The 202,000-nt window shown below is 38.3% G+C and overlaps 4 protein-coding genes and 1 long non-coding RNA gene across 7 annotated transcripts; 2 read left to right on the forward strand and 3 right to left on the reverse strand.

Moving 5' to 3' along the window:
• Positions 1–1,893: 1,893 nt before the first annotated feature.
• ccnk (cyclin K) lies at positions 1,894–22,039 on the forward strand. The gene is made up of 11 exons (XM_057823660.1): positions 1,894–2,038; positions 5,096–5,334; positions 5,407–5,488; positions 8,731–8,862; positions 8,937–9,042; positions 9,118–9,175; positions 11,317–11,486; positions 11,559–11,764; positions 11,833–11,863; positions 11,937–12,008; positions 18,834–22,039. Exons 1-11 carry the CDS (start codon positions 2,030–2,032, stop codon positions 19,337–19,339), a joined length of 1,611 nt encoding a protein of 536 aa, XP_057679643.1. The 5' UTR covers positions 1,894–2,029; the 3' UTR covers positions 19,340–22,039.
• A 1,901-nt stretch (positions 22,040–23,940) lies between these two features.
• ccdc85cb (coiled-coil domain containing 85C, b) lies at positions 23,941–104,131 on the reverse strand. 2 transcript variants are annotated; one of them, XM_057822174.1, is made up of 7 exons: positions 102,890–104,131; positions 52,386–52,465; positions 49,725–49,766; positions 42,788–42,892; positions 30,407–30,499; positions 30,242–30,340; positions 23,941–27,956 (listed from the first exon to the last, which is right to left on the reverse strand). In XM_057822174.1, the coding sequence occupies exons 1-7, from the start codon at positions 103,623–103,625 to the stop codon at positions 27,867–27,869; spliced, it is 1,245 nt and encodes a 414-aa protein (XP_057678157.1). In that variant the 5' UTR covers positions 103,626–104,131; the 3' UTR covers positions 23,941–27,866. The 2 variants fall into 2 exon arrangements, with proteins under 2 accessions (XP_057678157.1, XP_057678158.1); XM_057822175.1 differs by lacking the exon at positions 49,725–49,766 and having other exon boundaries at positions 23,943–27,956; positions 102,890–104,130.
• LOC130907286 (uncharacterized) lies at positions 71,974–112,068 on the forward strand. Its single transcript, XR_009061438.1, has 3 exons — positions 71,974–72,064; positions 110,552–110,626; positions 111,867–112,068. It is a non-coding gene; the product is annotated as an uncharacterized LOC130907286 (long non-coding RNA).
• On the reverse strand, positions 106,062–118,131 carry unc93a (unc-93 homolog A). 2 transcript variants are annotated; one of them, XM_057822172.1, is made up of 8 exons: positions 118,063–118,131; positions 112,112–112,293; positions 111,813–112,042; positions 109,929–110,054; positions 109,651–109,862; positions 107,269–107,404; positions 107,018–107,149; positions 106,062–106,935 (listed from the first exon to the last, which is right to left on the reverse strand). In XM_057822172.1, exons 1-8 carry the CDS (start codon positions 118,102–118,104, stop codon positions 106,655–106,657), a joined length of 1,341 nt encoding a protein of 446 aa, XP_057678155.1. In that variant the 5' UTR covers positions 118,105–118,131; the 3' UTR covers positions 106,062–106,654. The 2 variants fall into 2 exon arrangements, with proteins under 2 accessions (XP_057678155.1, XP_057678154.1); XM_057822171.1 differs by lacking the exon at positions 118,063–118,131 and adding an exon at positions 113,286–113,398.
• A 7,284-nt stretch (positions 118,132–125,415) lies between these two features.
• Positions 125,416–130,759, reverse strand: ccn2a (cellular communication network factor 2a). Its single transcript, XM_057822023.1, has 5 exons — positions 130,594–130,759; positions 130,304–130,520; positions 128,351–128,605; positions 128,060–128,271; positions 125,416–126,544 (listed from the first exon to the last, which is right to left on the reverse strand). Exons 1-5 carry the CDS (start codon positions 130,639–130,641, stop codon positions 126,248–126,250), a joined length of 1,029 nt encoding a protein of 342 aa, XP_057678006.1. The 5' UTR covers positions 130,642–130,759; the 3' UTR covers positions 125,416–126,247.
• Between the last annotated feature and the right edge of the window lie 71,241 nt (positions 130,760–202,000).

A 202,000-nucleotide genomic window follows, 5' to 3' on the forward strand; every position in this document is an offset into this window, starting at 1 on the left:
TATGATTCTAACTCACATAATAATGCTATTTAAGACTTTTTTTTAATCCTGTCATATGCACTTTAAAGATGGGGGAAAATAGTGAAAAAACAATATTGTTAAAAAAATAAAGTGTCATATAAATAGACAAATACATTAGGACAATATATTTAATTTTTTTCAAAAATACATTTTTTTTTTTAATTAAGAAAAAGATGATAGTAAAATATCGATAGTATTATATCAATAAGGATTATTTTAAAAAATAATAATAAAAAAATCTGTGAATCAACCCCAAAAAATTTACAACAACAAAATGAAGTGACCAAAAATAGGGCAACACAATTGAGTACAAACACTAAACAATACAGTTTTTATGAGTCAAAAGCGGGTTACAAAAAAAAAAAAACCAAACGGAATGTGGCACCCTTGGGGTCAAAGGCCGCGCCCATTTGGGACTGTCAAAGCTCAGCGTGACATAAACAATGAGAGGTCCACTTCATGAAAATATGAATTTTGCACTCATCTGAAGGCGCTTTATCGCGGCGCTTCATTATGCAATGTTTAATATTAATAAAGAAAGTAGATAGATATATTATTCATAAGCTGATTTACTGTGGAATCCGTGTGCATGTGTGTGTGTGTCTGTGTGTTGACGTGAGTGACACATTGAGACTCTCCCTTGCTACGGGCGATACAAGCAGACGACGCTCTTACTTCTTTTCCATCGTGACAATTCCTGCCACTAGTTAAGAGGATTTGTCCGAGCACGGAATTTATAATTCATGCAGATCCCCATTTTTAATAGGGGGCCTAAATGATTCACCGCGGGTGCGTCTCAAAGGTGCGCCCGCCAAATGAAGATGAAGGAAGGCGGGTCAACCGATGTCATTGAGGAACTTGGCAGTGTCACTTCATGACATCATGTCACTTGGAATTGTATAAGGAAATATTAACAGCTACATTAGAATGTCACTATGTCACTACATTTTTTTTTTTTTTTTGTAGTTGTTGCCATTTGGCCTACACGTTCCCATAAGAATTTGGTGCACAAGTGTGGATTCATTTAGTGCATGTTCATTTCTTCTTCCCATCATCCATTTTTAATGAAACGTTTTCACGTCACTCTCAAATTTTTCCAATTATGGGAGAGTGACTGCTATTTAATATTCCAAGGTGGGCAATAAACACTTTTTAAATGGTATAGGAATCATAAAATAAATCATATAGGTGATCTGATGTAATTAAAGTGTTAGTAAAGCCCATTAAAACTGGATTATGTAGCTTCTCTGGAGAAAAAAAATACAGCACAAATAAAGCTAAAAATTTTGTATTGCCACTAATAATTATAAAAATAATAATATCAAGAGTCACATTTAATCAGAAAAGACACTACTTGTCCTCATCTACTTGATCACAAATACCACTTTTTTAACAAACGTTGTCGCATGTCAGATTCGATTAAATGTTACATATCTCGTCCACGGTTTGTTTATACTGACAACTAGTCATTTGGCTCCCTCTAGCGTTCATAATTGTAACTAATATACAGAACTTGAACGATTATGGAAAACAGTAATGATATTCGCCCCCAAAAAAAACAAAAAAATAGGAACGGCTTTTACGAAAGATTTCTTGTCTAGTCACGTGGCTGTAATTCAGGCTGGATGTTTGGGGAAAATATTATAAAAAATATGTAATTTAGTTACGCGTCCCTGTCGTTTATGAAAAGGTAAGTCGTTTGAAAATTGAAAAATGTATCGCTATTTCAAAGTACACGCTGTACACGAACGACTAAATCATAAAATGGCCGACAAGTGACGACGCATGTCGACGTAGACTGACAGCGCGCATCAAACATCTAGTTTACACATTTTATCTCGGCAAGTCATAGTCCAGTGTATGCGTAACGACGTCACCATGACGTAACATCCGACGTAACAAAAATGGCGGCGCTCTTGCCAAGCACAATGGATGCCGCTTGTTAAAGTGAGCCGCGTACTTCGAGTCAACCAGGATTGTCACAGCGGTTTTTTACGCCGGCGACTTCATGTTAAAGGTAAAATTAATCGGGCTTCAAATAACAAATGCATATTCCAACAAATACTGACATTTGGTGCCTTTTCGTGTCGAATTAGATGATCGTGCTAAATGGCTAGCTCGTCAGCAGCGCGGAAATTGCTCATACATTTCCTTTTTAAAAAAAAAAAAAAAACAATCGCCATCTCGGGTATTTAATTCTTATTTGCTCGTGCTTAATGGTCAAATGAAACTTTCTAGTTATTTAGAACCAGTGTTGCTAGTTTGAATGAAAACTGGACTTTCACATTTTACTTTTTACTGTTTAGTGACGTTATCGTTGTTTTCGAACAACAAATTTAGTAAGGACATAAGTAAATTAACATTTATTAAAAATTGTGTCAACATTTTCAAGTAAGTTTTTGAATTAAAATAAATCCTTCAAATCTTTGTATTTAAAAAACTGTTCTGTGGAATAAAACATCTTAAAGACGACGTATAAGTCATTAAATGATGCATATGTCATCATGTATGTCTAATTTTATCATGGTGACATCTTGCAGTTCACAGCTGAAGCTCTTTTCTAAAAATGTGCACTCTATAGGGCTGTAGCTATCGAATATTTTAGTAATCTAGTATTGTACTGAAGATTCCATCGATTAATCACGTAATTGGAAAAAACGTTTTTTTAGATAAAGAGAAATTATTAATATACATGAGAAAACAAAACATTTCACCTAATATTGAACCGTTTTCAGACATTTTATTTTTTATGTACATTGTTGAAAACTGCCAACAATTGCATCTCAGAAAAAGAAAAACAAATTCAAGTAGTGCTGCAGCTATTGATTATTTTAGTAGTCGACTAATCGATGAACTACTTAGTTCGAATAATCGAGTAATCGAGTAAGGAACATAAAAAAATTACCTGAGCTGAGCCTCAAATTATTTTAAAAAAAAATAAATAAATGAGGATATAAGTTACAACAAAAGAACAATTGGCTAACCTACATGGTAAAAGTCTGCTAGCTTAAATGCTATAAAATGTTTTTTTTTGTGTGTGTTTTTTAAACCATGAGCTTAACAAACGGTTCAAACACATGTGCCCACCAAAAAAAAAAAGGCTAAATATACCTATAAACTGAATTACAAATGCATTTAAAAAAAAAAAAAAAAAAAAAAACATTATCTTAAACAAAAACTTAGCTTATGTTGTTCTTAACAGGGAGCAGCTGGATTCAGCCATGTGAAATGAGGCAGACTAGAGGGCAGTTTATCCACCCAAATCAATACAACTAAATGCAAACACTTTTAAAACAAACCATTACAGCGCCACTTTAATTAAACGAATACTCGAAGCAGAAAAATGTAATTCGAATATTTTTTCTTATCGACTACTCGAGTTAATTGATTAATCATTGCAGCACTAAATCCAAGGCTTTCACTCAAAAAACCTCTAGATCTTATTTAAAAAATAAAGAAATAAAAATCGCATTACCTAACCTAAAATGTCATTAGGCCTGATAACACACGTCACTTAAAAGTTAGGTGTTTTACCCACATGTCTAAATTGAATTTCCATTTGTGTCAAGCTAATTTTAAGTTTTAAGCTAGTCCATACAGTAAGTCTTGATAAGAGTTTTGAGTTTTTGCAGTGTTCAATATGGATGATGCCTGCTGTATTGGAGCACATTAGGCAACCAGCAGTGCTACTTGGTGTTTTATCCATCAATGACTAGTGAGTTAAAATTGACAGTTAGCTCTATTATGTTTTTCTTTTACACTCTAATCGCTCTACAGCCCTGTGTTATTAAGAGATTTAAATAAAACCTGTAGAAAGACGCATTAGCCACGCATTGACAGTAGTCATAATTAATAGAAACCTAGCCCTCCGCAGGGCTAACGTTAGGTTAGCAAGGTACAGTCACGTTAATTTTATTGATTGACGCTACGTTAACTTAATTTGACCTTGTCCAGAGCAGGAGTGGGAACCTCTTGTTACCTCACTATACGATAAGATTTGCGATTCAAAGCTCACGATAACGATGATCTGACTATATGGCGATACAATGATTATCATTGGTCAGGAAATCATTCTAGGATATTCTACAAACAATTATGAAACAGAAAACGAGCTTCTGCTGCGAATTGGAATGAGTTTATCATTTGTAGATGTCCAATCCATTTCCAAACAGATTGAACGTCTATGGCTGTCATCGGCAGCCAATGCCAGGCAATGATGTCATTTTTGGCCATTTAAGGTCATTTACCTGTTGATTTTCAGTTACTTCCCCGAAAATCGGACAGAATGACCCCGAATGCTCTGGTTTAAAATTAGTGCTGCAACAATTAATCGATTAACTCGAGTATCCGATTAGAAAAAAAGATTAAAATTTTTGCTGCTTCGAGTATTCGTTTAATTAAAGTGGCGCTGTAATGGTTTGTTTTGAAAGTGTTTGCATTTATTTTTATGGATTCGGGTGGATACACGGCCATCTATTCTACCTCATTTCACATGGCTGAATCCATCTGCTTCCTGTTCAAACCAACATAAGCTAAGTTTTTGTTTGAGCTAATGATTTTTTCGAATGCATTCGTAATTTAGTTTAAAGGTATATTTAGCCATTTTTTGTGGGAATATGTGTCTGAAACATTTGTTAAGTAAATTTGTAAAATTTGTTAATTTTGTCACACCAGAGTATTGCTCCTCCGCTGTCTGAGTAAACGGGGTGCCTTCAGTGGAGCTGCAGTATTGAAGTGTGTATAATGGTATGGTCTTACAGTGAATACATGAAACGGTGTTCGCCTTGGTGTCCCAGCTTGAAATCCTCCCACACTTTTGACATTTTCTGCTTTTGCTTGGTGCCTTTATCTAAGCTTTCGTCGGCTTTGTCGTTACCGCTATAATTCATGCATGGTTGAAATCAAAATGTCGTTCTTAAAGCTGGCGAAATTAAACGATTCCTCGAGGCGGAGAAAATTCCTCGATCAATTCGTAAAATAAAGTTACTCGAATTATTTAAGCAATGGTTTCAGCTCTAGTACTGTACATTTATTCTGACTTAAGAGAACAGTGAATCATGTTTTGGGCTTCCAGGCGGCCAGTGCAGGCCCCTCTTCAGCGGTGGCGTCCCCTCAGCCCATGAAGGACCCCAAAGAAAATGCGGCCATCGGTCCGCAGGCCATGTTGGACCACATCAAGCCGTGCTGGTATTGGGACAAGAAGGATTTGGCGCACACGCCGTCTCAGTCCGAAGGCCTGGACCCGGGCACCGAAGCCCGCTATCGCAGGGAAGGCGCCCGCTTCATATTCGACGTGGGGACCCGACTCGGATTGTATCCTTTTTGTGACAAAGTGAAAAGTTTGTTGTGCTTTTGTGCTCGTGCGATCTCCTTGACGATTTGCAGACATTACGACACGCTGGCGACGGGCATCATTTACTTCCACCGCTTCTACATGTTTCACTCTTTCAAGCAGTTTCCCAGATATGTAAGTTCACTTAATGTGTTTCAAGAGGAAAATGGGTTTTTTTTGTTTATACAAGAAAGCCGATGCAATTCAAGTAAAAGGTGGTAGATTTTTTTTTTCTTCACCCCTTTTAGGTGAACAAGTCACACTTTTATTGTTTTTCTTCAGGTCAAAAACACTTTCAGCTGTTTGACAAAGTTTTTTCTATTGGACAATGTAAATATTTTTTTCATTTAAAAAAATACTGGTATGGAACAAGGATAAGCCATTTTTTTCACTGTAATAATTGTTTTTATACAGTATAATAATAACAGTTAAAAAACGAGTACAATTATTTTTTTTTTTGTATCGTATAATAACAATTAGGGCTGCAGCTATCGATTATTTTAGTAGTCGAATAATCGAGTAATCGGATAAGGAACATAAAAAATTAAAATACCTGAGCTGAACCTCAAACGGTATAAAAAAAATAAATGCCGTAAATGAGGATCTATGTACAACAAAAGAACAATTGGCTAACTTGCATAGCAAAAGTCCGCTAGGTTAAATGCTGTAAAATGCTAACTTTTTTTACAGTGCTCTTAACAAATGGTTCACACACACATATTCCCACAAAAAAATGGCTAAATATACCTATAAACTAAATTACGAATGCATAAAACTTTGGCTCAAATATAAACTTAGCCTTTGTTGGTCTTACCAGGGAGCAGCTGGATTAAGCCATGTGAAATGAGGCAGACTAGAGGGCAGTGTATCCACCCAAATCAATAAATCTAAATGCAAACACTTTCAAAACAAACCATTACAACGCCACTTTAATTAAACGAATACTCGAAGCAGCAAAATTTAATTTGAATCTTTTTTTTCCAAATCGAATACTCGAGTTAATCGATTACTCGTTGCCGCACTAATAATAATAATAGTTTACAAAACTGACTAAAGTTGAATTTTATTCCCTCCAGAAAGTCTTCATTAAAAAGTATATCACATTTTTTACTGCCTATATTTAGCTTTTTGTGGAAAAAGATTTTCTTGCGGGAAAAACATTTTTCAAGAAAAATGCAGTTTTTATGTTTTGAAAAAAAAACATTTTTTTTAAATTCACAGAAAAAATATTTTCAATTAATTTTAATGTGTCACCCCCACCCCCCCCCGAAAGTCTTTTTGTGAAGAATACAGTGGTACCTCTATATACGAATTTCATTCCAAGACCTGGTTTGTAAAATGAAGTTGTCATGTGTCGAGTGGGATTTTCCTATAAGAATACATTATAATTCCATTAATCCGTTGAAGTCCCAAAACCTACGCTAAAACCTTCATAAATACTGCTTGTAAATAAATTACCGTAATTTTCGCATTATAAGGCGCACCTGACTATAAGCCGCAACCCACCAGCCGTGACACGAAAACAACATTTGTTCATAGATAAGCCACACTGGACTATAAACCGCAGCGGTCCTCACTTTATTATGGAATATTTGCACCAAAAGATATTAACCGGTAACACTTTTGACAGCGGCATCATACAACTGTTGTTGTCCAACATGCCTCCTAGCATACATTGCAGCGCTCTAGATATAAATATCAATCAAAATTCATGTTTTGTGCTAATTTTTTATACAGTTACTGTTCCAGTTGTTTCATTAATTGCTAGTTATGGTATTTGGTAACACTTAATATGGCACTTTATGTTAAATTTGAATAGATGTAAAAGATCTGAGCTGGACATTAATGGAGTTAGTAACATAATTTGCTGGATGGCTCCAAATGACGTCTGTCATAAGCATTTAGTAATGGCCATGATAGTGTCACATCATAATTATGACATTCTGTCAAATAAAGTGTTACCAAATACCATAAGTAGCAATTAATGAAACAACTGGATAGTCTGCAACGATTAATCGATTAACTCGAGTATTCGATTAGAAAAAAAGATTCAAATTAAATTTTGCTGCTTCAAGTATTCGTTTAAAGTGCCGATTTAGTGGTTTGTTATGAAAGTGTTGGCATTTAGTTTTATTGATTTGGCTGAATCCAGCTGCTCCCTGTTAAGACCAACATAAGCTAAGTTTTTGTTTGGGCTAATGTTTTCTTAATGCAATTTTGAAGTAGTTTCTAGGTATATTAAGCCGTCTTTTGTGGGAATATGTGTCTGAACCATTTGTTAGGGAAGTTTTGTGTAAAAAAAAAACAAAAACATTAGCGTTTTACAGCATTTAAGCTAGCAGACTTTTGCTATGCAAGTTATCCAGTTGTTCTTTTGCTGTACATGCATCCTCATTTTTAAAAATTTTTATACCGTTTCAGGCTCAGCTCAGGTATTTTAATTTTTTTATGTTCCTTATCCGATTACTTGACTACACAAACTAACTAGTTCATTGATTAATCAACTACTAAATTAATCGATAGCTGCAGCCCTGCAACTGGAACAGTAACTGAATAAACACAAAACATGACGTTTGATTAGTTTGTTATTTATATCCGTAGCACTGCAAAGCATGCTATGAGGCATGTGTTACCTATTAACCCAAATAAATAAACAAATAAACCGCACTGGACTATAAGCCGCAGGATTCAAAATGAAGGAATAAAGTAGCGGCTTATAGTCCGACGATTACGGTATTAATCTGTTGTGTTTTGCATGCTGTTATTGAACGCACCATGTGACGAGAGAGGGAGGTGCGGTAGAGTTTTTACTATTTTACATGTTGTTGTTGGCGTTGGCTACGGTTGACAGTAGCAGTGTTGTGTTGCACAAGTTCTGAAATAAATTATTAAAACCCTGACAGAGCTGGCGACTTCCTTGCCGATGTTATAATAATAATAAATAATCGGAAATATTTTTTATTGTATGTATATTTTGTTGTCACCTTAAAGTTTAGAGACTGGGAAATGGAGAAGACCGGCCATATTGTCGAGCCAGTTTACTCACGTGCATACCACGTTCAGATTTTTCGATCATTTCCCTCTTAATTTTAATGGTAAGCATTAACTTGTTTCCTTTTTTTTTTCCCACCGTCTTGGGACCCATGTTGATTTCTCTCACAAGAAAATCTGCTGTGCGTCCATCTTGCGGGAAAACAATGAAATTGTGACACTGTCATAAATCGTATTTCGAGCCTGAGTCAAATTTTACGTCGGATGTCGAAAGGATCCTATGTCGATGCACCACTGCGTTGCGTTTTCCTACCAAGAAAATTGTACCAACATTTTGAGAAAAGTTTGCAGTGAGCTAAAACGTCACAATGGGATTTGTGTTTGAGGTGACGGGCGCTTGCTGTCTCTTCCTTGCTGGCAAAGTTGAGGAAACGCCTAAAAAGTGTAAAGACATCATCAAGACGGCTCGCAGTTTGCTGAACGACGTTCAGTTTGCTCAGTTCGGAGACGACCCCAAGGTCTGCTTAAAAATCAGTTTACCTTCATTTGTGGAAAAATGTCCATCAAAATGTACTGTTCTTACGTGTTTCAGGAGGAGGTGATGGTATTGGAACGAATTCTGCTGCAGACCATCAAGTTCGACCTGCAGGTGGAGCACCCGTACATGTTCCTGCTGCGATACGTCAAGCAGCTCAAAGGTTCGATCACAACACAATAATTACGCTGCTTGTTCGATGTGAACTATTGACGTCGGCTTTCTTTTGTTATGAAAGGGGAGAAGAATAAAGTGTGCAAGGTTCTCCAGATGGCTTGGACCTTCGTCAACGACAGGTGAGCCTCTTGACACGTGATCGCATTTCGAATTCTGAGCTAGAATGGCAGGAGTCTTTAAACGAGTAACATTTTTTGTCTTGAAAAAAGTCCAAATATTTAGACCATAGTGTGATTAATTCAAGAGAACTGGTGTTTTTTATGAAACACCTATCGTAATGTCTGCCAAAATAAAAGTGCTAGTGTTATGAAAAAGTTTTATTGTTGGTGGGAAAAATCATATTAGCAAAAGTGCTGATTAGTTTCTGTATTTTTTAGGATTAAAAAAAAACAAACAAAAAAACATATTCAAAGATTCATAAAAAAAAAGTAAAAATTGTATTTTCCAAGAATGAAACTGCAAAAAAAATCTGGCAAAATCGATGATTATAAGTGGAAAAAATATTTTCTTTCCAAAGATATGTTTCCTACAGTGGTATGAAAAAGCATCGGAACCTTTTGAACCATCAAATGTGATCTGATCTTTGTCAAAATCACACAGATGTAAAAACAGTGTCTGCTTTAACTAAAACCACCCAAACATTTATAGGTTTTCATATTTTAATGAGGATAGCATGCAAACAATCACAGAAGCGGAAAAATAAGTAAGAACTCTCTGCCGAAAGAGACTTAAAGAGTAATTGAAAGGAATTTTTACCAAATTGTTATTGTCTTGACGAGAGAAATTGTCTGATGTGCATCATGGCTCTGTCAGAAGAGCTGTCTGAAGACATGTGATGAAGGATTGTTGATTTATAAAGTTGGCAAAAAATGCAATACCATCTCTAAAAGTCTGGATGTTCATCAGTCGGTCAGATAAGTTGTCTACAAATGGAGAGAGTTTGGCATTGTTGCTTCTCTCCCAAAGAGTGGCCGTCCACCAAAGATGACGCCAAGAGATCAGTGCAGAATACTCAGAGAGGTAAAAAAAGAACCACAACGTGTCCGCTAAAGAATCACTGGCACAGTCCTATATCTCTGCGCACACATCAACTATATGTAGAACTATAGCCAAGAATGGTGTTCATGGGAGGACTCCACGTAGGAAACCACTGCTGTCTTAAAAAAAACATTGTTGCTCGTTTAATGTTCGCAAAAACACTCTACAGAAATTTTGGCAAAATATTTTGTGGACTGATGGAACCGAAGTTGAATTGTTTGGAAGTAACACACAACGTCATGTGTAAAGGAAAAATGGAACAGCTCATCAACACCTCAGCACCACCGTAAAGCATGGTGGAGGAAGCATCATAGTTTGGGGCTTTTTTGCTGCCTCAGGGTCTGGACAACTTGCATTCATTAATGGAAGAATGAATTCAAAAGTTTATCAGGATGTTTTGCTGGAAAACCTGAGGCTGTCTGTCAGACAGTTGAAGCTAAAAAGACGACGGTTGTCTGCAACAAGACAATGATCCAAAACCCAAAAGTAAGTCAACTTCAGAATGGTTTCAGAAGAACAAAATACACGTTCTGGAGTGGCCAAGTCAAAATCCAGACTTGAACCCCATTGAGATACCGTGGCATGACCTAAAGACAGAGATGCATGCCAGACATTGCAGGAATCTGAACTACAGCAGTTTTGTAGAGAATAATGGGCCAAGATTAGTCCTGATTGATGTGCCAGACTGATCTGCAGCTACAGCAAACGTCTTGTTGAAGTTATTGCAGGCAAAGGGGGGGGGGGGCACATAAAATATTAAATGTGATGGTTCACTTACTTATTTTTTCCCTCTTCTGTCATTGTTTGCATGCTATCCTCATTAAAATGTGAAAATCGATAAATGTTTGGGTGGTTTTAGTTAAAGCAGACAGTCTTTTTCATCAGTGTGATTTTGACAACGAGCAGATCACATTGGTGATTTTACGCAGAAATGTGAGAAATTCCAAAAGGTTCAGATACTTTTTCATACCACTGTACTTTTATTTCCAGATTTTTTTTAAAGAATGGGTCAATCCAATTGTTTTTTTAAAAATTTTTTAATTTTTCTTTCAAATACATAGTTTTCTTCAAGAAATCTTTTCTTTTTGTATAGTAAAATCAATTTTTTATGAGTGGAAAGAAGTCAAACGTCTTCCTTTCATCAGTAACAATTATAAACCCTATTCAGAACATGATCCAGTTGACCTATAATAACCTGATTGTGGCTCCTCCCACTCTGCAGCCTGTGCACCATGCTTTCACTGCAGTGGGAGCCTGAAATCATTGCGGTGGCCGTCATGTACCTCGCGGGCCGCCTGTGCAAATTCGACATCCAGGAGTGGACTGCCAAGCAGTCGTCGCGCCGCTGGTGGGAGCAGTTTGTACAGGACGTTCCCGTGGAACTTTTAGAAGGTACCGCCCACTAGATTTTTCCTAATAGGCCAGAAGATACTGTCCAACACAACTGGATGTGTTGCCTTTTAGACATCTGCCATCAAATTCTGGACCTATACTCGCACGGCAACAAGCCCATCCCACAGCAAATGCAGGAAAAGGAGCGGGCGTCCACAGCACCCCCTTTGACCCCAGCGCCTCCAGCACCGCAGTCTGTGGCCGTCCCGCCCCCACCGCCGGCTAAAAAGACGTCCCCTCAGGGCACCAGTCCTGCGCGACAGCTTAAGCGATCACACGTGAGCACTTCATTTGCGCTCTTTTATCATAATTGCGCTAGATGCTAAAATGGATGTTTTGCTTGCAGCCCTCCCCCAAGGAAGAACCAAAGCCTCCAGGTAAGACCATTTCTAAAAAGTAGCACATGATAACACCTGCATTAGATAAAATTGAACAATCTTTCATCCTCAGAACAAGTGGGAGCAAAGATTCCTCGACTGGAGAGTCCCATGCCACCACTACCGACGTCACAACCGCCACCCGGTATGCAAAATAACACAACACAAACACAAAGTGAACATACAGTGAGGAGCAGAAGTATTTGCACTAGGGCTGTCAAACGATTAAAATTTTTAATCGAGTTAATTACAGCTTAAAAATTAATTAATCGTAATTAATCGCAATTAATCGCAATTCAAACCATCTATAAAATATGCCATATTTTTCTGTAAATTATATATATATTCTTTAAAATAATTTGTTGAAATGGAAAGATAAGACACAAGATGGATATATACATTCAACATACGGTACATAAGGACTGTAGTGGGCATTTCACTCTGCTGTCATTTAAATCTGTCTATGCTGTCCTCACTCCGAAGCGTCTACTTTTTCCAAAGCTGGACAGCTAGTGAACGACACCTTAATAATCAGACTTCTTCCTTTTTCATCTGATTTATTAATAAAATGGCCTCAAACCACTGTCCTCTTTAGACCGTAGTGAAACTACAAAAAAAAGTACACAAGCATTGCATTAGCAACAACGTTAGCTTAGCACGCTATACAGGTTCACTAAACAAAAACAAAAAGCATCTCATACAAAAAATATAACATTTCGCTTACTAACATAATATGTACATTCTTTACAACAACCATACTGATGGACAAATCTTGTCCAAGGATCATATAAGCACAACATTATAATGTAGGCGTCAGCCCGAGACATCGTGCAGCCATATTGAACTGGCAAGAAAGCAATAAACCATGTCGCAAAGCGACCACAAGAGTTCGCTGTTAGACAGCACAAAAAAACTTGCCAAAAGGCAGAAAATACTGTCTGAGCGGGACATGTGCGTTAATTGCGTCAAATATTTTAACGTGATTAATTTAAAAAATTAATTACCGCGCGTTAACGCGATAATTTTGACAGCCCTAATTTGCACCCTTTTGTTATTTTGCAAGTTCCCCCACTTAGAAAATAGGTAGAGGTGTGAAATTTCAATCATAGATGCATTTGCACTTATAGAGACTAGAGCTGAAACGAATACTCGAGCAACTCGAGTTTAAAAACTGATCCGAGTAATTTTATTCACCTCGAGTAATCGTTTATTTTGACAGCTCTAAGCATCACGTTTTGCTCGGACTACTTTTAATGCGGGACAACGCGCTGATGTCACGTGCGTGGAGGAAGAAGCAAAAAAAAAAAAAAAAACTGCAGCCAACAGCCGCTACACACGACGCCGACGTTGCTAAATACTAGCCCGCACGATGCTACGTTGGTAGCAGGTAGTGTCTGATGAATCTCATAGACAGGCATGAAAATCTCTCACCTTTCGGCGAAATTCGCCGTTTTGAAGTCAAAAAGGGCGACCTACGTGAATTGCGTAGATCCGAGGAGAAATTCTTTTTGGGCGGAAGGGGGGGGGTTGGGAGGTTTTATTTAATTATTATTATTATAATCATGTGATTAACTTATTACGTAAACTGAGCACTTAAGAACACAGTCAGCAAATCCTTCTAGATGCTTCGCTGACGAGAACCAATCATCAGCCCAAGCTGCGTTCCATTATTCCAAACGCGCGTGTACATGGAGTGCTCGGAGAGCCTTCGGTTGCATTGCAAAGCTAAAAAGCAGGCCTTATCCACATCGGGGCAGACCAGAGCGCAGCATACACACTTGCCTGTATTTGCCAGCAGATTGAATTTGGTGAGTAATGGTTTCAATCGTTTTCACGTTTTGCGATATAAAAAAGTTACTGCCATTCGTTGCAGCTTGCGTTGAACACTGCCAGAGCTAGCCAAATCTCCCATGAAAAAAAATAGCTCCCGTTAAATTGGCGTCAAGCTTGTGTATTTAACGGTAATATAAACGAAGAAACACACTGTTGAGTCAAATTAAGCGGCATTCTCTCGGATGGAGGGGGCGCCTCACATCGCTCCCGTCGTCCGCCGGAGACGCGTTATTTTCGGCTTGGATTTGAGCTGACGGCCGGTGTCGGCACAACAGCGGCCCGACGAGTGGTGGGAATGAGTCCTGCTTCTTAAAGCTTTTCAGAAATACAGGGATCCCTCGTTTTTCGCGGTTAATGGGGACCAGAACCCGCCGCAATAAGTGAAAACCGCGAAGTAGCGGCCCCCCCCCACCCCATTTTTTTGTGCGTGTTCAATGCATTTATTCAGATTTTACATTGGAAAAAAGATACATATATATAAGACATGTTTTTTCACTTTTTTCACCAAAGTATCATTTATAAATGGTTTTCAAGCACTTCAAAATGTAAGAATTATGATAAGTTTTAAACATGTTACTGCCCCACCGAATTATTTTTAAACAAGAATAAAGTAGTTAGAAAATGCTTGGCTTTATTAAAAGCTTCATAGTGAGTCTACTCAAACCCTCTCAGGCTTTGGTAAACGGTGATTGGCACATGTGCAAAGTTTTTCTTTTTATATATATTTTTTTGTTTGAAGCAACTTATTTGATTGAATAATAAAGACACAAATGTCCTAGCCAAAATGTGGCCCAAACGCAAAACATTACTTAAATGGAAACATTTGTTTCAATCAAGAAAAATAGTTTTCAAATGCTTTTTTTGTCTCAAATTTATTATTGCAATCAAAAACTTTTTTTTTTTTTTAATTGAAGCTACTTTTTGGGATTAAAAGTATGTACTGTATTTTGATTGAAGCAACTTTGTTTTTGATAGAAGTAACTTTGTTTTTTGATTGAATAATAAAAACACAAATCTAACTCCATCGTTATTGAGTGAGAAAGAAATTAAGAAAGCTTTAAAACTAAAAGCCACCGGGGAGTCTGTTTGTTTTTTTAAATATTTATATTTCATTACATAGACATGCATCGTAGGGAAGGGAGATTGAGGGATAAAAAAAAGGAGTTAGATGAGGCTGCTAAAGGCAGTGGATACCTCATCAGCTGGGTGAATAGCAGACCTGGTAAGAACAAGTTTGCAAGGATAGTCGGGTATTAAATCCAATTATGAACACAATTACAATGTTATTTTTCTATAAGATTTTTATGTCATTGCTTTATTAATCATTAGGTGCTAGAGTTGTTAAGTATGGATAATAATGAAATAATAGTTTTAAGAAAACTGCTGTTGGTGGCTCAGTGACCATCTGATGTGGTTTGTTCTCAGATGAACAAGTTGAGGAAGAAGTTTTGATGCAGAGGTTGAAGGAAGAAAAGAGGCAGACTGACTGAGTCACAGCCAGAAAGTGTTGATGACAGTTTTGATTTCTATTCACTGTTGCCCCCTCCCAATTAAAGTATGTCACAGTCGCAGCCAATTATTATCTAAAGCTGGTTAAAATTGAAGTTCTGTTGTTTTAAGGTGTATTAAATACTTGTTCATGTGCCCCTTTTGATCTACGAGCACCCACCCCTCCACCGGTCTCTGCATGGCCCTGCTGAAACACAGTGTGGGTCGACAGAGCTCAATATTTTGTTGGGGTATACAATACAGTGTACTGGAATATATTTCCTCCACACCCTTCTTACCTTTTTAACCCCTGACCCATTTTCATGCCTGCATAGAGATCACATGTATGTTGAACTAGATGCGAAATGACAGACTCTGCCGCGTCTGGGCAGTGTTAGTAAACAGCCGCCATTTTAAAGCAGCTGAGCGCTAAGTGCTAATAAAGAGCGCTAAGCGCTAATAAATAAGATTAACGTTACTGTCACTAGGTCAAGTAACATTAGCCTGCGGAGGGCTAGGTTTCTATTAATTATGACCATTTTCGATGCGTGGCTAACGTGTCTTACATACAGGCTTTAACATAACATTGCGTTGTGGAGTGATGAGGTTGTAAAATAAAAACTCAATAATGCTAACTATCAATTTTAGCTCAGTAGTTATTTCTGGATAAAACACCAAGTAGCACTGGTCCCTAATGTGTTCCAATACAGCCTGTATCATACATTTATTTTGAACAATGCAAAAACTCAAAATCCTATCAGGACTTACAGTTTAGACTAACTTAAAACTTAACTAGAACTTAAAAATGGCTTGACACAAATAGAAATTCAATTGAAACACGTGGGAAAAAATCCTAACTTTGAAGTGATGTGTGTTATCAAGCGTAACGGCATTTTTAGGTAAGAAATATATATATATATTTTTTTATTTATTATTTTTTTTAAATACGATCTAAAGGTTTTTTGAGTGAAAGCAGTGAATTAGTCTTTTTTATTCTAGTTACATCTGAGATGCAATTGTTGGCTGTTTTCAACAATATACATCGAAAATAAAGACATTGACTGAAAATGGTTCAAGATTAGATGAAATGTCTTGTTTTCTCATATATATTTATAATTGCTCTTCACCTAAAAATATATTTGTTTTATCCGATTAATCGATAAAATTTTCAGTCGATTACTCGATTACTAAAATATTCGATAGCTGCAGCCCTAATAGAGACATAATCTTTTTTAAAAAATGTACATTTATGATTTTTTTTACTTATTTATCTGTAATTTACTGGGGTTCGTAAGTAAGTAAAAAAAAAAAAAAAAAAGTCCACCTTTAGCCTATTAGTAACCAACCACACACTACGCGTTTGAGCTCATTATTGTCACCTATGCACCCCACAGTCAGTCATAACCAGTTTTGGGCACGTTACTTTAAAAAAGTAATTAGTTACATTACTCACTACTTCTTCCAAAAAGTAACTGAATTAGTAACTAATCGTAAAAGTGACTATTTCCGTTACTTTAAAAAGAACTTGTTGCATGTCAAAGAATTTCGAATTTTCTGAGCAGTATTCGAGTCAGTGGAATAGAGAAGAACTGACGGGTAGTTAACTTGTTAGGTGCTTCAGCAGATTTGAATTGCTTACCACAGATGTCGACAAAAGCTTTGCCCCGGGACATAAATTACACATTACATGCAGGTTCTTTCCTTTAATTTCGGCAAACTTGAAATAGTGTCTATATCTCCACCTCTTACAATTTTTCTTCTGAATGCGCTGCCATCCCGACCCTGTGCATCTGTTTTGCGTGTGTGTGTTTGCTGCACGCGCTGTTCCGGTTTGCTTGTAAAATCACCGGCTCTGATTGGCTTACCACGACACATGACTCTAACCCTCAGCCAATCACAATCACTTCCATCGCATCTCTCGAGGGGCTGCATTTAGGTAGGCTCGTTTCCCGACAATTCACGTCACCTTCAAAGAGTCTGCCGTCCTCAAGATGGAAGCAGAATTATTGCTGGCTGACAGTGGGAGATGGGAACGAGGCTAGCATCAGGTGTAGCAAACACAGAAACGTTACCAAACTTTGGAAAGCATTGTCTAATTGAATGAGCAGGGACAAACAGCTTGGAGTTAGAAGTACATGCGCTATTCTGGAACCTGAACGCACCCCAAGTCTTGGATGACAAATCAACAGAGCAGAGAGTCGACTCGACACGGCTGATAGTTTCTTCAATTTATTCAGGGTAAGTAACGCACCGCTTTTGACCGTCAGTAACGGTAACGGCGGAAAAAGTAATTAGTTAGATTACCCCGTTACTGAAAAAATAACGCCGCCAGCACTGGTCATAACCCAACTGCTACCATGGGCAAGGCCAGAGAACTTTTGAAAGACACCAGATAAAAAAATGTTGAGCTCCACAAAGCTGGAAAAGACTGAGACAACTGGAAAGCATCTTGGTGAGAAAAAAATCGACAGTTGCAGTAACTGTTAGAAAATGGAAAAGGCTAAACGTGATTGATAATTTACCTCGGACTGGTTCTCCATGTAAAATCTTCCCTCGTGGGGCATCACTCATGATGAGAAAAGTGTGGGCTCAGCCTAGAACAAGGCAGGAGCTGGTCAATGACCTGAAGTGAGCTGGATGCACAGTTTCAAAGCCACTGTCAGTAGAACACTGCGGTGCAATGGTTTAAAATCATGCATTGCTCAGAAGGTTCCCCTTTTGAAGCCAGTACATTCGAAAGCCCGGCTGAAGTTCGCCAGGGACGATCTGAATGATGCAAAGGGGTCATGTGGTCAGATGAGACCAAAGTAGAACTTTATGGTGCTAACTTTACTCGTTGTGTGTGGAAGAAAAAGGACATGTACAATCCCAAGAACACCATCCCCACTGTGAAATATGCTCATGCATTGGGGCTGCTTTTTGGCAAAGGGGACAGGACGACTACTGTACGAAGCAGAGGATGAATGGTGAAATGTATCGTCAGATTTTGAGCCACAACCTTCTTCCCTTAGTCAGAGGTTTGAAGATGAGTCAGAGCTGGATCTTCCAACATGTCAGTGATCCGAAGCACACAGCCAAGCTGACCAAGGAGTGGCTGCGTAAAAAGCATATCAAGGTTCTGGAGTGGCCTAGCCAGTCTCCAGACCTCAATCCAATAGAAAATCTTTAGATGGCGCTGAAACTTTGTGTTTCTCAACGACAGCCCAGAAACCTGTCAGATCTAGAGAAGATTTGTGTGTAGGAATCGGCCAAAATCCCTACTTCCATATGTGATTGTAATTTCAAAAACAAAGGCTTCTGCACTAAATATTAGCACTGATTTTCTCAGGAATACAAATACTTATGAACCCCAGTAAAATGCAAATTGTTGAAAAATCATACAATGTGAGTTCCGATTTTTTTTTTTTTTTTTACATTATTGCATTTTCACTTATAGAGACGTAATGTAATGAATCTCTGATTGAAATTTCAGGCCTCTACCTATTTTCTAAGCGGGTGAACTTGCAAAATCGCAAGGGGTGCAAATACTTCTGCTCCTCGCTGTACATCGAAAGATTCCTGCCAACCCTCCCAGTCAAAATCTTCTATGTTTAAATTCAAAGAAACACATTTTTTTACCTGATTTTTTTGGTTTGTTTTTCTCTCCCAGACCGCAAACCCGCCGCCCCCGCTCCACCCGCCGAAGCGGAACCCCCTAGCGAAGCGGCCCCACCACCCCCCCACGCGCCGCCGCCCAACCAGCCCCCTCCCCTTCCCCACCGGCCTCCGCCTCCACCGCCCTCCAACTACGTCATGTCCACCAGCAGCTCGTACATGTCGGGCGAGGGCTTCCAGAGTCTCCAATCCATGATGAAGACAGAAGCGCCCGCCTACGTGCCCCCCATGCCACCCGCCTATGCGCCCCCTATGCCACCTTACCACGTCTACCCGCCACCTACCGCTCCGCCCCCTGCGCATCCTCCCCCTGCCGGTTACCCGCCACCCACCATGCCCCCTAGCTACCCTCCTCCAGGCTACACCGGCTTCCCCCCACCGCCGCACATTCCCCCGCCCGTCATCGGTTACCCACCTCCGCCCGTTCCCCAAGGCCAACCGCAGGTACCTCTCCCTCCTCCGCCCGGCATGCCCATGAATCGGACCGGCTGGATGAGATGATCCTCAGCCAAAACATCCTAAAAATGGCGCCATTTTAGTTTATTCTTACTTAATTCTTAATTTCTGTCACTCCTTGGAAGAAAAATCACATCTATGTATATAGCATTGTTCAAAGTGCATATTTTGGATTCCTTCATTTCATGAAAGAAAGCCTTTTCCACTAAAATAAAAATTTAAGCATCTTATCAGCATGATTGAGGTGGAATGTCTGGAAGTGAAGCCTTAATTCAGAAGTCGGCAACCCTTTGGCTATTGATCATGTCACCCAGTGAAAGATGATGAGGATTGAGACTGTTGTGGACCAATTTTACCATTAGAGGGCAATACGTATTGGTAAATAAACAAGAAATCAAAGCTGTAAAACAATTTCCATGTTATGAAATTGGAAAACAAAATTGTGCGTAAACTGTTTTCGAGTTTGCCTAGCCCAAATTTAAACCATTCCTGGACAAGATGCGAAGACACTAGGAAGCCTGCTGCATTAGCCCACGAGTACGTACGAGGCGGCCATGTTGGAGATGTCGCATGTTCCCGTCGAAGGTTTGCACGGAATTGAAAAGTAAGTCGTAACTTGTCTATTTCAATTTTAGTTTTGTGGCTTGTAAAAGTATAGTTTCTTAACGATTTTTATGAAGAAAATACATTAGTTTGTGTTAATGCTAAACTAGCTAGACTTTAGCTAAAAGGCAAAAAAAAAAAAATCATACAGTTTTATTTGTATTATGTTTTTTTGTCACATTGTTTTCTTTCTGTTGGAAATTATTCAGTGAAAATAGGTTGCAACTTGCAACCCATTCTGTAATTGAGCTTTTAGTAACAATTAACATAGCCAGTCTATTCATGTCTACCACCCACTGTTGGTTTTTTCAGCCATTTTAATTTTCGTCTTTTGGACGAAAATACTTATTATCAGGACTGTCAAAAGATTAAAATTTTTAACCGAGTTAATCACAGCTTAAAAATTAATTAATCGCAATTCAAACCATCTGTAAAATAGGCCATATTTTTCTGTAAATTATTGTTGGAATGAAATGATTAGACACAAGACTGATATTTACATTCAACATACTGTACATACGTACTGTATTTGTTTATTATAACCAGGGGCGCACATAATTTTTTTTGCCCAGGTTCTCGGAGGAGGACCTGGAGATGTGACTTGGTCCTCATTGAGCTTGAGAACCGACGCGCCTGATGCGATAAATTTATGACAAGCTTTACTTAGAGCCAATTAACTTTAATTAATTATATTAACAATTAATGCTTGATTAACATCAACTGGCACAACAAAATTGCCATGACTTTGAAGTGAAATGTAAAGAAATAAAAAGCACCAATTCAAAATAAAGGGCATTATGCGGCTCCCACATTAACTCCAAACCTTTTTAAAAGTGGGATGTCCTCTTCATAAGACCTCATTGAACGTGCATGTTTAGCTTTGTAAAATGCGAGCAAAAACACGTTTGTCAGTGCATGTCGCTGTTCATTACCTTTATTCCGCCACTTGTCCATAGGGCGAGTGGGGTCCTGTTTGACATCGATAGTTTGCTTAATTGCCACATGCTCTCTTTTTTTCGTGCTTTTCAGTTTGGATGGCTGAAATTCTTTGACCCAACATAAAATGCGCTGCTCTTATCGGCGACATTGGGATTCTCACGGCACATTTTATACCGCATTTCCGTGCGAGCATCATTTGCTTCTAGCCATGGTACCTCCTGTAGCCACTTTTCAGCAAAAGTCCTTTTTTTCGGTAGCTCCGATGACGTCTGTCGTGTGTCTGTCTTTTGACGGGAGTGGGGGAACACGGAAGTAATTACTCAATGTGGCCTGCCTCTTCGACATTTTGAGAAGTTATTTTCTCGTGTCCGCCGCAAATACAGTGGTCAGCCATCGGTACGCAAAAGCGTATGGAAGACGTTGAGGGCCAGCGCGTTTGTCTACGTCCAGTACGCATGTGGCCATGCGGACCACTTATGTGCACCCCTGATTATAACAATAAATCAACAAGATGGCATTAACATTATTAATTCTGTTAAAGCGATCCATGGATAGAAAGACTTGTAGTTCTTAAAAGATAAATGTTAGTACAAGTTATAGAAGTTTTATATTAAAACCTCTCTTAATGTTTGTTTTAATAAAATTTGTAACAATTTCAATCAAAAAATAAATTAGTAACTCGCCATTGTTGATGTCAATAATAATTATGGTGCTAAAACCCATAAAATCAGTCGCACCCAAGCGCCAGCAGAGGGCGACAAAACACCAAAAAACAAGTAACAAGTGGAAATGACACTTTGCTGTCATTTTAATCTGTTTGAGCAGGGCGTGTGTTAAATGTGTCAAATATTTTAACGTGATTAATTTAAAAAATTAATTACCGCCCGTTAACGCCATAATTTCAACAGCCCTACTTAGTCATATTTTAGTCCTTTCAAAATGTGTTCGTCTTTGTCTAGTTTTAGTTAATGAAAACTCAAATTTCGGCTAGTTTTCGTCGACAGTTCTCAAAATGTTTTCGTCTTCAACTTCAAAAGTTTTAGTCCATAAAGGAATAAAAGGTTTCCAACTATTTTGACTGAACGTGACAGACGAGCACATAACTGTAGAGTCTACAAGATTATCAACATTTTCATGACGACAATACACACTCGGGGAAGACGGCACATTATTTGCAACTAATTAAAACTCACCTGGATGCCACGAACTGAACAGTGGGGCAAATAAGTATTTAGTCAACCACTAATTGTGCAAGTTCTCCCACTTGAAAATATTAGAGAGGCCTGTAATTGTCAACATGGGTAAACATCAACCATGAGAGACAGAATGTGGGGGGGGGGGGGAACAGAAAATCACATTGTTTGATTTTTAAAGAAATTATCTGCAAATCATGGTGGAAAATAAGTATTTGGTCAATACCAAAAGTTCATCTCTATACTTTGTTATGTACCCTTTGTTGGCAATAACAGAGGCCAAACGTTTTCTGTAACTCTTCACAAGCTTTTCACACACTGTTGCTGGTATTTTGGCCCATTCCTCCATGCAGATCTCCTCTATAGCAGTGATGTTTTGGGGCTGTCGTTGGGCAACACGGACTTTCAACTCCCTCCACAGATTTTCTATGGGGTTGAGATCTGGAGACTGGCTAGGCCACTCCAGGACCTTGAAATGCTTCGTACGAAGCCACTCCTTTGTTGCCCTGGCTGTGTGTTCGGGATCATTGTCATGCTGAAAGACCCAGCCACGTCTCATCTTCAATGCCCTTGCTGATGGAAGGAGATTTTCACTCAAAATCTCTCGATACATGGCCCCATTCATTCTTTCCTTTACACAGACCAGTCGTCCTGGTCCCTTTGCAGAAAAACAGCCCCAAAGCATGATGCTTCACAGTGGGTATGGTGTTCTTCGGATGCAATTCAGTATTCTTTCTCCTCCAAACACGAGAAGCTGTGTTTCTACCAAACAGTTCTATTTTGGTTTCATCTGACCATATTACATTCTCCCAGTCCTCATCTGGATCATCCAAATGCTCTCTAGCGAACCGCAGACAGGCCTGGACGTGTACTGGCGTTTCAGCAGGGGGACACGTCTGGCAGTGCAGGATCTGAGTCCCTGGTGGTGCATTGTGTTACTGGTATTGTGGCCCCAGCTCTCTGTAGGTTATTCACTAGGTCCCCCCGTGTGGTTCTGGAATTTTTGCTCACCGTTCTTGTTATCATTTTGACGCCACGGGGTGAGATTTTGCATGGAGCCCCAGATCGAGGGAGATTATCAGTGGTCTTGTATGTCTGCCATTTTCTAATAATTGCTCCCTTAGTTGATTTCTTTACACCAAGCGTTTTACCTTTTGAAGATTCAGTCTTCCCACCCTGGTGCAGGTCTACAATTTTGTCTCTGGTGTCCTTCGACAGCTCTTTGTTCTTGGCCATAGTGGAGTTTGGAGTGTGACTGACTGAGATTTTGGACAGGTGTGGTGTCTTTTGTACCAATAATGAGTTAAAACAGGTGCCATTAATAAAGGTAACGAGTGGCGCCTCGTTAGAAGAAGTTAGACCTCTTTGAAATCAGAAATCTTGTTTGTTTGTAAGTGACCAAATACTTATATTCCACTCTAATTTGGAAATAAATTCTTTAAAAATCAATGTGATTTTCTCTTTTTTGTCCACATTCTGTCTCTCGTGTTTGAGGTTCACCCATGTTGACAATTATAGGCCCCTCTAATCTTTTCAAGTAGGAGAACTCGCACAATTGGTGGTTGACTAAATACTTATTTGCCCCACTGTACAGCACGTGTTATAACGCTTGTATGAGGCTCTTAATATTTTGCGGCTCCAGACATATTTGTTTTTTGGGTCCAATATGGCTCTTTCAACATTTTGCAGCAGAACCAAAAAGGATTTTGCCATGTGGCATTTTTCTTTATGCCATGTGGCAAAATTGATTTTGCTATGTGCCATTTTTTTTGGTATGTAGGAAAATGGATTTTGGTTTGTCGCATTTTTGTTGGGGGGGGGGGCATTTTTGAGGGGTATATGGCAGTTTTGAAAGCCATGCACGTCCATGCCATTGACAGCTATGCACTTCCAAATTTTCCATTCATTTTAAATGGCAGAAAAACGCGTGGCTGTGATTTTTTTTTTTTACCATAAACTTAGCATTACAGCGCATTGACATTCAACTGGCAACCAAGTCAGGCTATGCCAGTGTCGGATATGCTCGTCCAAATTTTCCAGAATCCATTTAGCCACATACCCCCCAAAAAAATGCCACATGGCAAAATCAATTTTGCCACATGGCAAATACCACTTTTGGTTCTCGCGGTCGCTCACATTTTAGGTTATTGACGTTCACTATTTACCGGCGCCACAAGGGGGCAATGTCGGTGCAAAAATGAAGCAGACCAGTTGAAGCAACTCTTGTTTATTGGAACTTCTTTTGATTCTAAACGTGGCCTATTCGGCCAACTCTCATCCGCTCGAGGTGGACGGGAAGAACAAAGTTAGTCATGCGCCGTCGCTTGAACAACAAGTGGTCCAAATCCAAAAACGGAACAAGTCCGAGTGTTTCTGTACAGTTTTCTACAAGAGAATCATGGCTTCCGATCGCTTCCTAGAAAAAAAGGACACTTTTTACAGGGAATTAGGGGGGCGTAAATTAATAATAGGGCCACACTGGGGTACGGGGGTGGGAATATGGGGGGCTTTATTTTTCCGAGGGAAAAAAAAACGTGGTAAAATAATGCTACCCAAAATACAGCGGTTGAACCTTTATTTAAATTTTTAAAAAATACCTAAAAACTATTTTTTTGGGTAGGTGAACTTTGAAATATATATATTTTTTAAAACACCTGAAAGACCTAATTTAGTGGGACATTTTTCCCCTTAAAAACGCAATTTTGCACAAAATATAATTATTTGAGGGAAATTAGCAATTAATAAAATCTGATATTTTTAAATTAAATGCGGAGACGTAAAAATAGATTAACTATTATTGATTTGTTCCTGCTGTATTTCTTTACCTGTTCTAAGTAAAAATTTTCTCCTGGATAAAAATGATCATGACCACTAAAACACTACCCAAAACAAACAAAAAAAGAGCTTTTAAGGGGCGTGGAATAAATTATTAGTGGAAAAAAACGTTTCCACTCACAATATCTTGAAAATCAACTGTTCAAAAAAATTTTTTTTCCTGTGACAACACAAAACCCCCAAAAAAGATTTCTAAGAACTTATTTTTCACGGAAAAGCCCTTCCCCCCCCCCAAAAAAAAAAGCTCTTTTCATAAAAAAATGACTTGACTACACAAGACTGCAATACACATTTTCACCAAAAAAAGTTTTGATTTTGAGTGTGGCCCTAATACTCATCGTTCGTGAACAGAGGTGCACAGTGGACGTTTTATTTTGAAAGCGTAAAGACGGCAGTGCCACTTCCATCTCTAATAGTGCATACTTCTGACATCAGGATTAGTTTTCTTTTTGTTAAAGTTTCAACAGGGTATACAGTTAACAAGACGCACATTTTCAAAACCCTAAAAAATTGGGGAGAACATGCAGCGCGTCAACAGGCTCAATCCGCTGACCCAAAAAAGAAGTTTAAAAAAAAAAGCAGGAAGTCCAGTCGTGTAGCAAACAGACGCGTTCCACATCGAGCCAACCTGAGAACGTGATTGTCGAGCATGCGCACAGCATCCAAACGGCTTCGTTTCGTCGGCGGGGGGGGAGGGGGAATGCCTCGCTAGAGGAAAACTTGTAGTAGCCACAGAGTAACAAATATTATTCACAACAAAAGCAAACGTGTCGTTTGCGCTCTAAATGGTTGATCGCATGGCCACGCTAGAATATCCACAAGCGACATTGCCGTATTAGAGCCATGCTCAAATGAAAATAAAGTTTAGAGGGGGAAAATGATTTTAGAAAAATGAAGTTTACATCTGACACGATGTTTTTATATTGTGTGGGGCAGAGCAACTTGCTTATTTAAATTTGGCGCCCTGAAGCAATGGTTGCTCTGAGGATGTTCGGGATGGACTTATTTGAGAGGGTGGGGCTTAAAGTTTGGTTCTTAACGTGCGTTATTTTTTTTTGTTTTTATTTTTCAGGAACCCCAGTAAGTACCATAGAGTGGATGAAGTTGGAACGTGATTTCGCTGTTGAGATTCTTCTCAAGCGGTCGCTCAGTCGTCGCAACGCAATGTGCATTCTGTAGATTTCAATATTGCCCCCCGTGGTCGTGTTTCTGGCTGGCAGTCGAGTGTTTCATGGTTGGACAACTTCGGGTGATGTAAAGAAAAAGAAACCTGGCCCCCCCAAAAACGCCGTACATGCATATTCACGAGCAATAAAATGATGTGGATTAAGTTCCTGCATCCTTTCTATGGATGAAATTTCAATTTTTCATGGTGGATTCGTTGCACAGAATGAGCAGACAACCCAAGACCAGATGCGTGTTGGCAGGCAGACTGTCGGGGAGTTCTCAAAACAATATATAATGTTAAAATATCAATGTAATTCACGTTGCGTTGCGACGATTGAGCGACCGCTTGAAAGAAATGCCTCGACAGCGAATGTGCGTTCCAACTTCGTCCACTCCGTGGTGCTCACTGTGGTCCTGAAAAATAAACAAAATAAATAATGCAAGTTCAGAACCAAACTTTAAGCCCCGCCCTCTCAAATAAGTCCATCCCTACCATCATCAGAGCAACCATCGCTTCAGGGCGACAAATTTAAATTAGCAAGTTGCTCTGCCCCACCCTGTATTATGTGCACTTTTGTTCTTAACTTTAATCTTTTGATTTGACATGGTGAAAAAAATCCATTTTTAATGAGAATAACATGTTTGATTATATTTTCTAATGATGTAAAAAAATAAAAATTGGCAACATATTTGTTGTTTGGGGGAAAAATAAAAAGTAAATATGACCATTTCCAAGTTAAGAAATAAAAATCATGGAACATATTTAATCGTTTTAACAATCTAACAAGAAATGTTTGAAAAATCGTTCCATTTGGGAAGATGAAAAAATGTTAAAAAGGAATTTCTTAGACAAAAAAAATAATTACAGAAAATATTTAGGTTTGTTTGGAAAACAACACTGTAAGATTTTTTTTTTTTTTTAATTGTTCAATTTAAGAGGGGAAAAATGTGAAAAAGTGATTTCTATTTCCAACACAAAAAAAAGTAACCATGGAAAATATTTAGGTTTGTTTGTTGAAACAATAACAACATAAGAATGAAATGTTAAAAAAAAAAAAAAAAAAAAAGTTCCGTTTGGGAGGGGTAAAAAAGTTAATTATTTCAATTTCCAAGACAATTATCCACACAGTAATTTTTTAAAAACATGTTTTTCTAAATTGTTACCTTTTCAAGAGGAAAAATTGGAACGTAAGAAAAAAATTAACTGAAATATTCATTTCCATGGAATAGTTCTTTAAACACATTTTTCCCTTGGAAAATAAACTGTTATGAAAGTACTTTACATTACATAAAACAATATTCTCATGTGAGCATGGCCGTAATCGTCATTGCTGGTGAAATGGGGGAAAAAAACAAAAACAAATGTAAATACTTAACACTGGAGTGTTCCTATTCTTATTTTTTTACAAAATATACATCAAGTTCTGTATGTTCCGGCACTTTAACCAGAAACGAGTCCAAAATGTGCCAAGTCGCAGTGCTTCCTTAAAACTAGAACCATTTCTACTTCTTATAAAGACGAGCGATAAAACATGACGGGGCACCGAATTATTCATAAACAAGAATCATTTTTAACATGAGGTTAAACTTAAATCTTATGGTATGACCTAATATAGCGATGCATTAGCGCTTAACTAATGGTACTGAAATGCCGCATTGTACTCTAGGAGGAAAATTGGAACGCGGAACCCCTGACGGGAGCTTGTGGGGGAAGTCTTATCAAAAAAAAGGAGTGGGTAGATTTCCACTCGATAGGAGAAAACGTGCGCTCGGAAGCGCATTTTGCGTCTTTGAGACATTAAGTCCGATTGCGTTGTCCGTCTTCTGGGGAGGCGCTACAGCGGACCCTTGAACTGGTTGCCGGACAGGTGCTGGCGGATGGACAGTTTGGAGCCGGCCGCGTCGCCGAGTTTCCTCCACACCACCTGAAATGCAAACGGAATTTGTAAAAATTATAGTGCTGCAACGATTAATCGATTAACTCGATTAGAAAAAAAAGCTTTGAATCAAAAGTTGCTGCTTCGAGGATTCGTTCGATTGTAATGGTTTGTTTTGAAAGTGTTTGCATGTAGTTTTATTGATTTGGGTGGTTACACTGCCACTAAGAACAGTGACTCAACTCATTTAACGTGGCTGAATCCAGCTGCTCCCCAAGACCAACACAAGGTAAGTTTTTGGTTGAGCAACTGTTTTTTTTAATGCATCAAAACATATAACAAATATGACCATGTATAGTAATGTTCTTTTTTTTCGTAAAGAAAATGACCATGAATAATAAAGCTTTTTTCTGTAAAGGAAAAAAAAAAAAAGTAAAGCTTTTTCCTGCGGAAAAAAAACGCGTATTGTAAAGCTTTTTCCCTGTAAAAAAAAAAAAAAAAAACGACCATGTATAGCAAGGTTTTTTTTTTCGTAAAGAATATGACCAAGAATAGTAAAGCATTTTTTCTGTAAAAAAACAACGTATTGTAAACTTTTTTGCTATAAAAAATGACCACGTATCAAGATTTAATCTGTAAAAAAAAAAAAAAAAAACGACCACGTATCATAAAGCTTTTTTCTGTTTTAAAAAAAAAACGTAACGTGAAGCTTTTTTTCTGTAAAAAAAAAAAAAAAACGACCATGTATAGCAAGGTTTTTTTTTCGTAAAGAAAACAACCATGAATAGTACAGGTTTTTTCTGTTAAAAAAAAAAAAAAGTCCATTTATCGTAAAGCTTTTTGTCCGTTAAAAAAAAAAAAAAAAAACATGTATGGTAAGGTTTTTTTTCCGTAAAGAATACGACCAACAATAGTAAAGCTTTTTTTCCTGCAAATAAACAACCATGTATTGTTTAGCTTTTTTCTGTAAAAAAAAAAAAAAAAAAAAAAAAAAAAAGCTTTTTCTCTGTAAAAAACGACCATGTACAACAAGTTTTTTTTTTTTTTGTAAAGAAAACGACCATGAAAAGTAAGGCTTTCTTTCCCCCGTAAAAACGACCATGTATAGTAAGGGTTTTTTTTCCTGTTAAAAAAAAAAGACCATGAATAGTAAACCTTTTTTTCTATTAAAAAATGACCACGTATCGGGATTTAATCTGTAAAAAAAAAAAAAAAAAAAAAGACCATGTATTGTTCAGCTTTTCTCTGTAAAAAAAACGACCACGTATCATAAAGCTTTATTCTGTCCCAAAAAAAAAAACGTATCGTGAATCTTTTTTTATGTAAAAAAAAACGACCATGTATAGCAAGGTTTTTTTTTCGTAAAGAAAACAACCATGACTAGTACAGTTTTTTTCTGTTAAAAAACAAAAAAGTCCCATTTTTCTTAAAGCTTTTTTTCCTGTAAAAAAAACGACCATGTATTGTTTAGCTTTTTTCTGTAAAAAAAAAAAAAAAAAAAAAAAACACTTTTTTTTCTGTAAAAAACGACCATGTATTGTTCAGCTTTTTTCTGTAAAAAAAAACAAACAAAAAACAAAGCTTTTTTTCCTGTAAAAAAACGACCATGTATAGCAAGTTTTTTTAAAGAAAACGACCATGAAAAGTAAGGCTTTTTTTCCCCCGTTAAAAAAAAAAAAACCTTAATAGTAAAGCTTTTTTCTGTTTAAAAAAAAAAAAAAACGTAGTTTTTTTCTGTAAAAAAACTACGACCGTGAATAGAATAGAATAAGTTTGTTTTTTTTATTATTATACTTTGGGGAAAAAACATTTCATATATGCATCTCTTTCCAATGCAAAATCTGAATACATACATTGAACACACCCCAGAAAAATTTTGGTGGGGGGGCTACTTAGCGCTTTTTCACCTATCGCGGCGGGTTCTGGTCTCCATTAACTGCGAAAAACGAGGGATCACTACTTTCCGAACCAATTCTTTCGTAAGTAGAGGTACCACTGTAATTGCCATGAATGCGGCCCGTGAACCAAAATGAGTTTGACACCCCTGCTCTATTGTGCGTGCGTTGATTTCCTTTTCATGCCGCTAAATGATGGAGAGATGATGCAGAGAGCGAACCGAGCGCTCCTTTCCTTCACTTGCTTCCTTTATAATTGCGCAAATCGGTGGCGTAAAGATGGAGAGAGCGAAAATGAGAGCAAGAAAGACAAAATGGACACCACCACCATCATAATAATCAGCTCATTAGTGGAACGAGCTGATTAAGTGACCATAACAAAAAGTGTCTTGTTTGTTTGCATCCAGAAATAGAACACACGATGAGAAGCATATTTACGTTGCACATTTCCCTGACGACGGCTTTCTCTTTCTCGCTGAGGTCGTCCTCGTAATCTTCGGGAAGTTGCTTGTCCAGGTTGTCGTGGACCTCCAGAACCTGAGGGGTGAAAGGTCACACGAGAGGCGTTCCAACAGCGGCAGGAGATGCTGAAGCCACGCCTACCTTCATGGCGTGCACCACCGCTTCCGGCTTTTGGACGCACGACAGATATCCCGTGGCCGGAGACGATTCGCTGTTGGGAAGACGGCCCGTGCCCTGAAATAAAACGACATCAACTGATTGGCTGCCATTGACGGTGATAGAAGTCCAATTTATTTGAGGTAATTGCAAACAAAATGCTACCATTTGATTTACAAAATTTTTGAGATTTAACTTCCAATCGCCCTACCCAAGATGGCCATCAGCTACGAACGCCGCCCTTTCTAAGATGACACGTCCAATTGTGTGGCATTCAATCATCCTTCTGCTGTGATTTTAAATGTGTTTATCACATATAGACGTCCAATCCATTTGAATCTTCAAATGGATTGGACGTCGGGCATCATAAATGGCGGCATATGAGTAAATAGATGCTTTGACGTTGATCAAACAATCTTTTAAAATCAGATGCGATATAAGCTTGTCTATGGGAATGTTGCCTCTACCAACATGGCCGCCTTATTCTAGCTGATCTGTTGTCACTTTCAAGCCCAGAAGACAAATTGTGATGAAAAATCCACTATAAAATAGACCAAACTAATGACAGGATGTGACTTTTCTTTTTAAGTGTTTACTTGTCCCTTCAACTCTTCCCGTTTTATTCTTTGTGTAAACCAAATGGAACATACCAGTCAGTTGTTTTTTTTTTTTGTTTTTTGTTTTAAACTTCATCCATGGAACTTTACTGTGGTCCGACTTACAGTATGTCTCACATATACTGTATGTGTGTGAAAGGTGCCATGGGATCGTTGTCTGCGGCAATGAACACCTTTAGAGGTCATTTTCTCTCCCCCCTTCCGAATAGTTGACAAAACAGTTGCTGCTTGTCGGACAGTGGACCGCTCAGGCAGGCAATCGGGCGGACAACCTTTTTACATCTTCCAAAAGATGCAGTTTGCCTGTATGTAATGTAAAACTACCATGTATAGTAAGTTTTTTTTTTTTGTAAAGAAAACGACCATGAATAGTAAGGGTTTTTTTTTTTTCATAAAAAACGACAATGTGTCGTAAACCTTTTTTTCTGTAAAAAAACAATGAATAGTAAAGCTTTGTAAAGTATGTGTGTGAAAAGTGCCATTGCATGGTTGTCTGCGGCAATGAACACCTCTAGAGGTCATTTTCTCTCCCCCCTTCCGAATAGTTGAATAAACAGTTGTTGCTTGTCGGACAGTGGACCGCTCAGGCAGGCAATCGGGCGGACAACCTTTCTACATCTTCCAAAAGCTGCAGTTTGCCTATATGTAATGTATACCGAAGCTTGCTCCTGGTGATGCGTCACCAGTAGGTGGATGCCGAGATAGTGTAAAGCGCTTTGAGCGCCTTGAAAGGTGGAAAAGCGCTATTTAAGTATAATACCGAAGCTTGTGTTTGCTGTGACAAAACAACTGTTTGAGCTGTTGTGGAAAGTTCTTTGATCATTGTGTGCTCCGACATAATAAACTGTGAACCTTGACAACTGAATGTTGGACTAGTCAAGACAAAGTCAAAGTGCTTGATGGGATTTGTCCCAGATGTTGTAACACTCAATTTTCTAAAATGTAGACAGTCTGGTTTAGCTAGGGTTCTGGATGCTAGTCATGCTTTCATGCATCATTTTTACACTAACCCAGGAGTTAACAAGTCTGGATTTGCAAATATTCAAGATGCTAATTGCAGCTATCCAGAGTGAACGTCCTTCCCTCTTTCACACCTAGAATGCTTGCTAGCTAGTTTGAGTGGTTTTATGTTTGGCAGAGTCAAGTAGTCAGTCTGGTATTGGGGTCATTTGACACCGTTATGGTATTTTTTTATAGCCCAAAAAAAACCGGTAGTTCCAGTGTTAAAGGCATTTTTGTAGGGGTGGTGAAAAAGGCCTTTTCATGGTTTTTCTATGAATCGGAAATGAGTTTATTGCTGGTTGACGTTTATCGCCGTCAATGGCATTGAAACAACAGAACTTCTGAAGTCTTTTAGGCCTAATTTTCCCAACGCGATGCGTTAGAAGGTCACGGCTTCAAAAAAAGACCCTCAACTTCACGGAGTACGTCGACGCTTTGAAGTCGCCGACAAGAGAAAATATGTAAATGAGTTTTATCCCGAGCATGTAAACATTGGTGCTTTGTTGTCCCGGCAAGGAAACCAATTTGGACATTTCCCGGCAATCCTTATGAGATTTGTGGTAAGTTACATCGCGATGAAGACCGCTTTTCTACGAATGAGGACGGGGATGGAGAGTGCCGTCACGAGCAGTCTCGAGTCTGCTCGGTGTTATTCAGACCATGAATGAAACTTTCTGAAGGTGTTTTTGACGGAACTGAGAGGACGACGGGGCAAGTATTGTATTCCACAAAAGCAACTATGCATCATAATTTTTTTTTTCTTTCCACACAAAAAAAAAACAACCGTCTGGTAAACATTTTTTTTTTCACAAAAAATGAAAGTATAAGGCTTTTTTTCCGCAAAAAAACGACTATGTTTAGAAAGGCATTTTTTTCTGTAAATAAAAAAACAAAAAAACGACCATGTATCGCAAAGCTTTTTTCCTGTAAAAAAACGACCATGCGTAGTAAGGTTTTATTTTTGTAAAAAAAAAATGACAATGGACAGTAAGGCTTTTTTTTCTACAAAAAACAACCATATATTGGAAAGCTTTTTTTCTGTAAAAACAACAACCATTTATCGTGAAGCTTTTTTCTGTAAAAAAAAAAAAAAAACGAGCATGTCTCGTAAAGCTTTCTTTTCTGTAAAAAACGACCATGAATAGCTTTTTTTCTACAAAAATAATGACCATGAATAGTAAAGCTTTCTTTTCTGTAAAAAACGACCATGAATAGCTTTTTTTCTACAAAAATAATGACCATGAATAGTAAAGCTTCTTTCTGTAAAAAAAAAAAAAAACGTGGATAGTAAGGCATTTTTACATAAAAAACAACCATGAATAGTAAAGTTTTTTTTTTGTAAAAAACAGCCATGTATGGTAAAACTTTTTGCTGTAAAAAAAAAAACATGTATAATAAGTTTTATTTTGTAAAGAAAACAACCATAAATAGTAAGGCTTTTCCCCGTAAAGAACGACCATGAATAAAAAAGATTTCTGTAAAAAAAAAAAAAAAACGACCATGTATAGTGAAGCTTTTTTTACGTAAAAACGACGATGTATTGTAAAGCTTTTTTTCTGTAAAAAACGACCATGTATATATAGTATTTGTTTTCGTAAAGAAAACGACCACGGATAGTAAGGCTTTTTTCTATAAAAAAAACTATGATTTGTAAGCTTTTTTTCTGTAAAAAAAACGACCATGTTTTGCATGGGGTTTTTTTCGTAAAATAAACGACCATGAATAGTAAAGCTTTTTTCTGTTAAAAAAAAAAAAAGGACCATATATCGTGAACCTTTTTTCTACAAAAACGACCATGTATTGAAAAGCTTTTTTTCTGTAAAAAAACGACCATGTATAGAAAGGCTTTTTTAATGTAAAAAACGACGATGTATCGTAAAGCTTTTTTTCTGTTAAAAAAAACGACCATGTATAGTGAGGCTTTTTTTACGTAAAAATGACAATGTATCGTAATGCTTTTTTCTGTGAAAAAATGACCATGTAAAGTGTTTTTTTTTTTTTTTTTTTTTGCAAAGAAAACGACCATGAATAGCTTTTTTTCTGGGAAAATAATGACCACGTATTGTAAAGCTTTTTTTCTGCAAAAAATGACCATGTATAGTAAGGTTTTTTTCTTCGTAAAGAAAACGGCCAATAGTAAAGCTTTTTTCTGTAAAAAAACAAACAAAAAAAACGTATCGTAAGAGTTTTTTTTGTAAAGAAAACAACCATAAATTGTATAGTGAGGCTTTTTTTACGTAAAAACGACGATGTATCGTAAAGCTTTTTTTCTGTTAAAAAAAAAAACGACCATGAATAGTAAAGGTTTTATCTGTGAAAAGCGTCCATGAATCGTGAAGCTTTTTTTCTGTAAAAAAATGACCGTGTAAAGAGTTTTGTTTGTTTTTTTTTTTGCAAAGAAAACCGACCATGAATAGCTTTTTTTCTGGGAAAATAATGACCACGTATCGTAAAGCTTTTTTTTCTGTAAAAAATGACCATGTATAGTAAGGTTTTTTTCTTCGTAAAGAAAACGGCCAATAGTAAAGCTTTTTTCTGTAAAAAAACAAACAAAAAAAACGTATCGTAAGAGTTTTTTTTGTAAAGAAAACAACCATAAATTGTATAGTGAGGCTTTTTTTACGTAAAAACGACGATGTATCGTAAAGCTTTTTTTCTGTTAAAAAAAAACCCGACCATGAATAGTAAAGGTTTTATCTGTGAAAAGCGTCCATGAATCGTGAAGCTTTTTTTCTGTAAAAAAATGACCGTGTAAAGTGTTTTTTTTTTTTTTTTTTTTTTGCAAAGAAAACCGACCATGAATAGCTTTTTTTCTGGGAAAATAATGACCACGTATCGTAAAGCTTTTTTTTCTGTAAAAAATGACCATGTATAGTAAGGTTTTTTTCTTCGTAAAGAAAACGGCCAATAGTAAAGCTTTTTTCTGTAAAAAAAACAAACAAAAAAACATGTACAGTAAGGGTTTTTTTTTCGTAAAGAAAACAACCATAAATAGTAAGGCTTTTCCCTGTAAAGAACGACCATGAATAGTAAAGATTTTTTCTGTAAAAAAAACGACCATATAGTGAGGCTTTTTTTACGTAAAAACGACAATGTATCGTAAAGCTTTTTTTCTGTTAAAAAAAAAAAACGACCATGAATAGCAAAGCTTTTTTCTGTGAAAAGCGTCCATGAATCGTGAAGCTTTTTTTCTGTAAAAAAAGTACCATGTAAAGTGTTTTTTTTTTTTTTTGCAAAGAAAACGACCATGAATAGCTTTTTTTCTGGGAAAATAATGACCACTTATCGTAAAGCTTTTTTTTTTCTATAAAAAATGACCATGTATTGTATAGCTTATTTTCTGTAAAAAACGACCATGTATAGTGAGGCTTGTTTTACGTAAAAACGACGATGTATTGTAAAGCTTTTTTTCTGTAAAAAAACAACCATGTATATAGTATTTATTTTTCGTAAAGAAAACGACCATGGATACTAAGGCTTTTTTCCGTAAAAAACAACCACAATTTGTAAGCTTTTTTCTGTAAAGAAAAAAAAACAAAAACAAAATCACTACAATTTATTGTAAAGCTTTTTTTCTGTTAAAAAAAAAAACGACCATGAATAGTAAAGGTTTTATCTGTGAAAAGCGTCCATGAATCGTGAAGCTTTTTTTCTGTAAAAAAATGACCGTGTAAAGTGTTTTGTTTGGGTTTTTTTTGCAAAGAAAACCGACCATGAATAGCTTTTTTTCTGGGAAAATAATGACCACGTATCGTAAAGCTTTTTTTTCTGTAAAAAATGACCATGTATAGTAAGGTTTTTTTCTTCGTAAAGAAAACGGCCAATAGTAAAGCTTTTTTCTGTAAAAAAACAAACAAAAAAAAACGTATAGTAAGAGTTTTTTTTGTAAAGAAAACAACCATAAATTGTATAGTGAGGCTTTTTTTACGTAAAAACGACGATGTATCGTAAAGCTTTTTTTCTGTTAAAAAAAAACCCGACCATGAATAGTAAAGGTTTTATCTGTGAAAAGCGTCCATGAATCGTGAAGCTTTTTTTCTGTAAAAAAATGACCGTGTAAAGTGTTTTTTTTTTTTTTTTTTTTTTTTTTGCAAAGAAAACCGACCATGAATAGCTTTTTTTCTGGGAAAATAATGACCACGTATCGTAAAGCTTTTTTTTCTGTAAAAAATGACCACGTATAGTAAGGTTTTTTTCTTCGTAAAGAAAACGGCCAATAGTAAAGCTTTTTTCTGTAAAAAAAACAAACAAAAAAACATGTACAGTAAGGGTTTTTTTTTCGTAAAGAAAACAACCATAAATAGTAAGGCTTTTCCCTGTAAAGAACGACCATGAATAGTAAAGATTTTTTCTGTAAAAAAAACGACCATATAGTGAGGCTTTTTTTACGTAAAAACGACAATGCGACAATGTAAAGCTTTTTTTCTGTTAAAAAAAAAAACGACCATGAATAGCAAAGCTTTTTTCTGTGAAAAGCGTCCATGAATCGTGAAGCTTTTTTTCTGTAAAAAAAGTACCATGTAAAGTGTTTTTTTTTTTTTTTTTGCAAAGAAAACGACCATGAATAGCTTTTTTTCTGGGAAAATAATGACCACTTATCGTAAAGCTTTTTTTTTTCTATAAAAAATGACCATGTATTGTATAGCTTATTTTCTGTAAAAAACGACCATGTATAGTGAGGCTTGTTTTACGTAAAAACGACGATGTATTGTAAAGCTTTTTTTCTGTAAAAAAACAACCATGTATATATAGTATTTATTTTTCGTAAAGAAAACGACCATGGATACTAAGGCTTTTTTCCGTAAAAAACAACCACGATTTGTAAGCTTTTTTCTGTAAAGAAAAAAAAACAAAAACAAAATCACTACAATTTATTGTAAAGCTTTTTTTCTGTTAAAAAAAAAAACGACCATGAATAGTAAAGGTTTTATCTGTGAAAAGCGTCCATGAATCGTGAAGCTTTTTTTCTGTAAAAAAATGACCGTGTAAAGTGTTTTGTTTGGGTTTTTTTTGCAAAGAAAACCGACCATGAATAGCTTTTTTTCTGGGAAAATAATGACCACGTATCGTAAAGCTTTTTTTTCTGTAAAAAATGACCATGTATAGTAAGGTTTTTTTCTTCGTAAAGAAAACGGCCAATAGTAAAGCTTTTTTCTGTAAAAAAACAAACCAAAAAAACGTATAGTAAGAGTTTTTTTTGTAAAGAAAACAACCATAAATTGTATAGTGAGGCTTTTTTTACGTAAAAACGACGATGTATCGTAAAGCTTTTTTTCTGTTAAAAAAAAACCCGACCATGAATAGTAAAGGTTTTATCTGTGAAAAGCGTCCATGAATCGTGAAGCTTTTTTTCTGTAAAAAAATGACCGTGTAAAGTGTTTTGTTTTTTTTTTGTTTTTTTGCAAAGAAAACCGACCATGAATAGCTTTTTTTCTGGGAAAATAATGACCACGTATCGTAAAGCTTTTTTTTCTGTAAAAAATGACCATGTATAGTAAGGTTTTTTTCTTCGTAAAGAAAACGGCCAATAGTAAAGCTTTTTTCTGTAAAAAAAACAAACAAAAAAACATGTACAGTAAGGGTTTTTTTTTTCGTAAAGAAAACAACCATAAATAGTAAGGCTTTTCCCTGTAAAGAACGACCATGAATAGTAAAGATTTTTTCTGTAAAAAAAACGACCATATAGTGAGGCTTTTTTTACGTAAAAACGACAATGCGACAATGTAAAGCTTTTTTTCTGTTAAAAAAAAAAAAACGACCATGAATAGCAAAGCTTTTTTCTGTGAAAAGCGTCCATGAATGTAATGAAGTATGAAGTATGAATGAAGTACCATGTAAAGTGTTTTTTTTTTTTTTTGCAAAGAAAACGACCATGAATAGCTTTTTTTCTGGGAAAATAATGACCACTTATCGTAAAGCTTTTTTTTTTCTATAAAAAATGACCATGTATTGTATAGCTTATTTTCTGTAAAAAACGACCATGTATAGTGAGGCTTGTTTTACGTAAAAACGACGATGTATTGTAAAGCTTTTTTTCTGTAAAAAAACAACCATGTATATATAGTATTTATTTTTCGTAAAGAAAACGACCATGGATACTAAGGCTTTTTTCCGTAAAAAACAACCACGATTTGTAAGCTTTTTTCTGTAAAGAAAAAAAAACAAAAACAAAATCACTACAATTTATTGTAAAGCTTTTTTTCTGTAAAAAAAAAAAAAAAAAAAAAAAAAAAAAAAAGACCATGATTGGTAAAGCTTATTTCTGTAATAAAAAAAGACCTTGTTTAGTAAAAAAAACAACTATACAGTGTAGGATTTTTTTCGTAAAAAAAAAAAAAAACAGACCAAAAAAACACCATGTAAGGTAAGCATTTTTTTCGCAAAAAAACAACTATGTATAGTAAGGCATTTCGCCGTAAAAAACGACCATGTAGAGTGAGGCATTTTTTTCGCAAAAAAAAAGAAAAAATGACTATGCATAGTAAGGTTTTTTTCTGTTAAAAAAAACGACCATGTACAGTAAGGCATTTTTCCAGAAAAAACAATGTATAGTAAGGCTTTTTCCCGTAAAAAAACCCACCATGAATCGTAAAGCTTTTTTTCTGTTAAAAAACGTTTTTTTTTTCTGTAAAAAACAACTATACAGTGTAAGATTTTTCTCGTTAAAAAAAAAAAAAAAACATATATAGTTAGCGTTTTTCTCGCAAAAAAAACCAACTATGTATAGTAAGGCATTTTTCTCGTAATAAAAGAAAAAATGATATGTATAGTAAGGTTTTTTTCTGTTAAAAAAAAAAAAAACGACCATGTACAGTAAGGCATTTTTCGGGAAAAAGCAACAATGTATAGTAAGGCTTTTTTCCGTAAAAAAACCCGACCATGTATCGTAAAGCTTTTTTTCTGTTACAAAAAATAATGACCATGTAACGACAAAATAAGGCTTTTTTCATAAATAAAATAAACGACCGTGTATAGTAAGGCTTTTTTCCGTAAAAAAAACAAAAAAACACCATGAATAGTAAAGCTTCTTTCTGTAAAAAACGATCATGCATTGTAAAGCTTTTTTTTCTGTAAAAAAACAACCATGTATAGTAAGGCTTTTTTTTTCATAAAAAACAACGATGTATCGTAAACTTTTTTTCTGTAAAAAACAACAATGAATAGTAAAGATTTTTTTCTGTAAAAAACCTCCATGTACATAGTAAAGAGTTTTTTTTTTCGTAAACAAAACGACCATGAACAGTAAGGCTTTTTTCAGTAAAAAACGTGTACAGTCAAGCTTTTTTCTACAAAAAATGACCATCAATATTAAAGCTCTTTTTCGTTAAAGAAAAAACGACCATAAGGCTTTTTTTCCGTAATATAAGACCGTGCACAGTAAACCTTCCTTCTGTAAACAATGAACATATATAGTAAAGCTCTTTTCAGTTTAAAAAATGACCATGTATAGTAAGGCTTTTTTTCAGTTAAAAAAAATCAACCATGTATCGTAAGGCTATTCTCCGTAAAAAAAATTACCATGTATAGTAAGGCTTTTTGCCCCAAAAAAACGACCAAGTCTCGTAAAGTTGTTTTTTTTTTTTTTTTTTGTAAAAAAAAAAAAAAAAAAGCTCATGTTTTGTAAGGCTGTTTAAAAAAGAAAAACAAAAAATACGACCATGTATAGTAAGGCTTCTTTTCTGTAAAAAACGACCATGTGTAGATAGGGTTTTTTACGTAAAAAAACGATAACAATAATAAAACGACCATGAATAGTGACACTATTTTCTGTAAAAAAAAAACGACCATGTATCGTAGTTTTTTCTTGACCATGTATATTAAAGCTTTATTTTCTTCTTGTCTAGTTTCTTTTCAACCCTTAAAAATGACCATGTAAGACATTTTTGCTCCCTCGAAAAAATGACCAACCATAGTAAGGTTTTGTTTTTTTGTTTTCATCAAAAACAACCATGCAAATTAGAGAGTATTTCCCCCAAAAAAGTGTTTTATTTTAGTTGTGTTTAAACGACCAAGTCGAGTCTGTTTTTTTTTTTTCTTACTCATTTCTAACCTTAACTCAGGCTGATTAAGAAAACCCACATTTTTAATCCTAAACCTTTATTTGCCATTGCAGTTAAGAAATGACAGCATTTTCTGGCATTTGATCTCAAGGGTGGACTCACGAAACATATTTAATGTCATGTTAAAGGCGCACTAACATTAATGCACTTTGCTGATGTTGGACCTGACATTAATTGAGCCGCAAAGCAAACCTCTTGATCAATACGCTGACCTGATGCCATGAAATTAAACACACAGACACACCGCGTCGATGCACTTTAACGCTGACGAGGTGCCAGACCACACCGTCATTAAAATGCTCCATTGATTTTTTTTTTTTTTCTTCTCTCTTCAGCGGACTGAAAAACAATTAACAGCCAAGCATCCCTTGACAGTGCAGAGGCAGGATTGTGAATTGTGATGATTACTGATTCACTTTAAACAAGTTGACTTCAACTCTGATTTACAGTACATGACGGATTTACGCTGAAAGCGGGTGGATCTAATACCTCGCGAGTAACGGGCCCCGCTGCGTTTCCTTCTTGTCCTCCAGGTATAAATGCGTACAAGCAGTGAGGAAATTGAATTAGAGCAGACTTGATTTGATTACCCCGCGGAGCTGGTGTCCATTAACCCTTTAAGACCTGTGCCTATTTTGTCTGAATTTGCATGCCTTTGATGTTGCTTTTGTATTTCAAAGAAAGAGATGTTCACTTTTGGGATATAAAGTATCACGACATATCACCATTACGATATTTTGTCACACCCTTAGACCAAACTGTAACCCCTGTACCGAGATATGGACTGAACCGTGACTTGTATGTACCTTTACGCCACTAGTTACTAGGGGTGTAACGGTACACAAAAATCTCGGTTCTGTACGTACCTCGGTTTTGAGGTCACGGTTCGGTTCATTTTCGGTGCAGTAAGAAAGCAAAATGCAAAATATAAATGTGCTAGTTGTTTATCACACACCTTTGTGCTTTCGACAATAGGAACATTAGCCTATACAAAGCTAGAATTCTGCTCAAAAAGTGGCGGGTATTTAAAGATAATCCAACAACAATTTGCCTTTCAGACCCCGCGTATTGGTCAGCTTTCTTTCTGAAAGAAAGAAGAAAAAAGAAGTCCTGTGCTAAAGAGAAAGGCAATCCCAATGACAGATTTTAACATGTATTTTTTACAAATGAAATTCCTCAATGAATCTTTTTTTTTTTCTTAAGAATGGTTTTCAAAAGCTTTATTGGTGGATTTTCTCAAGTTAAAGCGCCACACAGAAATTAATAAATTTAATTGTGTAAGCAGGATCTGTATTATTCTTATTATTTAATTACAGGCGTTTTAGTTCATTTCAATTTGTTTTATTTAAATGGGCTATTATTTATTTTATTATGTGTTTATATTTTACAAATGTGATGTAGTATTCATTTATATTGTGTATTCTATGTTGTATAACTTAAGTTCCTATGTGAATATTAGTTCCTACTTGTTTTGTTGTGGTAGGAGGGTTTTGTATTGAACACGGGGCCGTATTGGTTATTATAGCAGAGAAGACAGCAGTAAATCAACAAAAACAAGTCAACTGTGCCCCGATCTACCACTCAAGAGATCTGATGGACTCAAAAAGTGGGTTACGATTGCATATTAGTTTGAAAATCGACCAGATCCACCGTATTTTGACACGAGTGACTTCCGGTCTGCAAAATTTGCTGCTTCTAGGATTCGTTTAATTATGGTGGCGTTGTAATGGTTTGTTTTGAACGTGTTTGCATTTACTTTTATTGATTCCCGGATGGATACACTGCCCTCTAGTGGCAACAGTGGATATGACATAACTCATTTTACATGGCTGAATCCAGATTCTCCCTGTTAAGACCAACATAAGCTAAGTTTTTGTTTGACTTAATGTTTTTTTAATGCATACGTAATTTAGTTTATTGGTATATAATATTTAGCTGTTTTTTGTGGGAATATGCGTTTGAACCATTTGTTAAGAACGTTGTTTAAAAAAAAAAGTTACCATTTTATTGCATTCAAGCTAACGGATTAGCAAATTGTTCTTTTGTTGTACTTAGATCCTCTTTTTTTTTTAAATACCGTTTGAGGCTCAGCTCAGGTATTTTAGTTTTTTATATTCCTTAGCTGATTAGTTCATCGATTAATCGACGACTAAAATGATCGATAGCTGCAGCCTTAAATTTTTAATTATACTTTGGGGAAAAAAGTTTTTTTTAAAAAAAAACATGTCTTATGTGTATGTACTTTCAATGCTAAATCTGAATAAATATGTTGAACAGACACACAGCGCCCCCACCCAAAAAAAAAATTTTTTTTTGGGTGGGGGCACTAGTTCGCCTTTTTTCACTTATCGCAGCAGGTTCTGGTCCCCATTAACCGCGAAAAACGAGGGGATCGATGTGGTGTGAAGCGTTTTGAGGGACGGCGCAATAAAAGTTTAACTCCAGTTACCATTACCATTTAACCAATCAGAGCATGGGGTGAATACTAGTGGAGACAGCAAGCAAGAGAGAGAGGTGCGGCTGCATTTGAGGCGAAATAAACTAATTTTAAATGTATTTTTTTCCTTTAGGCTGTTCGGATTTAAAAAAAAAAAAAAAAAAAAAACTTACCGATATACGTCAAATTTCCAAATGCCGGCCAATAATCGGTCTATCTGTAGTGTGAATGTGTGTGTTTGCACACTAACCATGTTGTGCATGGCGTCCTGGCGTTGGGGAAGCGAGGACAGCTGCGACTCAGAGTGGTACAGGGTCATCCCTTTCCGCAGGGCCCGCAGGTCACCTGGATTACACTGAACACACACGATTATGAATATATGAATAGGAATAATAACAAACACACACACAGTTTGAACCCGCATCCCAGGATTAGAAGCAAGTAGCCAGACCGGAACAGCCACCAAATTGCAGTTTTGTTTTTTTTTTTAAATATGTTTTTAGATGTTGTTGAATTTAACCAATAAAAAATAATCACCCAAAAAATGCATTATTTTAAGGCTTTTTTTGTACGAAACTGAAGACCTCCCAGGCGCTATGTTCTCATTGTCCTTGTACACACGCGACGCGACGGCTGGAAGCGCCAGCGCTATAAATAGCGTCGCATTTACGCGCGCCGTGTTTGTTGTCCGCCTCCGTTATCTCACGAGTGCACACTTAGCGTCCCGCTAACCTTTTCCCGTCCTCGCCGTTCCGGCTGATCTCTAGGTTGCTTTTCAAAACGCGCCCTGACATCTCGTCGCGTTTGGTCTCCGAGGCTCAATTGCCGGGAAAATGTCACGTCCGCTGGAGTGAAACAAACCGATCGATGATCTCATCGGAATAATAAGAGCGATGTAGCCCGGTGGCTAGCTTCTATCTTTAGCGCTGCAAATGACAACAGCTGGTGTGTTGCGTTTTTAAAAAATGTTGTAATCAAACATTTTGGCGATAGGCAAACTAGTATGTGTTGTGTTAGTTAATAATCTCTTAATGTTAGTGCCAAATCAAATCCAGTCAAAATAGTTTGGACATCTATCACCATCAATAGCAGCTAATGAGTTAACACCCAAAGTGTTCTCAAGAAGGTCAACATTCCTGTGATAAGAGACTTTTGTTCCCTCCAGGAAGTTTACCAAGCAAACCACTAATCCCCCCCATAAGAGGCCCACCCGTATAAACTCAAGACACTTCTTATTCAATCATTCTAAAGAAGAGTTGTTCAAAAGAAAGCGCCCAATGCATTATGGATGTGCGGTTCTACCTGCGTCGCTCTTGTAGACTGAAATATTAATGCTGCTGTCGGCGAGCCGAGACAAGAGAGACTTATTTAACTCAAGACAGAGTAAATGTAGCCACTGCGCACCAAGATTTGCGGACAACGAGGGCACAAACGTCTATTTTAATAGTCATTAATACTCTGACTCGTACAGATTTCATGTTCTTTAGCGTTAATATATTACCGTGCTTTCCAATTATCCGTTTGCCAGAGGTGGGCAGAGTAGCCAAAGATTTTACTCAAGTAAGAATACTGTTACTTCAAAATAATATTTCTCAAGTAAAAGTAGTAATCCAAAAAATGTACTCAAATACAAGTAAAAAAGTATTTGATGAAAAGAATACTCAAGTAATGAGTAGCATTGTGAGTAACTCCTTGCATTTTTGATTTTTTTGTTTTTTTAACATTTTTTTTAAGCAGCTGCAGTGGGGAGAACAGGTATTTGATACACTGCCGATTTTGCTGGTTTTCCCGCTTGCTCTTCAGTTCTCTTCAACTGTGAGGAACGGAATCTAATACAAAAATCCAGAAAATCACATTGTATAATTTTTAAATAATAAATTTGCATTTAATTGCATGAAAGAAGTATTTGATAAATCACAAAAATCGAACTTAATATTTGGTACAGAAACCTTTGTTTGCTATTACAGATACCAAACGTTTCCTGTAGTCCTTGACAAGGTTTGCACACACTGCAGCAGGGATTTTGGCCAAATCCTCCATGCAGATCTTCTCCAGAGCCTTCAGGTTTCGGGGCTGCTGCCGGGCAACACGGACTTTCAGCTCCCTCCATAGATTTTCTATCGGGTTCAGATCTGGTGACTGGCTACGCCACTCCAGGACCTTAAGATGCTTCCTACGGAGCCACTCTTTAGTTGCCTTGGCTGTGTGCTTTGGGTCGTTGTCATGCTGGAGAATCCAGCCACAACCCATCTTCAGGGCTCTCACTGAAGGAAGGACATTGTCAGCCAAGATCTGGCGATACATAGCCCCATCCATCCTCCCATCAATACGGTGCAGTCGTCCTGTACCCTTGGCAGAGAAGCAGCCCCAAAAAATGACGTTTCCTCCTCCATGTTTCACGGTGGGGATGGTGTTCTTGGGGTTGTACTCATCCTTCTTTTTCCTCCAAACAAGACGAGCCGAGTTTAGATCAAAAAGTTCAATTTTGGTCTCATCCGACCACATGACCTTCTCCCATTGCTCCTCTGGATCATCCAGATAGTCAGTGGCAAACTTCAGACGTGTCTGGACATGCACTGGTTTCAGCAGCGGGACCTTGCGTGCGCTGTTGGATCTTAATCCATGACGGCGTAATGTGTTTCCGATGGTTTTCTTCGAGACTGTGGTTCCAGCTCTCTTCAGGTCATTGACCAGGTCCTGCCGTGTAGTTCTGGGCTGATCCCTCACCTTCCTCATGATCAGTGATGCCCCACGAGGTGAGATCTTTTATGGAGCCCCAGAACGAGGCAGATTGACCCTCAGCTTGAACTTCTTCCATTTTCTAATAATCGCTCCAACAGTTGTTACCTTCTCACCAAGCTGCTTGCTTATTTTCCTGTAGCCCATTCCAGCCTTGTGCAGGTCTATTATTTTATCCCTAATGTCCTTACACAGCTCTTTGGTCTTGGCCATTGTGGAGAGGTTGGAGTTTGTTTGTTTGAGCATGTGAACAGGTGTCTTTTATACAGGTAACAAGTTCAAACAGGTGCAGTTACTTCCGGTAATGAGTGGAGAACAGGAGGGGTTCTTAAAAAAGAACTAAGAGCCGAAATATTTACTAGTTGTTAATGTATCAAATATTTATTTCATGCAGTTTAATACAAATTTATTATTTAAAAATTATACAATGTGATTTTCGGGATTTTTTAAATTAGATTCCGTCCCTCACAGTTGAAGAAAACTTATGATACAAATTACAGACCTCTACATGGCTTGCAAGTGGGAAAACCAGCAAAATCGGCAGTGTATCAAATACTTGTTCTCCGCACTGTATCTATATGAACTGTTGTTATAACGATACGGTACAATAACCCATTACATAACCACACACAGTCAAAAAAATAAAAATAAATCACTGAATTCTGGCGAGAGAGAAAAAAATGACAGAAATTCAGCATTGTTCGTCCAAGTAGCATGAGTGCCCTCTCGTGGAGAAAATAGTTCCTACTTTGAATCATGAATAGTTCCTTCATAGTTCCTATTATGAAATCAAAAGGATAATATCTTTAGGTTTCCGTGGTCAATTGATGCCAAATAAAAACTGGGAGAGAGGTTAAAATCTGCACTTTCAAGTAGAGGAGTTCCAAAAAATCGTTTATTACATGCATCGCGATTCGACACGTGACGATTCAATTACGAATTATAAAGGTTCAAAAACGATGATTTTCCCATAACTTTATGACAGCCGCTCGTAGCGGAAGAAATTCAAGACACGTCTGCCGACTGGACACCTTTAACGGATGCACACACGCACAACATTATAATGGATGCTGCCTGTAACTGAGTGAGAGATTTACTCCTTTTCAAAAGATTGGAAAATAAATTTGTGAATGAGACAGGCTGGAACAGAGGCACGACCGCAGTTTCTGTCTTTTCAAGTCATGTCAATTGAAAAATGCCGAGTGTGTTGCTAATACCCGTATGAGTCTATAAGAGGTGAGTACACGAACTCGCTTGTACTGTTTAGCCTTTACTGTTGTTGTTTTTGAGAAGTTAATAGTTAACGGCGAGCGCTAAGCTAATTAGCTAATTCGCTGACGTGTATTTCATATGCAGAACATGTAAAACCATGATTAAGTAGAGCGGTAACACTACAAACATGTGAAATAGTACAGAAATCTGTGAAAACAAAGTATTTTGGTTAAAAGAAGTCTTATGTCTAAAGACACTTTGTTTCCAGAAAATGTGGAATTCATTCCACCTGTGTAAATTTTATTGTATTGTTGAGAGAAATAAGTACGCCCTTTAAAATGGTTAATGTTTTTGCACTTTCTTATAAAAATAAATAAATAAAAAAGCAGCTTAAGGGCAGCTTTTTGTTGTATGGGCATGTTTCCATCGTTCCTGTTGAATCATTAGGATATTTTAAATAAATAATGGACAAAATTAGTTTGCCTACTTTATTACTTACTACTTTATTAATTAGTAATATATGATGCATCGATAATCCTGATAACCGTGATCATCGTTCAAGAAACGACTCGTAGCCCCTTGAATCGTAATCGAATCGAATCGTGGGGTGCCTAAGATGGCACAGCCCTACTTTCAAGTCATGTTGAGGGCGGCACTTTATCAAATACTTCATTTTTTACGGTGTTTTAAAGACGCCACGTGAATGAACAGGCTGGTGTGATCATAGAACGGCAAGGTAGCGCCTGATTGGTAGAATGGAGTCATGTGATTTTTGTTGACATGTCTCATTGGTGAAACAGGTTAAACCACTGCCGGCGTCTCGGGCAAAAAAAAAAAAATCTAATATGTAAAATAAGGAGGAAAAATTTAACAAATAGTGTAGCTTAAAGTAGCGGAGTAACAGAAGCGTTTTTTCTTCACAAATCTACTCAAGTAAAAGTAAGAAGTATGCTTCAGTAAAACTACTCTTAGAAATACATTTTTCTCAAAAACCTACTCAAGTAAATGTAACGGAGTACATATAACGCATTACTACCCACTACTGCCGTTTGCTACGACAAAGCTGTTATGCTTGCACGGTACTAGCCAAGTTCATAAGGCACTAACTGTATTGCTTGGTGCCGTTGAAGAACAACAAGTTAATGCTAACCATGAGTGGTTTGACAGATTTAAAAATAATGGACGTCCACATTGTACTACGAGGAAGCTGTTTTGCTAGCAGAATCAAGTTCGTTAGGCACAATCCGTAATACTTGGTACTATTAAAGAACAAAAAGTTAACGCTAGCAATGAGAGGTTTGACAGATTTAAAACGAATGGACGTACACATTGTGCTACGAGGAAGCTGTTATGCTAGCATACTGCTAGTCAATTTCATTAGGCATAATCTGTGACGCTTGGTACCATTAAAGAGCAGCTGAAGAGCTTATCGAATTTTGGTGTAATTATACAAATATAATCTATGGACGAGTTCGTCAAAAAAAACATTTTCAACACGTAACTGTGAGGATGATTTGCGTTTTTTTGGGGTGTGTGAACTCCGTTAAAAGTCCAGAAGTGTAACATAAATTCCTGAATGCAACAGAAGACAATCCACAGCAAGCATAGCAGCAGCAATGATATCAGTGATATTTCCACCAAAGGTAACCATTCAGGATGGCGCTTTCGTGACGTTAACGATGGCAAAGGCTCCCAGGAAAGATTATCTACCATTATTCCCTACATATTTGAACCTCAGGCGTCAGATGACGACGATTTACAGGTAGAGGAGACGTTGGTGATGACGCCGGTTGGGAGCTCGACACTTCACAACATGACGCATCTCGCGAGTAAAACCCAGAAAATTTTTGCAATACATGGCGAGGATAGCATTGTGCTATATTTTCCTATTGGAGTGCTGGAGAGGTCTTCAGGAATTGACGTCATCAGGTAGCGGCCGGCAGCGAGGCATGTCCCCCGTTGCTAAGGTGTTGCGGCTGTTGCTATGGCAGTAACTCAAACACTACGCCGTCAATTCAAAAGAAATTTGGGTAATTGAGTTTTGAGACAGCGAATGATGCATTCAGGCCAATTTAACCGAGGAAAACGCTCATCTGAAGAGCTCTTCAGCTGCCCTTTAAAGATGAAGCTAACGCTAGCCATGAGAGGTTTGACAGATTTAAAAAGAATGGACATCCACATTGTGCTACAAGGACGGTGTTATGCTAGCACAATGTTTTGTTTTGTTTTGTTTTGTTTTGTTTTTTTTTGTGGCCAAGGAGGACTGTACAACAGAAGAACAAGTTAAGGCTAACGGTCTGACTGATTCCAAAAGAATTTGCGAGGACAAAGCTGCTATGCAGGGTTTTTTTTTTAGTTTCTTAGTGCCATTACAGAAAAACAAGTTAAGCTAGCAATGAGTAGTTTGATGGATTTAAAAAGATTAGACATCCACATTGTTCTATGATGAAGCTGCTATGCTAGGGCTAGCGCTGACAGGTGTTAGCCCTGAGTTCATCAAGCACTATGGGAATTTAAAGTCTGCTGTAAGCTAATAAGTCAAGGCTAAGTGGATTTTATTTTTTTTCTCCTTTGTAGTTGTAGCGGCCTATTACTAAAATGATGTGCATTTGTGTAGCTGTAAACACAACTTGTGACACTGTTGCAGATACAGACGCATGAGGCGGATGCAACTCAGTGTGTTGATGATGTTAATTTGGTTGATGAAGAGAATGAATCTTTCTGTGTAACACGTAAATAAAACACAGGCACTGGACATGTTATTGTTGTTGTTTGTTTGGATTTTATTAAATTTGGGTGGTTAATCGTTATGGTTTTGTGTGCTTAAAAGTAAGTTTACTATGCGAAATTTACGGTCATCTGGGTTTTACATCACATCCCAGCTGTAAATGTGCATTCTATCCAAAACCTATGTGATGAAAGTTGCACTATGAATACTAACTGTATTACATATATATCGCTGTATAGTTTTCCAAAGCAAAATGAGAAGCTGAATCACAAAGATAAGCAGTCTGCTTTCATCGAATATTTACTGTGAAGGGATTCAAATATGAAAATTTGGATAATTTTTTATGTGAATAAATTAATCGATTGGTGAAGCAGTCAATCGATTTGATAATTGATTAGTCGTCGATTAGTTGTTTGATCACGGAGGCCTTGGCGTCCATTCCCAAATAGGTGATTCTTAAAAATTCCACCACCAGAAAGAAATTCAAGGGCAAAGGAAAGCAAGTTACCTTCTTCATTTGTATCTGTGATAAACTATAACGGGTATGAGCCTGGAGAAGGAAAAACAGTATGAAACAGCAAGTCAAATCATTTTTAAAAACAACTAAGCAGTGTCAAAAATTGCCGGTGAACGCCTCAACTCACGATGAAAGTGAACAAAAAAAGAGGTGACATATCGAGTCGGATCGTCAGACATTTCCGTGAGCCCATCTAATGAGCGAACCTTCCGTTTCCCCGTCGACTGATGTGACCTCACGGTGAACCCCGTTCGCTTCCCCCGATTCCCCCACCTCCGCGCTGGCATCTTCCAAACGTGGGCGAAGTCACGGGGAGGTTAACGCCGCTGAATTCTGTCATTTAGCGTCTCTTCGCTTTTTTGCCACGGGGGCTAACCGATGCTCGCCATTGATGCCTCCGCCATGAATTAAACATGGATCAACAGCAACGAGCAGACAGGCGCTGACAACACTTATCATCTCGTCTTTTGCCGCCGCTCGAAAAAATATGTGGATGTCAACCAAAAAAAAAAAAAAAATCTTCGGGAAGAGTTCAAACGTCGGCCGGCGGCGGATAAAAGACGGCCAGTGCATTTTGAAGTGGGTAGGATGGCAGCGGATCAGTGTTGTTTTCATGAACGATGACGATAACGAAAATATTTCGTCAACAAACACTTTTTCATGACAATGATGACACAAAAACGGCTAAAAATGTGTTTTGGGGGACTAAAAATTAACAAGCCTAATGCCAGATTTCATTTGATGAGACGGAAATGCGCAATAGTTTTCATCACTTGTTCACAATATGTGACATTTTATGTGTAGTTAGCCTGCATTGGAGCAGTGTCAGGTTGTGTCACTCATGTGACGTGCTGCGCTCATTCTCTCACTCTCGCTCCTGCCACTTGTCTTGGTCAGGCAGTGCACTGCAGTTGCTTATTAAAGTTAACGATGATTGACAGACAGTTAAGGTTTGATCTTGCCAGAGATGCTTGTAAGTCGAAACTTGTTAAACAGTTGCTGTGGCAACTCATTGTAAGAGAGCAGCTTGACCGGATTTGAGTGGACTCACTAATTGAAGTATTTAATAAAGACAGGCATATTTCTACTTTTTTAATGGATTGGGCGTCTACTTTTGTTGTTGTTTAAAAATAATTCGGTGGGACAGTAATATGTTTAAAACTTATCATAATTATTCCATTTGAAGTGCTTAAACGATTAATCGATTAACTCGAGTAATTCGATTAGAAAAAAGCTTCAAATCAAAATTTTCTGCTTCTAGTATTCATTTAATTAGAATGGCGTTGTAATGGTTTGGTTTGAAAGTGTTTACATTTACTTTTATTGAATTGGGTGGATACACTGCCCCCTAGTGGTGACAGTGAATATGACATAACTCATTTTACATGGCTGAATCCAGCTGCTCCCTGTTAAGACCAACAGAAGTTTTTGTTTGAGCTAATGTTTTTTCAACGCATTCGTAATTTATTTTATTGGTACATTTAGCCGTTTTTTGTGGACGAGTTCAAACGTCGGCCGGTGGCAGATAAAAGACGGCCAGTGCATTTTGAAGTGGGTAGGGTGGCAGCGGATTAGTGTTGTTTTCATGAACGATGACGATAACAAAAATATTTCGTCAACGAACACTTTTTTCATGACAATGACGACACGATAACGTCTAAAAACGTGTTTTGCGGGACCAAAACATAACGAGCCTAATGCCAGATTTTGTCCGATGAGACGGAAATGTGCAATAGTTTTCATCACTTGTTCACAATATGTGACATTTTATGTGTAGTTAACCTGCATCGGAGCAGTGTCAGGTTGTGTCACTCATGTGATGTGCTGCGCTCCCCCCACCACTAACCAGTGCATTTTCCTCTCGACTCCTAAGGCTTGCATACACACATACACGGTAAGATTTGTTTTTGTAACTTGGCTAGAGAGAATATGCAATGTTGCTTTGGCCTTTAAAGGTCTGTTCTGAGTGATCATCACACACTAAAAGTAACTCGTAGCATTAGCATAGCATTCGCGTTTGCATTAAGCTAATGCTAACGGTAAGCCTGTCGCGATATGCAGTCAAATTATCGCACGGTAAATAAAAATGAGGGCACACTGTTGTGTGCAAGCATTAAGAGTGGAGAGGACACTGCACTGGTAAGTGGTGGTGGGGGGGAACAGCATGTCACATGAGTGGCACAACCAGACACTGCTACGATCTAAGATGCAGGCTAACTACACACAAAATGTCACATATTGTGAACATGTGATGGTAACTATGGTGCATTTTGTCTCGTTCTTGTCTCATCAGACGAAAACTGGTTTTGTTTTGCTCTCCCAAAACACGTTTGTAGCTCGTCATCGTCTCGTCATCGTCACGGGAAAAAAAGTGTTTTTGCCGATGACATATTTTCATTATCGTCATCATTGACAAAAACAACACTGATATCGTACTTAATTTAGTCCTAATTTGTATATACATTTTATATAGTTCATATAGTTTGTCGATATGTTATATACAGTATCTGATTGTACACTGTCTGAGGCTGCTGCAATGCCTGAATTTCCCCTATTAGGGATCAATGAAGTCTAATCTGAAACTTAGTGTTTTTTTTTTTTTTTTTAAGAATTGAAACGAATTGAAGGTCGGTCCTCTCTGTGATGACTCACCTGCGACAGGAGCTTGTTGTTGTCATCCTCTAGGATTCGCACTTTGGTCTCCAGCTGACGGATGTAGTTGGAGGAGGAATCTGCGGCAGAAGAAAAGAGGGGAGGAGACTCCATTAGCATTTCAAAAGACGTCAAAATGCAGAAGACGCAGGAGAAGCAGGCGGTAGCCAGCGCGAGAGGACACGCAAGAGTTCAAAACGGTTTGCTGTTAAGCAAGTCCATGTCTGAAAGCAGACTTTACATAACTTTCACTACAGTATATGATTACAATTTATTGCTGCTTTGTTTATTTGTATAGGACTTTCCTGCCTTTAATTTATCATGTAGTATATTTTGCTTTGTTGTAAAGCAGTTTGAAGACCTCTCAGGTTTCTGTAAAGGGCTATATAAATTAAAAAAAAAAAAAAAAAAAAGATTGATTGATTGATTGATTGATTGATTGATTTTAGAAGGGAAATATATTTGTGAACTAGGAATATTTTTTTCCTTTTTAAAAGCAGTGACACTCATGTAAAGTAAAATAATAATAATAGTAATGGTAGACAAAAAAATTTTGGGGGGAAAAGTGACATCCATGTTGTTTTATGACAATATTAAAAACAAATTTAAAAGATCCAATTATTTGTAATAAAATGATGCACATTGTTAAAAATAAATAAATAACATCATACATGTCTGAATGTTTTCCAACTGTTTTATTCTTTACTTAAAATTTGCTAGGGAAAATAGTCATGAAAATAATTTTTTTAAAGCGACTTAACGGATTTTTAAATCAGAAAAAAAAAAAAAAAAAACTACAAAAATATACATTTAATAAATTGCAAATTTTCTCATAAAAACTGACTTTTTACCGTTTTTGGTTACTACTGTTTAGTTACTGTTACTGTGAGTACTGTTTTTAGTTCAAGATAAATTTGATGAGGGAAATTAAAATAATACTTTTTAACATCATAACATCGTTTGAAAGATTTTTAAGAAACAAAATCTATTTTTTTTAAATGATGTACACAAATTTTTTTGCGTTTCTTTTGATAAATAGTGTAAAAAACAAAAGCTTCAAAAGCTTTGGTGGAAGTTAAAAAAAGTTTCAGCAACACAAAAACAAAAACAAAAAATACACCTGACAAAAACACACTGTAACATAGACTTTATAATGATTGACGGATCAGATTCCACCTTCACAGTGCAACGCCTTTAAGTTGGGGGCCGCCCTACAGTCCGCTTCAGTTATTCAAAATCGGTTGCAGAGTCAACACATGCAGTGATCCAACGCCCGATTTAGGATTGAAAAAGGACAAAAGCTCTACCGAATACAAACAGGAAGGATTGTCTCAGGAGTGATTTGTTTGAGGATTCAAGGTAATTATGTTTTTTTTCGTACCATGCATGCATTTTGAAACGTTGCGAAAAAAAATCAATGGGAGAAATTAACCACTACGGACTAGCATCATTCTTCGACATATTTGCGTAAAGTAAATGCAAACTGCCTGTATTTTTTTTTTTTTTTTTTTTTGCTTTTAACCACATCCATATCTATAAAGAATTTAGGGATTTAAGCATTTATTCACAAGAATTTTTAACGGAAAAAGCTCTTTGTGTACATACGGCGGCAGCTAATTTCCTTACAGACGAGCCTCATAGTTCACAATATTTACCTAATATAAATGATACCTGCAGTTTTTTTTTTGTATTTTTTTTTTTTGCTTTTAACCAAGACTGTTTTACGTCCATATCTACAGTATCAAGAATTCAAAGATTTAAGCATTTATTCACAAGAATTTTCAACAGAAAAAGCCATTGTGGCAGCCCCCTTATCACGACAAAGAGCTAAGAGACTAGCATCATTGTTGGACATAGTTACGTAAAATAAATGCTAACTGCACGTTGCTTTTAACCAAGAATCGAGACTGTTTTATGTCCATATCTATAAAGAACTCAGGATTTAAGCATTTCTTCACGAGATTTTCAACAGAAAAAAGCATTGTGGCAGCCCCCTTATCACAACAAAGAGCTAAGAGACTAGCATCATTCTGCACGTTGTTTTTTTGTTTTAACCAAAAATCGAGACACTTTTACGTCCATATTTATAAAGAATTCAGGGATTTAAGCATTTATTCACAAGAATTTTCAACGTAAAAAGCTCTTTTTACATATGGCGGCTGCTAATTTCCTTACAGCGTAGCCTCATAGTTCGCATTATTTACGTAAAATAAATGCATTTATAAAACTTTTTTTTTTTTGCTTTTAACCAAAAATTGAGCCTGTTTTACGTCCATATCTATAGAGAATTCGGGGATTTAAGTATTTATTCACAAGAATTTTCACCGGAAAAGCTCTGTTTACATAAGGCTGCCACTGGCTACATTTACTATCAGACTAGCATTGTACTTCGACATATTTATGTAAAATAAATGCTAACTGCACATTTTCTTTGCTTTTAACCGAGAATCGAGACTGTTTTATGCCCATATCTGTAAAGAATTCAGGGATTTAAGTATTTATTCACTGTCATTTTCAACAAAAAAAAAGCTCTTTGTCTGTGATTCCACTCGATCAGCCTCGCCAACAATGCAGGCCCCGTATTTATCGGCCCCGTGTCCTGTCAATATATTATGAAGTCTATGACTGTAAATAACCATCCATTTTCAGCTCTGCTTCTCCTTGAGTACTTATGAGTATGCCACTATTCTTTCTTATCTAATCAAACAAAAGTACTACAATATATCCACTTGCAAAAAGGATTTAAAAAAAAAAAAAAACAGCTGGTCAAGAACGTAGGGTTCAAAATATTAAACATTCCCCCAACGATTATCAACGTGTGACCCAACATCCCCTTCACATTCCCCCCTCACTTCATGTTTTCCGTAAAACCGGTAAACAAGCGTTACCCATCCATCATGTCACAGCTCCTTTCCCGCCGTTCGCAGCAATTACGCCGTTGCGGGTTCAAACTAGGGACGCAACGAGTCCCTATGGTGGTAGGTGGCGCCGAGCCTGTTCTCCAAAAAGCCGCGTTTAATTTACAACGCCATCAAAGCCCGAGTCAGATGGGATGTTTTTGTTTGGTGTGTAGGAAGGCGAGACAAGACACCTGACAACATTCTTGCCTTTGTTGGATTTTGACTTATTTATTTATAGCAAAGTTAGAAAAGTTTTTGGGGGAGTTACTTTACACGATATCGCGATTCATGTTTTTATAGCACAAGTCCGAAGGTGGGTGTCGTAACACTCGACGGTGGGCGTGGTTAAAGACTGTTGCTAATCTCCCGCTTGTGCCTTGTGACCCGCTAATCTGCACTCATCTGATGCCGACCTGACCTTCGGCCAGCGCGCAAGCCGATTAGGGCGAAGGTTCTTCAACCTTGGTCTCTTATTGGCTGATGAAATGGCTATGTTTCACTGCCATTGACGGAGATAGACATCCGATTCATTTCAACTGGGAGGGGCGAATGAACGTTCGTTCATTCGCCCCTCCCAGTCAAAATGGATCGGACGTCTATCACTGTCAATAAACAAGGTCGCTTATGACTGGTGAACACCTCTTGTGTTGACACCGTCAATGGATCTCATGTGTCTGAACGTGTGTGTTCCATGCGTAAGAGCAGCGAGTGACGTGGACAGTGGCACCACCTCCTCCTCCCTACCTCCGTCCCTAACGCACGTCACTTCCAATCAAGTCAGTGCGCCACTGTGACCCACTTCCAGCAGCTTCGCTCCCCCAACCCGCGCCCGTACTACCGTGTTGTGCCCAGTGTCCCTCTCTGACCTGAACAACATCCTCTCTGGGAAAAAGTCTACACACCCTGTTTTGGTGATACAGTGTAGATATTTAAGTATATCTTTTCATGGGACAACACTGAAAAAATGACACTTTGACACAATGAAAAGTAGTCTGTGTGCAGCTTATATAATAGAGTTCATTTATTTTCCCCTCAAAATAACTCAAAATATAGCCATTAATATGTAAAACCCTCGCAACAAAAGTGAGTACACCCCTTAGAAACTACGTACATCCTAAATGTCCAAAATGAGTACTCCTTGTCATTTTCCCTCCAAAATGTCATGTGACTAGTTACAGGAGTGCTGTCAGCATTGCTGCAGAGATTGAAGAGGTGGTGGGTCAGCATGTTAGTGCTCAGACCATACGCCACAAATTACATCAAATTGTTTGCAAGAAAGCCTGCAAACAGTTTGCTGAAGACATGTCAACAAAGCACATGGATTACTGGAACCATGACCTATGGTCTGAGGAGACGGGCGGGATTTCTTGTGTACCGTCTTCAGAAGAGGCTTCCTCCTGGGGTGACAGCCATGCACACCAATTTGATGTAGAGTGCGGCGTATGGTCTAAGCACTAACAGGCTGACCCCCCACCTCTTCAATCTCTACAGCAATGCTGACAGCACTACTGCAACGAGTCACCTGACATTTTGGAGGGAAAATGACAAGTGGTACTCAACTTGGACATTTAGGGATGTACGTAGTTTCTAAGGGGTGTATTCACTTATGTTGCGAGGACAGCACTAACATGCTGACCCCTCACCTCTTCAATCTCTGCAGCAATGCTGACAGCACTCCTGTAACAGGTCACATGACATTTTGGAAGAAAAATAACGAGCAGTACTCAATTTGGACATTTAGGGATGTACGTAGTTTCTCAGGGGTGTACTCACTTTTGTTGCCAGGGGTTTAGATATTAATGGCTATTTTTGAGTTATTTTGAGGGGAAAATAAATCAACTCTATTATATAAGCTGCACACAGACTACTTTTCATTGTGTCAAAGTGTCATTTTGTCAGTGTTGTCCCATGAAAAGATATACTTAAATATCTGCAGAAATCCGAGGAGTGTACTCACTTTTGTGATACACTGTAGAAAAAAAACAATCAAGTTCCTGGAATTGCAATCATTTTGGCAATAACTGATAAATTGATGGTCGAAATAGTTGTATATTCAACAATTAATCGTTGCGCTCCTTGTTTTTTATTCAAAATATTAAATGACAAATGTTTTAGTGCTGCAACGATTAATTGATTAACTCGAGTAATTCGATTAGAAAACGCTTCGAATCAAATTTAGCTGCTTCGAGTAGTCGTTTAATTAGAGTGGCGTTGTAATGGTTTGTTTTGAAAGTGTTTGCATTTAGTTTTATTCATTTGGGTGGACACACTCTAGTGGCATAGTGAATATTACATAGCTCATTTAACATGGCTGAATCCAGCTGCTCCCTGTTAAGACCCTATGAAGATAAGGTAAGTTTTTTGTTTGAGGTAATATGTTCATTAAGGGTGTGCCATCTTAGGCACCCCACGATTCCATTCAATTACGATTCAGGAAGCTACGATTCGATTATTGAACGATGATCATGGTATTGACGATGATCACGGCTATCATTATTATCGATGCATCGTACATTGCTAGTTAATAAAGTAGCCAAACAAATTTATGTCCATTATTTATTTAAAATATCCTAATGATTCAACAGGAATGAGGAGCTATGTCCCCCCTTAATCTCCGCGTATGCGGACTTCCCAGTGTTAAACGCTTGGATAACATTTTTTTACACGCAGTTCGTAGCTTCAAGGTAGATTAAACTGAAAATAATGTACTAGTTTTCCTGCTGAGTGTGTATTACCATCATCAAGTTGCCGTTGTCCTTGTAGAAGCTACAACATGTGCTCGCCTGTCTATGTTCATTCGAAATTGTTGGAAACCTTTAATCATTTTTGGACAAAAACTTTTGAATTTTTACAGACGAGACATTTTGAGTAACTATCGACTAAAACTAGACGAATTTTGTATGAGATTTCGTCGGCTAAAACTAAACGAATACATTTTGAAATGGCTAAAATATAAGTAATACTAATAGGTATTTTCATCCAAAAGACAAAGACTAAAACAAATAATATTAAAAGGGCTGCCAAAAACAAAACTGAACAGAACCCTATAGCACAAACGGTGATAGACATCTAATCGGACTTCTATGGCCGTCAGTGGCACTGAAACATGATCATTTTCAGATGTGAAGTTTGCAAAGTACGACACAAGCTTTCTCCAACTTTTTTTCCCCGTCTGCATTTTATTCGCGACACACCCTATCACACGTGCGCTCTCTCGGGAAAACGCAGTGGACTTCGGGTCAATGCGAGCCGTTCCTTCGGGAGCAGATGGGAAAGGACGGGAGGCGAGTGGGGAGTCGGGACCTTTCATAACAAATAAATCACAAGCGGAAAGGAGTGTTCGTGCCGGATCAAAGCAGCTAGGTAAAGGAGTTGAGGGGGAGGCGGAGCCATGGCCTTGTGTTTTCAAGTCAGGCTCTTTAGTAGCATGCTGAGAACGGCGATCCCTGAGCTTTTAGGAGTGCACTTTCATCTCCGCCAAGGCAGATTTGGACGCTCCCCTGTGATCAGGTTGTGTGCTCAGTCTGGTCAATTAGCTCAAGATGTTGAAAGAAAAATGGCACTCAAAGGTGTTTGGGATTTTCTTTGAGGTATTTTTATTTAGAAGAAGTACTTCAGTACAGTCGCAAAGTTAGATTATTATTGTTTATGTCGGTAGTAATTTGTTTTTACATGTAAGTGACAGTTAAGAATTCCAGAATTGCAAAGAAATGCATTATATTTTCAAATTTTAATCAAAAAGAAATGCAAGATATTTTTCAAATTTTAATCGCTCTGTTTTATTATAAATTAGTTTTACTGATTGAACTACTATGAAAATATTTAAACATCAGTTTTAATTGATAAAAACAGGCAAACGATATTTATAAACTATCACCATTACATTTATAATTAGAAGTGTGGTCATGATTAATATAATATTAAAATACAATATAAAAAGTAAATGTTAATTTAATGTGAAATAAATTACATTATATTATATTATTTAAAACATGTTTTTTTAAACGGTTTTTTCCATTACTTCCCTTATTAATCATTAAACCATTAAATGATCTTATAACAGCTTATTATTGACACAAAATCTGTCTTATCATCATTTTCAAATATTTCCTCATCAAAAATCAATACTAATTAAAAAAAATAAATAAACATATTAACAAAACAGTTTAAGTTTAAAAATGTTAATCTACAAAATGACCTTTCGAGATATATATATATATATTTACATTCTTTTTTGTTAACTAGTCCTGTTTTTTTTTTTTTTTCTTTTTTTTTTTTTTTAATATTCTTATTATGCTTTTCAGTTATTTTCCGCCAAATTCATTCACATTTGTATTACAATTTGTTAAGCTAAAAAAAAAAAAATCTTGAAATAAAAATGTATTCATTACGCATTTTCATTTCAAACAATTAATGTACATTTTGGGCTATAAGTCGCACCCACCAAATTTGACCCAAAAAAAAAAAAAAACATTTGTTCATAAAAACTGCACTGGACTAGAAGCTGCGGGGTTCAAAGTGGGTTTTAAAAAAAACTTATAGTCCATAAATTACGCCACATAACCAAAAACTAGAGTTGTCCGATAACGACCTCTTAACGGATATTCCAACTATCAAAATTCAATACTGATATCAAACCGATACCGATATATGCGGTCTTGCACTTAACATGTTATTGCTAATTGTATTGTGATGCCCCACTGGATGCTTTAATATAATTTAATATAATACAATTGGTTTCACTTACTCAACTCTGACAGAGGCACACTGGAGCTAACAACACAAAAGACAATCTCTCTCGACACTTTGTAATATTATTAATTCAGCAACCCAACCTGAGTTTAGCAGTGAACTCACTCTCTCTTGCTCTAATCACTGGCATGCGCGCGCACACAAACTCCCATTACACACAAACAAGGACCCAAGCGGGACTGCTCATAGCTGCCTGCAAAAATGGATTATCAAATTCGTTGCCGCAGCCTTTTTAAGAAGTTTGTTTGGTCAGTAAGATGTCTGAAAATTGGCAAAAATCTGGATGGTTTTTCAAAATACAAGCAGATTTTTGGTTTATATGCTCCTTGGACTGCACAAAAATATAATGAGAAATCTGATAATATTTACTGATAACTGATAAGTTATATATATGTTATAATTTCAAGAATTTAGACAAGATGAAGAAACCTAACGGATTAATTGGTTTTCAAAATAGATGTCGATTCATTTGCTAAGCGATTAGTTGTCGATTAATCAATTAATTATTACACCTCTATTCACAATTAAATCATGTTACAGTAGTTACCACAAAGAGCCACTAGGGGGTGACCAAAGCATTACAGATACAGGCGGGCAATCATAGGACACGCCAATGCAATGACAAGTCCCAAGATGCATTTTGCTGGGCTTTTGCACGGATTTTTGTATTTTATTACTTTTCTAGTTTTCTTAGTGACTATTTCTTTCTGGTAATGCAGTAGTTATATGTAATGAGTTTATAATTCATTATCTTTCAATCATTTATTGTTCATTTAATTTTTGCACCATGAATGCAAATCCTCTGCTCACATAAAAAAATCCATGCAACTTATTGGGAGACATTATATGATCAATAAGAATAACTACTATGCAAAACTGTGATCAATACTTGTGCAAAGGCAGAAGGCTTCTATATTTACTTGGAAAGCAACATGCATATTAGTGCAGAACAGATCATGAAAAATCAATGTCAATACTATCCGATGTCATTTTAAAATGCTATCGGCCAATATTATCGGCTACCTGATAATGTTGGAAAACTCTACCCAAAACATTCATATTTAAACTAATTGTCTACATTTAGCCTAGTGTAAAAAATGACTTGAAGTGTGAAGGCTGGTTATTTCCACACTTAATTGTCAGCGTGACTCCCCGGAGGGATTTTCAAAACAATTGACTTCCTGACTCCCGATTGAGGATGTAATTACAGTCAGCGCCGCCTTTCACTCAATTTGCACGGAGGTCGCCCGGGACGCACTAATGTTGCGACGCTTGTTGGCGTCTATTAAGTCGAATTTACGTCTCGCGTCTGTCAAGTGGCTCCGGATCGGGAGAGAGCGTGCGGGGACTTTTATTTATAGTCGTCGCAGATGCGCGTCATGTCGCTAGCGCACGTGGTGACGGGTCACTCCCCTGTCGACTCGGCTCACCGTCACCGCGCCTGTGTCTTTTATCACATGCGCACTTTGGGATAAAGCGTCAGAATTTGTTCTGGTTTGTCTTTCAGACACCAGGACAACATAACTCAAGCATCTTGCGTTATAGGCGACATCTGAGAGAGTGAAACGTGCAGTCTATCTCACGATATGGATATACAACAATTATCGATATGTTGGTCAGGACATTTTGTAGGATTCTACAAAACTACTAATAAACAGAAACACAAGCTATTTGTATCCTTCTGCTGTGAATTGAACTGAGTTTATCTCTAGTAGATGTCCAATTCACTTGAACTGGGAGGGAATGAACGTTCGTTCATTCGCTGCTAACCCTCCCACTTCAAACGGATTGGACGTCTATGGCTGTCAGTGGCAGCCAATGCCAGGCAATGCGTTCATTTTAGGGCAGTTCATGTCATTTCCTGTTGATTTTCGGGCACTTCCTTTTTCTTTTGGGGCATTTACGGGTCACTTCGTGTTTATTTTGAGGCATTTACAGGTCACTTCCAGTTAATTTTGGGTAACTGCAAAGGAAGTAACTTAAAATTAGAGATATATCGGGCCGATCTTTGGAAATTTGACATTATCAGCATCGGTCTTTTTTTTTTTTTTTTTTAATCCGACCGGCCAATATGAAAACGTCAATTTAAAACTAGAGATAGGGAATAGGGATCGCACAATTTTTCAGAAGATTGGAATCGGGTGAAAAAGATTAGTTTTTTAATTTTAAAAAATATGTATATTTGTTTTTCTGCTTCATGCTTGTTAAAGCCTTACTCTCCCTCCTGCTGCTTTTCTTGGTCGGCAGCGCCCTGCGAGTTTTGCTTGTTAACGTTAACTATGATTGGCAGGCATTGAACCTTTGATCTTGCCAGAGAAGCTTGGCAGCGCTACCTTCAAAGACGCCGAATGTGTCAATCATTGTGTAGCTTGTCAAACTCTAGTGTGCTGTGGCAACTCATTGTGTGTGTGCGTGTGGCTGTTCTCAGCAGTGAACGGATTTGAGTGGACTCAATCAATGAAGCATTTAATAAAGACACGCATTTTTCTACATTATATTTGCTTAAAAATAATTCACATTATGAAGGCGGCACGGTGGGATAGTAACTTGTTTAAAACTTTTTGGAACAACACTTTTTTTCTGGAGAGCTAATTATTTAACCTTTTATTGCACTTTATAAGAGATTTTTCTGAGTCTAGGAAACTCAGGCACTTCTAGAGCTATTACTTTTTATTTGTGTAATTCAATAAACATGATTTAGGCATTTCAGTGACGTTCAGTGTTTGCATTATTACATTTTTTACGCCAATTTTTACACTTTTACTGCAAATAAATATCTACTGCAAAAACCGGTTATCGGACCCTCTAACTACTAATCGTCGGTTTCGGTCCTGAAAAACTCATATCGGTCAATCTTTACCCAAAAACAACATGTAAATGCCCAAAAATAAACTGGAAGTGACTTGTAAATGCCCACAAAAGACTGGCTGTGAATGCTCTGGTTTCGGTGCCATTGACGGCGCTAGACGCTCAATCCAATCAAAATGAATTGGATCTTTACCTCCGTCAATGGCAACCAGTGAGATAACGTAGACACTATTCTAATGGAAAATGTTGATTGCAACCTGCTGGTTCGTTTTGTTTTGTTTTGTTTTGTTTTTTTAAACAGTGACATCTTTTTAAAACGAAATATTGATTCTCGGTGGGAGCATATCAATAACCTTTTGGGCTACAAAGTATCGCCATCGCCTTTTCGATATACTGTATTATCACACCTCTATTTAAAATGGGTCTGAAACTGACTCTTCGAGGAGCCACTGGAGATGGAGTCTAAGGAATTCTGGGCTGTGTCAAGGATTACCTAAAAGTATGCAAAAAACGTACAACTAATCCACACTTCATCATAAATTATAAGAGTTTAGCACAGCCAATCCATTTTTCATTCATTCATTCATTTATCTTCTAAACCGATTATCCTCACAATAATCCCGATGAAACACAATGAATAACCACATTGGGAGTATAGCAAACTCCCATGTGATACATTAAAACTGTTCAGACCATAAGGACACTCATATTCCTATTCTCCGTGTCTAAGCAGCTGAACAGGACACGTTAAAAAAAATACAAGGGTCACAGGGGCACTGGAGCCTATCAACAGGCAGGATGCAGCCAGTTGCAGGGAACAAAGAGACAGACAACCATTCACACACAACTACAGACAATTTGGTGTGTTACATGCATGTTTTTTAGGATGTGGGAGGAAGCCGGGGTACCCGGAGAGAACACACGTAGGCACTGAAAGAACACGCAAACTCCACACAGGGAGGCTGCAGGCAGACAAACTATATTTTGAAAACCCGAATTCTCTGAAAATGACGTGATCGGGCTCGATTTCCAACCACGTGATTGGATCGAAGACACCCATGGACAAGATTTTTTTGTTTTTTTAGCATTTTCTTGTAATTGGTTTGACTTCTTATAGTCCAGTGTGCTTATTTGTTAAATTTATTTGGGTTAATAGGTATCACTTTATTTGACAGCGGCATCATAAAACTCATATTTATGACACGACCCCGTCATGGGCGTTAATAAATGCTTATGTCGGATGTCATTAAGTGTCATCTGGCAAATTTTGTCACTAACTCCATTTATGTCCAGCTCGCTCATGACAGTGTCATGTCATAATTATGACATTCTTATGACACCGCTGTCAAATACATTGTTACCAGTTAAAATCTTTTGTTGTAGATATCTCATAATACAGTGAGGGCAGCTGCGGCTTATAGTCCGGTGCGGCTTATCTATGAACAAAAGCAGTTTTCTAGTCAAATTTTGGTGGGTGGCGGCTTATAGTCAAGAGCGCCTTATAGTATGAAAATTCCGATACACATTTTAGCCGTGATTGACCGTATGAGATTAACTGTGATTAATGATAATTAGGGTTGTCAAACAATTAAAAAATTTTAATCGAGTTAATCACAGCTTAAAAATTAATTAATCGTAATTAATCGCAGTTCAAACCATCTCTAAAATATGCCATATTTTTCTGTAAATTATTGTTGGAATGGAAAGATAAGACACAAGCCAGATATATACATTCAACATACTGTACATAAGTACTGTATTTGTTTATTATAACAATAAATCAACAAGATGGCATTAACATTATTAACATTCTGTTAAAGCGATCCATGGATAGAAAGACTTGTAGTTCTTAAAAGATAAATGTTAGTACAAGTTATACAAATTTTATATTAAAACCCCTCTTAATGTTTTCGTTTTAATAAAATTTGTAAAATTTTCAAACAAAAAATAAACTAGTACCTCGCCATTGTTGATGTCAATAATTACACAATGCTCATGAATGGTGCTGAAATCAAAATTAAAAAATAAAATCAGTCGCACCCAAGCGCCAGCAGAGGGCGAAAAAACACAAGTAACGAATTGACATGACAGTGTCTGTTTAATCTGTATGAGCGGGGCATGTGCGTTAATTGCGTCAAATATTTTAACGTGATTAATTTAAAAAATTAATTACCGCCCGTTAACGCGATAATTTTGACAGCCCTAAAGATAATACATTGAAAGTAGTATTTAGCACATTTTTAAAATTTTATATGTGCTGCCATATTACAGAAAATAGTCATTCATACTTATTGACTGGAAATGAGTAAATATCCACTTAAAATAACTAAGTTAACTTGCCCAACCTTAAATTTGTGTGTGATGATTTTCAAAAAATAAAAGGCCCAAGTCAAAGACACAGCAATAACACACGTGGCACACTGATACTAAACTCTAATGTCAATTGGCCCCCAAGCCGCATGTTTGAGACCCCTGTTATATTTGAGTAGAAAGTAAAGCATGTTCAAAAAATGTTCGAATTTTTAGCAAAATTTGTTTAAAAATAAAACACATTTTCATTACTGCCAGGCCCTCCCTATTCAAAAGTATTGGATGCAAAGGGCGTAGCTTTGGTCTCAACAGTGGTAGGGACTCTTTTAAGGAAATTTACAGTGGTTGATTTTTGTGTATGTTTTTATGGGGGCGGGGTGTAAAAATGTCTGCATAGGCTGCAAATAAAAATATTTTTAAATATATGATGTAGAAAAGAAATAAATACATTTTAATTAATGAATAAATGCACAGTTGAATTAACATTAACAGTAAAAAACATACAGGAGGACGCTTCTCTCTAAGCAGCTTTCTACGCGAGATTCACAGGTTAACAAGTTCACACAGTTTAATGTTATGCTAACTTTGATGCAGCTCGGACTTTCAGTAGCAAAATTAGTGGCGTCTTACAGTGGCTGCTGCTGGCCCTGGTTCGCTACAACAGCCTTGCAGAGAAGTCTACTACTTTAAGATGGCGGCCGTTTACTAACGCCCGCATCTAGCTTTCTGTAGATGTGCTGCTAACGCCACCGAGTCTATATTGCATCTAGTCCTATATAAATATGATATCTACCGTAACATTATGTGGGCGTACTTTGTAGCAGGTAGTGGCAGCAGTCAGGTATGTTGTTTTTTTTATCTCGCAGCATGAGTTTAGCTAGAGCCGTGAGTTGAGCATTGGCATTACCCGAGGGGCCAGGTAATGACAAGCATGATGTTTAGCTACTCTTGCTCCGTTCCTCATTGCGTCCCGAAGGCCGCGCAGCGCGCTGAGTGTGTTTTACTTCCGCTTTACTTGACATATTTCAATAATCGGAATTTGGATGTTTGTGAATCGTTCTCGAATCGTCCACGGCCAAATCGCGAATAATCTAAGAATCGGAAATTTCGCACACCTCTAGTGGGGACTATTAGAGCATCCTGAAAAGTAGGTAGTGTTATGTCTCTACCGTCCCTATGTAAATTTATGCCCTTGATTGGACGCCTATCTCCGTCATTGGCCGCCAATAAGTTATAGTGATCGCATGGACAACTTTCAAAACTTTCGACATCTTGCCCCAATCCGTGTCCTCAGAGGAGAAGATAAAATGTTGTGGTGGTCCACAAACAACAAACAATAGCTGCCCAGAGCAATCCGTCACTAATCTGTTCTGTTTTGTCTTGCTCTATAAGTAGCCAGCACGCACACACACAAGGGCAGTAATTAAGATTGCGGCGCAAATATAATCCCCGTGGCTTTGATGTCACGAGATTAAACCCAAACGGCGTCCATATTGCCGTTCTTCCAGCCTAATCAAAAGATTAAGGCCACATCACACTAGGGGTCCACTAAATATCCACGCGGCCGGAAGTAGGCACGCACGGATACCGATTTTTACAAATCGGGTATGACCAGATCTGCTTACATTCTAGTACTCATTGATATTTAGTAATGTCGTTCTCTTGTGATTGGAATGCAAATAATTTTGGGCAATATGATGATATATAGGCCTATCACAAAAACGATAGTTAACTTAGCCCGATACCCAACAAATACTATGCACGGCACTGAAACATGATTATTCACTGCCAAATGTTTGTACTGTCTCTTTCGCTCGCGGTAAACAAAAGCTTTAACTTCCAGCAGCCTCATTCCAGGACACGTTGCCACGGTTCCAGCGGCCCCCGAGCCCACGTTATTAGCATAAATCTGCATAGCGGTCCGGATTCCTTTTAAAGTGAGCAATGTTGAGCTAGCGGAGGTCGCGCTTATGTAAGCAGAGTCAAAGAGCGCGTGGTTAGGTGGCCAAGAGTCTTTTTATTAGCCTGCTTACAATGTCTAATTGGCCCTGAACAATTTAGACAAGATGTTCTCTTATCAGTCATATCGTAGCCAAAAAAAAACTGTGCAGTAATACCACACATATTTGTGGTTCGCTTGTGTTTTTAACTGTTAAATCCCTCCCTTGCTATTTGGTGGCTTTTGTGCTCTTCCTGAAAGGCACACAAGATGGCACCAAATAGGAAAAAAGTATACTGATGGCAAAGTTGTATGCAGTATAATTTAAAGCAGAAGTTCATATTTTTTTACATGAGGCTTAATCTTTGAGTTAGCGGGCGTTAAATTAGTCAATGGAGTTAATTTCAATTCCATGCAGTGTGTTAGTTATTTATCAATTTCAGGGCTCCAGAGTGGCTAAGCTAATGTGAGTCAATGGTCCCTTCCTAGCATGCCAATAAAACAAGATATTAACAGATCTAACATAGTCAAATAAATTCAAAAGGCAGATCGTTGTTCAAAATACGCATGCGGCCAAAACAATGTTACACCAAACTACCGTAATTCATTCATTCATCATAGAGAGGAGTGCTACGGCCAATCGTGCTCATGCTGCATACGAGGAAGGTGGGAAGTCGGACTTATCCCACTCGGATGGTACCAGTTGCGACCTCAAAGCGTTTTTTTATTTTGGCCATTAAAAGACATGTTGACCTCAAGCAAAGCTGCCTTCTCGTTAGCAGTGGTGTTAATAACGGCGTTAGAGTATAACGGCGTTACTAACGCCGTATTTTTTTCAGTAGCGAGTAATCTAATTAATTACTTTTCTCCTCTTGGCAACACCGTTACCGTTACTGAGGATGCAAAGGGCGTGCGTTACTGTGCGTTACTACTGTGAGAGACACGGACTCACAGAGACGAGAGAACAGAGCGTGGGGAGGAGGGAAGGGAGTTGTGACACTGTTGCAAACGCGATGCTAGGTGGCTCCAATAATACCTGACTGTAGCCGATAGCCTACTAACTACGCCCACATGATGCTACGGTAGATATCACATGTATATAGAACTCGATGTGAAATGACAGACACGGCGGCGTTAGCATATGTATAGAGAAATAGATGCAAAATGATCGACTCGCCGGCGTTAGTAAACAGTCGCCATCTTAAAGCAGTAGACTTCTCAGGCATGCACTGTTGTAGAGAACCTTCCAAGCGAACCTAAGTAACTTTATATCTACTAGTAAAATACTCCTAAATCGGCAAAATCTTGACTTGAATCTATCTTTAAATGATGAAACAGTTTTAAAACTTTTACATGTCAAAAGAAGACAGAAGGGAACTAATACAATAACGGGAGCCATTTTAACAAATTTAACGGTTGATTCACAACATTAAATGACTTCCAAACATAGCAAAGGTTACTATGTTTTTTTGGGGGGGAATGAAAAAAAAAACATGAAATGTGACTAGTTACTTTGCCAAGTAACTAATTACTCTTACATTCTGGTAAGCTATCAAATAGTGGAGGAAAAACGACGGCGAAGATAAATAGACCACACTGTAAACTGCCTCCTTTAGTTTTAATATTTAAGGTCCGCTTTTCGACGCGCAGCGCATTTTGTGGAGTGGCGTCTGATTGAAGCAACTCTTTTTCTGACTTCGCGATTAAGGCCTCCCACTTCGAGTGGCGTTCCAATCATATTTTTCCTGGTCGGAGGTTCAAAAATTCCGATTTCCAACCTTCCTTGAATGCAGCATCAGCGTACGGAGTCTTGACTGAAGAACGGCAATATAATAAAACATGTTTTTAGAGGCTGTAGAAACAGAAGAAATGGGGAAACGAGAGTTTCCACAAATTCCCTATGAACAATAGGGAACAATACAAACTGTGGATACTTGCTGCTGGCTACGACATAAACTCATCGGTGGAAAAAAATCACTCTGCTCTGCAACCTGTTACCTACAGAGCTGCTGGATTACAAATGTTACTTTTCATACTACAGATATTGACATGCAATGGTTTCAATAATTTCATTCCGAAAACATGGCCAACACTATTGATTGCATGGGTCATCGGTGATTTTCATGCGTGCGTATGTTGTCTTTTATTGGCATGCTAGGACGACCTGATTGACTCAAGCTAGGTTAGCCACTCTGGAGCCCTGAAACTAATGAATAAATAACTGCACGGAATTTGTTGAAATCAACTCCACCGACTAATTAAACCCTTGCTAACTCGAAGATTAAGCCTAATGTCAAAAATTCTAAACTTCCCTTTTATGAGTTTTTCATTATGCAAATCAGGGCTGCTTCACATGAGAGTTTTGATAGTTGGCTAATCACCAAAAGTTGACCGATTAATCGGCCAGCCGATATATCGGGCTGATATATTGACTTTATTCAAAATCAGCTGATATAATAGGTTAACTCTTGTCATCACTGTTTGGGTGATGATCATTCTTATGAACGTTGCCCGATATATCGGGCTGATGTGTGGGCTTTTTGTCAAGATCGATCGATTTAATAGGAAAAGTTATGTTCACAGTTTGGGTCATCTTTGTTAATTGTGATTTTGCACCACCTAGTCCCGCCCGGGGGCCAAATGCGGCCCGTGGTCAAATTTCATCCGGCCCCCAGCCTCTGTCCTAAAATCAATAACGTCTGGCCTGCATACAGACTTTATAAATTGGTCAGCAGTACTGCTACCAGCATATCAAGTAGCTTACACACTAAATGCTGCTCCTCATTTACCAACTAAAAGGCAGCAGCACTCTAAGCAACATCACCCCATGTGACCCTTTACTCCCAATTTTCTAAAATGACGACATTCAACAACAACAAAAAGAAAGTTGACTGTGACGACTGACGCTTCAAGGATAGGTGGAAATTGGACTATTTCTTCACTAAGATACGCAACAGCTGTGCCCGCCTCATTTGCAAAGAGACAGTCACTGTTTTTAAAGAGTTTAATGTGAGGCGATATTACCAAAAAAGACATGCTGACATGTACAACAAGATTACAGGGAAGATACATTGTGAGAAATTGAAGCAACCTCAAGCTAGTTTATTTCACAGTAGTATTTCGCATGAGCCCGAGAGTCGAAAGAGAACACCACAAAGGCTAGTTGTGAGATTGTTGAAATTATTAATTAAAAAACATAATAAAGCAAATGTGACGCACAGAATGGCTTGCTAAAATTTATTTAAATATATTGTTCTTAGGGCTGTCAAACGAGTAAAATTTTTACTTGAGTTGATCACAGCTTAAAAATTAATTAATCGTAATTAATCACAATTCAAACCATCTATAAAATATGCCATATTTTTCTGTAAATTATTGTTGGAATGGAAAGATAAGACACAAGACGTATATATACATTCAACATACTGTACAGAAGTACTGTATTTGTTTATTATAACAATAAATCAACAAGATGGCATTAACATTATCAACATTTTGTTAAAGCGATCCATGGATAGAAAGACTTGTAGTTCTTAAAAGATAAATGTTAGTACAAGTTATAGAAATTTTGTATTAAAACCCCTCTTAATGTTTTCGTTTTAATAAAGTTTGTAAAATTTTCAATCAAAAAATAAACTAGTAGCTCGCCATTGTTGATATCAATAATAATTACCGTATGGTGCTGAAGCCTGAAACCCATTAAAATCAGTCGCACCCAAGCGCCAGCAGAGGGCGGAAAAACACCAAAAAACACAAGTAACAAGTGGAAATGACACTTTGCTGTCATTTTAATCTGTTTGAGTGGGGCATGTGCGTTAAATGTGTCAAATATTTTAACGTGATTAATTTTAAAAAATTAATTAACGCCCATTAACGCGATAATTTTGACAGCCCTAATTGTTATACGTAAAAAACGTCAGCCAAGGTCGGCCCCCCAAATTTTACGACACCAAATCTGGCCCACTTTGCAAAAAGTTTGGACACCCCTGACCTAGTGGCTAGTGTCATAAAATTAAGTATCAGAAGAAAAGTTTTAACTTGTTATATATACATTTGTATGAGTGTTTAAAGTGCCTTTCAGAAGAGACCTGCTTTAAAAAAAAAAAAAAAAAAGTATATCGGCCTGAAATATCGGCTTACAGTATCGATACTTCTATACTTTCGATACTCTTGACAACCCTCGATCAATTAGAGTTGACATTTGAAAAAGGGGATCTCAGGGGCTATAATTACCATGAATACACGCTCAGTCTCGTTCTGCGATGTGAAAATTGTTTTTCATCCCCACATTTGATTACATGTCCCGACAGAGAGATTCTTTCCCTGAGAGACAGAGGACAAAAGGTCTCCGATGACGAGACCCGACGGAACAACGAGTCCCTTGTGTCACGCGGAGCTCCGCCGCCGATTAGTCGGATGAAACGGCACATCGGCGGGGCTATTAGCGCCCTAATTGGCGGCCGGAAAGCAAAGGGAATTACGTAATGGCTGATCACTTTCGGTTCAAATTGGACTGATGTCAGCCCGGTTCCGTAGCCTCAGACTGACCTCTGCTCTTAATTATTGGCTGTCATTGACAGTTATAGACGTCCAATCCAATCACGTTAACAAAAAGCTAAAAATACAACCTAAAATTTTAAAATATTTTAAAATGAATTAAAAATAAGACAATTTAAAGTCTTTCGTGATCATTCACTGCCAATTCTCACACTTTAAATGAATCAGACTTTCTCCAAGACTTTCACTGGACTTCTCCGTGACACGATAAACGGATTGACTGTAGCACCGTCTAAAATATCAAAAGCCTATGCGCACGGAACATCAAAGTGAGGGAAAATTCAGGTTACATAAACGCCGGCGCCGTTCCGGGGGAGAACATACGTGACCTGACAGGCCAACTCGGGGGCCTCAAACGCTGTTGCTGCTCCTGCTTTAACGCCGTCACGGCGCTGCCTGCCGAGCCGAGACACGTGAGCGCCGCATCCACATGGTGTTGTTTTCTTTCTTCTTCCCACACTTTGATCGGCGCTGCCGAGCATTCCCGACACTGTCTGATCTTGTCTAAGTGTTTTCTCTTAAAATTCACCCCATGTGAGCACAGGGTCTTTTAACTTATTTAAATTAACACTACAGTCAAGGATCTTTTCTCAGCACTTTTGGTTCCAACGCAGATTTACAATAAAAAATTCAATGTAACCTTCAATAATGTGATAAATATAGTCTCTATCCAAACAATTGTTTGTGGCAGCTCTACTCTTTAGCTTCCAGCAGCAGAAAATCCAGAGCTGAAAGTGACATATCACTTGATCAAGCAGCCTGGAGGCCACGATGACATTTGCAGACATTTAGGAAATTTAGGGCATCGCCTTTGATCTGATGACATGATTGTGATAGTTCACACACTTCCAGGCTTTTAAACGTCACTCTAGCATGGAGGCAGCACATTAGTGCTCTATTAATATCAAAGTTAAAGTTCTAACTCTGAATGCAGAAAAACATTAAACATTCTACTCTTCACATGACTCAACTGATTGAAACCATACATTGCATATGATCTTTCCAATGATCACATTTTCCATGACAGTATCCCCGGATTTATACAGACATTTGACTTATCGACTCCTTTAAATGACATTTAAATATCGAGTTAAATTATTTAAACTAAAACTCTTTCAGGGCAGAATTGTTGCAACATGCAGAGCAGTGTTGTTTTCGTCAACGATGACGATAACGAAAATATTTCGTCAACGAACAAGAGAGTGGAGAGATGAAAACACGAGACGGACAAGGACGAGATGAAAATAAGCCATAGTTTCCATCATAAGTTGACAATGTGTGACATTTTCTGATCGTATGTGTAGTTAGCATGCAGTGCTTGGCCATAACACTCATGAGAAGTGCTGCGCACACAGCTTACTCATAGCGATGTGTCCTCTCGAGGCTCCAGACTTTTGTGAAACACATGTCAGGTGCTACTTGGTAAGTTTTGTTTTCTTATCTTGGCTAGATATGCTATGTTGCGTTAGCCTTTAAAGGTCTGTGCTTAGTGATCATCTCAATTAAACGTAACTTGTAGTGTTAGCATAGCGTTCGCGCTACAATTTAGCGTGGTGAGTAGAAGTGTGCAAGATTTCCGATTCTTAGATTATTCGCGATTCGGCCGTGCAAGATTCGAGAACGATTCACAAACATCCAAATTCCGATTATGGAAATATGCCAAGTAAATCGGAACTAGTGCTGCAACGATTAATCGATTAACCCGAGTATTCGATTCGAAAAAAAATATTCAAATTAAATTTTGCTGCTTCGAGTATTCGTTTAATTAAAGTGGCGTTGTAATGGTTTGTTTTGAAAGTGTTTACATGTAGTTTTATTGATTTTGGTGGATACACTGCCCTCTAGTCTGCCTCATTTTACATGGCCAAATCCAGCTGCTCCCTGTTAAGACCAACAGAAGCTAGGTTTTTGTTTGAGCTAATGTTTTTTTATGTATTCGTAATTTAGTTTAAAGGCATATTTAGCCAATTTTTGTGTGAATATTTGTCTGAACCATTTGTAAAGCGCATTGTTAAAAAAAAAAAAAAAAAAAAAAAGTATTTTATAGCATTTAAGCTAGTGGACTTTTATTACGCAAGTAAGCCAATTGTTCTTTTGTTGTACATAGATCATTTTTTTGATATCGTTTGAGGCTCAGCTCAGGTATTTTATTTTTTTTAATGTTTTTTATCCGATTACTCGATTATTCGAACTAACTAGTTTATCGATTAATCGACTACTAAATTAATCGATAGCCGCGGCCCTAATCGGAACTAAAACACAGTCAGCGCGGTCTTCAGGACGCAATGAGGAACGAACTGCATTGCATCCCGAGAGTAAACATCATGCTTGTCATTACACGGATAATGACAATGCTCAACTCACGGCTCTGGTTCAACTCATGCCGCTAAATAAAAAAACAATAATACCTGGCTGCTGCCGACAGCCGCTACAAACTACGTCCACATCATGCTACGGTAGGTAATAGATATCATATGTTTATCGAACTAGATGCAAAATGACAGACTCAACGGCGTTAGCAGCACATGTTTTGAAAACTAGATGCAAAATGACAGACTTGCCGGCGTTAGTAACCAGCTGCCATCTTAAAGCAGGAGACTTCTCTAGAAGGCTGTGTTAGCGAACCTAATTAACTTTTTATCTATTACTCCTAAATCGGCAAAATCTTTGAAACAGTTTTAAAACTTTCACATGTCTAAAGTAGACGGAAGGGAAATTATGGAATAACGGGAGCAATTTTAACTACTTTAACGGTTGATTCGCAGCATTAAATTAATTGAATGTTGTTTAAAGCTGCTGATACAGAATGGGGACTTGAGTGTTTTATTTACTGTTTTGAGCTGTTAACTTGATAATGAAATAGTCTTTTTTTTTTTTAAGCCTGAGAGGCTTTTTGTACAATTTTTGTAACTGATGTACGAAACATTGAAAGCCGCTAATAGCTTGGGGGGGTTGTGGGGTGTCATCAATAATCGATTTATAATCGAATTGTTGCCTCTGAATCGTAATCGAATCGTTAGGTGCCCAAAGATTCCCACCTCTAGTGGTGAGTGTCGTCTTTTGGAAAACTTTTTAAATACGGTTCATGGCGTCCAGATGAGTTTGATTAATTGAAAATAATGTACTATTTTCCTGCTGAGTGTGTGTTACCATCACAAAGATGGTGATGTCCTCATAGACAATACAATTATATGCTCATCCGTCAATGTTTATTCGAAATTGATGGAAACTTTTTATTTATCAATATTTATTCATGGACTAAAACTCTTTAGACGAAAAGTTTATGGACGAAAACATTGTGATTGTCAACTTAAACCAGACGAAATTTGTCTGAGAATTTGTCTAAGACCAACACATTTTTAAATGACTAAAATATGACTAATAAGTATTTTCATCCAAAAGACTAAGACGAAAATTAAAAGGGCTGCCAAAAACAACACTGAAGCAGAGTTAACCATCGGCAAAAGTTGTCATAGTTTGCTTAGGTGGATTAGGTTCTGTCCATTTTATTAATGGAATTTATTCAACGTGAGTCTATATTTCTTCTTCGTGTTCAACAGATATACTCCTTTGAAGTGGTGCCCCCTAGAGTTGGGACTGAAACGTTACTTTCAAGCATAGTAAATCTTTAGAAATAATGAAATGAAAATGAATAATGAAAAATGCTATTTGAAAAGTGCTTGAACTAACGGAAATTATATTGCCACAAGATACGGATATTTTATTTTATTTTTAACTCTTTGGCTGCTATTGAAAGCAACATGGCCATCAATGGCAGTCAATGAGTTCATTAATTGTGAGTTTTGTACAAAATGTTTATTCTATAAATATGTATTTATATACTGCATATAAAGAAATGGGGAAAAACAAGTCTACAATTGACCTACGACCAGGGGTGGAATTTAGGGCGTGGGACCATACCGGGCCCAGTTTGTGGGCATTAAGTGGGCGTGGTTGGGTTAGAAGAGGGTCAAACAGAAAGATAAGATGATTCATTGAGCTGTAGTATAGTGTTTAAGTATTAAAATATTTCTGCCAGCTGTTTTGCTGGTTGTCTAGAGGGGCCCGCAACCCCTCTCACCACCCCACACAAAACCATTGGATGGTCCACTCGGGGGGTCCCGTTTATGCTCATCGCACCCGGGCCCTGTTTACATTTGTTCCGCACCTATGACTTCCCGGCTCCCTAAACGTCTCATCATCCCAGAGACATAATAAACACACCCAAAGAGCATTCATGTTCTCTACTGGTTAACTCGGAACCTACAGGCAACAATAAGTCCGCAATTAATTTATTAGCTTTGAGATAGAAAATTGAAAAAATCTTATCCGTCCAAAAATAATGGAGGAGTAGCCATTTTAGTTAGTGCCCTCACCAAGAAGACAAACAACAACAAAGCAAGTGAGATCTGGAGACCTCCCCCGGGCGCTTTTAAAAAAACACAAACACACACACACTAAAACTGCCAGTTATTTATCTAATTAAAAGAATAAACACTAAATCAGGATAGACATGATTTTATACTAGGGTATAAAATTACCTATTTCCGACATAAAATCTCCATATCACAGATTTCTATCACTCCCAATACAATCTTATCTTATCTGTCTTTCCCTCCCTCTCCTTTTATTGGGCCTAAGACTCGCCTTAGACATGGCTGCCATTAGTTTTATTGGTGTAGCTGGTACCAGTACACACGCGCTCACACACACATATAAATTTCAATACACACACCACCAAAGGGGGGACAAAATCCATTAGCAAGTGTGTCTAAAGGTTTATAGCCAGATGGTTAGCCCACCCTGAATCAATGCGATGAATGCACACACGCGCATGAACACCAACACACCTCATAAACCCTAATGGAAACTCATCAAGCGCTAATTTCATTACAGCAGACCTCGGCGATTCCCCATCACGGTGTCGTCAAATTTCGCTTTTGGGAAGTGGCGGCGGCATTTTTTTTTTCTTTACGACATACGCGGCGGGGCGTTTACAGCGGCACTTCGGCGCGCGTGCGTCCTCCTAACCCTGGAGGTGGGCCTCGTCAATTTGACGAGCTTTCGAGAGCTAGCGTAAAAACTTCATACTGAGGCTTTGAAATATTACTTTACATGGAAATTATACATGAGGATGTATGTGAAACCGCAGCGTACGTAGACATTTGTTTTAAGTGAAACCACACACTCTGTATGCTAGCTAAACAGCAGCAATTTTGCACATTCTCTGTGCTAGCTAAACAGCAGCCATTTTGCACATTCTAGATTGTCTATTTCTGAGTGGGAGTTTTTAAAATGTCAAAAAGGCACAAAGGTGCAAACTCAAAATAAATTGGACTGGGGGGTTCAGACATGTAGTGGCCTCCATTGTCTGCTTTCAACAGCTAGTGCAGAAGTAAAACTTCATACTGAGGCTTGGAAATATTACTTTGAGATGGAAATTGCACATGAGGATGTATGTGAGACCATAGCGTACATAGACTTTGGTTTTACATGAAACTGCACACTCAGTATGCTAGCTAAACAGCAGTAATTTTGCACACTCAATATGCAAGCTAAACAGCAGCCATTTAGCACATTCTGGTTTGTCCGTTTCTCAGTGGGAGTTTTTAAAATGTCAAAAAGGCACAAAGGTGCAAACTCAAATAAACTGGATTGTGGGGTTCAGACGCTTGGTGGCCTCCATTGTCTGTCAGATGTCCTTGGCGAGACGCTGCGTCAGCCCGCATTAGCGGCAAGGATACCATAAAGCCAGCAAGCCAGCAGGTGGTCTCACTCGGTGAATTGGATTACATTTTTTAAAATGTTTTTAATGTTTTTAAATTACTCTTTTTCAAAATAATAAAAAAAGCAGTATTTACGTAGTAGTTTTATTTATTTCCCTTTTTTTTTTTTTTTTTTTTTTTGGGTGGACCGTACCAAGTGGAACCTCTCACTTAGGGGGATTCTACTTGAATTTGATTCTTCAAATTATTTTTAAGATATTTATGAAAATGTTTTTGTAATTTAAAAATATAGTTTTAATGATTTTAAATAACTTTTCAATTTTTTTTCTTCAAAATAAACATGTTTTTTATTATTATTATTATTTTTTTTTTTTTTATGTTTCTTTCCCCCTATTAATCTTCCCCCTATTAATCTTTCTCCTTTTAGACAAAAAAATCTCTTTGGTGTAGCAAGTGCAACCTCTGACTAATGCTGCCTTCATGTTGTGTCGTGAATCTGGTAAATACCACTTTTCGAGTCGAAAATTGCATGTGAACGCCCCCTCAAGTGGTATTTTCTACTGGAGAACTGGGATTTTATTAGGATACCTGAGTTTCCGAGATGGGTGTACCTTTTACTTTTCAAAATGGCGGAGCGCGAACAAGATTTTGTAAATGTTTTTTTAAGAAATGTATCATCAATTTGCACCTTTTTCTGTCACCAGCACAATAACGTAGTTTACACATTTATGAAACACTTATTTTTTAAACAAGTGTTTGCTAAAATGTTCAGCTACAAAAACTTGCTGTTTGCATTTTTATGTTTTTTCTTCTTCTTGTTTATATTAAAAGTTTTGCCACCGCAAAAACAAAATGAAGGCTGTGTCTGCTGGTTTTTTTCTAGCTACAACAAAAGCACATGAACAAGATGTACTCGTAAGTACCAATTAGCAAGTGGTGAGAATCAGCTTTCCCAGAGCATGTGAAGGCAGCATTAGACCTGTCTCGGTGCTGTTTTCACTTAAATTCTTGTTTTTTTTAGAATATAACAAAAGGTTAAACAAGGCAAAATGAACCTGTAATGGCTCCAGACATTTTTTAATGCAGGTTTATCAATCCTCTAATCATCTTACTATAAAATCTGCAGATTAGCGCCCGGGACATATGCTAGCTTGCCTAGCTTCCTACTGGACGAGATTCAGGGCGGAGTTTGCGTGTTCACCCCGGCTTTTTTTGTTGATCGTCATTTTCCAATGACCCTAAAATTGGACAAAACCCATCAATAGACTTGCAGTGAATGATTATGTATCACTGAGTCCAGTTTGTGACTCCACATAACAGGTATATGGAGAAATGTCAACATTTTGATCAAAGTAAGTTACCAATGTTTGACTGCTGATTACTGAAGAATGAAAACAAGGTAGAACTTTCTTTTCACGGTGAAAGAAGTGAGTCTGTTCCTATTGTAGCTATGGTTTCCTTCAGAAGGCGATTATGTATGCTAACTACGGCGACCGCAATTAATCGAGTAGTCGACAACTACTCAATTATCAAATGAATGGACATTATTGACCAGAATCCAAATCCTCTTTTTATGTGCATTTTGACTAGTGCTGCAACGATTAATCGATTAACTCGAGTATTCAATTAGAAAAAAATATTCAAATTAAATTTTGTTGCCTCGAATATTCGTTTGATTAAAGTGGCGTAATGTTTTATTTTGGAAGTGTTTCCATTTAGTTTATTGATTAGGGTGGATACATTGCCCTCTGGTCTGCCTCATTTCACATGGCTAAATCCAACTGCTCCCTGTTAAGACCAACGTAAGCTAAGTTTTTCTTTGGGCAAATGTTTTTTTTAATGCATTTGTAATTGAGTTTATATGAATATTTAGCCGTTTTTTGTGGGAATATGAGTCTGAACCATTTGTGAAGAGCATTGGAAGAAAAAAAACTTTCACATTTTATAGCATTTAAGCTAGCGGACTTTTGCCATTTAAGTTAGCCAATTGTTCTTTTTTTTGTACATAGATCCTCATTTATTTATTTCTAATACCATTTGAGGCTCAGCTCAGGTATTTTAATTTTTCATTTTCCTTGTCCGATTACTCAATTATTCAAACTAAGTAGTTCATCGATTAATCAACTACTAAAATAATCGATAGCTGCAGCCCTGATTTTGACTCACTAGCTGCCATTGACAGCGCTACACGTCTAATCCACTTTGACTGGACTGGACATCTAGCGCCGTCAATGGCACTGGAAATTGAGCATTCACAGCCAGTGCTTCCAGTTTAAATGAATTAGACGTCTATCGTTGTCATTGGCAGGCAATCAGCTAATAGCAAACCATGGCGAGAGGCACACAAACTAAAAAAACAAGGCAATTATGCAACTAGCAACAAAGGGATATACAAATTGTCAAATGGCAGCAAGTCAATATCTCAACAAGCCGCCTAGGATCGGTTTAAAGACACTGCTAACGAGCTGGAATTGGATGCAGGTATGACGTTGGGAACTCATCCCACAGCTCTGTAACAAAACAATCTAACCAGCAGGAGAATGTGACAAAATCATGCCAGTCGTCATATTAGAGTCGCTTGCTAGCTAGCACGGCGATTCTTCCAGTCCAGCCCATCGACGTCATCACCCCCAGCATGCCTGGCACCCTCAGTAGGCCAAAACATGTACTAAATTTGATAGATTTTTTTTTAAATCAATGGCAATAATATATGTCACTAATAACATATTTTAGTAAAAGAGAACAATTGTGGCTTATTAGAGCCTACAGGTCTGTAAGTCTGAGGTTCCTTTCAAGAATGTCCTTAATTGAATAGGAAGTCACTCAAAATCAACAGGGAGTAATCTGTATTTGCCCCATAATGAACAAGAAGTTACCTGCAATTGCCCACAAAAGATTGACTGTGAATGTTCTGGTTTCAGTGCCATTGATGGCGCTAGACGTCCAATCCAGTCAGAATTAATTAGATTTCTAGTGCCGTCAATGGCAGCCAGTGAGCTAACAAAGACACTATTCTAATGAGATTTTGTTACCAACCTGATGGCTCACTTTTGTAAACAGTGACACCATTTTAAAACGATACATCAATTCTTGGTTGGGAACATATCGATAACCTTTTGGGCTGTAAGGTATCGCGATATATCACCTCCTTAATATATTGTGACACTCCTACTACATGCAAATGATCAACCTTCGCGGGCCAAACAGTGTGTGGTTGCAGGCAAAATCTGCCCCCCAGCCCTCGAGTTTGAAACCTGTGGTGTATTCTTTCATTTGGTAGGTTTTGTGTGCATATACCTGTACGCATGTAATCAAAAACCACAAAATAGCTGAAATACAATTTTGAATCAAACAACAGTTTGACTGGACAAATAAACCAATATTCATGTAGAGAAATGAAATTTGCAAGCAGCGTTCATGGGAAGGGCCTCACATCTGTGTTGCATGAAGTCCACCAAGTGCCAGAACAATGTGACATTTGTTCTAGCTTCATTTGTTATCTCAATACATGACTCATGTCATGTTTGGTACACGAGGCACTTCGCCAACATCCACGGACGAGACGCGTGACTTGCTTAACAAGGCTTTTTTTTTTTTTTACAATGCCATATAACGACAATGTGTCGCGTTCGCTTTCCTCAAGATTGCCTGTCAGCTCGCTTCCGGGATAATTTAAAAGGTTCCGAGTAGAACGCCGAAAACGAGCGAGGCCTCGCGATAATGACTTGGCTTGGACAGGCGGCTCGTAACTCAACGACGCGCAGTAAATAAAGTCAGACCACCGACTGGAAAACACCGGGTCTGAGATCAGGCGTGGCGTCTGAAAAGAGAAAAAAAAGCGGGAATCGGACAGGAATGCAAGGGAGTGTGCAATGTGTTTGTCCTATTGCGCAATCACTGCGTGCAATCACTGCACGACTCGACGCTGTCGGGCCCGTGAAGTCGTTCGAAGGCTTTCTATTTTAGGCAGACGTGACGATCGGTGGTACGACATGCGCGTGAGCTCGACTCCTTGCTTAAAAATGCATAAGTGCGGTTAAGGCCGGAGATAAAGCGGATGTAACTGTTGAAATATTTACTTCTTGCGAAAGTGGGAGAAGGAGTACCGGTATATAAAATGTTCTGCAGGTGCGCTGGTATTTTCTAACTCTTTGTGTGTTTTAATAAGCTTGGAATTTGGGGCAAACATGTTAAAAATAAGAAGGAAGGGGAATTACAGTCGTTTCTTGAATTTTTTTTTTTTTCTTTTTAATTTTTCTGACCAATTTAAATTTAAATGTATTGGATGATTTTTATTTTTATAACAGTTCAAATATGCCTTTGACTTCAATTCTTCAGTATACTTATGAATTTTATTTTTAATTTTTTTTTTTAAGTTAAAACATTTTTTTTTAACTTTTTATGTTAAAAAATTGTTGTGTTTTTTTTTATTTTATTTTAATAGCTCATTGCTCTCCATTCACCACTATAGATGTCCAATTCCTCTCCACTCTTGTTTTATTATTTAATAATTAATTATATTGAGTTAAAAAGTAAAAAAAAAAACTTTTTCATTTTTCTTTTTAGTTTTAAATAAAGCATTTTTAAATTAAATTTCATTAAATGTACTTTTTTCAATGATAAAGTATTTTTTCCCTTTAATTTAAAAAATAAGTTTTAAAAAAATCACATTTACTTTACATTTAATTTAAATTTATTTTTTCCTTTTTTTTTTTTTTTTTTGATTAATAATAAGAACATTTCAAAAATGAAATAGGAAAATTTTTAGTGTTTACCTCTTTAGATGCCATTGACAACGCAAGACGTCAGATCCATTTTGACTGGGAGGGATGGCAACAAATGATCAAATGCACAAATTTCAGTCCAGTTGACGGTGCTAGACCAGTGTTGTTTTCGTCAACGACGATGTTAACTAGAATTTCGTCAACGAGCACTTTTTAAATGACGGTGACGAGACAATAACGATCTTAAAACATGTTTTGGGAGACTAAAACATAACGATAAAAATGCCAGTTTTCATCTGGCGAGACGAGAACGAGACGAAAATGCAAACGTGGAGTTAGCCTGCGTCATAGCAGTGTCTGGTTGTGTGACGTGCTGCACGCCCCCCAACTCACCAGTGTCCTCTCCAGTCACTCTCGCTTGCACACACGGTAAGATTTGTTTTGTTATCTTAGCCATAGAGATAACACAATGTTGCTTTAGCCTTCAAAGGTCTGTGCTGAGTGATCATCACACACTAAATGTTACCCGTAGCGTTAGCATAGCATTCACGTTAGCATTTGGCTAATGCTAACTTTTTTCTTTTTTTATATACAGTTCGTGGGATCCAGGTGGAAATAATTAATTGAAAATAATGCACTGTTTTCCTGCTGAGTGTGTATTATCTCCAAACTGTCATTGTCCTTGTAGATAGACGCAACAATATGTGCTCGTCTGTGAATGTTCATACGAAAGAAACCTTTATAGTAAACGTCGACTAAAACTGGACGAAATTAGTCTTAAGTTTTCGTCAACAAAAACTAGATGTAGATAAACACATTTTGAGACGACTAAAATATGACAGAGTAATACTGTTTTATCGTCCAAAAGACTAAGACGAAAATTAAAATGGCTGCCAAAAACAACACTGTGCTAGACTTTGGACGTCTGGCACCATCAACGAGAGCCAATGAGTTAATATTGTTTCATTAAAGTGGATTCATGACTTATGATAAAACGTAATTAAAATCCCATTCAGATTTTACCGTATTGGCCCGAATATAAGACGGTGTTTTTTGCATTGAAATAAGACTGAAAAAGTGGGAGTCGTCTTGTATTCGGGGTCTAGACATTATACCCATTCACGAAGCTAGATGGCGCCAGATACCATTGAAGCGAATTCTGAACTTGAGGAGTAATGTTCTGTCATGACAGATCTCAGCTACTCTCAAGTTTAACCAGTTTGCATTATTTTATTGCAATGTTTTAACTTATTCACATTTGTTTCAAGATTACAGTTACAGTTAGACCTCACTTTGATGGTTAATGCAGTTATTGCAATTTTGTTGTTTTATCACAATAGATTGGTTTATTTACATTTCAAAAACCAGAAGCCATTCATTTACGAATGTGATTGCACTGTGATAGTTTACATATTTAAAAGTTCAGATATTAAGATTTGAATGAGGCAAAATGACATGCTTTTTCTCTCAAATATATTGTTATAATCATTTGTTTCAGATGTACTGCAATTATTTTCTGTATAAAAATTTGGTGTTCAAAAAGTCTTTTTTCAAACTCGAGTCTTGAAAAAGAGGGGCTCGTCTTATAATCAGGGCCATCTTATATTCGGGCCAATACGGTATTTATGTATTTATTTGGAAGGATACTTGCAATAATTGCACTCCTTCGAATAAATTGGATGTTTATCGCCGTCAGTGGCAGCAAATGAGTTAATCCGTTCCATCACAATCCGACCACTCCCTTTCTTCTCCATCATTCTGCACACATTTCCTCTCCACTGGTACTTGATAGAACGCTGATGCGGACTCGGCGAAAACCCGCCTCAGTCAGCTTTTCCATTATTTGCCACATCTGTGTTGAATATAGCCAAGGGGTTTCCAAAGAGGGGGAGCGTAGGGACGAGGGGGATGTCGGTACATCGACTGTCGCTGAGCTTTTTTTGCGACGCAACTTTCCAGCCGGCTCGCGATTACGTTCGTGTCTAAACGCTCATCCGTACGACTCTGGGAGAGCTGCTAAGCGTTAGCACATGGCTGTTGCTCCTACTTAAATCAACTTCAAATGTTAATTTTAGTACATAATGCCGCAAATTGGCCTGCGTGCAAGTTTTGGACAACCCGCTTTAATATGTTGCCCAATAGACTTCAGAAAGATCGCCTGGGAAGAGAGGGGTTGTGAAGCGCACCCCATAATACTGAATAGATGGGCACCGTATCCTAGCAACAAGCAAGAAAGGGGTGGAAGAGGGGGGCTCCTTGCTTTGTAGCGCCCTTGGATCTTCCTATCAACTCTCCGAGGAGACCGGCACCCCCGACAAGGGCACTTTTATCAATGTGCCCTTTAACGCCGTTATATCTCCTTAAGGGGTTTAAGAGAGCGCGCTCTGGGTAAAGATACCAATCGCGCTCTTGAAATCCTTTTAACGTCAAAGCCCTACCACTTAAAAATAAATAAAAATTCCTCTGCCGTGTTGAAGGGCTACCACATCCGCGCTCTAATTCCCTTTTGTCGGAAAGCCAAGCCAAGTCAAGACGGTATAGGAAGCTAGTCGGTGCTTTACGAAGGCCCTCTTGGCTTGACGTTTTGCTCCGTTAATTAATTTCAGATCCAGATCAAATATCGTCGAGGCACTGCGTATTTCGGAGAGGGATCATCAAAGAAACTAGCTAAGATTCAAATCGCGCCACGGGTCGTCGCGTGGAGTTCACGCGTGAGTCAAAGCTCGCTGCTCTGTTAAATCATTCATGGATAGAGGCTAGTGTGGTAAAATTTGATATCTATATAAAAATAATCTTCAGTTCGTGGCGGAATTCCGTTCCCATGGCTGTGACTTACGCTGAACTTATTTAGAACAGATTCCAGGTTTGAAGGTTAGGAATGTCGGTTGGTTTTGGTGCAAATACTTATTGTGATTATGATTAGCTTAGCGCTAGAAGACAGCGTGTTCCAAGGTTACGTCATTGATTTAAACTGACAGTTTTGCTTATGAAAGTGTGCCTTATATACACTTGAGTAAGTGTTGGGAGAAAATGTAGTAGGAATTTGCAAATGTGACTGAGTAAATGGACTCCTTGGTTTATAACAGTAGGCACGCACAATATTTCAAGGCTTCAAACGAAGTGGGACAAAAAGCGAGCTCAGTCACACCAATCGAACCTTAGTTTACAAATTTTCTGGGTAGCATTTCAGTAATACTTCCTAGTAAAATGAATGGAAATGCAACTAATCAATTCCACATCAAAACAAAGTTAACAGACTACATTTAATTTGAGTGTAGTTGATGCAGTTAAATCTCACATTGGCAATAATACGGATGGTAAAATTTGACAAACTGCACAGCAGGACTACAAACAGTCGTGTTCAGCCATTTTTTCCCAACAGAAAAACGTTAAGTCTTCCTAATAACACCATCTAGTAGTTTCCCCATTCCGTTGCATGCTAATGTGTTATTAGCTCAGCTAATTTAAAGCAAATAAACAGACACTTGCAATGTGTGACATATGGAGCCAAATACGTGTACACAGCACAAGAAGTTTTTAACAGGTCTATGCCAAGACCGTTCACTACCAGACTCTTCCAGTGCAAATGGTTTGGACAGCTTAGCTATTAATGGCAGAAAATTGATTCTTGTTACCCGGATGTCTTAAAGGGAACCTCGGACTTAAAGACTTGTAGGCCCTAATAAGCCACAATTGTTCTCTTTTACTAAAATGTGTTCTAGAAACACATATATTATTTCCATTGATTTAAAAATCTAATATTTCGTACATGTTTTGACCTACGGAGGGCGCCATGTTTTACGCACGCAATGCACGCTGGGGGTGATGGTTGGCCTGGACTGGGTGAACTGCTGTGCTAGCTAGCAAGGGATGCTAGTATGACGATTGGCATAATTTTGTCATATTCTGCTGCTCGTCAGATTGTTTTGTTACAGAGCTGTGGGATGAGTTCCCAACGTCGTACCTGCATTTAATTCCAGCTCATCAGCAGTGTCTTTAAACCGATCCTAGGCGGCTTGCCGAGATATTGACTCGCTGCGATTTGAGAGTTTGTATATACCTTCGTTGTTAGTTGCATCACTGCCTTGTTTTTTTCCCGTTTATCTGCCTCTCTCGAGGTTTTCTCTCGTTTTTTTTTTTTTTTTTTATTGATCCTGACCTACTGTCACAGACCCTTTTTGTCACTCTCCCTTTAAGCGATCACGCGTTTTTTTGTGTGTGTGTTCAATAAACCCTTTTACGCAATTCGTATGTTATTGTTGTCCAATTGCTGTCTGAAGTGAGCCATGTTTTCTAATTCTGTGGTCAAGCCAGCTGCACTTTCTTTTCAGTTGCATTTCCCCTTTCAGGTTTTACCGCACAGACAACGCATGTGGTTTGTGATTGCTTTATAAGAAAAATCTCATTATTTTAAAGTCACGCAGAAGTATAGTCCTGTGGTTTACGCGCAAGTCTGTCGCATGGGAAAAGTGGGTTCGAATCCTGCTGGACACCTTTACTTAATTGCTTCTGCTGCTCGTTTTTTGAAATATCGACAGAGCTGTCCCGCTCATCACTTTTCCGCTGGGGTTCAAATTCAAAGGGCAGAACCGACGACATGTTTATGTAGCTAACGTGTGACATTGTCGAAGTACGGCAGCGCTGCCCAGTGATGTCACCGCCTGGAGTGCATTGCGTCTTCAACAACAATGGCGACCTACTCGTTAAACAAATTTTTCAAATTTTATAAAAACGAAAACATTAAGAGGGATTTGAATATCAAATTATTATAACTCAGACTAACATTTATCTTTTATGAACTACAAGTCTTTCAGTCTATGGTTCCCTTTAAGAACAAAACTTGTAACCAAAGATCCCTACAAATGGTCTTAATTATGTTTCCCCGTCTGGCCAAATTTGAGTACTCAAACTGTCCACGGTCCATTGACGAACCAAGCAGAGGGACACTGGCTTAAAGCATCCGAGATTAATCAGACATGATCTGAACATCTGCCCAACTCCCGGCCAACCCTTCAAAGAGGATCGGAGGAAGACCCAGGAACATCTCCAGAGATGCAGATAATCGCACGGTCATGCCTAGTGGTCAGTCCGCCAGGGTGACTGTGGAAGCGCGTGCTAACAGATGGCAAGATAAAAGGGCATTTGCTCCTTTGCCACTCCTTTGCCAGCCATCGATTTAGTCAAACTCGCCTTTATCGCTATTCAAACTAAGCGCTTTACGATTGTCCGAGATGTCGACCAAATAAATAACAACTCTGATCGACCCCCCCACCCATCCCGCGTAATCTGAGGCTCGGTTAAGTGCCGAGGTCTTAATACGTTTTGCTATGGAATTTCATCAGCAGACGGATTGCAGCCAAGCGATTGTCCTGTCCTGAGCCGCCACACGAGCTTGCGGGAAAGACGAGTAGCAACAGAAATATTTAAAGCTAAACTCCGCGTGACCTTCCCTGATGATTCACCTGATTCGCTTCTCTCAAATCTGTTGTCGAGAGGATTTTTCTCGTGGGTGCTTATTTTCGGGACCGAGTGGCTTTGAAAAGAAATTTCTTTCAAGCTGTCTCATGGGGTGACCCGGTACAAAAGTCCACTCGCTTTGGTTCAACTCAAATGCCGAGATTAGCCCAATTTCGGCACGCCACGGAGGCCTCTAAACAAGAGGAAGAGTGGAAACAGTCAGGACAATAGCCCCGGCGGCAGATGGTCCATTGCTTGCCTTAATGTAGGGCATGGTGGGGGTAGGAGATGGGGAGGTCACTGGTAACCCCTTCAAACCCCCACTGCATGGGAAAATACCTCCACTCATATCCCACAAGCGGCTCACATTCAACAAGTTGGCGACACTGAAAAAGCCTGTTGAAAATGTCATAATTCTTATAGAACCATGCGGTTTCTTGGAAACAGATCATTAGGACATCAATGATGTTACAGCAGGGGTGGGCAAACCGGTCCTCGAGGGCCGCAGTGGGTCCTGGTCTTTGTTCCAACTGATTCAGCACACACAGTATAACCAATGAGGTTTCAGTGGAAACAAGGAGCACCTGACTGCAATCAACTGATTGCACTTGTAAGAAACCAGATTGGTGAAAGGCTGTCCTCATGATGGGTATGAACAAAAACCCGCACCCACTGCGGCCCTTTGTGGAATTAATTGCCCACCCCTGTGTTACAGGGTGAAGCGCTCATTCTGTCATGATGGACTTTCCAACCTCAGATAAAAAAATATCCTTTCAGCCGGTGTGCTTGTCACTGGGTCAGCAAGGAAAACTTTTCCTTATTCTAGACCTACCGCAGCAGAGATTCAGTGGGCATGTGTGGAGTTAGTAAATAATCTCAAACTTCTTTCAGTGGAAAAATTCACTGCTTTCTTTCCATTTTGAGAGTGAGGGTCGAAAAGTTGTTCAGAACCCTGCTCGAGCTTGGCATTTTATCTTTTTCAAAGCCACTGATTCAGTAATCAGAGTCGATTTAAATCAATTAAGGTGACAGAATAATTCAATTCCGTGTTCTCATCTGTTACTTCAAGGGCTCGGTTTTCACTTCAAAGCAAAATTTAAATGGGAAAATGAACTAATCGTCATCCTGTTAAACATCATTGTAAAACAGTCGCGAAAAAGTCATCGAGTTCAAACCCTAATAATATCATACTCTGATCCTCTGTTGCATTCCTCAGAAGCTAAAAGGTAAGTTCACTGAGACCAGGTAAGTAACAAGATGCCAGAACATTCTCAAGTTTATTTTGGTTGGGGGTTCGAGATTCCAAACTTTGCGGATGATCGCCCTGAGCGATTGTTTCGAAAGAAGCATCTCTCTCTATTTTAGCTGGCACGCCCAAAGCAAAACAAACATGTTTCTCCGGCTAACTCAGTCCAGTCTTTGGCGCTTGGCCCGAAGGAGGAAATTAGCCTCAGGAGGAGCGCGGCGAGGTTACCTGAAACCGTTCCAGAAACCTTTCCTGGGAACAATTTGATCCAGATGCTTGAGACGAGCCTACAAACACATCGCATCTATCACAAGGGCTCACCGCCGGTTACGTAAAGGGTCGACTCTCATTGTGAAGCTGCTGTAATCTGATAAACGCACCAAGCACAAGGACCCAGAAAGCTTTCAAGCTAGTGCATAGGTTCTGACCACATGGAGACCCCCAACTAAAAAGGTTAGGGACCACTTATCTTGTGGATAGGTAAAGTAGCTAAAGACATCTGCTGACTCTGGAGCCACAAAGTTTGAGAGCTGACAGGCAGAAAATCCAGACGAATGTCTAATGACTCCTGGTTGGCTGTTGAAGAATCACCCTGTCGCCTACTTGCTGACTTTTGGCAGCTTGGGACCATCGAAGGTCACAGATGTGTTGTGTAGACAGAACTGAAGTGCTGATCGTGTACCCCAAGGTGTGTTTTTTTCCCTTTGCTGTTGATGTCACAGCAGATGCTTAGCCTCGCTGACCTTATACCACATGTCGTGTTTGCATCTTAATCGGATTTTTAGAAATGTGCCGTATAAATCAATAGAGAGGGCAATGGAGCACCTCTTGATAGAGGCATTCAAGGACAAGATGGGCTTGTGCCAGTCTAAGTATTTGGTTGGTAAAGAGTGTATGCTGTATATGGATCTTTTTAAAAACAGATTACTAACTTTCACACAGGATAATGACCTAGAGAGAAAACTGTAAAATAATTGTCAGAGAAGGCCTCATGAATGCTACGAGGACTTCTATTCTTGGACGGTGTCAAAGAGTGATCTATTCTAGACATAAAAGATGTAACAAGCCCTTATTTACATTCAACTACTAATGAGGAGAAAAGTTCCGCATCATGCGACTGGTGGGAAGGTCTGAACCCCCGCCGCCCATGTTTGTTTTTAGAGGTTCCATCAAAACAAGGAGCTGACCTAACTGAGCATGGCATCATTCCGTGCAGGTCGACCCTCCCCCACCCGACCCTTACTCCTGGTTCAGTGATTCCGAGGGCAACCGGGCCCCCTGTCCCCTCGCCCCAATGATTATTGCTGTTGCCTTGGAGACAGAGCAGGCCCCGGACCCTGCAGCCGCCCACAACCAGGGCACAGGAATTGATTTTAAGTAGAGTGGGAACTTTTGACGTATCCCGACATGCCAGGCAAAGCATGCAGTACTTGGAGAACACATTTTCCTGATAGAAAGCCTGGAGTAACTTCAAGCAGTGCTGCCAAATTTCTCTGCCGGCTGACGTGCTGTTTTTGGGAATGAGGCGGCTCAGACGGCAGGTTGACGGGAATTCAGACAAATGAATGCAGACAGAGAGGGAAAGATTAGGGATACGGCAAAATACCACACATTCAACGTTTACTATTCTAAAACCTGTGGTTTGATCTTTCTGAAATGCCTAAAATGAATAACGATTTTCATTTTTCACGTAAACGCCCAGCCCTTCTTGACTGTAATGAATTTTCCCTTCATTTTCTTTCACACTTTCCTGTTTCAGTTCAATCTGACGCGTTGCCAGGAGGACACGGCTTCCTCTTTTTGTTGTTACAGGAATGTGGGACATCCTGACGGGCCGGCTTTTCATTGACAGTACACAGCTGAGAGTTTCCCCCTCAGGCTATTTGAGCGCGTACTCTTGTTGTTATCTGCATTATCAGCGAACCGGGCCTCACGGTGTGCCGCTGGCACGACGTAAGCCAGAAACACCTCAAGTGAAACCCGATCAGGTTGCCAGGTTTCGCCTGGTCGACGCCAGGTTCCAAGAACTGACCGCAGGACGCGAACAACAAACATCCTATTCCGGCCAGACGACATTTAGACGCACAATGACTTGAAAGGGGTGGCCGCGAGGAAACCAAAAGCATTGTGAAGTCGGTCCTTTGGCTTCCTGTCAAAATGTACATGTTACATCACTGGGAAAGGTTCTATTGAAAACAGAACAGGTCCCCAGTACTCTCTTCTCCACTGTGTTGTCACTGACTCACAGTAGAGACGAACAAACTCCAGCCAAACGCTCAGAAGTCTCCCCAACCACGACGACCCAGAAACACGAAGGACTAATTTGGATCAGCGCTGCGAAAGCGGCCTCGTTGGTGGCCGACTGGGAGAGTTGCTTCTACGATTTCATTGAGAGCTTTTAGGTCACGTCCCTCCCTGGGGGCAAGGGAGAGAAGCAAAGTGGAAATCAGGGAGGCAGAGAATTTTCTCAAGGGTGGGTGGCACCACGTACATCCCGGCTGGCTCAAAGCGTACAACTCCCCAGTCAGTTGATTAGGACTCATTTGAACCTCATTTGAGAGTGTGAGCATATGTGTTAAGCGGGTGACTCAGAGTGACTGTGAAGAAGAAACACTGACACTGCCGCAGAAAAATAGTACGTTTTTAATGAGCAGGCGTGGAAGAGGGTCTCACTCAGTTCGTCTTATCGGTTGGATTTGAAAGGTTTACAGTCTTTCCAAGTTCCATGCCTTTAATTTTGTATAAGGAAAATACTATATCAGGATTTAACATTCAACCCATATCACATGTCCCCACCCTGTTTGCATTAAGCACTCCTCTGTTATCAGGTGGTCACTGACTGTAAAGTCTTCCCAACAGATGTCTGCACGTCATACTCACACGCACACCCTTTGCAATAAAAAAACACAAGCTGGACACCAAAAGAATGGGTTCGGGAGGGGTCACAAGAGAAACTCAATTACGTGGACAGCAGGGCCTTCCTCCCCACCACCGCCCTGAAACCAGCCTCTTTTCAGCCAACCCAGCCCCCCTTTAAAGTTTCCCAGCCAACAACCATACGCCCCCCACCCACCTCCGACCCTACCATGACACCCCGCCACCCAACACCCACTGAGTTACAATAAGGCTGGGGTCTCTTTCTCACACTCCTCGTCCAACAAAAGTTATCAAAGTACATACACTGTTCCATCACTTCACGGTTTATTCTTCGTGTGTGCACGATACCGGATAAAACAGTAAATATTCTCTGACTTCTGTAGTCCTCGATGTTTATCTTTGTTATTACTGTTTTTTGCAGACTATAAATCAGTTTTTTTCATAGTTTGGCTGGACCTACGACCTCTACTCAGGTGCGACTTATATATACACATACATACACACACATATATATATATTAGGGCTGTCAAAATTATCGCGTTAACGGGCGTTAATTAATTTTTTAAATTAATTGCGTTAAAATATTTGACGCAATTAACGCATGCACTGAATGACCCGCTCGCATATTGCCTTACAATGAAGCCGTTTATGGACATTAAGAGTGAAGAGAATGCCACCGGCCGCTTGGGGGCAGCGCCGTTCCATACTCATGTTATTTCTTCTAAACGTGGGAGAATTAGTAGTTGTGAGATGTTTATGCTGTATTCACAATGCAATGCAAATTGCTATTTGTGCTCCACACATATTTCGGTAAGTTTTCTTTCTGTTAGTGGCAATTATGTGTCTCTTGTTGTATTTTGGGTAAGATATGTACAGATATATGTTATACAGTAAAGGCGAGTGGACACAGGCGTTCTTTGGACCCCGCCGTTTATTGGCATAAGCTTCGGCAACTCCTTCACAACAAACATAAGTATCGTTTAGTGAAAGCACAACAAAAATAATATTCCTATCGCTCCCAAAAAAATAATGTTCACAAAAAGAAAAGCACTTGAGTCTATAGCAGTGCTTCTCAATTATTTTCTGTTACGCCCCCCCCAGGAAGACGTAAATGTTTCGCGCCCCCCCAAACTCTCTGCCACCACTGTAAATAGTATCATTTGTCTATAAAATTACTATTATAAATACGCATCTGCCTAACATTGTGTCCTTTTTTTTCCTAATAACGAAAAAAAGTAACAGATCAACTTATAATAAAGTAGAACTTTATTAACATTGTTTTGTTTGTAACAGAGAAGACGACGCGCATCAATTTGCCTGAATTAGAAAAAAAAAAGTCCCATCCAAACTAAAAAATACACTCAAGTTACATTTTTGACCATTTGATAAAGAAAAATAAAATGTAATAAAATCAGTAAATAATAACAAATTAAAATTGATTAGAAACATTCACTCATGAGGACAATATGCCAAAAAATTTGATCGGAAAAACAAAACTGAATAAAAGAAAAAGAAAAAAAAAAAGTGTCCTTGGACAGAAGGACAGTTTTTATTTTTGTACCTCCTTTGCAATGGTGTGGAGTTATCTTGCAATGAGCATGCTAACAATGCTAATTGGTTTACTGATATTACACTGACAAAACAGGACGATTGTTGGAAATATTCGGCCGTTTTCGCTGAAAAACAATCAAGCTTATCAATGAGATTGGGGTCTAATGTCTTTAAGTGGCGTCTTAATTGTTTTGGCTTCTGGCTGTCCGCTATAATTATTTTTAGACACAGTAAACAGTGGTCTTTCCTCATTACCCACTGTATTAAAAGTCAAAGCTAAAAGGCAAACGGCACGAAAAAAGCGCATTCCCGGCGGCCGAGGTAGAACCGTAGGTGAGGGCGGTCATCGTGACGATCCCAAGCCAAAAATGGCACTTCTCGGGCGGCGACGTGAGAACCGGCCGGACAAGACAGTGGGTCGCTGCGTGAGTCCGGTCGGAAAACGGCTTTCGAAAACGGCGGCGGCGCACTGCTCTTCATATCTGTTTTCTGTGTGTTCTGAGTGCTCTTCCTTAGTTCAAAAACACTGCGCGCACTCTGAAAATGAGAGCGCCACTGCCACCCACTGAGTGGATGTGCAAGTACACTTTATTCCAGTACGGAAAAAAAAAAAAAAAAAAAAAAAAAAAAAGCATGATCCCCGAGGTCACATGCGCACCCCCTGGCATCGCTCTGCGCCCCCCCAGGGGGGCGCGCCCCACTATTTGAGAAGTACTGGTCTATAGTAATGAGGCCCTATTCTGACACACAGTTAAACAACAATGCAAAATGAACTGGCATTCCATATCAAAATAGCTATGCAAAATACACGTAAAACTTAGACTTTGGTCACTTTATTTTTATTATTGTTATTTTTATTCTTCTTATTATTATATTAACTCTACTTTTGCTTGAAAATGTTACAAATTTTATTAAAACGAAAACATGAAGAGGGGTTTTAATATAAAATTACTATAACTTGTAACTATAACATTTATCGTTTAAGAACTACAAGTCTTTCTATCCGTGGATCACTTTAACAGAAAGAATGTTAATAATGCCATTTGTGGATTTATTGTTACAATAAACAAATACAGTACTTATGTACGGTATGTTGTATGTATATATCCGTCGTGTGTCTTATCTTTCCATTCCAACAATAATTTACAGAAAAATATGGCATATTTTAGAGATGGTTTGAATTGTGATTAATTGCGATTAATTTTTAAGCTGTAATTAACTCGATTAAAAATTTTAATCGTTTGACAGCCCTAATATATATATATATATATATATATATCCCCCCCCCACCAGTTTGTTCAGAGGTGATACTGAAAATGGAGACTGATTGATATGGAGTAAGATTGAAAATTTGGTACACAAGTTATGTGATGCTGTTTAGGCTATATTTATCTGAATAACTTTTAACAGAATTTAGTCTCTTGTTCTAATGTTTGCTCTTGGTCCTTGATAATTATAAAATTCCCAACAAAAACATGACTTAAACTCTGGTGCGACCTACAGACCAAAAATACAGTACCGTAATTTTCTGACTATAGGCCGCTACTTTTTTCCCCTCACTTTTAATTCTGCAGCTTATTTGTTGATTTATTTGGGTTATTTAGTTACCTTTTTGGTAACACTTTAATTGACTGCCATAAGACCGTCATAATTATGGCACGACACTATCATGGGCGTTCCTGAATGCTTATAACAGATGTCATTAAGTGTCATCCAGCAAATTGTGTCACTTACTCCATTTATGTCCAGCTCAGATCTTTTACATCCATTCAAAAGTGAGGTCATTTGCCGGATCACACAAGATGACATCTGTCAATAAGCATTCATTAATGCTAATGGCAGTGTCATGTCATAATTATAATGGTCTTCTAATGGCCACTGTCAAATAAAGTGTTACCAAATACTGTACTTGCAATCGATGAAACAACTGGAACAGTAACTGAAGAAATAATTAGCATAAAACATGAATTTTGATTGTTATTTACATCTGTAGCACTGCAATTCATGTAATAGGCATGTTCGATGACATAAGTGTTGACAGCAGAAGTTTCTTGAAGCAATGAAGCTTTGAACCAATTGGCTCCAAAGCTTCATTGCTTCCAGAAGCTTCATTTGGCCATCACTGCTCCCTTGGGGGAGACGGTGGTTCATTTGTTCTTATGACAGTCTTATGATGCCTCTGTCAAATAAAGTCTTACTGGTTAATATCTATTGGTGTAAATATACCACAATAAAGTGAGGACAGCTGTGGCTTATAGTCCAGTGAGGCTTATCTATGAACAAATGCTGTTTTTGTGTCAAATTTGGTGGGTGGTGGCTTATAGTCAGGTGCGCCTTATAGCCCGAAAATACAGTAATTGTGGTAATATATTTGCTGACATATGTTATTATTTTGGAAAACAATGATACTGTTAGTGTTAGCATAGTTTGTTATAACAATGCAAATTTAAAGCTAAAATGTTAAGCCCTATAATAGACTTCATTATGTATTGACAGGACACGGGGCGCAGGGCCGATTCATGGGGGCCCATCTCCGTCAAAGCTGACCGAGTGGAAACACAAGCTTTTTCCTTTATAAATTCTTGTGAATAAATGCTTAAATCCCTGGATTCTTTTCGATATGGACATAAAACAGTCTCGATTCTTGGGTAAAAGCAAGAAAACGTGCTGTTAGCATTTATTTTGCGTAAATATTGCGAACTATGATGCTAGTCAGTAAGCAAATTAGCGGCCACCATATGTAAACAAAGAGCTTTTTCTGTTAAAAATTCTTGTGAATAAATGCTTAAATCGCTGAATTCTTTATAGATATGCACGTAAAACAGTCTCGATTCTTGGTTAAAAGCAAAGAACCGGGCAGTTAGCAGTTATTTTACGTACCTGTTGTGAAGTATAATGCCAATGCTGTAGCAGCTAATTTCTCCCATTGATTTCTTTCACAACGTTTCAAAATGCATGCATGGTACGAAAAATATAATTACCTTGTATCCTGGAAAAAAAATCACTCCTGTGACAATCCTTCCTGTTTGTATGCAGTACAGCTTTCTTACTTTTTCAACCTAAATTAGGCGTTAGATCGCTGCATGTGACAGACTGCCAATAAATTAAGCGGCATGTGGGACGGCCCCCTTCAGGAAGGCGTGATGCAGTGAATGTGGAATGTGTCACGTCAATATATTATGAAGTCTATGGCCATATTACAGTAAATAACATCAGATTTCTCGCAAAAATAATTGGTGATTAGTCGACAAACAAAATTATCGTTTGTGGCAGCCCTAAGTTTAAATATACAATGTTCATATGTAATTTATGTCTCAGTTTGACAGTAAACAGTTTCAAAATACAGCTTGAATCAATCACACTTGCCTCTTTTTGTTCCAGTTTCCTCAAAGTGATGTTATACAATACTCTCAATTTCCTAATTGCAAGAAAGTGAGAACAGGCACCATTATGGTAACTCTATAATGCGGATTTCCACCTATTGTGGGTGTTTTATCAAATCATTTAACTCACGACACATGTTTGGGCCAATAATTCCTCGCCGACATGTGGCGTTCAAACAGGCTTGCTTTGTAGAGTTTGTCTGACTTTGACGTTTGGACAGTGCTAAACTAGCTTGAAGACCTCACACGGGGTGAACACATGTGACCTCGCCACACGGTCATTCTGCTCGAGTTTCACGCAGCAAATTGACAAAATCGCACCAGCTCGCACGTGCGCTCAGCCTACTTCAAACACTGATAAGAGGCCAAGTGTGCTTGCTTCAAGTGTAATTTACATCTGATATGACGCAAAAATGGGTTAAAAACTGAATATTTAACTCATTGACGATAATAGAAGAAATTCAACCAAACCATGTAGAGCAGACATGTCCAAAGTCCGGTCCGGGGGCCAAATGCGGCCCGTGGTCAAATTTCATCCGGCCCCCAGCCTCTGTCATAAAATCAATAACATCTGGCCCGCACACAGACTTACTAAATTGGTCAGCAGTACTGCAACCGGCATATGAAGTAGCTTATACACGAAATGCTGCTCCTCATTTACCCACTAAAAGGCAGCAGCATTTTAACCCTTTATTGCCAAATGTATCGCATTTGATACACCTAAAATTTCATGATTTCACACTAATTTATAATTTTGACTTTTCTTTTTGAAAAAAAAAATGATGGATGCAAGTCGACACATGCATCTGCAGGTTTCATGAGAAAAAAAACATGATTTAGCATGGGTTATAGATATTAGAGCGCTTATTACACATATTCATTTTGACTTTTCTTTTCACAAATTTGGAAAAAAAGGTTTCATTAGGACCTTATTTTTCAAATTTTGGGATTCTCTGATAATTGCTTCATGTTACAGGTATTTAAGGGCTAAGCAACATTACTCCGTGTGACCCTCTACTTCCAATTTTCTAAAATGGCGACAATCAACTAAAAAAAAGTTGACTGTGACGGCCGACGCTTCAAGGATAGGTGGAAATTGGACTATTTCTTCACTAAAATATGCAACAACTGTGTCTTGCCTCATTTGCAAAGAGACAGTTGCTGTTTTTAAAGATTTCAATGTGAGGCGATATTACTGAACAAGACATGCTGACATGTACGACAAGATCACAGGAAAGGTACGCAGCGAGAAATTTAAGCAACTTGAAGCTAGTTTAATTTCACAGCAGTAGTATTTCGCAAGAGCCCGAGAGTCGAAAGAGAACGCCGCAAAGGCTAGTTGCGAGATTGTTGAAATTATTCATTTAAAAATTAATAAAGCAAATGTGACACACTGAATGGCTTGCTAAATTTTACTTAAATATATTGTTCTACGTAAAGGACGTCAGCCAAGGTCGCCCCCCCACATTTTTACCACGCCAAATCTGGCCCCTTTTGCAAAAAGTTTGGACAGCCCTGATGTAGAGTACATTCACCACCATATATTCACCTATTCAGAGATCATCACTCCACGCTCATATTTGTACCAAACGACGCAATCCCCACTTCATGTAATGCAAGGCGGTGTGAGCCATACAGCAGCTTAGAGAAGGGGGCTATAATACCGATGTTACGTAAAGACAGCTAAACACCGTTAAAAATGTGTGTGTGTATTCGGGGATTAAGGTCTCCCTTGTGCACGCTTCTCTGCTTTTTTTCCTATTTGTCGCTACCTTCACCCACAATTCCAGGAATCGCTGTCGCACGCCAGCCGAGTGATCCGACGGGAATCTGCTGCTTTCAAAAATGTGAGGGTGGAAGGAAAATAAATAAATAAACAAACAAAACAGAAGCCAAGAGGGGATGAAGTCGCGTTCCACATCATTTGGGTTTAGCTTTAGCGTCAGTTCGACCATCCGTGATGGCGCTTTCATCCAGTAGTGTTTTTTCAAAACGGATTCGCTGTCATTTTACATCACGATAATACACCCCCATTTTATTTTGAATTACTATCAAACAGAAATGTTATAAATATAAAATACATCAAATAAAAGCATCAGATGCAAACAAAAGCGGCATAATAGCTTACATATAGTTTCTATGTGTGTTCACCCACCTCATAATTTATTAATTTTCATGAACTGATTGTTTCACACACCATGTGTTTGAGCCATGTGGTGCCTTATGACACCAATAGAAATAAAGTCTATCATGTCAGCAGTAGTTAAAAGTAGGAGAGGGAACCTCTGGGTATCTCACGATACGATAAGATTTGTGATACTAAGCACACGATAACGATTATCTCACGATATGGCGACACAACAATTATAAATAGATACTGTATATGGGAATAAAAATCAATTTACTATAAACACTATATTAATTTTTGGTCTTTTCCTGTTGATTTTGGGGCATTTCTGGGTCATTTCCTGTTGATTTTGGGGCATTTACGGATCACTTCCTGTTGATTTTGGGTTACTGAACAGGAAGTGACTCAAAATCAACAGTAAGTGACCTGTAGTAACCCTGAAATGAACATGAATTGACCTATAAATGCCCCCAAAACCGTGAAGACCGGCTACGAATGCTTTGTTTCAGTGCCACTGACGGTCAAAATAGATTGGATGTCTAGAGCCGTCAATGGCAGCCAATGAGCTATTATAGTGGAAGATTTTGGTAACAACCTGTTGGTTCCTTTTTGTTTTTTTCTGAACAGTGACACCTATCGATATATTGTCACACCACTAGTTGAAACAGCACAGATTAGCAGCTAATATCTTCAAAAACCATAGCTAAAAAAATCACTAAATACTAGTAAAGCACCAGTGGTTTTATATATATATATATATATATATATATATATATATATATATATATATATATAGTAGGGCTGTCAAACGAATAAAATTTTTAATCGAGTTAATTACAGCTTAAAAAGTAATTAATCGTAATTAATCGCAATTCAAATCATCTATAAAATATGCCATATTTTTCTGTAAATTATTGTTGGAATGGAAAGATACGACACAAGATGGATATATACATACAACATACGGTACATAAGTACTGTATTTGTTTATTATAGCAACAAATCAACAAGATGGCATTAACATTATTAACATTTTCTTAAAGCGATCCATGGATAGAAAGACTTGTAGTTCTTAAAAGATAAATGTTAGTACAAGTTATAGAAATTTTAGATTAAAACCCCTCTTAATGTTTTCGTTTTATTAAAATTTGTAAAATTTTGAATCAAAAAATAAACGAGTAGCTCGCCATTGTTGATGTCAATAATTACACCATGCTCATGTATTGTGCTGAAACCCATTATATCATTTGGACCCAAGCGCCAGCAGAGGGCGCCAAACACCAAAAAACAAGTAACAAGCGGACATTACACTGCTGTCATTTTAATCTGTTTGAGCGGGCATGTGTGTTAATTGCGTCAAATATTTTGATGTGATTAATTAAAAGAATTAATTACCGCCCGTTAACGCAATAATTTTGACAGCCCTAATATATAGTTAACTCAGTGGCTGCCATTGACAGCAATACACGTCCATTCATTCACATCCAACCCTCCCACTTCAAATGTATTGGACAACAACTCTTGTTAAACTCATTTAAATTCTCGGAGCCTCCAAAATGGAAGTTTATCATCATCAATGGCAGTGAAACAGTTAAACTCACAGTGGATCAGATTTACCCATTCCTATTTTTCCTGGATTTAAGTAACAAATGTTACAGAAGGGTGACGCTTAGCAAAAGAACAGTGTGGGAGTGGGCCACTTAAGGATGCTGTGTGAACGCGTCCAGTTTAATCTCCCCAATCAAGACTTGGTGGTGGGATTAATCCACGTAGCCCCCCGCCAACTACTACCATAATCCCTAAAAGCAATTTTGATCAGCATATGCTGTCTCCGTTAAAGCACGCAAACTGGCTACGCTAAGCTTGTTTTTTTGTCTAAACACACAACATGATCGTTTGCAAACCTGCTAAGGGATGGATTTTAGAGCCATCCGTTTTTGTTTTTTTTTAACAGGTTTATAGTATAGTAAAGTACCATGTTGAAATCGTCGTTTGTACATTATGATGATTAAATGAACAGTTTTAAAGTGATTATAGAGAGTAAAAATATACTTTCTATGTGTTGCAATTAGCATTGCATGGATACCGTTTCGACGCTAAAATAAAATCATCGGTACCAAGTACCGGGTACTAAGAAATAACGCTGATGCTGCACAATATGTACCAATGTACCATGTAAGTACAAGTACCAGTTAAGTACCATGTTGCAATGTTATAGTGGGGGGAAAAAATCGTTGTTTGTAAATTTTGGTGATTAAATGAACACTTTTAAACTGATTATATAGAGTAAAAATAAAGTTTATATGTGTTGTGATTGGGGTTGCACAGATACCGATACGGCGCTAAATTAACGTCATCAGTACTAAGTACCAAGTACTAGGAAATAGCACACAAGCAAGTACCAGTAAAGTATCATGTTGAAATGCTAAAATGGAAAAAAAATAAAATGTTGTTTGTACATTTTGGTGATTAAATGAACCATTTTAAACTGATTATAGAGAATAAAAATATACTTTAAATGTGTTGCGATTAGTGTTGCACCTATACGGCGCTAAAATGACGTCATCGGTACTAAGTACCGGGTAGACATGTGCCGATTACCGGTTTCAAGGTATACCGTGGTATGAAAAGGTCAAGGTTTCAAAACCGCAAAAATATCCGTCATACCGCTGTTGACAACGTTCTTTCTGACAATGACAATAAAGTTCTGTTCTATTTTATTCTATTTTTTCCCCCATCGGAGAAAACGAAATCGCTCGTATGGGAATACTTCGGCTACAGAAAAGTTACAGCCGGCCGCGGCTTAGACGAGGAGGGCCAACCGACATGTAAAACATGTTTGCGGAGGGCGGCTGCCGAGGACGCAATACCTCCAATATGATTTCGCATTTATACAAAATTAAAGGTTAGTAAACACTGTCATAAACGTTTCCCACCAGCTACGAGTTAACTCTAGTGTGTTTAGTGTGTCTAGCGGTGGTAAAACGTGGTGTTTTTTTCTCTCTGGCAACTGTGTTGAGAAAGAATGTGTGTATAATGTAAACATGACACGAGTCAAACACATGTATTTTTTATGCAAAATAATTCAATTATTTTTGTTCTGATGGTAATAATGTAGAGCTGTAGTTCTAGGTTTAGACTCACCTAAAGGACTGCATTTATTTTAATTTCATTTAAAATATTTTGTTTGTTTTTTTTTTTTTTTTTTTTTTTTTTACAGCAATACCGTGAAACAGTGTTATTTTGGCTTAAGGTTTTCATACCATCAGAATATCATACTGGCACATGCCTAGTACCAGGTACTAAGAAATAACACGCCAATGCTACACAATATCTACTCTTCGAGATAGAGTCTCAAACTGCTGGTCGACCGACCCCAAATCGGCGCTAGCTACACACGCCCCAGGATGATGACGGACGTCCAATCATGTGGCGTCCAAATCAGTTGAGTTCATCGCTAGTAGATGTCCAATCCATTTGAAATTGGAGGGTAATTGGAGGGTGGTAGCGAATGAATGTTCTTCATCCAACTTCAAATGGATTGGAGGTCCAGCGTGTATTTAAAAAAGAAAAAAATGTTGTATCAGTAAAATATCGGCAAGGATATCGGAATCGAGCCAAAAATTGGTATTGGTGCAACACTAGTTGTGATGGTTAAAACTGGTTAATAAAAATGAACTGCTTGGAAAAACATGCAGACTCATAAAGTTGCATGTGTGTTTTATTCACTGAAATAATATTTCAGACCCTCAAGATACAGCTCATGGGGTACTGGGAATCCCATTTTGAGAACCACTGATTGACCATTAAATTATGGGCTGCCGTTGATGTACTGTTAAAAGTCTGTTTTTCAACTTTCTTAATTACACATTGTAATTGTACTTACATAAAACACTAAAATTGGTCTCTTTTTTCCAGTTTTTCACTGGCCAAAAAACATTTTTTCACCCATTTCAAAGCTCAAAAATACATACACAAGATGATCCGTCATTGGCTGGCACTGACGGATATAGACGTCCCATCCATTTTGACACCCAGACAAAATGGATGGGACGTGTATCTCCATGAATGGCACGGAGTGAGTTAAGACAGTTGTGGGTCTGTGCATTTTTAAACATTGTAACTAAGATGGATCATCTTACTTACCATTGAGTCCATTAGGGATGCTCCTGTGATGGTGCGGCACCGACAGGTCGTCCATGGACCTCCGCGTCATGGTTTGCCCCAACTTGGCGGTCTCTGGGGCGGCTTTGTTGACATTGGTGTGGTTGTGGTGGTGGTTGTGGTGATGGTCCGGACTCCCTGCGCTTCCAGCGCTGGAGGTGCTGCTCCCGTCCCCCACGTCCCGGACGGTTCCGGTGCCCCCGTTGAGGTTGCTCAGGCTGGACTGGCTGTCTATGGAGCTCCTGGAACCGGCTCCGTTCCTCTCCTCGTCCAGCATGAGGATGATCTCCTTGAGCTCGGCGTTCTCCCGGAGAACCGTCTCCTGGTTGGCCTCGAGTTCTTTGAGCTTCAACATGTAGGTACCAACTTCCTTCCACATGGCGCTGGCAGTGTAGCGGCCGAAGCGTTGCCACTCCCGGGACAGCTTCTTGCCTTTTTGTCGGTCATCGTCCAGGAAGCAGCAGAGTTCTCGGAGCTCCTGGTTGTCATCCTGAAGCTTCTGGTTGACCTCCTTCAGGCTCCGGATCTCGTGGAGGTGCACCTGGAGCCGCCGGTTGATGTCCTTCATCAGGTTGCCGTGCTCGATCATCAGGTTCATCTTCTCGCCGTCGACTCGGCGCAGCAGGCGGAGGAGCTCCTCCTTGCCGCCGCGGAGGAGCTCGCCGTCGGTCAGCTGGGCCAGGTCGTCCCCCGCCACCTCGGACTGGTTCTTGGCCATGGCTCGGTGTGTCTACTGGGTTATTTCGAAAACAAAAAATCGCGCTCACCCGAGCCTCAACTGTGGAATGGTGTTAAAACACATTCTGGAGGTAGCAATTTAAAAAATGTCAAAGTCAGTACACGGGAGAAGAGAAGAAACAATTAAATCACGCGCAAATTTCGCCGTCTCATCGAGCAATTAACATCCGAGCGGGTCGAGCGGTGTCACCGAGCCTCCGCTGGACATCTCGCCGAACCAAAGGGAACCTAACGTGGAGCTCAACAAGCGAGAGGTGAGGAGCCAGGTTGGTTTCGCTTGAAAATTTTTTAAAAAATAGCCGGAAAAAAAGAAAAGAGTCCTTCTTGGGTACGCTTCGCTGAGTACCCTGCTGCCACCGGGCTGCTAAGCCTCTTTAGCGGGATTGGAGCCTCACAGGAGCGGCTGGCTGGAATTAGCGTCGGTGGTGGTGGTGGGCCCCCCTCCTTTCTCCGTCCTCGTCCAAACATTGGACTTTGAACGCGGCCAATCAAGACGAAGGAGGGGGCGAGACGGAGGGAGGACTGAAGAGGGAGGGGGCGGCAGGTAGAAAACGAGCGAGGCTGAGTCTCGCGAGATTTTTTAGCCTCGAGAGAACTGAACGAGACGTCAGTGCGTCAGCCATGCTGCATGTGGCAGGTATCGCTATCGCTGGTAAAACTGATTTAAAAACAAAACAGTTTTTTTCTAGGTCATTTTTGTGAGATTAATCTACATCTGTTTTTTTTATCTGTAAGCACTAGGTTTTTTGGCATTTTTATGTGCAATGCAAAATTATTGCAAAGCGATATGTAGCAAAATAATACCTGTTATGCCATGTTATTACAGGAGACCTAACAAAATGTAACATCGAGTGTTACTGCACTGCTGCCGAAATGTAATACAGTTATCCCTCGCTACTTTGCGCTTCAAACTTCGCGCTGTCAGTCCATCGCGCTTTTTTTTTTCAATTAAAAAATACAGTATGTATTTAAAAATGTTAAGATATATGCAAGTATACATGTACAAATCGTTGTTTTCTTTTACATATGTCTCATTTGCATCATAGTAAGTACATTTGCAGTGCTTAAAAACATATGTTAAAAAGATGTTGGATCAACATTCCGCTGTCGATTCTATACTGTTGAATCAACGTCACTTTTGCACCCTCAATTAATGTTGTTTCAATGTTGAAATCCTTACAAGACCTAAATGTCATTTTGATTATTAATAATATTGGACCAACACTGAATCAATGTTATGTTTTCGACCAAATCACCCGCTTATCGATAATTCAATGACTTATCAATCATATTTCCCGGTCAATCGTAAATCAACTATTTGTCAACATTAGTTCATCAACTATAAAACAATGTTACCCAACCACCGCCTGACATACTATAGAACAACGTTATTTCAACGTCACTTGACATCGAAGATACTGATGACTTTGATGGAAAATCAACGTTCATTCAATGTCGATCTGCTATCAGTCTTCAGCTCAATTACGTCTGCTCATTGAAATATACGTTTTTTTTGTTTTGTTTTTAATTATACTTTGGGGGGGTATGTCTTGTGTGTATCTCTTTCCAATGCTGTTAAGCTGAATGAATACATTGAACACACAAAAACAAAAAAAATTATTGGGGCACTTCTACTTCGCGGATTTTTTATTTTCGCGCGAGGGGGTAACCATAACCGCGAAAAACGAGGGATCACTACGTGGAAATTAGCTAATGTTGATTCTGAAAAATGTATCCATTATAAGTTAAACTGATATTGAAGAATATCAAAAATGCCGATTGCATGAAAGCTAAAGCATGCAGGGGGAAAAACTGATGGCCTATTTGACATCAGCGAGCAAAAATTGTATATAGAATTGTATAGAAATCAGTTGGGGACAAAACAACAGAAAATGAAAAAATAACTTGTAGGCGAGTGTAATTGAACACATGAGGAATGAATCTGTACAACGTTTGTAATATTGCTGCTGTGATGAGATGCAAAAATATGAGATGTTATAAATATTCAAATAAGACATTTAAATTATGAATACATCCTGCAATGTAGATGTTGTAGTGCATCATTTGGCCACAAGAGAGCAGCAAAGACTATCTGAAGACAACAGGTAGTTTAAATGGCATACAAATAAAAGGTGCTTAAATTATACTGTAAGTGTGCAGTTTGCGAATTTCTTAGAACTCTGATAATGGAGTAAAGAATAAATAATTACAAAAAAAGTTAATGGGCGCAGCCAATTTATTATGTCAGTTATACCCACGCACATACACACTAATAAACTCGAGCACAGGTGCATGTGATTGTGGGTATTAATGAAATAACAAAGAAGGGTAGGAAAATAGTACTCACATTTGATTAACTTGAATAGTATGGACATTGATGAAATGCCTGAAAATATAATTTTTATTTAGGGTTTTCTCTATTATTTATCACATCAGAAAAATGATTTTTGTGTGTGTGTGTGTTTTGAACATATTAAAGTCAAATTTAAAATTAAGTTCACATAATAGTAGTGTTGAACTGTTTGTATTGAGTAATGCTCAACATCGTCCATATTTTTATTTTTTAAAAATACTTCCAAAAAAAAAAAACATTTAATATCTTTACAAAGTCTTTTAAAATCTTTTTAGAAAATACAATATAAGATTTTTTTATGTACAAAAATATAAAATCATGTTTCTCTGGATGGTTTCATGTTTCAATTTTACAAAACGCTTTTGCTCCATTTTGCAAGACAGTTTAACAACTCAGAATTTAAAAACAAACAAAAAACACAATATTACAGTAATAAAGTTAGAATAATTTATAAATGAAGCGATAGTATTACAACTTTTGCATCAGTATTTAAAATTCTCTTGTAGTTTGAATTCATATTTCCATAGGAAGTTTTCCTAAAAGTAACATAATAGAGTATCACAAGAATAAAGTCATGATATTTAAAAAAAAAAAAAAAAAAATGCATGAATGGAGTATTGTGAGATGATTATAGTTGCAACTAACATTATTATCGTTCAGAGTTTGGTCTGGCAGGAAACCTTGTTGTCATCCATGGCAATACCTTCTTTATAGTATTCTTCCTCTACAGCTTTAGTTGGATTCTTATACTCGTAGTATTCCACCACTGGGTAAGTAACGGCGGTCAACAACAGCACTGTCAGCAGGATGTAAAGTTTGTACTCCAGACACAGGAAGGTACTGTACGCGAACGCGATGACGAAGCCCAAAGACTCCCACATGCGGTAGTTGGCGAAGGCCGCCTCCTTATCGGCCGGGAACAGGATACCGTACAGAGCTGCCGTGATAAAAAACAACAACATAAGAAATACAAAGTTGCTTCCTGAAAGGACTAGTTAAAAGTGTTTTTGTGTCCTGACCATTGGTCTGCGTCTGCCAGACGGCGTCGGCCATTCCCCACAAGGCGGGAAACACGAAGAAGATGCCCAATTCGTCAGGATGAGGTCTCCAGAACAACAGCGCGATAATGCAGGAAAAGTTAGCCACCGCCGCTAAAGAAGAAAAAAAAATCAGTAGTGCTGTGAAGGATTATGCTTCAGTGCCAGTGATGTTGCAAGTATATTGTCAAAATAAAAACAGCACATTCTAAGACAAATACGGGGATTTTTACCCAGGAGGAAGAGCAATGCCCTCCCTGTATAGCGAGCCAGTCGTCCGAAGAGGAAGGAGCAAAGCGAATTGGACGCCCCGAAGCACATCATGACAAAGCCCACGTAGTGAATTCCCAAAGCGCACGTCACATAATTCTGAAAAGAAACACAACATATAGGACACTGTTATTTGTGGTGAGAAAGTGCAAATGCTGCCTTTTTTCAGTTCATAGTGATATTTGACTGCTAATGGAAATGAATGAGTTTCAAGTATAAGAATCCATATTATACTTTCTAATAATTTCTTCTCAATATTGCGGAAATTGTCCCTTTTATTTTTCCAAGCTTGAGGCTGCAAACAAAGAAAATTAACAAGAAATGAAGCCCCTCCAAGAGGTTTACAATTGCTTAAAACTGCTAAAGAAGCGTCAAAAGTCACTTCAACATAGTTCCTTGGAATCAAGCTCCCACAAGATGGAGGCAAAGCACTACTTTTGTGTAAATGAAGCTGTACAACAAACTTCAAGATAGTTTCTTAGAATCCACCTGCCACAACATGGCAGCAAAACACTTTTTTCCTCCAAAATAAAACTCTTCAACTCACTTTAACATATTTCCTTTAAACCAAATGGTGACAAAGACAAACCACTACTTTCATGAAAAGGAAGCTCCAAAACTCATTTCCTTGGAATCCAGCTCCCACAAGTTGAAGAAAAGCACTACTCTTGCTCATATGAAATTCCTCACCTCACTTCAACATAGTTCATTGGCACCAAAACAGCAAAAAACAGGCTACAATAGACTACTTTGGTCTAAATGAAGCTCTCCAACTAACTTTAAGATAGTTTATTGAAAAAAAAACTGCCACAACATAGCAGCAAAACACTTTTTTTTTTTTTCAAAATAAAACTATTCAACTCACTTTAACATAGTTCCTAGGAACCAAATGGTGACAAACCACTACATTCAATAAAATGAAGCTCCACAACCCTCTTCAACATAGTTCCTTGGAATCAAACTCCCACAACATGGAGGCAAAGCACTACTTTGAAATTCCTCACCTCACTTTAACATAGTTCATTGGCACCAAAACAGCAAATACAAGCTACAATGGACTACTATGAAGCCCTACAACTAACTTCAAGATAGTTTCTTCAATTAAAGATGTCACAACTAGGCAGCAAAACACTTTTTTTTTCAAAATAAAACTCTTCAACTCACTTTAACATGGTTCCTAGGAACCAAATGGTGACAAACCACTACATTCATTAAAATTAAGCTCCACAACCCACTTCAACAAAGTTCCTTGGAATCAAGCTCCCACAACATGGAGGCAAAGCAGTACTTTGAAATTCCTCACCTCACTTTAACATAGTTCATTGGCACCAAAACAGCAAAAACAAGCTACAATGGACTACTATGAAGCCCTACAACTAACTTCAAGATAGTTTCTTCAATTAAAGATGTCACAACTAGGCAGCAAAACACTTTTTTTTTTTTCAAAATAAAACTCTTCAACTCACTTTAACATGGTTCCTAGGAACCAAATGGTGACAAACCACTACATTCATTAAAATTAAGCTCCACAACCCACTTCAACAAAGTTCCTTGGAATCAAGCTCCCACAACATGGAGGCAAAGCACTACTTTGAAATTCCTCACATCACTTTAACATAGTTCATTGACTCCAAAACAGCAAAAACAGGCTACAAACCACTACTTTTGTCTAGATGAAGCTCTCCTAACTTCAAGATAGTGTCTTCAAATAAAGCCGCCACAACAAAGCAGCAAAACACTATTGGACAATGGACTACTATGAAGCCCTACAACTAACTTCAAGATAGTTTCTTCAATTAAAGATGTCACAAATAGGCAGCAAAACACTTTTGTTTTTCCAAAATAAAACTATTCAACTCACTTTAACATATTTCCTAGGAACCAAATAGTGACAAACCACTACATTCAATAAAATGAAGCTCCCCAACCCACTTCAACATAGATGGAGGCAAAGCACTACTTTGAAGTTCCTCACCTCACTTCAACATAGTTCATTTTCACCAAAACAGCATAAACGACCCAAAGTGCACTACTTTTGCTCTACAACAATCTTTAAGAGCTTCTTCCTCAAAATAAAAGTCTTTAACTCACTTCAACATTGATCCTAGGAACCAAATGGTGACAAAGCACTACTTTTTGTTATCATGAAGCTCCAAAACTCGTTATAACATCATTCCTTGGACTCACTTATAATACTTTTAGCTAAACACCAAGCAGCCACAAGATGGTGCCAATACCTATTTGCTAAATGAAGTATCTCAACTAACTTCCACTTAGTTTCTTTGCAAAAAGCTGCCAAAAAAATGACACTAAAGCACTACTGTTATGAAATATTGATAATAGACCTTCGTGTACTCCCCAGACAGGAAGCTTTGCTCGAAGCCGCTGTACATGGTGAGCGGGATAAGGATGAGCAGTCGCCAGTCCTTCAGAAGACGAAAAGTGGCGAGGAAAGTGTGGCAAAAAGGCTCTCGGTTGCCACGGAAACGGCTCGTCTGGTCCTGGTCGATGTTGTCCAGGAAAATAGCCACGATCAGCATGGCCAGCACTCCCACGCCTGTTGCGGAAATAAACACGTCGATCATCGCGAGTCGTACGGAACGTTACGTAGCATGGACATTACCGATGTAGCATCCGACCAACGTCCACACCAACTCCTGCGCCGGCCTGCTGGTGGTGCTGTTGGAAGTGATCACTAGGCCGCAGTCGGACGCACCGCAAGTCTGCAGCTGCTCGTCCGAAATGATTGCTGGCAACATCAGCGAAAACAACAAATGATAGAATTTCTGAGAAGTTTTATAATTTATTTCATTCATGAACTTTGTAAAAAAACATACTTTGTTTGATGTTGTTGTTGTTTTTTTGTTTTTTTTGATTAAGCAATTGTTCCACTTTATACATTTTTTTTTCTAAACATTGCCCCCATTCCATAGTTTTGAATGATTAATAGGTTGTGTTTTATATACTTTTATAAACTCCTTGGTTTTGTTAAATCATTCTTTTGTTTTAAACTATTTTTTTTTCATTTCAACTTAATTAACTCATTTTCTGCTATTGACAGCGCTAGATGTCCCATCCATTTGAAGTAGAAGGGTTGGCAACAAATGAACAAATGTTCATTCGCTGCCAACACTTCCACTTCAAACGGATTGGATGTCTACAAGTGATAAACTAATTTGAATTTACAGCATTTACAATAAAATATACAATGGAACATATCTTTTACATTTTTTTTTCAATGTGTAGGACTGTCCAATCACTGCCAAGCTGTCTTAATTCAAATGAATTGGACATCTATCGCCATTAACAGCATCCTTTGAGGTAATTATTAATACATTTTCATTGACTTTTACTGTTTGATATCACTTCTAAACCTAGCACATTTTCAGGACTTTAAGTTGCACCTTTTAATAGTTTGACTGGTCCTGCGAACTATACTCACGTGTGACTTATACATGCTTTTTCTCACTCTGATAGCCGATAGTCTGTTGCTTAAGCTATAGTTATTTGAAAAACTTTAAAAATGCTATGCTAGCAGATGCCTATTTGGTCGATTGTTCTACATTTTAAAATGGTTACTTTAACTTATGTTTGTTCTTGTTTTCTGCAAAAAAAAAAAAAAAGAAGTTGTTTTTGGCAGCCCTTTTAATTTTCATCGTAATCTTAGTCTTTTGGATGACAATACTTTTTAATATTAGTCTTATTTTAGTCATTTCCAAATGTGTGTCTTCGTCTAGTTGTAGTTGACGTTTACTCAGTATTTTCGTCTGTAAATTTCGAAAGCTTCACTCCATAAAATTACCATTCACAGACAAACACATATTGGATCATTTACAAGAATCTAAAAAATTATCACGTGATAATACACACTCAGCAGGAAAGCAGTACATTATTTTCAATTAATTATTGGACAGGAAGCCACAAACTGGCGTTAGCAATAGCCTAATGCTAGCACGAATGCTGTGTTAATGCTACTAGTTACATTTAGTGTGTGATGATCACTCAGTACAGACTTTTAAAAGCAAAGGCATCATTGTAAAACAAATCTTACCATGTGTGTCTCTAAACAAGCAATGAGGAGACTGGAGAGCACACTAATGGGTGAGTTGGGAGGACACAGCACGTCACATGAGTGACACATCCAGATACTGCTACAATGCAGGCTAACTACACAAAATGTCACACTTTGTGAACATGTGACGGAAACTATGGCGCATTTCTGTCTAGTCAGACAAAAACTGGCATTCGTGTCGTTATCTTTTAGTCTCCCAAGGCACGTTTTTAGCTTGTTAGCTTGTTGTTAGCTTGAAGTTGTTCGTCGACGAAATATTTACGTTATAGTCATTGTTGATGAAAACAACACTGGTGCTTCTCTAAAGAATTGCTCCAAAAATTTTTTTCCTCTTGATTGTGTATTATTTGGCTACTGAGTCTGATAGTCGATCAATCAACAATACGATCGCTCCTATTAGGCGTAAAGCTCAACTGTATTGATGGCGCTTCTTACTTATGTTGGTGTCTTGTCCAAAAATGAGCGATGACATGAGGTTCCCCCACACAGCCGACGACTGAAAGATGAAGAAGAAGATGCCGAAGTACTGGTTGATAATGTCCGGACCCTTCTTGCCCTCTTTGGCCGCCTGCACATTGCCTGAGATGGTGAGGTAAGTGCACTTGGCTGACCATAGAGGTGAGCCACCCAAACCCAGGATCACTGAGGTAGGGATCAACGTGTACCTGAAAAAAAAAATTCATCTTGAAAAATTGATTTTGTTTTCGTGACGGACGGTCATAGATGTTTGTTACCATCCCGGGTAGAGGTTCCCGAAGGAGTAGGAGACGTAGCAAGCCATGCCGGCCACGATGGTCCACTTGCAGCCCAGGTTCTTGATCATGAGGGGAGGGAGGAACATGGAGGAGATGATGATGGACGCGTAGATGACGCTGAGAGACGCCACGCCCATGCCCTCCTCCGCATTCAGGCTGCTCTGAAAATGTTGGGATGAAAAAGTACAGATTCACGCATATTTGTCTAGAAATCATCTATTTCAAATTGTGTAAACTCACTGGCTGCCATTGATGAAAACAGACGTTCAATCTATTTGAATAAACCAAACGGATTGGGCTTTGGAGTGATAAACTCATTTAAATGTATGGCTCATGTAATTTTCTTTTTTAAAACGGGAAGTTTTGGCGTGGCGCGTCTGACTCAACGTGAGCGCTATTTTAATTGAAACTAGTCAACATTTACAACATGATGCAATGCTCGTAAAAAGGTCGTAAAACATTTACAAATTGAGCTGAAAACTAAGATTTTTTTTTTCTGTTAGAAATATTTTATTCAAAATATGAAAACTACAAAATACACAAAATGGGTGAGAAAACTTTTTTTTTACAAGTATATGGGGAAAAAAAGCATGAATTTTTTTTTTTTTGGATGAAAAACAACATGAGAAAATGAATGAATATAGTGAACATAACACATTTTCTTAACAGAAAAATGAGGAAAAACAATATGAATGAAAACATATTTTTAAGAGGGATAACTAAATGGGAAACAAAAACAATTTTTAAAGTCATATGAATTTGTTAATTCGAAAAAAAATGAGAAAAAAATTAATCGTGAGGATTTTTTTTTTTAACAGGATGAGTAATAAAAGTAATTAAAATCATGTTTTAAAAGAGATTTTGGGTGATTTATGTTAAATTATAAAACAAAATGAGAAAATACATATAATATGTGAGAAAGGAACATGCTTTTGAGAGGAATGAACAATTAAAAATATAATTTAAAATAGTTTTTTAAATAACATCTGAATTATTTTGTATGAAAAACTAAATAATAAAAATAATTAAAATTATACAAATGTAAAAATCCCTCAGGCTCATACACTTACATTTGTATTTTTTCATTAATTTCAAAAGAATCAAAAATAAATAAACTATATAATAACAACAATACTAAACAGCTACTATTTACTTGCAAGCTCTGCAATCCGCCATACGCCGTGAAGAGCGACAGAAATCCTAGCGACACCACCAAAACGTTCTTGAAGTTGCGGCTGATCATGGCTGCTCGTACAAAAAAATCAAAAATCCCCCCCCCCCAAAAAAATTCAAATGTTCAGAATAATTGATCAACACAAGACCCGATGATCATATGGCAACTCCTAAGAGGAACTGCTGCTGAGTGGAAGATCCTTTCTGATAAATACTCCTTTACAGGCAAGAGCAAAGTTCACACGCATGCACAGATGCACTTATCTGAGGGCTTCACATCAATATTTGACAACATGATGCATTAAAAGTTTGTGATGAGCACTGTTTTATCACAACTGGTATCAGGAATCCACTTAGGAATTGGGACTAGGCTAGGATAGGCTTTCACATGCTATGACACCACGAGACTCTGAGATTTGTGTGACGTAATCAACCGGGGGCAGGACCAAACAACACATCTGTCCAAAAGAGATCAACTTTCTTTGTTGTTTTTAACTTTCCACGATATATTTTATACTTTTTTCTGCCCCGCCATGGAAGCATCTAATCCAGTACTTCTCAAATAGTGGGGCGGGCCCCCCCAGGGGGGCGCAGAGTGATGCTAGGGGTGGCGCATGTGACCTGAGGGAACATACTTTTTTGCTGAACTAGAATAAAGTGTAATTGCACATCTGCTGAGTAGGTGGCAGTGGCGCTCTCATTTTCAGCATGTGCGCAGTATTTTTGAACCAAACAAGAGCACACAGCAAAGAGCGCTGGAGATGTGAAAAGCTTAGACAAAGAAATATGACGAAGCGTATGTAGCATTTGGCTTTTGACTTTTAGTGCAGTTGGAGACAAGGAAAGACCAGTCTGTTTACTTTGTCTAAAAATGTTTGCAGTGGACAGCAGGAATTTTTTTTTCAGCTAAAAGGTGCCGAATATTGCCAACAATCGTCCCGCTTTGTCAGTGTTACATCAGAAAACTAGCAAGCACCGTCAGCATCACATAATGCAAAATAACCCAATACCACAGCAAAGGAGCTGATACTGCCTCCAGCAAAAGTAAAAACTCTCTGTCCAATGACACTGTCGTTTTTGTTCTATTAATTTTTGTTTTTTTAGTCTAATGGTTTGGCATATTGTCCTCTCGGGTTAATGTTGCTAACCAATTTGACTTTATGATTATTTTTTTATATGATTTTTTTCAGTATCAAACGGTCAAAAAATGTATCTTGAGTCTATTTTTACAGTATGGATGTGTTCTTTTTTTAACACTTTATTTTTTTTCTTTAATATTAAAAATGACACAATGTTATCCAGAAGTGTACTTATATTATAATATATATAATATATATTAGGGCTGTCAAAATTATCGCGTTAACGGGCGGTAATTAATTTTTTAAATTAATCACGTTAAAATATTTGACGCAATTAACGCACATGCCCCGCTCAGACAGATTTAAATGACAGTACAGTGTAATGCCCACTTGTTAATTGTGGTTTATGGAGTTGTGCCGCCCTCTGCTGGCGCTTGGATGCGACTGATTTTATAGGCTTCAGCACCCATGAGCATTGTGTAAGTAATTATTGACATCAACAATGGCAGGCTACAAGTTTATTTTTTGATTGAAATTTTTACAAATTTTATTCAATCGAAAACATTAAGAGGGGTTTTAATATAGAATTTCTATAACTTGTACTAACATTTATCTTTTAAGAACTACAAATCTTTCTATCCATGGATCGCTTTAACAGAATGTTAATAATGTTAATGCCATCTTGTTGATTTATTGTTATGATAAACAAATACAGCCCTTATGTACCGTATGTTGAATGTATATATCCATCTTGTGTCTTATCTTTCCATTCCAACAATAATTTACAGAAAAATATGGCATATTTTACAGATGGTTTGAATTGTGATTAATTACGATTAATTAATTTTTAAGCTGTAATTAACTCGATTAAAAATGTTAATCATTTGACAGCCCTAATGTACTGTATATATAATATACATAATATATATAAGAATTTTGTAGACAAATGATTCTACGGTATATTTACAGTGGCGGCAGAGAGTTAGGGGGCCACGGAACGTTTACGTTTTCCAATGGGGGGGGGGTAACAGAAAATAACTGAGAAGCACTGATCTAACCATTGCAGCGAAAGAACAAAGAAGGTCGATTCAGTTGACTCTAATACGTCGATGGACGATCTCTTTGCAAGTTCTCCATAGTTTATCAGCGCGGGAATAGGATCAATGGACAATTTCATTGGAAAGCGGAGTTTAAGTGTTAAAAGAACGTCGCGTGTTCACGCAGCAACAAGTAATTGACCTCAAGACCAAAAATGCTACGCTAAAAGCGACCATCGAGCCAACGGTAGTAACATACAATCGAAGCTGTCAAAAAGGAAACCAAGTTCATGAAAGAAACAATACTGGACAAGGGGTAGAGCTTGGGGGGGGGGGGCTCAAGGGGGCCCGGTTTGCAGGTGTAAAGGGGCTGTAGTTGGGCAAGGGAAGGGTCAAACAGAAAGCTGAGATGACGCTCGAAGCTGCAAAATAGGGCCATTTTACATGGTGACGTTCAGAGAATACGACACATTCCATCTTTGCATTAATATGGTTCCTCCTTGGTTCCGTCTCCATTTGAACGATGTCTCAATTCCGTGTGAAAACGATGTAGTATTCACACCAGGCCCTAGAGGGCAGTGCAGTTTTACAAGGTAACAGCCAATGATGCACTTCGTTGACAACAACCTACTCAGCCCGGAACACAACATACCAGCCCACTCGAAGCAAGGGCGTCCCCGCGTTTTATTTATTTTCTTCAAAGGCACAAAAATAGGAATATTTAATACATTTTAAAATATAAAAACAGTTTAATCAAATTAAATTATGGTGACGTTTCATGTTTGCTGTTTTGAATGTTTAGTAGGAGCGACTGCGCATGCCCAAAGTGACGTGTGCGTGTGCTGACGTCATTGGTGCAAGAGGGTTCCATTCATTTGGTGACGGAGCAATCCCCGCAATTGAATCGTTACTCTATTGGAGGCCGGAATCAAAAGTTTGTGTTTTCGCCGTCCGTTTTCGTCGTCATCATGTAAAGGCCGTTCTACAACACAATCGTTGCATCGTGGTGTTGCAGCGTCACCTTGTAAACGACCCCATATAGTGTTAAAATATCTATGTGGGAAGAGCCCACAACAAATTTTCCATAACCACCTGAGCCCCCACCCCATCCAAAAACAAACACACACACACTACACGATCCTCTGAGGAGGGCCCAGCAAATAATTGTTAATGAACAATGCATTAACTCAATGTCCAATTTATTTAAACTTGGAGGAGTGACTTTGGAGAGTGGACAGTACTTACAGTGCCCTCCATAATTATTGGCACCCCTGAAAAAGATGTGTTTTTTGCTTCTAATATTTTTTTAAATTCAAATAATATGGGACCTTAATGGAAAAAAAGAGAAAAATTCAACCTTCAATACAAGTGCATTCATTCAGTGGGGAAAAATCCCACATAGAGAAAAAAATATTTGACATCAAATAATGTGTGTCACAATTATTAGCACCCCTGGTGTTAATACTTTGTACAACCCCCTTTTGCCAACAAAACAAGGTCTGGGGACTGAGATGGCCATGGCAGGAGCTTGATTTTGTGTCTGGTGAACCATTTCTGTGTAGATTTGGCCATATGTTTAGGGTCATTGTCTTGCTGAAAGACCCAGTGACGACCCATCATCAGCTTTCGGGCAGAGGGGAACAGATTTTGATTTAAAATGTCCTGGTATTTCAAAGCATTCATGATGCCATGCACCCTAACAAGGTTCCCAGGGCCTTTGGAAGCCAAACAACCCCACAGCATCACTGACCCACCCCCATACTTCACAGTGGGTATGAGGTGCTTTTCAGCATGCGCATCTTTCGTGGCAAGCCAGACCCACTTAGAGTGTTTGTTGCCAAAAAGCTCAATCTTGGTCTCACACAAAAATACAGACGGTCCCAGTGTGCTTTGGTCAGATGAGACCAAGATCAAGATGATGATCAGCACCTCCAAATCTGAGCGCGTGCTCCTCGGTCAAAAAAAGGTGGAAGGCCCTCTCCGAGTCAGGGATGAGGTCCTTCCCCAAGTGGAGGAGTTTAAGTATCTTGATCACGAGTGAGGAAAGAATGGAGCGGGAGATCGACAGACCGGTCAGTTGACTCCGTATCGGTTCCTCGTGGTGAAGAAGCAGCTTAGTCGAAAGGTGAAGCTCTCCTTTTACCAGTCAATCTACATTCCAACCCTCACCTGTGGTCATGAGCTGTGGGTCATGACTGAAAGAAGCAGATCTCGGATACAAGCAGCCAAAATGAGTTTCCTCCACAGGGTGCCCGGGCTCTCCCTTAGAGATAGGGTGAGGAGCTCAGTCATCAGAGTTGCTGTCCCCATGACCCAACCTCAGATAAGCCGGAAAAGATGAAATAATGAGGTATTCAAATAATAATAATAATGCATCAACTCAATGTCCAATTCATTTAAACTGGGAGGACTGACTTTGAATGCTTATGTTTCAGTGCAATTCATTTTGAAATGAATTGGACGTCTAGTCAGGTCAATGGCAGCCACTGATTTAAATTTGACCGTCATGAAATAATCGCAATGATCTGACACGAGTTATTAGATAAATATTGCCGTGGCGTATTTTGGAGTTGTTTGGAGGTTCAAATAACAGCACTCATCCCGAATATACAATATCCCTCTCTGTTCAATCATTACTTACTTCGTAAACACTGTATACTAATTTGAGTGAATGATTCTTCATTCAGCGCTGATGTAATTTCTCTTCCTGTTTTGTCAAATTGTCCATGTCAATAAAGTTTTTGACCAAATAAAGATTAGTGTTTGTTGTCATAGTTATCACAGAAGCCAAGGAAAAGGGCAAAGGTTTATGCGGAGTTATTCCAAAGGCGTCGGCTGGTTGAATTTACGACCACTCGGCTAGTTGTTTACGGCGCTAAAAAGATTGCGTAAGGAACACACACACAAAATTTGAGTTTTTTTTTTAAACATAGGCTAGGTTCATACTGCAGGTTTTAATGCACAATTCCCGTGCCCATTCAGACTGCCTTTGTCCATTGAGCCCGTTCAAGAATTACGCATGCGCACTAATTCGCAGTCCGACACACACTGAGCAAACTGACCCGTATGCGCAGAAGCATCAAAACAAATACCTACGCACTGTGCACGCATGACGCACACACATAAGCCTTATTTGTGTTTGTCAGGTTGCCCCGATTCGGCCATGTAAGCAATACTGAAATATTGCTCATTTGGCGCACGGTAAGAAAACGAGCATTATCTGGCTTATCCTTTTCTTCATTGTATTTTTTTATGGCTGTGGTCAAGCCTGCCTGCTGCGTAGTAAAAACCGAGTTCACACTAGGCGCTAATGCTAATAAACAGCTACATAGCTGCAGTCTTGTATGCTACTCTTGCTCGTTGCTGATGTCTTTGCTGCATGAATTCCGATTTGGGAGACTTGACAGTTCAGACCGCCGCCACATTCTGGAAAAATGTGGCCCAGATCGGATTTAAACCATAGGCCTATACGAAAGTGACCCAAATTAGATTTGAAATGGTCCACTTCTATCAGACTTGTCCCGTTCAGACCGCCAAGCTAATGCCTCACTCGAGTCGAAAAAACACGAAAAAATCGGATTCGAGCATTAAGACCTGTAGTATGAACCTAGCCATATTTCTGTCACACTGCTGTTGCCATAGTTGTGCGCTCCCTGATGTTGTGTTATTACGGTAAAAAAGAAACCTAAGTGATGAGTCGTATGCACATGTGATGAGAAGCACACTGAATAAAGAAGTGTTGTTCCACTCAAGTCTTGGCCTTACATGTACTTAGATTGATGAAGTACCTACATAACAGGTTTAAATCAAGATTTTAAACTTTGGAGATGAACGTTCCAGTGTCATTAGACATAAACATTGAAATCAGAGGTGGTAACACCTTACATTTACTCCGTGACATTTACTTGAGTGACTTTTTGAGAAAAATGTACTTCTAAGAGGAGTAGATTATACTTTTTGGTTTTCTTTTTAGCTAGAGATTCCAACAGTGATGCTATCAATTTCACCAATGAGACGTCTCAACAATTATCACATGACTCCATCATACCAATCGCACTCAAGCTTCCGTTTTCTGATCACACCGACCTGTTCAATCACATGGCGTCTTTTAAGCACTGTAAAAAATGAAGTATTTGACATAAAGCGCTGTTGTCAACATGACTTGAAAGTGCGGATTTTAACCTCTCTCCAGTTTTAATTTGGCACCGACTGACCACAGAATACCAGAGATATGATCCTTTTTAGTTTCGTAATAGGATGTTTTCTCCACTAGAGGGCACTCATGCTATTTGGACGAATTATGCCTAATTTCTGTATTTTATTTTCCTCTCGCCAGAATTCAATGTTTGTTTTTTCATTTCTTTGCCTTAATCATGGAGGTAGATTTGCGTCTTTATTATTCAATTAAAAAAAAAAAGTTGCTTCAATCAATTGAAAAAAAGTCACTTAAATCAAAATATACATTTTAAAGTGGGAAAAAAATCCAATTTAAAAAAAAAAGTGTTTGAATGCAAAAATAAATTTGAAACTCATAAAAATGCATTTGAAAAAGTGATTTTTATTTTGATTTTTTTTTTTTGATAGAATAATAAAGGCACAAATGTCTGAGCCGAAATGTGGCCGAAACGCAAAACATTTCTTCAATTAAAAAAGTTGTTTCAATCAACAACAACAACAAAATCAAAGAAAAATATTTGTCAAATGCATTTTTTTGGAGTTATACATTTATTTTGCATTCAAACACTTTTTTGATGGGAGTGACTTTTTTTTTTTAATTGAAAATATATATTTGGATTGAAGGGACTTTTTTTTACTCGAATAATAAAGACACAAATCTACCTCCATACGTAATGTGATTAGATAATAAATTGTAGTATTCCTTTTCTTGAAAGTATAATAATAACAGTTCGTATAAAAAAATACCATTGTTTAAAAAAATCAAACATTGTAAGCAGTTCGTCACAATGTTACTTATTACTTGAGTATTATTTTCATCACTTTTTCACCTTCACTTGAGTACATTTTTTGGATGACTGACTTTTACTTGAGTAGTAATATTTTAAAGTAACGCTACTATTAATTGAGTAAATGTTTTGACTACCAATCTCTGATTGAAATGCGTGCGCGCACGCGCGCGCACACACACCGAACATGAGCACGAATGCACATATACATTGAACACACAAAACTGCGCGCAACCGCCAAAAATATTCACCCTCACACTAACAATGTGCCCATGCACCCTAAAAACGCACCCTAAAAACGCGCAACTAACGTGCAACTCAAATGTGCGCAAAACGTTGAAAATTGGCACACGCGCACAATAGCAACGTGCACACCCGTGCTGGGGGTAAAACGCGCACGAACACACTTTGACAATACACATGCTTTAAAACATGCGCACACGCGTTCACGATGTGCACTAAAATTTGACAATGTGTACATTCGCTCTGAAAACATGCCCACACACTTAAAAATACTGTTTTCACACCACTAGCCGTTCGCTGTTGGACCACGTGGAAGGCTTTTTTTCTGCGCGTGTAAAATTACTGTGCGTCCGGATGTTTTTTTCAATGCATACGGGAAGTGTCCTTAGGGTCTTTTCAAAAGAAAATTTAGACTGAGATCCGTTTGTGTCTATTTTTTTTTTTTTTTTTTTAAATAATAGTACAACCCACAGCTCGTAGCAGGGGCGGAGATCCGTTTTCAAAGTTGGGGGGACAATAAACAGTAAAATTTTAGAGAATAATGATAAAAGAGTTATACGACTTGTGGCAATACTGCTAAATAATACATACGAATATTATAGTATTACACAATACAGTATTATAGAATATGTAATATATATAATTACGTATATATTATAAAATATATAATACAAATGCAGTAACATATACTGTATATCATAATAAATAAATACTGCTTCTCACTTGGAGAGTTTTTTTGTCATTTTTTGAGTGATCGTCTTAAACTTTTGCTCAGGTGATAAACAGAGAGGTGGGTAGTAACGCGTACCATTTACTCTGTTACGTTTACTTGAGAAACTTTTTTAGGAAAATGTACTTCTGAGACGTTAGCGCACATTTTAGGTGCACGTGTGTGCCTTTTTGGTGTGCATGTGCACATTATCAGAGTGAGGGTGAACATTTTGAGCACGTGCATGCACTGATTTTGGTGTTTGATGTGTGTGCGCGGATGTATTTCTGCGTGTACGTGCTCATTTTCGGTGTGTTTGCACAGATTTCAATCTGTATGTTCTAAACGGCTTCTCATACCAGTGGACGCGTCAAAATGACAAAAATAGAGCACCCCTAAACTAAAAACAAACAAACAAACAAAAAAACCTGAAACCTTAAAAATAGAAGCATACTTAAAAGAATCTAAAACGCTGAAATGGAAATTCAAGTCAACAAAAATCACGTCAAGAAGGTGCACCTGTTTGCAATTGGCTTGGCATCACACATGTATAAAATGGGCTGATTGCAAACAGGTGCACCTCAGAGGCTCCGCCCATCTACGAACCGCGCGAAAATGGTTGAAGGCTGTGCAATAACAAAAAAAAAGTAAAAATAATAATAATGGATTAATAACACAATATGGACACATTACACAAAAGTTCTATGTATGATCTTATATATTTAATTGTTTCTAGTTTCATTTTTCATTTTCCAATATGAATGAATTATTCAATTTTTTTTTTTTTTACATACAAATTAAAAATCTTGTGACAAATATTCCTCAAACTCGAAAAAAATCAAAAATTTTATTTGAGGTTGGCAAATAAATAGCTCGATATATGTAACATTTCATTTTTCTCATACTTGATTGTATTTCTAAATCATTTCGTTTCTTTTTGTTGTAATTTTACCGTTAGAAAATATGAATGACCGACAAAAACAAAACTTCAACCACAAAAAAAGTATGAATGTAAACAAAAATACAAAATGCATGTACACTAGAGGTCACTATTGTACTATCAGTCATATTTCAAAATGTTTGCATCTCCAAGGGTGTACCTTGTTTTCCCCTTGAGGTCAAAGGTCACCTCGTCGTCACACATTTCAACAATTTGTTTGGTAAACCTGCAACACAAAAGTTGTTAAAATTGAAGGATAATAATGCTCACTTTGGGGTATTCACTCAAAAATATGATGATTATTGTTGTATATAGTCTTGTATATGCTGTAAAAATAGACTATTGAAGTCATTTTGGTCAACATTCAATAAAAAACCAAGAGTCCACAAGAGGGCGCTACATTGTGCTTTCAAACCGTACAAGAGTGTTAAGTGCAAAAAAGTTTGAAAAATGAATTTGAACACTTTTGAGCTGGAATGGATTAAACAGCATTTCCATTCGTTTCAATTGGGAAGGCTGATTTGAGTTATGAATTTTGTAAGTAAGGCATTCAATTTCAATATTTGGATGCTTGTCACTATTTGTGCAGCATCATGACATAATTATTAACACATTCACTGCCAGCCCAGGTATATGTATACTATTCATGGAATATGCGTTATGGTAGTTTGCAAGGTTATTATCATTAATGAAAATGACTAAAATGATGAAAACATGCATTGGAAAAAAGCATTTCGGTTAACTTAATATAAGAATATATGAAAGCTGAAACTGTGTTGAGTAAAACTTACTGAAATTAAAAACACTTTGTGTGTAAGATAACTCAAGAACGAATAAAGGGATTAATATTTAAACTTGCAGTATATTTTTGGAATATGAGACGGTTGAGGGTTTGGAGTAATGAGGTCAAAGGCCAAAAAGTCAAAAAGGTCAGAAAATGAATTTCATGATAACTCAAGAACGAATAAACACATGATCAAATTTGCAGTCTATGTTTGTGATATGAAACAGAAAAAGTGATTACAATTTAGGGTAATCGGGCGTAACATCAAAGACATTGAGGCTTTGCGGTAATGAGGTCAGAGGTCAAAGCTCACAGAGATCAGTAAAATGAATTTCATTATAAACCAAGAACGTTTAAAGGGATTACCAAACTTGCAGGATGTTGGGAATCTGAAATGGAAGAAGTGATTGAATTTTGGAGTAATAGGTCAAAGGTCACAAAGATCAGAAAATGAATTTTGCGATAACTCAAGAACAGATAAAGGGATTATCCAATTTACAGTGTATGTTTGAAATATGGAACAGAAGAAGTGATGACATTTTAGGGTACTAAGGTCAAATGTCAAAGCCTACAGACGCCAGAAAATGAATTTTATTGTAACTCAAGAACGGATAAAGGGATTATTATCAAACTCGCAGGATGTTCACAAGCTGAAATGGTAGCGGTGATTATATTTTGGAGTAATGAGGTCAAAGGCCAAAAGTCAAAAAGGTCAAAAAATGAATTTTGCGATAACGCAAGAATGAATGAAGGGATTGTGATGTTTGAGATATGAAACAGAAGAAATGATTACATTTTAGAATAATGAGGTCGAATGTCAATGCCTACAGGGGCTTTGGGTTAATGAGACCAGAGGTCAAAGCTTGCAGAGGTCAGAAAATAAATTTCCTGATAACTCAAGAACGAATAAAGGGATTATTATAAAACTTGCAGGTTGTTTGCAAGCTGAAATGGTCGCGGTAATTACATTTTGGAGTAATGAGGTCAAAGGCCAAAAATGTCAAAAACGCCAGAAAAGGAATTTCGCAATAATTTCATGAACAAATGAAGGGATTATCCAATTTGCAGTAAATGTGACATGACACAGAAGAAGTGATTACATTTTAGGGGAATGAAGTCAAATGCCCACAGAAACTTTGGGGAAATAAGGTCAGGGGTCAAAGCTCACAGAGGTCAGAAAATGAATTTTGCGATAACTCAAGAATGAATAAAGGGATTGTGATGTTTGTAATATAAAACAGAAGAAATGATTACATTTTAGAATAATGAGGTCAAATGTCAACGCCTACAGGGGCTTTGGGTTAATGAGGCCAGAGGTCAAAGCTTGCAAGGGTCAGAAAATTAATTTCCTGATAACTCAAGAACGAAGAAAGGGATTATTATAAAACTTGCAGGTTGTTTGCAAGCTGAAATGGTAGCGGTAATTGAATTTTGGAGTAATGAGGTCAAAGCCCAAAAATGTCAAAAAGGCCAGAAAAGGAATTTCGCAATAATTTCAAGAACAAATGAAGGGATTATCCAATTTGCAGTAAATGTGACATGTCACAGAAGAAGTGATTACATTTTAGGGGAATGAGGTCAAATGCCCAGAGACTTTGGGGAAATAAGGTCAGAGGTCAGAAAATGAATTTCGTGATAACTCAAGAATGAATAAAGGGATTAATATCAAAGTTGCAGGATGTTCACGATCTGAAACAGCAGAAGTGATTATATTTTGGAGTAATGAGGTCAAAGGCCAAAAAAGTCAAAAAGTCAAAATGAATGAATGAAAAATGCAGTGGTTAGATTTTGGAGTAATGAGGTCAAAGGCCAAAAAGGTCAAAAAGGTCAGAAAATGAATTTTGCGATAATTTCAAAAACGAATGAAGGAAGTATCCAATTTGCAGTACATGTTTGTGATATGAAACAGAAGACGTGACTACATTTTAGGGTAATGAGGTCAAATGTCAAAGCCCACAGAGGCTTTGGGGTAGTGAGGTCAGGGGTCAAAGCTCACAGAGGTCAGAAAATGAATTTCATGATAACTTAAGAACGGATAAAGGGATTATTATCATGGTCTCAGGATGTTCACAATCTGAAACAGACGAAGAGATTACAATTTGAAGTAGTGAGGTCAAAGGTCACAAAAGGAATTTCTCGTTAACTTCTTTCATACTTAAAAGGCCTGTTCTACTAGATATGGCGATGCTTTGAACTGAAAAAAACTTACAGCCAATGACGCTGATAGCTGCCAATCCATTTTGATTGTTGCCAATCCTCCCAGTCAAAATGGATTGGACGTCTATTGCCGTCAATGACAGTCAAATAGCTCATGTAAATAGCAAAATCCTGGGGTCTAAAAAGAAAGAAAACTGCACAGGCTCGATTTTGTATCAAAAAATATAACATTTTTATTTCCAGCTACAAAGCGAAACATGTAACAATCTGTCACACTGCTCAATAAAATATTAAAAAATACTGTCGTCACAAAAAAAGCACACACAAAAAAAAAACACAACTATTGATACATTTAAGGAAAAATCGCCAAACAATGACAGCTTTTAAATTAACTTACACTGTACAACTATATACAACATTTACACACGTCTTCTTGGAATGAACTAACAATTCTTCCAGTCTTTTTTTTTTTTCTTCTCAGTGCCGTGGTCACGCCCACTCGAGTCCGGACGGAAACGCTGACCTTTGGACAAGTCCCGTATTGAGCGCTGTTGTGCGCCGCGTTGGCGGGTCTGGGTCGGCGGGGTCGTTACTAGGGGGTGGGAACCTCTGGGTAACTCACGATATGCCGATACAATTATCGATACATGGGTCATAGTAAAACGATAAATCGATTCTTGGCGGGAGCATATCGATCACCTTTCGGGCTACAAAATATCGCGATATATTATCGCACCCCTAGTCGTTACACACCTCATTTAGAGGGGAGGTCAAAAAAAAAACAAAAAAAAACAGTCAAAAACGGACGGGGGCTTGTTTTCCACATATTAGTGCAGGAATCTGTCCCTCTTGTCTTAAAAGTGCACCGAGCCGCACACGCGCAAAAAGCGCACGCTACACCGAAAAGGTGCGCGTGACCGCTTGGACGAAGCAAGCACATAAAACAGGCTTGTGTATATACGGGAGCTGCGAGATGAGTTTGTTTTCAAGTGATTAAAAAATTGAAAAAGCCAGTGTGGGTGGGGCTTCTCACGCCATGTCGCCCATCATTTTTTTGTAGTACATGGACTCGAAGATGTCGTTCTCGCCGGGGCAGTTGTGGTGGCACGCGCAGGATTTGATGAACATCATGTGCTTTTTCATCACCTGCCCGTCGGGGCACTTGAACTCCATGGGGAGGGTGGTGGTCCTGTGAGGGGTGCAGCAGCGGCCGTCCAGGCACACGCCACAGAATTTGGGCCGGTAGGATTTGGTGGTGGTGCAGCCGGAGATTTCGAACTTCATGGGTTTGGATAGGCGGGGAGTGCGGATGCACTTTTTCCCTTTCTGTGAAAAAAGACAAAAAACACATTAGTTTCATTCAGTATTTGGTAGCGGATTTGATTTTAACATGCAAAAGAATGATTTTAGTTGTGGTTTCAATTTAGCATTTTTTTTAGGTGTTTTGTTATATTTTAAGAGGAAAAAAAATATTGTTGTATTTTTTCTGTATTTATTTGAAGTATAAAAAAAAGTTTTTATTCATGACAATAATGTAAGATTTTTTTTTTTAATTCAATGGTTGATTGTACTTTATTATTTTTATTTTCATTTTAAATTCATTTATTTCAATATATTTATTGTATTTATTATTTGAATTTTAGAATAGTTTTTTAATATTCCAGGATATATTGTATTTATTTACTGTATATTTTAATTTTAAATTAATTTATTTGATTGTATTTTTTGTATCTATTATAGTAATTTTAGAACTATTTTCTTTTTAAATATTCAATAATTTATTGTATTTTAATTTATGTAGTGCATTTTATTGTATTATATTAAAAATATATTGCCTTTTTTTAATGTTGTTTTATGTTTTGCAAAATGAAATATTGCTTTAAATGTATTATATCTTATTGACATTTTCACTGGCTTAATAGTAAAAAAAAATATATTCATAATCACAATATTAAATTGTATTAATAATTATAAATTATTTATCAATAATATTTGAAAAATTCTGAAGAAATTACATTATTTTTGCTTAATTTTAAAATTTACTATATTTTTTTATACAGTTTGCAAACAATCACATTGTATTAATTTCTTTAAAAAATGATTTTATTTATTTTTTTAAATTATACCATATTTTTATTTTTTTAATCAAAATTTTATGCCATTTGGTTTTGGCTCCAAATAACATCACAGGATTTTATTTTATTTTCATTATTTTACTGTAGTTTTATATAACATTAAATATACATTAATAATATATTTTTTTTATTTTATTTTTAAAGTTTTATATATTTAAGAATTTTTTAAAAAGTTTTATATATATATATAAAGAATATTTTATTGTAATTTTTTTATTCTATTTTATTGACAGACACTAGTATTGTTTTATTTTATATATATATATATATATATACACATATATACATATATATATACAAATATATATATAAATGTAAAGACTATTTTATTGTAATTTTTTCAGACACTAATATTATTATATTTTGCTATAATCAATGCATTGTAAGGCGCAGTAGTTGTAGTAGTAGTAGTAAGCACTAGATGGCGCTGCGCTAAAGGGAATTTCATTTCATAATTACCCAATATTGATCAATATATAAAGTGCATTGGATTATAAAGCGCACTGTCAGTTTTTGAGAAAATTGAAGGCTTTTAGGTGCGCATTATAGTGCAGAAAAAACTACTATAATTAATATATAGGCTGTTATTAAGACTGTTTCTGTTTTAGCTTGCCAATAATCGCCTATAATTAGATTCCAATATATTTGACACTATTTTCACCTGTGCAGGTGAGCACAATAGTATAGAAAAGACGAGAGTACTTACTCGGATACTTTGCTCCAGATGGGACTCGCAAGGTCGCACCATGCACAGTCGAGTCTGCTTCTCCAGACGGCACTCGCGATTATCATTGGTGACTCTTGTGGAGATGCCCAAACCGCAGGTCTTAGAGCAAGCGCTCCATTCGGTGGTCTGAACTAAACAGTTCTCCCTCATTAGAGAAGGGTCGGGCCCGTACGTCTCCTCCTCACGGTAAGCTATAAAAAAAGAAAAACGGTGAGATCAGCGAAAAAGTTTCCGGTTTGAGCGAGACGGGGATTCGAAGCGGCGACTCACCGGGTAGAACGGAGCCCATGAAGGTGTTGGTGTGTCGCGGGGCGTCGCAAACCCACTCCTCGCAGCACTTGCCGGGAATTTTCACCCGGCGGGGGGCGGGGCAGTCGGGGCTGGGGAGGCGTACGTCCATGGAGCAGAGGGGCACGCAACCCACCGCGCCGTCTAAGCACGTGCACTGGTATTTGCAGCTGCTCTGGAAGCTCTCGCCGCTTTTGTACACCATCCCGCCGAATACGCAGGTGGCGCCCTCTCGTGCTGGGGTAGAAAAATGCAGTTGTTAAGACAGGATTATAAATAAAGTGTGTATAAAAATAATACGGTTAAGTCAATGGTAGCCAATGAGTTTGAAAGTGCTGGAGAGATTTAAAATGGGAAATGTCTGTGATATACCTTGAATTTTATTTTTTTTACAGTTGAAAATCAATACTTTGTCTTTATTTTGGGAACATATTAAACATCATGGTTATGAATGAGTTCATTATTAATAAACTGAGAGACAATTTAGTACTTTTTTGTTGTATTATGATGTGTAATTATTTGAGAAAGTAAAGTTTTTTTAAGAAATTGGAACAACACTTGGATTTTTCTTGTTTTTACAGTTAATAATCTATACTTTGTCTTCATTTCGGGAAAAGTACAACATATTAAACATCAATGAAAGTTTCCAAATGTAGATATATGTTTGGATATAAGAATTATTTATTTTATTTTTTAAATTGTTTGTCTTTGGAGGGGAAGTGAATACTTATTATTTTTGGCATTTTTTCTTTTTTAAGTGAGCAAAAGTTTTCTTTATTATCATAAAATACAACAACCTATATAGTTTTATTTTGATTTTTTAATATATGTATAAATAAGTATGATTTTTTTTTTTAATAAATGAAAATGCAAAATCTATATTTTGGTCTTTTTGAGGGAAAAATTCAGCATTAAACATCAATAAAATGTTAAATATTCATTTTTTTGTGTAGGACATAACTAAAGAAATACATTTTTGTTTATTTTTGAGCGAGAAATTTTTAAAAAAAAAACATTTTAGCATTTTAGGAGAATATTTTCTTTAATATAAATGTAAAACATCAATAATTTGTCTTTATTTTAAGAAAATACACAATTTCTTTTTTAAAATTAAATAAAAGTGCAAATTCTAAATCTTTAAGTTTTTTTGGGGGGAAAAGTTCCACATTAAAAATCAATAAAATGTTAAATATTCATTTTTTGTGTGTAGGACGTGACTAAAGAAATACATTTTTTATTTATTTTTGAGAGAGAAATTAAAAAACATTTTAGCATTTTAGGAGAATATTTTCTTTAATGTTAATGTAAAACATCAATAATTTGTCTTTATTTTAAGAAAATACACAAACTTTTTTTTTTTAATAAAAAAAAAGTGCTAATTCTAAACTTTTTTTTTTTTTTAATTAAAGAAAAGTGCTAATTCTAAATCTTTAAGTCTTTTGGGGGGGGAGTAAAACATCAAACCAATAAAAAGGGAAATATTCATATTTTTCTATAGGAAAGGTCTACAGAAATACCTTTTTTTTGTTTGTCTTTGAGAGAAAAGTAAAAAAAACTATATATAATTGTACTATATTTTAAAAATACTATTTTAGCATTTTTCGAATGATAAAACAGCAATATTATCAATGTTATCTTCTTTTTTTCAATCAATTTTTTAAAAGAAAATACAACAAATTATTTTCTCTTTTTAAGCAAGTTCAACAACAATTCTTTGTATTAACGTCAATAGTTTGCATTTCCTCAATCAAAAAAACAAAAGTGCCTTCTACATCAATAAAACTCCCTTTTTAGCCATATCAAATTGAATACTTTGATATAAAGTTGAAACTGAAGTATATTATTACTAGTTTTCAGTAAAGTACTTTTTAAGTATGATTGTCTTCTACAGTCATGATATGAGCGTCCAGTACAGTTTGTTATTTTTGTTCTTACCTGTGCATACTCCGATGCGTCTATTGACAGGCGAGCCAAAGTCGCAGTAGAGTCCCTTGTGCGTGTCGCAGGCGTCCCTCTCGGTGCACAGCTCGCCCATCTGCTTGGCGCACACCCGGCAGCATCCGCATCCGTCGGGCACCAGGCTGACGCCCGGCGCGCACTCAGGGGGCGTCGATGGACACGAGCAGCGGCCGTCGCACTCCTGAGCCGCGGCCTGCGGGCCACATACCCAACATTAACCTCGAGAACGAGCGACCCCGAGGAAAGCGAATGAAATAAAATCTTACCAGGCTCCAGAAGAGCGTGCAGGCAAAGAAAATCACGTTCTTGAACATCTTGAAAAAGAGTTTTAAGTCTTCCTTTTCCTGGATCGAGTGGATCGCTGGTCAGGTGAAAGCTAGAGTTTAGCTCGAGTTGATGTCGCTTCTGAGTTGCGCCGCCGACTTTATAGCCCTCGGCCCTCGGGGGGGGGGGGGACGTCACCTCGGAGGAAGGCGGGGCAGCCCTGGACAAACATGGACATACTTGGCATTCTTTCCTGGCTTCCTGACCCCCACTCCAGACATCCCACATTCCTGCTGTCTGAAGAAGGAGGAGGAGGAGGAGGTGGTGGTCGGGGCTGGCCAAACAACAGCGAGCTCACTCTCTCCAACTCTCGCTCATGCGGAACGGGAAGTCTGCTCAGAGGAGGCCCGGCCGGGACCCCACACTGGGAATTCCTGAAGGCTTACTTCACAAACAGTCTATAAATATTCATTTTTTCAAAAGAGGATAGGCGGCATATGAAAAGGAATAAACCGGTATGAATGAACAAGAAGGGAGGAAAAAGCAAAGTCATTAGTTACTTGGGAAAGCGGTTTGGAGAGCCATCAAAAAAGATGGGATTCGGATTCGCTGGTGTCTGGCGTCATCTCAAGATGGCTGACGCGTGAATCACCAAGTCTGTGATGAGATCATTTGAGTGGGCGGGGTGGTTTGGTTCTTTTAATAAGAGCATCATCGCCAAAAAATGTTATTGATAGTAGCTTTGAATGTAATGTAAGGCTGCAACTAACGATTATTTTTTACAATCGATTAATCAGACGATTAATCGGACACTTTTTTTCAGTTACATTCACAATTTAGCTTGAAGTTGTTTTCAGCACATTTTAAGTAACAATGAAAAAATATGCATGACTATTTCTCATACGCGGAGTTTAGCCACCCCTGGTGGCCTAAAATGTCATTGCCTATAATTGAATTTCATATATATATTTCAAATTAAGACTTTGTCGGTAAAACGTTTACAACTATAAAAGTTGTAAAGCAATAAAACAAACAACATCTATGCTGATCACATATCAGCCAATTGAACGGAAAGCCGGGACTGAGACACTGGGAAGAACTACATAGAAAAATAAATGAACAATAAATATTGGTGACAACCAATTACTCGGCTTGTTGTGAACACTTGTGGATGTAAACCGACGGAGCCTCTAAAGGGACATCGACAGAAAAAAAAAATTTAAGCGATCTGGTGCGCACCAGATCGTTTCACGCGTGCACCAGATTGTTTAAAGTGTGCACCAGAAACTATCTGGTAAACATTAGAATTAGTATTATATAGCATTTAAGGTAGCGGACATTTGCTATGCAAGTTAGCTAAATGGCTTCAACATTAGCATTATATAGCATTTAAGCTGGTGGACTTTTGCTATGCAAGTTAGCCAATTGTTGTAAACATTAGCATTATATAGCATTTAAGCTAGCAGACGTTTGCTAGGCAACTTTGCCAATTGTTGTAAACATTAGCATTACATAGCATTTAGGCTAACGGACTTTTGCTATGCAAGTTAGCCAATTGTTGTAAACAATAGCATTATATAGCATTTAAGCTAGCAGACTTTTGCTAGGCAACTTTGCCAATTGTTGTAAACATTAGCATTATATAGCATTTAGGCTAACGGACTTTTGCTATGCAAGTTAGCCAATTGTTGTAAAGATTCGCATTATATAGCATTTAAGCTAGCAGACTTTTGCTATGCAACTTTGCCAATTGTTGTAAACATTAGCATTATATACCATTTAGGCTAACGGACCTTTGCTATGCAAGTTAGACAATTATTGTAAACAATAGCATGATATAGCATATAAGCTAGCGGACTTTTGCTTTGCAAGTTAGCTAATTGGTTTCAACATTAGCATTATATAGCATTTAAGCTAGCAAACTTTTAATTTGGAAGTTAGCCAATTGTTGTAAACATTAAAGTTATGTAGAATTTAAACTAGTGGACTTTTGCTATGCAAGTTAGCCAATTGTTGTAAACATTAACATTATATAGCATTTAAGCTAGCAGACTTTTGCTATGCAACTTGCCAATTGTTGTAAACATCAGCATTATATAGCATTTAGGCTAACGGACCTTTGCTATGCAAGTTAGACAATTGTTGTAAACAATAGCATTATATAGCATTTAGGCTAAGAGACCTTTGCTATGCAAGTTAGACAATTGTTGTAAACAATAGCATGATATAGCATTTAAGCTAGCGGACTTTTGCTATGCAAGTTAGCCAATTGTTGTAAACATTAGCATTATATAGCATTTAAGCTAGCAGACGTTTGCTAGGCAACTTTGCCAATTGTTGTAAACATTAGCATTATACAGTATAGCATTTAAGCTAGCAAACGTTTACTTTGGAAGTTATCCAATTGTTGTAAACATTAGTGTTATGTAGAATTTAAACTAGTGGACTTTTGTTGTGCAAGTTAGCCAATTGTTGTAAATATTAGCATTTTATAGCATTTAGGCTAACGGACCTTTGCTATGCAAGTTAGACAATTGTTGTAAACAATAGCATGATATAGCATTTAAGCGAGCAGACTTTTGCTATGCAAGTTAGCTAATTGTTGCATACATTAGCGTTATATAGCATTTATGCTAGCGGACATTTGCTATGCAAGTTAGCGGCTATCTTGCAGCAATTGGCTAACTTACATTGCAAAAGTCCACAAGCTTAAATGCAATATAATTTTAATGTTTTCCACATAGATTCTGAAGCGCATCAAATTGCTTAAATTTATTTTATTTCTGTCGATGTCCCTTTAGAGGGTCCGTATAAACCTGATGTTAGTAGTTTGTTCTTCTTGGCAGCCTGGCATTTTTTTAACATGGGTTTTGACAGTTGGCTTCATATTTTCGGGATCAGAGCATGGTTCCGCCTCGTTCCTGCCCCGAATCTTTTACCGGAACTGTGTTCCGAACCGTTCCAGCCAACATTCACCCCTGATGAGATGGGAGTTTGATATACTCCCATTGTGTTTGTTGTAGGGCTGTCAAACGATTAACATTTTTAATCGAGTTAATTTAAAACTACAAAAATTAATTAATCGTAATTAATCACAATTAATCGCAATTCAAACCATCTATAAAATATGCCATATTTTTCTGTAAATTATAGAATGGAATGGAAAGATAAGACACAAGATGGATATATACATTCAACATACGGTACATAAGTACTGTATTTGTTTATTATAACAATAAATCAACAAGATGGCATTAACATTATGAACGTTCTGTTAAAGCGATCCATGGATAGAAAGACTTGTAGTTGTTATAAGATAAATGTTAGTACAAATTACAGAAATTTTACATTAAAACCCCTCTTGATGTTTTCGTTTTAACAAAATTTGTGAAGTTTTCAATCAAAAAATAAACTAGTAACCCGCCATTGTTGATGTCAATAATTACTTACACAATACTCATGGGTGCTGAAGCCTATAAAATCAGTCGCACCCAAGCGCCAGCAGAGGGTGACAAAACTCCAAAAAACACAATTAACATGTGGACATTTCACTGCGCTGTCATTTTAATCTGTTTGAGCGGGGCATGTGCGTTAATTGCGTCAAATATTTTAACATGATTACTTTTAAAAATTAATTACTGCCCGTTAACGTGATAATTTTGACAGCCCTAGTTTGTTCATTATGATTTAATAATAAGGATAAAGAACCAGAATGTGTTATAGGGGGACAGAAAGGAAGAAGGCAGACAGAAGAGGAGAAGAACAAACAACAAAAATAAATACACTATTAAACATTTATGCTAGCTACGAACACAGTGGTGCTATTGTTAGCTAATTATACTGAACCGTGGACACCATGTCGTGGGCCTAATAACCGAGGAGAAAATAGGGAAAGTGAGTCTAAAGGAGATGTGATTAGGCGGGGTGGAGTGTAAACAATTCAGCAATGTGAGGTGGGGAACCCAGTATTATGTAAATCACCTGTAAGTGTATATGTTGACATCCTATTCTATGCTACCTGATCGCTAATCCTGACACTGACAATCTTTCAAGCCGAGTGTGTCTGATTGCGGTACGGGCCAAACGCAAACACCGTTACACTATTACCGCTCATGTGTTATTTTTCATTCAAAAAGTGCCGCAACAGACATAAAAGTATGTTCGGTACAAGACGAACTTTCAAAACACTTCTGTTTTTCATCTGGCCTTATTCATCGTCCAGCCGGCGAGCCTTTTAAGTGAAAAAGCATCCGCGTCGGGGACGTACTGTACAATGCCACCACATTGCCGGGAATAACCCTCCTTGTTCTCCGCTCACCTGCCTAATGAGCTTTTTGGTGCGACTTGAAAAGAGCGAAAACCAGGTGCAGCGTGTACCCGGGCCAGCTTTAAGTAGTACTTGAGGAAAAAGGCTAGACAGAGGTTTGTGTATTTTTTTGGAAGGGTGGAGGAGATCACACACCAGGCTAGACTCTTATGAAAGGCAGCCCTGCTAGCACATCGGAAATGAGAGAGGGAGAGAAAGAAGAAAAAAAAAGGAGAAACCTGGAGCAGCAGGAATGTGCGAGGAGAGCCAGCAGACAGACTTGTTACTATTTACAGGAAGTCTTGCCATATAAGGGCGTCTGCGCTTTTCCTAATAAGGAAATGTTCTCTCTTTCAGAGCTGGAAGCAAGACAAAAGCGTGCGTGTCATGTCAGTCAACCCCGAGCTATCGAACGGAAGCAGCTTGACTGGCAGGCGGATCCGTCGAAAATATGTCGGTCGTTATGTGCAAACTTTGCACTTAAAGCGACGACTTCGACTTAGGAGAATGTGTTGTATTCTCTGTGTAATTATGGTAAATCATCTCATGGAATTGATGCGCTTTTTAAAAAGTCATGACAAGACATGATACGCCTTTTTTTAAATGTTAAAAACATAATAAATTCCTTCCTTAGAAAAATAGAATGTTTAATTTAAAAACTTTTTTCCCCCAAAATCTTTTTCTTTAATGAATACAACATTTATAAATTCCATTTAAAACAATTTCAGTTAATGAGCTTACTGGTCTGCTCAGCCAAATGAGCAACAAACACTGACAAAAGTCATACCTTCAAAATAAAAGTACATCTTATCAGAACTACTGATTCACTACACTTTTTCTGACTTTGTTAATCAATTGCATGAAAAAAATAACACAGAAAATGTCAGGTAATATCTAAAGAAGACACAATAGGACATAATAAAGTTATTACAGTGGTTTGCTTTTAGTTTTAAGGCCTGATGTAGTTACAGTGTTAATTCACGCTTCAAACTTTGCGCCTTCATTCCATTGTGGATTTTTTTTTTCCAATTAAAAATTAAATAAATAAATAAATAAATATTGTAGTGATCACTACCTTATAACAGAATTCACCTATAGAACTGATGTGGAGCATGTCGTGTTCCGGGGGGAAAACTTTGTTGTCGTGCGCGTTTCTGGCACAGACACTCTAGAGTTAACAGAGTCATGAGCGGCCGAACACAGCGACACGTCTACTCAACGAGCTATCGAGACTCAAATACATCATCCGCTACAATATAGTATTTTATAGTACTGTCCCGATCCGATCACATAGTCTTACTCTCCCTCCTGCTGCTTTTCTTGGACAGGCAGTGCACTGGAGTTGCATATTAAAGGTAACAATGATTGACAGACGTTAAGGTTTGCTATTGCCAGAGAAGCTTGGAGGCCGAAACTTCAAGGCGCTGCGTGTGTCTGATGCAATCATCGTTTAGCTTGTTAAACAGTTGCTGTGGCAGCTCATTCTGTGAAAGTGAGCAGCTTGAGCAGATTTGACTGGACTCCCTCAATGAAGTATTTAATAAAGATAAGCATTTTTCTATTCAATTCTTATTTAATAATAATTTGGTGGGACAGTAACATGTTTAAAACATCATTATTACATTTGAAGTGCTTAAAAACCATTTATAAATATTAGGGCTGTCAAAATTATCGCGTTAACGGGCGTTAATTAATTTTTTAAATCAATCACGTTAAAATATTTGACGCAATTAACGCACATGTCCCGCTCAGACAGTATTCTGCCTTTTGGTAAGTTTTACAGCAAGGTTTTTTGTGCTGTCTAACAGCGAACTCTTGTGGTCGCTTTGCGACATGGTTAATTGCTTTCTTGCCAGTTCAATATGGCTGCATGACGTCTCGGGCTGACGCCTACGTTGTAATGTTGTGCTTATATGATCCTTGGACAAGATTTGTCCGTAAGTATGGTTGTTGTAAAGAATGTACATATTATGTTAGTAAGCGAAATGTTATATTTTTTGTATGAGACACTTTTTGTTTATGTTTAGTGAACCTGTATAGCGTGCTAAGCTAACGTTGTTGCTAATGCAATGCTTCTGTACTTTTTTTTTGTAGTTTCACTACGGTCTAAAGAGGACAAAGGTTTGAGGCCATTTTGTTAATAAATCAGATGAAAAAGGAAGAAGTCTGATTATTAAGGCGTCGTTCAATAGCTGTCTAGCTTTGGAAAAAGTAGACGCTTCGGAGTGAGGACAGCATAGACAGATTTAAATGACAGTAGAGTGAAATGCCCACTACAGTCCTTATGCACCGTATGTTGAATGTATATATCCATCTTGTGTCTTATCTTTCCATTCCAACAATTTATTTTACAGAATATATATATATGTAATTTACAGAAAAATATGGCATATATTATAGATGGTTTGAATTGCGATTAATTGCGATTAATTACAATTAACTAATTTTTAAGCTGTAATTAACTCGATTAAAAATTTTAATCGTTTGACAGCCCTAATAAATATATATATATGTATACACACAATTTAACAAATATATATATTTTAAGTTACCGTCAATGTGTCTTTCCAATACTAAATCTGAATAAATACATTGAACACACACATTTTTTTTTTTTGTGCTACTTCACAGTTTTTCAATTATCACTAGTGCTTAATTTGTAAATCATAAGGTGCCGGAACACAAAGTACATTTGACAGCAGAGGAATGATGAGACGGGCACAGGTCCCGGAACATACGCAGAAAATGATGCTGAAAACAACACACAAATGCCCATTTGCCATGCTGTGGGACTTACAAGCCTCAATTTTAGATAATATCCATGGTATAAACATTATGACAACAATTTACAATTATTTATGCTATACTCTGTACAGCACAGGCAATTGCCCACATAACCACAGGTGGGACTTACAGTAACATACAGTCTAACCTGGAAAACAAAACAAAACAAATCACGAGATTACAATAAATTACACAAACCCATTGTTTTGCGAGTTTCATCCCCTTCTCTGGCCCCAAAGTTCCCACCGCCCAAACCCAAATTTCCCATAAGGATACTGGCCTGTTGCTCCGGCAGTTGGTGTTCCACCTGGCTGACTGCTGGTGCTGTAGCCTGCCTCCACTCCGGGTGGCGCTGAACCTGACCAGATGCTGCCACTGTAGCAGCCTTCTGCCCCGGCTTGGCTGGCTGCCCGTGAACCTGGCTAGCTGCTGTGGCGCTAGCCTCCTGCTTTTAGCATGCTTCCTCCGTTAGCATGATCGCTTCAGCTGCTCTTATTGCCGGTTGTTGCCTTTCTGACTCTGTTTGAACCATGATCCTTCTTTTTGAAAAAAAGACAGTAAATGCAACTGTCTTTTTGGCATGTTGGAATACCATTTGATCCTGGCTGCTTGCTCCCCAGATGCCGCAAATTTCCAAAGGTTTTTTTTTTTTTTTTTTAATTTGTTGGTCCAACTTTTCAGTGCATCAACAAATCTCTGAATTATAAACAACATGTAATTCTTGGGATTTGTTCTGTAAATGAATTCATGCATGATTATTATTTTCTTTTATTTTATCTTATACTGTAATGTCCGTAACTATGTACGGTCCCTTTAAGAGACGCTGAGACTGTAGAGCTGTGAGGTAATAGGAAGCAAGGGGGGGACGAGCGAGAAGCAAAAGTTAGCGGTCGAATGTGGCGGCAGTCCGCTGTTATTTTGTTTATTGTGTTCTTATTGTTGCCATAATAAAGTGGAGAAAGCCATCAACGACTCCTCTCGCTCTTTCCCCCCGTTCGGAGAGATTACACTACATATTTTTAAAACGGTTTTATATTATTATTATTATTTTCTATACACGAAAGGTGGCGGATCTGCCCAAATAAGCCACAATCAAGAAGTGCCGGATCTTGTTCCGGCAGGATCCAGCACAAATTAACCTCTGCTTATCGCAGCAGGTTCTGGTCCCCATAAACCACGAAAAACGAGGAATCACTGTATTCTACAACAATTTCCTGACCCATGTATCGCCATATCGTGAGATCAACGTTATCATGAGCCTTCTATCTTAAATCGTATCGTGACCTACCCAGAGGTCCCCACCCCTACCGTCAATGGCAGCCAATGAGTTAACCTGGAAGTGAAAGACAAACATCTTGAAGCGAGCACTTTTTCTTCCTATTTTGGAAAATAGTGTGAGTAAGAGACCCCTTTAACGTTTTTTTTGAGACTTTCATTTCTCGACCGCAAGCATGAGAACAGACATTAAAGACTCGTTTATAGCATTTTATGTTTTAATCTGTTTCAAGCATGCGAAAGGGGTAAAATTATATCGAAAAAAATATTATACGGTCTGTATATATGGCAGTTTTGCGGGCGGAGGGATCGTATGATTGATGAGGCAACACACGAGCAGGCGGTATTAAAGATTTTTGTGGGATATTTTTCAGTTCTTGCGGGCCGATGATGTGCGTCATCGCCGTCGCCGTCCAAAAACGTCATTGGATCAAACGACGATGAAGTACAAAAGTAAAAATCTGTGAAAGTCATAAGACTTCATAAAGTCAGTCCTAGAAAAAGTGCTGATAGCAGCGTCGAAGTTGGATCGGGTCGTGAACTCGGATTAAATGTAGCCGGCACCTGTGAAGTCGACAGGCGGTGTCATGCCAGGAGCGAGTCCAAAAAGTGCACCTCTTGTTCCCTGAGTAGGCGCTTCCATCACGCCACGCTAGGTGATGTCATCAGTGACGCCGGCGTTACAGAGAGGCCCCTGTGTAGCAGCCGGCGCATTGCGAGGTGTTGAGCTCACGCCTAACCGACTGCAAAATGTGCACTTTTCATATCAACGTGATTTCATTCGGTGTCAGGCTTCGTTAATCGCGTGAACAGGGGGTCGGTGTTCACGAGAAATGACCTATATTTTCAACTTTTAATGACTGACGATAATGTTTCAGTGCCATTGATGGCAATTTGGAAGACTATTGCTGTTAGGTCTGCTCAGATTGGGGCCTCTCACGCACATCATGTTGTGGTGTAATGCTTCTGCTGTGTTGCTGGATTTTAAGCATGCTTATGACATGAGAACATGGTGAAAAAACACACAAAGTACAGGTAGTCCCCGGGTAACGACCGAGTTCCATTCCTACAGTGGGGCAAATAAGTATTCAGTCTAGAGATGTCCCGATCAATGCCGATCGATTAAGTCCGATCACGTCATTTTCAAAGTATCGGAATCGGCAAAAAAATATCAGCCATCCCTTTTTTTAATATATATATATTTTTGAATTAAATCATTTTTCTAATTGTATTTAATGTTACAGACATAATATGTTACATTCATCCAGAGTCTTTAGTTTAGGCTTAAGGAAGGGTTATCAAATTTATCCCAATAACGGCGGTAATTAATTATTTAAAAAATGTATCACGTTAAAACATTTAACGCATTTAACGCATGCGCTGCACGACCCACTCACGCATAGTCGCGCTCCATCTGTAATGGCCAAGTTTTACCTATATAGAGAGATAAAAGGCAGCGTAAAATGAGTAGAGTGAATTTTGGCAGCCTTTGGAACCTTTTTTTAATTGGCTAAAGCCTTACAATCCCTCTCTCCACGACTAGAAATATGGGAAGCAATGTGGGGAAGCAAGGTAGCAATTGATCTTTTTCTTAACACCTTATGTTATTTCCCAACGCAAAGAAGATATATCCATTAGTAGCACTAAGCACAGTCATGGTTCCACTTCCCATCATGCATTTGGGCATGGCTACAGTATCATTTACTGAAAGCTCAACAAATACACTACATGGCAATATTTAGTCACAATATACAAAGTCACAAGTCTTTCTATCCGTGGATCCCTCTCACAGAAAGAATGTTAATAATGTAAATGCCATCTTGAGGATTTATTGTCATAATAAACAAATACAGTACTTATGTACTGTATGTTGAATGTATATATTCGTCTGAGTTTTATTCATTTTTTTCTGAATGCATTGCCAAAATGTATATGATCGGGAAAAATTATCGGGAATGATTGGAATTGAATCGGGAGCAAAAAAAAGCAATCGGATCGGGAAATATCGGGATCGGCAGATACTCAAACTAAAACGATCGGGATCGGATCGGGAGCAAAAAAACATGATCGGAACAACCCTAATTCAGTCAACCAGTAAATGTGCAAGTTGTCCCACTTGAAAATATTAGAGAGGCCTGTAATTGTCAACATGGTTAAACCTCAACCATGAGAGACAGAATGTGGGGGAAAAAAAACAGAAAATCACATTGTTTGATTTTTCAAGAATTTATTTGCAAAGTAAGTATTTGGTCAATACCAAAAGTTCATCTCATTACTTTGTTATGTACCCTTTTTGGCAATAAGGGAAGCCCAACGTTTTCTGTAACTCTTCACAAGCTTTTTACACACTGTTGCTGGTATTTTGGCCCATTCCTCCATGCAGATCTCCTCTAGAGCAGTGATGTTTTGGGGCTGTCGTTGGGCAACACGGACTTTCAACTCCCTCCGCAGATTTTCTATGGGGTTGAGACCTGGAGACTGGCTAGGCCACTCCAGGACCTTGAAATGCTTCTTCCGAAGCCACTCCTTTGTTGCCCTGGCTGTGTGTTTGGGATCATTGTCATGCTGAAAGACCCAGCCACGTCTCATCTTCAATGCCCTTGCTGATGGAAGGAGACCCCCATGCTTCACAGTGGGTATGGTGTTCTTCGGATGCAATTCAGTATTCTTTTTCCTCCAAACACGAGAACCTGTGTTTCTACCAAAAAGTTCTATTTTGGTTTCATCTGACCATAACACATTCTCCCAGTCCTCTTCTGGATCATCCAAATGCTCTCTAGTGAACCGCAGACAGGCCTGGACATGTACTGGCTTCAGCAGTGGGACACGTCTGGCAGTGCAGGATTTAAGTCCCTGGCGGCGCATTTTGTTACTGATAGTAGCCTTTGTTTCGTTGGTCTCAGCTCTCTGTGGGTCATTCACTCGGTCCCCCCATGTGGTTCTGGGATTTTTGCTCACCGTTCTTGTTATCATTTTGATGCCACGGGGTGAGATCTTGCATGGAGCCCCAAATCGAGGGAGATTATCAGTGGTCTTGTATGTCTTCCATTTTCTAATAATTGCTCCCACAGTTAATTTCATTACACCAAGCATTTTACCTATTCAGTCTTCCCAGCCTGGTGCAGATCTACAATTTTGTCTCTGGTGTCCTTCAACAGCTCTTTGGTCTTGGCCATAGTGGAGTTTGGAGTGTGACTGATTGAAGTTGTGGACAGGTGTCTTTTATACCGATAATGAGTTAAAACAGGTACCATTAATACAGGTAACGAGTGGAGCCTCGTTAGACGAAGTTGGACCTCTTTGACAGCCAGAAATCTTGCTTGTTTGTAGGTGACCAAATACTTATTTTCCACTCTAATTTGGAAATAAATTCTTTAAAAATCAAACACTGTGATTTTCTGTTTTTTTTTCCCCACATTGTCTCTCATGGTTGAGGTTTACCCGTTTTGACAATTACAGGCCTCTCTAATCTTTTCAAGTAGGAGAACTTGCACATTTGGTGGTTGACTAAATATTTATTTGCCCTACTGTAATGACATCTGTCATATGCATTCATTAATGTCCATGATAGTGTCATAATTACGACAGTCTTATGACACCACTGTTTAATAAAGTGCTACCTATTAAACCAATAAATCACCAAATAAACCCCAGCGGATTATAAACTGCAGGATTCAAAATGAGGGGGAAAAAGTAGCCGCTTATAGTCCGAAAATTACGGTAGTTGACTCTCAAAATAATCGTTTGTGGCAGCCCTACTATATATAGCGCTGTCCTAGTTAAAGCTTAATTGCCCCTGCTTAGCTTTGACAGCACCAATTTCCTTCCATTCCCAAAACATTTTTTTGTCACCTTATTAGATAAATATTGACCTTGAGCCATTCCCGACATGAGCGCAGACGATGATGTGACCGTTTGGCGACGTGGCCTATGACGGCGTCATATAATTTCCTTTTTGTCATGCATTAAATGAGCAATTTCACATGATTTCGGGGTGGCGGTGCGTTGAGGTCAGCACGCATCGGGAGAACGTCAGCTGTGTTTATGTAAAGAAGCTCACCGCCACTATTCGTATGACAGCAAAGAGAACTTCAATATGGCGTGTACGTTCAATGACAGCATAAAAACCAGGAGTTATTTCCATTTCTTCCTATGGGAGAAATGTTGTTTTTACATCAAAACAAGTGCCGTGTCCCGGAACGAACTGTGCTGGCCCTGAGAGGTTCCACTGTGTAAGTGGAGAGTCGCAGGCACGCAAGCCAGCGCGTCTCCACATTAAAGCTTGTTTTATCAGCTCCCAGGCTATATATTACATTAGCGGGCGGCTGACGGGCCCCGGGAGGAATGTTTCCGCGGCCGTCGTCAAAAGACGTCAATGCCACATGGTCAAAATGGCTTTACCTTGCCTCCGTATTTTAGAACTCTCCAGGCTGGAAACAAGAGAGTGAAAGTCCGCCGGGGTTTTTATATAATGACACCAAACACTTAGGCTACATAATATCACTACACTGCTCTATTATTGTGCCACTTGTTGTTGCTAGGTGGATTTTGTAATGCCTGCATGCTCAAAATAAAGATTTGTATAAAGACGTCACGGCAAAGCAGGATGGGGATAGTTGCGATGCAACATAACAGTGTTGTTTTTAATCAACAAACATTTTTTTCATGACGATGACGAGACGATAACGAGTTAAAAATGTGTTTTAGCAAACTAAAACATACAGAGCCTTGCAAAAGTATTCGGCCCCCTTGAATCTTGCAACCTTTCGCCACATTTCAGGCTTCAAACATAAAGATATGAAATTTAATTCTTTTGTCAAGAATCAACAACAAGTGGGACACAATCGTGAAGTGGAACAACATTTATTGGATAATTTAAACTTTTTTAACAAATAAAAAACTGAAAAGTGGGGCGTGCAATATTATTCGGCCCCTTTACTTTCAGTGCAGCAAACTCACTCCAGAAGTTCAGTGAGGATCTCTGAATGATCCAATGTTGTCCTAAATGACCGATGATGATAAATAGAATCCACCTGTGTGTAATCAAGTCTCTGTATAAATGCACCTGCTCTGTGATATTCTCAGGGTTCTGTTTAAAGTGCAGAGCGCATTATGAAACCCAAGGAACACATCAGGCAGGTCCGAGATACTGTTGTGGAGAAGTTTAAAGCCGGATTTGGATACAAAAAGATTTCCCAAGCTTTAAACATCTCAAGGAGCACTATGCAAGCCATCATATTGAAATGGAAGGAGCATCAGACCACTGCAAATCTACCAAGACCTGGCCGTCCTTCCAAACTTTCTTCTCAAACAAGGAGAAAACTGATCAGAGATGCAGCCAAGAGGCCCATGATCACTCTGGATGAACTGCAGAGATCTACAGCTGAGGTGGGAGAGTCTGTCCATAGGACAACAATCAGTCGTACACTGCACAAATCTGGCCTTTATGGAAGAGTGGCAAGAAGAAAGCCATTTCCAAAGATATCCATAAAAAGTCTCGTTTAAAGTTTGCCACAAGCCACCTGGGAGACACACCAAACATGTGGAAGAAGGTGCTCTGGTCAGATGAAACCAAAATTGAACTTTTTGGCCACAATGCAAAACGATATGTTTGGCGTAAAAGCAACACAGCTCATCACCCTGAACACACCATCCCCACTGTCAAACATGGTGGTGGCAGCATCATGGTTTGGGCCTGCTTTTCTTCAGCAGGGACAGGGAAGATGGTTAAAATTGACGGGAAGATAGATGCAGCCAAATACAGGAACATTCTGGAAGAAAACCTGTTGGTATCTGCACAACACCTGAGACTGGGACGGAGATTTATCTTCCAACAGGACAATGATCCAAAACATTAAGCCAAATCTACAATGGAATGGTTAAAAAATAAACGTATCCAGGTGTTAGAATGGCCAAGTCAAAGTCCAGACCTGAATCCAATCGAGAATCTGTGGAAAGAGCTGAAGACTGCTGTGCACAAACACACTCCATCCAACCTCACTGAGCTCGAGCTGTTTTGCAAGGAAGAATGGGCAACAATGTCAGTCTCTCGATGTGCAAAACTGATAGAAACATACCCCAAGCGACTTGCAGCTGTAATTGGAGCAAAATGGTGGCGCTACAAAGTATTAACGCAAGGGGGCCGAATAATATTGCACGCCCCACTTTTCAGTTTTTTATTTGTTAAAAAAGTTTAAATTATCCAATAAATTTTGTTCCACTTCACGATTGTGTCCCACTTGTTGATTCTTGACAAAAAATTAAAATTTTATATCTTTATGTTTGAAGCCTGAAATGTGGCGAAAGGTTGCAAGGTTCAAGGGGGCCAAATACTTTTGCAAGGCACTGTAACAAAGCGAATGCCCGTTTACGTCTGATGAGACGAAAATGCACAATAGTTTCCATCACATGTTCACATGTGTGACATTTCATGTGTAGTTATCCTGTATCGTAGCAGTGTCCTGCAACCCCCCCCACTACTCACAAGTGCAGTGTCTTTTCCAGGCTTGCACACACGGTAAGATTTGTTTTCTAATCTTGCCCAGAGAGAATATGCAATGTTGTTTTAGCGTTTAAAGTGCATGTGACACGAAAAAGCATGTTTATTTCATAATACACGCGGTATTTTATGCTCCTGAATGATATGGACCGCTTGGATGTGTGTGGAAGCGATCGCTATATTTATTTAGTTTTTCTAATCCCGTGCCATGAAAATGAGTGACTTCCGGCTTCGGTCTTGCATTGAGGAGGAGGGCGCTGTGACGTGTACGGTTGAAGGCGTCCTCTTCATTATGCAGCCGTACTGTTGTGTATGAGGACTAAGGATTCATCTGATTTTACGGATTAATATGTTTATTTTTCACATTACGCCAGCCAAACGGCTGCAGAAAAATCTTGCCATATGAGGGAGAGGCGTCTGCGCCTTTTTCAAGTTTCAAAAGGTTCCCATTCACCGTGGATATTGGCTAAAACAAGCCCTACTACTGTGGGACCATTGGACTTACGAGGAAGTGAGTAAACATCTTGTTTTGTATTATGTCAAATACGAATACAGCGATTACAAAGTAAACACTACAAACTTACTTTAAATAAAGGACTACTTACTTACTTGTTTGATCATTGATAAGCATGTAAAAAGCTCTCCTCATGCACATGAGCTGCACGTTAGCTGCACAACAACTGCAGCCGCTCTCCACCGGGGAACGAACCATAAAATTGCTCTCCGGCGAAGACAATCGACAACCCAGTCATCATGTCAAATAATCCGGGCTAGTTATGTGCGATTTTCCGCTTCGAAGACTTTGAAACATCACTCGGTTCGGGTTAGCATGTCGGCTCGCTGTCACGCCTCTTGGTTTGTTTACATTCTCCGAAGCTGGGGAAGGGAAATGACATATGTCCAATTTAGGTGTCATAAAATACCGTTCGGGAGGTGCGAAAGTAAAGGTGAAGTCGACAGTTTTGACCATTATGGAGTTTTTTTGCCATGTCGTCCTGAATAAGTGCATTTTTATTATTTCATATTCCATTTAGCACAGGAATGTTATTTGTCGTGACCATGCCATTTATTTAGCAATTGGGGAAAATACTTGGATAAAAAGAATATCCTGTAAAAATATTGAAGTCAAGAGGTTAGGCTTTGACACAATGACATTTTGCAGCTCTCTTCGTCGCATTATCCTCGTGAATAGTTCCCCCTCGACGGGCTGACTGGTCCTTCTCAAGCCATTTATTTAGCTATTGGGGGAAAATACTTGGATAAAAGGAATATCCTGTAAAAATATTGGAGTAGAGAGACTGAAACGATGACATTTTGTGGCTCTCTTCATCGCATTTTCCTCGTTCTGAATAATTCCCCCTCGATGGGCTGAATAGTAAAACCGATGAGCTCAATCTTCCGCTGACGTCATCCACCAGTTGGGGACGCTAGAACTCTATAATAGTAGGCGTGGCTAACCGGTAGATTAAAAGGCTAGTTTCTCGTCATCTGTGCTTTGCTAAATTTTTGTATGTAGTTGAATCGTCTCAAAATATGGTTCTAATTCACATAATAATGCTATTTAAGACTTTTTTTCTCCTGTCGTATGCTCTTTAAAGGTTTATGCTGAGTGACCATCACACACTAAATGTAACTCGTAGTGTTAGCATAGGATTCGTGTTACCATTAGGCTAATGCTAACGGCAAGCATCTTCTCAAACTCTCGGACAAGTTTTTTTTTTTTTTTTTTTTTACATACAGTTTGTGGCTTCCAGGCGGGTATAATTGATTAAAAATAATGTACAATGATCCCTCGCTACTTCGCGCCTCAAACTTTGCATCCTCAGTCCATCGCAGATTTATTTTTCAATAAAAAAAAAAAAATAATAATAATATAAAATAATTAATAAAAAAATAAATAAATACACGAGCTGTCCCGAGCCGAGCCAGCTGCTCTTTGTTGGTCAGGCAGTGCACTGGAGTTGCTTATTAAAGTTAACAATGATTGACAGATGTTTAATTTTTTATCTTGCCACACATGCCTGTAAACCAAGCTTCTAAATGCCGCATGCGTCAAAACGCCGCATGCGTCAATCATCGTTTAACTTGTTAAACAGTTGCTGTGGCAACTCATTGTGTGTAAGTGAGCATCTCGAGCGGATTTGAGTGGACTCAAGGAAGCATTTAATAAAGACAAGCATTTTTCTACTTTATTCTTGCTTAAAAATAATTTGGTGGGACAGAAACAGTAACTTATCATGATTATTACATTTGAAGTGCTTAAAAACATTTATTAAAATTAAAGATATCCCGATCGATCGGCATCGGGTCCGATCACGTCATTTTCAAAGTATCGGAATCGGCAAAAAAATATCGGACATGCCTTTTTTTAATATTTATATATATTTTATTATTAAATTGTTTTCTAATTGTATTTAACGTTACAGACAATATGTTTTTCATTCATCCACAGTCTTTAGTTTTAGCTTAAAGTAGGGCTATCAAATTTGTTGCGTTAACGGCTGTAATAATTTTTTTTCCAAATAATCACGTTTAAATATTTAACACAATTAACGCATGCGCTGCACCACCCACTCACGATTTGTCACGTTCAATCTATAATGGCGCCCTTTTACCTATATATAGAGCTAAAAGGCAGCGTAAATTGAGTAGAGTGAATTTTGGCAGCCTTTGGAGACTTTTTTTAATTGGCTAAAGCCTTACAACTCCTCTCCCTATGATTAGAAATATCGTGGGAAGCAATGTGGGGAAGAAAGGTAGTAATTGATCTTTTTCTTAACACCCTATGTTATTTCCAAACGCAGAGAAGATATATAAATTGGTACCACTACGCACAGTCATGGTTGCACCCACATCATGCATTTGGGCAGAACAGTTAAATGGCTACAGTATCATTTACTGAAAGCTCAACAAATACACTAGATGGCAATACTTAGTCACAATATACAAAGTCACATTTATCCTTTAAGAATTACAGGTCTTTCTATCCGTGGATCCCTCTCACAGAAAGAATGTTAATAATGTAAATGCCATCTTGAGGATTTATTGTCATAATAAACAAATACAGTACTTACGTAGTGTATGTTGAATGTATATATTCGTCCGAGTTATATTCATTTTTTTCTTAATGCATTGCCAAAATGTGTATGATAGGGAAAAATTATCGGGAATGATTGGAATTGAATCGGGAGCAAAAAAAAAAAAAGCAGTCGAATCGGTAAATATCGGGATCGGCTGATACTCAAACTAAAACGATCGGGATCGGATCGGGAGCAAAAAAACATGATCGGAACAACCCTAGTTCCAACGGTTTGGATGTCAATCACCATCAATAGCACTGAAACACAATCATTCTCAGTTCTGCTGACAAGTCCGTTAAATCCGTTGATGGAACTCTGTGAGAATGGAAAGTAATAACAGAGGAGGGTCGGGTAGGAGTGGGGGGCGCATTGAGTGATTGTTCAGGTTATAATAATGTTGAGGGAGGCTCGGGGGGTGTTGGCGGGCAGATGAATTGTCAAGATGGAAAGCGAGTCTATTTAAAGGCTCGCCGGCTGGAAAAAGGTCCAGACTGGAAACATGCATGAGACCCCAGCCGCCGTCCTTTTTTTTTTTTTTCTCTTCTTCAGACTGCGTTTTGAATTACACCACTTTAATGGGCCGCCATATATTACATACCTCGGCCTTTCCGTTCCGTCGGGACATAACTTGGACGCCGGCTCGCATTTTTGGGGTGCAACGCTTCCTCATTAATCATTTAGCGGGGCATATTTAGAGGGGAAGGCTTTTTTGTTGCTGGCTAACAACGGAGGCGATATCGCTTACACCTCAGCGTTGAACAAAGCGCCTTTGACGAGATCCAGATTGGAGCGCCTTTCGATAGGAGGTGGGAAAACTTCACAATCTCGAATTGAATTTGAACTCCTCCCCTCCCAAAAATCAGCAGATTCTTGACAATGTCGTTGATTAAAGCGGGCAAGAGGTTTTTATTGCTTTGCAAAAGCAAATGACTTTGTTACATTATCTTCGTACGAAGGAAAAAGCCGGGGGGAAAAAATTGTTTTACTATTGGGAATGATTAGGACTGCAACTAACCATTAATTTTTTAATTGATTAATCAGACAATTAATTAAACAATAGGACATTGACTTCACTATCAGTTGATGTGAAACTGAGCACGGGGCTGCTCTGTAGCGGACCTAGAGTTGTGCTCAAAAGTTTACATACACTTGTGAAGAACATAATGTCATGGCTCTCTTGAGTTTCCAGTTATTGCTACAACTCTGATTTTTCTCCGATAGAGTGATTGGAACAGATACTTCTTTGTCACAAAAAACATTCATGAAGTTTGGTTCTTTTATGACTTTATTATGGGTTAACAGAAAAAGTGATCAAATCTGCTGGGTCAAAAAATATACATACAGCAACACGAATTAGCAATTTCTTGTGAGTGATTATTGACTTGAACAATAATTGACTTGAACAAGTCAGGAAAGTCACTTGGAGCCATTTCAAAGCAGCTGCAGGTCCCAAGAGCAACAGTGCAAACAATTGTTTGTAAGTATAAAGTGCATGGCACTGTTTTGTCACTGCCGCGATCAGGAAGAAAACGCAAGCTATCACCTGCTGCTGAGAGAAAATTGGTCAGGAGGGTGAAGATTCACCAAAAAGCAGATCTGCCAAGAATTAGAAGCTGCTGGAACACAGGTGTCAGTGTCCACAGTCAAGCGTGTTTTGCATCTCCATGGACTGAGAGGCTGCCGTGCAAGAAGGAAGCCCTTGCTCCAAAAGCGGCACCTTAAGGCTCGACTGAAGTTTGCAGCTGATCACATGGACAAAGATAAGACCTTCTGGAGGAAAGTTCTGTGGTCAGACGAAACAAAAATCGAGCTGTTTGGCCACAATGCCCACAAATATGTTTGGAGGAGAAAAGGTGAGGCCTTTAACCCCAAGTACACCATGCCTACCGTCAAGCACGGTGGTGGTAGTATTATGCTGTGGGGCTGTTTTGCTGCCAATGGAACTGGTGCTTTACAGAGAGTAAATGGGATAATGAAGAAGGAGGATTACCTTCAAATTCTTCAAGATAACCTAACGTCATCAGCCCGAAGATTGGGTATTGGGCGCAGTTGGGTGTTCCAACAGGACAATGACCCCAAACACACATCAAAAGTGGTAATGGAATGGCTCGAATGGCCTTCCCAAAGTCCTGACTTAAACCCCATTGAGAACTTGTGGACAATGCTGAAGAAACAAGTCCATGTCAGAAAGCCATCAAATTTAACTGAACTGCACCAATTCTGTCAAGATGAGTGGTCAAAGATTCAACCAGAAGCTTGTGGATGGCTACCAAAAGCGCCAAATTGACGTGAAAATGGCCAAGGGACATGTTACCAAATATAAGCGCTGCTGTATGTATATTTTTGACGCAGCAGATTTGATCACTTTTTTCTGTTCACCCATAATAAAGTCATAAAATTACCAAACTTCATGAATATTTTTTGTGACAAAGAAGTATCTGTTCCAATCACTCCATCAGAGAAAAATCAGAGTTGTAGAAATAACTGGAAACTCAAGAGAGCCATGACATTATGTTCTTCACAAGTGTATGTAAACTTTTGACCACAACTGTATTTTCAAAAACTTTAAATATTTTCAAAACCAAAGCCATTAGCGACATAAAACCAAAACAGCCACATCACTTAGGAATACAGTGCTGGCCAAAAGTATTGGCACCCCTGCAATTCTGTCAGAAAATGCTCAATTTATCCCAGAAAATGATTGCAATTACAAATGCTTTGGTAGTGATATCTTCATTTATTTTGCTTGCAATGAAAAAACACAGAAGAGGATGAAAAAAAAAAAAAAACATTATCATTTTCCACAAAACTCCAAAAATGAGCTGGACAAAATTTGTTGGTAGTCTTCAGACTTCATAATGCCATGCACACAGTCAAGCAGTCCAGTGCCAGAGGCAGCAAAGCAACCCCAAAACATCAGGGAACTTCCGCCACGTTTGACTGTGGGGACAGTGTTCTTTTCTTTGAAGGGCTCGTTTTTTCCCTGTAAACTCTATGTTGATGTCTATTCCCAAAAAGCTCTAATTTTGTCTCATCTGACCAGTAAACATTTTTCCAAAGGTTTCTCAGGTAACTTTTGGCAAACTCCAGCCAGGCTTTTTTATGTCTCTGTGTCAGAAGTGGGGTCTTTCTGGGTATCCTACCATAGAGTCCCTTTTAATTCAGACGCAAACAGATAGTACAGTTGACACCGTTGTACCCTAAGACTGCGGGACAGCTTGAACTTGTTTGGATGTTAGTCGAGGTTCTTTATCCACCATCCTCAAAATCTTTCGTTGAAATCTCTCGTCAATTTTTGTTTTCCGTCCACATCTAGGGAGGTTAGCCACAGTGCTATGGGCTTTACACTTATTGATGACACTGCGCACGGCAGACACAGGAACATTAAGGTCTTTGGAGATGGACTTGTAGCCTTGAGATTGCCCATGCTTCCTCACAATTTTGCTTCTCAAGTCCTCAGACAGTTCTTTGGTCTTCTTTCTTTTCTCCATGCTCAATGTGGTACACACAAGGACACAGGTTGAGTCAACGTCAATGCATTTTAACTGGCTGCAAGTGTGATTTAGTTATTGCCACCACCTGTTATGTGCCACAGGTAAGTAACAGTTGCTGTTAATTACACAAATTAGAGAAGCATGACGTGATTTTTGTCAAAGGGTGCCAATACTTTTGTCCGGCTCATTTTTGGAGTTTTATGTAAAATGATGATGATTTAAAAAAAAAAAAAAAAACATTCTCTTTTGTGTTTTTTCATAGGGTTAGTGTTAGAGCATTGATAAAAAGCATTTGTATTTGCAATCATTTTCTGGGAGAAATTGAGCATTATCTGACAGAATTGCAGGGGTGCCAATACTTTTGGCCAGCAGTGTATAACGTAAAATGGTCTAGATTCTTGGTTAAAAGCAAAAAAAAACAAAAAAGGGCCGTTATCATTCGTTTTACGTAAATGAATTTCAAGCAAAAGTTACACGAATTTTCTCCATTCATTCAAATTTTGGGTGAAAAGATTTTATTTTTAAGCCATAACGCCCAGCTCTAGTCATGAGAGTAAAAAAAAAAAGTTTAAAAAAATTTTTTAAAAAACAAAAAAACAGCGCTGTGCTTTAAAAAATGCTATTATTTAAATTTACATTTTTTAAAAATTCTTTTTAATTGATAAACACTTAATTCTTATTAATTTGTTTTGTATTTTAATTATTTTTATTCATACGTTTTTGCATTTATTCAAAAAAAATTCTCTTCATTCAGAGTTAGGGCACAACGTACACTAAATTAAGCTAACTTTAGAGAGTCGATCGCCACCAGAATTTCCTTATCTGACATCTGCGACCTTTGGCCTCATGACCCCAAAATCTACTTATCTCATCTTCAGTGGGGCAAATAAGTATTTAGTCAACCACTAATTGTGCAAGTTTTCCCACTTGAAAATATTAGAGAGGCCTGTAATTGTCAACATGGGTAAACCTCAACCATGAGGGACAGAATGTGGAAAGAAAAAACAGAAAATCACATTGTTTGATTTTTAAATTTATTTGCAAATCATGGTGGAAAATAAGTATTAATAAGTAGCAATACCAAAAGTTCATGTTAATACTTTGTTATGTACCCTTTGTTGACAATAACGGAGGCCAAATGTTTACTGTTCAAATGCTCTCTAGCGAACCGCAGACGGGCCTGGACGTGTACTTTCTTCAGCTGGGGGACACGTCTGGCAGAGCAGAATTTGAGTCCCTGGCGGCGCATTGTGTTACTGATAGTAGCCTCTGTTACTGTGGTCCCAACTCTCTGTAGGTCATTCACTAGGTCCCCCCATGTGGTTCTGGGATTTTTGCTCACCGTTCTTGTTATCATTTTGACGCCACAGGGTGAGATCTTGCATGGAGCCCCAGATCGAGGGAGACTATCAGCGGTCTTGTATGTCTTCCATTTTCTAATAATTGCTCCCACAGTTGATTTCTTTACACCGAGCGTTTTACCTATTGCAGATTCAGTCTTCCCAGCCTGGTGCAGGTCTACAATTTTGTCTGTGGTGTCCTTCGACAGCTCTTTGGTCTTGGCCATAGTGGAGTTTGGAGTGTGACTGACTGAGTTTGTGGACAGGTGTCTTTTATACCGATAATGAGTTAAAGCAGGTGCCATTAATACAGGTAACGAGTGGAGCCTCATTAGACCTCGTTAGAAGTTAGACCTCTTTGACAGCCAGAAATCTTGCTTGTTTGTAGGTGACCAAATACTTATTTTCCACTCTAATTTGGAAATAAATTCTTTCAAAATTAAACAATGTGATTTTCTTATTTTTTTTCTTCCACATTCTGTCTCTCATGGTTGAGGTTTACCCATGTTGACAATTACATGCCTCTCTAATCTTTTCAAGTTGGAGAACTTGCACAATTGGTGGTTGACTACATACTTATTTGCCCCACTGTATTTCATCTAACAAACACATCCTGCAATTTTGATAACAATCCCTTTATTTGTTCTTGCGTTATCTCTTAAAACAAACACACGTAACCAAACACATAACCTTTGCTTCAATGTCTTACTCCAACTAAATCACTGCCAGCTCAAACAGATTAGAAAACTATCACCATAAACAGCAATCCATGAGTTAATAGTCTAACTTGTATGCTAATTCTCTTCCAAAGATTATGTAACTAAGAAACAATCCACAGTGCACTTTTCCGCCATTAAACGATACATTCCTGCCATTCCGCTTTTCCGAGCGGCCTCAACGATGACGTGACTCACGCTGAAAACAACTCTGACACCCCCTGAAGCCGACCCACAGGTGGACACTAGCAATAGAAGGCGTAGCAACACATGTAGACACAACAAAAGCCGGCTAAGCTGCTAAGGCCTACTGGAAACTTCTGTTTTAGCGTTTGCACTACCGACAGTTTCAACAAACACAAACGCAGGCGTGTCAGGTGGTCTCCGTCGTGTGGGTCCCGGATGGACTCGCCGCCTGGTCCACTGACCTTTTTTTTTCAGCTTTCTAAACTTAGATTACTTCCTCTTCTGGACCTCACACATGCAAAAAAAAAGCATTGGAACGTCCCGCTGTTTTTAAACTTAAACATGTAAAAACGAGGTCATTCGGTGTGTACGACCCAATCTGGTCTGCAGAAGATTTCTAAATTTAGCATATGGTGGATCCCACACACGTCGTCATTCGCAGATGAACGTAAGGGTCATCACATGCGATTCAGGTATGCTATTTTCTAGAGAGGAAGTCATGGAAATAGAAATGCGGTTCGCTGCGGTTCAACTTTTGTGGAATTTTCAAACTTTTTGAGGCTGTGAGAGATGCACTAGGAGGGCTGTTAGTGAATGATTATCTTTCACTTCCATTGACGGAGATAGACGTTCAATTTAGAGGTTGGTAGAGAAGCCAAACATTTCAGTCAAGTAAAAGTAGCGTTACTTTTAAATACAGTGGTATGGAAAAAGTATCTGAACTGTTTGGAATTTCTCACATTTCTGCATAAAATCACCATCAAATATAATCTGATCTTTGTTAAAATCACACAGATGTAAAAACAGTGTCTGCATTAACTAAAATCACCCAAACATTTATATGTTTTTCATATTTTAATGAGGATAGCACGCAAACAATGAAAGAAGGGGGAAAATATGTATGTGAACCCTCTGCCTAAGGAGACTTCAAGAGCAATTGAAACCAGTTTTTACCAAACAATTTAAGTCAGGTGTGTGCCCAATCACTGATGAGTGGTTCAAAGCTTCCCTGCCCACTTAAAACACACACCTGGTCAGAATTGTCTTGATGCGAAGCATTGTCTGATGTACAAAAAAACTGTCTGAAGACCTGCGATCAAGGATTGTCGATTTGTATCAAGCTGGGAAAGGATACAAATCCATCTCTAAAAGTCTGGGTGTTCATCAATCGACAGTCAGAGAACTTGTCTACAAATGGAGAGAGTTTGGCACTGTTACTTCTCTCCCAAGGAGTGGCCGTCCACCAAAGATGACGGCAAGAGTTCAGCGTAGAATACTCAGAGAGGTAAAAAAGGACCCTAGAGTGTCTGCTAAAGACTTACAGAAATCACTGGCACAGTCAAATATCTCTGTGCACACATCAATTATATGTAAAACTATGGCCAAGAATGGTGTTCATGGGAGGACTCCACGGAGAAAGCCACTGCTGTCTTAAAAAATAAAAAAATGAATTGTTGCTCGTTTAATGTTCGCAAAAAGGCACTTGGACACTCTACAGAAGTTTGGGCAAAATATTTTGTGGACTGATGAAACCTAAGTGGAATTGTTTGGGAGTAACACACAACGTCATGTGTGGAGGAAAAATGGAACAGCTCACCAACATCAACATCTCATCCCCACTGTGAAACATGGTGGAGTGAGCATCATGATTTGGGGCTGTTTCCTGCCTCAGGGCCTGGACAACGTGCAATCATTAATGGAAGAATGAATTCAAAAGTTTATCAGGATGTTTTGCAGGAAAACCTGAGGCTGTCTGTCACACAGTTGAAGCTAAACAGATGATGAATGCTACAAGACAATGATCCAAAACCCAGAATAAATCAATTTCAGAATCGTTTCAGAAGAACAATATACACTTTCTGGAGTGGCCAAGTCAAAGCCCAGACTTGAACCCCATTGAGATGCTGTGGTATGACCTAAAGACAGTGATTAATGCCTGACATCCAAGGATTCTGACTCAACTACAGCAGTTTTGTAGAGAAGAATGGAAAAAAAGATTAGTCCCGATCTATGTGCCAGACTGATCTGCAGCTACAGGAAGCGTCTGGTTGAAGTTATTGCTGCCATAGTGGGGCCACAAAATATTAAATGTGATGGTTCACTTACTTATTTTCCCCCTTCTGTCATTGTCTGCACACTATCCTCCTTAAAACATGAAAACCTATAAATGTTTGGGTGGTTTTAGTTAAAGCATACACTGTTTTTTCATCTGTGGGATTTTTACAAAGATCAGATCACATTGGATGGTGATTTTATGCAGGAATGTGAGAAATTCCAAAAGGTTGATACTTTTTCATACAACTGTAATATTACTCAAGTAAAAGTAGTTATTAAAAAATTGCTTTGCTTTAGAATTTTAATGCATCCCAGGCTTTAATGCATCGCAATGCATTGCCGGATCGAACCGAATCGTGACCCTCTGAATCGAATCGAAACGAATCGTGGCCTTCCGAATCGTAATCGAATCGAATCGTGAGGGCGGTGTCGATGCACACCTCTATTAAAAATGCACTCAAGAACAAGTAAAAAAAACTTTGTTGATAAGAATCCTCAAGTAATGAGTAACATTGTGAGTAACTGCTTACAATGTTAGTTTTTTTTCTTCTTCTAAATAATGGTATATTATTTTCTCTGCACAACTTTATCTATATGAACAGTTAGCCCCAGATAGTAAAATTCCACAACTTTATTCTTTTTGATAATCGTATTCTCTGAGTATTTTCAGTATGCCGTACAGCCCGAACCGTTTGACCGTTTGGCACCGTTCGAATATTGAAGATCGGAATTTTCACGCGACTATTTTGAAAAGCCCAAAAGAATTTTCCGTTTGCCCGTAAACGCTGTTATTTTGAGGAAAAAAAAAAAATTTCAAAAGTCTGCTTGTCCTACAATTTTTGACCAAATCGCATAATTTGGACATCAAAAATTCCGGGACATTCAGGGGCATAAAACATGTATACAGAATTTGGAAGAAAAAACATACGGTTCCCACAAAATTTGCCCAAAACTGTCCCATTCATTTCTAATGCGATGCCATTGACAGCCATGTATGTCTAAATTTCCCATTCATTTTCAATAGCAGGAAAACATAGGTCCTTGTGATTTTTCACCATTTACCATGACAGCCGATTGACATTTTATTGCCGCCCGAGTAAACCTATGTTACTGACAGCCATGCACTTCCATGCCATTGACGGCCATGTACGTCCAAATTTCCCCATTCATTTTCAATGGCATAGAAACCTGAATAACATAGAAACCGAAATGTCCCCAAATCAGCCTGGGCGGGGCTAAGATCTGTATCTACCACAGCAAAGCCCCATAGCAATTTCTCCAGAAATTGCAGTTTCTAGTTATATTGTACTATAATCTATTACATGACCATATTAGGCCAAAACGATGACACAAAAATCTTCGTATTCAGACCAGAACATTATTAAACATCACCTGTCCAAAGAGCTTTGAGTGCCCTCTAGTGGAGAAAAAAACATTGTTACCTCTGATTGGTATATACCCTACCCACCGACGTCACAAAACCACGTGCTCGCTGTGTGGTTCCGCCCACTTGTCCGTCATTTTGTCTCTGTATTAGCATTGTTTTCAATTGATCGAGGAATTTAAAATGCATTTCATGGAAGACCCGGTGCTTTCTGATGCCGTAAACTCACTGGATGTGTTGCATAAAAGGCGTTATGTGGAAAAGCTTCGTTCTATACAGTCGCCAGATCCATATTTGATGCCCAAATCGATGTTTTTCGACCCACTGTCTGCCTGACATCTGCTACGCTGATATTTACAATTATCTTGTCCACACAAAATCAGCCTAATCTCACGAAAATTTGAAAAACTTCAAGAGCTTGGAGGCTTATAAATACTTCGTTGCTGGTTGGGTGAAACAGGTCCTCGTCCACGAAAATTCGGCAGGAATCTATCTTGTGCTTGGAAAGGTGAGTTACGAAATTTTCAAATCTTTTGTTATTGCTAACATCCACTGTCAAGTCTAATGTATTTCATGTCGTTTGTCAATGGAGTTAAGGCTTTTAATGTTTATATGGTTTAGCGATAGCACTCTCACTACATACATACGTGTATGTTGTCGGCGATTAGCCTAGCAATGATCTTAATTGTGGTTATTTGTCAGCCCCGTAGACGAGGCCAGTTTCTTTCACTTGGTACCAGCTAAATATTATTCAAAAAATAACGATGGTGGAAGAAAGGGAAGTCACAAACATCTTGAATTTGAAACTATGTCGTACTACGTCGTATGTTGTCGGCGATTAGCCTCGCAATGATCTTAATTGTGGTTATTTGTCAGCCCCGTAGACGAGGCTAGTTTCTTTCACTTGGTACCAGCTAAATATTATTCAAAAAATAACGATGGTGGAAGAAACGGAAGTCACAAACATCTTGAATTTGAAACTATGTCGTACTATGTCGTATGTTGTCGGCGATTAGCCTCGCAATGATCTTAATTGTGGTTATTTGTCAGCCCAAAACCCTCTAAGTATATCTTAAATGCATCTTACCGGATATAAAATGACTACTACATAGTCTGTGGTGATTTTTTGGTGCCCAGTTTTCACGTCGAATTGCAGCCGTCCATTTCGCTCTCTTTGGATCCCTCGGAATACGGTAAAACTTCAAGTCTCTCCTTCCATCTTCTCTGTTAGTGCAACCAACAGCCACACACGCCTTCACCATTTTGATTATTAATGTTAAGGAGCAGAAAAACACGCCGTAAATAGGAGAAATGTACGTAGCCGTAACAGGTTAACACTATGTTTTGACGGACGAGTGGGCGGTACCATTCAGGAGAGCGGAGTTGTGACGTCACGTGGGTAGGGTCTATATGGGAGTTATGAGGTTATTGTTGCAACGTCTCATTGGTCAAACTGAAACGGCTACTGTCGGCATCTATGGCAAAAATAAAGTCAGTATGTTGAATAAAGAGGAAAAATGTAAAGACTCTCGTGTAACCACACGTAGCGGAGTAAGAGTAGCATTTTTCTCGAAACGTTACTCAAGTAAATGTAACAGAGTATATGTAAAAATTAGGGTTGTTCCGATCATGCTTTTTTGCTCCCGATCCGATCCCGATCGTTTAATTTGAGTATCTGCCGATCCCGATATTTCCCGATCCGATTGCTTTTTTTTTTGCTCCCGATTCAATTCCAATCATTCCCAATAATTTTTCCCGATCATACACATTTTGGCAATGCATTAAGAAAAAAATGAATAAAACTCGGACGAATATATACATTCCACATACACTACATAAGTACTGTATTTGTTTATTATGACAATAAATCGTCAAGATGGCATTTACATTATTAATATTCTTTCTGTGAGAGGGATCCACGGATAGAAAGACTTGTGACTTTGTATATTGTGACTAAATATTGCCATCTAGTGTATTTGTTGAGCTTTCAGTAAATGATACTGTAGCATTGCCCAAATGCATGATGGGAAGTGGAACCATGACTGTGTGTAGTGCTACCAATTGATATATCTTCTCTGCTTTGGGGAATAACATAAGGTGTTAAGAAAAAGATCAATTGATACCTTGCTTCCCCACATTGCTTCCCATGATATTTCTAATCATACGGAGAGGGATTGTAAGGCTTTAGCTAATTAAAAAAAGGCTTCAAAGGCTGCCAAACTTCACTTTACTCAATTTACGCTGCCTTTTATCTCTCTATATAGGTAAAACGGCGCCATTACAGATTGAGTGCGACAATGCGTGAATGGGTCGTGCAGCACATGCAGTAATTGCGTTAAATATTTTAACGAACGATACATTTTTTAAAAAATTTAATTACCGCCGTTATCGGGATAAATTTGATAACCCTACCTTAAGTCTAAACTAAAGACTCTGGATGAGTGTAACATATTATGTCTGTAACATTAAATACAATTAGAAAACAAATATATATTAAAAAAAGGCATGGCCGGTATTTTTTTGCCGAAACCGATACTTCGAAAATGAGGGACACCTCTAGTAAAAATGTAACTCGTTACTACCCAACTCTGCTGACACTTTGTACAAAATGAATTGGACGTCTAGCGCTGTCAATGGCAATAAAACGAGTTCAATATTTATACAGGTCAGCAGACGTAACTACAATGTGAATCCTAACTTTAGTGATTTCTTTTCAACCGTTTACCGATTTGAATTAGGATTGTCCTTGACACATTTTTCCCAGCTGCCAAACCCAGCAACTCCAACGGGCGTATTAGCATTTCCGATTCATCCCAGCGTTTCAAAGCGAATTGACTCAGCTCGCGGGGATCTGGACCGCATCCTAGCACGCCGCCGTTTGAACCGAATACATATTCCCCCTCCTTCCCTCCTCCCTATTAGCCTGGCGCGCGACTGCATAGCTGAGCTAATTAGCTTCCTGTAAGAGCCTTGGATGAAAACACAGCCTTTAATCACTCGCTTTTTTGTCTCAGCCGCCGCCAAAGTCAATGTTGATGCTGAAACGCGCTGTTTTTTTGCAAAGGTGTTTTCTATACGCTTTCACCTTAATGTTCCTCAAATATCAAACGTGCGTTTTTCCGCTTCGGGAGGCCGAACTGTCGTTAAGGTGCTGATTACCAGCGAGCTCTTTGAGGAAGTGGAAACCGCAATGTTATAATGAGATCCTGCCAAAGATGGACACTTGAGGTTCAAGTGTTTGGATTTTCACATCCAAGGTCCAACATTGCTTTGTAGACCGTTATTAAGTCGGAAAGTGAGAGCATGCTTGTTTTATTTTGGCGGGGTGCAAGTAGGTTGTAATGCATGTTACTCACAATAATAACATGAAGCAGATTGTCTTTCAGCTCAACGGCTGGCATTGACGCCGATAGACGTCCAATCCATTTGGACTGGGAGGGCTGACAGCGATTATTCGCTCCCACAGTCCAAATGGATTGGACGTCTATCGGCGTCAATGCGAGCTGATGTTACGGCATGATGTTACGGTATTGCTGCTGGAGTTTGAGTATATTTGGGATATGAGGGAAAAAAAATTTTCCCCCCACATTTTCTTTATTCTTTCAATTTAAAAAAGATGAATTTTTTTAGAATTATTATTATTTTATTTATTTTCTTTATGTATTTTTTTATTTTAAAAAGAAGATTTTTTGTAACTCAAATGAAAAAAATGGTAAAAGAAAAAAATCATTACAGACAATAATAAATGTAATTATTTTTCAACATAAAAGCACAAAGAAAATTTGGAAAATGTTTTTTTTTAATTCAGGAAAAAAAATGCATTCAAAATTGTTTTTAATGAAAAGAACATGTTAAAAAATAATTTTAAGAAATAAATGCAAAATGTTTAAAAAGATTTTTAGTTTAAAAAAGTATTTAAAAAAACATTTTATTTTAATGAAAAGAACATTGAAAAAGTCGATTGAAAAAATTATTTAAAAAATTAAAAACAGTTAAACTATATTTATTTTAATTATTTGTTTAAAGTTTTTATTTACTTTGGTTTTAATTTCGAAAAATGTATTTTTAAATATATTTGAAAATATGAGGGGGAAAAAACAAAAAAGTAAAACATAAGGATTCTTATTTTCTTTAATTGTTTTTTATTTTATTTATTTCTAATTGAAAATATATGATTTTTTAAATTAGTTTTTGAAATTTTATTTATTTTCTTTATGCATTTTTAATTTTAAAGAGATGATTTTAAAATCAAATGAAAAAAATGTAAAGAAAAAAAATTGTACGTTAATATAAATTATTTTTCAACATAAAAGCACAAAGAAAATTTAGAAAATATTTTTTAATTCAGAATATTTTTTTTTTTAATTTAATTAAAAGAGCGTGTTAAAAATAATTTTCAGAAATAAATTGAAACCAAAAAAATGTAACTGAAATTAAAATGTTTTTTAGTTTAAAAAAATGTATAAAAAAAAAAGTAAAAACATTGAAAAAGTATTTAAAAAAAGAATTAAACTGTTAAAATATTTATTTATATTAATTATATTTATTTTGATTAAAGCTTTCATTTACTTTTTTAATTTAGAAAAATGTATTTTTAAATATATTTGAAAATGCTGAAAAATAAATTAACAATTAAATACAGGAACAAATTAAAAACACGTAAATAAATGAAAAAGAAATACATTAAAAAGAGAAATATTGAGAGTTTTCACTCAGTGGGCCCCTCCAGTTTCAAATAGATTGGACATTTATCGCCGTCACTGGCACTTTCACGCCATCAATCACGACTCATCCCACTTCAAATGGATTGGACGTCAATTGTCGAATGAATTCGGAGGACGTGTTGATTTCATGAGGGATGAAAAATGATTTAAGATACGAGTGTTTTGAGTTCCGATTAAGGTCACAGAATGAATTAAACTCATATCTCAAAGTGTTGGAAACACAAATATACTGTAAAAGTACGTGGAAGTCGTTCATCTTCATGTGTAGTACCAAACAAAAATGTAACGGCCTTGCCTGGGTTCCCATGCTACGTTATAATTGGTTCCAGATACAGTATGTTAGTTTTTTTTTTTTTTGCACAGTGCGTAAAATGGACCCCTCCCTGTCTGGGCTTTTCCCTCGTCTAAGTGTGAGCCGCAAGGCCAAACACCAACGCTCGACCCGAGCCGCCACCCCGTGCCGTCCGAGGAGGTCAAGGCGGGTCGTTTGGGTAGGGGATGCTGGGGCGGATTCCTCATCGAGGTGAGGAGGAAGTGATGACGCAGGACGGCGTCGTCGCTCAGCTCGCTGTCAAAAGTTTCACACGCCTCTCCGACCCGGAGGGCGCTCACGACATGAGATAATATATCGTACCCAGGTGGTAAACGAGCGGCGGGTGACCCATTTTGCCCATTTGGCCATGTTGGACGGACTTTCAGGGAAGATTCCATGACGCTTATGAATCCGTCAGCAGATGAGGAAGGAACTCAAAGAACAGAGGACACATTAAATAACAACTAGTTATTGTATCACTTTTCCGTGTAGCTAGAGCTAACATTTTGAGTTTAAAGTGCGTATGACACCAAAAAGCATGTTTATTTCATATTTCACGCGGTGTTTTATGCTCCTGAATGAAATGGACCGCTTGGATGTGTGTGGAAGCGATCGTTTTGTATCGTTTTGTTTTGACTTCCAGCTCCAGTCTCGGATTTAGGACGAATGTGAATGTGACGTCACCCGGGTCAGCATTTCACAATACAGCATTGCTTTATAGCATGCAGATGGACTGCGGATTCAGCTGATTTTCCGGATTAATTCATTTATTTTTCGCATCACGCCAGCCAAACGGCTGCAGGCTTTTGTAGCTGCACCAGGGAGAGGCGTGTGAGCCTTTTTGGGTTTCAGAAAGTTCCCGTTCACCCCGAGGTCGGCCAAAATAAGTGTGTGACAACTGTGGGACCATCAGACTTACGAGGAAGTGAGTAAACCCCATCAGAAATGTCAACTTTGTGTTAAAAATGGCCGCGAATACAGTGATTACAAAGTAAACACTACAAACTTTCTTTAAATAAAGGAATATTTACTTACATTTGATCATGGACGGACATGTAGAAGAATTCTCCTCAGACACATCCTGCCTTGTTAGCTGTACACAACAACTGCACGCCACTCTCTCACTGTTTACGACTTCGCCGTGTTCTTAAGCATTAATTTGTGCCATATTCATGTTGACCATGTGGCAGCTACGCGCTCCTCCGATGTCGGCCGGTTTGTCCGGCGGCCATTTTCCAGCTGTTTGCCCAGCAAACGAGCTCTCCTGCCCACAGCAGGGGAACAAGTCCAATGAGCTGTAACTTTGTCTGTCTCATCAGACCATAGGACATGGTTCCAGTAATCCATGTGCTTTGTTGACATGTCTTCAGCAAACTATTTGTGGGCTTTCTTGTGTACAGTCTTCAGAAGAGGCATCCTCCTGGGGTGACAGCCATGCAGGGCCGGCCCAGGCCATTTGGGGGGCCCTAAGCAAAATAATACCAAGGGGCCCATATTTTTGTAAAAATGTATTAAAATTGTAACCTTATGTGCATCTTTCTTGATTCTTGATCTCTTAACTATGTACACGACATTGCCAAGCATTACCTTGAACTGTACATTTGGGGAAATCCTCATCTTGTGAAGAGGACGGCACTCCACCTCCGATTCTCCACCTCCATACTGAGATGCTTCTCAATAGCTCATCCAAAGTACAACATATGATTACGTGGAACAAAATTCAGCCAAGGAAAATATTCGTCAACAAAAACGTGTACTGTGGGGAATACTCAATTAATTAAGTAGATTCACCGTAGGCTGATACATGGCATACTACTTGATAATAATGTGCGATATAAATGCAATGAGACAGATAATTTCTCCAGGGTATTTTGCCGACTATTTTTTTAACCTTCCCCCCCCCGCTTCTGCAAGGTACGCCTGCATTTGCGCAAACTACGCATGCGTAGAAAGGAGAAGCCTAATGTGTTACGTCGTCGCCCACGCAGTTTACCTCTGAACCGGAAACTCGTTACTTGCCCGCGGCAAATTTTGAAATCACTACACATTACTGTCATTATTTTGTGATCACTTTTTTTTTCGTGATCGCAGTTGAACGCATCACGCAGGAGCGAGAGTGAAGGGAGAGCATTTTTACGAGCAGGCGCCGAGTTGTGATAGAAATAAATCTTTATAAAACGACGTAAGCCTGACATCATTACTTGGGATGTTACAATCGATGCTCAGTTGCGCTCTCACCACTTGGAAAAGAACAAATAGAAGCATATGGTGTGGCGCTGCGTGTATTTCCTGTAAACTTGTGCATAAAAGTAGCGATCCTGGAAGTGGCAACAGTTTTGACAGGCAGAAATGACTTGGGGGAAAAAAACTGATCGTGCGCCTCTTTACTGGGGGTACTACGCAGGTCACTTTTTCGGGGTTTAATTTTCCTCTTCGCATTTTTATATACAGAACTCATTTTTGGTAGGCATTGAGCTGGGAGGGACCAGCCCTGCAGCTGGCTGACCGGAGACAACTCGGGAGACGAGCTCTGTAAAAAATGCTCATCTCCACCTCATCCACAATAGGAGGACCCCAAATGGGCACTGAATTGAAGCATATTATTGAGACGTCACGTAGTTTGAAGGTTCAAGAAAAATTTGTGGAAAAGAAAAGAGCAGGAATGCCACGTCGTGATCGCCCGCCTGCATTGTTAACGATGCTGTCATGCCGCAGTAAAAACAGCGACGGCATGACGTCCCTTGGTGAGTATCCGAATGTTGTACGGTGACAGCAGTCCATATTAGACGGCATGTAGGCGGCGGGGGCACTGTGCTATTGGCAATTACCAGTACAACATATAGACAAGCTCAGCTGACAACAACGTTAAAGTCTGAGTGTCTTGCACAACAACTTCAACAACATGCTCTATTACCTTGATACTGTTGTTTCTTTTCTTCTCTGATTTTCTTCTTCTTTTGTTTCTCCGCTCCAAAGGATAAATTCTCTTCGACATATTCGTGCATCTATTTTCCAATCAAGTTTGAGCACCAATCATCGCAAAGCGAGTTCAACGTCACTCCCCAGGTTGCCAGATTGTAATGACAAGAAAATTGATTTTTGCATAGATAAACGGCAATGCACGCCACATTATTCACAATGCTCTATTAACAACGTATAAAATGCGCTTTCCGGATTGGGGGCCCCCTAGTGGTGGCCCTAAGCAGCTGCATAGTCTGCGTATAGGCTGGGCCGGCCATGCAGCCATGCACACCAATTTGATGTAGAGTGCGGCATATGGTCTGAGCACTAACAAGCTGACCCCCCACCTCTTCAATCTCTGCAGCAATGCTGACAGCACTCCTGTAATGAGTCACATGACATTTTGGAGGGAAAATGACAAGCAGTATTCAATTTGGACATTTAAGGATGTACGTTTTTTCAAAGGGGTGTACTCACTTTTGTTGCCAGGGGTTTAGATATTAATGGATATATTTTGAGTTGAGGGGAAAATAAATGAACTCTGTTATATAAACTGCACAAAGACTACTTTTCATTGTGTCAAAGTGTCATTTTGTCAGTGTTGTCCCACGACAAGATATAAATATCTGCAGAAATACGAGGGGTGTACTCACTTTTGTGATACACTGTACGTACAGTATGTATTCTTTGAAAGGGCCCCTTATAGAAAAAGTTTGGATATTCTGGTCTAAATAGGCAACTTCAGCCACTTGTGGCGTACAATTAATAAAAAAGTGCGGGGTGAGCGTTACGCAATGTAAAGGTGTTGTGTGACGTGACGTGAATGTAAAGCCTTGTCTGTCTCTTTTTTGACTTGCGAGGTGTTCCCTCGAAGCGTGGCCAGTTTCCAGAAGCCTCGTTCTCACACTTTTATGCATGAATAATTGACACTAGCCAATTATCCAGCAAGTTTTCGTACAGGCGTGTCGAAAAAAACTGCTCCAATTTTGAAAATGTCTGTATAATCAGGAGTAGTGTTAGTTCGGCTAGCGTTAGCAATAGGGCTGCAGCTATCGAATATTATAGTAATTGAGTAATCGATTGAAAATTCTATCGATTAATCGAGTAATCGGATAAAACATTTTTTTTTAGGTAAAGGGCAATTATACATACAGATGAGAAAACCTGCCTTTGTCGTCTTCGGTTCCTTCGGGCAAATCATATCACATTTTGTAATTGTCAATGGTTGTCAATGATACCGATGATGATGACAGTAAATATTTCATTCATTCAAACAAGACATTTCATGTAATATTGAACCATTTTCAGTCAATCAATGTCTTTATTTTCAATGTACATTGTTGAAAACAGCCAACAAATGCATCTCAAATGAGACTAAAAAAAAAAAGACTAATTCACTGCTTTCACTCCAAAAACTTTTAGATCTTATTAAAAAAAATATATATATATATATATATATATATTTCTTACTTAAAAATGTCATTACGCTTGATAACACACATGACTTAAAAGTTAAGTGTTTTTCCCACGTGTTTCAATTGAATTTCCATTTGTGTCGAGCTATAAGTTCTAGTTAAGTTTTAAATTCGTCTAAACTGTAAGTCCTGATAGGATGTTTAGTTTTTGCAGTGTTCAAAATAAATGCTGTGCTGTATTGGAGCACATTAGGCACCAGTGCTAGTTGGTGTTTTATCCAGCAATGACTACTCAGCTAAAATTGACAGTTAGCATTATTATGTTTTTATTTTACACCCTCATCACTCCACAACACTATGTTATGTCAAAGCCTGTATGTAAGACACGTTAGCCAAGCATCAACAGTGGTCATAATGAATAGAAACCTAGCCCTCCGCAGGGATAACGTTAAGTGAGCGAGTGACAGTAACGTTAATCTTATTTATGAGCGCTGAGAAGTTTACTGCTTTAAGATGGCGGCTGTTTTATTAACGCCGCCGAGTCAGTAATTTCGCATCTAGTTCTACATACATGTGATATCTATGACACGCATCAGACACTAACTGCTACCACCGTAGCAACATGCGGGCGTAGTTTTTAGCAACGTCGGCGCAGTTTGTAATGGCTGTCGGCTGCAGTAAGGTGTTTTTTTTATTGCTTCTTCCTCTATGCACGTGACGTCAGCGCGTTGTCCCGCATTAAAAGTAGTCCGGGCAAAACTTGATGCTTAGAGCTGGCAAAATTAAACGATTCCTCGAGGTGAATAAAATTACTCGGATCAGTTTTTAAACTTAAGTTACTCGAGGTGCTCTAGTATTCGTTTCAGCTCTAGTTAGCGATTCACCAATCCACATTTTTCAACGTCCGTCAGTCGATCGCTGAATAGTCAAAATTAGGGGTGTGATAGTACAGTGGGGCAAATAAGTATTTAGTCAACCACCAATTGTGCAAGTTCTCCTACTTGAAAAAATTAGAGAGGCTGTAATTGTCAGCATGGGTAAACCTCAACCATGGGAGACAGAATATGGGGAAAAAAACAGAAAATCATATTGTTTGATTTTTAAAGAATTGATTTCAAAATTACAGTGGAAAATAAGTATTTGGTCACCTACAAACAAGCTAGATTTCTGGCTGTCAAAGAGGTCTAACTTCTTCTAACGAGGTCTCCACTCGTTACCTGTATTAATTGAACCTGTTTTAACTCATTCTCGGTATAAAACACAGCTGTCCACAACCTCAGTCAGTCACACTCCAAACTCCACTATGGCCAAGACCAAAGAGCTATCGAAGGACACCAGAGACAAAATTGTAGACCTGCACCAGGCTGGGAAGACTGAATCTGCAATAGGTAAAACGCTTGGTGTGTAAAGAAATCAACTGTGGGAGCAATTATTAGAAAATGGAAGACATACAAGACCACTGATAATCTCCCTCGGTCTGGGGCTCTATGCAAGATCTCACTCCGTGGCGTCAAAATGATAACAAGAACGGTGAGCAAAAATCCCAGAACCACACGGGGGGACCTAGTTTACAGAGAGCTGGGACCACAGTAACAAAGGCTAATATCAGTAACACAATGCGCCGCCAGGGATTCAAATCCTGCACTGCCAGACATGTCCCCCTGCTGAAGAAAGTACACGTCCAGGCCCGTCTGCGGTTGGCTAGAGAGCATTTGGATGATCCAGAAGGGGACTGGGAGAATTTGTTATGGTCAGATGAAACCAAAATAGAACTTTTTGGTAGAAACACAGGTTCTTGTGTTTGGAGGAGAAAGAATACTGAATTGCATTCGAAGAACACCATACCAACTGTTAAGCATGGGGGTGGAAAAGTCATGCTTTGGAGCTGTTTTTCTGCAAACTACCAGGATGACTGATCTGTGTAAAGGAAAGAATGAATGGGGCCATGTATCGAGAGATTTCGAGTGAAATTCTCCTTCCATCAGCAAGGGCATTGAAGATGAGAGGTAGCTGGGTCTTTCAGCATGACAATGATCCCAAACACACAGCCAGGGAAACAAAGGAGTGGCTTTGTAAGAAGCATTTCAAGGTCCTGGAGTGTCCTAGCCAACTCCAGATCTCAACCCCATAGAACAACAGCCCCAAAACATCACTGCTCTAGAGGAGATCTGCATGGAGGAATGGGCCAAAATACCAGCAACAGTGTGTGAAAAGCTTGTGAAGAGTTACAGAAAACGTTTGGCCTCAGTTATTGCCAACAAAGGGTACATAACAAAGTATTGAGATGAACTTTTGATATTGACCAAATACTTATTTTCCACCACGATTTGCAAATAAATTCTTTAAAAATCAAACAATGTGATTTTGTGTTTTTCCACATTCTGTCTCTCATGGTTGAGGTTTATCCATGTTGACAATTACAGGCCTCTCTAATATTTTCAAGTGGGAGAACTTGCACAATTAGTGATTGACTAAATCCTTATTTGCCCCACTGTAGTTTTACCGGTTAATATCTTTTGGTGTAAATATCCCATCATACATTGAGGATAGCTGCGGCTATAATCCGTACATTATGGTAGTTGTATCAGAGAATGAGTTCCTGACCAATGTATCGATTATTGTTGTGTCGCCACATCATGACATCATCGTTATCATGAGCCTTGTAAGTATGTCCCACCCCTCGTCAAAATGGAACGGACATCTATCGCCGTCAACGGCACCGAAACCTATCCGCTCACTGTCACGCTCTGACTGAATCAAAACATTGCTAGCTCGCCAGAATAAAAACACCTCTCAGCTCTGCCCAAAGTCAACATCAATTCCGAACCGCCGCTAAATGACACCGCGTCCGTGTGTCCGACTGATTGCTGACACTTAGAAATTTCTCCCCCTGCCGTGACATGTTTCTAACCCTTTACTGCTCCATTTCCAGTAAGCTGAGGAAATGCCTTCTCTGGGCCCGGCCCAGTAAAATGCCACATATAAAGGCGACCCCTTTTTGCGAACGGGCCAACGTGAAAAGCAAGGTCCCGAACGTCCCGCACCTGCATAAACACCGAGGAGCGCCGAACGGCCGCCCTGCCAGGCGCATTAAAGCAAACAGACCTGGGAACGCTTACCGTGAGAAGACCAGAATATGCGCGACCGCAAAATGAGTACAAGAGCGGCCTTTTCAATTTGGAGCGGAGTCAGTATGAAAAGTGGGTTTGGGCGAATGATCGGTACTCCCAGTCCGAATGGAATGGACGTTTCTGGCCATCGTTGGCAGCCAGTGTTGTGGAGTTATGCTACAACATTGCTGGCGTAGTTTGAACATGTTTGTGGCATGAGATGAGATGATGGCACCACATCTGAGGGTAATTTATCAAAAATAAACACGAAACAAAAAAAAAATACATTAAATATTTTTCTAAATTACCCCACATCGTGTGTACGGGTAAATATAACTGTATTTTCCAGACTATAAGTCACTAGACATGTGCCGATTACTGGTTTCAAGGTATACTGTGGTATGAAAACGTCAAGGTTTCAAAACTGCAAACATTCTTTGCCATACCATCCCTAAGGTACGAGCTATTTTTCATGTCCCAAAAGGCCCATAAGGCTTTAGCCAATTAAAATAAGGCTCCAAAGGCTGCCAAAATTCACTCTACTCATTTTACGCTGCCTTTTAGCTCTCTATATAGGCAAAACGGCGCCATTACAGATGGAGCGCGACAATGCGTGAGTGGGTCGTGCAGCGCATGCATTAATTGCATTAAATATTTTAACGTGATAATTTTTTAAAAAAATTAATTCCCGCCGTTATTGGGATAAATTTGATAACCCTACCTTAAGCCTAAACTAAAGACTCTGGATAAGTGTAACATATTATGTTTGTAACGTTACATACAATTAGAAAACGATTTAATTTAAAAATATATATATATTAAAAAAAGGCATGGCCGATATTTTTTTGCCGATTCCGATACTTTGAAAATTACGTCCCGATCGATCGGGACATCTCCAGTCATAATACAAAGGGTAAAACGTCAATTATATTAGGTATCTTTACGTTACATAAGTTGTACAAAAGCAGTACAGCTAATTTAGCTGAGTTAGCTGCTAAGTACTTAACGTAGCGTTGAACTGCTTCCATTAAAACGTACAGATAAGTTCGGCGCGATGACGAAGTATTAGTATCAATCCTGATATTGATTATAATTTGATGTAAACGTACCAAAAGATTAAGGATATCCTTATTGGTGAAACTGACTGTAAAATAATAGCTGCACGAGAACCTCTTAAATAGTCGCTAATATGCATAGTAGCTAATTTAGCTAAATTAGCTACAATGCATCCATCCATATTAAACATATGTAGCATAATGAGTTTAAGCTTGTAACATTATTATTTTAAAAAATTATGTAAAATTACTTCAAAAGTGTGATTTTTTTTTCTTGTAAATTACTATTACAACGAATGACCTTTCTTGTAATAATATGACTTTAATCTCGTAACATTATGACTTTATCGTCATCGTCTAACTTCTTTTTATTTGTTTGGCCCTAATATTCCGCCATAAACACTGACGTCAAACTTTTTAAAAAATTCAGCGTTGGACTCGTTACAACCCTAAAAACTACTTAAATTTCTTAAAAGTCCGAGTTTTTTCTTGCAATATTATGTAAAATTACGACTATTTTCCTGTCATATGATGTAAAGATATGTAGTACTGATTTTAACCCTGTAATAATGCGACTTTTCTCGTAATATTACAACTTAAATGTCGTAATATTACAACTTTTTTCTCATAATACTGTGACTTCTTTTCAAAGTATTACAATGTATGACTTGATAATCGTAGTATTATGACTATTCTCGTAGTCCTACTTGTTTTTTCTTTGTTTGGCTCTAATACTCCGCAGTAAACTCTGACGTAAAATTGCTTTAAAAATCCAGCGTTGGACTCGTGCGTGATTGGAACTTTGTGTGTGCGCGTTTTTGTTCCCTATGAACTCCGAAACTGCTGGGCAGATTGTGACGAAAGTTTGCACACTTGTACTTCCTGTCTAGGAGTGCTTTTAGATGGATTTGATCTCTGTAGGCCTCAATTTAGTGCGGAAAATTCAAAATTCCAAAAATTGGCGTAGAAAATGTGACCTGATTGTGCAGGCGATCCAAGTCACATGGCTGTCTCCAGCTTGCTTCCCCCTCCCTCAGGGCGGCACCCTCTCTGTGTTAGGACAAACCCCTAAATAAAAATACCAAGGAGGGTTTTTTCTTTAGATCAATTTTGGTGGCTGGACAGCGTAATCTCTGCCTAGTCACTCTTTTGCTTTCCTTGGCCAAGAAAACTGAGTGTCTTCTCTCCTTATTTTTGGGTAATTTTACAAATGTCTACCTAAGGGTCTATTTTTGATATTTTTGAACTTGACACTAACTTTGTTTCATGTACAAATTTGAATGTGCCGTGGTTAGACATGTGCCGATTACTGGTTTCAAGGTATACTGTGGTATGAAAACGTCAAGGTTTCAAAACTGCAAACATTTTTTTGCCATACTATCCCTAAGGTACTAGCTATTTTTCATGTCCCAAAAATGGAGAAATCCGTCTGTTGCAGCTGAAAGGCTCAACCCTCCCCCACCGGTTGTTGCTCAGTGTCAGTGCGTCAGCTGTGCTACACGATGGCTGGATGAGGAGAAACTCCTGAACTTTTTCCCCCATCGAAGAAAACAAAATCGCTGGTATGGGAATACTTCAGCTACAGAAAAGTTACAGACGGCCGCCGCTTATAGGAGGAGGGCCAACCGACATGTAAAACATGTTTGCAGAGGGTGGCTGCCAAGGAGGCAATACCTCCAATATGATTTCGCATTTATACAAAATTAAAGTTTAGTAAACAGTCATGAACGTTTCCCACCAGCTACCAGAGTTAACTCCAGTGTGTTTAGTGTGTCTAGCGGTGGTAAAACGTGGTGTTTTCTTCTCTCTGGTAACTGTCTGTGTTCAGAAAGAGTGTGTGTGTATAATGTAAACATAATACTAGTCATACACACGTGTTTTGTATGGAAAATGATTCAATTCTTTTTGTTCTGCTTGTGTCCCAATTTGCTAATATGTTTTGAAAAATAAAAATCCTCCTCAACGGAAAAACTTTTTTTTTTTTCTTTTTAAACACAGATATCTCAAAGTAACACATTTTAGAGCTGTAATTGCAATACCATGATACAGTGAAACCGTGATATTTTGGCTTCAGGTTATCATACAGTCAGAATATTATACCGGCAGTTGCCTATGAGTCACACTTTTTTTTTTTTTCATAGTTTGGCTGGGTCTTATACTTAGGTGCAACTTACGTATATATTGATACTTATACTCGAAGGTGCGATTTATAATCCAAAAAATATGATAGCTAACAATAGTGCCACTATGTTCATAGGTAACATGGCCATGTAATTCTGTATTTCTTGTTGTTCTTTGTTCTTCACCTCTTCTGTCTGCTTCCTTCCTTTCTGTCCCATCCATAACCCCTTCCTGTTTGCTGCTTTTTCCTCATAAATAAAACATTTAAAAATAATAAATGATATTTGCAGGTGGGGGGCGAGCCGGTGCAAAATAATTTAAGAAAAAATTCAAAGAAAAATTACCCCCAAAATGACTTTTTCGGTGGCATTAAAAAATTATTATAAAACGTAAGAAATGTTGAACAAGAAGTGTATTAATGTCTATAAAAACCTGGAAAATATTAATGATAAAATTGGCAATTATTAAGAACATTTTAAAAATGTTCACGCAAGGCACTAACACATTCAATAAATAATTTACAAAATATTAAGTGAATTAGTGCTGCAACGATTAATCGGTTAACTCGAGGAATTCGATTAGAAAAAAAGCTTCGAATCAAATTTTGCTGCTTCGAGGATTCGTTTAAAAAGAGTGATGTTGTAATGGTTTGTTTTGAAAGTGTTGCATTTAGTTTTATCGATTTGGGTGGATACACTGCCCTCCAGTAACAACAATATGGTACAAAAGGATAAATATGGCTGAATCCAGCTGCTCCCTGTTAAGACCAACATAAGATATATTTTTGTTTGCGCTAATATATTTGTTTATGCATTTGTTATTCCGTTTAAGAGTATATTTAGCATTTTTTTGTGGGATATGTGTTTGAATGATTGTTAAGATCATTAACAACAAAACAAAACAAAAAACTCTTGTATTTTGTAAGCTAGCGGACTTTTGTGATACAAGTTAACCAATTATTCTGTTGTTGTACTGAGATCCTCATTTATTTATTTATTTTTTTAATACCATTTGACGCTAAGCTATTTTAATTTAGTTTTGAATGCATTTACTGCTTTTGTGAAATGAATTCTGCATAGTTTGAATAAACACTCAAGAATTTTATTTTGTATTAGCATTTAATACTGTTTTGAAGTGCAATCAAAGCAAGCCAAAATAAATGTTATTGCCAGCATAAACACTTGTTTCTTTGTTTTACACCTCCTAAAATTTATTCCGCAATGTATTAAATGTTCGGAATCCGTTGATTCGAATATTTGAACTAACTAATCATTAGATTAATCGACTACATAAATAATCAATAACTGTACCCTCAAAGTGAATACATACAAAATCTTCATGAAAAAAGTAAAAAACTATAACATACAATGGAAATATGGTATGTTTGAGAACCTAGCACAATCTTCAATAAGAACATCAATCTCAGTCAACGGCGTGGAACGGGTTAATCAAGTCTGAGTAGCTTGTCCAGTCAGCATCGATGGCCTTAGCGAGCTTTACGAAACGTCAGATAAGCCGATTTCCTCGAAGCAAAGCCGGGGGACACAAAACAACAAACTGTTTTTTTTCCCCTCCCTTCCAAAAAGTTGCCAAAATAGAAGCACGAGACCAGGTGGTCTTTTTAGACTCAATCATGCCTTGAACTTTCAACGATCACAAACCATCCATTGAGGTGGACTAAATCCTCGGCCAATAAGCATTTAGCTGTCAGCGTTCCTATAAACAAGCTGCAGAGGGGCCCGAGATGTACACAAGCGAAAAATTTAAAGCGAGTCAACTTTGGCCCTTGGCTGACGCTCAATGAGGCGCACTGTTCCTGCACTGCAAACACCCGTGACACATATGATGTACTAGATGGGAGAAGGTCAAATTCGGCTGCGGATTCATCCACCTGTTGCTCTTCATTCGTGAGAATGACAACTTTGTGTTCAACATGGGCGATCGTGAGGGGTTATACAGTGATAGATGCACAGTTAGCATCAGAACTGCAAAAAAGCCAGCAGACGTCCCAGTATTGGCAAATCAGGGCTTGATAAGTCAACATATGACACAAATGTATGGTGCATAAATTAAACAGACAGTCAATGAAAATAAATTATTACCGTATTTTTCGGACTATAAGTCGCGTTTTTTTTCATATATTGGCTGGGGGTGCGACTTATACTCAGGAGCGACTTATGTGTGGAATTATTAACACATTATGATATAATTTCACATGTTATTTTGGTGTTTTGCAGTGACACTGATGGTTTTGTAAAGTTGTTAGCATGTTCTTATGCTATAGTTATCTGAATAACTCTTTATAGGTATGGCCAAGTTCGCATTCTGCCTTTGGCAGTGTATGTTCAATTGTATTATTGACTTTTTTATCTTGAAATGGATGCATTTAGTTTGTGTCGCTTTCACGCCCACGTGAGGGTGCACTCGCACTTGTTTACGTGACACGCCAGAAGAAGACGGACAGCTACGTAGCTCTGAGTGAGTGAGTGGGCGAGTTAGCTAGAGAGAATAGACGGATGCGAACCTACTTTCATTGTTGATGCTTTTAAATCATCTCTACAGAGGCAACGCCTGCGTGTATCATCTTTTCTGTTGTTGTTGTGTGTTTTCCACCCGCGATCGGACACTGAGAGCAAGTTGTGTGGTTGTTTGAACGATGTGCTAATGATAGCGAACGCATGCTAACCTGTTACTTATTACTAATAGTACCTAATTATCATTTATTTACGTTGATGCGAACCTGTTTTCTATCGAGGACCAAATTGATTCAGCAAATTATACGGACGTCCAGCATTGTCTTTTGGGAGTTCGCTGTATAGCCAGAACAGGCCGTAGCGTAGGACAGTATATTCACATTTCGTTGTTCATGCACTGTACACTGTACATTTATTTAGCATGTTGTTCTCTATTGTATTTTTATATTAAATTGCCTTTCAAGATGACATGTCTGTTCTATGTGTTGGATTTTATCAAGTAAATTTCCCCCAAAAATTCGACTTATACTCCGGTGCGACTTGTATATGTTTTTTTTCTCTTCGTTGGGCATTTTATGGCTGGATCGACTTATACTCAGGAGCGACTTGTAGTCCGAAAAATACGGTAGTTGGTGATCACACATGAGCCACTAACAAAGACAGTAACGATGATATTATTAATACAAGACATGATTAACTCATTGGTGCCATTATATTATTATCATATACTGTATATTATTATATACTTATATACACTTGTTTTTGGGCAATAATTTAATTTCGCCTTAAAAGATTTTATTTATAAATTTATTTATTTCTTATTTAGTGCCAACAATGTCAGATGATGTAAATTCTATAAGAGGATTTGCTGACAAGTTTATTATTACTTATAATTGTTTTTAATATACTTTCTAAAATGTTCTTTTAATGTATTTTTTAAAAAAATATATATTGTTTTATAATTAAAACATTTTTAAAAATAAGAAATGTGTATGTATTTAGTTATGTTACATTTTTTTACTTGGATTTTTTAATATTTACTTTTTAAAACGTTTTTTTTTTTTTTTTTTTTTTTTTTAATGCACTCCCCCCCAGCCCAACATATTTTTTTCCTTAAATGTCTTTGCATTGATGTAATTTAAAAAAATTTTTTTGGGTTTGACATATTTCTTTATTATTGTAAATTCCAAGTTTTTTGGCAAGGTTGACTCATTGGTTGCCATTGACGGCGATAGACATCCGATCCATTTTGACTGGGAAGTTGCCCACTGCAGTGTTGTTTTTGGCAGCCCTTTTAATTTTCGTCTAAGTCGCATATTTTCGTAATTTCAAAATGTAATAGACTTCATCTTGTTTTAGTCGACGAAATGTCATTCAAAATTTCGTTGTAAAATTTTAGTTTTCCTCCAAAAATACATAAGTTTCCAACCATTTCGAATGATCATAGACAAGCAAATAATGTAGCGCTAAAGTTGATGCTAATGCTAACGTGACAAGTTACATTTAGTGTGTGATGATCACTCCGCACAGACCATTAAAGACTAAAGCAACATTGCATATTCTCTCTTACCAAGATAAAAAAACAAATCTTACTCTGTGTTTCAAAACAAGCAAGCCTGGAGAGGACAACGGTGAGTTGGGGGGGCAGAACATCACATGAGTGACACAAACAGACACTGCTACGATGCAGACTAACTACACATAAAAATGTCACACATTGCAAACATGTGACGGAAACTTTCGCATTTTTGTCTCGTTCTAGTCTCGTCAGACGAAAACTCGCATTTGTCCCGTTATGTTTCAGTCTACGAAGACACGTTTTTAGCTTGTTATCGTCTCATCCATGTCATGAAAGAAATTGTTCGTCGACAAAATATTTTTGTTATCGTCATCGTTGACGAAAACAACACTGATGTGACAGAAACTATGGCGCATTTTCGTTTTATTTTCATCTCGTAGGACAAAAAGTGGCATTCGACTTGTTGTTTTAGTGTCTGAATACACGTTTTTAGCTCGTTATCGTCTCGTCATCGTCATGAGGAAAAATTGGTCGTTGACAAAATATTTTCACGATCAAACATATGAATATGGACGAGCACATAATGTAGCGCTAAAGTTGATGCTAATGCTAACGCGACGAGTTACATTGTGTGATGATCGACGAGTGTGATGATCACTCAGCAAAGACCTTTAACGGTGAAAGCATCATTGCATAATCATTCTTGCCAAGATAAGAAAACAAATCTTATTGTGTGTTTCAAAAAAAAGCAAGCCTGGAATGGACAACGGTGAGTTGAGCGAGGGCGCAGCACGTCACACGAGTGACACAACCAGACTGCTATGATGCAGGCTAACTACACCTAAAAATGCCACACATTCTGAACATGTGAGGAAACTATTACGCATTTTTGTCTCGTTCTCGTCTCGTCAGACGAAAACTAGCATTTGTCTCGTTATGTTTTAGTCTCCTAAGGCACGTTTTCAGCTGTTCAGTTATCGTCTCGTCATCGTCATGAAAAAAATGGTTCGTCGCCGAAATATTTTTGTTATTGTCATCGTTGACGAAATCAACACTGATGTGACAGAAACTATGGCGCATTTTCGTCTTATTCTCGTCTCGTAAGACAAAAAGTGGCATTCGACTTGTTATGTTTTAGTGTCCGAATCACGTTTTTAGCTCGTTATCGTCTCGGCATCGTCAAGAAACAATTGTTCGTCAACAAAATATTTTCATTATCGAACATATGAACATAGACAGACAAGCACATAATGTAGCGCTAAAGTTGATGCTAATGCTAACGCGACGAGTTACATTTAGTGTAATGATCACTCAGCAAAGACCTTTAACAACTAACGCAACATTGCATATTCTCTCTTGCCAAGATAAGAAAAGGACAACAGTGAGTTGGGGGGGGAGCAGCACGTCACACGAGTGACACAACCAGACTCTGCTATGATGCAGGCTAACTACACCTAAAAATGCCACACATTCTGAACATGTGACGGAAACTATTGCGCATTTTTGTTTCGTTCTCGTCTCGTCAGACAAAAGCTGGCATTCGTCTCGTTATATTTCAGTCTACGAAGACACGTTTTTAGCTTGTTATCGTCTCGTCATCGTCATGAAAAAAATAGTTCTTCGGCGAAATATTTTTGATATCGTCATCGTTGACGAAAACAACACTGATGTGACAAACTATGGCGCATTTTCGTCTTGTTCTCGTCAGACAAAAACTGGCATTCGACTTATGTTTTAGTGTCCGAATACACGTTTTTAGCTCGTTATCGTCTCGTCACGAAAAATGTGTTCGTCAACAAAATATTTTCATCATCGAACATATGAACATAGACAGACGAGCACATAATATAGCACTAAAGTTGATGCTAACGCTGACGCGACGAGTTACATTTAGTGTGTGATGATCACTCAGCAAAGACCTAGCCTAACGGCTAAAGCAACATTGCATATTTTTTCTTGCCAAGATAAGAAAACAAATCTTAATCTGTTTCAAAACAAGCAAGCCTGGAAAGGACAATGGTGAGTTGGAGGGGTTGCAGTGCAGCACGTCACACAAGTGACACAACCAGACACTGCTACCATGCAGGCTAACTACACCTAAAAATGCCACACATTCTTAACATGTGACGGAAACTATTGTGCATTTTCATCTCGTCAGGCGAAAACTGGCATTCGTCTCGTTATGTTTTAGTCAACGAAGACACATTTTTAGCTTATCGTTTCGTCCATGTCATGAAAAAATTGTTCGTCGACAAAATATTTTCGTTATTATAATTGTTGACGAAAACAACAGTGTTGCCCAGTGTTTTACTATCTAATAAGGTGCAGAAAAATGTATTGTCACGAGTGCAATTATTGACTTTCAGCAACTTTGGTGCAACGACATGATTAAACAGGCAACACTAATGCATTAATAGTGAACTTGAAAACAAATTGTGGGGTGGCACATGCCCCTAGTTTCCCCCCCCCTATTCCGCTACTTCTTTTTTCCCTCCCAAAAATGTCCAAAAAGATGATTTTGCCAAATGCAAATATGAAGGAAACACTGTTCCACTGGAAGAAACAGGGAATTACGCAATCAAGTCAGTGTAATGCTCTTGGACAGCGTGACGGTTTTAGGTTATGCTGACAGACGGTTAACATCACAGTCATGAGAGAGGAAATGTTTGGTATCCAGAATATGGAAATAAGGAATCATGAACATGTGTAAAGTCATCCATCCACAAGCGTTGGGACTTTTGAGAATGTCGCATCGACTGACCAGCGTTTCCAGTCGCCGTTGGCACGTTGGACGGTGTGACATTTCGCAGTTCGAGTCGCTCTTGTGTTATATAATTTTAAAAAACTCGAACTGGACGTCGGCCCTCAATCGTTTGACTGTGGCTCGCTTTTCCGCGCCGATGAGAGGTGGCGTTGTTCGCGTGTCGCTCTCGCTCAGACCGGTCCGAACCGGCGCATCAAACGATATTTTTAATCAAGCGGTCAGAAAGCTATTGCGCAAACATTCTAAAGTAGCTTAGGTCAACATCGCGGCAGAGGCGGCGTTCCGTTGGCCGAGCGCGGCGCCAAACAGGCCCCTCTTTGTGTCGGTGTCCGGCGGCCTCACGCCACAACGCGGCGCTCAGGAATCCTGTTTGTTTTCTTTCAAATTTCTCAGCCCGGCCTTCGCTCTCAGCGCATTTTAAGGCGCGCATCTGTGTTTGCGTCCGCCGCGCGGCAACAGTGGCGCTCATTGAGCGGGCGGCCGGTTCGGAGGGCGAGGGCCAAAGTTGACAAGCTTTTAAAGTGGCGCGGACGTAGCAGCCGCTCTGACTTTTAGCTTGTGTACATCTCGCAGCTTGTTTATATGGACGCTGACATATTGCAAAAAGCAGAGATTAAAGAACTGCCATCAAAGCACAATGTGCTTGTTCTTCGCAGGCAGGTTTACTTGCTTCTGGTATGAATTCTCATGCTTCGGTAACATTGACGATGATTGAAGTCCAATCTATTTTGAACGGGAAGCAATCATTCAAATTCCACGTAAAGTTAAAAGGTGCTATGAAATGGTGACCGCGTCAAAAAATGAAAACGACTGCACTAATTTTACATGAAGAATACGAATTTGGCACTCAAATCTGGCAGTTTTTTTAGTATTTCATAGTTATTCTACCCAAATTATTGCATCATTGAACGCCCACTTTTTTCCCAGCAATTCTGGTTGTGACATCACAACCAGAATTGATGATCATGTCTAGCTTTCTAGTGCTACACTATGTAGTACATGCACAAAATGACAGAACGGCAACAAGAGAGCAGACAGCCTATGGATAGCATGCTAGCAGACTGCAAATATCTGCAGCAGAGTCAGGGTGTGACTACGGGTGTGACAATATATTGAAAAGATGATATGTTGGGATACTTTGTAGCCCAAAAGGTTAGCGATTTGCTTCCACCAAGAATCGGTATATCACTTTAAAAAAAAAAAAGCGTCTACATTAGAATAGTCTCTACGTTAGCTCCCTAGTTGGTATTGATGGTGCTAGACATCCAATTCACTTTGATTGTTTTGGACGTCTAGCGTCATCAATGGCACTGAAACCAGATAATTCACAGCCAGTCTTTTGTGGGCATTTACTGGACGCTTCCTGTTCATTTTAGGGCATTTACAGATTTTCGTCAACGATTACGATAACAAAAATATTTCGTTAACAAACACTTTTTTTTCATGACGATAACAAAACGATAACGAGATAACAATGTGTTTTGGGAGAATAAAATGTTACCAATGCCAGTTTTCGAGGGATGGCAGCGAACGACTCTCAGTTCAAATGGATTGGACATCCACTAGCGAAAAGGATAAAAATGGCTTGTTTTTGTGTTAGTTAGTTAGTTGGTTAGTTAGTGTATCATAGAATGATTTCCCGACCGATGTATCAATGATTGTTGTATGGCCATATGGTGAGATAATCGTTATTGTGAGCCTTGTATCGCAAATCATATCCTGAGGTACCCAGAGGTTCCCACCCATAGGTGTGACATCATCTTATGTTTGGAGATTTTTAGTGGGTGTGGCCTATGCTAAGACTAATTAGGATCGAATTTCATTACAAAGCCTATTAGTGTCTGCTATCATGTTCAAGTCCCTTGCTGTAGCATTTCATAGCACCTTTAATAAAAATTACATTTATTAACTCAATGGCTGCCTTTGACGGCGCTAGACGTCAAATCCATTTTGAGAGGGAGTGTCGACTCATTCACAGCCAGTAAATACACTTCTCTAGTGAATAGTCATTTTTCCCAGCGCAGACAAAAAACAGATGTCTGCGGGTGTTTGTGGCTTTTTTTGTCCGAAGGGAAAGAAGGCTATTTGTTTGCTTTCTTGACTGAGTCAAACGGAAGGTAGAATCAGACATAGAATAACACTTAAAACAGCCCATTCACGGCTGCATACCGACACCAAGGCCGATGTGAGTGAAAAAACAAACCTTCAAAAGTGCAGCCCTGAAAGAGCAAAACAGTGAAATCGAGATAATGGAATGTTTAAGCCACATTTTTTGTAAAACCTTAAAGGGTACTAGAGCTGGAAATCTTTGGGCACCTAACGATTCGATTACGATTACGATTCAGAGGCTCCGATTCGATTATAAAACGATTATTGATGCACCCCCCTCCTTTTTTTTAAAATTTTTATTTTATTTTATTTTTTTTTATAAAGTTTTGTACATTAGTTCCAAAATTGTTCAAAAATACTCTCAGGCTAAACCAAACTATTTCAGTATCAAGTTAACATATAGCAGTAAACAAATATACAAAAATAACATTAAATAATAAAAAAACTCCAGTCCCCATTCTGTATCAGCAGCTTTAAACTACATTCAATTAATTTAATGTTGTGAATCAACCGTTAAAGTTGTTAAAATTGCTCCCATTATTCCATAATTTCCCTTTTGTCTACTTTTGACATGTGAAAGTTTTAAAGCTATTTTAAAGGTAGATTCAAGTCAATATTTTACCGGTTTAGGAGTATTTTAGATAAAAAGTTAATTCGGTTTGCTTGGAAGGTTCGCTACAACAGCATTGCAGGGAAGTTTACTGCTTTAAGATGGCGGCCGTTTACTAACGCCGGCATCTAGCTTTTTGCAGATGTGCTGCTACCGCTACCGAGTCTATAATCCATCTAGTCCTATATAAATGATATCTACCGTAACATTATGTAGCTTAGCTGTACTTGTAGCAGCTTTTCGGCAGCAGTCAGGTATGTTGTTGTGTTTTTTTATCTCGTGGCATGAGTTGAGCTAGAGCCGTGAGTTGAGCGTTGGCATTACCGGAGGGGCCGGTTAATGAGAAGCATAATGTTTAGCTACTCCCGCTCCGTTCCGTCCCGAAGACTGCGCGGCGCGCTGAGTGTGTTGTACTTCCGCTTTACTTGGGATATTTCAATAATCGGAATTTGGATGTTTGTGAATCGTTCTCGAATCTTCCACGGCCGAATCGCGAATAATCTAAGAATCGGAAATTTTGCACACCTCTAAAGGGTACCACGGATAGAAAGTCATGTAATTCTTAAAAGATAAATGTTAGTATGAGTTATAATCATTTGATATTAAAACTCGTAATATTTTTGTTTTAAGAAAATTTGTAAAATTAGTTTACCGTAATTTTCGGACTAAAAGCCGCTACTTTTTCCCTTAATTTTTCATTCGGCTTATATTCCAGTGCGGCTTAGTTTGTTTGGTTATTTGGGTTAATAGGTAACACTGTATTTGACAGCTGCATCATAAGACTGTCATAAGACAGTCATAATTATGACACTATTATGGGCTTTACTGAATGCTTGTGACAGATGTCGTTAAGTCTCATCTGGCAAATGATGTCACTAACTCCATTGATGTCCCGCTTGGATCTTTTACATTCATTCAAAAGTGAGACAATTTGCCGGATAACACTAAATGACATCTGTTATAAGCATTCATTAATGGTCATGACCGTGTCATGTCATAATTATAAATTATTAACAATTCATGACAGTCTTATGGCGCTACTGTCAAATAAAGTGTTACCAGATACCATAACTAGCAATTAATGAAACAACTTGAACAGTAACTGAAGAAAGCAAAGAACATGAATTATGATTGTTATTTACATCTATGGCGCTGCAATGCATGCTCGGAGGCATGTTGGACAAAAACAGTGTTAACATCAGGATGGAGCAGAGGTTGACAGTCTCCCCAAGGGAGCAGTGATGGCCAAATGAACCTTCTTGAAGCAATGAAGCTTTGCAGTAAATTGGTTCAAAGCTTCATGGTGCTTCATTTGGTCTTATGACAGTTGTATGATGCCACTGTCAAATAAAGTGTTACCGGTTAATATCTCTTGGTGTAAATATCCCACAATACAGTGAGGATAACTGTGGACCTATAGTCCAGTGCGGCTTATCTATGAACAACAGCTGTTTTCGTTTGAAATTTGGTGGGTGGCAGTTTATAGTCCGAAAATTACGGTAACTAGTAGGTTGCAATTGTTGTTGACGACGCACTGCACTCTGGGCGGTGATGCTGCCGGGCTATGACAGTGTCACTCTTAAGCTACATAAACATGTCGTCGGTTCTGCCCTTCCAATTTGAACCCGAGCAGAAAAATGATGAGCAGGACAGCACTGTCGATATTTCACAAAACGAGCAGCAAAAGCAAGGCTGGCTTGATCAAGGAAGCAGAAAACACGGCTAACTTCAGACAGCTAACAGATAAAAATAACATAGGGATTGCGTAAATGGGTTTATTGAACACACAAAAAAGATACGCGATAACAAAAAGGGTCCATGACAGTAGGTCAGGATCAATTTTTTAAAAAAACATTAAAAAAAACCAGAGGGAAAACCGCGGTGAGAGGCAGAAAAACAAAAAAACAAGGCAATGATGCAACTAGCAACAAAATGATATACAAACTGTCAAATGACAGCAAATCAATATCTCGGCAAGCCGCCTAGGATTGGTTTAAAGACACTGCTGATGATATGGAATTGGATGCAGGTATGACATTGATAACTCATCCCACAGCTCTGTAACAAAACAATTTGACCAGCAGCAGAAGTTGACAAAATTATACCAGTCGTCATACTAGCTTCGCTTGCTAGCTAGCACAGTTATTCTCCCAGTCCAGCCCAACCGCATCCAGAGGTGGGGAAGTAACGCGTTACAAGTATTCAGTTAGATTTACTTGAGTAACTTTGAGAAAAATGTACTTCTAAGAGTAGTTTCACAAAGCTCTACTTTTTACTTGAGTAGATTTGTGAAGAAAAAAACGCTACTATTACTCTGCTACTTTGGGCGACACAAGAGTCGTTACATTTTTCCTCTTTATTCTAATTTTTTTTTTTTTTTTTTTTTTTTTTGCTAGCGGTGCTATGAGTAGATACTGTGTATTATAGGGGTAGCTTTACCGATTTCACCAATGAGACGTCGCAACTATAATCACATGACTCCATTACACCAATCAGATGCAAGCTTGCCGTTCTATCTTCAGGCCGGCCTGTTCAATCATGTGGTGTCTTTAAAGCAGCGTAAAAAATGAAGTATTTGATATGGAGCGCTGCCCTCAACATGGCTCGAAAGCGCGGATTATAACCACTCTCCCACTTTTTATTTGGTACCGATTGATCACGGAAAACCGAAGATATGATCCTTTTAATTTCAAAATAGTAATTATGAAGGAACTCTTCACTATTAAAACTCGGAACTATTTTCTCCACCAGAGGGCAGTCATGCTCTTTGGACGAATAATGCTTCATTTATGTATATTCTTTTTTTCTATTGTTGGAATTCAATGATTTTGTTTGTTTGTATTTCTTTGGCTTAATGTGGTTATGTAATAGGTTATTGTACAGAATCATTATCACAATAGTCCATATAGATAACTTTGTGCTTAGAAAAAAAATATAAAGCAAATACAACAGATAAAATATAAGCAGTTACTCCCAATGTCACTCATTGAGTATTCTTTTCACCAAATCCTTTTTTACTTGTACTTGAGTACATTTTTTGGATGACTACTTTTACTTTTACTTGAGTATTATTATTTTGAAGTAAAGCTACTCTTACTTGAGTCAAATTTTTGGGTACTCTACCCACCTCTGACCGCTTCAGCACCCCCAGTGTGCATTGCATGCGTAAAACATGGCGCCCTCCGTAGGTTAAAACATGCACTAAATGTTATAGGTTTTTAAATCAATGGCAATAATATATGTGTTTGTAATAACAGATTTTAGTAAAAGAGAACAATTGCGGCTTATTAGAGCCGACAAGTCTTGAAGTCCGAGGTTCCCTTTAAAATGCCTTTTAAAGTGAGTCAGTCAGTAAAGTTTATGCATGTGTGCATGGCAAATAAGAGTAGGATATATTAAGGCCAGTCTATATTAAAAGCTTTGTGTGATGTGGTGGAAGATTTAGAATTTCTAGGGTCAGACTTGACCAGGTGCTGTTTAAGATGACTTTTTTTTTAAATTTTAATCTTACTGGAATAAACAAAATGCTAACACTCGCTAAGCCTTACCAGAAGTCATGTTTACACAAATACTGTGCATTCATTAAACCTGACCATGAGTAAACAGATTAAAACTACCGACCTCCTGAGATCAACTGTATTCATCGTTGATTTTTTTTTTTACTCTTTCAGACATTTGACTTATAGGCTGCCATTGAAAGTGACAGACGTCCAATCCGTTTTGACTAGTCAACTGAATTGGATGTGTATCGCCATCAGTGGTAGCCCACGACTATGTAGTTCAAGATAGGCCGCATTCCTGTTCCAAGTAGGATTGTCAAAAATATCGAAAAGTTTTAGTAGTCCATGTATGATATTTAACTGCAAAAATATCCATACTCATTTATTTACTGTAAATTTTGCACTATAAGGTACACCTGACTATAACCCGCCACCCACCAAATTTGGCAAGGAAATGGCATTTGTGCATAGATAAGCTGCACTGGACTATAAATCGCAGCTGCCCTCTCTGTATTATGGGATATTTACACCAAAAGATATTAACCGGTAACGCTTTATTTGACAGCGGCATCATACGACTGTCATCAGACCAAATGAACCACCATGAAGCTTTGAACCAATTGGCTGCATTGCTTCAAGAAGTGTCATTTGGCCATCACTGCTCCGTTTGGGGGAGACAGTCAACCTCTGCTGCCAATACTGTTGTTGTCCAACATGCCTCCTATCATGCATTGCAGCGCTACAGATGTAAATAACAATCAAAATTCATGTTCTGTGCTAATTATTTCTTCAGTTACTATTCCATTTGTTTCATTACTTGCTAGTTATGGTATTTGGTAACACTTTATTTGACAGTGGCGCCATAAGACTGTCATTAGACAATCATAATTATGACATGACACTGTCATGAGCGTTAATGAATGCTTATAACAGATGTCATTAAGTGTTATCCGGCAAATGATCTCACTTTTGAATGGATGTAAAAGATCCGAGCTGGACATAAATCGAGTTATTGACATTATTTGCCTGATGACACCTAATGACATCTGTCATAAGCATCTAGTAATGCACATGATAGTGTCATGTCATAGTTATGACTGTCTTATGACAGTCTTATGACGCCGCTGCCATAAATGTGTCACTTATCAACCTAAAAAAATCAGCAAATAAGCCGCACTGGACTATGAACCGCGGGATTCAAAATGAAGGTAAAAAGTAGCGGCTTATAGTCTGAAAATTACGGTAGTTGTTTTTGAATGACAGGTCACCAGAAATTTGTTGTCAAATTTGATCTTATACTACTTTTGATAGTAATGGACAGTGGTGTTTTTGACAGGCCTTTTAATTTTCATCTTGGTATTTTGGACGAAAATACTTATTAGTCTTAGTCATATTTTAGTGGCGGACTTTGCTATACATATTTAGCCAATTGTTCTCTTGTTGTACTTAGACACTCATTTTTTTTTTTTTTTTTTGAGGCTAAACTCAGGTATTTTAATTTATTTTAAAACGAAAATGCAATTCTGCAAAGTTTGAAGAAACACTCAGGTTTTGTATTCGCATTTAATGCTCTTTTGACAGTGCAATCTTGAAATGTTCCTCATCCGATTACTTGATTATTCGAACTAGTTGATAGATTAATCGACTTCTAAAATAATCGATAATCGATTTTTATGGGGTATCAATGTCGAGCTTCAAATCTTAAGTATTGTGACAACAGTAGTTTCAAGCTACACCCATTTTAAAACGTTATGTTTCAAAAGCACTAAATCTTTCCATACAAACATCACTGCCAACTATTCTTGCTCTCTTTTGTTCACATTGACATCCGTCTATACGGGGTCAAGAGGTTTTCTAAAAGCTGCGTCCTAAAACCATCCCGACAGCCTGCGAGGAGCGGAAAAATGTCGTCTGAGCTTCCACCTGGCGTGACGAACATCTCACGCCAGCGCGAGTAAACGCCGTTTTCCCGCCCCGCCTTCCAGCGTCCTGTTTGCTCGCTGGCGCTCGGCCAACCTCTGCCCCACCGTTCTTAGCCTCTGACCTGGCTGGTAAATTGTCAGCTTTTGTCTAACTCTTACGAAGGGGGAGGAAATAAAGTCATAATACAAAGGGTAAAACGTCAATTATATTAGGTATCTTTACGTTACATAAGATGTACAGAAACAGTACAGCTAATTTAGCTGAGTTAGCTGCTAAGTGCTTAACGTAGCGCTGAACTGCTTCCATTAAAACGTACAGATAAGTTCGGCGTGATGACGATGTATTAGTATCAATCCTGATATTGATTATAATTTGATGTAGACGTACCAAAAGATTAAGGGCATCCTTATTGGTGAAACTGACTGTAAAATAATAGCTGCACGAGAATCTCTCAAATAGTCGCTAATATGCATAGTAGCTAATTTAGCTAAATTAGCTACAATGCATCCATCCATATTAAACATATGTAATATAATGACTTTAAACTTGTAACATTATAATTTTCAAAAATTATGTAAAATGACTTAAAAAGTATGATTTTTTTTCCTTGTAAATTACTATTACAACGGATGACCTTTCTTGTAATAGTATGACTTTAATCTCGTAACATTATGACTTTATTATCATCGTCTAACTTCTTTTTATTTGTTTGGCCCTAATACTCCGCCGTACACACTGACGTCAAACTTTTTATAAAATTCAGCGTTGGAGATGCACGATAAAATCGGTCACCGATAATTATCGGCCGATAATGGCAATTATGACGTCACACAGATAATCCAGATAAAACGAAATTCAACCGATAATGCAATCCGATAATTATATACTTGATTTAGCCTCCAAATGTGCGCAATCAACAGTTTTGTCCAATTCTGCTAGTTTTAAGGAGATGTTTTTGCAGTGTAGTAATGTGATATATATTAGGAATGGCTTACTTTTAAAGGCATTTTTGTGCAACTTGGGTGTTTACTCTCGAAGTAATTGTTGCCAAAAGCTTACCATTACACAATGTCATTCCCATTGTTTAGATGTTGGAATTTACTACTTGTTCATATTTGATGTGGAAAAAAATAGCACTAAATTACATTTTTGCACAGTAACATTTGATCTTTGTATACTTTAAAATTTTACATACATATTTGAATAGAATTATCGGCGTGACATTATCGGGTGGAAGGGGCAGGAAATTATCGGTTATCGATATCGGTTGAAAAATGTATTATCGTGCATCACTACTTAAAAGTCCGACTTTTTTCTTGTAATATTATGTAAAATTACGACTATTTTCTCGTCATATTATGTAAAGTTATGTAGTATTGATTTTGACCCTGTAATACTACGACTTTTCTCATAATATTACAACTTAAATGTCTTAATATTACAACTTTTTTCTCATAATACTTTGACTTCTTTTCAAAGTATTAAAATGCATGACTTGATAATCGTAATATTATGACTATTCTCGTAGTCCTACTTGTTTTTTCTTTGTTTGGCTCTAATACTCCGCTGTAAACTCTGATGTCAAATTGATTTAAAAATTCAGCGTTGGACAGGTGATTGGAACTTTGTGTGTGCTCATTTTTGTTCCCTATGAACTCCGAAACTGCTGGGCAGATTGTGACGAAATTTTACAGAATTGTACTACGTGTCTAGGAGTGCTTTTAGGTGGATTTGATCTCTGTAGGCCTCCATTTAGTGCGGAAAGTTCGAAATTCCAAAAATTGGCGTAGAAAATGTGACCTGATTGTGCAGACGACAGCGCCATCTTTTGGGCAAAAGACCCATCTCTTGCGATTGCAATGTTGCAGTTGTCTTCCTAACTTTGTTTCATATACAAATTTGAATGTGCCGCGATTAGACATGTGCCGATTACCGGTTCCAAGGTATACCGTGGTGTGAAAACGTCAAGGTTTCAAAGCCGCTAAACTTTCTGTCATATCGTCCCTATGGTATTAGCAATTTTTTATGTCCCAAAAATGCATGGAGAAATCCTACGCTTGCAGCTGCAAGGCTCAACCCTCCCCAACCGGTTGTTGCTCAGTGTCAGTGAGTCAGCTGCGCTACACGATGGCTGGAGGAGGTAAAACTCCTGCACTTTTTCCCCGATCAAAGGAAATGAAATCGCTGGTATGGGAATACTTCAGCTACAGAAAAGTTATAGACAGGGCCAATCGACATGTAAAACATGGTAGCGGAGGGTTGCTGCTGAAGAAGCAATACCTCCATATGATTTCACATTTATACAAAATTAAAGGTTAGTAAACACTGTCATGAACGTTTCCCACCAGCTATGAGAGTTAACTCTAACGTGTTTAGTGTGTGTAGCGCAGTGCTTCTCAATTATTTTCTGTTATGCCCCCCCCACAGGAAGACGTAAATGTTCCGCGCCCCCCCCAACTCTCTGCCGCCACTGTAAATATACCGTAGTATCATTTGTCTACAAATTTCTTATTATTATAAGTACACCTCTGCATAACATTGTGTCCTTTTTAATATTAAAGAAAAAAAATTGTGTTAAAAAAAGAACACATCCATACTGTAAAAATACTCAAGATACATTTTTTGACCGTATGATACTGAAAAAAATTTTTAAAAATCAAAACATAATCCTAAAGTCAACTTGATTAGCAACATTTACTCAAGACGACAATATGCCAAACCATCAGACTGAAAAAAAAAATTAATAGAACAAAAACGACAGTGTCATTGGACAGAAAGACAGTTATTATTTTTGCTGCAGGCAGTATCAGCTCCTTTGCTGTGGTGTTGGGTTATTTTGCATTGAGCAACTTGGTATGCCACCTTATGTGATGCTGACATTGCTCACTGGTTTACTGATGTAACACTAACAAAGCGGGATGATCGTTGGCAACATTCGGCACCTTTTCGCTGAAAAAAAAAAAAAAAATTCCTGCTGTCCGCTGCTAATATTTTTAGACAAAGTGAACAGACTGGTTTTTCCTCGTCTCCCACTGTACTAAAAGTCAAAAGCCAAATGCTACATACGCTTCGTCATATTTCTTTGTCTTAGCTTTTCATATGTCCAGTGCTCTTTGCTGTGTGCTCTTGTTTGGTTCAAAAATACTGCGCACATGCTGAAAATAAGAGCGCCACTGCCACCCACTCAGCAGATGTGCAATTACACTTTATTCTAGTTAGGCAAAAAAGTATGTTCTCCAAGGTCACATGCGCCACCCCCAGTATCACTCTGCGCCCCCTGGGGGGGGGCCCGCCCCACTATTTGAGAAAAACTGGTGTAGCGTGTCTAGTGGTGGTAAAATGTGGTGGGTTTTTTTTCTCTGGCAACTGTTTGTCCTGAGAAAGAGATTGTGTGTATAATGTAAGCATGATAAAAGTCATACACGTGTGTTTTTATTGAAAATAATTTAATTATTTAGCAACGGTTATTTATTATGTGTTACGTCCGCAATGGTTCATGGGTAATTTAGCAACCATGACTGAGAGTGGTGACTGCACTTGTTATGTTCTAGTGTTTTCTGTTCAATAAAGATGCCGTCTCAAGGGGTCGTGCGGTGTATGGGGCACAAGAGCAGCAAGTGTGAAACAAAAAACTGTCCGATTCTTTTACACGTTACAATACTGTACACAGTGATGGAAAAGCGATTGCGCATTAACCCTTTTATGATGTCTTTTTACTTTTACTACATTCCAGCTACATCTCTAAGAAAAGTATGTTTTACCTGCCATTCAGTTGTACTGCATTCACATTACATAATCTCGAGCAATGTCGGGCTATACTGCTCGATAAATCCATCCAGCACATATACATAAAAAAATAAAAATAAAAAATAAAAATCCGGGAAATCCTGATTTCGAGGTTTCTTATGTGTTATTTTAACAAACCTTGGCCTTAACACGTAGTATGAGTATATAGTATCCTGCTAGTTTTTTTAATACTGATTTTTATAAAGACATGCAGTAATGGGCCAAACACTGGTCAAATTCTCCCGGGTATTACAGGCTACGCTACATGGACATGAAATTTGGTGTTTGTACCTTTACGTGTGGTCTGACCACATCCTTACGCGGCCACCTCGGAGCTACCGCCATCGTACTTTCCCACCAACGGCGAGGTCGGTTACGACGCGAGTGGCGTCACGCGAGGTCTCCCCGCAATTCTTCTCCATGGTTACGCCGCTCCCTGCAAACACACCAGAATTGTATGAACCCAGATGACATTTCAATTTGTTTGAAGACCTTTTGTCGCCACGTGAAAACCCAGGAAGAATGTCGGCGGGCTGGAAGTCGTTAACGCAAATCGAGGACAAGCTCAGGGATCGGGTTAAAAAGTTGAGCAGGAAGAGAGGATTGGAGGAGATTACAAAAGGAGCTTGGGATTTTAGATTTTAAAGACGAGTGCTGTGTTTTTCAACTTGGGGGAGCCGCGAAAAGTCTTGTGAAAGCAACCAGGTCCTGACGAAGGAGGGATTACTGTTCGATGAGTCAATAGGAATGGGTTAGGGAGTGTTGTGTTTTGAAGGTCAGGGCGTGGGTTCGAAATTTTGGGATTAAAGGTGAATTTAAATGTGTTAAAATTTAACGATTTGATGGTAATAGTCAAAATGTATGAATGTATGCACAGTAGGAATATACTCTCACCTCAGAAACTTTCCCTGAGTATCACAAGTAAATGTCCAGTTCGTTTGAACTGGAAAGGTGGCAGCAAATAAACGTTCGCACGCCTATGCTACCTACAAAAATAGTGGTGCTATCATTAGCAAATTATTTTTACCCATGGACACCAGGTGGGGAGCCTGATAACCGAGGAAAAAGAGGAGGGAAGGTGAGTCAGAGCAGACATGATTAGGCGGGTTCAATTCAGAAATATGATGTGGGGAACCAAGTACAGTATTATGTAAATCACCTGTAAGTGTCAATATGTTGGCATCCCATCAGGGGTGAAAGTGGGCCAGAACGGTCAGGAACGCAGTTCCGGTATAAGATTCAGGGTCGGAACGCTGTTCCGGTATAAGATTCAGGGCCGGAATGCTGTTCCTGTACACGGTGCAAAATATGGCGGCAAATGTCAAAACGCTATGGGAAAAAAAAAAAAAAAAAAAAATGCTAAGCTGCCACACATGCATTTCATTTCCAAGAAGAAAACAATCTACCAACATAAGTTTTACATACACAAGTGTTAATAACAAGCACGATAAAGTGCTTGTGTAGCGTAATCCGTTTCCACCATTATCTATTTTATTCCATGGACGGCATGGAGGTTTCCCCAGCTGCTGCACTTATCTGAGTCTGACGATGATGAGTCACGTCAATGTGCGAATGCACGCAGCAAAGCAAAACGCCTGGACTCATTTATCCATTCAATTGGCTGACACACTGTCATGTGATGAGCAGAGATAGTTAGATCTGATTGGTTCAAATGTGCATGGTTTTTGGAACAGCAAAAACAAAAGCGAAAAAAAAGGGCAATGCAACATAAAATCGATAGAATGTTTAAGAGCAACGAAAGAGTTGAGGCGGCTTATTTATCATATTTAGTTTTATTTGCTCTGCTGGGGAGGTTCAGAACATCGTAGCTGTCAATGTGCACTTTGGATTTACTGTATATTTCTTCATTTATGTTAGGCTACTTATTCATTTCCTTATGATTTTAGAAAGTCAATATTTGCTCGATCTTCAAAATATATTCCATTTCACTCTGCATTCAATAAGTCATTTGTACCTATTTTTCTGAATGTACAGTGGGGAGAACAAGTATTTGATACACAGTCAATGGGAAAACCCATTGGCAGTGTATCAAATACTTGTTCTCCCCACTGTATGTTACTAATATCTTATTAAAAAAAATAAAAGTAAATGTTTACATTAACTTTCATTTTAACATACGTCCTATGTTCTTAAGTAGTTAATATTGAGATTTGGCATTTAGTATGTGAGGAAATGAGGGAAAATAAAAATTAGGAGATGGAGGTTGACGTTATTGCTGTTACTTTTATTTTGCAAATCATTGAAAAAATACAATTTTGAATGAAAATCAGTTTTTGTATGTGTTGTAGAAATAACTGCAAAAACAGTTTTCTTTGCATTTCAGTAGTTTAAGAGTTTTGACCCCCCCCCCCACACACACACACACACACCAAAAATGAAAGAAAATACATAAATAAATAAAATTTCTGGCTCCGTGGCGACCTTTACGTCAGGGAGTTCCGGGAAGAAATTCTAGCCACTTTCACCCCTGCATCCCATTCTATGCTACCTGATCACTAATCCTAGCACCGACCATTCCACCCAGATGTGTGATAGTCCTGCAGAAAAGTGGAAATGCTGCGAGGGGGCCACCTCAGGGCCCCAGCACCCCTCCGGTGAAGGGACCACTGCCATACACCCAGGACCCACCCTGGACCATCCGCGCCCCCATTAACCAGTCCTCACCCCTCTTTTTGCTGTAACTTCTAATGTAACTCTTTAAATTTTTAAACTCCATAGCTGCTCTATAGTTAATGTACGAGCGTTACCCAAGCTATTCATGTTACTTGATCCAAGTGAAACATCTCCCCCTGCAGCGCCGTGGCACGCCAGTCTATTTGTCGTCTCTGCTTCTGATCGTGAGAGCGCTATCGATGGTAATCTCTGTTGACTGCAGTGTTGTTTTCGTCAAAGATAACTGCTGTATAATGAAAATATTCCATCAACAATTTTTTCATGACGATGACGAGACTATATTAAGCTAAAAACGTGTCTTAGGAGACTCAAACATAACGACACAAATGCCAGTTTTTGTCTGGCCAGACGAGAATGAGACGAAAACGCGCCATAGTTTCAGTCACATGTCCACAATATGTGACATTTATGTGTTGTTAGCCTGCATCGTAGCATCGTCTGGTTGTGTCACTCATGTAACGTGCTGCATACCCCCACCGCCCAACCCACCCACTAGTGTCCTCTCCAGTCCCTCCCATTGCTTGTTTTGAGACACACACGGTAAGATTTGTCTTATCTTGGCAAGAGAATATGCAATGTTGCCTTAGTAAAGGTCTGAGTGATCACATCACACACTAAATGTAACTCGTAGCGTTAGCATAGCATTCACGTTAGCATTAGGCTATTGCTGAAGGTGAGCGTCCTCTTAAACTCTCGGACAACTTTTTGTTACATATCATTTGTGGCATCAAGGTGTGTATAATTCATTGAAAATAATGTATTGTTTTCCTAATGAGTGTGTATTATCACATAATAGATTTGTAGATGCAGCAGTAAGTGCTGTTCTGTCAATGTTCATTCGAAATAGGTGGAACGTGGAAACATTTATGTATTTCATTTTGGAATGAAACTTTCCAATTTTACAGATGAAAATATTGAGTCAACGTCGACTAAAACGAAATAAGTCTGAATTTTCGTCAACAAAAACTAGACAAAAATAGACATTTGGAAATGACTAAAATATGACTAAGACTAATTTGTATATAATTTTCAACAATCGTCGACTAAAACTGGACCGAACAAGTTTTCAAATGACTTCAATATGACTAAGACTAATTAGTATTTTCGTCCAAAAACATCAATGGTTGACAGTTTTGTGCTTTCATACTAGCCTCGGAGTCCATATTGCTCTTCTAACTACCGTAATTTTCGTACTATAAAGGCGCATCTGACACGAAAAACAGCATTTGTTCAGAGATAAGCCGCAGCTGTCCTCACTCTATTATGGGATATTTACACCAAAAGATATTAATTGGGAACACTTTATTTGACAGCGACTGTCATAAGACCAAATGAACCACCATGAAGCTTCATTTGGCCATCACTGCTCCCTTAAGGGAGACCGTTAACCTCTGCTGCCACTTGCTGTCAATACTCTTGTCCTCCAACGTGCCACCTAGCATGCAATGCAGCAACAGATGTAAATGACAATCAAAATTCATGTTCTGTGCTAATTATTGCTTCAGTTACTGTTCCAGTTGTTTGGTTGATTGCTAGCTATGCTATTTGGTAACACTTTATTTGACAGTAGCACCATAAGACTGTCATTAATTATTAATAATTATGACATGATTCTTTCATGAGCATTAATAAATGCTTAAAATAGATGTCATTTTGTTTTATCCGGCAAATTATCTCACTTTTGACTGGATGTAAAAGATCTGAGCTGGGCATAAATTGAGTTAGTGACAGTTTGCCCGATGACACTTAACGACATCGGTCATAAGCATTCAGTCATGCCCATGATAGTGTCATGTCATAATTATGACGATCTTATGACAATCTTGTGACGCAGCTTTCAAATAAAGTGTTACCAGATACCATAACTAGCAATCAACAAAACAACTGGAACAGTAACTGAAGGAATAATTAGATGTTTAAACTGTTTAAATTCCGGAATTTTGACGGTGTTCAGGTATGTGTAAAAGGGGCTTTGGAGATATTTTAACTAGGGCTGTCAAACGATTTTTAATCGAGTTAATTACAGCTTAAAAATTAATTAATCTTAATTAATCGCAATTCAAACCATCTATAAAATATGCCATATTTTTCTGTAAATTATTGTTGGAATGGAAAGATACATTCAACATATGGTACATAAGTACTGTATTTGTTTATTATAACAATAAATCAACAAGAGGGCATTAACATTATTAACATTCTGTTAAAGCGATCCATGGATAGAAAGACTTGTAGTTCTTAAAAGATAAATGTTAGTACAAGTTATAGAAATTTTATATTAAAACCTCTCTTAATGTTTTCGTTTTAATAATATTTGTAAAATTTTCAATCAAAAAATAAACTAGTAGCCATTGTTGATGTCAATAATTACACAATGCTCATGGGTGCTGAAGCCCATGAAAACAGTCGCACCCAAGCACCAGCAGAGGGCGACAAATCTCCAAAAAACACAAGTAACAAGTGGATATTGCACTGTGCTGTCATTTAAATTTGTTTGAGCGGGGCATGTGCGCTAATTGCGTCAAATATTTTAACGTGATTAATTTAAAAAATTAATTACCGCCCGTTAACGCGATAATATTACAACTCTGTGCATCATCGTATCCGTTTGACACTCCTCTCGCCCAGATTTTATCTAAAGTAAAATAACTTTCATAATTGAATACTTAGTAATTATTACTGTTTCAGAGAGTTAACTACAACGCTTTCAAAAAAACCCACTGCTGTTTAACACCTGATGCATTTTCACTCAATTTCAGTCCGTCCTTTGAGAGTCCCTGAAACAAACTGCTAACCTTTAGATGTTCTACTGTGTCATACAAGTATACATAAGCGTGTTTTGCCTCAAAACTGTCACTTTGAAGTGGCTTGAACATCCAGTCACACACAGCTACCTACCTGGTCAACTTCCTTTCGAGAAAAACATCAATATTTGCCAAAATATGAGGAACGCGAGCTTCTGAAGTGCAACGGATGAAGCCACAAAGCTTCTGTCGGGCGGTGCCAGCCTTCAACGTGTTTAACTTTGCGGATATGCCGCCACGGCCAGCTGGGGCTCATCTTTATTTATGAGCAAATATTTCTTCTGGGAAAGAGCGAGTACATGACAGCGAAAACATTTTTTAAGTCAAAGGTGGCATTCCTTGGCTGCCATGAGGAATTCAGAGGATGCGACAACAACAAAATATGCGGCGATACAACTCAGATTTGATGCGCTCGCAAGATGCTGAGCTAATGGAATAAACGCATGTTAAGGCTTTCTGAAGGGTTTCATTAATAACGTCTAAAAATAGGATGGACATCTGGAGTTTCATTACAAACGTTGGCAACTTGAAAGATGAAAGGCAACCATTAAAATACTAAGAGTCCAAAAGTACTTGGGAAGAAAGTTGAAGTTTTTGAGAGGGAAAAATTCTCAGTGCAAAGTTCAGGTTTTAAAAGGAAAACTGCAACATTAAGATTAAAGTACAGTTGTGTATGCTTTTAAAGTATAATATATGTAGTATAGTACAATACAATAGTGTGGATTAATCCACACTAATAGCAAATAGCAATTGCTATTTGCTTTACCGTGGTGTAATGGTAAAGTATGATTTGGGATGTTTGAAGTTACGAGTTGAAATAAAATTCCCCTCACAAGTTTGGGTACGTACAGTATGTACAGTTTTTTTTTTTTTTTTTAAATTACACAAACAAGAAGTATTTTCTTCAGGTAAAAATTAGCGCGTTTGAAATTAAAAAAAAAATCATTTAAAGAAGACATTTTTTCAAGATTTTTTTTGGTATAAATTCAATCCTATTATAGGAATTAAATTTTATTTTCAACAGTAAGACAGTACAGTCCTCCAAACAAGATACCCTTTGTTTCTACCCAAAAATTCTATTTTGGTTTCATCTAACCATAACACATTATCCCAGTCCTCTTCTGGATCATCCAAATGCTCTCTAGTGAACCGCAGACGGGCCTGGACGTGTACTTTCTTCAGCAGGGGGACACGTCGTGCAGTGCAGGATTTGAGTCGCTGGCGGCGCATTGTGTTACTGATAGTAGCCTTTGTTACTGTGGTCCCAGCTCACTCTAGGTCAGTATTTCTCAAATACTGGGGCAGGCCCCCCCAGGTGGGCGCAGAGTGATGCTGGGGGTAGCGCATGTGACCTTGGGGAACATACTTTTTTGCCTAACTAGAATAAAGTGTAATTGCACATCTGCTGAGTGGGTGGCAGTGGTGCTCTTATTTTCAGCATGTGCGCAGTATTTTTGAACCAAACAAGAGCACACAGCAAAGAGCACTGGACATATGAAAAGCTAAGACAAAGAAATATGACGAAGCGTATGTAGCATTTGGCTTTTGACTTTTAGTACAGTGGGAGACGAGGAAAAACCAGTCTGTTTACTTTGTCTAAAAATGTTAGCACGGACAGCAGGATTTTTTTTTTCCAGCGAAAAGGTGCTGAATATTGCCAACGATCGTCCCGCTTTGTTAGTGTTACATCAGTAAACCAGCGAGCACTGTCAGCATCACATAAGGTGGCATACCAAGTTGCTCAATGCAAAATAACCCAACACCACAGCAAAGGAGCTGATACTGCCTGCAGCAAAAATAAAAACTGTCTGTCCAATGACACTGTCAGTTTTGTTGCATTAATTTTTGTTTTTTCAGTCTAATGGTTTGGCATATTGTCGTCTTGAGTAAATGTTGCTAATCAAGTTGACTTTAGGATTATGTTTTTATTTATTATTTTTTTTCAGTATCATACGGTCAAAAAATGTATCTTGATGTATCATGTATCTCTTTTACAGTATGGATGTGTTCTTTTTTTAACACTATTTTTTTTCTTCTTTAATATTAAAAAGGACACAATGTTATGCAGAGGTATACTTATAATAATAAGAAATTTGTAGACAAATGATACTACGGTATATTTACAGTGGCGGCAGAGAGTTGGGGGGGGGGGGCGCGGAACATTTACGTCTTCCTGTGGGGGGGCATAACAGAAAATAATTGAGAAGCACTGCTCTAGGTCATTCACCAGGTCCCCCCGTGTGGTTCTGGGATTTTTGCTCCCCGTTCTCCAGAATTCAACCCCATATAATATCTGTGGTGGGAGTTGAAAGTCCGTGTTGCCCAACGACAGCCGCAAAACATCACTGCTCTAGAGGAGATCTGCATAGAGGAATGGGCCAAAATACCAGCAACAGCGTGTGAAAAGCTTGTGAAGTTGGTATAGACCAAATATTTTCCACCATGATTTGCAAATAAATTCTTTAAAAATCAAATGCGATTTTCTAGTGTTTTTTCCCCCCCCCCACATTCTGTCTGTCATGGTTGAGGTTTACCCATGTTGACAATTACAGGCCTCTCTAATATTTTCAAGTGGGAGAACTTGCACAATTAGTGGTTGACTAAATACTTATTTGCCCCACTGTATGTGGATGATTTCTTTTTCAAGAAATAAGTACCGGTAGTTTGTTTTTTTTTTCCAGGAAAAAGGTTCAATACGAGAACAACAATAAGCAGTTTTTATTTTATTTTATTTTTTTAAAAGGATAAAACTGCATTTTATTCCAAGAATGAAGTAGTATTTTACAAGTATAAAGGTGTAACTATGTGAATGATGATCTGTTTGACCAAAAATTAAGAAAAGTTTGTTGTGTTAGAAAAAAAGCTAAATATTGAGGACAAGGATACCCCTCCCTCCAAAAAAAAATGTCATGTCACCGTGTTATTTTCTACGACAAAAAGTATTTTTTTCATAAACGCATTTTTCGCGGGGGAAAAAAAATGAAAATCAAACTGGGGTCATAAAAATCAAGGGGCATATCATAGGACTACAGTAGCATATTGCCAATTAACTACTGCCCCCTACTGGCAACCATACACACCTACTGCAGTTTTTGACCTCTGAAGTTACTCCAATACATCATGTAGCATAACATTGACAGAGTGCGCATAAAGTACACAGAAGTCATGTATTTACAAGACTAAACAGTCTTCAAAGTGCTACCTCAACTTCTGACATGACCTCAGCCAAGCAAAGTTTAGTTTGCATTATTAATGGAAATTCATGTTTCCTTCACTTTCATGCCTATGATTCATCACCCAGCAACTAAAAGCCACTTCTGTGCTTGAATAATCATTTTTCACCTCCATTGACGGTGAGAGAATTCCAGTCCATTTGAACTGGGAGCCCCAGTCCGAATAAATTGGACGTTTGTCGCCGTCAATGGCAGTCAGTGAGCTATGGAAAAGAAATATTACCGGTTAATGGCTCGCCCGAATGCCAGTTCAGCTGCTGCTTGGTCTCTCCAAAATAGATGAAATCCTTCACAAATTGTGAATATTCTGGATTATTACTAGTAATTGAATGTGATCAATTATAGCTCACCTCAAAAACACGTCGTCGGAAAAACACGGCGTCATTTTTGCAGGAAACTGCGACATTCCGTAAGAACCAACTGTCGCACCTCCAGGCGGTCCAGATGATGTATTCGCACCCGTACGTCCAAGGCCTCTTCCACCGAAAGTCTCTCCTCCTGCCAAGGCAACATTTTCCTACTGCATGTCAGCAATCTGTTACTTCCACCTTTCCGCCGGCCAAGTCTGCAACGATTCGTTTACGAGTCCACCTGATCTCATCCCTCGTCACGGCGTTCCGTTCTCAGCGCCAGAGTGACGCACGGTGTCGGTTTCGAACGCTCGTTTTAATTTGCGCCCACATATATTCGCGCCTTATAAAAGTCGGTGCGGTTTAAGTGCTTACATGATTATTTATGTGCAAACAGGGTGTTCCACAAGGCTCTATTATCATCCCGCTTCGATATTCTGTATTGCTGACTTCGGCAGTCCTTGGAAGGAGGACATGCTGAGACAGGGTTCTTGCACCGTTTTAAAAGTCAAATTTGTTTTTTAAGACATTTTTAAGACCTTAAATACGATACGTTGTCATAACATAGGTCAGGAAATCATTCTACAAAACAATAAACAGAAAAACAAGCTCTTTCCATCCTTCTGCTACAAATTTGAATGAGTTCATCACTAGTAGACGTCAAATCCGTTGGATGTGGGAGGGTGGCAGCGAATGAACATTCGTTCATTCACTGCCACCCCTCCCACTTCAAACGGATTAGACGTCTATGGCCGTCAGTGGCAGCCAATGCCAGCCAAGGAGTTAATTTTCGCGCATTTGACGTTATTTCCTGTTGATTTTCGG

This window comes from Corythoichthys intestinalis, chromosome 19 (assembly GCF_030265065.1).
Source record: "Corythoichthys intestinalis isolate RoL2023-P3 chromosome 19, ASM3026506v1, whole genome shotgun sequence".
NCBI lineage: Eukaryota > Metazoa > Chordata > Actinopteri > Syngnathiformes > Syngnathidae > Corythoichthys > Corythoichthys intestinalis.

Excerpts from the sequence above, each read along its gene's own strand:
- ccnk (XM_057823660.1), top strand. Across the intron at positions 9,176-11,316 it reads TGGACCTTCGTCAACGACAG|CCTGTGCACCATGCTTTCAC; the intron begins GTGAGCCTCTTG and ends CCCACTCTGCAG. Across the intron at positions 11,765-11,832 it reads GACAGCTTAAGCGATCACAC|CCCTCCCCCAAGGAAGAACC; the intron begins GTGAGCACTTCA and ends TTTTGCTTGCAG.
- ccdc85cb (XM_057822174.1), bottom strand. The coding sequence starts at position 103,625 with ATGGCCAAGAACCAGTCCGAGGTGGCGGGGGACGACCTGGCCCAGCTG. Across the intron at positions 49,767-52,385 it reads ACAACAAGCTCCTGTCGCAG|GCTCATACCCGTTATAGTTT; the intron begins GTGAGTCATCAC and ends TTCCTTCTCCAG. Across the intron at positions 42,893-49,724 it reads CACAGATACAAATGAAGAAG|TGTAATCCAGGTGACCTGCG; the intron begins GTAACTTGCTTT and ends GTGTGTGTTCAG.
- unc93a (XM_057822171.1), bottom strand. The coding sequence starts at position 113,375 with ATGATCAGCCGCAACTTCAAGAACGTTTTGGTGGTGTCGCTAGGATTT. Across the intron at positions 112,294-113,285 it reads GCGGATTGCAGAGCTTGCAA|AGCAGCCTGAATGCGGAGGA; the intron begins GTAAATAGTAGC and ends CAACATTTTCAG. Across the intron at positions 109,863-109,928 it reads GTTGGTCGGATGCTACATCG|GCGTGGGAGTGCTGGCCATG; the intron begins GTAATGTCCATG and ends TTTCCGCAACAG.
- ccn2a (XM_057822023.1), bottom strand. The coding sequence starts at position 130,641 with ATGTTCAAGAACGTGATTTTCTTTGCCTGCACGCTCTTCTGGAGCCTG. Across the intron at positions 128,606-130,303 it reads ACGCATCGGAGTATGCACAG|CACGAGAGGGCGCCACCTGC; the intron begins GTAAGAACAAAA and ends TTTCTACCCCAG. Across the intron at positions 126,545-128,059 it reads ATCTGGAGCAAAGTATCCGA|AAAGGGAAAAAGTGCATCCG; the intron begins GTAAGTACTCTC and ends CTTTTTTCACAG.